Source organism: Thalassophryne amazonica, chromosome 5, assembly GCF_902500255.1.
Source record: "Thalassophryne amazonica chromosome 5, fThaAma1.1, whole genome shotgun sequence".
In the NCBI taxonomy this organism is placed as follows: Eukaryota; Metazoa; Chordata; class Actinopteri; order Batrachoidiformes; family Batrachoididae; genus Thalassophryne; species Thalassophryne amazonica.
Genome location: NC_047107.1, coordinates 8548094 through 8830765, shown reverse-complemented (window position 1 = coordinate 8830765; position 282672 = coordinate 8548094). Strand labels below are relative to the sequence as shown.

Sequence of the window (282672 nt, the reverse complement as noted above, 5' to 3'; positions counted from 1 at the left end):
GTTGTGGAGATCTGTCAATCTGGACATCCCAGCTGGACAACATGTGCTGTGTTAGGACGGACATTGACTAACAACTGCCCACTGTGACGCACGTGTGTTTGTTTGCTCTCTTCACATGGACATAAATAAAAATATATATAGCTGTGATGATATATGCCGTGGGGTGCAGCGTGAATGCGCTCCTTCACTGCAGCCCATTGACAGGCTGCCCCCAGGCTGTAACAGACCGTCAGTTTGGAACACGAAGCGGACGATGTGACTTTAATGTCACCCATGTGAGCTCTGTTCCATATTGACGCAGTGTCAGTTCTGGTGTGCGTCCACAAGACACACGTGTCGGGTAGGACATGCGCGGTGGGTCATCTACAAAGGAACAGATGGATCATATTTGTATTGCCCACTTGATAAGAAGGATTCAATATAAAATGCTGTGGGTTTTTTTTTTAATGGTGTATGGTTTTATTTATTTTTTTAAATACGTCCATCTCTTTGATTTTAGGTATTTTCCCCACACCATTTACAGGCCAGTGACAGTAGCTCAGTGGTAAAATTTCGGGCTGGCAATCAGTAAAGTGCAGGTATGAATCCCGTGGGTGGTATGTTTTTTTTGTCTTTTTTTTTATTCCACATGAGCGGCGCAATGTGGTTCCACAGGTACCAGCTGGTTTTTCTGTTTTAATTATTCCACATGAGCGGCGCGATGTGGTTCCACAGGTACCAGCTGGTTTTTCTGTTTTAATTATTCCACATGAGCGGCGCGATGTGGTTCCACAGGTACCAGCTGGTTTTTCTGTTTTATTTATTCCACATCAGTGGCGCGATGTGGTGCACCTCACACTATGTTCCTGCTCGAATGACACCGTCGCATGCAAGAACCCTCGCACTGGGATCGTGCATGCATGCCTGTCGGTGCAACGTTTCATGGTGCGCTAATTCAAACTATTTCGCACTGTTTTGCCGTATTCGACTAAACTTCACACTATGTGTGAAGGGCCCTTATTGACCCCTGTAGCTCATCAGAGGTCAGCTCCAGGATGGCTCCATATCTGAAAATGAACATTCGTTAATTTAGAATATGTGTGCCAAATTCCCTGCTTTTATCACAAAGTGAACAATTGTTATGGAAATTTTAGCAAAGCTGCACCACCTAAAAAGGAAGGAGATTCCCCACACACTCTACCACATCCGCACCAACAGAGGAGGAAGATGGTCCCACAAACGCACGCCCGCTCACTTTCACCCACACACACAATTCATGGGGCAGGAGGAACAGAGGTGCACCAAACAGAAAAGACCACACACTCATTTCCACGCATACCCTGGGAGCCCCTGACAGAAAGAGGACAGGTGAACTGAGACATACACTGATATGGGGACAGAGAATTAACAACAGAATTCCCCAAAACAATCCAACCAGACTAAACCCCAACAGACAGCCCCCTCCAAACACCCCAATAAAGGAGTGGAGAAAGGAAAACATCTTTGTGCACTTTATACTATTCACAAAATGCATCATCATCATCATCATCATCATCCAGGGCTTTCAAATTATTTTTAAGGAGGTCGGAATCAGGCAAAAACAGCAAGGGACCTTAAAACCAACCAAGGGACATTTACTGAGGTTATCCCACATCTGTGGCGTAGAAAAGTCATTTGTTCCAATGGTCACTGTATGCACCAACTGAATGTCAAATGCTATATATAAGTTAAATATTTCAGTACTAATGGTTCCATTTATGCAAAAATGGGTGTCAAAACCCAACCACCCATCTGCGTGGTGACACCTGGGTAATGGATCAAGAAGGTAATTGCCTGCTGGAGTTAAATTATGGCGAGGACCTTTGGAAGTATGAATGAAATTGATTGATTTCAAAATTGTACAGAGTGAGGTTTCATGGGATGCTGTCATTTGCACAAAAACCAAAAATTTTAAATGGACAAAATATTGAAGAGAGTCTGGCTCCACATTGCGCGACAGAAAAACAAAAAAAACAAAACAAAATAAAGTAAATCGATACCAAGGCGAATGACAAGAGATGTAATCTAATATCTAAACCTGACCGTGTGTGTGTGTGTGTGTTCACTATGCATAGCCACAGTAATTAAGCAATCAACACCAAACTTGCTATGATGACTGGGGGTACCAAGGGGGAGGTCACTGGGGCCCAGTAGGTTGTCAACTATATATATTAGAATCATGACCCGTTCCCTGGAGCCCTTATTTTTGCAGTTCACATGGTACTCAGGTCAGATAGTGGGACAGTGGTATGTTTGCCACTGTGTTACATCACCTTTCCTTCTAACAACACTCAATAAGCGTTTGTGAACTGAGGACACTAATTGTTGAAGCTTTGCAGGTGGATTTCTTTCCCATTCTTACTTGATGTACGACTTCAGTTGTTCAACAGTCCGGGGTCTCTGTCGTCGCATTTTGCTCTTCATAATGCACCACACATTTTCAACGGGTGACAGGTCTGGACTGCAGGCAGGTCAGTCTAGTACACATACTCTTTTACTATGAAGCCACGCTGTTGTAAAACATGCAGAATGTGGCTTGTCATTGTCTTTCTGAAATAAGCAGAGATGTCCCTGAAAAAAAGATGTTGCTTGGATGGCAGCACGTGTTGCTCCAAAACCTGGATGTACCTTTCAGCATTGATGGGGCCATCACAGATGTGTAAGTTGTCCATGCCATGGGCACTAACACACCCCCATACCATCACAGATGCTGGCTTTTGAACTTTGTGCTGGTAACAATCTGGATGGTCTTTTTCCTCGTTTGTCCGGAGGACACGACGTCCATGATTTCCAAAAACAATTTGAAATGTGGACTCATCAGACCACAGCACACTTTTCCACTTTGCGTCTGTCCATTTCAAATGAGCTCGGGCCCAGAGAAGGCGGCGCTGTTTCTGGATGTTGTTGAGGTATGGCTTTCGCTTTGCATGGTATAGTTTTAACTTGCACTTGTAGATGTATCGATGAACAGTGTTAACTGACAGTGGTTTTCTGAAGTGTTCCTGAGCCCATGCGGTAAGATCCTTTACACAATGATGTCAGTTTTTACTGCAGTGCCACCTGAGGGATTGAAGGTCACGGGCATTCAATGTTGGTTTTCGGCCTTGCCCCTTATGTGTAGAAAGTTCTCCAGATTCTCTGAATCTTCTGATTCTATTATTATTATTATTATTAGAAATGACAAGACACCAGAAAAATATTCCATAAATTCAGGTGTGGTGTCACCAAATTCACTGAACAAATCAATGGTCTCCTGCTGGTTATACTACAGCACTCAATTTGGAAAAATGTGCAAAAATTGAATTTTAGTGAATTCATGAATTTTATTGCTCATTTTACGACTTCTTTTAATGATAAGCAGTAAAATTAGACTGTCAGGTAGGACGCTGGCGCTGTTTGTTCGCCGTTTCCCTGCAAATCCCACTGAAAATCCCCAATCTACTAAGCTGTTGTGTACTGCAATTCACCACAGTATTTGACTAGAACATCGGGGTACTAATTTTTTGAAGCACTGAGTTTGACTGTGTCAGGGGTGTTACCGGTACTTACCAGTCACTAAGTTGAAACCGGTATCTTCATCTTCTCCTCTGGCATCCTGATGTCTGATTGTGCCTCCAAGACGAACTGAGCCCTTGGCGATGTCCTGGTGCTGTCTGACGTCCTTGGACTGTCCATACCTGGGTGTTTGCAACCCCAATGCCCACTTGTTTGGTCCGGTTATGCTAGTAGTGCTAGCTGCTACTATCACACAGCACTCGATCAGTATCTACAGATCGTGCATCGCGTACAAGCGGATGCCTGCATGTGGTTTACAGTTCGTGTTGTGGACTATCCTGGCTTGTGTAGCTGTTTTCCATCGCTGCTTCTCTAGATCTCGGCTACCTGCTAGCACCGCCGCACCATCTGGCACCATGCTGTCAACTGCCTCCTCGCAGCAGTGGCTCTGGGCTAACACCAACAACAGCGATGGAAAACAGCTACACAAGCCAGGATAGTCCACAACACGAACTGCGGAGTCCTCCCACAGCAACGAGAGCTTCCACAACGACCCAGGTACATCCATAGAGGCTCTGGATGTCGGTTTGTCCTGTCCAAATGCGGTGACCACGGCTCCATCGCGTCCCTTTGGTCTGCATCCCGTCCCGTCGTGCAACAGATGCGTCATAACGCACGTCATCAGAGTGCCGAAACTACAGGCCTGGAATAAGCGCTGCAATGGAAAACCCGGAGTGGATTTTACCGCCCTCCGGCCTCTGACAAGACATGTCACCAAATCTCACACTACGCTGGAGCTCTTCAATGCACAATCCCTGATGAACAAATCCGGGCTCATTCACGACCACATCCTGGATAAGGGCATTGACATTTTCTGCATCACCGAGATCTGGCAACAACCTGAGGTCTACTCATCTCTAAATGAGACCTGACCACCCGGATATAAATATATTAGTAAGGCCTGCACAACTGGCCAAGGTGGGGGCCTGGCTGTTATATACCACAGTAACATCCAACTGTCCCCCATTTCAGTGCCCAGTCATGGCTCCTTTGAGAGTCTTGTTTTTAAATTAAATTAACCCATTTTCTGGAACAGTTGCCCTCATCTACCGCTCCCCTAAAACTCAACAGACCTTTATTTCTGACATACACAGTTTTCTCAGCTCACTCTGTACATCATACTCAAACATCCTGGTTATTGGTGATTTTAACATACACATGGACTCACATATTTGTCGACTCGCCTCAGAATTCAAACATGTACTGGACTGCCTCAATCTCCAACAGCTCATAGATCGCCCAACTCACAACAAAGACATATCCTGGACCTGGTAATTTCACACTGTCTCCCTGTTACTGACCTTGAGGTGTATGACGTCGGTGTCTCTGATCACCTGGCAGTTACCCTCAAAGTCCCTGGATCATCCACTCTCCACAAACCAAAACGGATCATAACTTTTAGAAACATAAAAAAACATTGACTCCTCCTCCCTCTGCACACATCTCCAACTCCTTTCCCCACCTTCACATTTTTCAGTTGACAGTCTAACTGACTTCTACAACATCAGCCTCAGCTCCATCCTGGACATTCATGCCCCACTCACAACTCAGACTGTCACCGTTACCCGCTCCGCTCCTTGGTTCACCGATGAGCTGAGGACCATGAAGAGGTCTGGCTGTGTCCTGAAGCATGCTTTTAAAACATCTGGCCTGACGGTGCACAAGTTGGCTTACCGGGAACATCGCAGGACATACTCAAAGGCACTTTCCAAGGCTAGGTCAGAACACTACTCCACTCTCATCAACAATAACCCAGGTAATTCAAAATAAACTCTTCTCCACTATAAATCACATTCTAAAACCACAAACCTCTTCATTCTACACTCATACAGAAACAAACTGCAATTTATTTCTCAATTTTTTCACCTCTAAAATAGATCATATCCATTCCTCATTTTCACCTCTAAACAGCGCCATCCTGGACTTCCCATCAACACCCATCACAACACACTTGTCTCATTTATCCCCCATAACACAGCAGGAGGTCAAGAAGTTAATCCGTAGTTCTAAACCATCCACATGCCCTCTTACTCCCATCCCCTCTCTTCTGCTCAAAGCTCACTACAAATTCATCAGTCCCCTCATAACCAAAATCATAAACCTTTCCCTGCAATCTGGCAATATTCCAACTTCCCTCAAAACTGCTTTCATTAAACCCCTACTCAAAAAAAACCACTCTGGACCCTGAAACATTGTCAAATTACAGACCTATTTCAAATCTTCAATTCATATCCAAAATTTTAGAAAAAGCTGTTTCCTCCCAACTTCACATTCACCTCAAATATAACTCTGCATATGAAAAATTTCAATCTGGCTTCCAACCTTCTCACAGCACTGAAATAGCTCTCATCAGAGTCACCAGCGACCTGCTCATGGCTTCTGATTCCGGTTCCACATCCCTCCTCATTCTTCTCGACCTCTCTGCTGCATTTGATACTGTTGATCATCACATTCTTCTGCACCGTCTCCGCCACTAGACTGGTCTCTCTGGCACTGCCCTTCACTGGTTTCACTCCTACCTCACAGAACAGACTGAGTGCATAGCCCTGGGGGAGGCAAAATCCAGCCCTCACACAGTCACTTGCGGTGACCCCCGGGGCTCCGTTCTCGGTCCTACCCTCTTCACCATCTACATGCTTCCCCTCGGTCGTGTCGTCAGCAAGCATGGAATCAATTTCCATTGCTATGCTGATGACACACAGCTATATTTCAAGATCTCCCCCTCAAACCCCCTCTCCGCCAACCTTACCCGTCTCAGCTCCTGCCTGGAGGAGATCAAGGCATGGATGAGTCAAAACTTCCTGCAGCTAAATGGCTCAAAAACAGAAGCCATCCAAACCGGAACCTCAAATCAATTACGCTCCTCCCCCATCACCTCTGTTTCATTCTTTGGCCACACCATTACCCTCTCTCCCTCTGTTACCAACCTGGGGGTTAAGTTTGACCCCCAACTCTCTTTTGATGCTCACGTTACTTCCATATGCAAAACTTCATTTTTTCACCTACGAAATATTTCCAGACTGCGCCCCTCCCTTTCCCTCCCTGCTGCAGAGAAGCTTGTCCATGCCTTTGTCTCCTCCAGGTTGGACTACTGTAACGCACTCCTCATTGGGATCCCTGGCAAGAGCCTTCAAAAGCTCCAATATGTTCAAAACAGCGCTGCCAGGATCCTGATGAGGGTGCGGAAACATGAGCACATCACCCCCATACTCCACACCCTCCACTGGCTCCCTGTTCACCTCCGTATAGAATACAAGATCCTTCTGCACACCCATCACTGTCTGCACAGTGCGGCCCCCCACTTACCTCACCGAGCTGCTCACACCACAAACATCAGGCCGTTTGCTCCCGTCCAGGACACGGCTTAAAACTATGGGCGACAGAGCCTTTGAGGATGCAGCTCCCCGTCTGTGGCATGCTCTCCCGGACCACCTCAGGGCTCCACAGACGGTGGATGCTTTTAAGAAAGGACTTAAAACCTACCTTTTTAGAAAAGCATATATGGACTAAATGCTGTTTGCTTTTTAAAATATTTTTTAATACACTGTTTTAAATTGTTGAAATTGCTGTATTTTCTTGTTTTATCTGTTTTCTCTGTTTGCCCTTGTAGCACATTGAGGTTTGGTATCAAACAAAAAGTGCATTAGAAATAAAATTTATTATTATTATTATTAAAATTAAGCTTTGTATAACATTGACGCAATTGAAAATTTAAACAATGAAAAATTCTCCAAAGTTTTTCACAATGGCATTTTTCCAAATCGAGTGCTGTAGTATAACCAGCAGGAGACCACTGATGTGTGCAGAAAACTGAATTTATTGAATATTTATCTGGTGTCTCTTTTAATTTTTGCACTTTGTAGATGGTCACTAGGCTTCTGTTTCACAGCTGCCTGTTGAATTAAATTGAATTTATTTATTTTGGCACACAAACGCAACAATAACAAAAACTGATACACAAGACAATTCCACAGTGACGTGGGTGAGCAGAAGCAAAGCTTATAAACACCCACCCCATATATACATACATATATACATATATACTCATTACCATCCCCCAGAGCAAGCACACAGGCGACAGTGGTAAGGAAAAACTCCCTCTGATGTACTGAGGAAGAAACCTCAAGCAGACCAGACTCTAAGGGGTGACCCTCTGCTTGGGCTATGCTACAAACACATTTAACACCACAAACTCAAATCCCATTATCATAAACATATCTAGTGAACACTGTCTTCATCCAGAGGACACACACCAATTAGTTAAACTGCAGGATTGTCTTACAGACATAAAGACATGGATGACCTCTAATTTCCTGCTTTTAAACTCACATAAAACTGAAGTTATTGTACTTGGCCCCACAAATCTTAGAAACATGGTGTCTAACCAGATCCTTACTCTGGATGGCATTACCCTGACCTCTAGTAACACTGTGAGAAATCTTGGAGTCATTTTTGATCAGGATATGTCATTCAATGCACATATTAAACAAATATGTAGGACTGCTTTTTTGCATTTACGCAATATCTCTAAAATCAGAAAAGTCTTGTCTCAGAGTGATGCTGAAAAACTAATTCATGCATTTATTTCCTCTAGGCTGGACTATTGTAATTCATTATTATCAGGTTGTCCTAAAAGTTCCCTGAAAAGCCTTCAGTTAATTCAAAATGCTGCAGCTAGAGTACTAACGGGGACTAGAAGGAGAGAGCATATCTCACCCATATTGGCCTCTCTTCATTGGCTTCCTGTTAATTCTAGAATAGAATTTAAAATTCTTCTTCTTACTTATAAGGTTTGGAATAATCAGGTCCCATCTTATCTTAGGGACCTCATAGTACCATATCACCCCAATAGAGCGCTTCGCTCTCAGACTGCAGGCTTACTTGTAGTTCCTAGGGTTTTTAAGAGTAGAATGGGAGGCAGAGCCTTCAGCTTTCAGGCTCCTCTCCTGTGGAACCAGCTCCCAATTCGGATCAGGGAGACAGACACCCTCTCTACTTTTAAGATTAGGCTTAAAACTTTCCTTTTTGCTAAAGCTTATAGTTAGGGCTGGATCAGGTGACCCTGAACTATCCCTTAGTTATGCTGCTATAGACTTAGACTGCTGGGGGGTTCCCATGATGCACTGTTTCTTTCTCTTTTTGCTCTGTATGCACCACTCTGCATTTAATCATTAGTGATTGATCTCTGCTCCCCTCCACAGCATGTCTTTTTCCTGGTTCTCTCCCTCAGCCCCAACCAGTCCTAGCAGAAGACTGCCCCTCCCTGAGCCTGGTTCTGCTGGAGGTTTCTTCCTGTTAAAAGGGAGTTTTTCCTTCCCACTGTCGCCAAGTGCTTGCTCACAGGGGGTCGTTTTGACCATTGGGGTTTTTACGTAATTATTGTATGGCCTTGCCTTACAATATAAAGCGCCTTGGGGCAACTGTTTGTTGTGATTTGGTGCTATATAAATAAAATTGATTGATTGATTGATCTACATACATACGTATATACATTGAGGAAAACAAGTATTTGAACACCCTGCGGTTTTGCAAGTTCTCCCACTTATAAATCATGGAGGGGTCTAAAATTCAACTTATATCCTCTAATTATCCTAACATAGGACAATAAAACTACCTAAGTTACATTCACCATGCTATTATTTTTAAATATAGGTATGTCACGGACTCTACAGGATTTTCTGAACATCTGAGACCATACAGTGCGATCATCACCAAAAACAAAATATTGCTCTGGCCGCATTAAATCTTTTTGTTTATTTTTTTAGACACCCTTGAGACTTCAAATAACATTATTTAAAGACCAAAGGATGACTTTTTATTGTTTTCATTCAGCATTTCCATTCAGTATTGTTTTGAAAATGAAATTTTACAACGGTGTAACTCATTTCTGTAAAACTATGTACAGTGAGGAAAATAAGTATTTGAACACCGTGCAATTTTGCAAGTTCTCCCACTTAGAAATCATGGAGGGGTCTGAAATTTTCATCTTAGGTGCATGTCCACTGTGAGAGACATAATCTTAAAAAAAAAATCTGGAAATCACAATGTATGATTTTTTTAAATAATTTATTTGTATGTTACTGCTGCAAATAAGTATTTGATCACCTACCAACCAGCAAGAATTCTGGGTCACACAGACCTGTTAATTTTTCTTTAAGAAGCCCTCTTATTCTGCACTCTTTACCTGTATTAATTGCACCTGTTTGAACTTGTTACCTGTATAAAAGACACCTGTTCACACAATCACACTCCAACCTGTCCACCATAGCCAAGACCAAAGAGCTGTCTAAGGACACCAGGGACAAAACTGTAGACCTGCACAAGGCTGGGATGGACAACAGCACAACAGGCAAGCAGCTTGGTAGAAGACAACAACTGTTATCATTATTTATTAGAAAGTGGAAGAAACACAAGATGACTGTCAATCTCCCTCGGTCTGGGATTCCATGCAAGATCTCACTTTGTGGGGTAAGGATGATTCTGAGAAAGCTCAGAACTACACAGGAGGACCTGGTCAATGACCTGAAGAGAGCTGGGACCACAGTCACAAAGATTACATTAGTAACACATGATGCTGTCATGGTTTAAAATCCTGCAGGGCAGCAAGGTCCCCCTGCTCAGGCCAGCACATGTCCAGGCTCGTTTGAAGTTCACCAATGACCATCTGGATGATCCAGAGGAGGCATGGGAGAAGGTCATGTGGTCAGTTGAGACCAGAATTCATGTTATTAGTAATTGAAGTGGGCCGCAGCCTCAACTTCACCTAAATTCTGGGTCTTTTAAGTGAAGCTTAGGGCTAGCGGCCGGCAATCACCTTAGTATTTCTTCTGTTTTTCTTGTTGATTAATGCTGGCAAATTATACAGTATTTTTTGTCTTTATGATGCCTGATTCTGTTTTTTCTCTGTTTAAGGTGCAGCTCCATCCAGAGATGGGAGTTGTGTTTGTGTTGGCGATCCTCCTGTCCTGTGCACCAACAGCAATTCTTGTATATTCGTCCGTGAATCGTTCTGTGAATTATTTCTGTAATTTATGTTTGTAGCATGGCCCAAGCAGAGGGTCACCCCTTTGAGTCTGGTCTGCTTGAGGTTTCTTCCTCAGAGGGAGTTTTTCCTTACCACTGTTGCTCTGGGGGTTGGTAAGGTTAGACCTTACCTGTGTGAAGCGCCTTGAGGCACCTCTGTTGTGATTTGGCGCTATATAAAGGAAATAAATTGAAATTGAATAGAGCTTTTTGGAATCAACTCCACTTATCATGTTTAGAGGATGAGAACAACCCCAAGAAAACCATCCCAACAGTGAAGCATGGGGGTGGAAACATCATACTCTGGGGGTGCTCTTCTGCAAAGGGGACAGGACGACTGCACCGTATTGAAGGGAGGACGGATGGGGTCATGTATTGCGAGATTTTGGCAAACAACCTCCTTCCGTCAGTAAGAGCTTTGAAGATGGGTCATGGCTGGGTCTTCCAGCATGACAATGACCCCAAACACACAGCCAGGGCAACTAAGGAGGGGCTCCGTAAGAAGCATTTCAAGGTCCTGGAGTGGCCTGGCCAGTCTCCAGACCTGAACTCAACAGAAAATCTTTGGAGGGAGGTGAAACTCCAAACCTGACAGAAATGCAAAATCACAGGGTGTTCAAATACTTATTTTCCTCACTGTAGCTTTCTGCACCGACACTAGTGTGACCGGGGTGAACCTCGTGACAGAGGCCCGACCCTACAGTCCACCATGGAGAGCTCAGACAGGCTACGCAGCACTGACGAGATCAGTGGTTACAGCCTGAGGCTTTTCACTCCTTCACCGAGAGACAATAATGTGTCAGGATGGGGTCCTGAAATAAATTATGCAACATAAATAAATAAAATAAATGTTAAAATCACTGACATTCCACGTATTTCTTACAACTTGTTTTGATTGTTGATTCTAATCTCAACAGTCATTCTAGAAAACCGCTGACTTCAATGTTTTATTTGCTTCATCAATGTGAACAAAAAGTGGCAAAATACAGCAATCCACATCATTACACACTAACCAACAGTTTAATAATATCATCACCTGTGTGTGTTTGATAGTGTTGGTTTGCAGACACGCTATTATAAAACCCCAATTTCAATGAAGTTGGGACGTTGTTGTTTTGGTGCAGATATTTGGTCATTTTGAAATGGATGCCTGCAACACGTTTCAAAAAAGTTGGGATGCGGCAACAAAAGACTGGGAAAGTTGATGAATGCTCAAAAAACACCTAATTGGAAACACGTGAGTGTCATGATTGGGTATAAAAGGAGCATCCTCAAAAGGCTCAGCCATTCACAAGCAAAGATGGGGTGAGGATCACCACTTTATGAACAACTGCATGACAAAAATGGACCAACAGTTTAAGAACAATGTTTCTCAATGTTCAATTGCAAGGAATTTAAGGATTCCATCATCTACAGTCCATAATATAATCAGAAGATTCAGAGAATCTGGAGAACTTTCTACACGTAAGCAGTAAGGCCGAAAACCAACATCGAATGCCTGTGACCTTCGATCCCTCAGGTGGCACTACATCAAAAACTGACATCATTGTGGAAAGGATCTTACCGTGTGGGCTCAGGAACACTTCAGAAAACCATTGTCAGTTAACACAGTTCGTTGCTACATCTACAAGTGCAAGTTAAAACTCTACCATGCAAAGTGAAAGCCATATATCAACATCCAGAAACGCCGCCGCCTTCTCTGGGCCCGAGCTCATTTGAAATGGAGACGCAAAGTGGAAAAGTGTGCTGTGGTCTGATGAGCCCACATTTCAAATTGTTTTTGGAAATCATGGACATTGTGTCCTACGGACAAAAGAGGAAGAGGACCATCCAGATTGTTAACAGTGCAAAGGTCAACAGCCAGCATCTGTGATGGTATGGGGGTGTGTTAGTGCCCATGGCATGGACAACTTATACATCTGTGATGGCACCATCAACGCTGAAAGGTACATCCAGGTTTTGGAGCAGCACATGGTGCCATCCAAGCAATGTCTTTTTCAGGGACTTTTTTTGTGTGTGTGTGTTTCTTAATTTCAAGAAAATGTTTTCAAACAATTCAAGAAACCTATATTAAGGCCTGCCATGTTTTTTAAGTAATTCAAATTTTTATCCAAGAGAAATTACAGGCCTGGAAAATTGATTTGAGTTGAGTGAACCAACAACTAATGTGAGCTCAACATTTTCAAAAGCAATTTAAAATGTTTGATTGATTCCAGCATTGCAAACCTTAAATAGTTGGAAATTGGACGTAAGCTTCATTAAGCACAAACCCAGCATTTAAATACAAGCAAAACTTCATGAGGTGCAAACCCAGCATTTAAAAGGAAGTTTCATGAAGCACAAACATGGCATTTTAAAAGAAGTGAAGGTTCATGAAGTGCAAATTCTGCATGATGTAAAGAGTACTGAGGCTTCATGAAGCAGAAACTTAGCATTTAAAAAGAAATTAAGTTTCAGGAAGGGCGCGAAGCTTCACAAAACAGTTAGCATTTAAAAAAAATAAGTGAAGCTTCACGAAGCACAAATTTAGCATTTGAAAATAAGCGAAGCTTCATGAAAACATGACTCATCAACATTTCATGCCAAACAAAACCAAACATTTTCTAGAGAAGAAACACCAACGATTTAACAAAAGTTTTTTGTGGTTTAAATAAATGAACTCACAGAATAATGACAAAGCTGAAGTAATGAAACTCTTCTGCTTCGCGTGAGACTAACGCACGGGTTGAGTGTGCGGTGTGGGCACAAACCATTCAGAAAACGGGGGTGGTTGAGTGTGCGGTGTGGGCACAAACCATTCAGAAAACGGGGGTGGTTGAGTGTGCGGTGTGGGCACAAACCATTCAGAAAACGGGGGTGGTTGAGTGTGCGGTGTGGGCACAAACCATTCAGAAAACGGGGGTGGTTGAGTGTGCGGTGTGGGCACAAACCATTCAGAAAACGGGGGTGGTTGAGTGTGCGGTGTGGGCACAAACCATTCAGAAAACGGGGGTGGTTGAGTGTGCGGTGTGGGCACTTGTCGCTTGTATGTGCAGCTTGTCTCGCTGCTCCAACAAAATAACTAGAAAGTTCTGTGGGGATATGTCTCGTTTCTTGCTTATTTGAATTATACCCAAGACTTTGCGTTCTAGGCAGTTAATGCATTTTCTTTCTTCTTTTTGTTTTGTAATTATTTCTCTGTATTTTGACACTTTTATTCTATGAAAATGTATAGCCTCTACACGAAGATGTATGTTTTCTATATTGTTTTATTGTGTTCAATTAAAAAATAAATAAATAAATATTGTCTTGCTGATGGCCCACAAGCTTCAGGAAAGAAGAACCTGTGAATCCTCGAGAATGACATTAACAGAGTGCCATAGACTTATGTTAATTCATATTACAAGGGCAATTTCCCAACTTCAAAATATTACTGTATTGTTTGTTCTCTGTTTCTAGTAAAGAATATCCCTCATAACTTTTTTCTGACGTCAAGGAACTATTTTGTTCCAAAGGCTGCTTTGCAGTGAAACGTGTGTATATATATATATATATATATATATGTGTGTGTGTGTGTGTGTGTGTGTGTGTGTATACATACATACACACGTGTGTGTATGTATATACACGTGTGTGTGTGTGTGTGTGTGTGTGTGTGTGTGTGTGTGTGTGTGTGTGTGTGAGTGAGTGAGTGAGTGAGTGAGTGAGTGAGTGTGCAAAAATCCGCACAGAACAAAAAAAAACGAAACAAAAAAACTTAAAAAAACTATCATTTTTTATTTTATTAGGGGTGTCTAATGAAAGTTGTTTTTCTTTTTTGTTTGTTTTGTTTTTTGTTGTTTTGCATGGGAGCGCTTGGCTATGGAAGCCCGTTTGTGCCACTTGAAAAAAAGGTTTTTTGATTAATTGCGAGATAACATCTCGCAACTCTGACTTATCTCACAATTCTGAGTTACTATCTTGCAATTCTGACTTATTATCTCACAATTCTGACTTATTATCTCACAACTCTGAGTTACTATCTCGCAATTGTGACTTATTATCTCACAATTCTGAATTACTATCTCGCAATTCTGACTTATCTCACAATTCTGAGTTACTATCTCGCAATTCTGACTTATTATTTGGCCCACGATTAACATAAACACGACGTCTCAAGCAATGCCTTGCTCGTAAATCTACACCACCACCATCCATGAGTCTTAACAACAGATGGACAGTTTCTCTGTCCGTGGTTATGCCAGCCATCCAGCACTTCTGGTGCATCCATCTGTAGCCATGTTGTTGATCTGTAGCTGCTGATGGATGAACTCTGCCACCTTGGCAACATCTGTTTTATTTTGCCTGCGCCAGAGATGGTTCCTTGCCAAAGTTCTTTGTAAAGTTCGGAGGCTTATTTCAATGTCATGCTCCTCATGTAATAGCGTCCGAATCTCACTGTTTGTGAAACCACACCGAAAATAGCTTTCAATAATCGAATCCATGGAATGACCATGTGGGGTAGGGGGCAATGCATTTCGTAACGTAAAGTATCTCAGAATTGCAAGATAGCAACTCAGAATTGTGAGATAATAAGTCAGAATTGCGAGATAGTAACTCAGAATTATGAGATAATAAGTCAGAATTGCAAGATAGTAACTCAGAATTACGAGATAATAAGTCAGAATTGCAAGATAGTAACTCAGAATTGCGAGATAATAAGTTAGAATTGTGAGATAATAAGTCAGAATTGCGAGATAGTAACTCAGAATTGCGAGATAATAAGTCAGAATTGTGAGATAAGTCAGAATTGCGAGATAGCAACTCAGAATTGTGAGATAAGTCAGAATTGTGAGATAATAAGTCAGAATTGCAAGATAGTAACTCAGAATTGCGAGATAAGTTAGAATTGTGAGATAATAAGTCAGAATTGCGAGATAGTAACTCAGAATTGCGAGATAATAAGTCAGAATGTCAGAATTGTGAGATAATAAGTCAGAATTGCGAGATAGTTGTTGTGTGGGCCGCTGAAGAGGAGGTACTGCTGGCCCACCACCACCAGATGGCGCCCTGCTTGGAGTGCGGGCTTCAAGCATGAGAGGGCGCCGAAGCCACTGGGAGTGACAGCTGTCACTCTTCATCAGCACCAGCTGTCACTCAGTCAACTCATCACCATCTCCATAAAGGCCGGACTGCGACTCCACCTCCTCGCCGAGAAATCAACTACCATTCAGGTAACTTCTCTGCTGAATCTGAAGACCTTGTGTAATACTCTGATCTCATTTGCAGCTGTTTTCCTGTGACGGTGTCCTTATCTGTGGGATTGGCGTTTGGTGTGGACTGCGACGGCTACGCCTCACACCCCAAACCAGATAAGTGGTTAAACAGGAGCTGCATGAGTGTGTGATTGGAGGTGGAGGTGCTCCCTCCTTAAAGAACACAGACTGTGGGATTACTGAGTGTGCAAACTCACACTCATCAATACTGTTTCTGTTCTCTGCCAGCAGTACCGGGTCTGACTGCTGAAGACAGTGGCCACCTGGGGCGCAGGGCTTGGCGGCTCTGGTGTTCTTCAGGTCCGTTGGTGGTGGAAGCTGTGTGGGATCCGGCTCTTCTCTCGCCAGACGTCTTCTATCTTCGAGCCTGCCCACACGTCACCTTGTGTATAATTGACATTCCACCATATTGTTTTTGTCTGTACTTCGTTGTGCGATTCACAACATTAAATTGTTACTTTTTGGCTTATCCATTGTCCGTTCATTAACGCCCCCTGTTGTGGGTCCGTGTCACGACACTTTCACAACAGGATTTCTCGGCCAGCGTCATGGATCCCGAGGGGCGTCAACCATCGCTTGAACAGCCAATGGAAGAGCGAGGTGCACAGGCGCCAGCAGGAGGCGTGTTAGGTGAGCTGCAGCACATCTTAACCGCTTTTACTGCTCAGTTGGACTTAGTCACCGAGCAGAGCAGTGTTCTCAATCGTAGGATGGAGGCTCTCACTGCCCAGGTGGAAGCGCATGCTCAGGGCGCAGCTGCAGCACGTCCTCCTGCTGACCGAATGCCAGAGACAGACATTCCACTGGTCATTCAACGAACCCCCCCACCTTCCCCTGAAGCATACATAAGCCCTCCGGAGCCGTACGGAGGCTGTGTGGAGACGTGCGTGGACTTCTTGATGCAGTGCTCGCTCGTCTTTTCACAGCGTCCCGTCATGTACGCGTCAGACGCTAGCCGGGTGGCTTACGTTATAAATCTGCTTCGAGGAGAGGCAAGCGCCTGGGCTACGGCGCTCTGGGAGCAGAATTCACGGCTCCTAACAATTTACACTGAGTTTGTGAGGGAGTTCCGACAGGTGTTCGACCACCCTCATAGAGGCGAGACCGCTTCAAACGTGCTGCTGTCAATACGGCAGGGGCGTCGGAGCGCAGCGAAGTATGCAGTCGACTTCCGCATCGCGGCAGCGCGAGCCGGCTGGAATGCTGTTGCGCTCCGCGCCGCCTTCATAAACGGACTGTCTCTGGTCCTTAAGGAGCACCTGGTAGCGAAGGACGAACCGTGGGATTTAGACGGGCTTATCGACCTGGTTATACGGTTAGACAACCGATTAACAGAACACCGACGGGAGCGAGACGAAGGGCGTGGTCAGGCACAAGCCATCCCTCTTCCTCCCGGGTCCGAAAGGGAGCCGACTTCCCCACGCTCCACAGCCAGGGCTCTTCACGTGACGACAGCTCCCCCTGCTGACGTTGCTATGGAAACGAGCAGGGCCAAAAAGCGATCAGATCAGAGACAAAGGAGGCTGATCCGTGGAGAGTGTTTTCTCTGCAGCTCAACCGAGCACACACAGAGAGAATGCCCCAAACGGTCAAAACAGCAGCACTCGTCCTTAGAGACTGGGCTAAGGGTGGGTCACAACACCCACGCGGGGAAACCCCGAAGATCTGCGCGAATCCCAGTCACGATCCTGAGTGGGGATCTAACCCTTCATGCCCCAGCACTGGTGGACACGGGGTTGGAGGGGAATCTGCTGGATAGCAGATGGGCAAAGGAGGTTGGGCTCCCTCTAGTGGCCTTACCATCACCATTGTCGGTGCGGGCACTAGATGGCACCCTTCTTCCACTAATCACATACCAGACACAGCCAGTGACATTGGTGGTGTCTGGGAATCACAGGGAGGAGATTTTGTTTTATGTAACACCTTCTACCTCCCGAGTGATTTTGGGTTTTCCATGGGTGTTAAAACACAATCCCCGGATTGACTGGCCGTCTGGGGTTGTGGTTCAGTGGAGCGAAACCTGCCACCGGGAGTGTTCCTCGGTTCCACCCGGTGTGACAGCTAAGGAGGAGGCATTATTCCCCCCCAATCTGGCCGCAGTGCCAGCCGAGTACCATGACCTTGCTGACGTCTTCAGCAAGGATCTGGCACTCACGCTGCCCCCACACCGTCCGTACGATTGTGCCATTGATTTGATACCGGGCGCTGAGTACCCGTCCAGCAGGCTGTACAACCTCTCACGTCCGGAACGCGAATCAATGGAGACCTACATCCGGGACTCGTTAGCTGCCGGGTTAATCCAGAACTCCACCTCCCCGATGGGTGCTGGTTTCTTTTTTGTGGGCAAGAAGGACGGCGGACTCCGTCCATGCATTGATTACAGAGGGCTGAACGAGATCACGGTTCGCAACCGATACCCGCTACCTCTGTTGGATTCAGTGTTCACGCCCCTGCATGGAGCCCAAATTTTCACGAAATTGGATCTTAGGAATGCTTATCACCTGGTTCGGATCCGGGAGGGAGACGAGTGGAAGACGGCATTTAACACCCCATTAGGTCACTTTGAGTACCTGGTCATGCCGTTCGGCCTCACCAATGCGCCCGCGACATTCCAAGCGTTGGTTAATGATGTCTTGCGGGACTTCCTGCATCGGTTTGTCTTCGTATATCTAGACGATATACTCATCTTTTCTCTGGATCCTGAGACCCATGTCAAGCATGTACGTCAGGTCCTACAGCGGTTGTTGGAGAACCGGCTGTTTGTGAAGGGTGAGAAGTGCGAGTTCCACCGCACTTCTTTGTCCTTCCTGGGGTTCATAATCTCCTCCAACTCCATCGCCCCTGATCCGGCCAAGGTTGCGGCGGTGAGAGATTGGCCCCAACCAACAAACCGTAGGAAACTGCAACAGTTCCTCGGTTTTGCAAATTTCTACCGGAGGTTCATCAAGGGCTACAGTCAGGTAGTTAGCCCCCTGACAGCCCTGACCTCCACTAAGGTCCCCTTCACCTGGTCGGATCGGTGCGAAGCCGCGTTTAGGGAGTTGAAACGCTGGTTCTCGACTGCACCGGTTCTGGTGCAGCCCAATCCCAATCGTCAGTTTGTAGTTGAAGTGGACGCCTCCGACTCAGGGATAGGAGCCGTGCTATCCCAGAGCAGGGAGTCCGACAAGGTTCTCCATCCATGTGCCTACTTTTCCCGCAGGTTGACCCAGGCTGAAAGGAACTATGACGTCGGCAATCGGGAACTTCTTGCGGTGAAGGAGGCTCTTGAGGAGTGGAGACACCTGTTGGAGGGAGCATCGGTACCATTTACAGTTTTCACGGACCATCGGAACCTGGAGTACATTCGGACCGCCAGGCGTCTGAACCCCAGGCAAGCCCGCTGGTCGCTGTTCTTCGGGCGTTTTGACTTCAGGATCACCTACCGCCCCGGGATGAAAAACCAACGATCTGACGCCCTGTCCCGGGTGCATGAAGAGGAGGTCAAGACCGAGCTGTCAGACCCCCCTGAAACCATCATCCCCGAGTCCACTGTCGTGGCCACCCTCACCTGGGACGTGGAGAAGACCGTTCGGGAGGCCCTGACACGGAGCCCGGACCCGGGGACAGGTCCGAAGGACAAATTGTACGTCCCACCAGAGGCCAGGGCTGCGGTCCTTGACTTCTGTCACAGTTCCAAGCTCTCCCGTCATCCAGGGGTGCGAAGGACCGTGGCAGTGGTCCGGCAGCGCTTCTGGTGGGCGTCTATGGAAGCCGACGTCCAGGAGTATGTCCAGGCCTGCACCACCTGTGCCAGGGGCAAAGCCGACCACCACAAGGCCCAAGGCCTCCTCCAGCCTCTGCCCGTGCCTCATCGCCCCTGGTCTCACATCGGCCTGGACTTTGTCACGGGCCTCCCGCTGTCCCAGGGCATGATTACCATCCTCACGATAGTGGACCGGTTCTCCAAGGTGGCCCACTTCGTGGCCCTCCCGAAGCTCCCGACGGCCCAGGAGACTGCAGACCTCCTGGTCCACCATGTCGTGCGTCTGCATGGGATTCCATTGGACATTGTCTCGGATCGTGGTCCTCAGTTCTCCTCCCAGGTCTGGAGGAGTTTCTTCAGGGAACTGGGGGCCACCGTCAGTCTCTCGTCTGGGTACCACCCCCAGATGAACGGGCAGGCAGAGCGGACGAACCAGGAACTGGAGCAGGCTCTCCGCTGCGTGACCTCCGTGCACCCGACGGCCTGGAGTGACCATCTGGCCTGGATCGAGTACGCTCATAACAGCCAAGTTTCATCTGCCACCGGCCTCTCCCCGTTTGAGGTGTGTTTGGGGTACCAGCCCCCATTGTTTCCGCTAGTGTAGGGAGAGGTTGGGGTGCCCTCGGTCCAGGCCCATCTGAGGAAGTGCTGTTGGGTGTGGCGTACCGCCCGCTCTGCCCTGCTCAGAGCCCGGACGAGGGCTAAGGCCCATGCAGACCGCCGGCGTTCCCCGGCCCCTGCATACCAGCCCGGGCAGGAGGTTTGGCTATCCACAAAGGACATCCCCCTGCAGGTGGAATCCCAGAAGCTCAACGACAGGTACATAGGACCTTTTGCCATACTCAAAGTCCTCAGTCCGGCCGCAGTGAAGCTGGTAGCTTCAGCTTCACTGCAGATTCATCCAGTGTTCCATATCTCACGGATCAAACCCTACCACACATCAACTCTCTGCACCCCCGGACCGGCGCCGCCTCCTGCCCGGATCATAGATGGTGAGCCTGCCTGGACCGTGCGCAGGCTCCTGGATGTCCGTCGAAAGGGCCGGGGGTTCCAGTATTTGGTGGACTGGGAGGGGTATGGACCCGAAGAACGTTCCTGGGTGAAGAGGAGCTTCATCCTGGACCCGGCCCTCCTGGCCGACTTCTACCGGCGGCACCCGGACAAGCCTGGTCGGGTGCCAGGAGGCACCCGTTGAGGGGGGGGTCCTGTTGTGTGGGCCGCTGAAGAGGAGGTACTGCTGGCCCACCACCACCAGATGGCGCCCTGCTTGGAGTGCGGGCTTCAAGCACGAGAGGGTGCCGGAGCCACTGGGAGTGACAGCTGTCACTCTTCATCAGCACCAGCTGTCACTCAGTCAACTCATCACCATCTCCATAAAGGCTGGACTGCGACTCCACCTCCTCGCCGAGAAATCAACTACCATTCAGGTAACTTCTCTGCTGAATCTGAAGACCTTGTGTAATAGTCTGATCTCATTTGCAGCCGTTTTCCTGTGACGGTGTCCTTATCTGTGGGATTGGCGTTTGGTGTGGACTGCGACGGCTTCGCCTCACACCCCAAACCAGATAAGTGGTTAAACAGGAGCTGCACGAGTGTGTGATTGGAGGTGGAGGTGCTCCCTCCTTAAAGAACACAGACTGTGGGATTACTGAGTGTGCAAACTCACACTCATCAATACTGTTTCTGTTCTCTGCCAGCAGTACCGGGTCTGCTGCTGAAGACAGTGGCCACCTGGGGCGCAGGGCTTGGCAGCTCCGGTGTTCTTCAGGTCCGTTGGTGGTGGAAGCTGTGTGGGATCCGGCTCTTCTCTCGCCAGACGTCTTCTATCTTCGAGCCTGCCCACACGTCACCTTGTGTATAATTGACATTCCACCATATTGTTTTTGTCTGTACTTCGTTGTGCGATTCACAACATTAAAGTGTTACTTTTTGGCTTATCCATTGTCCATTCATTAACGTCCCCTGTTGTGGGTCCGTGTCACGACACTTTCACAACAATAGTAACTCAGAATTGTGAGATAATAAGTCAGAATTGTGAGATAATATCTCGCAATTAATCAAAAAACCTTTTATTCAGTGGCTCAAACGGGCTTCCATACTTGGCTGTGTGGATTTTTACTTTAATATTTGTCTCACCTTGCAGCACGCCTTTGCACACATCTTGGATGTGCGTGTCTTTTTGATTCATCTTTGCAGCAAAACCAGGTCAGTGAAGCAGAGAAAATTAAAGTGATGTCCCGTGTGTGTGTGTGTGTGTGTGTGAGAGAGAGAGAAAGAGAGAGAAATAAATTCAAATTATCTCTTTACTAAATTATCAGATTAATTTATACATTTATCTATATCCCAGCTAACAATGGAACGTTGCCTAAAAGTTACATCAAAGTGGCAGTAACATTGTAGGAACGTTCATTTGTAGACTCTCCAGAATGTTCCTGGGATGTTGCCAAGAACGTTGCCAACCAACAAACCTAGAACGTTCCCAGGAGGTTGTGACACAACATTGCTGCAACGTTGTTGCAATGTCCCTCAACACGAAGAAACACTGTGAACCCTGCATGAGTCTGTAAATTGCAAGTTTATTACTTTAGAAGTATTATTACAATAGCAATGCATTAAGCCATGGACAAGTTCTCAGTAAATGGATTAGTTCTCATCCGCGCTCAAGGGCACAATTTAGAACTAGAAATTGGGGGGGACAAAGTGCGAGGCCCGCAGGGCCGAAGCCAATAGGCCGGGGGTCTGGGGGCTGCTTTAGGCCCCCAGAAGCCAACGGTTTCTAGATAATCTCAGATGCATTCTGAGCATCCAGAACAGTAATTTTAATGTTTTGAGAAGACCATAAAGTGGACACCATTTGACTTATGCAATTTGAAACTGTGGATATAAGTACTTTATTCTGAGAATAACCAGCTTTTCTGATTTCCTTTTCTAACTTTCAGAATTTAGTAAATTAGCATATGGTTCTTTGATACTTATGTGTAGACACTAGTCCCTAGAGGCAACTATTTTTGGTTTCAAATCTGGGCAAATGCAGTCCCAGAAAATTCCGAATGTGACAAACAAGAAACAGGTGTTGTAAACAAGTCTGTTATGTTTCGGATGCGGTTGGAGCACCGACCCAGCGTTTGAAAGGACCCAGCATAAAATAAGCAGAGCACGGTTCAAAAGGTAACAGAATTTAATAAACATAACAGTGAGTGACGTGCTAAACAACTAAAAAGTCCGCGGTCTGGTGAGGTGGAAACACGGCGCGCTCTCAACAGCGCAAACGGTCCGGAGCCACAGCAGTTCGGACCCAGGGACCCCGCCGACACCCCCCAGGTGGCTGCGACAAACCAAGTCTGTGAAGAAAGAAAACATGGAGGTGAGTCCAACTCCACACAGAGAGACACAACTCAAAGGTGCACGCAATCAGCAAACACTTCCTGGCTTAAATCTATACATCAGCTTCTCACCCTGCAGGCACGGAACAACTCAGTTCAAATCTCCACTGCAGCAGAAGCTGATTAGACAATTAGCATAACGTGACAGCTCAATACAACAAGGTGTGAGGAACACCAAATCCACTGTCATTACTTCATAAAAGTCACCAAAACCAAATTACCTCAGGAAGCGTGCTGAAGAGCGTGAGACCTCACCCAATCCTCCTTCACAGACTGTGGCGTCAAACCTGGAGCGGTCTCTGCGTCCGTGATGGTGAGATTGTTCTCCTGACGTTGATCTCACACGTCTGCTCACAAAGTCGAGTCTCTGGCAATCACACACTGTGCATTCAAGGTTTAAATGCAGCAATCTCTGATCAAGACAGAATACACCACAGCTGTGAGTCCTGATGACCTCCACGTGAAAACAAGCCTCAGGTGTTCAGGGTGAGGTCCTAATGCTCAGCCACTCAGTCCTGAATGCATACCACCTGGTGGGAGAAACAGAAAACAAAAACCAAGCCAGCCAAACACCCCAGCCCACAACAGTACCCCACCCTCACAGGAAGCCTCCCGGTGACCACCCGGACCTGGACCAGAAAAAACAAAGCCCCCCTCCAGGGACCATGGCTGGAATGTTGGCTGGGAACAAAAAACACCTCCTGCAGCTTCAGTTTCGGCTCCTTGTGCTGATGATCCAGCTGGGAAAGGCCCGTCTCCAGGAGCTGTGCGTTACTGTGCTCTGACGACAGCTCCATCATCAGCTGCTCCACCTGCAATGTTAATTTCTTCATGCAGTCATTGATCATCTCAATGTTGAGCTTCTCTAGTTCTTCCTTCAGCTGGATAATGCACGCTTCCAGCCGCCTCTTCTCTGTCAACAGGGAACTTTGTGCCGAGACTATCACTCTCATCCTGGAGCTCATCCTTTCTAACCCTGAGCCTGTCTGCAGTAGACTGCTCCGCAGCTGACACTCCAGTGCAGAGATATCCTTTGTTGACTTTAATGGTCTTGCCCTCTGTTTCATTTAGCAAACCTGTTAGAGTCTCCACCTCTGACTGCATCTTTGCGTTCATTCCTGTCGACTCTTACTTTAGTTGTTCACTTTGCATAATTTTGGCCAGGAGTTCTTGAACCTGTGCACTCAGCCTTCTTCCGACTGTGTGTTAAAGTCTGCTTAGTCATAAAACAAAAAAAGACAAACACAAACAACCATACCAACCCCCCTCCCCAGAGGACTGTCCCATCAAACCCCGGGAAGAGGAGAAAAGAAAAAACACAACCCAAACTTAAGCTTGCAAACAAAAAAAACTCTAACACCCCCCCGCGGACGACATGTAGGGACCAACACCCCCCAGAGGACATCCCGCCAGCTCCAGGAGTAATAACCACAGCCGAGGTCCCTCTGGGATCCAAAGTCACCCACGGGCACTCCCAGCGCCTCCCAGAGGACCATTCCATCAAACCCCAGTAGACGTCCCCCCTCATGACTAACAGACCCAGCCCCGGCCGTCTACGGCTAGATGGACCTACAGCCCTTCCCCCCCAGAGGACACCACAGTCACACCCTGAGGGCGGAAACTGGGGGGAAAAAAAAGGAAAAAAAACATACAAACAAAACAACAACCCCAACCCCACCCCCTCAGCGCAGTGGAAACTGGAAGTACGTCCAGTATCCCCAACCACGACTATACCCCAAAAGTCAACCGGGAGGAGTGGAACAGCGGTAATGGCGTACGGCACAAGACGGCGCCACCCCTCCGACTTTTAACCCAGCCACCAGCTGCGGGTATATTCCACTGCCCCAAACCTCAGCTACGCCGATGGCATACGGCTCAAAGGCGCGCTGAAGCCGGAGGTGGAACAGGGAATCAACAAAAAAAAAAACACCCCGAACCCCCCCCCCCCCTCCCGGATGCAGAGGTTATCTGGGAAACGCCCAGCACAACCAAACTGCACCACTCCAGCAACGCCGACAACATACAGCTCACACGGCTGGGGCCAGAGGAGAAGACAGGGAAGTAAAGAAAATAAAAAAAAATACCCCAACCCCCCCCCCCCCCCTCCCGGGTGCAGAGGTTACCTGGGAAACGCCCAGCATAACCAAACTGCACCACTCCAGCAACGCCGACAACGTACGGCTGACACGGCTGGAGCCAGAGGAGAAGAGAGGGAACAGCAAAAACAAAAAAAAAGAAAAAAAAAAAAAACAACCCAATTACCCCCCCCCCCCCCCCCCCATCACCCCCCAGAGGACCGTCCCATCAAACCCTGGGAGGTGAAACCAAAAGAAATAAAAAAGAAAGACCAACAGACAAACATAAAGTCACCTGGGTCCATGCCATGCTCCAGACAGCCTGTATTTCAACTCCACCAGACCACTGACAGTGCTATAATCCACAAAAACAACAAATTAACCCCTGATAAAAACACCACATACTAAAACAAGAAACAGATAATAGACCAATAAAAAAAAACTAACATTGGCCTACATCGTCAAGTGCAAAGAATGGAAAAACGTATTTTCCATCCTTTTACCCTAGACGGTAATGTGACTCTGTCACCAACAGAGGGAGCCAAAGTGCCAAATAAGAAAATCCCTGTGGTAACAGAGTAAAAACCAATACACACTGCTGTAAACGACAGCAGGTTATACCAAACAGCTTAAAGTGCAAACTAAATACCACCGGGGCTGCTACAACAGGCGTCGGAGCCAGCTGCACGGGAGGAGATGGGGCTACAGCCGTAACAGCGGGGTGCGACACGACCCAAGCTGTAAACTCCGCCATGCGCGCACCAACGTGCACAACCCGGGCGGAGAGCACCCGCAACTGATCCCGGATCAACTCCAACATCTGCAGCAGCCTTCCTGGCAAAAATACCGTCTCTGCTTCCGCTGGTCCATTGTTAAATGGCCAGAGACTACTGTTATGTTTCGGACGCGGTCGGAGCACCGACCCAGCGTTTGAAAGGACCCAGCATAAAATAAGCAGAGCACGGTTCAAAAGGTAACAGAATTTAATAAACATAACAGTGAGTGACGTGCTAAACAACTAAAAAGTCTGCGGTCTGGTGAGGTGGAAACACGGCGCGCTCTCAACAGCGCAAACGGTCCGGAGCCACAGCAGTTCGGACCCAGGGACCCCGCCGACACCCCCCAGGTGGCCGCGACAAACCAAGTCTGTGAAGAAAGAAAACATGGAGGTGAGTCCAACTCCACACAGAGAGACACAACTCAAAGGTGCACGCAATCAGCAAACACTTCCTGGCTTAAATCTATACATCAGCTTCTCACCCTGCAGGCACGGAACAACTCAGTTCAAATCTCCACTGCAGCAGAAGCTGATTAGACAATTAGCATAACGTGACAGCTCAATACAACAAGGTGTGAGGAACACCAAATCCACTGTCATTACTTCATAAAAGTCACCAAAACCAAATTACCTCAGGAAGTGTGCTGAAGAGCGTGAGACCTCACCCAATCCTCCTTCACAGACTGTGGCGTCAAACCTGGAGCGGTCTCTGCGTCCGTGATGGTGAGATTGTTCTCCTGACGTCGATCTCACATGTCTGCTCACAAAGTCGAGTCTCTGGCAATCACACACTGTGCATTCAAGGTTTAAATGCAGCAATCTCTGATCAAGACAGAATACACCACAGCTGTGAGTCCTGATGACCTCCACGTGAAAACAAGCCTCAGGTGTTCAGGGTGAGGTCCTAATGCTCAGCCACTCAGTCCTGAATGCATACCACCTGGTGGGAGAAACAGAAAACAAAAACCAAGCCAGCCAAACACCCCAGTCCACAACACAAGTCAATGCTGCTAAAAATACAAACTTGCAAAAACAAAGATACTATTCTGATATGGTTTTGCACATAAGTGTTGTGTGGGCTGCCAGAAGAGGAGATACTGCTGCTTTGCAAATTTCTACAGGAGGTTCATTAAAGGCTACAGTCAGGTAGTTAGCCCCCTGACAGCCCTGACCTCTCCTAAAGTCCCCTTCACCTGGTCGGATCGGTGCGAAGCCGCGTTCAAGGAGTTGAAACGACGGTTCTCGACTGCACCAGTGCTGGTGCAGCCCGACCTTAGCCGCCAGTTTGTCGTTGAAGTGGACGCCTCTGACTCAGGGATAGGAGCCGTGCTATCCCAGAGCGGAGAGACCGATAAGGTCCTTCACCCGTGTGCCTATTTTTCCCGCAGGTTGACCCCGGCTGAACGGAACTATGACGTCGGCAATCGAGAACTCCTTGCGGTGAAAGAGGCGCTTGAGGAGTGGAGACACCTGTTGGAGGGAGCCTCTGTGCCATTCACGGTTTTCACTGACCATCGGAACCTGGAGTATATCAGGACCGCCAAGCGGCTGAACCCCAGGCAAGCCCGCTGGTCACTGTTCTTCGGGCGTTTTGACTTCCGGATCACCTACCGCCCCGGGACCAAGAACCAGAGATCGGATGCCTTGTCCCGGGTGCACGAAGATGAAGTCAAGACTGAGCTGTCGGATCCACCGGAGCCCATCCTTCCGGAGTCCACTATCGTGGCCACCCTCACCTGGCATGGAGCCCGGACCCCTGAACAGGGCCGAAGAACAGACTCTACGTCCCACCAGAGGCAAGAGCTGCAGTCTTGGATTTCTGTCACGGTTCCAAGCTCTCTTGTCATCCGGGGGTGCGAAGGACCGTGGCAGTGGTCCGGCAGCGCTTCTGGTGGGCGTCCCTGGAGGCCGACATTCGGGAATACATCCAGGCCTGCACCATCTGTGCCAGGGGCAAGGCAGACCATCAAAAGGCACAAGGACTTCTCCAGCCGCTTCCTGTGCCTCATAGCCCCTGGTCCCACATTGGCCTGGATTTTGTCACGGGCCTCCCGCCGTCCCAGGGTATGACGACCATCTTCACGATAGTGGACCGATTCTCCAAGGCGGCCCACTTCTTGGCCCTCCCGAAGCCCCCTACGGCCCAGGAGACTGCTGACCTCCTGGTCCACCATGTTGTCCGTCTGCATGGGATACCAACTGACCCAGGACGTCGTGAGAGAACAGAGAACTTTCAGAAGAGGTCAGAATCAGCAGTTTATCCGGACATTCCACTGTTAAAGGAGATTTTTTTTTAATGAAAGACGTGCGGACAGATTGGCGCGTCGGCTCGCAGCCGGCGCGGCGCGCCCGCCACAGGAAAAACACCTCCGTGTTGATAACCATTTGTAAAATCCAGGTGGCTTTTGGTGGCTTTCAGTTGAGTGAGTATCTGAGAAATTGTTTAACAGCAGGGCATGTTCCAACTTGTCCTTAAGGCTTCCAACGGAGGTGTTTTTCCTGCGAGCCGACGGGCCAATCCGTCCGCACGTCTTTCATTAAAAAAAATCTCCTTTAACAGTGGAATGTCCGGATAAACTGCTGATTTCGACCTCTTCTGAAAGTTCTCTGTTCTCTCACGACGTCCTGGGTCAACAGAGGCTTAAATTTGGAGGTTTTCAGCTTGAAACAGGATGACGACGTCGCCTCGGAGCGCTGCGCGACGTCCCGCTCCGTGGGAAGTCCTTACAGCGATAGAAACAATCCAAAATCTCTCATCAGCCGTTAAAATTTTCACCGAAAACCAGCTTAATTTGTCGAATGGTGTCCACTCGGATGTGCCTCACAGTTTTGGAAAAAATTTTGATGAAGCACAGCGCCAGTCTCTCAGCAACTTCTCAGACAAAGGAATTCTGATGAGGGGGCTGGACCACTCCTCCCACAAGGCGTGCTCACAGGCGAATGACGTCACCGACAAGCGTGAAAAAACTCTCGCATGCCCACGAGGGTTCAAGCTTGGCTGATGTAATCACACATGATTCAAATCCATATGGTTTTTTAAAAAAAATAATAAGGTCGGATACTTTTCTAATAGACCTCGTATTTACTGAATCTGTCAAAATACATGTCTACCCTCAGTCTCCTGCTCCCAGCATTTTTGTCATTGTAGGATAAATTTCCTCCATACGATACACTTACCCTCTGCTTTGGAAAGATTGATACTGATGTCTAAGTTTTCTTTTGTTACAGATTTTTTGGCCAACCTATCCACCTTCTCATTTGTTGGGATACCTATATGCACTGGAACCCACAACAGTGTTATCTCAATCCGTTTCCTTGCCACATCCCTAATCACCAAAAGAATGTCATAAATGAGGTCTTGCCGACTCCTGGATGAACTTGTCCCAATACTATTGATAGCTGACACAGAGTCACTGCACACCAACACGTTACAATGATAAATGTGTGATGTCCATTGGACTGCCATTAGAATAGCAAATAACTCTGTGAATACATTCGGGAAATCTTATCTTCTATAGCATGATTCAGTGTTCCATCCTTGGACTACAAAAGCTGCTCCAGTAGTGCCTGTGTCTGGATTTTTTGACCCATAAGTAAAAAGTAAAACATGTTCCTGGTACCTCTGTGTAACATACTCATGAAATACTTTGACCAGGACTCTGTTATTATTTGCGTCCTTAAGTTCTAGTAGTGCAAGATCAACCTTGGGTATTTCTAACTGCCACAAAGGAACAGGAGGCTACAAAACTCCTGGACAGAAGACTTTGTCATGCAATTTTAATTCCTTTGCTACTACCTCTCCGGACCATCCAAAGCTTGAAAATTTGGCCACTTCTCTCTCCTAGTTTGGCTGAATCACTACTTTATCCGGGTGATTAACTCTCTAACCCATCAGGTTTATCTACTAATTAGCCTGAAGTTCCTCTAGATGCAAGCCAAGTGGCATTTCTCAGGGCCGCCACTACAATTACGCACAATACGCAACATGTGTAGGGCATCAGATGTCTGGGAGGGCACCAAAATACCTTGATAAAAAATAAATGAATGCCATTGCAGCTAAGAAAAGTATTATTTTTATTTGATTGATTGATATTGTAGCGATCGCTGGGCCGGTCACTAAAGGTGCTTTTCTACTTCACAAAAGTAGCACTACTTGGCTCAACGCTACTCGTTTTTATTACTTTTCCACGAGGGTTAGTACCTGGTACCGACTGTAAATTGTTGTGCTGCAATGCACCATGGGAGTTCAGGGTTTGGGGGTTTTAAATGTTGTTATTGTGGTTCATGTTAGTTTAACATTGATGTTAGTGTTATTGATTTATTGTGTTTTTGTAGTTGAGTTGATTTAGTCAGTTTTGTTAAGTGTCATGTTGTCACCATCAGTGAAAAATGTATTGTGTTTGATGTCTTCTGCCACTGTTCTGTGTTGTTTCCAGGTACTAGTTAACGACATGTTGCAGGACTTTCTTAATCAGTTTGTTTTTGTTTATCTTGACGATATACTGATTTTTTTTTTTCTCCGGATTCTCAAACTCACACCAAGCACATTCGTCTTGTTCTCCGATTGTTGGAGAACCGCCTATTTGTCAAAGCCGAGAAGTGCGGGTTCCACCTCGACACGGTTTAATTTTTGGGGTTCATCATATCCCATAATCAGGTCAAACCAGATCCAGCCAAGGTCAAGGCTGTTGTTGACTGGCCAGCTCCATCCTCAGTAAAACAGTTACAACAGTTCCTCAGGTTCGCAATCTTTTACAGATGTTTCATCCGTGGATTTAGTCAGGTGGCAGCTTTCCTCACTGCACTCACATCCACCAAATCCGTGTTTCAGTGGAGCCCTCAGGCCGATGCCGCTTTTGCTCTGCTTAAAGAGCGGTTCGCAACTGCACCTATTCTGATTCACCTGGATAGTCAGCTCATAGTCAAGGTAGATGCTTCTGACTCTGGGATAGGTGCGGTCTTATCCCAGAGATCAGAGAAAGACAACCGTGTACATCCCTGTGCATATTTTTCGCGGCGTCTGTCCCCCACTGAGAGAAATTATGACGTGAGTGACTGGGAACTCCTGGCAATGAAGGAAGCGCTAGCCAAGTGGAGACACTGGTTGGAGGGGGCTGCAGTTCTGTTCATCGTTTGGACAGACCACCGTAATCTGGAATACATTAAGTCTGCCAAACGACTGAACTCCCGGCAAGCCAGGTGGTCCCTGTTTTTGGGAGGTTCAACTTTACCATCTCTTTCACACCAGGCAGCAAGAACATTAAGCTGGATGCCTTGTCTCATCAGTTCACTTCCTCCAAGGAGCCACACAACATGTCAGAGACCATCCTTCCCCGATCCATGGTTGTGGGGGCGCTGACCTAAGATGTCAAGCGAGCTGTCCAGGAAGCCCTCACCCACCATCCAGATCCTGGGGGAGGGCCGCCGGACGGCTTTTTGTTCCACGCGAGACCCGATCACAAGTGCTCCAGTTTCGTCATTCATCCAAGCTGGCTTGCCATCCCAGGGTTCATCGCACCATGGAACTACTCTGTCACTGCTTTTGGTGGCCTACAGTCCAAGCGGACGTGAGAGTTCGTACAGGCGTGCTCCATCTGCGCCTGGGGCAAGACTCCTCATTAACCACCCGCCGGACTCCTTCAACCGCTCCCGATTCCCGGCCGCCCTTGGTCACATATCGGGATGGATTTCGTCACCGGACTTCCTCCATCCCAGGGCTACACAGCAGTCCTCACAATCGTGGATCGGTTCTCCAAGGCAGCCCACTTTGTGCCCCTGCTGAAGATACCATCTGCCCAGGAGACCTTCTTGTCCACCACGTGGTCCGGCTGCATGGCATACCCCTGGATATTGTATCTGACCGAGGGCCTCAGTTCACATTGCAAGTCTGGCGGAGCTTCTGTGCTACTCTTGGGGCCTCGGTCAGCCGGTCATCCAGGTTCCATCCCAAAACCAACGGGCAGGCAGAACAGGCTAATCAAGACCTGGAGACCACCCTCCGGTGTGTCTCTGCTGCCCACCCGACAGACTGGTGCCGACACCTACCTTGGGTGGAGTATGCCCACAATTCACAGGTATCGTGGGCCACTGGACTCTCTCTCTTTGAAGCCTCCCTAGGCTACCAACCCCCTCTGTTCCCTTCACAAGAAACTGACATAACAGTTCCTTCTGTTCAGCTTCACCTCAGGAGGTGCTGTCGGGAGTGGAAAACCGCCCGTTCTGCCCTGCTGAAGTACCAGACCCGGACGCGGGGCCATGCTGACTGGCACCGGACATCCACCTCCAACTATCAACCCGGGCACAAGGTGTGGCGTTCATCGCGGGACATTCCCCTCCAGTTGGACTCGCCCAAACGATCAGTGGCAGAAACCACTGATCTATGTTATATATATTGGGGGAGGTGATGGTCTAGTGGTTAAGGTGTTGGGCTTGAGACCAGAAGATCCTCGGTTCAAATCCCCACCTGACTGGAAAATCACTAAGGGCCCTTGGGCAAGGTCCTTAATCCCCTATTGCTCCCAGTGTGTAGGGAGCGCCTTGTATGGCAGCACCCTGACATCGGGGTGAATGTGAGGCATAATTGTAAAGCTCTTTGAGCATCTGATGCAGATGGAAAAGCGCTATATAATTGCAGTCCATTTACCATATATATATATATATATATATATATATATATATATATATATATATATATATATATATATATATATATATAGAGAGAGAGAGAGAGAGAGAGAGAGAGAGAGAGAGAGAGAGAGAGAGAGAGAGAGATTGTGGCAGAAACCACGTATTTTATCTCTCTGTCCTTGACTTGACTGCAGCTCACGTTGCTCTCTTTTCTTCAGCTTGCCTCTATTTCGGTTTGTATGATATTTAAAGTTAATTGGTGAACTTGGTGCATTTGGCAAGACAGAGCTGAAAACGGCTCGTGTCGCGAAGGTCACTGCCTCCATTCTGGTCGGGTTTTTTTTTTTAAACTGTATGCTTGCTGTTCGTTTGACTGGTGATATAAAGTCAGTTGGAAAACTTTGCTCGTACTGAATACGGTGCTTTTGAGAATAACAAAGTAAACAAGGCTGACATATTATTTCCCCGTTTGCCATCACTGAATGTTTGCATGAATCACGAAGTTCACACCGATCATGTTGGGGGAGGTGATGGTCGAGTGGTTAAGCGTTGCGCTTGAGACCAGAGGATCCTCGTTTCAAATCCCAGCCTGACCGGAAAATCACTAATGGCACTTGGGCAAGGTCTTTAATCCCCTAGTTGCTCCTGGTGTGTAGTGGGCGCCTTGCATGGCAGCACCCAGAAATCGGTGTGAATATGAGGCATTGAGGCATAAAGCGCTTTTGAGCATCTGATGCAGATGGAAAAGCACTATATAAACTGCAGTTCATAAAAATTTCCTGTTAAGCCACGCCCACTTTTGGTTTAGGCCCCGCCCACTCCAAGTACAGATACGGATACAGATCATTTAGATGGTTGAACAGATACAGATACAGATAGTGGTGTACTCATTCATCCCTAATTCATTCATACATACATAAAACCCATAACAGTTAATAAAATAAAAGTATATTGTATTTTGATTTTTTTTTCAATAATAAATAAATTGATTGTTCTTTTGGTGAGCCAGTTCTTGGAATAAAAACTGTGTGACCCTGTTTTTAAAAAGAGGCTTCGATTCACAAACTGTAATTTGAGGAGGTGGACCATTAAATAGTTTAGCTCCAGTGGACTTGAAGGAAGAAGCCCCACAAGTCTTTACCTGAGGAATGACAAGAGACAAGGTACTTGACTGAGTATTAATACTGTGCTGCGCAGCTGTAAATTTAGAAGTGACCAAGTAATTTGGGGCTTGTTAATTCACTCTATTAAACATATGATTTAATTTTAATTATTGAACTCTGAGCTCAACGGGCAACATATTGACCATTCTAAATTCAGCCAGGCCTATGTGGGTCCGGGGTTGTGCAGAGAGCAGAAAGCAAATGATCTTGTTCTGTATAATCAATAATCAGGGGAGGTGATGGTCTAGTGGTTAAGGTGTTGGGCTTGAGTCCAGAAGATCATGGCTTCAAATCCCCACCTGACTGGAAAATCACTAAGGGCCCTTGGGCAAGGCCTTTAATCCCCTATTGCTCCCGGTGTGTAGTGAGCACCTTGTATGGCAGCACTCTGACATCGGGGTGAATGTGAGGCATAATTGTAAATTTCTTTAAGCGTCTGATGCAGATGGAAAAGCGCTATATAAATGCAGTCCATTTACATTTCCATAATCTGCAACCTCCCTTGATTACGCCTGGTCAGGCCAGAATACCAGGCTACACTGGCACAGTCCATGTGGCACTGTATCAAGGCTGATGGAAGAAGTTTTCTCATATGCAAATCCAAATCTTTGGCCCGTCTGTATAAGAACTTTAATTTTGCATTTGACTTGCTGATGGCTTTGTCAGCTATAAGATCACCAGATTTTACACAGGATTTACACATAATTTTATTTTACCAGCACGTGTTACATTTAATGTGTCTTTCCAGTCAGGTGTTTAAAGACATTAATAATATACCTGTTATAATGTGATTGTGCCATCATAACATACTGTATGTTATAGAGATATAAATTGTGAAATGTTTGCTCAACTATGGACTGTTATGACCATAGCTCTACAAAATGAAGGGGATTTGGGGGCTTCAAAGGTTTTTATTTAAAAACAAGATCATCATAAAACCAAGTTCAGTGGTGTCTGTTCCTCTTCTCGCCAGTTTTAGAAAAGACTCACACAGGAACAGAAGCTTATATGAATAAAGATTTTGGCCAGCTTGCAAAAAGTTGGATAAAACGCTGCCTATCACAACTTGTTAATGGTTGTGGCAGGATGTAAATGCAGGACTCTGACTCAAAGCTCTGTAAGTAAAAGCAGTTTACTGGGATGGTAAACTGGTAGGCAGTCCAACAAGATAAATAAAACCAAGTGCATCAGGCAATCACATGGTCGAGGGTACAGGCAGGTGGTCAATAAACACGGGAGGCAAGCAGGTCAAGAACAATGGATATAGAGCTGGAGAGAAGGCATAGAACACATCAATCTGGCGATGGAGCGGAGCAAAATGAACCGTATAAGAACACCCAGATGATGAGCTGCAAATTGAGAACAGGTGAGTGTGGAAAACACCAGAAGGGGGCGTGGCTAGGGAGAGAGAGAGACACCCACCAACAAGACAGACAAGAGACTCTGCGGGTCACAGAGCTTTCTCTTATCGTGCCCCTGTTCTGTGGAATGGTCTCCCTGCGTCAATAAAACAGATTCTGTGGAGATTTTCAAGTCCAGACTTAAGACGCACTTATTTTCCCTTTCATATGGCTAGCATACTGGTGCAGTTTTGTTTTACGCTGTTTACTCTTTTAATTCACGTTATTAGTGACTGGAGCAGGCTGTGGCCTCAACTTTACCTAAATTCTGGGTCTTTTAGTGAAGTTTAGGGCTAGTGGCCGGCGATCACCTTAATATTTCTCTGTTTTTCTTGTTGTTCAATGCTGGCAAATTATACAGTATTTGTTGTCTTTCTGATGCCTGATTCTGTTTTTTCTCTGTTTAAGGTGCAGCTCCATCCAGAGATGAGGGTTGTGTTTGTGTTGGCAACCCTCCTGTCCTGTGCGCCAACAGCATTTCTTGTATATTTGTCCGTGAATTGTTCTGTAACTTATGTTTGTAGCATGGCCCAAACAGAGGATCACCCCTTTGAGTCTGGTCTGCTTGAGGTTTCTTCCTCAGAGGGAGTTTTTCCTTACCACTGTTGCTCTGGGGGTTGGTAAGGTTAGACCTTACCTGTGTGAAGCGCCTTGAGGCACCTCTGTTGTGATTTGGCGCTATATAAAGGAAATAAATTGAAATTGAATAGAGCTTTTTGGAATCAACTCCACTTATCATGTTTAGAGGATGAGAACAACCCCAAGACCTTACCTGTGTGAAGCACTTTGAGGCAACTCTGTTGTGATTTGGCACTATATAAATGAAAATAAATTGAAAAAAATTGAAATTGAAGAGAAATAGAGACAGAAAATACCCAAGCAGGCAAAATCCCAACAAGAGCATAAACAAACGGAAAGACAATCCAAAACAAGAACATACCTGAGCAGGGACATAAAACTGGACCAACACCAATCCTGACACTGCCTCCATCCTCCCTATCTCTCCTTGCAAATTCACTGGAGAAAATGGTTCTGGGGAGCATTAGCATGGCTAAAACCCTTCAGCTTCCTCCAGAAGCTGAAGGGTCCAGTCCTCCCAACCAGGGCCCTCTTCACCCCCAGCCATTTTAATCATTTTTTCATTATTTGCCTCTTACAAATAATAGATGAGCTTACTGAAATATTTTGGAAAAAGGAAGGATCATGGATGTGGAGAGGAGAACAATCAAACACAGTTTCCCTTCCATTATTATTCTTATTAGTAATGGAGGACTGTTTTTTTTTTAAATTAGGGTTAGGGTGACAAAAAATTTTCATCTTAGTCCATGGGCCAAGTAGGTTTTCGGTACCACTTAAGGGGGGGGGGAAAAAACGACACTTAGAATCCAGTCTCAGTGTACCACGGCCTACACAAAAATGTATGATAGCCATCCCAGGGTGGTAGCTGTAGCCAGGTAGGGGTCAATGAAGAATTACACAGAGGTCAAACTTTAAAAATGCTCCAATCATGTTGAAAACTATATCACATTACTTGTCTGATCATAATGATTCAAAAAACATATAGTTTGGACTATCTATGACGGAATGTTCTGGAGTTATGGGGAAAAAACAGCAAAAATGGTGACAAAGGTCAATTTCAGTTTGTGCAGGGGTCAAATATTAAAGTTGCTCCAATTTCAGTAAAGAAATTATGCAAATTATTGTTTGTTTTTTGTTAATAGGGTTCTAAAATGGAATAGTTTGCACCATCTGCCATGCTTAGTTATCATGTTACAGGGTAACATATGTCACATGTAAATAGAATCCAATGGATGTTGACCTTGTTTGACCTTTACTTTGGAGACAAAACATTCAACACAGTCAAAACTATTCCATTTATTGATCCTTTTATTTCAACCAATAATTTCCATCAATTTTTGATGAAATTGGAGCAACTTTAACTTTTGACCCCTGTACAAACTGAAATTGACCTTTGTCACCATTTTTGCTGTTTTTACCCCATAACGCCAGAACATTCCATCATAGGTAGTCCAAACTATACCTTTTTGGAATTGTTATGATCAGACAAATAATGTGATGTAGTTTTCAACATGACTGGAGCATTTTTCAAGTTTGACCTCTGTGTAATTCTTCATTGACCCCTACCTAGCTACAGCTATCACCCTGGGATGGCTATCATACATTTTTGTGTTGGCCACGATACACTGTTTTTTCCCTTTAAGTGGTACCGATTAGGTCAAAATTCATGACTGGCTCATGGACTATCTCATTCTCACTCCAACCAACATCCCACAGTTGGCAACCCTGGGTTTGACCAATACAACTTTATTTTAGATTATATAAACATTTAGAAAGCAGACATACATTTTTAATTCCAACTCTATATTTGAGAACTATCTATTTAAAGTTTTTTTTCATGAACACTTTTCCCCCATTTTCTCCAATTTTTCAATGTTCAGCATCTTCAGTGTTCTCCACATGATGGACAGAGTGTAACTGTGTGCTTTCTGCAGATGTAATTCCTGCCTTTCACTCAAGAGGAACTTGTTTTACTGTCCTCTTGGGAGGGACAGACCTGGCATAGTTTCTGTTTCTTTACACCTGTATCCACTGGGTCATTGTCTTCAGTCTGTGAAATCTCTTTGTCTGCATCACTACCATCATTCAAAATCTGTGATAAAGTTTCTTCAGCTGTAAACCTTGTGGAGATCAATTTTAGTGTGTTTGTCAAAGAGATGACATGAGAACAAGGTAGAGAAAGTTTCTCCTCTACACACACCTGGGTCTCTGAAGTACTCAAAATACAAATAATTGAGCAATCAAATAAAGTACATCAAAGAGATATGTTTATTTTAGATCTGAACAGCTATTTACCCACATTAACGTGTCTGGGTGCAAAATGACCCGCAACATCATCTTTGTATACAAATTCATTCCACTACACAAAGTGTCCAGATTTTCACCCACCAGTTCATGACCTTAGATCAATCAATCAATCAATTTTTTTTATATAGCGCCAAATCACAACAAACAGTTGCCCCAAGGCTCTTTATATTGTAAGGCAAGGCCATACAATAATTACGGAAAAACCCCAACGGTCAAAACGACCCCCTGTGAGCAAGCACTTGGCTACAGTGGGAAGGAAAAACTCCCTTTTAACAGGAAGAAACCTCCAGCAGAACCAGGCTCAGGGAGGGGCAGTCTTCTGCTGGGACTGGTTGGGGCTGAGGGAGAGAACCAGGAAAAAGACATGCTGTGGAGGGGAGCAGAGATCGATCACTAATGATTAAATGCAGAGTGGTGCATACAGAGCAAAAAGAGAAAGAAACAGTGCATCATGGGAACCCCCCAGCAGTCTACGTCTATAGCAGCATAACTAAGGGATGGTTCAGGGTCACCTGATCCAGCCCTACCTATAAGCTTTAGCAAAAAGGAAAGTTTTAAGCCTAATCTTAAAAGTAGAGAGGGTGTCTGTCTCCCTGATCTGAATTGGGAGCTGGTTCCACAGGAGAGGAGCCTGAAAGCTGAAGGCTTAGATAAGGGAAAAGCCACAAAATGTCATGAAGAAAAAGAATGGATAACCAGTACTTTGGTAAACACAAAAACTGAAATGGGCCAAATTGACCCTTGACATAATAGGAGGGTTAATAAATGACTTATGTGAAGCCACACATCCTGATAATATTAAAAACTGCATGTCATAGCCCTTCTCACTGATGGATAAAACTACAATTTGTTAACTTGCACCTCATCAGAAATAAAAAACAACAATAAAAAAAATAAATAAATAATAAACATACTTTTATTTAGGACATTGAAATGTGCTCTTTTCAGAAATTTGAGTGGCGTTCACGCGACTGATCGTTTTACTGCTGTGATTATATACTCAATCATCTTTATACTTATATTTAATAGTTTTGTGTTACAAATCAATACATATGGCTTAGTAACATAAGACTGCGCCACACCACGGCGCTCTAATCAAGCGTCCTGCGCCACTCCATCCCGCATAAAGGTGGAACGATGAATTGTTTGAAAAATTAAAAAACAAGCAAAAACTTACCTTCTAGCTCGTACTGCCCTTTTTCCAAAGCCTTCCTCGCTACCCTCTTCTAGTTTTTGGTAAAACCAGAGGGGTAAATGTAATACTTCAAGTACAGCTTAATTGCCTTCATCAGTTCATTGTGGTCACGAACAGTTGTTCCATTATCCAAAACTCCATCATCCAAAACTCTCTCTTCGGTGGCATCCATTATCACTAGATATATCTGTCAAGAACGAGATCGTCTTATTCCTTCGGCAGCAAAGTGAGAAACCCAAGGGGGACTCATTTTCCTGAAAATAAACAATACGCATCACTAATGTTGCACGCATGTGCAGATGCAGAAGGCGGACCGATTTTTAGGGAGGCCGTTCGGTCTGCAACACTAGTATCTTGCCAAAAGATGAACAAGAGAGACTACAATGAGGAACGACCACCATGAAGAGGGACTAACGGGCAAGGGAACTTACTATATTCATGCCAAATTTGGAGGCAAAAAAGCACAATTTGTGACCAACAAAGAGGTTTTTTTTTTATTGTTTGACCTTCCTCTTGCCTTGACCTTTGATCTTGACATTAATAACAATAATAATAATACTGTTATGTGTCGACGCGGGTTGAGGAGCGGACCTGCGTTTGACTGAACCCAGCGCTAAATAACTAGAAAGCGGTTCCAAAAACAAAACATTTATTCCCCTTTCGTGCAATAATTGTGTACAACATAAAAGTGCGTTTATCTGGCGGAGTGAAGGACGGCGCGCTCTCCAGCGCCTAAAGGGATCGAAGCCCGGCGCTTCTGGACTCACGTTCACCGCCAAACACCCCCCAGGTGGACACGACAAACCGACTCTGCGAAGGATAGAAAAGGTGAGGTAAGTCAGCAGCTACAACCAATATCCTTCAAAGGCACACACTATCAGCAACACATTCAGGTCTGAATTTAAGCTTTATGTAAATGAGCAGCTTCTCACAACAGGTGGAGGATCGTCAGTCCGCATGCCACGGCAGTGAGAAGCAAACTGCACAACTCTTATCAATATTCACATATACTGCGTAACAAAATACCAAATTACTGTTAACACTTATTCAGACAATTAATCACCTCTGATGTGTGCTGACAGCATGTGTCCCTCACCTGTCCTCCTTCACAGGCACGATGTGTCAAACCCAGGCGCGGTCCTCAGCGTCTCACAAACGAACATCACAAGGTCGAGTTCCCGGCAATTCTGCTTGAATCACACATAGCTTAAATGCAGAACGCCATCTCATTATCTGCTTCAGCTGAAAGTCTTTAAGGTTGCATGTGAGCACCATCCACAGGTGCTGCACATTACGTTGATGAGGGTGAAGGACTCTTCTGCCAGCACCTTCTCCACAGACAATAAATCAGTTTGCATACCACCTGGAGAGCAAAGAAAAGAAAAGAACACCCAAATGTCCAGCCAAACCCCCCAACACACAACAAATACATTCCATTTCAAAAAATTCAAGGACACCATTACAATGCAGCAATAAGCAGATTTAAAAGCATAGCCAATAAACAAATTATATATAATTAAAACCTTAAAAGGACCAGTTAAAAATAAATTGTTTCTGTGTAGGCTCTCAGTTGTCCAGGTGGTTTCCATAGTAGAGAAGCTTGAATCTTCGACTGGACTGGGTTGCTTGACACAAGGACGTTTCGCTTCAAATTGCAGAAGCTTCCTCAGCTAAAATTCTTGCTCTGGTGGTCTGACTTCTTCTCTACAAGAGTCAAGACAGAAGTCAGACCACCAGAGCAAGAATTTTAGCTGAGGAAGCTTCTGCAATTTGAAGCGAAACGTCCTTGTGTCAAGCAACCCAGTCCAGTCGAAGATTCAAGCTTCTCTACTATTAAAAATAAATTATATAACAATTTAAAACAAGACAGAATTTATGCAGTGAATGAGTGGAACTCATGGTGAATAGGCTTTCTTGAACAGGTGGGTTTTGATGCATGTGTTATGTGTCGGACGCAGCTCGGAGAACCGACCAGCGTTTGAAGGACCCAGTATGAAATAAGCAGAGCACGGTACAAAGGCTAACTGAATTTAATACATAACAGTGAAAATGTAATAACAGAAAGGTGCGGCCTGGCGTGGTGTGCTCCCAGCAGCGCTAACGGTCCGGAGCCAGAAGCTGTTTCGGACCCAAGGACCCCGCCGACACCCCCCAGGTGGCCGCAACAACCGAGTCTGTGAAAGAAGGAACCATTATGTGAGTCCACACTCTACACACAGAACACTTAAAGGTGTACAAACAGCAAACACTTCCTGGCTTGATTACTGATCAGCTTCCCAACCTGCAGGCATGGAACATCCCGTTCACAAAACTCCACCGCAGTGGAAGCTGATACATGACTAACAAACAGCTCAATACAATAAGGTGTGAGGGACACCACATTTACTGACTGTATAACTGTTAGTCACAAAATCTAACGTACCTCAGGAAGTGTGCTGACGAGCGTGAGACCTCACCCCCTCCTCTTTCACAGACCGTGCATCAAACCTGGACGTTTCTCAGCATCCGCTGCTGATGAGATGGCTCCCGAGACGACGATCTCACCCGTCTGGTCACAAGGTCGAGTCTCTGGCAAATACACACTGTGCACTCCAGTCTTAAATGCCAACATGCTCCAATCCATCCAGATGCACCTCAGCTGTGAGTCCTGATGAGTCGCAGGTGATCAGGGTGAGGTCCTGACAGCCTCAGCAACACAGCCACTCAGTCCCAAATGCACGCCACCTGGGAGGAAAACAAAAAGACAAACAAACCGGCAGCCAGGCCCCCCCAGCCATATAACAGTACACCACCCTCACGGGAAGCCTCCCGGCGACCACACACACCTGGCCCAGGAGAAACACCCCCCCTCCAGGGACCATGGCTGGAAACCGCGTCTGCGTTCGTCCTCCAACAGACTGGTTGAACTGGCTGCATCTTTGCCCTTGTTTGACAGTCTCAGCACAGGTGTGGCCAGGAGTTCCTACACCTGTGCGGTCAGCCTTTAACCAAACATGTGTGATTAGTCAGAAAACAAAACAACCAAAACATCCCCCCCGCCCCAGGGGACCGTCCCATCAAACCCCAGAGAAGGGGAGAAAGGAAAAACAACCCAACCCAAGCCCACAAACAAAAACACTAAAACACCCCCCCCCTCCTCCCCCCCAAACGACACGTAGGGACCAACACCCCCCAGAGGGCCACCCGCCAGCTCCAGGAGTAATAACCACGGCCGAGGTCCCTCTGGGATCCAACGTCACCCACGGGGACCACCAGCGCCCCCCAGAGGACCACTCGTCAACCCCAGGAGACGCCTCCCCGCATGACTAATGGACCCAGCCCCGGCCGTCCACGGCTAGATGGACCCAACGCCCGTTCCCCCCCAGAGGACACCACAGTCAAACCCTGAGGGCGGAAACTGGGGGAGGGAAAACAAAAAAACCCCAAACCCCCCCCCCCCCTCCCGGGTGCAGAGGCTACCTGGGAAACGCCCAGCACAACCTAACTGCACCCCTCCAGCAATGCCGACACTACGGCACACCCGGCTGGAGTCAGAGGAGAAGAGAGGGCATAACAAAAAACAAAGAGAAAAAACAACCCAAAGACCACCCCATCACCCCCCAGGGGACCGTACCATCCAACCCTGGGGATGTGAAACAAAAAGAAACAAAGGAAAAAAAAAAAAACAGACCAACACACAGTTGTTTGGGTCCCTGTTCTCTTTGTGTTTTTTTGTTTTTTGCAAAGGCTACAGGGTCACACCCCCAGACAAATAGTGGACAACAAAAAAGAAAAGCCCACACAAAAACCAACTCAAAAAACACCCACACAAAATGAACTAACACAAAACAAATCAGTGAGTTATACCGTCAAGCTCAACCAAATGGAACACACCTGTTCCTACTCAAGAGCTTGACGGTAACGTGATTCAGTCACCACAAGGGGGAACCAGAGTGCTAAAAATGAAAAAACCCCTTGGGCGACAGAAAAAAACAAACGAGCTGCTTTTGTGTGCGCAGCTGAGTGCAACACACAACCAAAATGTGCTCAACTAAATAACGCCGGAGCTGATACAACAGACGCAGTAGTTACCTTTATCCGGGGAAACGGGGCTACGACTGTAGCACAGGAAGCCCAGCGACCCGTGCTAACAGAGCTCCGCCGTGCGCGTGAACCCATTACAAACGCACTCTTGCAGCTCCCGTTTACACCTCCCATCCGGTCGGAGTGTGACGCGAAGCCGTCGCCAGTCACACTCCACCACGATCCACGGATGAGGCACAACACAGGAACACGGCTGCAAGAGAGCACAAATTAGTATCCAGTAATGGGTCTCAAACACGCACCTTCCGGGCGGAGAGCCCCGCAACTGATCCGGATAACCACTGAACGTCTGCTGCCGCCTTCCCGGCGCGTTACCGTCTCTGCTAACGCTGGGTCCGTGATGTTTGGCCAGAGACTACTGTTATGTGTCGGACGCAGCTCGGAGAACCGACCAGCGTTTGAAGGACCCAGTATGAAATAAGCAGAGCACGGTACAAAGGCTAACTGAATTTAATACATAACAGTGAAAATGTAATAACAGAAAGGTGCGGTCTGGCGTGGTGCGCTCCCAGCAGCGCTAACGGTCCGGAGCCAGAAGCTGTTTCGGACCCAAGGACCCCGCCGACACCCCCCAGGTGGCCGCAACAACCGAGTCTGTGAAAGAAGGAACCATTATGTGAGTCCACACTCTACACACAGAACACTTAAAGGTGTACAAACAGCAAACACTTCCTGGCTTGATTACTGATCAGCTTCCCAACCTGCAGGCATGGAACATCCCGTTCACAAAACTCCACCGCAGTGGAAGCTGATACATGACTAACAAACAGCTCAATACAATAAGGTGTGAGGGACACCACATTTACTGACTGTATAACTGTTAGTCACAAAATCTAACGTACCTCAGGAAGTGTGCTGACGAGCGTGAGACCTCACCCCCTCCTCTTTCACAGACCGTGCATCAAACCTGGACGTTTCTCAGCATCCGCTGCTGATGAGATGGCTCCCGAGACGACGATCTCACCCGTCTGGTCACAAGGTCGAGTCTCTGGCAAATACACACTGTGCACTCCAGTCTTAAATGCCAACATGCTCCAATCCATCCAGATGCACCTCAGCTGTGAGTCCTGACGAGTCGCAGGTGATCAGGGTGAGGTCCTGACAGCCTCAGCAACACAGCCACTCAGTCCCAAATGCACGCCACCTGGGAGGAAAACAAAAAGACAAACAAACCGGCAGCCAGGCCCCCCAGCCATATAACAGCATGTTCTGAAAATAACCAGAGAGTCAATGTTACAGATATCCAATAGAAGGGAATTCCAAAGGTTGGGGGCAGAGCGACTGAAAGCTCTGAATCCCATGGTGGTCAAGCAGGCAGGAGGAATGGTGAGGCTGAGAGAAGATGATGATCTGAAGGTGCGGCCGGGTCTGTGTGCATGAAAAAGGTCGATGAGGTGCGGTGGAGAAAGGTTATGGAGGGCCTTGAAGTGTAGAAGTATAATTTTTATAGACAATGTGGCGAGTGATTAGAAGCCAGTGAAGTTATTGAAGAACAAGGGTGATGTGGTGAATAAATGGTGTTCCTGTGATGATCCGAGCTGCTGCATTCTGAACCAGCTGGAGCTTATGAAGGAGCTTTTGGGGGAGACCAAAGAGAAGAGAGTTGCAATGATCCAGGCGGGAGGTGACCAAAGAGTGAACCAGGATGAGAGTGCTGACAGAAGTGAGTGACAGGCGTAGACGCTTAATGTTTCGAAGATGGAAATATGCAGACCGGGTGACATTATTGATGTGGGTTTGAAATGACAAAGTACCATCGAGGATGACACCCAGACTCTTGATCTGGGGGGATGGGGAAACAGAGGAGGTGTCGAAGGTAATAGTGAAGCTGCTAGCATTGGCCCTTGACCCTTTTGTGTGCTGAAAAGTATCTCCATAGGACTGCTACGTTGTTTGAATATAGTGTTTGACCTTCCTGTGACCTTGACCTTTTGACCTTCAGCGTGATCCTTTTGTGTGCTTAAACATATCTTGCTAGGGCGGCTAAGTGTGAAGTTGCAAGAGTCTGCGATGTAAACTGTGTGCTGCTCAGCGAGTTAAAGGTGAAAAATGCAATGATTACAAAAAAGAAGAAAACTGTCATCCAGAGAGTGACTGGTGTCTTCCCAAACGATGAACCAAATGGCTGACCATGAGTAACGGCCACCATGAAGAGGGACAGACGGGCAAGGGAACATACTAAATTCATGCCAAATTTGGAGGCAAAAAAGCACAAATTGTGAGCAGCAAGTTTTCTGTTTTTTGGTGATTTTAGTATTTGACCTTCCTGTGACCTTGACCATTGACCTTGATTCTTTTGTGAGTTGAAAGGTACGTTGCTACAGCTGCTATATATGAAGCTGCAAAAGTCTGATGTAAACTGTGTGCTGCACAGTGAGTTTAAGGAAACCCTTAAAAATCAAAATTTTGCATGTTTTTTGCATGATGGCATCATTAAATGACGTCATAACTTAAAACCTCTTGCTATCTTCTGGATCCCCTCATCAAGCCTTTAATTTTATGTATTGCATGACATGTTTTGCTGTAATCTGAAGTTTGATCTTATTTAGGTGACCACTGACCTCAAGTGAAACCCTGAAGGTCAAGGGCAATCACTTATCCTAGGTAATGGCATATGGGCAAGGCCTATCACTATGTCCATGCCAAATTTAGAGTTAAATTTTCAAAAACTGCGACCATGAAAGTTGTTTAGTTGAATTTCGTGTTTGACCTTGCTGTGACCTTGATCATTTCCTGTACCACCGGGGGGCGCTGTAACTTAGGTGGGAAGTTAATATATGCTGATGTTCAGGGCGGAGCCCTCATCATGTCCAGCAAGTTTGAAGGATCTATGATGATGTATGTGGGCGTGACAGCTGTTCGAAGTGAAACGGCGTGCTCCGAAACCCCAAAGTTTGACAAACCCTAGCAGCCACGCCTTTTGACCTACAGAAATTCTTTTGATAAATTTTGATCAGTATGGGGTCATGATGATGTGTACCAAATTTGAAGATGATTGGATGAAATCCCTAGGACGAGTTAGTTCAAATGGCAAAAATTACTTCAAAAATCAAAACTAAAAAAAAAAAATGGCCGACTTCCTGTTGCCATTTCACCATGACGTTAAGATTTTTTTTTACTTAATTTTTATTTGTTTTTATCAACACTATACAGTATATATTCATTTCAACATCTCTACAAGTTCCTTTTCATTTTTCATAGCTGCTTACAGGAACAACCAAACCCAAACAGAAAAGCAACAAGAAAAAGAAGAAAAGAAAGGGGGGGGGGGGCACTTCAGTATATATGGTTATTGGGCTACATCCCAGTCACAGAAAGGATGCTGGGAATTTGTCACAGAGCAGAATTACCTTCTCCAGTCACATAATTTACTGTATCAGTAAAGACAGCACTGGTTCCCATTTTTTTGTAAAGGTGGTTTTCTGAAGTCTCAGTGAGAATGTGATCTGCTCCATCTGATAAATGTCCCAAACTTTTTTTAATCCGTGTTGTATGAGGGGGGCTCTGGTTTCAGCCATCTGATAGTTATGGACTTCAGGGCAGCAGTGGTTAAAATATTCAGGAAATATTTATGTGCCCTTGTGTCCAGGCCCTCAGGTATTACTCTGAGGACTGCCACTGCAAAATTTTGTGGAATTTTCATTTTAAAAAGCTCCTTCAGAACATTGAAAACCTCCTTCCAAAAAATCCTTACCTTTGGGCATAGCCAGAATACGTGGGGGGGTGATTAGCTATATTTTCTCCACAGTTCCTCCAGCATGCACTGGGATGCTGTGGACCCATCTTGGACACAATTGCTGGGGTTTTAAAATATCTAGTAACTATCTTCCATTTGAATTCCCTCCATGTGTTGGAGTTAGTTGTTGTGTGGGCCGCTGAAGAGGAGGTACTGCTGGCCCACCACCAGAAGGCGCCCTGCCTGAAGTGCGGGCTTCAGGCACGAGAGGGCGCTGCCGCCTCAGGAACAAGCCGTGGTGACAGCTGTCACTAATCATCACATCTGGTATAAAAGCAGGAAGACACCTCCACCAAACTGCCGAGATATCATCTTCATCTGGAGGTAATACGCTTAGCCTTTTTGTGAGAGTTATAAATCTGTTATTGTCAGTGTTTGCAGGAGAACCGGTCGTTTTTGCGGAGGCTGTGCAAGACGGCGCTCCTCTTCATCTGAGACCGCTGCAACGCGCTGAGTGAGAGGTGGAGGTGGCATTCCCACCATTGTTACTGGGTGTTCACACACCCACCCTTTGACTGTCTTTTGCTTTCTGCCAGCAGTACCAGATCCGACACGCCGGGAAGGTGGCCACCTGGGGACTCCGGGACTTGGCGGCTCCAGTATTCCTCGGGTTCAGGTGGCGGTGGAAATCGTGTGGTTCCGGTTCGTTTCCAGACGGGCGTCTCCTATCGTCGAGCCTGCCCACACGACACCTTTATTAATTGACTGTTGCACATTCTGATTCTGCTGTGTTTGGTTGTGACATTCACACCAGTAAAGTGTTATAATTTGACTCCTTCCATTGTCCGTTCATTTACGCCCCCTGTTGTGGGTCCGTGTCACTACACTTTCCCAACATTAGTAACTAAATGTGCCTCAGTGCACACAGCCTGCCATTCATCCTGAGGTATGTCCACATTCACCTCTGTCTCCCATCTCTCTTTGTTATGTGATGAATTGTTTTGATTTATAGATGACATTATATCGTATAATTTTTTGAAATTATTTTCTTTTTTCACCTCCAGTTTGAAGCTTTATCAAATACTTTTCTAGGAGTGTCGGATCTAGACATTTGTCCTGGTCCCTGTGAGCTGCTAGAAAAGTATTTGATAAAGCTTCAAACTGGAGGTGAAAAAAGAAAAGTTCTGAGCAAATGTTTTAAGTATGCCACAATCAAACAGTTGGTGAAGGTAAATCAGTCCCTTCTCTGACCATTTTTTTAAAACTACTGTAAATATTTCGTGTAAAAGTCTTCATATATCCAATACTTGTTAGAGGTGAGATTGACTTTGGCAACTTAAAGGCACATTTTATTTTTCCCCATATTTTAAGAGTTACTTTGGTCCAATCTGACATCCTTCCAGAGGGGGCGTCTATGAAAGGTATGAATTCTAAGCGAACGTCACCTAGTTGTTTTTCAATATTGACTCATCTTGTGCTTGTATTATCTTGAATCCAACCTGTGAGGGGTTTTATTTGTGCAGTCCAGAAGTAGAATTTTAAATTTGGTAACTTAAGGCCTCCATTGGACTTGGATTGCTGTAAGCTTTTATGTCTAATTCTGGGTTGATTTTTACGTGTTTTGCCAGATGAACTTTGAAAGCATTTTGTCCCAGTTTTCAAAAGAAAGCTTCAGGAAGCATTTGGAATCGATAAAGTCGTGATGCAAATTATTGGTTAACAGGGTTTTAAAAAGGAATAGTTTGCACTGTCATGCTTAGTTGTCATGTTACAGCGTAACATACGAGGTCTATTAGATAATAAACTGACCCTTTTATTTTTTTTAACTATATGGATTTGAATGACGTGCGATTACACCAATCATGCTTGAACCCTCGTGCGCATGCGTGAGTTTTTTCACGCGTGTCGGTGACATCATTTCCCTGTGGGCAGGCCTTGAGTGAGATGTGGTCCCGCCCTCTCGGCTGAATTCCTTTGTTTCACACGCTGCTCCAGACGGCACGCGTTGCTTTATCAACATTTTTTCTGGACCTGTGAGGAATATCCGAGTGGACACTATTCGAGAAATTAAGCTGGTTTTTGGTGAAAAGTTTAACGGCTGAGAGGTTATGGGGTGTTTCTGTCGGTGTAAGGACTTCCCACAGAGCGGGACATCGCGCAGCGCTTCCAGGCGCCGTCGTCGGCCTGAAAACATCCTAATTTAAGGCTTAATTCACCCAGGATGTCGTGAGAGAACAGAGAAGATTCAGAAGAGGCCGGCATGAGGAATTTATGCGGACATTCCACTGTTTAAGGACATTTTTTAATGAAAGACGTGCGCGCAAATTCGCCGAGTCGTTTCCGTGACGACTCGGCGAATCTGTGCGCCGCGACAGGAAAAACACCTCCGTGTTGAAAACCATTTGTAAAATTCAGGTGGCTTTTGATGGATTTCAACAAGTGAGTAACTGAGAAATTGTTTAACAGCTTGGGCATGTTCCAACTTGCCCGTTAAGGTTTCCAACGGAGGTGTTTTTACTGTCGCGACCCCCCACGGTCGGGTCCGGCCCGACATGCGACTCTGCCCGCACCTTCTTTCATTACAAAATGTCCGTTAACAAGGGAATGTCCGAATAAACTCCTCATGCCGACTTCTTCTGAAAGTTCTCTGACTTACTGGGTCAACAGAGCCTGAAATGTGGAAGTTTTCAACTTGAAACAGCGAGACGCTGCCGCCTCGAAGCGCAGATCACCGTCAGGCACCGTGGACCGTCCTTACAGTGACACTACCAGACCAAAATCTCTCATCAGCCGTTAAAATTTTTTACCGAAAACCAGCTGAATTTATCGAATGGTGTCCACTCAGTTGTGCCTTACAGTTTTGAAAAAATTTTGATCAAACAAAGCAGCAGTCTCTGAGCCATTCCTAAACAATGAAAAAACGACGAGAGGGTGGGCGACTCCTCACTCAAAGACTGCCCACAGGCGAATGACGTAACCGACAGGCGTGAAAAAACTCTCGCATGCCCACGAGGGTTCAAGCATGTCTGATGTAATCACACGTGATTCAAATCCATATGGTTTTTGAAAAAATAAGGTCGGATACTTTTCTAATAGACCTTGTATGTCACGTCATAGAATCCAATGGACGTCGACATTGCTCTACCTTTACCTTGTAGACCAAGGATTCAACAGTTAAAACTATTTCATTTATTAATCCCATTAGTTCAACCAATAATTTGCACCATTTTTTACCAAAATTGGAGCAATTTTAACTTCTAACCCCAGTACAAACTGAAATTGACCTTTGTTACCATTCTTAATGTTTTTACCCCATAACTCCATAACATTCAGTCACAGATAGTCCAAACTATACCTTTTTGGTATTGTTGTGATCAGACAAATAATGTGGTATAGCTTTCAACATGATTGGAGCATTTTTTAAACTTTGACCCGTGTAATTCTTCAATTGACCCCTGCCTACTGACAATTCAAGTGGCTACTCAGTTTTTTCAAAAGAGCAATGTCTAAGGAGTATTTGTGCCGACTTTGGTGCTTCTTTCCAGAAATGAGCAATTAGTTTTCTGCTCCACTAGCTCCATTTCGTTACATTTTACCCCCATTTTGTGATTATCAGCCCTCATTTCGCTCCATTTTTATATTTGGCCCATGCCACCCACCTTCTTGATCCGAAAGGTCAATTTTGTGACAAAACTTTCCATATGGAAATGAAGTTGACCTCTGACCTCAACCCACATAGTTCCATTGTGACAGCCACACTTGGTAACAAAAATTTCAACACAAAAATCATGCCTATCGGATAAATAGGCACAGAGACATTAAAATTGCTATATTTCACAAATTTGTTTTATTTTGGCTGCCAAGGTAATGATTTGTCACCAAGATAGCCTGCAGATAGAACAAACATATCATTAGTATAAAGCTGAGGAAATTCTGTATCAGAATCAACCCATTCCAGACGGTTACCGCTCAGGTCCATTTTTGGCCCTCTGACACTGGACTATTAGTTTCATCAAAGTCATTAGAATTTGGGTCACAACTGGCATTGATGGTGAAGTGTTTGAAGTTCTGTGAGTGGAATCCCTGCATACTGACGGGAGTCTGCATCACTCTCTAAGATGCAGTCAGCTACAGGGCGTGGTGGTCCTGGTGATGTTGGGCCCTTTTGAACAGGTGTGATCCTCCATCAGTGGACATCATATGACGACTTCTTCATCCTGATCCATCGCATCTTGTTCATTTGACAGTAGCGATACAGGACATGATTATTAATAAGTGATGCATTAGGGTTTTCATGACAACACTTTAATTACACCATTAACCTTCCATCAACCCCATGACTTCTCACTGGAAACACCATCACCTGTGCTCCAGAAACCAACAGAACACTTGGTACATAACAGCTACAATATTAAATTCACTTTCAGATTAAAATACTGAATTATTGAACATTTTATGTCTGTACTGAAATTATGGCATTTTTAGATTCATAATGACCAGCAGTCCAAACACACGTTACCCTTTTCTGAACAGTTAAAATGTGAAACATGTTACTGCTAATCATTAATACTACAGTGAACTGTCCTCCACAAACATGAAATTATTAAAAATTGTTAAAACTGTTATTCTGGTGACACTGCTGTCAATCATCTTTATCTTCTCTGGTGGTCTGTCACATCACAAACTAAGATGTTCCTCTGTGGGCTTTTTGTCAACAAAGTGAAAAGAGCACATGTATAATGTTTTAGGTAGTCTTTAAGATTTTTTTTTCTTTTTTTGTTTTTCAGCCACATCCTTCTGGGTTCCTCATCTCTCGGTTGGTGGTGGAAACTCTCAGTCCAGTTGCGTGTTAAAAACATCGCTGTTGTAGCCGCAGATTTAACTTTGTCTGGTTATTAGTACAACTAATTCTACAATTAGTAGAATTCTTGTTCTTAAGACAAGATGGTGGCTGGCAGTGTGTCAGGAGAAACCACTGCTTGCCCTAGTACTAATCCTTAAATTTTCAAAAACCAGACTATGCAGTTAAAATGGGGGAGTATTTTATCCTCTCCTTTCAGAGTTGGCAATGGGGTACAGCAGAGTGGGCTTCTATCCCCAAGCCTATTCAGCCTGGATGACCTGTGAAGGCAGTTGAGAGATTGTAGAACAGGGTGCATTGTGGGTTAACACCTTAATCAATCACTTTATGTACGCTGATGATTTGGCCATTATATCTCCCAGTAGTGCAGGGTTCCAACAGCTTCTCAATATATGTTCTGACTATGGGGTCAAGTTTGGCATCATGTATAATGCCAAAAAGAGCATAATGATTTGTAGGACCACGGAGGATCAACATCTTAACTTCCCAGGTTTCTATTTGTCTGGTCAAACCCTGTCTAATGTAAAATATCTAGGCCACATTGTTAATGATAAGATGGAGGATGATGCTGATATGCTCAGACAGAAGAATGCTGTATGTCCAAGCCAATGGGTTAGTGAGAAAATTTCACTACTGCTGCTACTGTACATACCCAGTGCAGGTAGAACATCAAAATGACTAGTGTCTACGCATCATTTTTCTATTTTAGGTGCATTCAAGCTAGCAACCACGTAGAGAAACACGATACTCTAAGTGGACACATACAGGATGAACTACGCAGCAGAATGGGAAACTAAAACTAGAATGAACCTGTAACATGACGGTAGAAGTTTTTTGTCAGTAGTGTAGTGAGGACAAATTTAAAAGCCTGCTCCAGAATGCTCAGAAACTTTGTAACACCTGTTTCAAATCAGTGTTTGTATGTCGCTTGTAGAATAAATCATCTAAAAATACAAACTGGTGGAGTTTGAAGATGTTTGACACCACAGTGTCATAGAAATTTAAAACCAAATACTGTATTTTCCAGAGTAAAAGTCACTTTTTAAAAACTTGTTTGTGACTTATACAATAGTATGACATAAACTGAAAATAATTTAAAAAATAAAATGCATCCCTCAAGCAGTGCAACTTGCACTCTGGGGGGAAAAAAAATTAGTATGTCACATACACAAGAGCCTTTTAAAAAAATTGGCAAAAGGTTTTTCCAAACCAACGTGATCGATTTGCTGTTTGGGTATTGAATGCGGCACAACACTTTTCTGAATGTAAAGTAAATATAGAATCTGGACAAAAAATGGCGCGTTATCCTCAGCTCACTCAGAGAGAACATAAATACACAGAAACAACCAACTAAGAATTCAGATCATTTTATATTTGATCATTAATTAAAGGCTAGTTTCTCCATGTAATGTGGAGTTGCATCAGGAAGGGCATCCGGTGTAAAACTTGTGCCAAATCAACATGCAGACCCACCTTGGATCTACTGTGGGGACCCCGAGTGCAAACAAAAGAGCAGCCGACGGGACCTATAATAAATAAAGGCGAGTCATAGGAGATGTTTTATTTCTTTAAAATAAATGGAGTTCTGTGACGTGTTGACACCAAGCATCAGTAACATTCCCCAAATATCCCAATAACATCACGGCAGGTGGAGCCGGTGTTTTTACCAAACAAACGTGTAACATTCCAAACAGCAGGTGCTCCTCGCTGAGCTCTTTGAGTCACACGGGTTCCAGTGGTGACGACCTTCTGAACACGTCACCACACATTCAGCCATGCTGGGCTACAGAATCTCACGCTGTAAGCGGAACTGCCTGCTGCCGCTGGTTTTCCTTCCCATTGCACCGTTCCTCACTGGATTCCAGACTGGGACTCCTTCTGTTGAAGCTTGAGAATCAGTTCCAGTAGATTCATTTGCATCATCAACTCCTAAAATGACACACAAGGACAACAAAGTAACAGACAACTATCACCAACTGCTGGGCAGAGCGGGGCTCCATTGTTTGTAGTGTTGTGGTGGAAAGTGGAGCGGAGTTTGGACCTGTGGATTGGTGGTGATGTAGAAACCAGGAACCCCAGCCTTCTCCAGAGTGTTCTGCTGGTCTATAACTTTCTGATCCATTTCTGCCACAATCTTTTTGTCCATCATTCTTTGCTCCTCTCGCACGCGGACTTCGAGAGCCTGATAAAGCAACCACAGAGTGTTAGTCACCTGGCGGTATCATGGGCTGACAGCGGAAATGCAGAAGATGGACTGGCTGACCTCTAATTCAGCTTGTTGATTGGACTTGAGGAGGGAAAGGTTGTGAGACTTGCAGGACTGCAGAGAGTCTTTGTGCCTCCGTGCCAGATCCTGTTTGAGCGCTACAAGAGAGGGAAAAAAAAAACAAAAACGCCTTACTCTCAGCACCAAACAACAGAACTACATGATACCACAGTGTCAACAACGACAGTTTTGAGGGGGGCGGCAGAGAGGCGTCAAGCATGTAAGACGTGTCTGCAGGAGCTCCGCAGGAATGTGACTGCTTAAACCTTTTTAGCATGATTTATTGAGATTTTTTTTTAACGTTTACAGCTTACTGTAGTACCTACATGACGTTTATGCTCAACCCGTTTTGGTAACTTTATTAAACCATGGCAAACCGGGGAAAATCCGACATCTCGAAGGTAGGCCGCAGCAAGCCGCGCCTGTCGCCTGAGCCCGAGGCTGCTCCAGCACTCGATGCTAACGAGCGGCTGCTAAAGCGCATGGAGGAGATGTTGGAGGGTGTGCGCTCAGATCTTGAGTAAATTTGACAAAATTGTGTCCGGGGCAGTGAAAAGGGAGATTACGACTGCTCTTGCTCCACTGGAAGCTAAAGTTACCACACACGAATGAACTATTGCGGACCTTGAGCGCTCGGCTAATGACCACGATGACAAGCTAACTACCCTGGGAGCTACTGTTGCTTCGTTAACAGATTTGGTGGAGTTCTTATCAAAGAAATGCGAGGACTTAGAAGGACGGTCGAGGCTAAATAATGTCCGGGTGGTTGGTGTGCCTGAAGGATCTGAGGGAAACCGCCTGACGGATTTTGTGGCTACTTTGCTCCAGGATTTACTCGGTTTGGCCTACAAACCCGTGCTGGACAGGGCCCACCGGACCCTCCATGCTAAACCTGTGGACGGGGAACCCCCCCGCCCCTTTGTTGCCAGAGTGAACATGTTTCAGCAACATAACGAAATCCTGCATAAGGCTGGTGAATCATCTCTGTTTTATAATGGGAAGAGGATTTCTGTTTTTCCGGATTTCACTGCTGCAGTGGCCAAAAAACGGACTGCCTTTGCCAAAGTTAAAAAGGAGCTTCACTCGTGCCCAGGTGTTAAATTTGGCCTTTTCTATCCGGCTATATTGCGGATTACTCTTCCAAGTGGACAAGTCCAGAGGTTTGAAGATCCATCACTCGCCATGGATTTTGTTGAAAAAAAAATCTCAAAAATGTGGTGATCCCTGACTTTGTTTGAATGTCTGCTCTATGGCAGACATGTCCAGGACAAATTTTTGCATTTATGCATGGGGATTGCTATGACTTTACTGACACTTTTATTTACTTTTTTCTGAAGGGTAACACTTGTTTTAGTATTTTGTTATGGTTTGTTACGGTTTTTTTTTTTTCCCCCCCCAAGGATTATTAGTGTAACTTTATTGCACTAATGCTGCATATTTGGTTGCTGAGGTTGGTTTCCTTGCACTTAATGTATGGTGTTTGCACTTTGGTTTGCTTATTTTTACCATTTTGCTTTTTGTGATTATTATTACTAGCGTTATGTATTTTTCTTGGTGTTTGTTACTTTTATAAATTATTAAGTAGTTGTTTTTCTATCTTTGTTGAAATACAATATTGTGCACCTAGATTTATTATAATTGTTACATTTGGATACATATGGAGGGTTTTCTTTTTTCTCTAGGATCTCTCCAAGGACCTTTGTAGGTCAGGCTATAGACATTTTGTGGGGGGAGTGGGCTCCGCACATCCCATTTGGGGGGATGCTTCTGCGAGATGTTCGGTTTGTTGGTTTGCTATGTTTTGTTTTTCTTTTTTTTTGTGGCGAGATGTTCGGTTTGTTTGTTTGTTATGTTTTTGTGTTGTGTAGCTCCAACTCTTCCTTGACTTTTTTCTGTTTACCCCTTTGTTTGTGCTCAGATTGTTTCTGCTACCTATATGTCTAATACTTTGCTATGCCTCTATTATTAGGACAGGACCTCCAGTTTGCCAGTTTTAACTGCAAGGGGCTGAATAATCCTGTCAAACGCAGTAAGGTATTACATCATCTTATCCAGTTGGGAGCAAGAGTCATCTTTCTACAGGAGACTCCTGTAGAGTCCAGGAGTGCAGCTATTCTTTTACACAAATCAGTCCCTTTTGTTTGTGATCAGATTATTTGTGATCGCCATGGTAGATATGTTACTGCCATGGGTTCAATTAAGGATTTACGTGTTACATTAGCTAATGTCTATGCTCCCAACTGTGATGATGAGGCTTTCTATAGACGCTTTTTCTCTGTTCTTCCGGATATGTCAACACATCATTTAATATTAGGCAGAGATTTTAATTGCTGGCTCGACTCGGCACTCGACCGTTCTTCATCCAGGCCGGCCATACTCTCTCGATCGGCCAAAACAATTCATTCTTTTATGCAGGAGTTTGCAGTATCTGATGCGTGGCATTTTCTTAATCCTTTGAAAAGGGAGTACTCCTTCTTCTCACCTGTGCATCATACATTCACTCGCACTGACCTCTTTCTTATCGATAACAGGCTGTTACCATCCTTGTCCTTGTGTAGATATGATGCCATTGTTCTTTCCGACCATGCCCCGCTTTTGATGAATGCTAAGTTAGGTACATTATCATCCGAACGTCCATTACGGTGAATGAACACACGTCTTCTCTCAAACACTAGCTTTACTGACTATATTTCAAAACAGATAGATTTTTTGCTGACTACAAATACAGCACCAGGGATCGCTGCTTCCCTTCTTTGGGAATCATTGAAGGCTTTTATTAGAGGAGAGATAATTTCTTATATTCATTTTGAGAATAAATTAAGGAATGAGAAGTTGTTTAACCTAAGATGACAAATCGCGCAGCTTGATAATATGTATGCAGCCTGTGCTGCCCCAAATGTGTATAAAGAGCGTCTTTTACTACAATCCGAATTTGATATACTTATGACCACTGCACTACAGAACTTATGTTGCAGTCTGGGGCAAAATTTTTTGAACACGGTGATAAGGCTAGTAAACTCAACACCAAATCCGTCATGTGTCTGCTTCACGTCAGATTACCCAGATTCAAACAGACAGGTGTGACGACAGATCCCTGTCAGATTAACCTTGCCTTTGAGAAATTCTATAGGTTATTGTACTCGTCTGAATCTACACCCACGGATGCTGACCTGGATCATTTTTTCGCCAAATTGGATGTGCCTACTGTTGATCAAGAAACGGCTGTTAACCTGGGTGGACCTATCACTTTGCTAGAACTTAATGTGGCTGTGCGGTCTCTTCAGGGAGGAAAATGCCCAGGCCCTGATGGGTACCCCTCTGAATTTTATAAAGCGTTTTGGGATAAACTTGCACCGTTATTATTAGAAATGTATAATGAGGCTTTTGTTCTTGAAGTCTGGCCCCAGACTCTTAATCAGGCCACCATCTCCCTTCTTCTGAAAAAAGGTAAAGACCCTCTTCGTTGTTCATCCTATCGTCCTATAAGCCTTTTAAATGTCGACTTTAAACTGTTATCGAAAGTTTTAGCTCTGCGTCTTGAGTGTGTTCTGCCCACAGTAGTTCATTCAGACCAGACCGGGTTTGTTCAAAATAGACATTCTTTTTTTAATATTAGGAGGCTTTTTAATGTTATTTATAATGACTCATCTCATAATACTCTGGAAGCCTTAATCTCTCTCGATGCCGAAAAGGCTTTTGATCGAGTTGAGTGGTCTTACCTCTTTTATATGGTCAAAAAGTTTGGTTTTGGTGAAGCTTTTTTGTCTTGGATTAAGTTGCTTTATTCTAATCCACAGGTCTCAGTTAGGACTAATAACACTCGGTCGGGGTACTTTCTCCTTCATCGCTCTACAAGACAGGGATGCCCACTGAGTCCCCTTTTATTCGCCTTGGCTATTGAGCCGCTCGCCATCATGCTCCGTTCAAGTCCAACTATTGTGGGCATACGACGACATAGTTTGGAGGCTAAGGTCTTTTCGCCGATGACTTACTTCTATACGTTTCAGATCTTCATAATTCTATTCCTGATGCTTTGCAGCTGCTTTCGGACTTTGGCCGGTTGTCGGGGTATAAGCTGAACCTGGGTAAAAGTGAATTGTTTCCCATCAACTCAGCTGCTAGGGCTTTTCCCCTGCATGGCTTTCCTTTTAAAGTAGCCAATGACAGTTTCACATATCTTGGAGTTCAAGTTACGCATAGACATGAAGACTTATTTAATACTAACTTTTCTCCTTTATTGCTGAAAGTTAAAGATGATTTTGAGCGCTGGTCCTTACTTAAGTTGTCTCTGGTAGCTCGAATTAATGGTGTTAAAATGAATGTTCTCCCCCGCTTTTTGTATCTTTTTCAATGTGTCCTGATTTTTTTAACCAGTTCCTTTTTTAGTCGGGTAGATTCTCTTGTTTCAGATTTTCTCTGGGAGGGGAAGGTTCCTAGATTGTCTAGGCAATATCTACAGAGACCTAAGCCGCTCGGGGGGATGGCCCTGCCGAACTTCAGGTATTACTATTGGGCTTCCAATATTAGGGTCTTAACAGCCTGGCTTCGGTGTGGTCCTTGCTCTCCTGATTGGCTTGTTATGGAGATGAATTTGGCAAAACCTGTGTCTCTTGCGGCTTTACTGTATTCGCCAATTAAATCTTCGACTGTTGCTTATACAAAGAATAGAGTAGTTAAAACCTCTCTTAAGATTTGGACTCAATTTCAGCGTTATTTTGGTCTACAGCTCTTATCTCCATATGCTCCCATTGCGAATATTCTTGTCTTTTCTCCCTCTCTCACAGACAAAACCTTTGTGATTTGGTCAAACCTGGGCATTCATACTTTTAGGGATTTATTTATTGATGGTGTTTTTGTTACCTTTCAACAACTCTCAGCCAAATTTACTCTTCCATCACATCACTTTTTTAGATTTTTACAGGTTCGCAGCTTTGTTCGTAGTAATTTTCCCACTTTTCCTAGGCTGCCTGAGGACTCTGACTTTGACTCCTTGCTTTTGCCCATTCCTAGGCTGAAAGGATCTATTTCAATTTTTTATAGTCGCATAGTTTCGATCCGCTTGAAGTCTTTGAGTTCAATCAAGGCCCTCTGGGAGGAGGATATACGAGAGGCTATTTCTGATGAGCTCTGGTCACGTATTTTAATACGAGTGCTTAAGTCTTCTATATGTGCTAGGCATTGTCTTATTCAATGCAAGCTTGTGCACCGTGTTTACTATACCAAGGCTTGTCTGTCTAAATTCTATAACACTGTCTCCCCAGTCTGTGATAGGTGCCAACAGTCTCCTGCGAACCTCATACATATGTTTTGGCTGTGCCCTCAGCTCAGGAGTTTTTGGACAGAGGTATTTGTTGTTATATCAGATGTGGTTGGCAGAAAAATTGAGCAGAATCCTCAGAGTGCTGTGTTTGGGGGGTTTTCAGGGCCGTCTCCTTTGTCCTCCTCCCAAGAAAATTCGTTATCCTTTATGACCATTATTGCAAGGAGGATAATCCTTTTTAAATGGAAATCACCACAACCTCCTTCTTTTATACACTGGTTGAGGGACATTGTTTATTTTCTTAAACTTGAGAAAATTAGGATGTCACTACGGGGTTCCTCTGACAAATTTGCAGAAATTTGGCAGCCATTGCTACGATTGGTTGGTCAAGTTGATTTTCATTTTATCCCAGGCTAGTCCTTGGTACAAACTGTACTTTCTTCTGGGCATTGCAGTTTGTATTTTAATTTTACTTTATTTCCTTTTTTATTATTATTATTATTATTTTCTCTTATTGCCTGGGAGCGATTGGAGGTTGTTTGTTTGTGTGTTTATTACCTAAGGGAATTGTATGGTTTGTTTTATATGTATCACATTGTGAGTGGTTGTATGGCTGTGCAATTCCTGTTAAAAACCAAATAAAGTTTGTAAAAAAAAAACAAAAACAATGACAGTTTTGTAGTTTACTTTCAAACAAACGCAGACTTTGTGTTCTCGGGTGATGTGGCTCAATTATGAACCCTCTGAGGTCCAGGAGCTCACTGGCGTGTCCACGTCCATATCAGAATGCTCAGAACGATCTCAGATTTCTAAATGTTAAACATTTGTCTACAACACTGACTCAGGATACAATTTGGCTCTAAACCTGAAAATATGAAACATGTTTCTTGAACGTCTTAAAATATTTGTGAGTGCAGCAACACTCACAAACTAGAAGCATTCAGCGAGTGCAAACCTCCGCCAAGGCCATGGGGTCACTGACGCCATAACATCTGCACGCCGTGGAATCATTGAACCTAAAAAACATCTAACAATGATGTTTGCTCAGTAGTAAAAAAAGTTTCATCTGCTGTGACTGGATAGCATGTATCCTTAGCGCTTGGCATCACAGTTTATTGCAACTTGCACCTTTCCCAGAAGCTACTGTCATCTGAGCACTGATATTGATATTGCATGTGCTTATAGACAAAAACAAATAAGAGACAAAATTCAATTTATTATTCAACTAAACTGCAAATATATGATTTTTTTAACATTTATGAAACACTTCTCTAAACAAGGCCATAGGGTCACTGACCCTAAAGAGATTCCCTCCTTGGCACAGTGATCTATTTCTTTTTGTCTCTTTCTCTAAAATTGTATATAATAATCATTAGATTATTAATATATAAACAAAAATAAATTTAAGAAATATTACAATTTGAAAACAAATGCACCCGAACGTGATGACAGCTGCAACTGCTTAATGTTAACTTTTAACATTGAAAATGCCATAGACATGCTAACGCATTAGCATCAGGATCCGGAACGTGATCCGGATCACCACTAAAATTTAATCACTTGTTCCTCTTGTCATTTCCAACCACTCCACAAAATTTCAACAAAAATAAATTTAAGAAATATTACAATTTGAAAACAAATGCACCCAAACATGATGACAGCTGCAACTGCTTAATGCTAACTTTTAACATTGCAAATGCCATAGACATGCTAATGTGTTAGCATCGGGATCCGGATCGTGATCTGGATCACCAAAACTTAATCACTTGTTCCTCTTGTCATTTCCACCACTCCACAAAATTTCATCAAAATCCGTTCAAAACTTTTTGAGTTATCCTGCTGACAAACAGACAAACAAACAAACGCGACCGAAAACATAACCTCCTTGGCGGAGGTAACAAATGCACCCGAACGTGATGACAGCTGCAACTGCTTAATGCTAACTTTTAACATTGAAAATGCCATAGACATGCTAACACGTTAGCATCTGGATCTGGATCGTGATCCGGATCACCACTAAAATTTAATCACTTGTTCCTCTTGTCATTTCCAACCACTCCACAAAATTTCAACAAAAATAAATTTAAGAAATATTACAATTTGAAAACAAATGTTATTGTATAAAAACGATTTTTCGGTAATTGAGGCTTTTCAGATTTCAAATCCCACAAAATCTCGGAGGTCGCTGTGCTGCGAGATCTCAGTAACATTGAGAACTGCAGAGAGACGCTCTGGCCATGCTTCACTTTAACCGCTGCACACGGACAACACAATTAACATCGCAACATAAAACTATTTTTATATTGTGCCTAAAACTCTTGTCAATATATTCTCTGGTTTTATAGATGTTGTTATTGCATTTATTTTATGTAAACATGCAAGAATAACAGACTGTCTCTCCGTTATTTTCAATGGGAGCTGCTGTGAGCTTCACTCGCTTCCTGATCATGTCGTTCTGGGGGAAAGTGAAGTTTGCTCTTTAACGTCTTGATTATTGTTCTTTACACTGTTTGTCCTCTTTGTTTATAGAGGACAAACATTATACCAGTAGAGGCAAGCAAAGCCTCTACTGGTGGTTGGCTCTCACTGCAGTATTGTATCACTTCCTGTTCTGGAGCACAGCGGTGCTTTGCTGTATCTGTTAGCTGTTTAATCTGCGTAGTTAGATTGATGTAGATAACGATTTGTTTCACAGTGTAATCTTCACGTGCCTTAACTAAAGCGCTCCCTCTTGCTCACCTCTAAATTATTTACACATTATTCACTTTGTGTGTTTTTAGGAATCCGCTAGCTTAGCGCAGCTACTAGCTCTTAGCCGGTTTAGCATGGCGGCTTCTCCTGTCTCTCCCGCACTTTTCTGCTCTGGGTGTGAAATGTTTAGTTATTCCTCGCCGTCCTTTAGCAGTAACGGTACTTATAATAAGTGTAGCTTATTCGTAGCTTTGGAGGCCAGGGTGGGCGAACTGGAGACTCTGCACCTTAGAAAATCTTACAGCTAGCCAGGCCCCTGTAGTTGGTGCGGACCAAGGTAGCTTAGCCGCCGTTAGCTGTCCCCCAGCAGATCCCGAGCAGCCGGGAAAGCAGGCCGGCTGGGTGACTGTGAGGAGGAAGCGTAGTCCTAAACAGAAGCCCCCTGTACACCACCAACCCGTTCACATCTCTAACCATTTTTCCCCACTCGGCGACACACCCGCCGAGGAACAAACTCGGATTATGGGCGACTCTATTTTGAGAAATGTGAAGTTAGCGACACCAGCAACCATAGTCAATTGTCTTCCGGGGGCCAGAGCAGGCGACATTGAAGGAAATTTGAAACTGCTGGCTAAGGCTAAGCGTAAATTTGGTAAGATTGTAATTCACGTCGGCAGTAATGACACCCAGTTACGACAATCGGAGGTTACTAAAATTAATATTGAATCGGTGTGTAACTTTGCAAAAACAATGTCGGACTCTGTAGTTTTCTCTGGGCCCCTCCCCAATCGGACCAGGAGTGACATGTTTAGCCGCATGTTCTCCTTGAATTGCTGGCTGTCTGAGTGGTGTCCAAAAAATGAGGTGGGCTTCATAGATAATTGGCAAAGCTTCTGGGGAAAACCTGGTCTTGTTAGGAGAGACGGCATCCATCCCACTTTGGATGGAGCAGCTCTCATTTCTAGAAATCTGGCCAATTTTATTAAACCCTCCAAACCGTGACTATCCAGGGTTGGGACCAGGAAGCAGAGTTGTAGTCTTACACACCTCTCTGCAGCTTCTCTCCCCCTGCCATCCCCCCAATACCCTATCCCCGTAGAGACGGTGCCTGCCCCCAGACCACCAACAACCAGTAAAAATCTATTTAAGCATAAAAATTCAAAAAGAAAAAATAACATAGCACCTTCAACTGCACCACAGACTAAAACAGTTAAATGTGGTTTATTAAACATTAGGTCTCTCTCTTCTAAGTCCCTGTTAGTAAATGATATAATAATTGATCAACATTTTGATTTATTCTGCCTTACAGAAACCTGGTTACAGCAGGATGAATATGTTAGTTTAAATGAGTCAACACCTCCAAGTCACACTAACTGTCAGAATGCTCGTAGCACGGGCCGAGGGGGAGGATTAGCAGCAATCTTCCACTCCAGCTTATTAATTAATCAAAAACCCAGACAGAGCTTTAATTCATTTGAAAGCTTGACTCTTAGTCATGTCCATCCAAATTGGAAGTCCCAAAAACCAGTTTTATTTGTTATCTATCGTTCACCTGGTCGTTACTGTGAGTTTCTCTGTGAATTTTCAGACCTTTTGTCTGACTTAGTGCTTAGCTCAGATAAGATAATTATAGTGGGCGATTTTAACATCCACATAGATGCTGAGAATGACAGCCTCAACACTGCATTTAATCTATTATTAGACTCAATTGGCTTCGCTCAAAATGTAAATGAGTCTACCCACCACTTTAACCATACTTTAGATCTTGTTCTGACTTATGGTATGGAAATTGAAGACTTAACAGTATTCCCTGAAAACCCCCTTCTGTCTGATCATTTCTTAATAACATTTACATTTACTCTGATGGATTACCCAGCAGTGGGGAATAAGTTTCATTACAGTAGAAGTCTTTCGGAAAGCGCTGTAACTAGGTTTAAGGATATGATTCCTTCTTTGTTATGTTCTCCAATGCCATATACCAACACGGTGCAGAGTAGCTACCTAAACTCTGTGAGTGAGATAGAGTATCTCGTCAGTAGTTTTACATCCTCATTGAGCACAACTTTGGATGCTGTAGCTCCTCTGAAAAAAAGAGCCTTAAATCAGAAGTGCCTGACTCCGTGGTATAACTCACAAACTCGCAGCTTAAAGCAGATAACCAGTAAGTTGGAGAGGAAATGGCATCTCACTAATTTAGAAGATCTTCACTTAGCCTGGAAAAAGAGTCTGTTGCTCTATAAAAAAGCCCTCCGTAAAGCTAGGACATCTTACTACTCATCACTAATTGAAGAAAATAAGAACAACCTCAGGTTTCTTTTCAGCACTGTAGCCTTTAACTTCCTTTAACTTTAACTAGTAATGACTTCATGACTTTCTTTGCTAATAAAATTTTAACTATTAGAGACAAAATTACTCATAACCATCCCAAAGACATATCGTTATCTTTGGCTGCTTTCAGTAATGCTGGTATTTGGTTAGACTCTTTCTCTCCGATTGTTCTGTCGGTTATTTTCATTAGTTACTTCCTCCAAACCATCAACATGTCTATTAGACCCCATTCCTACCAGGCTGCTCAAGGAAGCCCTACCATTAATTAATACTTCGATCTTAAATATGATCAATATGTCTGTATTAGTTGGCTATGTACCACAGGCTTTTAAGGTGGCAGTAATTAAACCATTACTTAAAAGCCATCACTTGACCTATCTATCTTGGCTAATTATAGGCCAATCTCCAACCTGCCTTTTCTCTCAAAAATTCTTGAAAGGGTAGTTGTAAACAGCTAACTGATCATCTGCAGAGGAATGGTCTATTTGAAGAGTTTCAGTCAGGTTTTAGAATTCATCACAGTACAGAAACAGCATTAGTGAAGGTTACAAATGATCTTCTTATGGCCTCAGACAGTGGACTCATCTCTGTGCTCGTCCTGTCAGACCTCAGTGCTGCTTTTGACACTGTTGACCATAAAATTTTATTACAGAGATTAGAGCATGCCATAGGTATTAAAGGCACTGCGCTGCGGTGGTTTGAATCATATTTATCTAATAGATTACAATTTGTTCATGTAAATGGGAGTCTTCTTCACAGACTAAGGTTAATTATGGAGTTCCACAAGGTTCTGTGCTAGGACCAATTTTATTCACTTTATACATGCTTCCCTTAGGCAGTATTATTAGAAAGCATTGCTTAAATTTTCATTGTTACGCAGATGATACCCAGCTTTATCTATCCATGAAGCCAGAGGACACACACCAATTAGTTAAACTGCAGGAATGTCTTACAGACATAAAAACATGGATGACCTCTAATTTCCTGCTTTTAAATTCAGTTAAAACTGAAGTTATTGTACTTGGCCCCACAAATCTTAGAAACATGGTGTCTAACCAGATCCTTACTCTGGATGGCATTACCCTGACCTCTAGTAATACTGTGAGAAATCTTGGAGTCATTTTTGATCAGGATATGTCCTTCAATGTGCATATTAAGCAAATATGTAGGACTGCTTTTTTGCATTTGCGCAATATCTCTAAAATTAGAAAGGTCTTGTCTCAGAGTGATGCTGAAAAACTAATTCATGCATTTATTTCCTCTAGGCTGGACTATTGTAATTCATTATTATCAGGTTGTCCTAAAAGTTCCCTGAAAAGCCTTCAGTTAATTCAAAATGCTGCAGCTAGAGTACTGACGGGGACTAGAAGGAGAGAGCATATTCAAGGATTCAAGGATTCAAAAGAATTTTATTGTCATATGCACAGAAGAACATGTTCCCTGCACAATGAAATGTGTCTACTGCATTTAACAAATCGTAATTGCCAGTAGGAGCAGAAGTCGCCATTAGGCGCCCGGGGACCAGCTCCAGATGTACATCCCTGCCTTGGTCAACAGCAGGGCTGAGCAAACCAAGACCGACCAATAACAAACGACACACAACACACATAGGCCGGCCCGGTACATAAACACATATTAAAAAAGCACACACAAGGGAAAAAGGAGAAAAAAAAAAACCCTCATAACCCTCTCTACTTTTAAGATAGGCTTAAAACTTTCCTTTTTGCTAAAGCTTATAGTTAGGGCTGGATCAGGTGACCCTGAACCATCCCTTAGTTATGCTGCTATAGACAGACTGCTGGGGGGTTCCCATGATGCACTGAGTGTTTCTTTCTCTTTTTGCTCTGTATGCACCACTCTGCATTTAATCATTAGTAATTGACCTCTGCTCTCTTCCACAGCATGTCTTTTTCCTGATTCTCTCCCCTCAGCCCCAACCAGTCCCAGCAGAAGACTGCCCCTCCCTGAGCCTGGTTCTGCTGGAGGTTTCTTCCTGTTAAAAGGGAGATTTTCCTTCCCACTGTCGCCAAGTGCTTGCTCACAGGGAGTCGTTTTGACCGTTGGGGATTTTCTGTAATTATTGTATGGCTTTTGCCTTACAATATAAAGCGCCTTGGGGCAACTGTTTGTTGTGATTTGGCCCTATATAAATAAAATTGATTTGATTTGTTCCAGACTAATATATATATAATATGTCGGAAATTTGGTTTGCGCTTATTAAATTCCACGCAGATTAAATGTAGCAGACACAGATTTTTTGTTAGAATTGTTTTAGCAAGTTTTCAGGGTATCATGCAGCAGTCTCTTATTAACGTGATGAAAAGCATAAAAAATTACATTTGTGTAGTATAATATTCATTTACAATTGTCATCGTGTGGATTCTCTATGTTGTTTTGACTGCAGCGACTCTCTGGCATGCAAGGGATTATGGGATACGTGAAAACCCCGAATGGCAGTTTTCTTCTGGACCTAGCTCCATAACATTTGAAGGTACATCAAATCTGATGACACCTTACTGAGTCAGTACAGATTCAGCTACAATTTGGTGTTAGTTGTGCATCTCTAGCTTCATTTGTCACCTCACACTGACACATTTTCTATTTTCCCTATATTTTTGCATACTGTGGATCACCAGATCCGGAATCCGGATCTGATCATCACCAAACTTTGTTGTTTGATAGAACATTTCACTATGTTACACCCTAATTTTTTTCAAGCCTTTCTGTCTTGTTTTGTGGAGTTAGAAACTAGAATGTCAAAATTCCCCCTATCCCGCAATGGTGAAGAATCCTTTAAAAAATTCCTGGATCCGGAGCGTGATCCGGATCACCACTAAAATTTAATCACTTGTTTCTCTTGTCATTTCCAACCACTCCACAAAATTTCATCAAAATCCGTTCAAAATTTTTTGAGTTATCCTCCTGACAAACAGACAGACAAACAAACACAACCGAAAACATAACCTCCTTGGCAGAGGTAAAAAGGGATACTTCTTTCATCTGTGACAAGGAAAAAATACGAGCACAGCGCATAAAGTCAGCCTGTTTTAATCAGATAAATTTATTAAATTATTGTTTTTCTTCTACTGTTTCATGACTGATGATAACCTTCCTGGTTCATGTCATTTGCCCGAAAGTGTTTTCATACTAAAAATGCTCCAGATCATGGTTCAGTTCGTTCTGGACAGAGACCACCTCATGATCAGGCCGAACATGCATATACGTCCTAATACGCTGAGCTCCTCGAAAAATTGTGGGCATGCTGAAAATTTTCAACGCATGCCAGCTTATGTCTCACACGTCTCGCACATGCTGACATAACTACAGGCCAATCTCATTGTTACCACAGTTTTCAAAAATTCTGGAAAAGATATTTGTAAAGAGTTTGAAATATTTCATAACTAAACATCATATACTCAATGAACAGCAGTATGGTTTTAGAAAAAAAATCATACTACTTCACTGGCTTTAACTGATTTTGTTGAACAAGTTACAAATGGAATAGAGAAGAAGAAATACACAGTAGGAGTTTTCTTTGATTTGCAGAAAGCATTTGATACCATAGATCACACTTTACTATTGGACAAATTACAGAAGTACGGGATTAGAGGACTGGCCCTTGATTGGACAGCTAGCTATTTACGAAACAGGTACCAGTGTGTCCATTTTAGGGGGATAAATTCTGAATTTTTGAGGCTCACATGTGGGGTGCCCCAGGAATCAGTCCGTGGGCCGTTACTGTTTCTGTTGTATATTAATGATATACAGTGGCTTGCAAAAGTATTCAGCCCTTTGGTATTTTACGCATTTTAATTTGTTCATGGCATTTCATATACAAAATGTAAATCAGGCTTCTCAATATAAAAATTTCTAAAATTATCTTTCTTAGACTCAAACTGAAAGTAAATCTCTACAACATGATATAAATTAATTACAAATATAAAAGCCAAGACGACGGGTTGCTTAAGTAATCAGCCCCCTTGGTATAATACTTCTAAATAATCAGTTTAATTGCCAGTTTTCTTCAGACAATTCAGGGGATGGATACATGAACATTTCCAAGTCACTAAATATGTCTTGGACTTTATTTACATCAATTATGAAGAAATACAAACAGTATGGCACTCTATGGTAAATCTGTGTGGAGTAGACAGTTCTCAAAAACTGAGTGACTGTGCAAGAAGGAGAAGAGTGAGGAAAGCCACCAAGACACCCAGACAACCCAGAAGAGATTATAGGCTTCTGTGGATGTGACTGGAGAAATTGTGCACAGTGCATGTTTTGCATTTTGTATCCCCACAGGACATTGTGCGTGTGCTCAATGCTGTGCTCGTCAATATGTAAGTGTTCCACCTGCCAAACAAAAGGGTTCTCCCAGCGGTGGAAACACAAACCAAGCCGGTCTTAACTGTTCTGACATGTATAATGCCATGCAGCACCGAAATGGGGCTGTCAGTGTACGCTGGTTTAAGGCCCTGTCACACCTTAACGATTTAGCTAGCGCAGGGGTGGGTAACTTGTTCCAGAAAGGGCCAAGAGGGTGCAGGTTTTCTTTACAGCCACTGACTCCACCAGGTGATTTCACTGTATCACTTTGAGCAGGTGGAATTAGTTAATCTGTGAAATCACCTGGTAGAGTCAATGGCTGTAAAGAAAACCTGCACCCTCTTGGCCCTTTCTGGAACAAGTTGCCCACCCCTGCGCTAGCTAAATCGTTAAGGTGTGAAAGGGCCTTAAACCAGCGTACACTGACAGCCCCATTTCGGTGCTGCATGGCATTATACATGTCAGAACAGTTAAGACCGGCTTGGTTTGTGTTTCCAACCATGCCAACCATATGCCAACCATATTTAAAAACGCTGGCATAAGTCTAATAAGTTAAGGGCAATTTTTTTTAAGTTAAGTGCATGCTTAAGTACATTGCTAATACGCTGAGCTCCTTGAAAAATTTTGGGCATGCTGAAAATTTTCAATGAATGCCAGCATGACTCTTACTTCCTGCACAAGCGGAACATAAGCTGTAGGTAAGTTATGCAATGGCAGGCACATGTTTCTTGTAATTTACTCATAAGTCTATATACAGTAAGGAAAATAAGTATTTGAACACCCTGCAGTTTTGCAAGTTCTCCCACTTAGAAATCGTGGAGGGGTCTGAAATTTTCATCTTAGGTGCATGTCCACTGTGAGAGACATAATCTAAAAAAAAAAAAATCCGGAAATCACAATGTATGATTTTTTAATAAAGAAAGTTAGCAAAACTAAATTTAGCAGAAGCTAACTGGTCCGCTGATGGTTTTCAAAGTTAGCTGAAAAGCTAATCCGCTAACAAAAATGTTAGCTTCGCGAATAAGCGGTTAGCGGAACTATGTCCACCACTGATTTTATTATAAAACACTCAGAGAAAAGAGTTTAGTCTCAAGAATATTTACTGCTTTGTCTGAAGCAGAAACTATTTCACGCCACGCTCCCCAGGAGTGCAACACGGCAAACACACAAAGGAAGTCGCTCACTTTTCTCACAACATTAACACTCAAGGCCAGAGTCGTTCTCTTTTAATCGCAGGATGGACACTAGGGCTGAAACAATTAGTCAAGTAACTCGAATAATTCAATTACAAAAAATGTTTGAGGCAAATTCTGTGCCTCGAAGCAACGTTTACCATTGTAGTACATATGCCAGGCCTGTGTGTGGCGCTGTAATGTCCCAGAAAAAAAAATTGAAGAAGACTAAAGGATGCGGATAAGCCGTGCAAGAGCTAATCAATATGTAGCACCAGAAGCTAAAACTTTCCAACACGACACACAAAGTAAAATAAAGCCTTTTAAGAGAAAGATGGTCCATGCTAGTCATCTGAAATAGACTGACTGCGCATTTAAAGTGAAGCAGTGTATTTGTGTATTTTTAAAAAACACACGGTTTGGTCTGCTGGCTGCTCTCCGCTTTACGTGCACTATAAGTCAATCAGGTTTATTGAAAAACCTCCTTTATTTAGATTTGATTAGAGTTTTCAATCAACAGGCTGCGGAGCAGATTTTTCAATGTGGCATTTGTGGAAAAGCTGCACTCCAGAGCCCAGTTTTTCACAGGCTGTGCTCACGTTCACGTGCAGCCTGACTGACTGAGGATTACACCGACTGCCTGCGCTTACGTTCCGGGAAAGATACAAAACTTGTAAAGATGTGCAAAAATAAATAATTAGCCAGGAAAACTGAAAGGGATACCCTACTAATGTTTAAAAATGCAAAAGTACTTTTTATCTGATTACTTGATTAATCAATTAAATAATTACTAGAATACTCGATTTCAAAAATAATCTATAGCTGCAGTCCTAATGGACAGCATTTTGTGCCAGATATCAGCCCAATCCTGTACGTACGCAGGTGAAGAAGACCTTGACTTTAACCTGTTCCCACTGTATGGTGTGTATGGGGGGGCACCCACCTTGATGCTCACAGTGCAGCTTTTGTCTCTGGTTGTACAGATTCTTTTCCGTCAGGTGCTGAATATCCAGGAGGCCCTGCACGATTTCGTAGACCGTCCCGTCTATGAGTGCCAGGGCCAGGTCGCTGAGCGTGCTGTATGACAGACGCTGCTGGAAGGAGCTGCACACATAAAACAACACACAGTCAACCTCAGAAAACATTTACACACCATCCCACCGATTGCTGGCAGTAGTTCTTCACACTTTTCCAACTGCACACTGGATGTCGGCAGCACATGGGAGCAGACATTATGTGCTGAAGGACAGCTTTAGGAAAGGTAATCAAGGTGTTGAGTGGCAGAACTGCGCCCTCTGCTGTCGAAAAGGAGCCTCTGCAGAGTGGGAGGATGCTGCAGGTGGATACATGTCAGACAGACTTTGGGTTTCATTATTATTGTTGCCGTTTCTGCCAGGAGTTGGGAGCTTGATAGTGTGCGTTCAGAGACCAGTGAGTGTGATGTTTATGGTTGTTTATTGCTTCATGTTATTCCTTATAGTTTATATATGTTGATAGTCTGGCTAACCAGTTAGCCTGTTAATGCTAATAGTTGCTAACAGTAAGAAGCCTCTCACATGTGCTCATATTATTGTTGTATATGATTGGTTGTTGGAAATTAATCTGGATGCTTAATTCTTTTTGTTCATTGGTTGTTTATGACTGTTATACTTAATCATATACATGCTGTTCTGGTAACTGGTTCTTTTAATTCTCTGTTACAGAATCACACACACACACTTTTCACATAGCTTCAGCAAATCAACCATTAATTATCAGCAATAAAGAAGCTAAAAGGAGCATCTGGACTTGTGTATTCTTACCGATGCTCCCCAGTGGCCACAAGTGATCTAATCCAGTGTACCATACAGTCCCTACAATAAACTGCCACATCACATTTGGTCCTTCAAGCCAGATGTAGTGTAGTTACTATGGGATTATTCCATTCCCAAATCAGTGTAGCACTCCCCACCCATCAGATGTTCAGCCTCGTCACAAAACACAACCACCAGCCTGGATGGAAGACTATGAGGTCTCCCGGTCAGGACAGTGATGGCAGCCCTACCACAGTGTGGAAAGATCTTGAGAAAGACACGTCAGGATGACACCTCTCACACTGCCATCATTAGATGATGATGACTTCACTTCAGAACATGGAGAAGCAGCCCCATATCCATACGAGTGTGATCATATGGAATCAGAGGTTCTAGCCCCGAGTAGACTGGTCTCTTCCCAGTGAATGCCCCCTAGAAACCCCGCCCGAAGTTATGGAAACTCTGCACAGATTGATGGAAGATAATCAGAGGTTACACAGACAGATGAGAGACATGCACAGGAGACTTGACACCCATGTCCCTGTACCTGATCTACCACCCAAACAACCACAACTCACCCTGCGCTCTCCATCATCAAACCTACCTGAACAGCATAGTGGTTGTCATCAGCTTACAAGAGAAGAGGACAACTGGCCACCACCACCCCCTGTTGCAGAAGAGGAGATCTACCAACCAGTACCGCCATTACAGGACTCAGAAGCGGAACTGGTAACATTGTTGAGGAATATGAGGCCAATACAGCAGGAGCAACCTTCCCTTTCAGCCACATCTACATTATCCAGCACCACAAGTGCAGACCCCAGAGTACTGTGTACCTTATACCCCACCAAGGGCTGAGTCACTTCTCACCAAGGCATCACCCTCCCCCAACATGAGGTACGGTGGCCCCCAGCCTACAATCCCTTACTTCTCCAAAGGGATCCAAGAGAATTTGCCCGGCTTAAAGTTGCACCCGACAATTTGTTGCCTGAGGCTGCTACAGAGTGCTTTAAATACCAAATTCTGGTAGATCATCTGAAGTATGAGGGGGCGTTGCTCATAGCACACTTACACCAACTCACCACAGCCGTATACTGACACCATGGCAAGCCTCACTGAGCAGTACGGGCAACCACACCACCTGGCTCTCTAGAAGATTGCTGAACTGATGGATGCCACAAACATTGCATGCAGAGACACCCATGGATTCAAGCTGTTTGCTCTGAAGGTGAGAGCACTGCTTGGAATGTTAGACCAGCTTGGAGACAATGGCCAGACAGAGCTCCACTGTGGGTCACATGTGACAAGACTGTTGTGTAAGCTGCCACAGGACATGAGAGCAGAGTTCAAGAGATTCCTGTACCCATGCGGGTCACTATTCCCAGCCTCTTGCATTTTTCCTGATTGGCTCAACTATGAGTTAAAGATCCAAGAGACAGTTTGAGACATTGCCTAAACATACATTCATATACGGAAAACCCATAACAGTTAATAAAATAAAAAAATATATAGTATTTTTAAAAACAATTTTCTCAATAATAAATAAATTGATTGTTCTCTTGGTGAGCCAGTCTTGGAATAAAAACTGTCTGACCCTGTTATTAAAAGAGGCTTTGATTCACAAACTCTAATTGAGGAGGCGGACCATTAAATAGTTTCTTTTGGGGAAAATGAAACCTCCACCTGTGCCCTGGACCCATTTTCCCAGCCCTGATAAAAACCTACACCTCTACAATAAGTTCCATCATCACCAAAATCATTAACCACTCCCTCCAAGCCGGCCATGTCCCTGATGCCCTGAATACTGCAGTCATCAAGCCACTTCTCAAAAAAACCCAGCCTTGACCCTGAGGTATACGCCAACTAGGGCTGCCATGACTAGTCGACAAGTCACGACTACGTCAACTATTGAAACAGTCGACAACTAATTTAGTAGTGGATGAGTCATCTGCTTTGAGCCTTGAACCAATGAAGCAGTGCTTCCATCCGCTGCTTCATTGGATCTTTGCTTCGCTCCTCTTCAGGAGCAGCAATTCTCCTTCTTATCCCCTCTCAAAGCCATTAAAAAGTACACTCAACAAAATATAAATGCAACACTTTGGTTTTGCTCCCATTTTAGGCACTAAAATAGTATTAAAGGCACTGCGGTGCGGTGGGTTTGAATCATATTTGTCTAATAGATTACAATTGTTCTGTAAATGGGAGATCTTCTTCACAGACTAAAGTTAATTATGGAGTTCCCACAGGTTCTGTGCTAGGACCAATTTTATTCACTTTATACATGCTTCCCTTAGGCAGTAGTATTAGACGGTATTGCTTAAATTTTCATTGTTACGCAGATGATACCCAGCTTTATCTATCCATGAAGCCAGAGACACACACCAATTAGCTAAACTGCAGGATTGGTCTTACAGACATAAAGACATGGATGACCTCTAATTTCCTGCTTTAAACTCAGATAAAACTGAGTTATTGTACTTGGCCCCACAAATCTTAGAATTCATGCATTTAGTTCCTCTAGCTGGACTATGGGGAATTCATTATTATCAGATTGTCCTAAAAGTTCCCTAAAAGCCTTCAGTTAATTCAAATGCTGCAGCTAGATACTGACGGGGACTAGAAATGAGAGAGCATATCTCACCCATATTGGCTCTCTTCATTGCTTCCTGTTAAGTTCAGAATAGATTTAAAATTCTTCTTCTTACTTATAAGGTTTGAATAATCAGTGTCCATCTTAGCTTAGGGACCTCGTAGTACCATATCACCCCAATAAGCGCTTCGCTCTCAGACTGCAAGGCTTAACTTGTAGTTCCTAGGGTTTGTAAGAGTAGAATGGGAGGCGAGCCTTCACTTTCAGGCTCCTCTCCTGTGGAACCAGCTCCCAATTCAGATCAGGGGAGACAGACACCCTCTCTACTTTTAAGATTAGGCTAAAACTTTCCTTTTTGCTAAAGCTTATAGTTAGGGCTGGATCAGGTGACCCTGAACCATCCCTTAGTTATGCTGCTATAGACGTAGACTGCTGGGGGTTCCCATGATGCACTGTTTCTTTCTCTTTTGCTCTATATGCACCACTCTGCATTTAATCATTAGTGATCGATCTCTGCTCCCCTCCACAGCATGTCTTTTTCCTGGTTCTCTCCCTCAGCCCCAACCAGTCCCAGCAGAAGACTGCCCCTCCCTGAGCCTGGTTCTGCTGGAGGTTTCTTCCTGTTAAAAGGGAGTTTTTCCTTCCACTGTAGCCAAGTGCTTGCTCACAGGGGGTCGTTTTGACCGTTGGGGTTTTACGTAATTATTGTATGGCCTTGCCTTACAATATAAAGCGCCTTAGGGCAACTGTTTGTTGTGATTTGGCGCTATATAAAAAATTGATTGATTGATTGATTGATTGATTTTGTATGAGATGAACTCAAAGATCTAAAACTTTTTCCACATACACAATATCACCATTTCCCTCAAATATTGTTCACAAACCAGTCTAAATCTGTGATAGTGAGCACTTCTCCTTTGCTGAGATAATCCATCACTTCATAGGTGTGCCATATCAAGATGCTGATTAGACACCATGATTAGTGCACAGGTGTGCCTTAGACTGTCCACAATAAAAGGCCACTCTGAAAGGTGCAGTTTGTTTTATTGGGGGGGGATACCAGTCAGTATCTGGTGTGACCACCATTTGCCTCATGCAGTGCAACACATCTCCTTCGCATAGAGTTGATCAGGTTGTCAGTTGTGGCCTGTGGAATGTTGGTCCACTCCTCTTCAATGGCTGTGCGAAGTTGCTGGATATTGGCAGGAACTGGTACATGCTGTCATATACGCCGGTCCAGAGCATCCCAAACATGCTCAATGGGTGACATGTCTGGTGAGTATGCCGGCCATGCAAGAACTGGGACATTTTCAGCTTCCAAGAATTGTGTACAGATCCTTGCAACATGGGGCTGTGCATTATCCTGCTGCAACATGAGGTGATGTTCTTGGATGTATGGAACAACAATGGGCCTCAGGATCTCATCACGGTATCTCTGTGCATTCAAAATGCCATCAATAAAATGCACCTGTGTTCTTTGTCCATAACAGACGCCTGCCCATACCATAACCCCACCGCCACCATGGGCCACTCGATCCACAACATTGACATCAGAAAACCGCTCACCCACACGACGCCACACACGCTGTCTGCCATCTGCCCTGGACAGTGTGAACCGGGATTCATCTGTGAAGAGAACACCTCTCCAACGTGCCAAACGCCAGCAAATGTGAGCATTTGCCCACTCAAGTCAGTTACGATGACGAACTGGAGTCAGGTCGAGACCCCGATGAGGACGACGAGCATGCAGATGAGCTTCCCTGAGACGGTTTCTGACAGTTTGTGCAGAAATTCTTTGGTTATGCAAACCGATTGTTTCAGCAGCTGTCCGAGTGGCTGGTCTCAGACGATCTTGGAGGTGAACATGCTGGATGTGGAAGTCCTGGGCTGGTGTGGTTACACGTGGTCTGTGGTTGTGAGGCTGGTTGGATGTACTGCCAAATTCTCTGAAACGCCTTTGGAGATGGCTTATGGTAGAGAAATGAACATTCAATACACGAGCAACAGCTCTGGTTGACATTCCTGCTGTCAGCATGCCAATTGCACGCTCCCTCAAATCTTGCAACATCTGTGGCATTGTGCTGTGTGATAAAATTGCACCTTTCAGAGTGGCCTTTTATTGTGGGCAGTCTAAGGCACACCTGTGCACTAATCATGGTGTGTAATCAGCATCTTGATATGGCACACATGTGAGGTGGGATGGATTATCTCAGCAAAGGAGAAGTGCTCACTATCACAGATTTAGACTGGTTTGTGAACAATATTTGAGGGAAATGGTGATATTGTGTATGTGGAAAAAGTTTTAGATCTTTGAGTTCATCTCATACAAAATGGGAGCAAAACCAAAAGTGTTGCGTTTATATTTTTGTTGAGTGTATGTCAATCGTGAGTCACTTTTGTGCAGATTAAAGTGACTAATTGGGCCTCCTGTGTTGTTGTGAAAAAGAAATGAGAATCGTCCTCCGTTCCATTGCGCCAAACGCTGCACCGCCGAGTCAAGTTAGAAAGAGGCCGCTCAGAATTATTAACTTCAAAGCGAGTCGCCATTTAAATCAAATGACACCTTTTTCCAAACATTATAATACATACAATAAACTGCAATTGATCGAAAAAATTTTTCTCCCAAAATGAGACGTCGTGGCTGATGTGCAGCAGCCCAAGACTGCATGACTGCAGACCTGCAGACTCCAGCAGCCAGCTGAGCTCAGCTCAGATGTATGGCGTGACATCCATGCCATTAATGTTTGAAAGGAAATGCTTTTGACAAAAACTACATATTTTTTTCTGTCTATGTCCAGAGATCAAGGATCCACCATGTACAGTTTATGTCAAGAGATCATGGATCCAGTGACCAATTTCCTATTTATTTACTTTAAGACAATAAAATGTTGACATAGAAAACCTGTAAAGCCTAATTGTAGCACACAGAAAATTCACAGGAGGTATCGATAAGGGAATCAATAAGGAATTGGATTGATAAGCGGAATCGATAATGGTATCGACAGATAAAATCCGATAAGCTGCAATTTACATATGATCTGACTAGTCGACTAATCGCAAAAATAATCGCTGACTAGTCAACTATCAAAATAGTTGTTTGTGGCAGCTCTAATGCCAACTACCATCCCATCTCCAACCTCCCCTTCCTATCAAATGTGTTGGAAAAAGTAGTTTATATGATAAGTTCCAGTCTAGTTTCCGCTCTGGCCACAGCACAGAAACTACTCTGGTCAGGGTCACCAGTGAACTGCTGATGACGGCTAATGCTGGCTCACCATTACTTCTCATCCTTATTGACCTCACCGCATCCTTTGACACCGCCTCCACTCCTCCATCAGTCTCTCTGCCTCTACCCTGGCCTGGTTCACATCTTACCTCACAGACAGAACGATGTATGTGCCCCTGAGAGGAGCTAAGTCAGACACACACTCTGTCCCTTGTGGTGTCCCTCAAGGATCAGTCCTTGGCCTCACCCTCTTCACTCTATACATGCTCCTCCTTGGCCGTGCATTCAGCCGGCATGGAATATCAATTCCACTGCGACTCTGATGACATTCAACTCTACATTAAAACCAACCTAACCCCCTCTGCAGCTCTGCCCTTATCCACACTCTCCACCTGCCTGGAGGAGATAAAGGTGTGGATGATGACTAACTTCCTGCAATTAAACAGCACAAAAACAAAGCCATTCTTGTTGGCACCCTACACCAGAGCCAATCATCCACCATCACCAGCATCACCTTCATGACATCCACCTCTCATCTTCATTCACTAACCTTAATGTCAGAATGGACCTTAACCTGACCTTTGAGGGTCACATAAAGCACTTCTTCCACCTCAGGAACATTGCAAAACTCCGGCCTACACTCACCCTCTCACATACCGAAAAGCTTGTCCACTGCATTGTTTCCTCCAGGCTGGACTACTGCAACGCACTTCTCATCGGGATCCCCAGTAAGAACATCCAGCAGCTGCAGTACATCCAGAACATTGCTGCCAGGATCCTGGTGAGGGTGCAAAAGTATGATCACATCACCGCCTTCTTCAAAGCCCTCCACTAGCTTCCTGTCCAGTACAGGATTGAATTTAAAATCTCCCTGCTGTCCCGTCAGTGCCTCTATGGGACTGCCCCCCTTTACCTCAACGAACCAGCGGCCTCATGTACAAAGACTTGCATTGACTTTCTACTAAAAGTTGGCGTACGTCAAAACCCTGAATCAGGTGTAAGCACAACTATGTTCAAATGTATCAAAGTGTGCGTAAGCATGAATCCATGCACGTTCCGTTTGTACATCCCACTGAACGTGGAAAGTAGCCAAGGTTGGGTAGGATTACTTTGAAAGAATACATGTGGATTACATGTATGTATGTACATACATATGGATTACTTGTAATCTGATTGCTTTTGGATTACATTTCAAAGTAATCTTACCCAACCCTGAATGTCGCACACATGCACACGTACCAAACTCCTCCCTGGCCACACCTCTATCTGAATATGCAAATGTATTCATATACTTTGGTTGTGTCGTGCTGACGGCACCACAAATGTGGAGTGTTGTGTGTTTGATGACGTCTGCCATCGTCTCTGTGTTGTTGTGTGTAAAGATTAAAGAACTTTCAGAGACAACGTATAAAAACAATGAAAGCTGTGGTTAGATTGCAGTTCTCTCAGCTCGCTGTAATGTGAAATGGAAATTAAATACGTATGTTTATTTGTAAATGCTGAACTGAGCTGCGTGCACACACTGACGTAAAATGATATTAGGTGCACGGCGGCTGACAGTGTGTGAAATTAACATTACACAGGCTTTTACTGACAAAAACTGAACACAGTCGGGGGTCTGTTAAGAGCCTCTCTAGTTCCACCATCAAGAAAAAGAAAACACATTAATAAAAACAAAAGACATATTTGAATGTGCACATGCCCAAATGTGTCTGCGCTGCTTTTCGTTAGGAACAATTAGACGAATAAATGATTTAACCAACAAGCACACACCCCCAATTGCACACTGTGCAGCCTCCAGCCTGATGCACATTTGTACACCACACATGATTTGAACATTGATGGAATGAAAAATTTTCCTATTAAAAAAACAAACTCATCATGTGATGGCGCCTTTATAGCAACATGTGTGCAGCCAATAGCTCCGATTACATTCGGGAAACTGGCGCTCGCTGCAAAATGCTGTAATGTTGGAATGTGATGTACGTGGATGAGATTCGGATGATTGCGTTCCACGCAGCTAGGGCTGAAACGATTAGTCGAGTAACTCAAATAATTCGATTACAAAAATGTTTGAGGCAAATTCTGTGCCTCAAAGCTCCATTTAACGTTGTAGTGCATATGCCAGGCCTGTGTGTAACGTCCCCAGGAAAAAAAACTGAAGACTAGAGCATGAGCTAATTTGGAGCACCAAAAGCTACAGCTTTCCAACATGACACAAAAGAGTAAAATAAAGCCTTTTAAGAGAAAGAGGGTCCGCGCTTATCTAAAAGAGTTACTGAGCATTAAAGGAAATATGACTAAATGAAGTACTTTTATTTTGAGAAATACGTTCCCTTCTCACCTTTGCAGACAAACAACGGGACGCACTGCTGCTTCATCACACATCTATTCTCTCAGATTAGAATTTCTGGACACCCACACCTCTGTTCTCTCTCAGATTAGAATTTCTGGACACCCACACCTCTGTTCTCTCTCAGATTATAATTTCTGGACACCCACACATCTGTTCTTCTTCAGATTATAATTTCTGGACACCCACACATCTATTATCGCAGATTATAATTTCTGGACACCCACACCTCTGTTCTCTCACAGATTAGAATTTCTGGACACCCACACCTCTGTTCTCTCTCAGATTATAATTTCTGGACACCCACACATCTGTTCTTCTTCAGATTATAATTTCTGGACACCCACACATCTATTCTCGCAGATTATAATTTCTGGACACCCACACCTCTGTTCTCTCTCAGATTATAATTTCTGGACACCCACACGTCTATTCTCTTTCAGATTATGATTTCTGGACATCCACAGCTGTGTTGTCCCTCGGGTTCTGGCACTCGGACCGGTTTTGGACACGTACCTGGGTAAATCTTTGACTAAGGTCTGCAGCTCTGACAGCAGATAATAGTGTCTCTCCTGTTGCTGGGCAGAATCTCCGTGCGCTGCAGAAAAATTCTCCATCTCCTGTTCAAAAGTGACAAATCTGATTTCAAATTTTTCGGCAATTAAATTACATAAAAATACTGCCGAGAATAACACAAGAAAGCTTCAGATATGGACGCTTTATTTACACTGTGGTCCTCGAACTTTCTGCTAACAACAAACCCACATAGAAAACACAAACACGTCACCTCTCTGATCCAGCGGCACCTATTAACGTAGTTACTCAAATACACTTAAGGTTTATCAGTTGGAGAATAAGAAAAGCGCGGTATTTGTCTGTCTGTGGTCCGAAGTGTAACGCACCGTATTGCTCCCCTGTACTTCTTAAAGGACCCCGCTTCTTCTTCCCTTCAGATATTTGTGATTGGCATTCCAATTTGTTGCATTACCGCCACCTACTGTTTGGAGCGTGGAACGTCAACATGGATATTGACAAAAAACAAATCCTCTCAAGTAATTGACTTAAAATAAATATTATTTCAAATAACCCTGTTGTTTTCAAATACATCATATTTCCCACACTGAAGATTTCAGTCATCAAAAACTAAGTAAACCTTTAACGTCCTGCTTTCATTAACGCAACCACACATTCTAACATTTCACTCTCAAATTACGATTAATGACTCATGTTCACTTGAACGATAGTTTAACCGGACAGATAACAAAGTCACACAAACACTGTCCACTCTAATAAGTAATGCAGTGGCTTTACATTTTCAGAAAAAGCAACACTGCCTTAATAAAATCTCTAAAACGCAGTCATTTGATTGAGCTGGATACACCAAATTAAATGACTGTAAACTATTCGTAAGTTTGTCATTGAAATAAATTAACAAATTACATTTTTGAAATATCCCTAATTTGTTTGGTAAATTACATTCAGAATATTTGGAAAGGACTAATTAAACTGATATATTTACCAAGATCAGCTATATCTATATGATTTCACAGCTTTTTTGTTTACTCAGTATTTGTAAGTAGAAAAATGTTTCACCAAAAATATTTGGTTGAACACAGTTACAGTTTTTAGAGTGATACAAACACGTGGTTTTTATTTATTTATTACTACTGACAGTAATGGCTGGAAGCTCTGTGTGTTGGACACGAAAAATCAACGTTCCTCAAAAGATCAGTTTTAATCAGTTGAATGATTATTTAATCATCCTGTGCTTTGTATCTTAAAAACATCTGCTCCAGCAGATGTATTATTTAAGTAACTAAATTTCTTCCACTCATCATACACAACTGTTCCTGTGAATCTAAAGACATTTGTTCTTTCCTTTTCCTTATCAAAGTTACCCAGGGGAACAGAATATTTCAGAATGACTTTCTAGCTCTAAAATAATCTGTTTCCCTCTGTATCAAGGAGAAAAAATTCCTGATGAGATTGTGTTTTAGATATTGTATTCCTCCCATGATGAGCAATCACTCCTGTGAGTTTGAAGAGATTTGTTCTTTCCTTACCAAAGTTACCTGGGGGAACAGAATATTTCAGACTGACTTTCTAGCTCTGAAATAATCTGTTCCCCTATATCAAAGACAAGCAATTCCTGATGAGATTGTGTTTTAGATATTTTATTCCTCCCATGATGGGCAATCACTCCTGTGAGTCTGAAGACATTTGCTCTTTTCTTACCAAAGCTACCTGGGGGAACAGAATATTTCAGACTGATTTTCTCAATCTGAAATAATCTGTTCCCCCCTGTATCTAGAATAGACAGTAACCAATCATCTCATGTTCTGGGTCATCTTTCCCACTCATGATGGACAATCACTCTACCCAAGTATTTGAAAGAAAAAAAATATACAGCAAAACTTCTTGCATATTCTTTTCAAAGTTCAGATATTAATGATCAGGTGAGCCCGTGCGTTAGTATCACCCTTTTATTTTCTCACATACGACAGGTTTAGGGCCACATTGAAGTGTTTTTTGTTTGTTTATTTTTTAGACATCAAGAATAAGTCATAATATTACGAGAATAAATGTCAGGATTTCCCCCTGGACTCAGCCCTGAACTCTGTTTTTATCTTGTGTCGTGTTTTGCTCCCCATCAGATGTCGACCTCAGTTTCTATTCTCACCTGAATCCTATGAGTGACTGATAATTTTGCTGTCTGTGCCTGGCTTTCCTCATTTTACTTTGCCAGCTTCCCAGCCTCTTCCATGATCAAGATAGAGACCCGAAGGACCAAGCCTTCCAGTTGTGCGCTCATGATGCTGAAGCTTCCTTCAGCTTATGCTCAGGTAACGCTGGTCTCTCCCTCTAATTCCCACATTAGAGTGAACTGTCTTTTCCTACTGTTCTAGAAGATTCCAGTATGGCTTCCAAGGGGACTTGGACCCTGGTACTAACTACCTGCACCACAACGTCACTTTGGAACTCCTCGGCTCCCATTGTGGAGTGTGTCTCGACTAAACACCAGAAAAGTTCCCCTCATCTCAGTGAGATCCCGTTCTCACTTGTCCTTATTGTGACTGTGCTATGATCAACAACTATTTCAAGAACTGTACGAACTCTTGATATCAAACAACTGAGAAAGTCCAGCTGCATCAAATGCTGGTTAATTGGTGCTGTGCTATAACATGCAGCACTTGACCTCTGACCTGTGGAGACAACTTATGAACTATTGCTGAACAGTGAATTGTATTTCTTAAGAAGCACTGTATTTCCTGAACTCTGCAGCAACCTGTGTTGTATCTTTTATGAACTGTGACTGTGTGAGACTCCAGCATTATGAGTGCATTCCACTCACCCACTGTGTCTTCTTCCTTAGTTCCTGGTTGCAGAGGCAAACATCCCAACTGGACCTGGCATCAGAACCCTTTGTTGACACATTCATTCAAGACTGGCTCGGGATACTGCAGCTGCCTAATTTCATCGCTAGAGGGAGGCCACTCTCCATACTGCAGGCACTCCCCAGCGCAGCAATTTTCATTTATTTATTATAAATAAATCTCTTTCCTTTTGTACTCCTCCGTGTCCAGCTCCCTGCATTTCGGTTCATTGTCTGAAATGGTCCGGTTCCACCTGAACCCCTAACCATAACAGAAGTATCTGGCCATAACATGGACCCAGCAGGAGACCCCATCCAGCAGGCCTTGAATCATCAAGGACAATTCCTGGGGAAGATCCAACAAACCATGGATGCCATCAAGTCCAGAACCTCTCTGCTCAGGTCACGCACTCTGACACAGTCATTTGTCAGCTTGCTGCTGAAGTTACACAGGCAGACACACACATCACTCAGCTCACACAGTTAGTTGCACAACTCACAGATTCATCCACCAATACAGCTCCGTCTTGTATTTGGTCATCCCATCAAAGCATATACTCTTATCTCTTTGTCAGGATCGCCGGAGTGCGGCAGAATTCACGGTCAACTTCCATATTCTGGCTGCAGAGGTGCGCTGGGATTCTGCTACTCTTAGGAGTATTTTTGTTAGGGGACTCTCAGATCCTATCAAGGGCGAATTAGCCATCCAGGATTATCCTGAGGATCTTGATAATTTAATCTCTCTGGTAATCCATTTAGACACTCACCTGAGAGAGTGGCATCGAGAAAAAACAGTTGGTCAGATAAGTCTTGTTCCGCTCAGGCTCACCCCTCCCCCTCGTACTTGTCCAGGACCATCTGCCCCACGCTCTGCTGAGTCTCCCCGCTCCGGCTTGCTGGTTCCCCCTGTCAACGAGCCTGTGGAGTTTGGCAGGGCGAAATTGACCCTAGATCAGCGAGCTCAGAGACTGGCAGCCAGAGAGTGTCTCTGTTGCGGGACAAAAGGACAGTGTGGACAGTGAGTGGAAAACAGCATTCAACACCCCAATTGGCCATTTCGAGTACCTGGTGATGCCTTTCGGCTTGACGACGCTCCTGCTACGTTCCAGACCCTTGTTAATGATGTCCTTTGGGACTTCTTGAACTGGTTCATGTTCGTCTATCTAGATGACATATTGATCTTCTTACCTGAGTCTGAGTCACGCACCCATCACGTCCGTCAAGTCCTCCAGTGGCTTCTCGAGACCTGCCTTTTTGTGAAGGCTGAAAAGTGTGAATTTAATTGGGAAACCGTCTCCTTCCTCGGGTTTATCATCTCACCTAATCATATCAAACCAGACCTGGCCAAGGTGACCACTCTTACTGAGTGGCCCATACCGTCCACCCTGGCCGTATTTTCGTGCCTCTCAAAGCCCGTTCTGCCGTAATTCAATTCTTTCATATGTCCAAACTTTCATGTCATTCCTGGTATCCACAAAACTGTTGCCGTTATTGGTGGCCATCTAGTCAAGCAGATGTCCGTAACTTTGTTCAAGCCTGAACAGTATGTGCCAGAGGTAAATCTCTCCATTGGCCCCTCGCCGACATGCTCCAGCCACTCCTGCTTCCTGGCTGTCCCTGGTCCCACATAGGGATGGATTTTATCACAACCTTGTCATTGACAAGATTAATCCCACTGCCATGAGGCTTCACCTGCCTTTGTCTCTATGGATTCATCCAGTCTTTCATGTGTCACAATGCAAGCCTGTCCAATCTAGTGACCTCTGTCCTCGCGGGCCTGGTCCCCCTCCTGCCTGGATCGTCGCTGGCCATCTTGCCTGGTCAGTCACCAAGATCCTAGACGTCTGATGCAAGGGTCAGGTCTACCAGTATCTGGTGGACTGGGAGGGTTATGGACCAGAGGAGCACTCCTGGGTGAACAGTCTGTTCATCCTTTCGTGTCCAGGCGGGCGAGTTGTCCCATGTTGAGTCAAGTTAATCTGCAGGCTCCTGGCAGTGCCCTTCCGTCTCACCAACTGTCTTCCCAGTGGACGCTGCCCAGCAGGTCATGGAAATAACACTGCGGGATCTCTAGTTGGCATCACTTATGGTCAGAACTACAACGGTATCTGATTGTCTTCAAACCTCAGACTTTTGTTCTTGATTAATGAAAACATTCTTGGTCCAATAATTTCACCTCTAGCCCCCGGCTGTCCCTCTTAATCGTGGCCCCAGTTGAGAGAAGAAAACCCACAAAATATAACCGCAGTTCTATTCCGGCGGATTCATACAATCCGCCCGACTCATTGAGGAAATTCTGTGATGCAGATTGTATTTTCTTTGGAGGTTCATCATCGCTTTGTTGTTACATCTGATTATTTGTTATAGATTCTGAGAGTTGTCACTGTATTTCTTTGTTCTGTTTTGCTATAATAAAGTCCTAAAAAAAAAACCCTGCTTTGGATCCTGCGGGATACTCAGTTAAGAGCATCGAGATCCAACTACGAACTTTTTAACTGCAACAACTTTAAGATATGCTTGGAGCTGAAATTACTGTGGCTGCTGGGAACAGACAGACACAAAATATTGACAAACACAGAGAAATTACTTGGACTTTAATAGCGCTGCTCACATGTGTCGGTTGTGTTTGGGTCAGATGACCTCTCACCTCTCCCACAGTGCAGTGTGTCACCTGAGAGTGTGAGATGGCTTATATATCTGGCTTGTATTTGTTTTTCAGGTAATACCTTCTTTGATGTCATATACCCACAATTCTGTGCGCAATATACACTTGCACATTGCTAAAGGTGCCACCAAGTGGATTTGTCATGTAATTATTTTGCACTCTCAAAGGAACATACAACCTGGATGTTTGAATTTACGGACATGACTGAAGTAGGGAGGAGAAGTGTGTTGGACACTTGATGTATGTTGTCACTGGGTTCATGTCATGGACATAGTAACACTAGAACTTTAATGTGTGCAGTCTCGTGTCTGTTATTGTTGTGTCAGTTGTCTGTCCAGACAAGCACTAAGTCATTCTGACTGTGGTCTGACATGATTAAATCTCAGGATGTCCTGATCAGAACTGGCCCAATGAAGGTGGATTTTTTTTACTGATCGTGTTGGGAAGGTGTTGTGACACGGACCCACAACAGGGGGCGCTAAGGAACGGACAATGGATAAGCCAACAAGTAACAATTTAATGTTGTGGAAACACACAACGGAATACAGTTAGAAATTTGGATTGCCGATTATACACCAGGTGATGTGTGGGCAGGCTCGAAGATAGAAGACCTCTGGCGAGAGAAGAGCTGATTCCCACACAGCTTCCACCACCAACGGGCCTGAAGAACACCGGAGCCGCCAAGTCCCGAGTCCCCAGGTGGCCTCTGCCTTTGGCTGTCGACCCTGGTACTGCTGGCAGAGAACAGAGAAAATCCAGGTGAGTGTGAATCCGCACACTCAGTAGTCCACTCACAGTCAATGTTCTGTAAGGAGGGAGCACCTCCACCTCCAATCACACACTCGTGCAGCTCCTGTGTAACCACTTATCTGCTATGGAGCGTGATGCAAAGTCGTCGCGGTCACGCTCTTACTCCAGCTCGGATAAGTACACCACAGGGCAAACGGCTGCAAAGAAGAGTTTAGTTAGCAGAGAAATTACCGCAGAGAAGGTTACCTCTTGGTTGCTGATTTCTCGGCGGGGAGGTGGAGTTGTAGTCCGGCTTTTATGGTGATGCGGAAAATGAGTGACAGCTGGTGCAGATGATGAATGACAGCTGTCACTCTCCGTTGCTCCGACGCCCTCTCATGCTTGAAGCCCGCACTCCAAGCAGGGCGCCATCTGGTGGTGGTGGGCCAGCAGTACCTCCTCTTCAGCGGCCCACACAACAGATCGTGTCGGTTCAGTTAAACCCAATTGATGAAATTAGTGCTGTTTTTCCTCTCTTCATTTCACACCAGTTCACCAGAGCACCACAGTGCACATTCTAAAAGAGCACATACACACTAATTCACTTTAATAGATCGACAGTGTGCGGCAGCCTCACGGTCACACAGATCAACAGTGCACACCAGTCTCACAATCCACACAGACTGACAGTGCACAGCAGTGTCACAATCACACAGATTGACAGTGCACAGCAGTGTCACAATCACACAGATCGACAGTGCACACCAGCCTCACAGTCACACCGAGCGACAGTGCACAGCAGTGTCACAATCACACAGAGCGACAGTGCACACCAGCCTCACAATCACACAGACTGACAGTGCACAGCAGCCTCACAATCACACTGATCGAGAAGTGCACACCAGCCTCACAGTCACACCGAGCGACAGTGCCCAGCAGTGTCACAATCACACAGATCGACAGTGCACACCAGCCTCACAGTCACACCGAGCGACAGTGCACAGCAGTGTCACAATCACACAGAGCGACAGTGCACAGCAGCCTCACAATCACACTGATTGAGAAGTGCACACCAGCCTCACAGTCACACCGAGTGACAGTGCACAGCAGTGTCACAATCACACAGAGCGACAGTGCACACCAGCCTCACAATCACACAGATTGACAGTGCACAGCAGTGTCACAATCACACAGATCGACAGTGCACACCAGCCTCACAATCACACAGATTGACAGTGCACAGCAGTGTGACAATCACACAGATCGACAGTGCACACTAGCCTCATAGTCACACCGAGCGACAGTGCACAGCAGTGTCACAATCACACAGAGCGACAGTGCACACCAGCCTCACAATCACACAGCCTGACAGTGCACAGCAGTGTCACAATCACACAGAGTGACAGTGCACACCAGCCTCACAGTCACACAGATCAACAGTGTGCGGCAGCCTCACAATCACACAGATTGACAGTGTACAGCAGTGTCACAATCACACAGAGCAACAGTGCACACCAGCCTCACAATCACACAGAGCGACAGTGCGCACCAGCCTCACAATCACACAGATTGACAGTGCACAGCAGTGTCACAATCACACAGATCGACAGTGCACACCAGCTTCACAATCACACAGATTGACAGTGCACACCAGCCTCACAGTCACACCGAGCGACAGTATATGCCAGCCTCACGGTCACACTGAGCGACAGTGTGCAGCAATTTCATGGTCACACAGGTCGACAGCGCACGGCAGTGTCACAATCACACAGACCGACAGTACACAGCCATGTCATGGTCACACAGATCGACAATTCATGCCAGCCTCATGGTCACACAGATTGACAATGCACACAAGCCTCATGGTGACACAGTTTCACAGTCACACAGATCAACACTGCATATCAGCCTCACAATCACACAGATTGACAGTGCACAGCAGTGTCACAATCACACAGATCGACAGTGCACACCAGCCTCACAGTCACACCGAGTGACAGTGCACAGCAGTGTCACAATCACACACAGCGACAGTGCACACCAGCCTCACAATCACACAGACTGACAGTGCACAGCAGCCTCACAATCACACTGATCAAGAAGTGCACACCAGCCTCACAGTCACATCGAGCGACAGTGCACAGCAGTGTCACAATCACACAGATCGACAGTGCACACCAGCCTCACAATCACACAGATTGACAGTGCACAGCAGTGTCACAATCACACAGAGCGACAGTGCACACCAGCCTCACAATCACACAGACTGACAGTGCACAGCAGTGTCACAGTCACACAGATCAACAGTGTGCGGCAGCCTCACAATCACACAGATTGACAGTGTACAGCAGTGTCACAATCACACAGAGCAACAGTGCACACCAGCCTCACAATCACACAGAGCGACAGTGTGCACCAGCCTCACAATCACACAGATTGACAGTGTACAGCAGTGTCACAATCACACAGATTGACAGTGCACAGCAGTGTCACAATCACACAGACCGACAGTACACAGCCATGTCATGGTCACACAGATCGACAATTCATGCCAGCCTCATGGTCACACAGATTGACAATGCACACAAGCCTCATGGTGACACAGTTTCACAGTCACACAGATCAACACTGCATAGCAGTGTCACGGTCACACAGACTGACAGTACACAGCTGTCTTACAGTCACACAGATCGACAATGCACACCAGCCTCATGGTCAAACAGATCAACAGTGCACACCAGCCTCATAGTCACACCGAGCGACAGTGCACGGCACTTTCACAGTCACACCGATCGACAATGCACACCAGCCTCTTGGTCAAACAGATCAACAGTGCACACCAGCCTCTTGGTCAAACAGATCAACAGTGCACACCAGCCTCATGGTCAAACAGATCGACAGTGCACACCAGCCTCATGGTCACACCGAGCGACAGTGCACACCACTTTCACAGTCACACGGATTGACAGTGCACGCCAGCCTCACGGTCACACAGAGGGACAGTGTGCTGCAGTTTCACGGTCACACAGATCGACAGCGCGTGGCAGTGTCACGGTCACACAGACTGACAGTACACAGCTGTCTTGCAGTCACACACATCGACAATGCACACCAGCCTCATGGTCAAACAGATCAACAGTGCACACCACTTTCACAGTCACACAGATTGACAGTGCACGCCAGCCTCACGGTCACACAGAGGGACAGTGTGCGGCAGTTTCACGGTCACACAGATCGACAGTGCGTGGCAGTGTCACGGTCACACAGACTGACAGTACATGGCTGTCTTGCAGTCACACAGAATGACAGTGCACACCAGCCTCATGGTCAAACAGATCAACAGTGCACACCAGCCTCATAGTCACACCAAGCGACAGTGTGCACCAGCCTCACAATCACACAGATTGACAGTGTACAGCAGTGTCACAATCACACAGATTGACAGTGCACAGCAGTGTCACAATCACACAGATCGACAGTGCACACCAGCTTCACAATCACACAGATTGACAGTGCACACCAGCCTCACAGTCACACCGAGCGACAGTATATGCCAGCCTCACAGTCACACTGAGCGACAGTGTGCAGCAATTTCATGGTCACACAGGTCGACAGCGCACGGCAGTGTCACAATCACACAGACCGACAGTACACAGCCATGTCATGGTCACACAGATCGACAGTTCATGCCAGCCTCATGGTCACACAGACTGACAATGCACACAAGCCTCATGGTGACACAGTTTCACAGTCACACAGATCAACACTGCATAGCAGTGTCACGGTCACACAGACTGACAGTACACAGCTGTCTTACAGTCACACAGATCGACAATGCACACCAGCTTCATGGTCAAACAGATCAACAGTGCACACCAGCCTCATAGTCACACCGAGCGACAGTGCACGGCACTTTCACAGTCACACAGATCGACAGTGCACACCAGCCTCTTGGTCAAACAGATCAACAGTGCACACCAGCCTCATGGTCAAACAGATCGACAGTGCACACCAGCCTCACGGTCACACAGAGGGACAGTGTGCGGCAGTTTCACGGTCACACAGATCGACAGCGCGTGGCAGTGTCACGGTCACACAGACTGAGAGTACACAGCTGTCTTGCAGTCACACACATCGACAATGCACACCAGCCTCATGGTCAAACAGATCAACAGTGCACACCACTTTCACAGTCACACAGATTGACAGTGCACGCCAGCCTCACGGTCACACAGAGGGACAGTGTGCGGCAGTTTCACGGTCACACAGATCGACAGCGCGTGGCAGTGTCACGGTCACACAGACTGACAGTACATGGCTGTCTTGCAGTCACACAGAATGACAGTGCACACCAGCCTCATGGTCAAACAGATCAACAGTGCACACCAGCCTCATAGTCACACCAAGCGACAGTGCACGGCAGCCTCACAGTCACACCGAGCGACAGTGTACGCCAGCCTCACAATCATACAGATCGACAGTGCACATCAGCCTCATAGTCACACCAAGTGACAGTGCACGCCACTTTCACATTCACACAGCTTGACAGTGCACGCCAGCCTCACAGTCACACAGAACGACATTGTGCGGTAGTTTCACCGTCACACAGATCGACAGCGCACGGCAGTGTCACGGTCACACAGATTGACAGTGCACGGCAGTGTCACGGTCACAAGGATTGACTGCGTATGGCAGTTTCACGGTCACACAGATCAACAGTGCATGCCAGCCTCATGGTCAAATAGATCAACAGTGCATGCCAGCCTCATAGTCACACCGAGCAACAGTGCACGGCAGTTTCATGGTCACACACATCAACAGTGCATGCCAGTTTCACACAGATCACACGTCTGCCAGATCACACGTCAGTGTGCGACAGTTTCCTGGTCACACAGTACACAGCAATGTCATGGTCTCACAGATAGTGCGCAACTGTGTCATGGTCACACAGATCGACAGCATGTGGCAGTGTCATGCTCACACAGATCATCAGTGCACAGCAGTGTCACGGTCACACAGATCGTCAGTGTGTGGCAGTTTCACGGTCATACAGATCGACAGCACACAGCAGTGTCACGGTTACACAGATCGACAGCGCACGGCACTTTCATGGTCACACGGATCGACAGCGCAGGTCAGTCTCATAGTCACACTAATAGTGCATGCAGTCATACATATCTGTATGTGTCTACATGTGTGTGTATGTATCTGTGTGTCTGTCAGCGTCTGTGCGTGTTTCTATGTGTCTGTGTCTCAATGTGTGTCTGTGTGTGTCTATATGTCGATATGCGTGTGTCTGAATATGTCTGTGTGTCTATGTGGGTCTGTTTGTCTATCCGTGCATCTGTGTGTCTGTGCGTGTCTGTGTCTGCAAGTGTTTTTGTGTCTCTGTGTGTCTATGAGCATCTATGTGTGTCTGGCTGTGTCTGTGTGTGTGTGTGTCTCTGTGTCGATTGCTTTTCTGTGTCTGCATGAGTCTGTGTGTCTGCATGTCTCTGTCAGTGTCTGCCAGTATCTGTGTGTCTGGGTTTTTCTGTGTGTGTGTCTGTGTGTGTCTCTGACCATCTGCATTTGTCTGACTGTGTCTGTGTCTGTCTGTGTGTCTGCATGTGTCAGTGTGTATCTGCGTGTCTGTGAGTCTATGTGTGTTTGTGTATATCTGTGTATGTCTAAGTGTGTCTGTGTGTGTCTCTGCGTCTGTGTGTGTCTGCTTGCAACTGTGTGTCTGTCAGGGTCTGTGTGTCTGCATGTGTCTGCGTGTCTGTCAGCGTCTGTGTGTCTGCGTGTCTGCGTGTCTGCTTGCAACTGTGTGTCTATGTGTGTCTGTGTGTCTATCAGTGTCTGCGTGTCTCTGTGTTTGCTTGGAACTGTGTGTGTCTGTGTGTCTATGTGTGTCTGTGTGTCTGTCAGGGTCTGTGTGTCTGCGTGTCGGTGTGTCTCTCAGGGTCTGTGTGTTTCTGTGTGTCTACATATCTGTCATGGTCTATGTGTCTATGTGTGTCTCTGCGTCTTCTTGCAGTTGTGTGTCTATGTGTCTGTCAAGGTTTGTGTGTCTATGTGTGTTTGTGTTTGTTTGCTTGCAACTGTGTGTGTCTGAGTGTCTGTATGTCTGTCACGGTCTGTATGTCTATGTGTGTCTGTGTATCTTTCAGGGTCTGTGTGTCAATGTGTGTCTCTGTGTCTGCTTGCACTTTTGTGTGTCTGCATGTCTGTCAAGGTCTGCATGTCTGTGTTTGTCTGCTTGCAACTGTGTGTGTCTGCGTGTATGTCAGGGTCTCTGTGTGCCTGTGTGTCTCCTTGCAAATGTGTGTGTCTCTGTGTCTATGTGTGTCTACGTGTGTCTGTGTTTGTCTGCTTGCAACTGTGTGTGCCTGTGTGTGTCTGTGTGTGTCTGCGTGTCTGTCACGGTCTGTATGTCTACGTGTGTCTGCATGTGTTTGTGTGTGTCTGTGTGTCTGCTTGCAACTGTGTGTGTGTCTGCGTGTCTGTCAGGGTCTGTGTGTCTGTGTGTCTATGTGTGTCTGTGTCTGCATGTCTGTCAGGGTCTGTGTGTCTGTGTGTGTGTCTGCGTGTGTCTGTGTGTGTCTGCTTGAAACTGTGTTTGTCTGCATGTCTGTCAGGGTCTGTGTGCATGTGTCTGCGTGTGTCTGTGTTTGTCTGCTTGCAACTGTGTGTGTCTCTGTATCTGCGTGTCTGTCAGGGTCTGTGTGTGTCTGTGTGTCTGCGTATCTTTCAGGGTCTGTGTGTCAATGTGTGTCTCTGTGTCTGCTTGCACCTGTGTGTGTCTGCATGTCTGTCAAGGTCTGCATGTCTGTGTTTGTCTGCTTGCAACTGTGTGTGTCTGCGTGTATGTCAGGGTCTCTGTGTGCCTGCGTGTGTCTGTGTGTGTCTGCTTGCAACTGTGTGTGTCTGTCAGGGTCTGTGTGTCTATGTGTGTCTGCATGTGTCTGTGTGTCTGCGTGTGTCTGTGTGTCTGCTTGCAACAGTGTGTCTGTGTGTGTCTGTGTGTCTCTGCATGTGCTTGGAACTGTGTCTCTCAGGGTCTGTGTGTGCCTGTGTGTCTGTCAGGGTCTGTGTGTCTATGTGTGTCTCTGTGTCTGCTTGTAACTGTGTGTCTATGTGTCTGTCAAGTTTTGTGTGTCTATGTGTGTCTGTGTTTGTCTGCTTGCAACTGTGTGTGTCTGCGTGTATGTCAGGGTTTCTGCGTGTCTGCGTGACTGTCAGGGTCTGTGTGTCTGCGTGTGTCTGCATGTGTTTGTTGTGTCTGCGTGTGTCAGTGTGTGTCTGCTTGCAACTGTGTGTGTCTGTGTGTGTCTGCGTGTCTGTCAGGGTCTGTGTGTCTGCATGTCTGTGTTTGTCTGCTTGCAACTGTGTGTGTCTGCATGTCTGTCAGGGTCTGTGTCCGTGTGTTTTTGTGTGTCTGCGTGTGTCAGTGTTTGTCTGCTTGCAACTATGTGTGTCTCTCTGTCTGCGTGTCTGTCAGGGTCTGTGTGTCTGCGTGTGTCTGTGTTTGTCTGCTTGCAACTACATGTGCCTGTGTGTCTGCATGTGTATCAGGGTCTGTGTGTCTGCATGTGCCTGTGTGTGTCTGCGTGTGTCTGTGTTTGTCTGCTTGCAACTGTGTGTGTCTGTCAGGGTCTGTGTGTCTATGTGTGTCTGCATGTGTCTGTGTGTCTGCATGTGTCTGTGTGTCTGCATGCAACAGTGTGTCTGTGTGTGTCTGTGTGTCTGTCAGTGTCTGTGTGTCTCTGCGTGTGCTTGGAACTGTGTGTGTCTGTGTGTCTATGTGTGACTGCATGTCTGTCAGGGTCTGTGTGTCTTCGTGTGTCTGTGTTTGTCTGCTTGCAACTGTGTGTGTCTGTCAGGGTCTGTGTGTCTATGTGTGTCTGCATGTGTCTGTGTGTCTGCGTGTGTCTGTATGTCTGCTTGCAACAGTGTGTCTGTGTGTGTCTGTGTGTCTGCATGTGTCTGTGTGTCTCTGTGTGTGCTTGGAACTGTGTGTGTCTGTGTCTATGTGTGTCTGCATGTCTGTCAGGGTCTGTGTGTCTTCGTGTGTCTGTGTGTCTCTCAGGGTCTGTGTGTGCCTGTGTGTCTGTCAGGGTCTGTGTGTCTGTGTGTGTCTGCATGTGTTTGTGTGTGTCTGCGTGTGTCAGTGTGTGTCTGCTTGCAACTGTGTGTGTCTGTGTCTGCATGTCTGTCAAAATCTGTGTCTGCATGTCTGTGTTTGTCTGCTTTCAACTGTGTCTATGTGTCTGTCAAGTTTTGTGTGTCTATGTGTGTCTGTGTTTGTCTGCTTGCATCTGTGTGCGTCTGCGTGTATGTCAGGGTTTCTGCGTGTCTGCGTGACTGTCAGGGTCTGTGTGTCTGCGTGTGTCTGCATGTGTTTGTGTGTGTCTGCATGTGTCAGTGTGTGTCTGCTTGCAACTGTGTGTGTCTGTGTGTCTATGTATGTCTGCATGTCTGTCAAGATCTGTGTGTCTGCATGTCTGTGTTTGTCTGCTTGCAACTGTGTGTGTCTGCGTGTCTGTCAGGGTCTGTGTGTGTCTGCTTGCAACTGTGTGTGTCTGCATGTCTGTCAGGGTCTGTGCCCGTGTGTCTTTGTGTGTCTGTGTGTGTCAGTGTTTGTCTGTTTGCAACTATGTGTGTCTCTGTGTCTGCGGGTCTGTGTGTCTGCGTGTGTCTATGTTTGTCTGCTTGCAACTGCATGTGTCTGTGTGTGTCTGCATGTGTTTGTGTGTATCTGTGTGTCTATGTGTGTCTGCATGTGTATCAGGGTCTGTGTGTCTGCGTGTGTCTGTGTTTGTCTGATTGCAACAGTGTGTGTCTGTGTGTCTACGAGGTCTGTCAATAAAGTATAGGTCCTTTTTATTTTTTTCAAAAACTATATGGATTTCATTCATATGTTTTTATGTCAGACATGCTTGAACCCTCGTGCGCATGCGTGAGTTTTTCCACGCCTGTCGGTGACGTCATTCGCCTGTGAGCACTCCTTGTGGGAGGAGTCGTCCAGCCCCTCGACGGAATTCCTTTGTCTGAGAAGTTGCTGAGAGACTGGCGCTTTGTTTGATCAAAATTTTTTCTAAACCTGTGAGACACATCGAAGTGGACACGGTTCGAAAAATTAAGCTGGTTTTCAGTGAAAATTTTAACAGCTGATGAGAGATTTTGAGGTGATACTGTCGCTTTAAGGACTTCCCACGGTGCCAGACGTCGCTCAGCGCTCTCAGGCGCCGTCGTCAGCCTGTTTCAAGCTGAAAACCTCCACATTTCAGGCTCTATTGATCCAGGACGTCATGAGAGAACAGAGAAGTTTCAGAAGAAGTCGGTTTCAGCATTTTATCCGGATATTACACTGTTAAAGGAGATTTTTTTAATGAAAGACGTGCGGACGGGTCCGCGCGGACGACGGGTCCGTGCGGACGGGTCCGTGCGGACGGGTCCGCGCGTCGGGACGCAGCCGGCGCGGTGCGGCGGCACAGGAAAAACACCTCCGTGTTGATAACCATTTGTAAAATCCAGGCGGCTGCATAGACGCTGCAATCCGTCCGCACGTCTTTCATTAAAAAAATCTCCTTTAACAGTGGAATATCCGGATAAAATGCTGAAGCCGACTTCTTCTGAAACTTCTCTGTTCTCTCACGACGTCCTGGATCAATAGAGCCTGAAATGTGGAGGTTTTCAGCTTGAAACAGGCTGACGACGGCATCTGAGACCGCTGCGCGACGTCTCGCACCGTGGGAAGTCCTTAAAGCGACAGTATCACCTCAAAATTGCTCATCAGCCGTTAAAATGTTCACTGAAAATCAGCTTAATTTTTCGAACCGTGTCCACTTCGATGTGTCTCACAGGTTTAGAAAAAATTTTGATCAAACAAAGCGCCAGTCTCTCAGCAACTTCTCAGACAAAGGAATTCCGACGAGGGGCTGGACGACTCCTCCCACAAGGAGTGCTCACAGGCGAATGACGTCACCGACAGGCATGGAAAAACTCATGCATGCGCACGAGGGTTCAAGCATGTCTGACGTAAAAACATATGAATGAAATCCATATAGTTTTTGAAAAAAATAAAAAGGACCTATACTTTATTGACAGACCTCGTATGTGTGTCTGTGTATCTGTCAGGGTCTGTGTGTCTATGTGTGTGTATGCAAGTGTCCGCATGTCTGTGTGTGTCTCTGTGTCTGTCAGGGTCTGTGTCTGTGTGTGTCTGCGTGTGTCTGCATGTGTTTGTGTGTGTCTGTGTGTCTGTATGTCTGCATGTGTGAGTATGCATGTGTCCCTATGTCTGTGTGTTTCTGTGTCTGTCAGGGTCTATGTGTGTCTGCTTGCAACTGTGTGTGTCTGTGCATCTATGTGTGTTTGTGTGTCTGTCAGGGACTGTGTGTCTATGTGTGTCTGTCAGGGTTTGTGTGTCTGCGTGTGTGTCAGGGTATGTGTGTCTATGTGTGTGTATGCAAGTGTCCGTATGCCTGTGTGTGTCTCTGTGTCTATGTGTGTCTGTATGTCTGCATGTGTGAGTATGCATGTGTCCCTATGTCTGTGTGTCTGCATGTGCCTGTATGTCTGTGTGTGTGTCAGGGTCTCTGTATCTATATGTTCCTATGTCTGTGTGTCTGTGTGTGTCTCTGTGTCTGTTGAGGTCTGTGTGTGTCTGCTTGCAACTGTGTGTGTCTGTGTATCTATGTGTGCTTGTGTGTCTGTGTGTCTGTCAGGGTCTGTGTGTTTAATGGCATGTGTGTCCATATGCCTGTGTGTCTCTGTGTCTGTGTGTCTGTCGGGGTCTGTGTGTGTCTGTGTGTGTCTGCTTGGAACTGTGTGTTTCTGTGTGTCTATGTGTACTTGTGTGCCTGTGTGTCTGTCAGGGTCTGTGTGTTTAATGGCATGTGTGTCCATATGTCTGTGTGTCTCTGTGTTTGCGTGTCTTTCAGGTTTTGTGTGTATATGTGTGTCTGCATGTGTCTGTGTGTGTGTGTCTGCATGGGTCTGTGTGTGTCTGCTTGCAACTGTGTGTGTCTGTCAGGGTCTGTCTGTCTATGTGTGTGTTTTCATGTGTCCGTATGTCTGTGTGTCTTGTGTGCCTGTGAGTCTGCGTGTGTCAGCCTGTGTCTGTTTATGTCTGTTTATGTCTGTGTGTCTGCATGTGTCTGGCTGTGTCATTGTCTTTCTGTGTGTGTTTGTCTGTGTGTGTATGTGTGTTTCTCTTTGTGTCTGTTTGTGTGTTTCTGTGTGTCTGTGTATGTCTATGTGAGTCTGTGTGTGCTTGTGTGCCTGTCAGTGTCTGTTTGTGTCTGTGTGTCTACATGTCTCTACATGTGCCTATGTGTCTGTGTGTGTCTACTTGTGTATTTTGCTTTGTGTCTGTGTATGTCTTGTGTGTCTACGTGTTTTTGTGTGTCTGTCTGGGGCTCTGTGTCGGTGTGACTGCGTGTGTCTGTGCACATCTGTCTGTCTCTACATGTGTCTATGTGTTTCTGTCTGTGTGTGTCTGTGTCTACGTGTTTTTGTGTGTCTGTATGTGTCTCTGTGTCTGTGTCTCTATGTGTGTCTGTCTGTGTCTGTGTGTCTATATGTCTGTGTGCGTGCATCTGATTAGGTCTGTGTGTCTTTGTGTGTCTGTTTGTCTATCTGTGTGTCTATGTGTGTGTGTGTCTGCCTGCAACTGTCTGTGTGTCTATGTGTGTCTCTGTGTCTGTGTGTCTGTAAGGGTTTGTGTGTCTGCATGTGTCTGTGTGTGTTTGTCTGTTTGTGTGTCTCTGTGTGTCTATGTGTGTGTGTGTGTCTCTGCCTGCAACTGTGTCTGCATGTCTGTGTGTGTCTCTCTGTCTGCGTGTCTGTCAGTGTCTGTGTGTATTTGTCTGTCTGTGTGTCTGTGCGTGTGTTTGTGTGTCTGTGTGTCTAAGTGTGTCTCTGTGTCTGGGTGTCTGTCAGGGTCTGTGTGTCTGCATGTGTCTGCATGTGTTTGTCTGTCTGTGTGTCTCTGTGTGTGTCTATATGTGTCTGTGAGTGTATATTTGTGCCTGTCTCTGTTTGTCTCTGTGTGTCTGAGTGTGTTTGTGTGTGTGTCTCTGTGTGTCTGCGTGTATTTGCGTGTGTGTGTGTGTGTATGTGTCTCTGTGTGTCTGCGTGTTTGTGTCTGTGTCTGTGTGTGTATGTGTGCAACTGTTTTGTGTCTGTGTGTGTATGTGTCTCTGTGTGTCTGCGTGTGTTTGTGTATGTGTGTGTCTCTGTGTGTCTGCGTGTGTGTGTTTGTGTGTGTGTATGTCTATATATGTCTGTGTGTGTATGTGTGCAACTGTTTTGTGTCTGTGTGTGTATGTGTCTCTGTGTGTCTGCGTGTGTTTGTGTGTGTGTGTCTGTGTGTCTATGTGTGTATAGAATAGAATAGAGCCTTTATTGTCATTGTACAAATATATGTACAGTATCTCACAATGTGCAGGTTTTTTTTAAAGAGGATAAAGAAAGAAAATAATAATTTATGGCATTAAATATTACGAGAAAATGTGTATAATAGTTGAAGAAAATCATTTTAAAAGTGATTTAAAACATGTCGATGTAACAGTGACAGCTTACAAGAACCTGCACGAGTTGATTTAGCTCCATACGAGTTTGGAAAATTAGAAAAAAGAACCACACAGACTTGGTGGAAAATGTATATCTTAAAAACGAATTATTTCTATTCTAACTTATTTATTGCTTATTTGCTGATTATTTATTGTCAGTATTATGATTTATGGGCACTTGATTTCTGATCAAAGATTTTCCGAATCAATCAGGGGTTTGGTTGTTGTGATGGCGCAGTATGATCGACAGGGGGCGCAGCGCAGTTATGTTCAAAGAGCAGCGCGTTGACAGACGCGTAATTACGCACAGATTATGACGCAAACGCTGCTGTGGCAGCGGAGCAAATAAATAAGAAGCGCGCTGTTTGTGTCACTTTGGACTTTTTGTTTTTGCTCTTGTGGAGAGAAGAACCGGTCCGGTTCCGCCCGCTGGACTAACCGGACTCGTGCTGGTCGTGCGCTCCGGCTCACGGACGGACCGGCGCGGAGAATATCGCGTTTTCTGTCAGCGCAGGAGGAGAGGTTCTCTGGATGAACATGGCCAAAAACACGTCTCTGTACTTTCGGATCGTCGAGGGACGGAACCTTCCGGCCAAGGACGTGTGAGTTTGATATCAGAGAAAAGAAAAGCAGCTGATGGACGAGAAGTTTGGACTGAAACTGACCTCATTATTCTGTCCTGTTTTCGGTCTTTGTCTCGGAAGCTCCGGCAGCAGTGACCCGTACTGCGTCATCAAAGTGGACAACGAAGTGGTGGCCAGGTGAGGTTCCACAAGACCGGGGACCACAGACTGTGAGACTGGAACCACAGTCTGTTAGACTGGAACCACTGACTGCAAGACTGGAACCACTGACTGTGAGACTGGAACCACAGACTGTAAAACTGGAAACACAGACTGTGAGACCAGAACCACCAGCTGTAAAACTGGAACCACAGACTGTGAGACTGGAACCACTGACTGGAAGATTGAAAATACAGACTGCAAGACTGTAAAGACAGACTGTGAGACTGGAACCACTGACTGCAAGACTGTAAAGACAGACTGTGAGACTGGAACCACAGACATTGAGACTGGAACCACTGACTGCAAGACTGTAAAGACAGACTACGACACTGGACTGTGAGACCGGAACCATGGACTTTGAGATTGGAACTAGAGCCCGACCGATATGGATTTTTTGAGGCCGATGCTGATAACGATATTTGGATGAAAAAAAAATGCAGATAATCGATAAATCGGATGATTTGCTGATAGCCAATAAATCAGCCGATATTTTTTTTTAATGAATAAAATGTTCTTTTTTGGACCCTTAACAAAAAAAGTATGAGCTAAAAGTTGAAGCTTTGTCCTCATATTGATTACGTTTATAACAGAGAAGAATTTTCAAGTTAAAAAAATGCAATCAAGAATTAAACCTTTGTGAAATTAGCAAATACATATCCTTAAAAAGAGTTGTGAAATACATCTGATCTTGTACCTCTTGTTGCTGCAACTTAGATGTAGGTTCAGGATAAGGATATAGATCCTTATAAACTTACTTGTATGCTTTTTTCAGCCGATCAGTGCAGTGTGATGGCAAACTACGGGGGCCGGTGATGAACAGATTTAAGCAGGGGTGTAAGCAGCCCACAGTTGAATGGAGTCAGAGTTCCATCTACTGGACAAACGGCGCAATGACATTTTACATTGCTGACGCAAACATTATTTCAGTAACTGTTCTGTTTATGAGAAACTATCGGTGTTCTATCGCCAAATTTTCGGCCGATAGTGAGTACTTTGAAAAGGGCTTATATCAGCCAATAATATCGGCCGGCCGATATATCAGACTTTGAGACTTGAACCACTGATTACAAGACTGGAAACACTGACTGTGAGACGGAAACCACAGACTTTGAGACTGGAACCACAGACTTTGAGACTTGAACCACTGATTGCAAGACGGGAAACTCAGACTGTGAGACCGGAACCAAAGACTGTAAAACTGGAACCACAGACTGCAAGACTGGAACCACAGACTGTTAGACTGGAACCACAGACTGTTAGACTGGAACCACAGACTGTAAAACTGAAACCACAGACTGTGAGACTGGAACCACGGACTTTGAGACTGGAACCACGGACTTTGAGACTGGAACTACAGACTGTGAGACTGGAACCACAGACTGCGATACTGGAACCACAGACTGTAAGACTGGAACCATAGACTGATTGTAAGGCTGGAACAATAGACTGTAAGACCCGAACCATGGACTGACTGTAAGGCAGGAACCAGAAACTGAAAAACTGGAACCACAGACTGTATGACTGTCATCACAGATTGCATGACTGGAACTGTAGAGTGTATGGTTGGAACCACAGTCTGCATGTCTGGGACCATCATAGCCTGTAAGACTGGAACCATATACTGTAAGACTAGAACCACAGACTGTAAGGCTGTAACCATAGACTGTATGACTGGAACCATAGACTGTAAGACTGGAACCACAAACTGTAAGACTGGAACCACAGACTGTATGTCTGGGATCACAGGCTGCGTGGCTGGGATCACAGACTGCATGGTTGAAACCATAGGCTGTATGGCTGGAACCATAGGTTGTATGGCTGGAACCATAGATTGTCTGACTGGGACAACAGTCTACATGGCTGGAACCATAGACTGCATGGCTGGAAACAAAGACGCATGGTTAGAATTGTAGACTATGACGTTGGTGCCATAGACTGTATGGCTGGAACAATAGATTGCATGACTGGTTGGAACCATAGACTGTATGGCTGGAACCACAGGCTTCAAGGCTGGAACCATATACTGTATGGCTGGAACCATAGAATGCATGGATGGAAAGAAAAGACTGGATGGCTGGAACCATTCACTGCATAGGTGGAACCATCAACTGTATGGCTGGATCCATAGACTTGCATGGCTAGAACCATTGGCTGTATGGGTAGAACTATAGACTGTAAGGCTGGAACCATAAACTGTATGGCTATAACTATAGACTGTAAGGCTGGAACCATAAACTGTATGGCTGTAACTACAGACTGTAAGGCTGGAACAATAGATTGCACAGTCTGATGCCCCTTCTGCCGAGCCAGCAGTAAACCTGAATAGTTGAATACCTGAATAGTTTTATGAGGTGGTGAGAAACTGGCCACCTCAGCTCTTCACGGTGGTCCAGGATGAGCTCATCTAACTTTTACTTCTGCTAAGCTGTGGAATGAATACGGGGCTTACCTTATACAAGTGCGTACACATTGTGCAGTTCTGTGCAGTATCACTTAGTATCTCAGGAAGAGAGCAGAACAATTGAATGATTGCACTTTGAAATAAGGGGGATGGAAGGAAAAACATTTCCAGACAGATTATTTCTGGGAGTTCTTTTCAATGAGTCATAATTATAAGCAGTGTGATAATACATGATAATTTGGTTGAGGGCGGATCTTGCCTGGTTGGGAAGCATTTACCAGTTCCACGCGTCATTGCATCTGCCACACTACAGATATGCCCTGGTCCTGGTTGACATCCACCCACACACAACCGCTTCTTGCCCAACTCTTGACTCTCAGACCCCAAGTCTCTCAGACAAATAATTTGGTTTACTTTTCAATATGACTTTTTTAAATGTTGGTAAGTGCCACTTCACACATAACACAAAAGACGCAGAAACCGGAAGAAAATATGCAAACCAAAAATGAAATGGGGAACCGCAAAACATTCCCCCTGCTGTTGGGAGGAACACATGGTAAAACAGGCGTACATGACACCGCGGCGACGGTTCCATGCACGCTTGTGTTCGCCAGCACAAAATCAGTGCGAGCAAGTGGAAAATCACACCCACAGCAGCGGAGCAAATTAATTAAACACCACAATTTGTAATTGCCATGATCTGATTTTTGTATTATGCTTTGTTCTGTTTAGTTCTGCTTAGTTTAGTTTGATTTGGTTTTCTGTGTGTGTGATTTCTCTTGTTGGGTTTTTTCCTGCTTGGGCTTTGTCTTTCCCTGTCACTCTTTTCTTTCTCTCTTGGTGCTTGGTGGTGGGCGGTGCACACTGTCTGGGCCACACCCTGTTCTGGAGCTTTCCGCATACCTGTTTCCAGTGGTGGGCACAGATAATCAAGAAATTAACTTTGATAACAGATAATCAGATAACTTAAAAGTTATCTTTGATAAAGATAAACTGATAAACCTCCCAATAATGTATCTGAAGTTACAGATAACTGATACATTCCAGTATTATATTATAAGGGATGACAGACCTAAACAATGAGTCAGCACTTCTGTTTTTGAGCATCATGACCCCTGCTGGAAGCTTCTGTTTACTACATGGCTTCCAGCACAGACGCAAGCTTAGAGGAGCTATGAAGCTCAATTCTCTAATCAATCATAATGCTTCCGTCAGGCCGAGGTCTTGGAAAATAAAGCAATGCTGAGTTATGGTTTGGTGTATAAATAAAATGAATACTGATAGAATAACTGTCAATTCTGTCATTTGTACAAAGTTAAAATATATATCTTTTAATGTTGAATAATGCACTAATTCTGAAGTTTTGTAACAAACACAGACAGATTGCAAAGGATTCTGGGTAAAATGTGCCTCAGCTAACACTGATTGGTTGACTCATACATTATGTAAACCAACACGTCAATGTGAGGTGTGTCGTGTGTTGGCGTTTACAGATAAATGTGCTTTTGTAAAATATTCAATTTTTTTATTTGTAAAAAAAAAAGGCATTTAAAAAAAGCCAAGTTGTAATTAGATAACCGTCTGATATAACCTGTGTCAAAAATAAATAATAGAACACTGTCATGATCTACTGGTGCCAGACGGTCAATACTTAAGCTGGGTTTACACTGTGCGAGTTTTGGCCCTTCTTCATCTGATTTTTCATTCGTACGAGAATTTTTTGGATCGCACCGAGTTTCAGGTTAATCGCACGTCCTGCATCATTTAGTATACATGGAGTAACGAGCTGCGTTTAACATGTCACGACCACCTCCTGATCTGCGACCGTATGGTCAAATGAAAATCAAACCTGTTTGATATTCTGGTCGGCCGCCGTGAGGGTATCCGGCTGCTGAAGCGCTACAAGCGTCCAACCTCTCGCACTGTGCCTGTGCAAACATTGCAGACCTGTCTTGTAATGTTTTTTTTGTTGTTGTTGTTGTTTTGTTTTGTTTTTAAACTTTGATGTCTCCCATCGAGAGTTTTTGTAAATTAAGTTTGAAAAAAAAGCTTCTGTTTACATTTTGCTTCTGGAAACACGAGTCCGACGTGTGGTTTTTGAATGTACAATGTGTGTGAGAACATAAATCATGCGCTCTGAACTTTTACACTGTCCAGTTCTGTGGTACAATTTGAGTAGTGATTGAAAATATCAGCCCAGCTTCAGTTTGAATACTGCCATGAACACTACTGGCCAGTAGATGGCAGTAGAGACTGTTAAAACTTGCCAAAACAAAATTCCAGATAATCTGTGTCTGCTACATTTAGATGCATGGAATTTAACAATGTATATTTTCAAGAGAGTTTTAGGCACTAGAGTTTAATGCTGTTGTCCGTGAAGCCTGAACAAATCGTCTGAAATGCTTTTGTCCTGTCGTGAATGTACTGAGATTACCCTATCCTACCCATAATGCACTGCTGGGCACAGCATGTCCACACTAAAACCTTAAAAATTAGCGCATTACTTTAAAACATATATCTGATATTTTCACTTTATAAAACTTCATTCGTGACAGTAATTTTAAATAACTTGTCCAAAATTAGTTTGGTTAAAATTTGAACCATAAGTTAAAAATGTATGCCTCTGGATGACTTGGGTGATATTGCCAGTGTATCAGTATGGGGTTAAAAGAAATGATTTTGTTTGGGGGGGGGGGGTGATCAGTTCTCCTTTGCCTTCAGAGGATAGAGCAGTTTTTCCTAGAAAGCAGCTCTCTTCTGTTTGCAGAGGGTAGAACTACACATCTGCTATGAAACATTTAACAGGTAGGTGTTCAACTGATTTTAAATTTTAAAAATGTTTATATCTGTTGAGCTTTGTTTATTACTTTAACAGTCTAAAAATTATCGGATGAAAATTTGTCGGAAGATAATTAGTCTGATAATAGTTGCTAAAGTTATCTGAAAAGATAATCCGATAATGAAAACATTATCTTCGATAATTATCGGTTATCGGAACTGTGCCCACCACTGCCTCTTTCTAATCTGTAGCTCATCACCTGGGTGTATTTAAATTTCACTGATTGCACTAGTTCTCCGCCAGATCATTGAACCTTATGCCTTCGCTTCCAACTCTGTATTCCGTGTTTTCTAGTCCTGCTTCCACATTGTTTTTGACCACCTGCCTGTTTATCCTACCACTCCTTTCGCCTGATGATTCTGATTTGTTTGCTGATTTTGGACTGCCTTTCTGTGTACCTGACCCAGCTGATTCATTCAGGAAATGATCTTAAAAACCAGAGCTGTGTTGTTGAGTCCAGCATTTGTGTCCAGACGTCTCTGTCCACCAAACCTGATAATAATACTTAATTCCTGCTATAATGAGCGGATTTGGCCTCCGCCTAGAGGTACACCAGGAAGTAATGAAATGACATAGATTACTGTTCTCCCTTTTATGTTTTACATTAATTACCTAATGAGCTCGAGCCAGCTGGCTCCCGTCTCATGAAGAGCCAGCTCCTCAGTCATGAACACATCAGTCAGCATGGCGTGTCCAGTGCACAGTGATCCTCTGCAAATGTGATATGTGTTTTAATTATTACAATGTGGGGAAATTCCGTAGTGACACGTGCCTTGTGGGGGCATCCCGTGGGATGATTTCCTGCATGGCACGATATTCACCAGCCTTGCAGTGCGCTGACACGCCAGTCAGCTGAAGCTGAAATATTTGAATCTAGTCCCACCTGAGGACAGCATGCCGACATCCACTCCTCACAGTACAGTTATGTGAGGTTGTATCCTACAAGCCAGTACAGGTGTTCCCCAGCTGTGAGTTACAAGAACAGATATCTGTGCAGCTGCACATCGCAGGAGGACACGCCCACCTCTGTCAGCAGACACTGGCAGCTCACAGAAAAATACTCTCTGTACCTTCATTCTGTGATTTTTATTCTGTGTATGTATTATTATGTGCTTGTCCTGCATCTGTCTAATATCTGTGTTTGTAATGTGACACGTCGCGTGCTTTGAGGCGTCATTTCGAGTTGTCAGGGAGTCGCTGGCAGGTGGTCAGCTGACAGGCGCCTTGCTGTGCTGTGTACGCTTAGATGTGGCTGGCCGGTCTCCATGTGATCAAGTCTGTACATACATATCAACATTCCATGCAAGTGTGCCCCCCCACACGCCACATGCTTTTGGGCTCCGGGGGTGCAACAGATACGCATGCCACATGTGTTGTGGGGGAGGGGCGCGACACTCTGGCACGCTACATGTGTGTTGCTAGGTTATGCCACAATCGTGGGGCACTTTGACACTTTTCACAGACAGGTCGAATGTGGTCGCCTGTTGTCTACTCTCGTATCAGGAGCACCAGCAAGCGGTGTTGGATGTTCATGTGTGTCACCTGGAATTTGACCGACACCTGCCGCGAGAGGGATTGAATGGGCACTCACAGGGCACTCTCTGTCTTTTGGCCACTGGTGTGCATGAATAGTTGTTGCACCAGGTGTATGAGGCATTAGAGGTGCCTCTGATTTTTCACAAATTGCATGCAATTCCTCTTTTGTGCACTAGTCGGCTTCAATCTTGTTTTGTGTGAAGGGGCCCTAAAGGATGCCCAAGTGCTCACCCACCTGACAGTTGCCATGGAGTAGACAACCCTTCAGCATCACACTAATTGTCACAGAAATTAAATGTCCTGAGACAAATCTCTCCAGCATGTGAACACGGTCAGTGACCCTACAGTCCCATTAGCTACAAATGAAGGTTACAAGCAGTTGGCTTTTTTTTTTTTTGCTTGATGGGTGTTCCCTGGGTGTAGCCAGCTTGTGGTTTGTTGCTATTACTGTGCACAATGTTTAATGAGATTATAAAGGATGGAAAAACCCAACACTGTCACTGTGAGTTTTTATCTCTGACCAAAGGCCCATTCAGATGGCAATTTCCATCCATCTGTCTGTCTGTCTGTCCATCCACCACCATAATGGTGTAAGCATTATGAAATCAACTCCTCTCTCATTTTTAGGAGGAATTTCATGAAACTTGGTTCAAGTCCTAGTTATAGGTTGGCTGGTAAACCTCATATTATCATATCATAACTGCCTCCTGATCTCCAACCTTCCATTCCTGAGTACGATCTTAGAAATAGCAGTGGCTGCCCAGCTACAACACCACATGTCCCACCATCAGCTCTTTGAACCTCTCCAGTCCAGCTTCAGACCCCATCATAGCACTGAAATTGCTCTCATCAAAATCACAAACGACCTCCTAATTGCTGCAGATAATGACCTTGTCTCCATCATCGTCCTCCTATACTTCTCCGCTGCCTTCGATACCATTTCCCATTCCATCCTCCTCTCCCGTCTCTCCGAGCTCATCGGCCTTACTGACACTGCACTCTCCTGGTTCCAGTCCTACCTGTCTAACCAAAAACAATACATCACTTTTCAAGGCTCCAACTCCACCACAGCAGCAGTTAACCATGGTGTCCCCCAGGGATCTGTCTTTGGCCCCCTCCTCTTTACCATCTACTTGGTCAGATCATCCACAACCATGGACTCAGTTTTCACTGTTATGCTGATGATACCCAACTGTATATCAGCACCAAGCCCTCCTTGCAACTCCCACCAATACAACTCAACAACTGGCTGCAGGATATCAAAACTTGGTTGACCACCAACCTACTGAAACTTAACACCAACAAGACAGAGCTTATGGTGGTGGTCTCAGCACCGCTGCTCAAGAAGGTCAGAGACCTCACCCTGGTCATTGATGGCTGCACCGAACCTGAGTGTCATTCTGGACTCCACACTCTCATTCAGTTCCCATATCAAGAGCATCACCAAATCTGCCTTCTTCCACCTGCATAAAACTACAAGACTCTGGCCGTCACTCACCGACTCAGTCACCGAAACACTCATCCATGTCTTCATCACCTCCCGTCTGGACTACTGCATTGGTGTCCTGTCTGGGCTGCCCAACAAGACACTAGACAGATTGCAGTATGTCCAGACCTCAGCTACCAGGGTGCTAATTCACACCCAGCCTCGGTACCACATCACCCCCATTCTCAAGAAACTCCACTGGCTCCCAGTCAAAGAATGCATCAGCTACAAAATCCTCCTCCTCACCTACAAATCACTTCACTCACTGGCACCCAAGTACATCACCGACCTCCTCCACCCCTACTCCCAGTCACGGTCCCTGCGCTCCACCAGCAAGGCCTTAGTCTCCACTCCCCGCACCAGACTGAGAACCTTTGGAGATAGGGCTTTCTGTGTAACTGCCCCTACCCTCTGGAACAGCCTGCCCCCTCTTGTACTTTCCACCACTTCTCTGACAGTTCCAAAAGCTCTTCAAAACACACCTCTTCTCTCTTGCCTATCCTCCCTAAACCCCCCTTCCCCTGCCCTCTTACCTCCCTCCTCTCACTCTCGTGAAGCGACCTTGGGTATCATGAAAGGTGCTATAGAGATCCAAGTCATTATTATTATTATTATTAGTAGTAGTAGTATTATCGTTTGAGTTTGGCTCGTTTTACCAAAGTTATGGCTCTTGATTAACATGAGTAGGTGCCTGCATTCTGAAATCAACTCTTCTCACTTTTTAGGAGGAATTTTGGGAAACGTGGTACAAATCCTTGTTATTTGCCCTATTGAGGTTTCAAATCCAGCAAAATCTCGGAAAACTTTGGAGAGTTCGCTGCTCTGCGAGATGTCATTAACACTGAGAACTGCATTGAGATGCTCTGATCAGGCTGGACTTTAACCGCTGCTCACGGACAGCATCATGAACATTGCAACATAGAACTCTTTGTATATTGTGCCGAAAACTCTTGTGAATATATTATCTGCGTTTTTAGACGTTGCCATTGTGTTTGTTTAATGTAAACATGCGAGAAGCTCAGGTTGTTTCTCCATTATTTTCAATGGGAATTGATGTGAACCGCAGTTGCTTCCTGTTCATGTTGTTCTGGGGGAAAGTGAAGTTTGTTCTTTAGTAAGTCCCTTCAGCTGCTCCCTTGTTTGCGCTCGGGGTCGCCACAGCAAATCCAAGGTGGATCTGCATGTTGAATTGGCACAGGTTTTACGCCGGATACCCTTCCTGATGTAACTCCACATTACATGGAGAAATGTGGCAGGGGTGGGATTTGAACCCAGAACCTTCTGCACTGAAACCAAGTGCACTAACCACTTGAAGGTTGCTCTTTAACGTCCTGCTTATTGTCCTTTACCGCACTGTCCTGTCAAATTAGCAAATTTTCAGGGTCTCATACAGCAGTCTCTTATTAATGTGATGAAAAGCATAAAAACATACATTTTGGTCATCTAATGTTCATTTGCAATTGTTGTCCTGTGATTTCTCTATGCTATTTTGACTACAGTGACTCTCTGGCATGCAAGGGATCATGGGATATCTCAATAGGGTGAGTAGGTTAGGTAATATTGATATTATCACATCGTTTGAATTGGGCTCATTATACCAAAGTTATGACCCTTGATTAATAAATCTAGACTCCGTCAGTTTCATGAGTGGGTGCCTACATTCTGAAATCAACTTAGTAGGCATTTTCAGAAACATGGCACAAGCCATTGTTGTAGGTTCGTAATACCTGTATGTATTTTGTAATATTGTACAAGATTGACACATTTTGGCAGCGTTATGGGCCTTGAGTAACAAACCTGAACACTGCAAGTTTCATGAATTGGTGTCTGCATTCTGAAATCAACTGTTACATACATTGAAATGTTATCAGAATGTAGCACCATTTGCCAGCGGGGGTTGTTGTGCTCTCAGAGCACTTGTTATTTTATGCTTGATTACTTAATGGTACTTACTTGTTTAATTTGTTTCAGTCCAACATCTTTCAAAAGGATATTCCTGTATCACTATTTAGCGTGCTAATATCTAAGTAAAAAAAGTTTTTTTGGCTCCTCCATCATTTTTCATTTCATGATTTCATGATTTCATACAAGTTTTACAGCAGATGCCCTTCCTGACGCAACTCTGCATTGTAAGATGTCTTGTAAACCACTTCAGAATCATTATGTGGTTACAGAAACAGCATTTTTAGTTTTAAAGTGGTTTATTTATGGTGGGGTTTGGTCTGTGGCCAGGTTTTTTTGTCATGTTGTCCCTGTGTCTTTTATGTTCTGGGTTCCTGTCCAGTCTCCCTGCAGTCTGGGCCCTTCATGTGTGTACCTTGATCCCATTGTCTGTGGTTGTGTGTGTGAGCAGGTCTGTGAATGTGGGGGTGGTCTAGTCCAGGGGTGTGTGAGTATGTGTGTGAGTCTGGTCAGTCCTCCATGTGCCCTTCCCCTGGTCATCTACATGTGTCCTGTCCCCCAGTGGTCAGAGTCTGTTATGTGTGTGTGTGTGTGTGTGTGTGTGTGAGGTGCTGGTGTAGCCCAGGCTTCATAAATTATAGTAAATTAATAATGTAATAGTACTGTGATAGTAAATTAGTTAATGTAGTGCCTCGTGGGTGTTAGCTGCTAAGCTAGTTCTGACTGAGTGCTAACTGAGCTAACAGTTGAGCCATTGGAGTAACTCAGGCAAAATGTTAAGCCATCGTGTGTGTGTGCACGTGTGTGTGTGCGTGGAGCCTCGGTGTGAATGGGCCTCATGTATCAACGTTGCGTACGGCGATATTTGAGCGTATATGGGGTGTACGCCAAAACGGCTGCGCTACTTGGCATTTATCAATGTGGTCGTTGGCATACGGTGCGCTGAAAATATACACCAGGTCGAGAAGTGGTGTAAATTATACACCAAAATGAACCAGCACTGGAATCCACATAAAAATGAAAATGATCAACATGATAAACAGTGCCATTATACAAATCAATGCATATGTTAGATAAATAACACTTTCTTGATTATACTACATAATACTTAATACAAATCCCGCTTTTGCGGGATTGTTGGTCTCGAGCACGATCTGTGGCCACAGTGCTGACTTTCTCCAGACTTCAAGCCTGGAGCCAGAGCAGCGCTGAGCTTAACTTTATGTGGTGTGATCGTTTTAGACTATGAAATTGATAATTACAACTGTAGTGTTGTCATTCCCTTTGCCCGTGCTGCAATCAGGTTTTGTCGTCTCCATTCATTTGTTACAATAAAATAAATAAATACATTTTAAAAATAAAGAAATCTGAAAAATTAGGCGTGTCTTATTAATTGAGAGTGCAAATATCCACATGTCAAGAATTATTGACATGTGAAAAGAGAATATACAGTGGTCCCTCGCTATAACGCGGTTCACCTTTCGCGGCCTCGCCATTTCGCGGATTTCTTTAGTCCAATTTTGCATGCTTTTTTTTACAGTGCATTGTGTTCTGTGTGTCTGTTTATAAGAATCTTCTCGCCCAGAAGAAAAAAGAGCGCCACCAACTACTCATAACTGTGTTTGTCACTCGGAAACAGACACCTGCAGCGAGGTGTGAGTGGAAAAAGGCGCGACAGTGGCGCAGCGCCAGGATGAAGAGGCGCGGTCAGAGGAACTGTGAAATACTGGTCAGTCACTATTAATAATTTCTTATGTGTCCAACCTCGTACGTTGATCGTTAAAATTAAATTTGTTAGGTCTAGTAAAAGCCATCATAATTATTTATAGGAAAACGTTCTATTTTTATTTCTCAAACAAATGTTTGGGCCTGAAAACAGGTTGGTCTTATTTTTCTACTAAGGTTTGAACTTTGAGAGTGTTTACACACGAGAGAAAAGTGAGAAAATGTTCATGCCTGATTGAGAAAGTGTATAAAGTGGTTTTACAGCTTTGAAACATGTATAATAATTGTAAAAAATAATGCTGACTACGTCGCGGTTTTGCGTATTACGGGCTATTTTTAGAACGTAACTCCCGCGATAAACAAGGGACCACTGTAACACCTTTTTGATTATACTACAAAACAATTGATGCGACGGCCGCTTTTGACGCTCTATTGGCACGCGTCGTGATTGGTGGAGTTCTTTTTCTTTGCTGTCTTCCTGGCTTCCATGTCGTAAAATGAGGGTGTGTCTGAAGCGGAGTCTGAATATTTATGTGCGTGTTTATTATAATTATGATCGTTTTCACCCGCCCCATTTATCAAGGTCACGTCAGGCGTACGCCGGAAATGGGCAGGTGCGCACTGCTTGATACATGTCACGGCAACTTTGGTGTACTTCGTAAATTTATGCCACAAGTGCGCAACTTTGATACATGAGGCCCACTGTGCATGTGTGTGGGGAAAAATAGGGATAAAATTCATGTTGCTTCATCACTTTTTGGAGTAGTTGATTATGGAGCATTTGACTTAAGTTATCTGTGAGAAGTTATAAACTGTAGTGAAGTGAAACCTGTGAAGGAAGAAAAAAGGAAATTGTATTTTATTTTCCATTTAATTATCTTTATGAGTTTTTGGATTTATATAGGTCATATTGTTATCAACTGGTTTAACTATGAATTTGTGGCTTTGAGTAGTTAAATTTTACTGAGCCAAGTGAACGTGACCTGATTCACAGGTCAGGTTTTTGAGAGATCTTACGACTGACGCTGAGAGCGGACGTCAGTGTACCAGGAGTCAGCTTCAGAGAAAAAAAAAGGATTTGCAGCCAGCGGTTAGCCACCAGACGGCTCACCGGGTACCAGCCTGGAGATCCAGAGCCAAGGGACCGGATGGCGAGCCAGATTTGAGAAGAAGGACAGCTGTATTCACCTCCCTACTTGTGGTGTGGTAGGATAGAGTTGAACACAGCCATAAAGGCCCCAACGAACAGATAAACTGAGCTCAATAATAAAATTAAAAAAGAGACCAAAAGAGAGGAAGAAAAACCACAACAAAGGATGCATTTTTTTGTTTTGTTCCACTTTTTCCTGTTCAGTAAATAATACTGTGTCATACTGTTCCTGTTAATGACCCAGAATATATATTTCTTGAAATAAATCAGTTTTGGGTGAGTGTGTTTAATGTTGATGATCTCACTTGGGCTTCGTGAGCGACTGTCTAGAAATTCTGATTGCTGGTCCAAACTGGAAACGGATATGGAAACCATATCATTACCGGTAACTCCATCAGGCAAAGAAGGGTTACATTAGCATGTCGTGTGGCGCTCCTGTTGCGTGTCACAGCTCCTGTTTGTGTGTGTGTCTGTCTTGTCATCCATCTGTGTTTCTGTCTTTTTGTTATCCTCACCCATTGTCCTCTGGCCCTTTGGTATTCTTGCTGTTTTGTTTCTATATTTTTTAAAATTGTCTTGGCTCCCCGGTTCTTGCCTTGTGGTGTTTTACGTTATAGTATTTGTTCCACCATAGTTCTTGGTCGGTGCCCATGCACAGTTGTCGAGCACAATGTTTTGGAGGTTCCTTCCTTTTGGCGGTGGTTCCTTCTTTTCCACTAATGAGGATTCAAACACCCGTCCTCATGTCCTTCAGAGCTCATATTAACCTTACATAGAAGCACACAACAGTTTGTCCCATTGAGTGTGAAAGAAGTGTTCTAAAGTGGCTGTATGACCCCCAAAGGGGCAATTATCTGCAGGCTGAAGGGCCACTTACATTTTATCATCATCCAGAGGCCCACTTACATCTTCATGGCATGAAAACTAAAAAATAATCCACCTCTCGGCTCAAGTCTCATTGTGTCTTCCAGCTTGGGTTTCATCTTTTTCCCCCGAGTCCATCTCTGTGCCACTCTGCCGACGCTGTCACTGATGGAGCAACATTGACAAACATTGTCCTACGCCGGAGTCCTTCAATCACATCCACAGAAGCCTAGAACTCCTGCAGATCTGTCATTGGGCTCATGGAAGCATCCCTCACTCTTCTGCTTTGTATATTAGCACTCCATTATTTTTGCTCGAGTCCACTCTGGGCATTATTACCGGACACTGCCTCGCAGTTTAGCGATATTCAGTGACTTGATCATGTATCAGCTGCTGTCTTGTCTTTCTAAAGCTGGCTGTAAAAGTGTTGGTTTAGATGTGTCATATTAAAGGGTCTGACTTTGACTTTGAATGATTGTTGAGTTTTCAGTGTCACCATGTTGTCACAGTGCATCCATATTTCATTCTGTCACAGCACCTGTGATGTTTTGTACAGAATGACAATAAAAACGAGTCGAAGTCTTTCCAAAGTGTTTGTTTTGATTGTTCATAACATGAAATAGTTTAGTGGTCAACTTAGACATAATGCAGTTATTAAGATGTAATTTGACATTGATGTGGTATTGCATGGCGGGGGGGGGGGGGGGGGGGGCAGTGGTACACATCTGTTGTTTCCTGTATGACTGGGATCACGTGTGCTGGTGCCACACAGCCCGGGTGGAGGGAGTGTGACTGGGTAGGTGGTGCCGCCAGTGAAGTCCCTCCAACACAAAGAACCTGATACTTGTCTGGCAGCTGGTAACCATGGAGAACGTGCATCAATTATTGCAGGGCACTCCCGGTGGAAACCCAGTGCTGGGAGCTGGATGTGGAATATTCAGTGTTCTCAGTGCAAAGTGTTGAACACAGAGTTGGCATTAAAAAGCAGCCGTACGGTGTGCAGCACAGCCGCTGCATCGATTTTTTTCTTTCTTTCTTGTTGAGCTCTTTTGTTGTGGGCACAACGACGCAGAGATTCACTCCCACTGATGAGCTTGTGCTTGTGGTGTTACTGTCCAACTGGCTTCTGGAGTGTGATGTTCATAGATGTTGAGGCCAATAGATCCCAGTGGGACTTCATGGGAACAGAGCTAATGACAGGCACATTCTGTCCTGTGAAAATGCTTTTGGCCCTCTCCTTTGCCCTCTATTTGTGTATATTTGTCATTGTAATTGTCTCAGATCTTCACTGAACATGGAATATCAGTCACAGGACAACCGGAGCAAACATAAGTTACCGTTTACTGATGGTGAAACTGGATCCGACACATATCAGTCCCAAGAAAAACTGTTTACCCCTTAGTCAACAAAATAACCGCTGATAATTGCAGTCCTGTTGAATCTCCACACCACATGCATTAAGAAGAACATTTCTAGTGATGTAAAAAAGTACTATATCATCCTCCCCTCTGTCCAGATCTATCAAACTGTCTTTGTTTCAGTCTTGGACATAGACATCGTCCCCATGGACTGGAAGAATGGAATTGTTGTCCCACACTGGAAAGGAAAGGGTGATTACCTGGGTTGCAACAGCCACAGCACAGTGGCTTAGTGATTAACACTGTTGCCTCACAGCAAGAAGGTCATGGGATCGCTTCCCACCTGGTCCTTTCTGTGTGGAGTTTGCATGTTCTCCCTGTGTGGGTCTGTATGGGTTTCCTCGCAAATATGCTTATTTATTTTCTGCCCCTAACCAAGACAGCATCTCTACATCTGGATTTGGTCCCCGATTGGTTAAATTGAGAGGACAGATTCATTGTATGTATGTACAGTGAAAATAAAGGGCCTTCTTCTTCTTCTATCCCATCCCAGGTACTGCAAGTACTTGGGGACAGAATTTCCTAATTTTTCCCAGTGAATACCAACGCACTCACTCCCAGCTCATCACATTTTGACACAAAAGGTTAGCTTTCACCGAACATCAGTATGAGATGATAGCCCCTTTGCATCCCAGTGTGTTGTGCAGGAAAACACTAACCCGAACCATGACCAAGACCACGACCACAGTCCAAACATAGATGAATGTTCCCTGATGACGCAGAAGTGAGGCAGATAATTAAATCATGTTGTCAGAGAGAAGTGATGGTGCTGTGAAAACATGCATTTCCCCACGCTTCACAATGTGACCTGAAGGGGTCACATGGACACAAAGGGGCACTGACTGAATGTCGAAATGTGATGCGTTGGAGTCAAAATGTGTGGCGAATACTGGTTTTTGTCAGGGTTGTGTTGTGGCTTCTACACTGGTCATTGCTTACATGGATTGGGTCTTTGGTAGGGTTATGGAAACCACCTTCTTCAGTGTCTTTGTTGGTGTGGTTTACTGACCTTACCTTTGTGAACAATGGTGTGATCTTTGTAGAATCAGTGGATACTCTGATTGCAGTACTTGAATTTGAGATTGTCCTGTTTCCGATGTTTTCGTTACTTTTGCATGAGAATGAAAGTTCAACTCTTTAGGGTTCTCGTGTTTCCAGTCTTACTGTATGGTTGCGAATCAGTGGTGGCACGAAGGGGGGGCTTGGGGGGGCTTAAGCCGCCCCAATAATGAGCCAAGCCCTCCCTCAGCCCCCCCCCCCCCCCAATAATTCTGCCAATAATGTGAATAGCGACTGGCATATTTGTGGATCTCAACTGCAGTTTTGTGCTGAGAATGTCTCAATATTGTGTAACTGAGCAAAGTGATGAATGTGTGTGTTCGGTGATCCACCAATGCTGAATCACCCTTCACAAACAGAATTTTCAGTTTTGCAAATAAACATTTATTTGTAAAAACCAACACACACATTACAAATCAGAAATTTGTATTTGTAGATCACAAAGCATGTGTACAAATTAAAGGATATTTGTAAATCACCCTCTGTGCATTTGCAAGTATTAATGAGACAATTTTAACTCCATACTCTAAAAATGTACTTTTCCTAAATATTTATTATGGCCACTCTTAAAACTTCACTTACAACGAAGTTTCTCAGGCTATATCTTTTACTTACTTTTATCGAATGGTTATGACCTCGGTGTTAAATTGGCAGTAAATCTTTGATATAGATGATTTGTGTAAGGTTGATTCCATGCATTGTCTTGAGCACCATTTCAATGAATTCAGTTTGTATACCTATGTGCAAGTTTACTGAATTTGCATTCATTCTAAGTGATGCGTGTGTGCATTGATACCACATTTTAGAGGAGCACGAGAAACTAAAACATATACCTTGGTATTTATAAAGCAATTTACTATATATTGTTAATTTCAATGACATTTTGTGGAGCCCCTCCAACTTTTACCCCAGCCCCCCCAACAAAAATTTCCTGGCGCCACCACTGTGAATCCTGGCGCCACCACTGGGAATCTACTAGGATGCTAAACTAGTGACCTAAGGCCATGACTACTTGTCTGTTATGTGTCGGACGCGGTCGGAGCGCCGACCCAGCGTTTGACAGGACCCAGCATGAAATAAGCAGAGCACGGTTCAAAAGATAACAGAATTTAATAATCATAATGAGTGCAGTGATAAACAACCAAAAATGTCCGCGGTCTGGTGAGGTGAAAACACGGCACGCTCTCAGCAGCGCAAACGGTCCGGCGCCACAGCAGTTCGGACCCAGGGACCCCGCCGACACCCCCCAGGTGGCCGCGACAAACCGAGTCTGTGAAGAAAGAAAACATGAGGTGAGTCCAACACTCTCCACCCAGAGAGGCACAGCTCAAAAGGTGCACACAATCAGCAAACACTTCCTGGCTTAAATATATATCAGCTTCTCACCCTGCAGGCACGGAACAACTCAGTTCAAATCTCCACTGCAGCAGAAGCTGATTAGACAATTAGCATAACGTGACAGCTCAATAACACAAGGTGTGAGGGACACCAAATCCACTGTCATTACTTCATAAAAGTCACCAAAACCAAATTACCTCAGGAAGTATGCTGAAGAGCGTGAGACCTCACCCAATCCTCCTTCACAGACTGTGGCGTCAAACCTGGAGTGGTCTCTGCGTCCGTAATGGTGAGATTGTTCTCCTGACGCCGATCTCACACGTCTGCTCACAAGGTCGAGTCTCTGGCAATCACACACTGTGCATTCAAGGTTTAAATGCAGCAATCTCTGATCAAGACAGAATACACCACAGCTGTGAGTCCTGATGACCTGCACGTGAAAACAAGCCTCAGGTGTTCAGGGTGAGGTCCTAATGCTCGGTCACTCAGTCCTGAATGCATACCACCTGGTGGGAAAAACAGAAACCAAGCCAGCCAAACACCCCAGCACACAACATTGTCTTTGGTACTAGGTCTCTTTGGAAGATCCTTTGGTATTGCTGGAATGACTTTGTGTCAAATTAATGATTACTTCGGGAGACTAAGATGACGATCACTTCCATTTATGACAAATCAGCCATGTGGTGTGTTTCTCTGGCCATGATCCAGCCATGGCCACGGCTGGAGTTCTGTAGTGGGGTGTGTTGCTACTAAGAAGAACACATCCAAAAACCTAGATGCAATGTTTAAACAGGACAAAATTTACTCCCACTTCCCACGGCCATGGATTCAGCTCTCAGGTGCCTCAATGTTAAGGACCCCAGTGGTTCGATAAGGCCAAGGACAGGTCCACATTTCACCATGTGGTGGTAGATCAGTGGTTACTTTGGAGAGGTGGGAACGGATTGGTTCTCTGCCTGGGTGGCTGTTATCCAGGAACCAATGGATTAATGGGTTGTTGTAGGGTACCAGCACATGCCCCTGTCCTGAGCTTTCTTTAGAAATGTGCAGTGGTTGATCTGTTTGCATGAATTCTGTCCAGTCACCATGTGAAACCTTCTGTTTCAGAACTGCCACAGTGTGGAAAAACCTGAATCCTTTCTGGGGAGAAGAATACACATTGCACCTCCCGATGGGATTCCATTCTCTCTCCTTTCATGTCATGGACGAGGACACAATTGGGTAATGTTGTCATCCAAACCTGACTCGAATTGAATGATGGCGCTTTTCATTTGAGATACAGTTTTCTGTTTTCTTTGGCTAACGTGGACCTTGAAGTCATATTTTGAATCCTGTTGTGCAGTATTATGTTGTGAATGGAAATCGCTCCAAGCTTTGAATAAGCAAACAGGCCCTTTACAACCCCTGGCAAAAATTATGGAATCACTGGCCTCGGAGGATGTTCATTCAGTTGTTTAATTTTGTAGAAAAAAAGCAGATCACAGACATGACACAAAACTAAAGTCATTTCAAATGGCAACTTTCTGGCTTTAAGAAACTATAAGAAATCAGGAAAAAAAAATTGTGGCAGTCAGTAACGGTTACTTTTTTAGACCAAGCAGAGGGAAAAAAATATGGACTCACTCAATTCTGAGGAATAAATTATGGAATCATGAAAAACAAAAGAACGCTCCAACACATCACTAGTATTTTGTTGCACCACCTCTGGCTTTTATAACAGCTTGCAGTCTATGAGGCATGGACTTAATGAGTGACAAACAGTACTCTTCATCAATCTGGCTCCAACTTTCTCTGATTGCTGTTGCCAGATCAGCTTTGCAGGTTGGAGCCTTGTCATGGACCATTTTCTTCAACTTCCACCAAAGATTTTCAATTGGATTAAGATCCGGACTATTTGCAGGCCATGACATTGACCCTGTGTGTCTTTTTGCAAGGAATGTTTTCACAGTTTTTGCTCTATGGCAAGATGCATTATCATCTTGAGAAATGATTTCATCATCCCCAAACATCCTTTCAATTGATGGGATAAGAAAAGTGTCCAAAATATCAATGTAAACTTGTGCATTTATTGATGATGTAATGACAGCCATCTCCCTAGTGCCTTTACCTGACATGCAGCCCCATATCATCAATGACTATGGAAATTTACATGTTCTCTTAAGGCAGTCATCTTTATAAATCTCATTGGAACGGCACCAAACAAAAGTTCCAGCATCATCACCTTGCCCAATGCAGATTCGAGATTCATCACTGAATATGACTTTCATCCAAATCAAATCAATTTTATTTATATAGCGCCAAATCACAAGTCATCCACAGTCCACAATTGCTTTTCCTTAGCCCATTGTAACCTTGTTTTTTTTCTGTTTAGGTGTTGATGGCTTTCGTTTAGCTTTTCTGTATGTAAATCCCATTTCCTTTAGGCGGTTTCTTACAGTTCGGTCACAGACGTGGACTCCAGTTTCCTCCCATTCGTTCCTCATTTGTTTTGTTGTGCATTTTCGATTTTTGAGACATATTGCTCTAAGTTTTCTGTCTTGACGCTTTGATGTCTTCCTTGGTCTACCAGTATGTTTGCCTTTAACAACCTTCCCATGTTGTTTGTATTTGGTCCAGAGTTTAGACACAGCTGACTGTGAACAACCAACATCTTTTACAACATTGCGTGATGATTTACCCTCTTTAAAGAGTTTGATAATCCTCTCCTTTGTTTCAATTGACATCTCTCGTGTTGGAGCCATGATTCATGTCAGTCCACTTGGTGCAACAGCTCTCCAAGGTGTGATCACTCCTTTTTAGATGCAGACTAACGAGCAGATCTGATTTGATGCAGGTGTTAGTTTTGTGGATGAAAATTTACAGGGTGATTCCATAATTTTTTCCTCAGAATTGAGTGAGTCCATATTTTTTTCCCTCTGCTTGGTCTAAAAAAGTAACCGTTACTGACTGCAACAATTTTTTTTTTCCTGATTTCTTATAGTGTTTCTTAAAGCCAGAAAGTTGCCATTTGAAATTACTTTAGTTTTGTGTCATGTCTGTGACCTGCTTTTTTTCTACAAAATTAAACAACTGAATGAACATCCTCCGAGGCCGGTGATTCCATAATTTTTGCCAGGGGTTGTAGATTGAGTGATAAGGTAAAGGCTGTTATTCTAGTTTTCTCATGACTGCCAGCCAACGTATCAGTCCAGTTAAACTGTAACAAATCAAATGCCTCCCAGTGGCTTCAGTGGTTTCTTTTTCCTTTGTTTCAGCCACGATGACGTAATTGGAAAGATAACTTTGAGCAAAGAAGCCATCGGATCTCAAGCTAAAGGTAGGATGAACCAGCACAGTTTTGAGGTTAAACACACACAGGGACTCTCCTGACACACAGAAGGCCAGTTATTGTCACAGGTGACGTTTTGTGTTCTGGTCTGTTTTTGCTGCTTTTTTTGTTTGGTTAGATTTTTTGATTACAGTTCTGTTTTGGTTCCCCAAAGTCCTGTTAGTTCCTGTTATGGTCTGGGGACTGGGTTGCGAGTTAGACCCAAGTGCAGTAACAGTAAGGCAGACACAGGAGGTAAACACAATAGTTTATTGAATAAGGGGGAACTGCGCAGTAGAGAGGACAGACAGGGCAACTGGACCAGAACCAGGAACTGACTGGACAGGGACCAACAGGATCAGAACTTGACAGGATTGGGACCAGGGACTGACTGGACAGGGACCAGGTGAAGTGAGCTTGTGGAGCTACTGGGGCTGGAAGACTGCAAGGGAGATGAGAGGGCTGGTGAGAATGTGCAGGTGCACCATGAGACATGAAAACCAATATAAACTTAGCTAGTTCCTTCAGTTTAGGAGTCAGGATCAAAGTTCAAAAGATGAAATATAGTTCAAATCCAAAGTTCAGTTCACAAAATGAGAATATAGTTCAAAACCGGAGTTCAGTTCCAAGTTCAGGATCGAGTCTCAGTGTGTCCAGGATTTCAGTTTTGCATATGAGTCATGCCCATATGACTGGCAGACAGAGTCAGATGAAGACTCGGGTGCATGTGGGACTAAACTGTCAATTCTCTGTGTGCTGTACTCAAAGATAACCAGTTACATTTATCTCAGAAGACACCAAAATGACTAAACATTTCAGTCAGTAGAAGAACTAGATTTCAGTGCTCACTGTTCCAGAACCGGTGCTGATGGGGTTAACAGTGATTTTACAGAATATCCGCTGATCACTTAGCGATGCGGAATAGATTGGATGCTGATTATTAGCAGCTGATTAATGTGAGACGCAAAGGGTGAAAAACACAGGAGGAAGCCGGCAGATGCATCAAAGTTTACGCACTACTGCAGATGGAACGTGACCTTGGAATAAGCATGAATGATCCACTGCAGAAGTCAGGTTTCGAGCTAGAACTCACACAGTAAAAGAAAACTTATTGATAACTTAAACATTACAATCCAAATGCTCAAAGAAACACACTGACAGTTAAGTCTGGACCGGAAAACTCGCGACGATAATAAGACTAAATTAAGCCTGAGCGCTTAATTAAGTCCAGGAACCTGGAAGCTCTACTCAAGTGCTCTCAAAAGTCTGGAATACCACAGGAAGAAAAAACACGACGAGTCAAATACTGCGCCTGGAAGTGGCAGTGAAAAAGAAACACACAGCGAATTACAAACTGCGCCTAGACATGGGAGCCCATAGCGGAGGGGTGAAGACAGGACATTCGGAGCATGGAGACTCCAGTTTGGAAAAACACGACAGGAAAGAATTAATGAACTCGGAGGCTCACAGGGAGGAAAAACTCAGAGCTACATTCATGACGGCGGAACACCAACTTAAGTCAAACAAAATATAAGAGGTCGGTTACCAGCTGAGAGCGATGGCATGGCACAGCTGGGTACCCGTGGCAACCCGGTTCCAACCATGAAGGATGCGGAGGTTCTTCAGGTGGTGTGAGAAAAGATTCTGGCCCCAAACCAGTGGAAGCGCCAAGGCTAAATCCTGAACAGTGATGAGATGCCATGAGAGTCAGCTGTGGACACCCACTCAGCAGAATGTAGATCAGCTGTGAGACACCGCTCTGTCACTTCACGTGCTGACTTGACAGATGGGGCGGGGCCCATGAGCAACCCACAGCAGATTCACCCGTGGCAACTTCACCCAGCAGCTCCACCTCAACTTCACCTGCAAACACAAAGACAGACGAACCAGCAGACCAGAGGCAAACCACAACAAGTTCCTGTTGTATTTCTGTTTTCTGTGTTTTTGTCTGGTCTGTCTGTTTGTGTGGATGAAGTAGGCGCTGACCTGCCAATATTGTAGATCTGGGTTTGAATCCTGTTCAGGGGCTTCGGACTGGGGGGGGGTGTAAAGGGTATGATGTACCCAGGGCCCAGAGCATGGGGGGCACAAAAAACTGGCATTAAGTACATTTTTGTGTTGCATGTTATTAATGTCCATACAATTCATGTTGTAAAAGAATATAATTAGAATGAATGTATAAATGAAACATAATTCTGCTCTAACAATAGTATTGAAAGATCTCTGAGGGCCCTTCCCACCCCTATAAATAATTCAAAAAAGAAGAGAAAAAAAAGGGCAGGGAAAGAAAACTAAATGAGGGACAGCAGCTGCTAACCAAATTCTTTGAAAAGAGAGGTGAGCTTGAAAGCTAGCTATATTGAGTTGGGGATCTGGGGGACCAAATTGCACCATTTTCTAGAAAAATGGTGCAATTTGGTGCATTCCTGTGCATTTTAACAGACGGGAATGCACCAAATTGCACCATTTTTCTAGAAAATGGTGCAATTTGGTCCCCCAGATCCCCAACTCAATATTGCTCCCCCAACTTTAAAAAGGGTTCTGACTCCCAGGTGTGATCTAAGGTATACATGATTTAGACCTGGTTTGACTACACATTAGAAATTTGGTGTTTGCGTTAATAAAAAAGAACATAACAGTGTGTGTGTGTGTGTGTGTGGGGGGGGGTCTTCAATATGGCTAGTACCTCGGGGCCAGAATTTGGTGCTACGCCCCTGATCCTGTTCATACTCTCTGTCTGTATTCTTGCACAAGACACTTAATCCATGTTGTCTCAGTCCACCCAGCTGTAAATGGGGACCGTCTTTGGCTGGGGAAGTAAGCTGCTTCAGAATGGCATCCCATCCAGGGGGAGCTGTAGACTGTCATTAGCTTCACTCTGTGGAATCTGGAGATAAGAACGGGCACCACCAGGCCCATATAGGACTTGCATGTTGTCCATGTGTGGTGTGAGGTCTTTCTCTCTACCTCCCTCTGGTGTGCTTCTGTGTTCTGCTTACTGATCCTCACTCTGTTTACCAGCTGACTGACCTTCACCTTCTTGCCAGAACATCTTGCTTCATCTCATCTTGTAGCATTTTTCTCCTGTGATTATGGGCTCTGTTTCGACTTGCTGCTACCATGTTTCCTCTCTGAGCCTAGCCTGCCGCTGGTGGACTGTTTGTCTGGTATGTTGATACGTACTTACTTACTTACTTGAGTGGTTCCTTGTGAAGTGATCGCTCGTGCTACCACCATAACAGATGCAATATTTAAGATATAAATTTTTCAGCACTTTAAAATGAAAAGACTGCATCTTAGTGGTATTGATTATAATTTTAAAAATTATCATAGTCTGTATTTCTGCATAGATAGAATCAAATGTAAAGTCTAAAACCGTGACTCAGAATGGATAAAATAGAGAAGAAAGTTAAACCTGAAGATTAGCTTCATGAACATATAAGACATATTCAAAGGCTGAATTCAAACTTGCACAGGTAATATAATAATAATAATAATAATAATAATAATAAAAGTGCTATACAACAAAGTCCATGAGATGTCACAACCATAAATCCACACACAATACAATAAGATTTAAAAACTACAAATAAGGACATCAGAACATGAAACAAAACCAAACATCACAACCCTCAGTGGTTATGGCCATTAGAAGAAATGGTAAATCTGCCAAACTGTTCCAAAAATTTGGTGCAAGATATGATAAAGGTCTACCTCCACCATCAATCAATCAATCAATTTTTTTATATAGCGCCAAATCACAACAAACAGTTGCCCCAAGGCGCTTTATATTGTAAGGCAAGGCCATACAATAATTATGTAAAACCCCAACGGTCAAAACGACCCCCTGTGAGCAAGCACTTGGCTACAGTGGGAAGGAAAAACTCCCTTTTAACAGGAAGAAACCTCCAGCAGAACCAGGCTCAGGGAGGGGCAGTCTTCTGCTGGGACTGGTTGGGGCTGAGGGAGAGAACCAGGAAAAAGACATGCTGTGGAGTATCATTTAGAGAGATCATTTATTTAGTATTTGGAACACACGACAAAGCACCTCCCTGTGAATACAGCCCAGACTCTGTGATGGTGGAGGTGTGCTTGGATGGATGGCACCTCCCACTCCTCTTCTTGCTCCAGGAACAACAGGATTTGGTACCTAGGGAGCACTCAAATGAGGTGAGTCCAGTGGAAGTGCTCACCTGTGAGTTACTTGACATATACTTGATCCAGGGCAGGTGGTCACTTCAAGCTGTAGGGTCCATAACGGTGACACAACAGAGAGCAGACTCCAGCTCCTGGTTAACCCGTTCTACCTGGCCATTGGACTGTGGATGAAATTCAGACGACAGGCTAACTGTGGCCCCCACGGCAGAACAAAAAGCTCCCCATACCTGTGAATTAAACTGGGGTCCACCGTCCGAGGCCATGTCTTGGACATTGGAGAGGGGGACTTGATCTACAATGGTGAGGATGGTATCAGGGCATTTCGCCCTGGACATTCCCCCTTGGTCTTTTCCCCTCCTGTCATTTTCCCCCCTGGACATTTCCCCTGGCCCTTTTCCCATCCAGACATTTCCCCCCTGGTCGTTTCCCCTCCGGTCATTTCCCCCCTGGGGCTCCCTCTGTTTAACTAATTAAAACACAATCAGCACTGGACTGCTACAAAGTAACAATGGGGCTTAAGGGAATGTAGATGTTGCATCATAAATGAAGTACACTAGCACTTATGAAAGCAACACTGAACTGCTTCGAAGAAAGTTTAGTAAAGGTCATATCCTTGATAGTTGATTGTTAGACTTATTGTAAAAGCATATAAAAAGGATATGTTTCAATAGCATGGCCCAAGCAGAGGGTCACCCCTTTGAGTCTGGTCTGCTTGAGGTTTCTTCATCAGAGGGAGTTTTTCCTTACCACTGTCGCCTGTGTTCTTGCTCTGGGGGTTAGTAAGGTTAGACCTTACTTATGTCAAGCACCTTGAGGCAACTTTGTTGTGATTTGGCGCTATATAAAATGAAATAATTTGAATAAATTTATGTAAAGGAAAAAAAAACAGCAAATTGTGTGATATGTTATGAATGTGAAAATAAAAAAGGGAAGGGCAACAGCAACCAATGGAAAGCTAAAAGGACCGGGAGGGAAAAGACCGGGGCGGGGGGTTGGCCATTGAGTCTCTTGGCGTTCTGACAACCCAGTCTCACGGCAAGTCGTGATTCAGCAGCACAAAATATACATTAATCTATTGGTTCGTGATATTGTGACAAAAAGTGCCTCATTTTCATCACGGCAGCACAAATTCATTGTAATTCATTCCGTGATGGCTGCACGAAATTAAAGTGAAGCGGGGGGGTCGGTGTGGTTATGGTTAAGGTTAGGGTCGGGGGTAGGAGTAGGGTTAGAAATAGTCAGTTAAAAAAACCCTGTCATGAAAATTTGACTCATTTCGTCATGGGAGCACGAAAAAAAAAAGTGAGACTGGGCTGCATTGTGAATGTAGGTGAAGTTCTTGTGACCTATCCAGACAATGAATGGATGTGTCGACCCCTCCAACCAGTGTCATCACTCCTCCAGGGCATCCTTAATATCTAGCAGATTGTCGTTACCAACATCGTAGTTAACGTCAGCTGGAGACAGGCAGCGAGGACCTGATCTGGGAAAGTACAGCCTCAACCCTTCTATCAGAGGCATCGACCTCCACCACGAACTGGTGGTTAGGATCTGGCGAGGAGGTGAGCCGGTGTTTCAGATGGGTGAAGGCCTGTTCAGCTGTGGGTGTCCAGCGGAATGCCTTTTTGGACAGGTGAGAGCGATAAGTGGCAAGGTGACCTGACTATAATTGCAAATGAATTTACAGTAGAAGTTAGCAAATCCTAAGAATCATTGTAGCTGCTTGAGTGCAGTGGGAGTCAGCCATTCTTGAAGTGCTTGGATCTCCTCGGGTCTGGTTTTATTTGTCCTTGTTCAATGATAAAACCTAGAAACTTAACTGAGGATAAGTCAAATGTGCATTTCTCAGCTTTTACAAACAGCCAGTTCTCCCACAGCCCCTGGAGGACCCAACAGACATGCACCTGGTGTTCCTTAAGGTTACTGGATAATATAAAGATGTCATCCAAATAGACAACCACAAATCAGTCGAGGAAATTACATATCAATGACCACTGCTTGGTCACAGGGGAATTGGTTAGACTGAAGGGAATCACCAGGCACTCAAAATGGCTGAGAGGGGTCTTACACACAGTCTTCCATTCATTGCCCTCTCTCTCCTACGGACCAAATGGTAAGCACTGCATAGATTCAGTTTAGTGAGCACAGTAGCCGAGTGCAGGAGTTTGAATGTGGAACTGAGTAATGGAATTGGATATTTACTTTTGGTGGTGATGGAATTTAAACCCCTGAAGTCAATACAGGGGTGGATAGTGCCATCCTCTTTGCCTACAAAGAAGAATCCAGCACTCATCAGGAAAGATAATGGCCTAATGATGCCTGAGGACATGGACTCTTGTATGTACAGTACTGCTCCAAAGATTCACATTCCCGGTGATTGAGGTTGAACAACCTGCTGGAGCGCAGAGTTGCGCCAGGAAGTAAATCCATAGATCAGTCGTAGGGACGATGAGGTGATAGGGATCTTTACTAAATACTGGAGTGAGGTCATGATAAACTGAGGGAACCAAAGACAAATCAGCAGGGATGGTATTTGAGGAATGAGTACCGGGATGAGTGGCGGGCATGGCGGAATGAAGACAGTAGGAGAGACACCTCTCACTCCACTGGGCGATTGCCCTGGTCGGCCAGTCGATACTCGATATCTCACTATTGATAGTCGATAGTGAGCGAGAAGCCAAATGTGCTCTAACAACAAATAGAACAGCTGATAGAATGTGGAACTCTACGGAATATTCCAATCAATCAATCAATCAACTTTTTTCTTGTATAGCGCCAAATCACAACAAACAGTTGCCCCAAGGCGCTCCATATTGTAAGGCAAGGCCATACAATAATTATGAAAAACCCCAACGGTCAAAACGACCCCCTATGAGCAAGCACTTGGCCACAGTGGGAAGGAAAAAACTCCCTTTTAACAGGAAGAAACCTCCAGCAGAACCAGGCTCAGGGAGGGGCAGTCTTCTGCTGAGACTGGTTGGGGCTGAGGGAAAGAACCAGGAAAAAGACATGCCGAGAAGGGGGGCAGAGATCGATCACTAATGATTAAATGCAGAGTGATGCATACGGAGCAAAAAGAGAAAGAAACAGTGCATCATGGGAACCCCCCCACAGTCTACGTCTAAAGCAACATAACCAAGGGATGGTCCAGGGTCACCCGATCCAGCCCTAACTATAAGCCTTAGCGAAAAGGAAAGTTTTAAGCCTAATCTTAAAAGTAGAGAGGGTATCTGTCTCCCTGATCTGAATTGGGAGCTGGTTCCACAGGAGAGGAGCCTGAAAGCTGAAGGCTCTGCCTCCCATTCTACTCTTACAAACCCTAGGAACCACAAGTAAGCCCGCAGTCTGAGAGCGAAGCGCTCTAATGGGGTAATATGGTACTACGAGGTCCCTAAGATAAGATGGGACCTGATTATTCAAAACCTTATAAGTAAGAAGAAGAATTTTAAATTCTATTCTAGAATTAACAGGAAGCCAATGAAGAGAGGCCAACACGGGTGAGATATGCTCTCTCCTGCTAGTCCCCGTCAGTACTCTAGCTGCAGCATTCTGAACCAACTGAAGGCTTTTTAGGGAACTTTTAGGACAACCTGATAATAATGAATTACAATAGTCCAGCCTAGAGGAAATAAATGCATTAATTAGTTTTTCAGCATCACTCTGAGACAAGACCTTTCTGATTTTAGAGATATTGCGTAAATGCAAAAAGGCAGTCCTACATATTTGTTTAATATGTGCTTTGAATGACATATCCTGATCAAAAATGACTCCAAGATTTCTCACAGTAGTACTAGAGATCAGGGAAATGCCATCCAGAGTAACGATCTGGTTAGACACCATGCTTCTAAGATTTGTGGGGCCAAGTACAATAACTTCAGTTTTATCTGAGTTTAAAAGCAGGAAATTAGAGGTCATCCATGTCTTTATGTCTGTAAGACAATCCTGCAGTTTAGCTAATTGGTGTGTATCCTCTGGCTTCGTGGATAGATAAAGCTGGGTATCATCTGCGTAACAATGAAAATTTAAGCAATACCGTCTAATAATACTGCCTAAGGGAAGCATGTATAAAGTGAATAAAATTGGTCCTAGCACAGAACCTTGTGGAACTCCATAATTAACTTTAGTCTGTGAAGAAGATTCCCCATTTACATGAACAAACTGTAATCTATTAGACAAATATGATTCAAACCACCGCAGCGCAGTGCCCTTAATACCTATGACATGCTCTAATCTCTGTAATAAAATTTTATGGTCAACAGTATCAAAAGCAGCACTGAGGTCCAACAGAACAAGCACAGAGATAAGTCCACTGTCCGAAGCCATAAGAAGATCATTTGTAACCTTCACTAATGCTGTTTCTGTACTATGATGAATTCTAAAACCTGACTGAAACTCTTCAAATAGACCATTCCTCTGCAGGTGATCAGTTAGCTGTTTTACAACTACCCTCTCAAGAATCTTTGAGAGAAAAGGAAGGTTGGAGATTGGCCTATAATTAGCTAAAATAGCTGGGTCAAGTGATGGCTTTTTAAGTAATGGTTTAATTACTGCCACCTTAAAGGCCTGTGGTACATAACCAACTAACAAAGATAGATTGATCATATTTAAGATTGAAGCATTAAATAATGGTAGGACTTCCTTGAGCAGCCTGGCAGGAATGGGGTCTAATAAACATGTTGATGGTTTGGATGAAGTAACTAATGAAAATAACTCAGACAGAACAATCGGAGAGAAAGAGTCTAACCAAATACCGGCATCACTGAAAGCAGCCAAAGATAACGATACATCTTTGGGATGGTTATGAGTCATTTTTTCTCTAATAGTCAAAATTTTGTTAGCAAAGAAAGTCATGAAGTCATTACTAGTTAAAGTTAATGGAATACTCAGCTCAATAGAGCTCTGACTCTTTGTCAGCCTGGCTACAGTGCTGAAAAGAAACCTGGGGTTGTTCTTATTTTCTTCAATTAGTGATGAGTAGAAAGATGTCCTAGCTTTACGGAGGGCTTTTTTATAGAGCAACAAATTCTTTTTCCAGGCTAAGTGAAGATCTTCTAAATTAGTGAGATGCCATTTCCTCTCCAACTTACGGGTTATCTGCTTTAAGCTACGAGTTTGTGAGTTATACCACGGAGTCAGACACTTCTGATTTAAAGCTCTCTTTTTCAGAGGAGCTACAGCATCCAAAGTTGTCTTCAATGAGGATGTAAAACTATTGACGAGATACTCTTAACTCCCTTACAGAGTTTAGGTAGCTACTCTGCTCTGTGTTGGTATATGACATTAGAGAACATAAAGAAGGAATCATATCCTTAAACCTAGTTACAGCGCTTTCTGAAAGACTTCTAGTGTAATGAAACTTATTCCCCACTGCAGGGTAGTCCAACAGGGTAAATGTAAATGTTATTAAAAAATGATCAGACAGAAGGGAGTTTTCAGGGAATACTGTTAAGTCTTCTATTTCCATACCATAAGTCAGAACAAGATCTAAAATATGATTAAAGTGGTGGGTGGACTCATTTACTTTTTGAGCAAAGCCGATAGAGTCTAATAATAGATTAAATGCAGTGTTGAGGCTGTCATTCTCAGCATCTGTGTGGATGTTAAAATGGCCCACTATAATTATCTTATCTGAGCTAAGCACTAAGTCAGACAAAAGGTCTGAAAATTCACAGAGAAACTCACAGTAACGACCAGGTGGACGATAGATAACAAATAAAACTGGTTTTTGGGACTTCCAATTTGGATGGACAAGACTAAGAGACAAGCTTTCAAATGAATTAAAGCTCTGTCTAGGTTTTTGATTAATTAATAGGCTGGAATGGAAGATTGCTGCTAATCCTCCGCCTCGGCCCGTGCTACGAGCATTCTGACAGTTAGTGTGACTCGGGGGTGTTGACTCATTTAAACTAACATATTCATCCTGCTGTAACCAGGTTTCTGTAAGGCAGAATAAATCAATACGTTGATCAATTATTATATCATTTACCAACAGGGACTTAGAAGAGAGAGACCTAATGTTTAATAGACCACATTTAACTGTTTTAGTCTGTGGTGCAGTTGAAGGTGCTATATTATTTTTTCTTTTTGAATTTTTATGCTTAAATAGATTTTTGCTGGTTATTGGTGGTCTGGGAGCAGGCACCGTCTCTACGGGGATGGGGTAATGAGGGGATGGCAGGGGGAGAGAAGCTGCAGAGAGGTGTATAAGACCACAGCTCTGCCTCCTGGTCCCAACGCTAGACAGTCACAGTTTGGAGGATCCAAAAAAATTGGCCAGATTTCTAGAAATGAGAGCTGCTCCCTCTAAAGTGGGATGGATGCCGTCTCTCCTAACAAGACCAGGTTTTCCCCAGAAGCTTTGCCAATTATCAATGAAGCCCACCTCATTTTTTGGACACCACTCAGACAGCCAGCAATTCAAGGAGAACATGCGGCTAAACATGTCACTCCCGGTCTGATTGGGGAGGGGCCCAGAGAAAACAACAGAGTCCGACATTGTTTTTGCAAAGTTACACACCGATTTAATGTTAATTTTAGTGACCTCCGATTGGCGTAACCGAGTGTCATTACTGCCGACGTGAATTGCAATCTTACCAAATTTACGCTTAGCCTTAGCCAGCAATTTCAAATGTCCTTCGATGTCGCCTGCTCTGGCCCCCAGAAGACAATTGACAATGGTTGCTGGTGTCGCTAACTTCACATTTCTCAAAACAGAGTCGCCAATAACCAGAGTTTGATCCTCGGCGAGTGTATCGTCGAGTGGGGAAAAACGGTTAGAGATGTGAACGGGTTGACGGTGTACACGGGGCTTCTGTTTAGGGCTACGCTTCCTCCTCACAGTCACCCAGTCAGCCTGCTTTCCTGACTGCACGGGATCTGCCAGGGGGGAACTAACGGCGGCTAAGCTACCTTGGTCCGCACCGACTACAGGGGCCTGGCTAGCTGTAGAATTTTCCACGGTGCGGAGCCGAGCCTCCAATTCGCCCAGCCTGGCCTCCAAAGCTATGAATAAGCTGCACTTATTACAAGTACCGTTACTGCTAAAGGAGGCCGAGGAATAACTAAACATTTCACACCCAGAGCAGAAAAGTACGGGAGAGACAGGAGAAGCCGCCATGCTAAATCTGCTAAGAGCTAGTAGCTGCACTAAGCTAGCGGATTCCCAAAAACACACAAAGTGAATAATGTGCAAATAATCCAGAGGTGATTCAGCAGAAGGAGTGCCCCAATCAAGGCACCAAACAGGCCATGAAGCAGCACAGGCAACGCACGACAACAGCGAATGCACGACAACGGTGCTAAAATAAAAAAAAAATAAAAAAATAAAAACGAAAGCGTTAGCAAGCTAGTTAGCTTGCCAACGCTAATGAAAGTTAGCTGATAAAAGTGCTCCGTCGCGATGTTTCGACCGTTAGAGGTCTTCCTTAGGCGTTGGAGCACAGTAAAAAAGTAAAAAAAAGTAAAAAGGTAAAAAAGTAAAAAAGTCTTGAAAAAGACTGTTAGTTCAAGTCCAAAGCAGCAGGTAGCAGTCTCTGTGTAAACAGTCCCAACAGAGAGCCAAAATTCTGATGCAATCAGAATTTGCAAGGTCCCCTGACGGACACAAATTAGCCTTTTGGAGGCTGTCTACCCCCCATGGGATGATTGAAAACCTTAAGGAGTCTGGTGCACAACCCCTCGTATGTCTACAGGATTGGGAACTTGCCCTTCCATAGAGCAGTGATCCACGTCAACGCTTCCCCTCGAAGCAAGCAATCCCATCATGGGGAGGTGATAGTCTCATGGTTAAGAATCAGGCTTCAGACCAGAGGATCCTTGGTTCAAAACTCAACCATACTGGAAAATTGGTCCTTAATCCCCTAGGTGCTCCCAGTGTGTAGTGAGCACTTTGCATGGCGGCACCCTGGCATTGGTGTGTGTGTGTGTGTGTGTGTGTGTGTGTGTGTGTGTGTGTGTCTGTGAATGTGAGGCATCATTGCAAAGCCCTTTGAGCTTCTGATGCTAATGGAAAAGTGCTATATAAATGAAGCTCCTTTACCATGTCCTTCTTGCTGTGAGGCAACAGTGCTAACCACTAACACGTACATCAAAATTGTCCTCTGCATTTAACCATCCTAACTATAATTAGACCCAGTCCAGCCAATAGGAGCAGTGGACAAAGACTCTGCCTTGGTCAGAGACAGAGAAAGGAACAAACCCTAAATAAACATGTTGTTGATTGTGGGAGGAAACCCACACAGACACGGAGATAACATACAAACAAACTCCTCACAGAAAGGACCAGGTGGGAAGCGATCCCACGGCCTTCTTGCTGTGAGGCATATATATATATATATATATATATATATATATACGAGGTCTGTTAGAAAAGTACCCGACCTTATTATTTTTTTCAAAAACCATATGGATTTGAATCACGTGTGATTGCGTCAGCCAAGCTTGAACCCTCGTGCGCATGCGTGAGTTTTTTCATGCCTGTCGGTTGCGGGAGGGAGCCCGTCACCAGGAGCGGCTGGACCCGCAATGCAAACCCCCAGACAAGGCTTTGGTGTGGGAGAAATCATGGTTTTTATTCCAGGCTTGGTTTTGGTACACATTTAATCAGTCAGCGTGGCAGAGGTACAAGCAGGATCAGGCTGAGACGCAGTCACAAACGAGCAGGGTTCAGAGGCACGAGCAAACTCAGACATCCGGGATGAAGCAAAAGGCATGGTCGAGGTACAGAGCAAAGTTCAGAACACGGCAAGACAAAAACAGTACTGTGATGGGCGCTGGAAAGAGTACAAAGACTACAATCTGGCGAAGAAGTGAAGGACTGTGGAGTTTAAATACTTGTGGACTTAGGGAGAAGTGAGGGACAGGTGGTGTAAACGAGGTGCACGTGAGGAACAATCTAGAAGGGGTGTGGCTTCTGGCTAAAGAGTAAGACAGGGCAAAAGTGTGAGGAAGGGAGTGAGCAAAGTGGCGTGATGTAATAGACAAAGACACGGGAGCAGGTGCAAGAGTGTGAGTGAACAGAAACAAACAGCAAAAGCAGAACAGAGTAAAATGGAAATCAGGGTCAGAATGTAAAACAACAACAGGAACCAAAATCAGACATGAGCATAAATACAAGAGCAACTAGAACTGATCAGAAAATCAATACAAAAGCAGAATTAAACAGGAACAGACTAATCAACAGAAATCAAAACCCGATATAAAAGTATAACAGAAAACATATACAGATGAAAGCTAAATGAAAAACAATGAAAACACAAACTGGCTGAACAAAACTAGAACAGAACTTGACAATGGCTAAAGTATGGAAAGTAACAAAGTGACAGGAAAAACATAACAGAATAACTCATGATGAAAACCATTACTGATAAACAGAAATTGCAATACATAACAAATGGAACATAATCAGATAAAAAACACTGACGATAAATAATAACAAAACCCTGTGACTAAAGCATAATATAATAAATGTGATAAACAATGAAACTAAGACTAAAGTAACTAAGGGACCAAGAGTGAAAGCAAATAATAAACAATAAAGCAAAACAAAATATGTGGCAAAGAAGAGATACACAGAGAATAAATGAAACAAAAGCAAACATGGAAAAAAGGTCCAAAATCATAACAGCTGGCCCCAAGAGGGCCAGACCATGACAATTCGCCTGTGAGCAGACTTTGAGTGAAGTGTGGTCCACCCCTCTCGTCTATTTTTTATTGCGAATAAATGTCTGAACGATTTGGATCTTTGCTGCATCAATTTTTTTCCAGAAACTGTAAGAGACCTCCAGGTGGACACCATTCGAAAAATTAATATAGCTTTCAGGGCCGATTTTATGGGGATTAAACAGATTAAGGAGTGCTACTGCCGCTTTAAGGACGGCCCACAACTGCTGAGAGCGCAGCGCCGATGGACAGGCCGATGGACAGGCCGATGGACAGGCTGACACCCCGCACAAACAACCAGATCATTTCCAACGTGAAAGGTTTGTTGATCCGGGACCTCGTCTGACTTTCACAAAAAGGCAGAAGATGTGGATATCAGCACTTTTTCCGGCACATTCCACTGTTACAGGAGTTTTTTTTTCATGGAAAAAGAAGGCAAGGGACGCGCCACGGAGCCGTTCATTACGCGGGACAAAACCACCTCGGTGTTGGTCTCACAGGACGGCTTAAAGGTGGATTTCAGATGGATTCCGGTTGCTTTCCAGTTGTGTGAATATCCGATTGTGATTGTGCATGAGCTGGACATGCCCCAACATGTCCTGTGAGGCTTCATCACGGCGTTTCTTTTCGCCATGCAGCTCCGCCGCGATGCGTGGAATTCCTCCGCCTTTGTTCCTCTTTCCATGACAAAAACTCCTGTAACAGTGAAATGTGCCGTTCATTTCTAAACTGGACGCTGTCTTGATCCGGTATGTCCTCTGACTAGCACAGGAATTGTGAAAAGACATGGACATCAGCACTTTTTCGGCACATTCCACCGTTACAGGAGTTTTTTTTTCATGGAAAAAGAAGCCGAGGGACGCGCCACCGTGCCGCTCTTGACGCGGCACAAAACCACCTCGGTGTTGGTCTCTCAGGACGGCTTTCAGGTAAGCCACCTGAAAGCCGGATTCTGGTTGCTTTTCTGTCTTGTGAATATCCGAGAAATTGAGCTTGAGCTGGACAAGCCCCAACATGTCCTGTGAGGCTTCATCACGGCGTTTCTTTGCACCGAGCAGCTGCACCACGACGTGCCGAACTCCTCCGCACGTCTGTCTTAATGTGCCGAAAAAGTGCTGATATCCACATCTTCTGCCTTTTTGTGAAAGTCAGACGAGGTCCCGGATCAACAAAGCTTTCACGTTGGAAATGATCTGGTTGTTCCAGCGGGGTGTCAGCCTGTCCATCGGCGCTGGGACCGCGCTGCGCTCTCAGCAGTTGCGGGCCATCCTTAAAGCGGCAGTAGCACTCCTTAATCTGTTTAATCCCCATAAAATCGTCTCTGAAAGCCATATTAATTTTTCGAACGGTGTCCACCTGGAGGTCTCTTACAGTTTCTGGAAAAAAATTGATGCAGCAAAGATCCAAATCGTTCAGACATTTATTCGCAATAAAAAATAGACAAGAGGGGTGGACCACTGCTCACACAAAGCCTGCTCACAGGAAAATGAAGCAACCGACAGGCATGAAAAAATTCACGCATGCGCACGAGGGTTCAAGCTTGGCTGACACAATCACACGTGATTCAAATCCATATGGTTTTTGAAAAAAATAATAAGGTTGGATACTTTTCTAACAGTCCATATATATATATATATATATATATATATATATATATATATATATATATATATATATATATATATATATATATATATATATATATATGTGTGTGTGTGTGTGTGTATACACACACACACACACACACATATGAAGGTCAGCGATCGAGATCAAACCCTTCCACCATGCTCAATCCATATGGTTTCCAAACCATTTTGAATTAACAAGCATGACCTTCATTTTGAACTGTCTAAAGGAAAAGTGCAATTTAAATGCAATCCATTACCGTTTACATAAAGATTCACCTCAAAGGTGTCTGCTTTTGTAATGTCATCAGTCAGATGTTTGTGGGTGTGTATGTGTAACCACTTTTGACAGGCCTGTTGCCTAGTAACAGTAACCATAGCAATACAAGATCTCACTTTTATCATTTGCAATTGAAACCCAGATAAACCTGATATCCCACTGGTCACGTGTCTGATTCCAGAAGATTGTGAACATTTTAATCAAAAGCTGGATAAAGACCAAGCAAACATCCTTTGATATTTGATCATGTCCTCTCATTGATTTGATCTGAATTTAATTTATTTTAAATGTCTTTATCAGCTGATGTTTGTTGGACACTGATGATGACTAGAAAGTCAGCAGGCTGAAGCTTCACTTATGTGATTCACTGCTTCACGCTGAGTCCTTCACTCCCTCACTGGACTCTTCACACCCTCTCACCATGACATTACACACTTGAATCAGATATTTCTGAAATGATAAAAAGATGCAGAATTGAATGTGATGTGCCTGGAATGATCATTAGCAGATAGAAAACATGTTCACATCAGACTGTGGAAAAGATTCCACTTTACAGAATGAATCATTTTGTTTTGACGGGTTCGCCTGCTGCAGTGAGGACACCTCAGTCCATCAGGGGAGGACACTTGGACAGAAGGACACATGCTTTTCTTTTGACTCTCTTTTCTTTAACCTCTTTCCTCTTGGATTGTTGGTTTTGATCCAGTCCTTGATGGGTCAGGGATTTCTGGGTGCTACGCTCTTTTTTGACGGGGGGTGGGGGTGGGGGTGTTCCTGTAGGTTGGGCTCAGTGGTGTTGCTGCTCTCGAGTAGTTCTTTAGAGATGTCCTCTAGCGCTTCTTCTTCTGTCCGGTCAATAATCATTTTCCTTCATTGTGCTGACCGTAAAAAGACCCGTTTGGGAAGCTGGCTGCTGCCCATTTGGAGAACACGCCCGACCCATGGTACTGGCGGTGCTGGTGGACATGCACACTGTGGCTGTTGCAGAGACAGCCGTGATGGAAGTGTGCTTTCTATTTGTTGTTTTCCATGTATTATTCTTTATATACAGTATCACTTGTACTTTAAAATGATTGAATATATTATTTGCCTGTGTGCTAGGCTTAGATTGCTGGCTGAACCTGACACGAGTTGATCCAAATGAGGAGGTCCAGGGGGAAATCCACCTGAGTCTGGAACTGTTGAAACGCACAGAAAGGAGCAACCTGCGATGTCAGGTTTTTGAAGCCAGGTAACACTCACGTGACTGTTGCCACTGTTGTTAAATTACGAGTTCTCAAGGGGATAACCAAATGTTCCTTTTGGACAGATTTACTATATACATGTGTAAGTTGTTTTTTTTGTTTTTTTTATTTTGTGTTTTTTTTAACCTTTTTGGTAGGTGCTCTGAGTTGCATTCCAGTGCCACTAGTTGTATGTAAAGGTTTGGGCACCCTTGATGATTTCCATGATTTTCCTTTATAAATCATTGGTTGTTTGGATCAGTTAAATATATCATATAGCAGACAAACACACTGATATTTGAGAAGTGAAATGAAGTTTATAGGATTTACAGAAAGTGTGCAACAATTCTTTAAAGAATTAGGCAGGTGCATAATTTTGGGCACCCCAACAGAAAAAAAGTCTGTCAATATTTAGTAGATCCTTTTTTTTGCAGAAATAACTGCCTCTAAACACTTCCTATAGCTTCCAAAAGATAGTCTGGATTCTGGTTGACGGAATTTTGGACCATTCTTCTTTACAAAACATCTCAGGTTTGTTGGTTTCCGAGCATGGATAGCCCGCTTAAAATCACGCCACAGATTTTCAATAATATTCAGGTCTGGGGACTGAGATGGCCATTCCAGAATGTCGCACTTGTTCCTCTGCATGAATGCCTTAGTAGATTTTGAGCAGTGTTTAGGGTTGTTGTCTTGTTGAAAGATCCAACCCCGGCGCAACTTCAACTTTGTCACTGATTCATGAACATTGTTCTCAAGAATCTGTTGATACTGACTGGAATCCATGTGACCCTCAACTTTAACAAGAGTCCCAGTACCTGCACTGGCCACACAGCCCCACAGCATGATGGAACCACCTCCAAATTTTACTGTAGGTAGCAAATGTTTTTCTTGGAATGCTGTGTTCTTTTTCAGCCATGCATACCACCCCTTGTTATGTCCAAATAACTCAATTTTAGTTTCATCAGTCCACAGCACCTTATTCCAAAATGAAGCTGGCTCGTCCAAATGTGCTTTAGCATATCTCAAGCGACTCTGTTTGTGGTGTGTACGCAGAAAAGGCTTCTTCTGCATTACAGCATCATACAGCATCTCTTTGTGCAAAGTGCGCTGTATAGTTGAACGATGCACAGAGACACTATCTGCAGCAAGATCATGTTGTAGGTCTTTGGAGCAGGTCTGTGGGTTGACTATGAATGTTCTCACCATCCTTCGCTTCAGACCGGTGACAAAGTCTATTCCTATATGGGACCGGGGTCGCGTGGGAATTGACAGGGGTAGCAATTTCCCGGTAGGTTTCTGATTAGGTGATTTTTGAGCCGCGCAAACGTGACAAGCATTGACATATTCAATTATGTCGTGACCCATACTGGGCCACCAAAAGCGCTGGAGAACCATCCATTTGGTCTTTTTGATACCGGCGAGGGGGGCGAATTGGCTGTCTTGAGCCCAGCGAATGACCTCTCCTCTAACCAAATTGGCCAGACAACCCATATATATTTATTTATATTTTTTGTATTTCTTGTATTTAAAATGGCATAAACAAATTAAAATGTGTGAAATGTCAAGTGTTCCAATACTTTTGGACGGCACGGTATCCTAACCTTATGACGAGTGCAAAATGAGTGTGATATTATTACTGTTTTAAGAATGTTTAATTTTCACTGTTGCTGCACTGTGTCAAATCATAGTCACGTCATATATCATATTGATATGAAAATTTGCCCATATTGTACAGCCCTACTGTCAACTAGCTAAAAAGTTTGAATATTAATTTACATCCTCATTATTATTATTATTTGGTTAATGTGGAAGGCAGGAAATCCCGTGTTATCGTAAGTGACGTAATTTCCTTGTGAACAACATCTGATGGGGTGAATTATGTCCAAAACAGTCCTTCCAATAAATTTTTGTCCGATAATTTTTAGACCATTAATGTGGTAAACAAAGGTGAACAGATGTGTAGTTCTACCCTCTACAAACAGAGGAGAGCTGGTTCTAGAAGAAACCGCTCTATGCAGGCAAAGGACAACTGATCACCAAAAAAATAAAAAATTCTTTTAACCCCATACTGATACATGGCCAGTATGACCCAAGTCATACAGAGGCATACATTTTTAACTTATGGTTCAAATTTTAACCAAACTTATTTTGGTCAAGTTATTTAAATCAACGTCACTTCTGAAGTTTTATAAAGTGAAAATATCAGATATGCGTTTTAGTTTTAAAGTAATGTGCTAATTTTTAAGGTTTTGGTGTGGGCATGCTGTGCCCAGCAGTGCATTATGGGTAGGATAGGGTAATCTCAGTACAGTAATCTCAGTACGTTCACGACAGGAGAATGCATTTGATACACTCTGATCAGGACAACAGCATTAAACTCTAGTGCCTAAAATTCTCATGAATATATCCTCTGGGTCTTAAACGTCTCTGCAAACGTAGCAGACACAGATTATCTGGAATTTTGTTTTGGCAAGTTTTCAAGGTCTCTGCTGTCATCTACTGGCCAGTAGTGTTCATGGCAGTGCTCAGACTGAAGCTGGGCAGACACTGTACCAGAGAACCGCACAGTGTAAAAGTTCAGAGGGCCTGATGTCGGACTCGTGTTTCCAGAAGCAAAATGTAAGCAGAAGCTTTTTTTTCAAACTTAATTTATAAAAACTCTCGATGGGAAACAACAAAGTTTAAAAAAACAAAACAAACAAACAAACAAAAAAAACATTACAAGACAGGTCTGCGGTGTTTGCACAGGCACAAGAATATCAGATAGGTTTGACTTTCATCTGACCATACGATCGCCGATCAGGAGGTGGTCATGAGATGTTAAATGCAGCTCGTTACTCCATGTATACTAAATAATGCAGGACACGGGATTAACCTGAAACTCGGTGCGATCCAAAAAATTCTCACACGAATGAAAAATCAGCTGAAAAAGGGCCAAAACGCTCACTGGCACCAGCAGTTGGCAGTGTTATATTTATTTTGACACCGGTTATATCAACTTGGCTTTTTTTTTTGAAAATGCCTTTTTTTTTACAAATAAAAAATGGCATATTTTACAAAAGCACATTTATCTGTAAACACCAACACATTAACGTGTTGGTTTACATAGAATTAATCAACCAATCAGTGTAGTGGAGGCACATTTTACCCAGAATGCCATCTGTCTGTGTTTGTTACAAAACTTTAGAATTAGTGTGTTGTTCAACATTAAGATATATATCTTAACTTTGCACAAATGACAGAATTGACATTAATGGAGTTATTCTATCAGTATTCATTTTATTTATACACCAAACCATAAGTCAGCATTGCTTTATTTTCCAAGACCTCAGCCTGATGGCAGTACTGTGATTGGGTAGAGTTGAGTTTTCTGGCTCTTCGCAGTTGTGGCTGTGCTGGAAGCCATGTAGTAAACTGGAGCTTCCAGCAAGGGGCAGGATACTGAAAGTGTTGTGAAAGTGTAGGTACACGGACCCACAACAGGGGGCGCAAATGAACGGACAATGGAGGAAGTCAAATCACAAAGCTTTGCTGTTGTGAACACGCACAACAAACACAACAGATTACAATTATAGCAGTAAGCCGAATTCCAATGGTGTCGTGTGGGCAGGCTCGACGATAGGAGACGTCTGTCCGAGTCGAACCGGAACCACCCGATTTCCTCTGCCACCGAACCCCGGGAATACTGGAGCCGCCAAGTCCCGAACTCCCAGGTGGCCACTGCCTCCGCTCGTCGGATCCGGTACTGCTGGCAAGGAACAGAAACAGTCAGGTGTGGGTGCGGCCGCACCCAGCAACACACAGGGTGGAAACACCACCTCCACCTCTACTCAAAAACAGCACTGTAGGATTGGAATGTGAGTACTTATCCAACCACGTCCAATACGGTCTTCAGCTGACCTAAGCACAAGCAACAAAGTATTACTTCTCTGAATAACACAACTGGCTGAGTTCGTTACCTCCTTAGTAGAGCGATATCTCGGCAATGAGGTGGAGATGCCGTCCTGCTGATATACCTCCCTGGTGATTGATATCAGCTGTCTCAGGTGATGGGTGACAGCTGTCACCCTGGCTGCTCCTGTGAGGCGGCAGCGCCCTCCGATGTCTGGAGCCCGCACTCCAGGCAGGGCGCCCTCTGGTGGTGGTGGGCCAACAGTACCTCCTCTTCAGCGGCCCACACAACAGAAAGATAAAAGTGCTGATTCATTGTTTGGATCTGTTGTCGCTTTTGATGCTTCTAAAAGCGATCGCGGTGTTAAAATTCAAACTCAGCTTGTTAGTAGTTGCAACTATACTGGAATTTATTGGTTATCTGTAACTTCTGATACATTTTTGGATGGTTTATTGTTTTATCTTTATTGAAAATAACTTCTCAATTATCTGTTATCAAAGTTAATTTTTTGGTTATCTGTGCCCACCACTGCATCTGGGGTATATCCTTGACTCTGTTCCTGGTACCTGTTATCACATCAGAAATGTCTGTTTAATTGAAACAAAAAACACATGTAAGTATACAGCACGTAGTATGGTAAGGTTAGACGTTAGTTATGTGAAGTGTCTTGAGGTAACTTTGTTGTGATTTGGCACTATATAAATGAAAATTCTGATTCTGTTTTTTCTCTCTGTTTAAGGTGCAGCTCCATCTAGAGATGGGAACTGTATTCGTGTTGGTGATCCTCCTGTCCTGTGCGCCAATAGCATTTGTTGTATATTTGTCCGTGAATTGTTTTGTGAATTGTTATGTAATTTATGTTTGTAGCATGGCCCAAGCAGAAGGTCACCCCTTTGAGTCTGGTCTGCTTGAGGTTTCTTCCTCAGAGGGAGTTTTTCCTTACCACTGTTGCTCTGGGGGTCGGTAAGGTTACACCATACCTGTGTGAAGCACTTTGAGGCAACTCTGTTGTGATTTGGCGCTATATAAATGAAAATAAATTGAAATTGAAAATTGAAAATAAATTTAATTAAGTAGTGCAGCCTACTGAAACTTGGCATCAAAATATATTCATTTATGACCTTAACCTCCAGACTAGTTAACTTTTGGACTAGTGAACCTTTGGACTAGTGGGATGAGCTCTGAGTTCAGTTCATGGTGGCAACTCAAAGCAACAACACCCTAATGAGTTATAGAAATCACCCCTGTAGACCCCTTGTTATGAAGGGGGAACTATCTAGAAAGTACCAAAGTGATGTCATCACAGCCCCTCGACATCCGCCCAGCTAATTTTACATAAAGTGATGCCTAGGGTTAAAATGAATGCATTCAGAACTCTCTCTTATGAGCGACCTACTTTTTTAATGAGCCAAATCAAATACATCAAGGGGACAATCACAAATCAGGTCCTATGGAAACGTCATTTTTTTTCCAGGAGACTGAGGACGTTTGTGAGCTTGACGGCCTGTGCCGCTCTGAGGTTCATGCCAAAAGTGACAGAAGTAGAACTGTGTGAACGGTGTTTGCCTGCGGTGTGACTGACATACATAGTTCTTTATACATATTTATGATATGGTGATAAAACCGACCACTCTATTACAAACCTGCTGTCCTTTCAGTGTGTAATGTACAGGATGCTGTGTGAACAGCTGTAGTGTCTGGAACCACGCAGGAGTGAACTAAGTTAATATTCTATCACCAAACTAACGATTGATGCTGTAAATAAGTGTATGTGTATATATAAATTACTCACCTTCTTTGTTTAATTCATCACCAGTATTAATGAGGATGGAAAAAGTCCCCACACTGTGCTGGGTTTGGACGTCAAAGCACAAAATGGTGACCTGGAAAAGTGAGAGTAGATCCACTGTTATGGATATGTGATGTCACTCTTTGGTACTCTGTAGAGACCAAAACCTTTTTGTGGTACCAGGCTGTTCATTTCTCCTCTAATGTTGTCCATTTTTAACATGGACTTCTATGAGAATCTGCTCGCTGTTAGAGCCAGCCTCAAGCATTCTGCGATGTTTTCTTCTTCCGGGTGTACCTCATTTTGGATAGCTGGAGCTTGCAGTTCATGTGCAATCCAGAGTAAAAGGTTTGTCTGTTCAGTGACCTAAAGAAGCAGTGTACTCATGTTTTTTTGCCTGGTACAATGACATTAATTAGCTCCTTAGCTTCTGCTGCCTAACACAATATTTGCATATTAAATACAGTTGTTCTCAAAAGTTTACATACCCTGGCAGAATTTCGTGTTTTTTTTTTTTTTTGGGCCATTTTTCAGAGAATATGAATAACACAAAAACCTTTTTTTTTTTTCACTCATGGTTAGTGGTTGGGTGAAGCCATTTATTGTCAAACAACTGTTTCCTCTTTTTAAATCACAATGACAACAAACTAACCAAATGACCCTGATCAAATGTTTACATCCCTGTGTTCTTCAAACCGTCTGTTGACCCCTTTAACATCAATGACAGCTTGGACTCTTGTGGTCGTTGTGGACGAGGCTCTCTGATGGTGAAGCTGCCACTGAATAACTTCATAACCTAGAAGTGTGCACTCTAATTGTATGTAATCCTCCCAGTTGGAGCTGGATATTAAGGTGTCCTGTTTCGACTGAAGAGCGTGCACGTGTGGTAGTTGTGGAGTATCTGGATGTATGAAAGAGATGACAAAACAAAACTGGTGACCAGGTGTGACATTGCTGCAGGGCGTGTCTGTGCTGACATGTTGTCCCTGTGGCCCCGCGGGCTCTGACACCGCGGTCCGGAGACAGGCCGCCACCATCACACCACTCAGTGCCACCTCTGAAACCTCTCCATCCCTGACAGGCCACTGATGAGGTTGTCTGTCCTGGCCGGACGCTGTCTTTTTCAAATCTGCGCGAGTGTATGTGAACCGGGTTTGACAGAATGAGGTCAACTGAAAGGAAGCTGCTGCTCGTTATGTTTGTCTGTGCCTCGTTTTCTGACTGTGCATGTTAACAGTTCTTCTGTCTTTTGGTTTGATGATGCTGCAGAGACCTGGCTCCGAGAGACATCTCTGGGACCTCAGACCCCTTTGCCAGAGTTATTTTCAACAACCACAGTGCAGAGACATCGGTGAGCTCTACGTGTTCGTATGTCCAGCATGCTTTTGCCTTAATGATGCCTGACACTCATGATACGATGAATAATTTTATTTACAATAAAAGGTGCAAATGTTCCTGTACACAAGCTGATTTTTGTAAAGGAATAACGTGGGCTTTGAACGTGAGCTTCTCGGTCACACTGGGAGTGCACACGGATTGTTGACAAAGTGAATCTGCTGCAAATCATCTATCTGCAAACCATTCATGAAAATTTATGCAAACTGTGAATATCTGTGAACTGTTAATTTACTGCAAACCGCGAATAAAATATCCCACAAAACGGGAATGCAGGTCTCGCAAAATGTAAGCTGCATAACATGAATGAACATGAATATCGTTCATGATATATATTTTCTTTAAGTTTAAGTAGTTTACTGATTTCAGTTTACGGATCAGTTACTTCAGGAAATCTTGTTTGCAAACCCTATTTCTGCAAAAATATGTGTATGTGTGTGTGTATGTATATATATATATATATATATATATATATATATATATATATATACACTCAACAAAAATATAAATGCAACACTTTTGGTTTTGCTCCCATTTTGTATGAGATAAACTCAAAGATCTAAAACTTTTTCCACATACACAATATCACCATTTCCCTCAAATATTGTTCACAAACCAGTCTAAATCTGTGATAGTGAGCACTTCTCCTTTGCTGAGATAATCCATCCCACCTCACAGGTGTGCCATATCAAGATGCTGATTAGACACCATGATTAGTGCACAGGTGTGCCTTAGACTGCCCACAATAAAAGACCACTCTGAAAGGTGCAGTTTTATCACACAGCACAATGCCACAGATGTCGCAAGATTTGAGGGAGCGTGCAATTGGCATGCTGACAGCAGGAATGTCAACCAGAGCTGTTGCTCGTGTATTGAATGTTCATGTCTCTACCATAAGCCGTCTCCAAAGGCGTTTCAGAGAATTTGGCAGTGCATCCAACCAGCCTCACAACCGCAGACCACGTGTAACCACACCAGCCCAGGACCTCCACATCCAGCATGTTCACCTCCAAGATCGTCTGAGACCAGCCACTCGGACAGCTGCTGGAACAATCGGTTTGCATAACCAAAGAATTTCTGCACAAACTGTCAGAAACCGTCTCAGGGAAGCTCATCTGCATGCTCGTCTTCCTCATCGGGGTCTCGACCTGACTCCAGTTTGTCGTCGTAACTGACTTGAGTGGGAAAATGCTCACATTCGCTGGCATTTGGCACTTTGGAGAGATGTTCTCTTCACGGATGATGCGAAGGAGATGTGTTGCACTGCATGAGGCAAATGGTGGTCACACCAGATACTGACTGGTATCCCCCCCCAATAAAACAAAACTGCACCTTTCAGAGTGGCCTTTTATTGTGGGCAGTCTAAGGCACACCTGTGCACTAATCATGGTGTCTAATCAGCATCTTGATATGGCACACCTGTGAGGTGGGATGGATTATCTCAGCAAAGGAGAAGTGCTCACTATCACAGATTTAGACTGGTTTGTGAACAATATTTGAGGGAAATGGTGATATTGTGTATGTGGAAAAGGTTTTAGATCTTTGAGTTCATCTCATACAAAATGGGAGCAAAACCAAAAGTGTTGCGTTTATATTTTTGTTGAGTATATATATATATATATATATATATATACACATATATATATATATATATATATATATATATATATATATATATATATATATATATATATATACAATATATATATATATATATATATATATATATATATATATATATATATATATATATTATGGGGGGGGAGGGTCAGCCCTGAGCAGGTTCTTGCTCCTGGCATCATTCGGCCCCGCTGGGTGTGGCCCGCTCCGGGGACAGTGGCAGGTGGGACGTTTGACCGGGACAGTGCACCTGTCATACGGTGACACAGATGTCCTAAGGTGAGCACGGAGAGGACAGAAACCTCCCATGGAGCAGAAGGGCAAAAGCTGACTTGATCTCAATTTTCAGTATGAATACAGACCGTGAAGGTGGGGCCTCACGTTCCTTCTGACATTTTGGTTTTTCAGCAGGAGGTGTCGGAAAAGTTACCTCAGGGAGAACTGTCTTTTGGTGGCCAAGCGATCATAGCGACGTCACTTTTTGATCCTTAGATGTCGACTCTTCCCATGGGTAGCACTAGGGGGTGCTAGAGTTCCCCGTGGATTTGTCATAGCACCCCCAAGAAAATAATTCCTAATTTATTATTTTAATTTCATCCAATGTTTTTAAGGCCTTGTCCACACTGAAACTAAACTTATGATATACAGTCTTTTTCTTTGTCATTTTCAAAAAGTGTTCCATTCAAGAAATATCTCCATTCTCACAGATCCAGTAAAACCGCGTTAAAATGCTGTAGTACATATGTAGTGGCAAAAGGCTGACCCTATTCGAAAGGCAGCCGTTTCCATAACTCTCATTTAATGCAGTATGTTTGTTTATACAAGTAGTTCCAAGTTTTGCCACCAGAGTCTTGCCGTGCGAATAGCCAAATGAGAGTTATGGACACGGCAGCCATGCGAATAGCCACTTCCAACAACAAAAGCTAAAACTTTAGAAGTCGGCTCATTTTTCTTTCTTTTAATCTGACCTGTTACGAGGATTCTTCATCACAGATGAAAACTTCTCGACATGACACCCTTGTTTTGGAAGATGACATCTGGAAATGCATTCATTCGTTATGACAGAAGTTACTTGTTAAGCATTTTTTAAGGGGTTTTTTTTTTTTTGGAAGAGTTTTTAAAGAAGCCCCTCAGTGTTTGTCTGCTCTGGGTGGGTTTCGCAGCTGGAGGATGCCAGCACTTTGTCCCACCACCAAGAAGAAGAAAAAATATATATAATATGCTAAATTACACTGTTATATTACACTGTGAACTACATGTTACAGAGGCAGGGCAATAACATCATCCTTTCACTTTTCCACAGTAAGACACTTCTGGCATTTTCAGATTCATGTGATTAGATAAATATTTCACTCATAAAAGAAAATAAACATTCATCAACAGAACTGATTGTTTTACACAAGATGAGTGTAATGTGGCTTTCAATGACATCACATTCAACAATGTCATGATAATAATAATAAATGTAATTTATAATGCACCTTTCATGAATAAAAATCTTAAAGTGCTACAGGGAAAAAATAAAACCAAAAAAATAAGAGAATAAAAAAAATAAAATCTTAAGATAAAAACTGTCACCAGAATATAATAAATCCAAAATAAAATAATAAAGTAGAATAAAAAGACTAAGATGCAACAGATTCAAATTATTGAGACTGGTGATAGGCCTGTCAGGTATGTCTTGAGGTTTTTAAAAAAGCTTTCACAGTTTTTGGAGCCCTCTGGTGGTCAGGGAGGGAGTTCCAAATATGAGGGGCAGCTAAACAGAAGGCCCTGTCTCCCACGGTGTGAAATGTGGTGTGATTGGGATGAAGATTAGTGTTGTATGAACAGAGGGAACAGGAGGATGTGTGGGGAGTGAGGAGGTCTTTGAGGTGTGTGGGGGCATTGCCATGGATGCGTTGGTGGGTGATTAGAGCAATCTTAAAATGTATTCTGTAGGTGATGGGGAGCCAGTGAAGGTTAATTGAAGCCTTTGAAGGTTTTTTTCAGAGATCCCAAAGAGCAGGGAGTTACAGTAGTCAAGGCTAGAGGAGACAAAGGCATGGGCGAGTTTTTCCAGCATCAATGATGACGCCGTACTGCAGTGAGTGTAGTTTCAAGTTGCTGAAATGTTTCAGTTTTTGCTACCCAAATATCTATGAGTGGAATTGTAAAGAAGTGAAATCTGTGTCGCCTAAAGAACTACCTGAGGAACAGCAGTAGGCACAGACAAACCAGTGACTCTGTGTCACTCCTGGCATTTACCCCTTAGAGAACACGGCCTCTGGACAGGAACCAAATCATTGATGATTTTACTCTTAACCACAACAACAGGTGCATTGTGCTGTTATGAGGACATCAATGGTAGGTGAAAGATTTTTTTCTCTGCCTGCCCTTAGCATTTTTTTCCTCAGGCTGTCGGCTACATGTGGAGGTCTGTGGATATGATATTGAACAGTAGCCTAGGTTTGTCTGTGATTTTGATCATTCTGCATGTCATTATTGACTGTTGCAGATCAGAAAATGGCTATGTGTATACGTACAGTAGTGTTCAGAATAATAGTACTGCTATGTGACTAAAAAGATTAATCCAGGTTTTGATTATATTTCTTATTGTTTCATGGGAAACAAGGTACCAGTAGATTTAGTAGATTCTCACAAATCCAACAAGATCAAGCATTCATGATATGCACACTCTTAAGGCTATGAAATCGGGCTATTAGTAAAAAAAAGTAGAAAAGGGGGTGTTCATAATAATAGTTGTAACAGTCTCTTATAAATTCACGTTAGTCTGTCATTTATATTTTATCATTACGCCATCTAGTGGACAAATAAGTAACCGGAACAAATATTTATGTAAGATTCCACCCGACCCAATTAGTTGGCGCACGCGGCTCACAGCGCTCTGCCGCAGATGTGTTTTGTACATCTCCGGTAATAATGTTAAAATTTGTGTGAAATAATCATTAAATATAAACAGATTTTTTATTGCTTGTAATCTTTATTTGTTCAGCTATAAAGAGAGAGAATTTGGAGCCATATGAAGGAATTTAGCCCCTCATGGGTAGCTCACGAGGTTTGTCTACTTTTATTTAAGTTTTTAGTCATGTCGTGTCTTAAATGTATGTTAATGTTGTTTTATTTGTATTTTCTTTTGTGAGAAGTTCTCACGGGTTGTCAAAGGAGAATAAACTCTGTTATAACTACCTCGTGCTAATGCTACATCCATTGAGGGTGCTACAGTGAGAACTCTTCTGCTCCGCATGGGTAGACGAGACGGTGCCAGCACCAGGGTCGAGAGGGACGACAGCGCCTCCATTAACCACGGCCATATGCACAACAAGACGCTACAGTGGCGGGAAATCCAGGTTTTCCCCAGTGAATGCTAATAAAGGGCATTTCATCAAGATATTTTGATAAGCACATAAGAGAAGTTAAACGTGTGATAAGAATTAAGAATATTACGATATTTTTCATTTTTTATTTTGATCAAAGGACTGAGATTAATGTATTTTATTTTGTGCTCAAGTTGAAGTGATTTTCTACCAGGTTAACATTTATTTTGAGCAAAGTAATCTGTATTTTATTTCAAGGTCATGATTCTCAGTAACAGTAATTACGAGGTGACGTATTACTGGTTTGTTCAAGAAATGTAATCGCTGCTAAGCATACAGAGATTTAAGTTAAACTTTAAATCTTCTGAAACAAGACATTTTACTGTGATATTAAGTTAAAGGTGCAGCGTTAATCAAAACAATATTTAGTTGAATACTAAACAAAGGACAAAATACTTACTTGAAACTAAATTATTACTTTCAAATTTCCTAAATTTAAGTTAACTAAATAACTAAAACTAAACTATGGCAGAATTTGAAGTTTTCCCCGAAGTGGATGAAGATTGTAATGAGACACTCAAGATGAAGGAGCAAACCCCAGAAGCGGAATGCAATGGAGATGATATCCCTTCTACCTCACAAGATGCACGAAGAAGCCAAAGAGTCTGCACGTTTACGGAAAAGGGGCAAGAGCTGCACGATGATCAGGTAAATAAGGCCACACATCGTTTCAGCATGTGCTACGAGAAGTGGAAGGCTGTCACTAAAGAGGCTAAAAGGGCTATGGCTGGTCAATGCTCAACAAGTCTTCTGCATGAATATGTCACTAAGGTAACAAGTGCTGCAAACACTGTCTTTACTGCATATGATGATGTAAGACGCATTTCCTCTCCTGACAATGACACAAGGCGCAGGATGGACACATGTGAAGCAGTAACAAGAACTATGACTCAAGCAGAAGAAAGGTCCCAAAAACAGGAAAATTAGAAGGTAAGGGAGAAGAGGAAGCTTGGAAAGGTGCAGAATCACTGTTTAAGTCTGTTGCATCATCAAAGAGGAGTGAAAGGTCCTCATGTTTGAAGTCACTTTCCTGTCATTCAAGCAGGAACTCTAGCAGAAGACAAGAAGCAGCTGCTGAAGTTGCTGCAAATGAAGCTGCCCTGAAGGTTCTTGAACAAGAAAATAAAATGAAGGAAATTGAAAGACAAGAAGCGGAGATTGCGCAGAAACAAAGAGCTGGTAGCAAAGCGCAGAGAAGTAGAGCGGCTGGAGACAAAGGTGCTTGAAGCTGCCAAAGCAAGACAGCAAGTGTATGAACAAAGTGAATGTTCAGATGAAGAAATACATGACCTACTTCACCAGCACATCTCTGACAAGGAAAATGAAGTTAAATTTACAAATTATGATTTACCCCCCAGGTCGTACTTTGCACCTACAAATGTGAATCCTACACAGGAAGTCAATCAATCAATCAATCAACTTTTTTTTATATAGCGCCAGATCACAACAGACAGTTGCCCCAAGGCGCTCTATATTGTAAGGCAAGGCCATACAATAATTATGAAAAACCCCAACGGTCAAAACGACCCCCTGTGAGCAAGCACTTGGCTACAGTGGGAAGGAAAAACTCCCCTTTAACAGGAAGAAACCTCCAGCAGAACCAAGCTCAGGGAGGGGCAGTCTTCTGCTGAGACTGGTTGGGGCTGAGGGAGAGAACCAGGAAAAAGACATGCTGTGGAGGGGAGCAGAGATCGATCACTAATGATTAAATGCAGAGTGATGCATACAAAGCAAAAAGAGAAAGAAACAGTGCATCATGGGAACCCCCCCACAGTCTGCGTCTAAAGCAGCATAACCAAGGGATGGTCCAGGGTCACCTGATCCAGCCCTAACTATAAGCCTTAGCAAAAAGGAAAGTTTTAAGCCTAATCTTAAAAGTAGAGAGGGTATCTGTCTCCCTGATCTGAATTGGGAGCTGGTTCCACAGGAGAGGAGCCTGAAAGCTGAAGGCTCTGCCTCCCATTCTACTCTTGCAAACCCTAGGAACTACGAGTAAGCCTGCAGTCTGAGAGCGAAGCGCTCTAATGGGGTAATATGGTACTACGAGGTCCCTAAGATAAGATGGGACCTGATTATTCAAAACCTTATAAGTAAGAAGAAGAATTTTAAATTCTATTCTAGAATTAACAGGAAGCCAATGAAGAGAGGCCAACACGGGTGAGATATGCTCTCTCCTGCTAGTCCCCGTCAGTACTCTAGCTGCAGCATTTTGAATTAACTGAAGGCTTTTTAGGGAACTTTTAGGACAACCTGATAATAATGAATTACAATAGTCCAGCCTAGAGGAAACAAATGCATGAATTAGTTTTTCAGCATCACTCTGAGACAAGACCTTTCTGATTTTAGAGATATTGCGTAAATGCAAAAAGGCAGTCCTACATATTTGTTTAATATGCGCTTTGAATGACATATCCTGATCAAAAATGACTCCAAGATTTCTCACAGTATTACTAGAGGTCAGGGTAATGCCATCCAGAGTAAGGATCTGGTTAGACACCATGTTTCTAAGATTTGTGGGGCCAAGTACAATAACTTCAGTTTTATCTGAGTTTAAAAGCAGGAAATTAGAGGTCATCCATGTCTTCATGTCTGTAAGACAATCCTGCAGTTTAGCTAATTGGTGTGTGTCCTCTGGCTTCATGGATAGATAAAGCTGGGTATCATCTGCGTAACAATGAAAACTTAAGCAATACCGTCTAATAATACTGCCTAAGGGAAGCATGTATAAAGTGAATAAAATTGGTCCTAGCACAGAACCTTGTGGAACTCCATAATTAACTTTAGTCTGTGAAGAAGATTCCCCATTTACATGAACAAACTGTAATCTATTAGACAAATATGATTCAAACCACCGCAGCGCAGTGCCTTTAATACCTATGACATGCTCTAATCTCTGTAATAAAATTTTATGGTCAATAGTATCAAAAGCAGCACTGAGGTCCAACAGAACAAGCACAGAGATGAGTCCACTGTCCGAAGCCATAAGAAGATTGGAGATTGGCCTATAATTAGCTAAGATAGCTGGGTCAAGTGATGGCTTTTTAAGTAATGGTTTAATTACTGCCACCTTAAAAGCCTGTGGTACATAGCCAACTAACAAAGATAGATTGATCATATTTAAGATTGAAGCATTAAATAATGGTAGGGCTTCCTTGAGCAGCCTGGCAGGAATGGGGTCTAATAAACATGTTGATGGTTTGGATGAAGTAACTAATGAAAATAACTCAGACAGAACAATCGGAGAGAAAGAGTCTAACCAAATACCGGCATCACTGAGAGCAGCCAAAGATAACGATACATCTTTGGGATGGTTATGAGTAATTTTTTCTCTAATAGTCAAAATTTTGTTAGCAAAGAAAGTCATGAAGTCATTACTAGTTAAAGATAATGGAATACTCAGCTCAATAGAGCTCTGACTCTTTGTCAGCCTGGCTACAGTGCTGAAAAGAAACCTGGGGTTGTTCTTATTTTCTTCAATTCGTGATGAGTAAAAAGATGTCCTAGCTTTACGGAGGGCTTTTTTATAGAGCAACAAACTCTTTTTCCAGGCTAAGTGAAGATCTTCTAAATGAGTGAGACGCCATTTCCTCTCCAACTTACGGGTTATCTGCTTTAAGCTACGAGTTTGTGAGTTATACCACGGAGTCAGACACTTCTGATTTAAAGCTCTCTTTTTCAGAGGAGCTACAGCATCCAAAGTTGTCTTCAATGAGGATGTAAAACTATTGACGAGATACTCTAACTCCCTTACAGAGTTTAGGTAGCTACTCTGCTCTGTGTTGGTATATGACATTAGAGAACATAAAGAAGGAATCATGTCCTTAAACCTAGTTACAGCGCTTTCTGAAAGACATCTAGTGTAATGAAACTTATTCCCCACTGCAGGGTAGTCCATCAGGGTAAATGTAAATGTTATTAAGAAGTGATCAGACAGAAGGGAGTTTTCAGGGAATACTGTTAAGTCTTCTGTTTCCATACCATAAGTCAGAACAAGATCTAAGATATGATTAAAGTGGTGGGGGTGGACTCATTTACTTTTTGAGCAAAGCCAATAGAGTCTAATAATAGATTAAATGCAGTGTTGAGGCTGTCATTCTCAGCATCTGTGTGGATGTTAAAATCGCCCACTATAATTATCTTATCTGAGCTAAGCACTAAGTCAGACAAAAGGTCTGAAAATTCACAGAGAAACTCACAGTAACGACCAGGTGGACGATAGATAATAATAAATAAAACTGGTTTTTGGGACTTCCAATTTGGATGGACAAGACTAAGAGACAAGCCTTCAAATGAATTAAAGCTCTGTCTAGGTTTTTGATTAATTAATAAGCTGGAATGGAAGATTGCTGCTAATCCTCCGCCCCGGCCCGTGCTACGAGCATTCTGACAGTTAGTGTGACTCGGGGGTGTTGACTCATTTAAACTAACATATTCATCCTGCTGTAACCAGGTTTCTGTTAGGCAGAATAAATCAATACGTTGATCAGTTATTATATCATTTACCAACAGGGACTTAGAAGAGAGAGACCTAATGTTTAATAGACCACATTTAACTGTTTTAGTCTGTGGTACAGTTGAAGGTGCTATATTATTTTTTCTTTTGAATTTTTATGCTTAAATAGATTTTTGCTGGTTATTGGTGGTCTGGGAGCAGGCACCGTCCCTACAGGGATGGGGTAATGAGGGGATGGCAGGGGGAGAGAAGCTGCAGAGAGGTGTATAAGACTACAACTCTGCCTCCTGGTCCCAACGCTGGACAGTCACAGTTTGGAGGATCCAAGAAAATTGGCCAGATTTCTAGAAATGAGAGCTGCTCCATCCAAAGTGGGATGGATGCCGTCTCTCCTAACAAGACCAGGTTTTCCCCAGAAGCTTTGCCAATTATCTATGAAGCCCACCTCATTTTTTGTACACCACTCAGACAGCCAGCAATTCAAGGAGAACATGCGGCTAAACATGTCACTCCCGGTCCGATTGGGGAGGGGCCCAGAGAAAACAACAGAGTCCGACATTGTTTTTGCAAAGTTACACACCGATTTAATGTTAATTTTAGTGACCTCCGATTGGCGTAACCGAGTGTCATTACTGCCGACGTGAATTACAATCTTACCAAATTTACGCTTAGCCTTAGCCAGCAATTTCAAATTTCCTTCAATGTCGCCTGCTCTGGCCCCCGGAAGACAATTGACAATGGTTGCTGGTGTCGCTAACTTCACATTTCTCAAAACAGAGTCGCCAATAACCAGAGTTTGATCCTCGGCGAGTGTATCGTCGAGTGGGGAAAAACGGTTAGAGATGTGAACGGGTTGACGGTGTACACGGGGCTTCTGTTTAGGGCTACGCTTCCTCCTCACAGTCACCCAGTCAGCCTGCTTTCCCAACTGCTCGGGATCTGCCAGGGGGGAACTAACGGCGGCTAAGCTACCTTGGTCCGCACCGACTACAGGGGCCTGGCTAATTGTAGAATTTTCCACGGTGCGGAGCCGAGTCTCCAATTCGCCCAGCCTGGCCTCCAAAGCTACGAATAAGCTCCACTTATTACAAGTACCGTTACTACTAAAGGAGGCCGAGGAATAACTAAACATTTCACACCCAGAGCAGAAAAGTACGGGAGAGACAGGAGAAGCCGCCATGCTAAATCGGCTAAGCGCTAGTAGCTACGCTAACCTAGCGGATTCCTAAAAACATGCAAAGTGAATAATGTGTAAATAATTTAGAGGTGATTCAGCAGAAGGAGTGCTTTAGTTAAGGCACCAGACAGACCATAAAGCAGCACAGGTAACGCACGGCAACAGCGCCAAAAAACAAAATAAAATAAAAATCCACCAGACAGGCCGTGGAGCAGCACAGGTAACGCAGGGCAAGAGTGCTAAAAAATAAAATAAAATAAAAATCCACCAGACAGGCTGTGGAGCAGCACAGGTGACGCACGGCAACAGTGCTAAAAAATAAAATAAAATAAAAATCCACCAGACAGGCCGTGGAGCAGCACAGGTAACGCAGGGCAAGAGTGCTAAAAAATAAAATAAAATAAAAATCCACCAGACAGGCCGTGGAGCAGCACAGGTAACGCACGGCAGCAGTGCTAGAAAATAAAATAAAAATCCACCAGACAGGCCATGAAGCAACACAGGTAACGCAGGGCAAGAGTGCTAAAAAATAAAATAAAATAAAAATCCACCAGACAGGCTGTGGAGCAGCACAGGTGACGCACGGCAACAGTGCTAAAAAACAAAATAAAATCCACCAGACAGGCCATGGAACAGCACAGGTAACACACGGCAACAGTGCTAAAAAATAAAATAAAAATCCACCAGACAGGCCATGGAACAGCACAGGTAACGCACGACAACGGTGCTAAAGAAAAAATAAAATAAAATAAAAATCCACCAGACACGCTGTGGAGCAGCACAGGTAACGCACGGCAATAGTGCTAAAAAATAAAATAAAAATCCACCAGACAGGCCATGGAACAGCACAGGTAACGCACGACAACGGTGCTAAAATAAAATAAAAATCCACCAGACACGCTGTGGAGCAGCACAGGTAACGCACGACAACAGTGCTAAAAAATAAAATAAAAACGAAAGCGTTAGCAAGCTAGTTAGCTTGCAAACGCTAACGAAAGTTAGCTGATAAAAGTGCTCCGTCGCGACGTTTCGACCGTTAGAGGTCTTCTTTAGGCGTTGGAGCACGGTGAAAAAGTAAAAAAAGTAAAAAAGTCTTGAAAAAGACTGTTAGTTCAAAGTCCAAAGCAGCAGGTAGCAGTCTCTGTGTAAACAGTCCCAACAGAGAGCCAAAATTCTGATGCAACGTCATGAAGTGAACACAACAGAGCTGGTTAAAGCCTTTGCAGAGTCTCTCAGTGCAAGTCGTCTCCCAATCCCAGAGCCAACAATATTCAGTGGCGACCCACTCAGGTACAATGACTGGAAGATCTCCTTTCAGACTTTGATTGACAGGAAAGGTATACCAGCTGAAGAAAAAACTTACTACCTGCGAAAGTACGTGAGTGGACCTACCAGGAAGGCCATAGAAAGCTACTTTCTGCTTGGCACAGAGTCAGCCTACTATGCAGCATGGTCAGTACTAGAAGAGAGATATGGCAATCAATTTCTCATAGCGAAAGCATTCAGAGACAAACTTGACGCATGGCCAAAGATCAGTTCTAAAGGCAGTGTGGAACTTCAAGAATACTCTGACTTTCTTTGCAGCTGTAATGCCGCCATGTCACAAATCAAAGGTCTCCAGGTGCTCAATGACTGCAATGAAAACCAAAAAATGCTGGCAAAACTTCCTGACTGGCTTACATCAAGGTGGAACAGAAAGGTTACGTAACTGCAAGAACAGAGTTACATATTTCCAAGTTTCAGCCATTTTGTGGAATTCATCTCACATGAAGCCAAAATTGCATGCAATCCCATAACATCTCTCTATACTGTGAAACCAAATGAAAGTGACCGGTCAAAGATGCCAAGGAACAGAAGCCATGGAGCAAAGGTTATGGCAGTTAACTCCAATGAAAGGTCCACAAACCCAAGTTGTATTTACTGTGAGAAAGCAGGTCACAGTCTACATAGGTGTTTCAAGTTCATGAATGAAAACATTGGAGAAAGACTGAAATTCATTCAAGAGAAGTTGTGCTTTGGCTGCCTAAAGTCTGGCCATCGCTCCAAGGATTGCGACAACAGAGAAACCTGTGACACGTGCAAAAAGAAACATCCAACATGTCTTCATGACACCCGCACTAAAGAAGAAAGAACTCAGACAAAGAGCAATCAAGCAAAGAGCAGTGACAAGATAAAACAGAAGAAATCAGATTCAAATCAAGACACTAATGTCACACAGGCTACGAATGAAGCAACTTCTAACAGACTAATACAGAACTACAAGGACACTCACACATCCTCAATACTTCCAGTGTGGGTTTCATCTGACAATGAGCCAGAGCGTGAAATTCTTGTGTACGCTCTCCTTGATACACAAAGCGACACAACATTCATCTTGGAAGAAACCGCTAAAGCCCTGCACGCTACAAGTGAACCAGTTCAACTAAAGCTTACAACAATGTCCTCAAGAAACACAGTTGTGTCATGTCTCAAGCTCTCAGTTTTACAAGTGAGAGGATTCTACTCAAACAAGATCATTTCATTACCAGTAACATATGCAAGAGACTTCATTCCGGCAAATCGAGATCATATTCCAACTCCAGGAACTGCCAAAGCATGGCCTCACCTCGAACACTTCGCAGATGAAATCGCTCCACTCCAAAGTTGTGATGTTGGTCTTCTAATCGGCTACAATTGCCCTCAAGCACTCGTTCCCCATCAGGTTGTGTCTGGCAAAGAAAATCAGCCATTTGCACAAAGAACTGATCTGGGTTGGAGTATCATAGGTTTTGGCAATCCATGTCTTGATTATAGTGATGTTTTCGGAGTGAGCCACCAAGTCATCGTAAAACAAGTGCTACCAAGTGTTCAGTCAACTTCAAACCTCAGCAGTGAAGTGCATTATGTGTACAGATCTCAAATAAGGGAAATGGTGTCACCTGCTGACGTGATCAAAATGTTGGAGTCCGATTTTGTGGAAAGAGCTTCTGAAGATGTTAAGATCTCCCAAGAAGATCTCAGATTTCTCACAAAGATGAAAGAAGGCATCAGGCTCAGTGATGACGGACATTTTGAGATGCCTCTTCCATTCAAGAGCGATAAGCCCAACCTGCCGAACAATAAGGCATGTGCCATTCCTAGGCTCAAATGTTTAGAGAGAAAGCTGAGAAGGAGCAACCAGTACTGTCTGGACTATAAGAAGTTCATGGAAGAAATTATAGCTCATGGTGATGCTGAGAAAGTTCCTGAGCAAGACATCGACAAGACCCCGGCATGATACATCCCACACCATGGGGTGTACCATCCGCAAAAACCTGGCAAGATTCGCGTTGTCTTTGACGGCTCCGCCAAGTTTCAAGGAACGTCCATCAATGACCATCTCCTGAACGGCCCAGAGCTTACAAACACCTTGCTCAGAGTCCTGTGTCGTTTCCGCAGAGGCCCGGTGGCTATAATGTGTGATATTGAGCGCATGTTCCACCAGTTTCGTGTTTGTGCCCCTGATCAAGACTACCTCAGGTTTTTATGGTGGGAGAATGGCAATCTAGATACTCCATGCGTCATCTACAGAATGAAGGTACATCTTTTTGGTGCCACTTCCTCCCCAGGTTGCGCTAATTACGGCCTTAAGCACCTGGCCACTGAAGGAGAAGGACGCTTCAGTGAGGAAACACTCAAGTTCATCAAAACAAACTTCTATGTCAATGATGGATTAGCAAGTGTAGATACTGAAAGTCAAGCAATACAACTCTTTAAGGAGGCACGTGAACTCTGCAGTACCGGTAACCTTCGGTTACACAAGTTTATCTCAAACAGCACAAAGGTCCTCGCATCACTTCCAGAAGAAGAATGTGCTGCAGTTGCCAAAGATTTGGACATGGCATTAAGCGACGTACACATGGAGAGAGCACTTGGCGTGCAATGGAGTGTGATATCGGACCAGTTCCACTTCAGAGTGACTGTTAAGAAGAATCCACTCACTCGAAGAGGAGTTTTGTCTACCGTTGTCTCAGTGTTTGATCCGCTTGGATTTGTGTCACCCTTCATTTTGTTAGGAAAGCAGATCTTGCAACAGATGTGTCATGATAAGCTCAGCTGGGATGATACCTTACCAGACAATCTTTGACGTCAGTGGGAATCTTGGCTGCTTGACCTCAAGAACCTAGCAAATGTAAAGATTCAAAGATGTTACACTCCAACTAACTTCAAGGCACACCACTTTGAACTGCACCATTTCTCGGATGCAAGTGTGTCTGGATATGGCATGTGTACCTACCTCAGAGCAGTTAGTACATCTGGAGAAGTCCACTGTTCTCTGGTAATGGGAAGATCAAGAGTTTCCACCATCTAAAGTCACAACCATTCCACGACTTGAGTTGTCAGCTGCTGTAGTGGCTGTTCGCACTGGTGAAATGCTGAAGAAACAACTAGAAGTTGAACTCACGCAAGAAATCTACTGGACTGACTCAAAGTTGTCCTCGGATACATTGGGAATGAAGCTAGGAGTGTTGTGAAAGTGTCGTGACACGGACCCACAACAGGGGGCGTTAATGAACGGACAATGGATAAGCCAAAAAGTAACAATTTAATGTTGTGAATCACACAACGATGTACAGACAATAACAATACAGTGACTGTCAATCATACACCAGGTGACGTGTGGGCAGGCTCGACGATAGAAGACGCCTGGCAAGAGGAAAGCCGGATCCACACAGGTTCCACCGCCAACAGAGCTGAAGAACACCGGAGCCGCCAAGCCCTGCGCCCCAGGTGGCCGCTGTCTTCAGCAGTCAGACAAGGTACTGCTGGCAGAGAACAGAGACAGTCCAGATGAGTGTGAGGTCGCACACTCAGTAATCCCACAGTCTGTATTCAGTAAAGGAGGGAGAACCTCCACCTCCAATCACACACTCGTGCAGCTCCTGAGATAACCACTTATCTGGGTGGGGTGTGAGGCGAAGCCGTCGCAGTCCACACCAAACGCCAACTCCACAGACAGGGTATCCGTCCCAGGAAAATGGCTGCAAAATGAGATCAGACTAATACTCGAATTTTAGTCAGCAGAGAAAATTACCTGATTGGTAGTTGATTTCTCGGCGGGGAGGTGGAGTTGCAGTCCGGCCTTTATGGTGGTGGTGATGAGTAGTGGATGAGTGACAGCTGGTACGGATGATGAGTGACAGCTGTCACTCCTGGTCGCTCCGACGCCCTCTCGTGCTTGAAGCCAGCACTTCAAGCAGGGCGCCATCTTGTGGTGGTGGGCCAGCAGTACCTCTTCTTCAGCGGCCCACACAACAAGGAGGTTCCATGTGTTTGTCGCAAACAGAGTTGAGCGTATCAAACAAAGTACAGAGTCTACACAGTGGAGGTATGTGACATCCGAAGAGAACCTGGCAGACCACGCCTCCAGAGGTCTTACAGCTGAACAACTTGTAGCCTCAAACTGGTTTAAAGGCCCAGATCTTCTCTGGCAGAAAGTCGTGTCCAGCTGTGAAGTCAAGGTGGGAGAATTATCAAGTAGTGACCCAGAAGTCAAGAAGATTCAAGTCCTTAAAACACAAGTCAAAGAAGAAAGGTCACTTTTGGATCGCTTACACAAGTTCTCAGACTGGTCGAGAATGATCAAAGTTGTTGCCAGGCTCAAGCGCCTTGCAAGAGAAATAAAGGAACACAAGACAAGATCCTGTGAAGTCAGCAATCTTGAAGACAGAAAGGAAGCAGAGTTGACAGTTATCAAAATGGTTCAAGAAACTGCCTTCTCACATGAAATAAGGTGTCTTCAACAGCATGAAATGAACGAGACCAAAGACAAAGTCAACAAATTACACAAGTTGAGTCCCTTCCTGGACGATCAAGCCATTCTCCGAGTTGGAGGGCGCCTCAAGCATGTGGCCTTGTATTCTAACATCAAGTTTCCAGCAATCCTGCCAAGAAACAGCCATGTATCAATATTGCTTGTCAAACATTATCATGAAAAAACTTACTATCAAGGACGAGGGATTACCATGAACGAGCTCCGTGCCAATGGATAATGGATCCTCGGGTGCAGCAAGATTGTATCTTCTCAAATCCATCAATGTATTAAGTGCAGAAAGTTCAGAAGGTGCACGGAAAAACAGAAAATGGCAGACCTCCCAGAAGATCGGATGGAGACCACCCCGCCATTCACCTACTGCGGGATGGACTGCTTCGGTCCTTTTTACATAAAGGAAGGTAGGAAGGAGTTAAAGCGCTATGGCTTGTTGATCACCTGTATGTGCTCCAGAGCAGTACATATTGAGATGCTCGATGATTTATCCACTGATGCTTTCATCAACGCATTGCGTGCATTCATCGCCGTAAGAGGATCAGTTCGCCAAATGAGATGTGATCAAGGAACAAATTTCGTCAGTGCACGAAATGAGTTTAATGAAGCACTTAATGAAATGGATCAAGCCAAACTGGACATTCTTATGAACACCCCAGCCTCAAGCCATATGGGTGGTGTTTGGGAACGTCAAATACGCACCATAAGAAGTGTCTTGACGTCAATTTTGGAACAATCATCAAAACAACTTGACAGTTCCTCTTTAAGAACATTTCTGTATGAAGTCATGGCAGTGATTAACAGTCGACCACTGACCACAGATCAACTATGTGATCCATCAAGTCCAGAACCTCTAACACCGAACCACATACTCACCATGAAGTCCACAATTATTTCTCCACCCCCAGGCAACTTCGTAAAGGAAGATCTTTATCTCTGGAAGAGGTGGCGTTGTGTTCAACTTCTCGCCAATACATTTTGGACAAAATGGAAAAGGGAGTACTTGCTTAATCTCCAAAGCAGACAAAAATGGATGAAACAACACAGAAATGCCAAGATCAATGATATTGTACTTCAAGATGAAATGACCCCACAGAATCAGTGGAAGTTGGCAAAAATCGTAGACGTGTACCCAAGTAAAGATGAAAGAGTGAGAAAGGTGAAAATACTACTGAGCGACGCATCTCTGGATGGAAAAGGAAGACGTGTCTCTAAACCTGTTTACCTGGAGAGGCCCATTCAGAAGATGGTTGTCCTGTTAGAAGCAGAATGAAGATGCCCAACCCTTACTGCCTTAAAAAATTTGTAATTCATTATTTAAGGCTAGCTCATATTCATAAGTTCTTAAAAATATTCAGTTTTACTCTTTACAAGCAATATTTAATCAAGAAATCACATGTAATTGGTGGGAGTGTAACAGTCTCTGTTATAAAGTCACGTTAGTCTGTCATTTATATTTTATCATTACGCCATCTAGTGGACAAATAAGTAACCGGAACAAATATTTATGTAAGATTCCACCCGACCCAATTAGTTGGCGCACGCGGCTCACAGCGCTCTGCCACAGACGTGTTTTGTACATCTCCGGTAAGAATGTTAAAATTTGTGTGAAATAATCATTAAATATAAACAGATTTTTTATTGTTTGTAATCTTTATTTGTTCAGCTATAAAGAGAGAGAATTTGGAGCCATATGAAGGAATTTAGCCCCTCGTGGGTAGCTCACGAGGTTTGTCTACTTTTATTTTTAAGTTTTTAGTCATGTCGTGTCTTAAATATATGTTAATGTTGTTTTATTTGTATTTTCTTTTGTGAGCAGTTCTCACAGGTTGTCAAAGGAGAATAAACTCTATTATAACTACCTCGTGCTCATGCTACATCCATTGAGGGTGCTACAATAGTAGTGTGGCATTCAGTCAGTGAGTTCGTCAGTTTTGTGGAACAAACAGGTGTGAATCAGGTGTCCCCTATTTAAGGATGAAGCCAGCACCTGTTGAACATGCTTTTCTCTTTGAAAGCCTGAGAAAAATGGGACATTCAAGACATTGTTCAGAAGAACAGCGTAGTTTGATTAAAAAGTTACACTCAACAAAAATATAAACGCAACACTTTTGGTTTTGCTCCCATTTTGTATGAGATGAACTCAAAGATCTAAAACTTTTTCCACATACACAATATCACCATTTCCCTCAAATATTGTTCACAAACCAGTCTAAATCTGTGATAGTGAGCACTTCTCCTTTGCTGAGATAATCCATCCCACCTCACAGGTGTGCCATATCAAGATGCTGATTAGACACCATGATTAGTGCACAGGTGTGCCTTAGACTGTCCACAATAAAAGGCCACTCTGAATAGTGCAGTTTTGTTTTATTGGGGGGGGATACCAGTCAGTATCTGGTGTGACCACCATTTGCCTCATGCAGTGCAACACATCTCCTTCGCATCATCCGTGAAGAGAACACCTCTCCAATGTGCCAAACGCCAGCAAATGTGAGCATTTGCCCACTCAAGTCGGTTACGACGACGAACTGGAGTCAGGTCGAGACCCCGATGAGGACGACGAGCATGCAGATGAGCTTCCCTGAGACGGTTTCTGACAGTTTGTGCAGAAATTCTTTGGTTATGCAAACCGATTGTTTCAGCAGCTGTCTGAGTGGCTGGTCTCAGACGATCTTGGAGGTGAACATGCTGGATGTGGAGGTCCTGGGCTGGTGTGGTTACACGTGGTCTGCGGTTGTGAGGCTGGTTGGATGTACTGCCAAATTCTCTGAAACGACTTTGGAGACGGCTTATGGTAGAGACATGAACATTCAATACACGAGCAACATCTCTAGTTGACATTCCTGCTGTCAGCATGTCAATTGCATGCTCCCTCAAATCTTGTGACATCTGTGGCATTGTGCTGTGTGATAAAAGTGCACCTTTCAGAGTGGCCTTTTATTGTGGGCAGTCTAAGGCACACCTGTGCACTAATCATGGTGTCTAATCAGCATCTTGGTATGGCACACCTGTGAGGTGGGATGGATTATCTCAGCAAAGGAGAAGTGCTCACTATCACAGATTTAGACTGGTTTGTGAACAATATTTGAGAGAAATGGTGATATTGTGTATGTGGAAAAAGTTTTAGATCTTTGAGTTTATCTCATACAAAATGGGAGCAAAACCAAAAGTGTTGCATTTATATTTTTGTTGAGTGTAATTGGAGAGGGGAAAACCTATACGCAGGTGCAAAAAATTATAGGCTGTTCATCTACAATGATCTCCTATGCTTTAAAATGGGCAAAAAAACAAACAAACAGATGCGTGGAAGAAAATGGAAAACAACAATCAAAATGGATAGAAGAATAACCAGAATGGCAAAGGCTCACCCATTGATCAGCTCCAGGATGATCAAAGACAGTCTGGAGTTACCTGTAAGTGCTGTGACAGTTAGAAGACGCCTGTGTGAAGCTAATTTATTTGCAAGAATCCCCCGCAAAGTCCCTCTGTTAAATAAAAGACGTGCAGAAGAGGTTACAATTTGCCAAAGAACACATCAACTGGCCTAAAGAGAAATGGAGGAATATTTTGTGGACTCTATGAGAGTAAAATTGTTCTTTTTGGGTCCAAGGGCTGCAGACAGTTTGGGAGACGACCCCCAAACTCTGAATTCAAGCCACAGTTCACAGTGAAGACAGTGAAGCATGGTGGTGCAAGCATCATGATATGATTCATGTTTTGGTAATTAACATGAATTTCTAGACCCATTTCAATGTGATTAAAGGGAAAAGTGTTAATAGGCAACACGATGCAGTTTTCTGTGGAGCAAAGGCTCATTTGCTGCTGATTCAAAGGTTTTTTTTTTCGTGTTATAACTGACAGATTTCCAAAAGGAGTGTGTCTGTGGCACAGATACACAGAGACCACATGACGTGTGAGCACAAACCACACAGGTCCACTGACCAAACGTCACTGTGGCCACTGCTTAATGTAATACTATAATTACTACTTGAATAACAGTCTTCATTTCATTCAAGTACATTTGGGTTACAAACGGTTTTGTTTCTCGCCTTATTGCTGCAATGTGAGCTGTGCACCGCGCAAAGCCACAGAATATTTCCTCTTTTATCATATGTGCCATATGATTTGGGCGTGACAGGATTTGTGGCTTTATATGGGGAGCATTCCTTATGTATTTTTTTTTTCTGAAGTTCTTACTTTTTCTTTGGATTCCTACTGAATCCTGCTCTGTGTTGCTGTTTTGTGCATTGCTCTTTTATTGTGGTAGTTGCTGCCTGTGCATTCCATTGGCTTTACTTCCTGTCTTGCACTTCAAATCCATGAGTTCTGCTTTCCTGTCAGACCGAGCAAACATGACCTTCATGATTTCTCACGTGTCAGGAAGTGCGAGTGCTTGGGCTACGGCCAGAGGTGGGACAAAGTCATTCTCAAGTCATGACTCGGGAAGTCACAAGTCTCAAGTCAGCTTGCAAACAATTGGTCATTATGACTTGAGTCATGACTTGGGACTTGCCGATTCATGAGTTGACAGTGACTTCGTCCCACCCCTGGCTACGGCTCAGTGGAGTCGCCAGCCAACATCCTGTGAGACACTCGACTGATTCATCCACGTACTTCAGCAGGTGTTTCAGCGCACTGCACCCTTTAGAGATGTGGCAGGGTCTTTGATTAAGATGAGACAAGGCACGAGGAAGGTCTCTGATTACGCCATTGACTTCCGCATTCTTGACGCTCAGAGTGACTGGAACGTGACAGCTCTGACAGGTTTTTTCCAAGGTCTTACAGATAAGAAAGATAAAAGACCACCTGACATCTGTGGAATTTCCAGAGGATTTGGTCACAGCTCAACTCATCTGAATGTGAAGGTGCATTTGTTTTGTAACTGTCTGATCTGTCTGACCAGTTGTTGTTATTGCCTCTACTGGTGGTTGGCTCTCACTGCGGTATTGTATCACTTCCTGTCCCGGAGCACAGCGGTGTTTTGCTGTATCTGTTAGCTGTTTAATCTGCGCAGTTAGATTGATCTACATAACGATTTGTTTCACAGTGTAATCTTCACATGCCTTAACTAAAGCACTCCCACTGCTGAATCGCCTCTAAATTATTTACACATTATTCACTTTGTGTGTTTTTAAGAATCCGCTAGCTTAGTGCAGCTACTAGCTCTTAGCCGGTTTAGCATGGCGGCTTCTCTTGTCTCTCCCGCACTTTTCTGCTCTGGGTGTGAAATGTTTAGTTACCACTCGGCCTCCTTTAGCAGTAACGGTACTTGTAATAAGTGTAGCTTATTCGTAGCTTTGGAGGCCAGGCTGGGCGAATTGGAGACTCGGCTCCGCACCTTGGAAAATCCTACAGCTAGCCAGGCCCCTGTAGTCGGTGCGGACCAAGGTAGCTTAGCCGCCGTTAGTCCCCCTCCGGCAGATCCCGAGCAGCCCGGAAAACAGGCCGACTGGGTGACTGTGAGGAGGAAGCGTAGTCCTAAACAGAAGCCCCGTGTACACCGCCAACCTGTTCACATCTCTAAACGTTTTTCCCCACTCGGCGACACACCCGCCGAGGATCAAACTCTGGTTATTGGCGACTCTGTTTTGAGAAATGTGAAGTTAGCGACACCAGCAACCATAGTCAAATGTCTTCCGGGGGCCAGAGCAGGCGACATTGAAGGAAATTTGAAACTGCTGGCTAAGGCTAAGCGTAAATTTGGTAAGATTGTAATTCACGTCGGCAGTATTGACACCCGGTTACACCAATCGGAGGTCACTAAAATTAACATTGAATCGGTGTGTAACTTTGCAAAAACAATGTCGGACTCTGTAGTTTTCTCTGGGCCCCTCCCCAATCAGACCGGGAGTGACATGTTTAGCCGCATGTTCTCCCTGAATTGCTGGCTGTCTGAGTGGTGTCCAAAAAATGAGGTGGGCTTCATAGATAATTTGCAAAGCTTCTGGGGAAAACCTGGTCTTGTTAGGAGAGACGGCATCCATTCCACTTTGGATGGAGCAGCTCTCATTTCTAGAAATCTGGCCAATTTTCTTAAATCCTCCAAACCATGACTATCCCTGGTTGGGACCAGGAAGCAGAGTTGTAGTCTTACACACCTCTCTGCAGCTTCTCTCCCCCTGCCATCCCCTCATTACCCCATCCCCGTAGAGACGGTGCCTGCTCCCAGACCACCAACAACCAGCAAAAATCAATTTAAGCATAAAAATTCAAAAAGAAAAATAATATAGCACCTTCAACTGCACCACAGACTAAAACAGTTAAATGTGGTCTATTAAACATTAGATCTCTCTCTTCTAAGTCCCTGTTAGTAAATGATATAATTATTGATCAACATATTGATTTATTCTGCCTTACAGAAACCTGGTTACAGCAGGATGAATATGTTAGTTTAAATGAGTCAACACCCCCGAGTCACACTAACTGCCAGAACGCTCGTAGCACGGGCCAAGGGGGAGGATTAGCAGCAATCTTCCACTCCAGCTTAGTATTATTAGTATTATTATTAAAACCCAGACAGAGCTTTAATTCATTTGAAAGCTTGACTCTTAGTCTTGTCCATCCAAATTGGAAGTCTCAAAAACCAGTTTTATTTGTTGTTATCTATCGTCCACCTGGTCATTACTGTGAGTTTCTCTGTGAATTTTCGGACCTTTTGTCTGACTTAGTGCTTAGCTCAGATAAGATAATTATAGTGGGCGATTTTAACATCCACACAGATGCTGAGAATGACAGCCTCAACACTGCATTTAATCTATTGTTAGACTCGATTGGCTTTGCTCAAAATGTAAATGAGTCCACCCACCACTTTAATCATACCTTAGATCTTGTTCTGACTTATGATATGGAAATTGAAGACTTAACAGTATTCCCTGAAAACCCCCTTCTGTCTGATCATTTCTTAATAACATTTACATTTACTCTGATGGACTACCCAGCAGTGGGGAATAAGTTTCATTACAGTAGAAGTCTTTCAGAAGGCGCTGTAACTAGGTTTAAGGATATGATTCCTTCTCTATGTTCTCCAATGCCATATACCAACACAGGGCAGAGTAGCTACCTAAACTCTGTGAGTGAGATAGATTATCTCGTCAATAGTTTTATATCCTCATTGAGGACAACTTTGGATGCTGTAGCTCCTCTGAAAAAGAGAGCCTTAAATCAGAAGTGCCTGACTCCGTGGTATAACTCACAAACTCGCAGCTTAAAGCAGATAACCCGTAAGTTGGAGAGGAAATGGCGTCTCACTAATTTAGAAGATCTTCACTTAGCCTGGAAAAAGAGTCTGTTGCTCTATAAAAAAGCCCTCCGTAAAGCTAGGACATCTTACTACTCATCACTAATTGAAGAAAATAAGAACAACCCCAGGTTTCTTTTTTTTTCACTGTAGCCAGGCTGACAGAGTCAGAGCTCTATTGAGCCGAGTATTCCTTTAACTTTAACTAGTAATGACTTCATGACTTTCTTTGCTAATAAAATTTTAACTATTAGAGAAAAAATTACTCATAACCATCCCAAAGACATATCGTTCTCTTTGGCTGCTTTCAGTGATGCCGGTATTTGGTTAGACTCTTTCTCTCGATTGTTCTGAGTTATTTTCATTAGTTACTTCCTCCAAACCATCAACATGTCTATTCGTACCAGGCTGCTCAAGGAAGCCCTACCATTAATTATTGCTTCGATCTTAAATATGATCAATCTGTCTTTATTAGTTGGCTATGTACCACAGGCTTTTAAGGTGGCAGTAATTAAACCATTACTTAAAAAGCCATCACTTGACCCAGCTATCTTAGCTAATTATAGGCCAATCTCCAACCTTCCTTTTCTCTCAAAAATTCTTGAAAGGGTAGTTGTAAAACAGCTAACTGATCATCTGCAGAGGAATGGTCTATTTGAAGAGTTTTAGTCAGGGTTTAGAATTCATCATAGTACAGAAACAGCATTAGTGAAGGTTACAAATAATCTTCTTATGGCCTCAGACAGTGGACGCATCTCTGTGCTTGTTCTGTTAGACCTCAGTGCTGCTTTTGATACTGTTGACCATAAAATTTTATTACAGAGATTAGAGCATGCCATAGGTATTAAAGGCACTGCGCTGCGGTGGTTTGAATAATATTTATCTAATAGATTACAATTTGTTCATGTAAATGGGGAATCTTCTTCACAGACTAAGGTTAATTTAATTTCCTGCTTTTAAACTCAGATAAAACTGAAGTTATTGTACTTGGCCCCACAAATCTTAGAAACGTGGTGTCTAACCAGATCCTTACTCTAGATGGCATTACCCTGACCTCTAGTAATACTGTGAGAAATCTTGGAGTCATTTTTGATCAGGATATGTCATTCAGTGTGCATATTAAACAAATATGTAGGACTGCTTTTTTGCATTTGTGCAATATCTCTAAAATTAGAAAGGTCTTGTCTCAGAGTGATGCTGAAAAACTAATTCATGCATTTATTTCCTCTAGGCTGGACTATTGTAATTCATTATTATCAGGTTGTCCTAAATGTTCCCTGAAAAACCTTCAGTTAATTCAAAATGCTGCAGCTAGAGTACTGACAGGGACTAGGAGAGAGCATATCTCACCCATATTGGCCTCTCTTCATTGGCTTCCTGTTAATTCTAGAATAGAATTTAAAATTCTTCTTCTTACTTATAAGGTTTTGAATAATCAGGTCCCATCTTATCTTAGGGACCTCCCTTAGTTATGCTGCTATAGACTTAGACTGCTGGGGGGTTCCCATAATGCACTGAGTGTTTCTTTCTCTTTTTGCTTTGTATGCACCACTCTGCATTTAATCATTAGTGATTGATCTCTGCTCCCCTCCACAGCATGTCTTTTTCCTGGTTCTCTCACTCAGCCCCAACCAGTCCCAGCAGAAGACTGCCCCTCCCTGAGCCTGGTTGTGCTGGAGGTTTCTTCCTGTTAAAAGGGAGTTTTTCCTTCCCACTGTTGCCAAGTGCTTGCTCACAGGGGGTCGTTTTGACAGTTGGGGTTTTTCCGTAATTATTGTATGGCTTTGCCTTACAGTATAAAGCGCCTTGGGGCAACTGTTTGTTGTGATTTTGCGCTATATAAATAAAATTGATTTGATTTGGATTTACTCACTGAACGCTGGTACTGCCTTAGCTTCCCAGATCAACCATCCAATGCAGCACGGACAAACCCATGTAGATAGGCTGCACTCATCTTTCAGCCGAGGAACACCTTTGAGGTCAGCAGGAGGGGCTGTGCTTTTACTGCAGACAGCAGGGTCATCAGATCTCTGGATGTCAGATCAGGGGTACCAGGGTTCAGACCAAGCCGGGGTTCAAGGTGAGTCAGTATCTTGTGATCAATAGTCCTGCACATAATATGATCAAGGCTGACATTACCTCTGATGTTTCGTCTGTGACTGTGGCTGTTTTCATTGACTGGTTCTGATGCTAACCTGCTGCATCCGTCTCTCATCACGGAATTACACCTTATGTTGTGTGTTGGGGGGTGTGGCTGGATGTTTTGGTGTTCTTTTCTTTTCTTTGCTCTTCAGGTGGCATGGAAACTGATTTGTCTGTGGAGAAGGTGCTGGCTGAAGAGTCCTCACCCTCATCAACATCATGTGTAGCACCTGTGACTGGTGCTCACATGCAACCTTAAAGACTTTCAGCTGAAGCAGATAATTGGATGGCGTTCTGCATTTAAGTCATGTGTGATTCAAGCAGAACTGCCGGGAACTCGACCTTGTGATGTCCGTTTGTGAGACGCTGAGGACCGCGCCTGGGTTTGACACATCGAGCCCGTGAAGCAAGGAAGGGTGAGGACACTTGCTGTCAGCACACATTAAAGGTGATTAAGTGTTTGACTAATTGTTGATAGTAACTTGGTGTTTTGTTACGCAGTATACTGGAATTGTGATGAGAATTGTGCAGTTTGCTTCTCACTGCTGTGGCGTGCAGGATAAGTGATCCTCCACTTGTTGTGAGAAGCTGCTCATTTGCATAAAATTAAAAAAATACAGACCTGAATGTGTTGCTGATAGCGTGTGTCTTTTGAAAGATATTGTTGTAACTGCTGACTTACCTCACCTCTTCTTTGCTTCACAGAGAGTCAGTTTGTCGTGTCCACCTGGGGGGTGTTTGTCTGGTGGTTGTGGGTCCAGGAACGCCGGGCTTCTATCCTTTTGGGCACTTAAGAGCGTGCCAACAGTCACTCCACCAGAAGGACGTTGTTTCAGTTTTGTACACATTATTATGCACAGGTGAAAAATAAATTGTTTCTGTTGTTGGAACCGCTTTCTGGTTATTTTTAGCGCTGGGTTCTGTCTGACGCAGGTCCGCTCCTCAACTCGCGTCGACACATAACACCTTAAGCAGTATCGTCTCCCGCACCCTCTGGAGGTGAATGCAGTAAATTAGCAGATCTTTCACAGGACTCAATCTGTGTGATTAACATTTTCTAGAATGCACTCAGAAATCATCAGGTTCCGTGTTCTTGACAACATGACTCTCCAGGCTCTTAGGGCAGCCTTGGCTCAGGCAGCACAACTCAAACTTCGATTGGATAAGTGGTCAAGTTATTTTCTAGGGACCCATAGCACTTGCTTAGTAAAGAACCAAGGTCTGCATGTTACCAACCGCCCTTACCTCGCAGATGTTCCCACCTGCTGCCATGATCTTGCCATGGTATTTAATAAGACCAAGTCTTTGTCATCTCATTGCAGCGATGACTGTGCAGTTGATTTATCACCCAGCACCACTCCACTCAGTGGCAAGCTCTGTTCACTATCTACACCTGAATGCCAAGCGATGGACAAATATATCTTGCTGTGGGTCTTCTTGATCTATCCTTGTCTCTGGCCGGGGCTGGAGTTTTTTTTGTCGAAAACAAGGACAAGACTCTCCACCCCTGTATCAATTGCAGGGGGCTTAATGACATAACCATCAAGAATCGGTACCCCCTCCCGTTGCTTTGCATCGTGATGCTCCTGGGCTGCCAGACCAGCTGTGGGGGAGGTGGGGGGGGTGATGTCATGGCTGGGCTTATGGGTTTTGTTTTTTGTCAGATTTGTTTATTTTTTATGGTTGGCTTCATGTTCCCTGCATTCTCTTGTCCTTTGTCTGGGGACTTTGGTTTGGTGTGTCTTACCTGTTTTCCCCTGCTTGCCACGCCCTGTTCCTGCTCTTTCTCCTCACCTGCTTCCCATTTCCTTTGTTCACCACCTGTATTTAATCCTCGTGTTCCCGTCCTGTCTTCGTCAGATCGTTTGTGCTTTATGCCAGCATTTCCAGGCTATTTCCAATGTTTTTATTTTCTCGTTCATGTCTTACTGTGTACAAACTATGCGCCTGTTTTTTGACCTCGCCTACCATCTCTTGTTATGCATACTGTTGCTGGTTTTGTTTGCTGTCCTGTGTACCAGAACCCTGTGGTAACCAAGTAAAGCCTCTTGACCCTCCACCTTTGTGTCTGAGGTCCTGACACCTTGATTTCCTATTTTGTTTCTTCAGCTTTGTAAAACTTTATAAAAACCTTGTAACTATTAGAATGGTCTAAGCAGTAGGTCACCCCCTCTGAGTCTGGGCTGCTTGCGGTTTCTTCCTCAATATCATCAGAGAATTTTTTTCCTTATCACTGTCGAACTGTGTGCTTGCTCTAGAGGTTGGTAAGGTTAGACCTTACCCAGGTTTGTTGTGATTTGACATTATATAAATTGAATTAACATATGTCACATGTCATAGAATTCAATGGACATCGACCTTGTTTCTCCTTTACTTTGGAGACCAAACCTTTGCATCATTTTTTTAACCAAAACTGATGCAACTTTAGCTTTTGACCTCTGTACAAAGTGAAATTGACTTTGTTATAGTTTTTGCAGTTATGGGACTATAACTCCATAACATTCAGTCATAGATAGTCCAAACTGTACCTGTGCAGATTGTTGAAATGACAAAAAATGTGGTACAGGTACGTAGTTACATATAGTTAAGTTGCCCATATTTGTTTGTCTCTCTGTGAATTGCCTGGAGCCTACAATTTTTGATGTCATGATAAAATTTTGACTGAAGATTCATATCCTGATAGTTGACCTTTGACCTATAGTCAAAGGTCAACATCAGGAAAAATCTTGGAAAATTGGAAAAATTCCTATCTTTAAAAGACATGTCACACTTTTTTTATGTCCCAGTTAGCTTCACATCAAAAGTATTCATGATTGTAAGTCTCTCTGTGAACATGCGCTCATAATTAGTGGTCTCTGATGTTTTTTACTGCTCTCCTTGAGCAAGTTAACAGGTGCATTTCCGGAAAGTGTCTCACTTGGCATTTCTCGGCATGTGACATACATTTTATAATGAGGAGAAACATCCTGATGAAAACACCTGGGGACCTTTGTGGGATTATGGTTCTGGCTGTTCCTCCTGGAACTGGTGATGAAGGCCTTCTGGGGGGGGTTGGGCTCTGCAGGTCGTTCTGGGGGGGTTGTTTGTTATTTTTCTTTTTTGTATTTATGTTTGTATTGTGTTTGTGGGGCTGTGTTGGGTTTTTGCGTTTGGGAGTTTTTCTTTTCTTCCCGGGGTTGGATGGGACGGTCCCCTGGGGAGGTTTTCGTGGGTTTTATGTTTTTCTTGTGTGTTGGATTGTACTGGGGACTGTTTTGGGGTTTTTGTTGATGCCAGCCGGCCTTCCAGCTGCGGTGCCCTGTCCTGCTGTCTGTGGTGGACCTTGGGAGCGTTGTGCTGTCTGCTTCCTGACGAGGACCCCGGAGGGAGGTGCTGTTCTCGGGCCTGGTCTGTTCGGTCGCCGGGAGGCTTCCCGTTAAAGGGGGAGTACTGTTGCGTGTTGGGGGGTGTGGCTGGACATTTTGGTGTTCTTTTCTTTTCTTTGCTCTCCAGGTGGTATGAAAACTGATTTGTCTGTGGAGAAGGTGCTGGCTGAAGAGTCCTTCACCCTCATCAACATCATGTGCAGCACCTGTGGATGGTGCTCACATGTAACCTTAAAGACTTTCAGCTGAAGCAGATAATTAGATGGCGTTCTGCATTTAAGCCATGTGTGATTCAAGCAGAATTGCCGGGAACTCGACCTTGTGATGTTCGTTTGTGAGACGCTGAGGACCGCGCCTGGGTTTGACACATCGTGCCTGTGAAGCAGGAAGGGTGAGGGACACATGCTGTCAGCACACATCAGAGGTGATTAATTGTTTGACTACTTGTTGATAGTAACTTGGTGTTTTGTTACGCAGTAGATTTGAATTGTGATGAGAATTGTGCAGCTCGCTTCTCACTGCTGTGGCGTGCGGACAAGTGATCCTGCACCTGTTGTGAGAGGCTGCTCATTTGCATAAAGCTTAAAATACAGACCTGAATGTGTTGCTGATGGTGTGTGTCTTTTGAAGGATATTGGTTGTAACTGCTGACTTACCTCACCTCTTCTATCCTTCACAGAGAGTCGGTTTGTCGTGTCCACCTGGGGGGTGTTTGGCGGTAACAGTGAGTCCAGAAGCGCCGGGCTTCGATCCTTTTGGGCGCTGGAGAGCGTGCCAGCCTTCACTCCACCAGAATGACGCTGTTTTAGTTTCTACACTTTGTTTAGCACCAGAGGGTGACTCAATAAATTGTTTTTGTTATTGGAACTGCTTTCTGGTTATTTTAGCGCTGGGTTCCGTCAGACGCAGGTCCGCTCCTCAACCCGCGTCGACACATAACAGATAACCAATGTTCTGTGAAAATTATCTGAAAAAGAGTTCAGAACCCAAAAAAGTAAAAAACAACAAACAAATAACCTGACAACACCACAAAAAACTTTGATTCAAGTACATGAACTAAATATATCTGCCTGACATTTGATCACATTTAATTTAGCTTATGAAAAGTCACTTCTAACAGGACTTTGCCTTTGAACATTTTTTTTCCAAGGTAAAATTTTCTGGAGTTAGACATTATAGTTGGAAGTTTGCACTCCAGTTTTCAGTATGATTGGGGCATTTTTAAATTTTGACCCCTACCTGTCTAGAGCTGCTGCCGTGTCATCCATGGTACACTGAGGCTGGTGGTAAGTGTTGTTTAGCCACCTGAAGAGGTACTGTGGGGTCAAACCTATCTTCTGGCTCATGGACTAACTTTGACTGAGATTTTATAAAACAGCTTCACAAATCTGGCAGTGAAAAAAAGGTGTACTTAGGATTTTGCGCAAAAACAGACTTTTCTGTCTGGTTTCAGATCATCAAGAAGACTCGTTTCCCTCACTGGGGAGAGACCCTGGAGCTGGATTTGGGCCCAGAGGAGCTGAGTGAGGAGGGCCTGGTCACCGTGGAGGTCTGGGACTGGGACATGGTGGGCAGGAATGACTTCCTGGGAAAGGTGAGGAAGTCACGGTGACTCTGATCCATCACAGCACAGGATAAAGTTAGCATCCTGACAGGCTGTTTTTGACCTTTGACCTGTGATGTCTGGTGCCGTACTTTCCTCCATCATGTTGCTTGAGAAGACGGTTTGTTTGTCCTCCAGGTGGAAATCCCGCTTGGATGCTTGCACTCGACGCCTGTCTTAGAGAGCTGGTTTCGTCTGCTGCCTCTGGGGAACCGTGAGCTGGATGCTGGGTGAGTACTGTGGACGTGTGCACGTCACCGCGAATTTAATGCTGATAAAAGCATTTTGCTGAAGGTGAGAGTGGATGGTTGGTTTGCAGCTGCACACAGCGACGTGAGTGTCAGGGTCAGCTCGCACAGCTGACTTCACACAAGAAGAACAGTGATTCTGTCGTGCTTTGCCATCCATGAGACATGCGTTACAGTGATGACTCACATTTACTTCAAAGAATGCAGAACAAGACAAGACACTGCCTGTGCTTTAATGCATTGATTGATTGATTTTAAATAAATCTGTCAGTGCATTAAAGCATTGACAGATTTATTGACAGAAGGATCAACAGATTGGCCAAAGGATCCGTCAAAGGGAGTTTTGTTGGATCCTTCCCACATTCTCTACCCTGAGTATGAACTCCTACCGTCTGGTAGGCGATACAGAGTCCATCAGTGTAGACTGAATTGCTTTAAAAACTCATTCGTGCCTACGTCACTTAGAGTTTTAAATAATGGTTCCTGGGATAGATAGTAGGATTGTGCATTAATGTCATGGTGTCATTGTTATTTATTCAGTGTTTTTTACTATATTGTCAGCATTTTCTTTTTACCATATGTGGGAGACGGCTGTGCAATATGGATATGTGTATTAGGGATATGTGCAATATGCATGAGCCATCTCTGTGAGATTGTTGTGCTAAAGGGGTGCAACATGCATGAGTTATGTAAAATTATGTCATGGCAGCTTCATTTGTGCAGCTGTATAGTCCAAGACAAATTTCCCAGAAGGGACAATAAAGTATATCATAAGCATCATGTAAATAATTTTTTTTTTTTTTAGTTTCTGACAAAACTGTTGGAAAGTTAAGCAGAGTGAAGATTAACTCCTGACTGACTCAGAATTCAGCTGCTATGATGTTTGATGTTTGACCCTTTGATTGTAATTATCTGTTTATACATTTTGTTCCCTTTAACACAGATGTTGGTTTTAGTTGAATGTACGTAGACTTTGTGCAGGGAGAAGAAAGATGCCTTGTTTTCTGGTGACATTGTGATGTCATGTGCTTTCCAGCGGTAAGCTGGGGGCGCTGCGTCTGAAGGTGCGTCTGGTGGAAGACCGGATCCTGCCCTCTGTTTACTATCAGCCCCTCCTGGACCTTCTGGTGGAGTCGGTCATCTCTCCTGCAGAGGTCAGCATTCCGTCCTCCCTCTGCTCACACGTTATGAGAAATTAACCTTTTCAGGCGTCTCATTTCTGATTTATCTCTGTGGCCCATCGAGGGGCAGGAGGAGAGGCGACTGTAATCTGCTGGAAGAACTCAAAAGCCACTGACTGATTACTTCGCCTTTGACAGTATTGTTGTCCATAAGTATTTGGACATTGCCTTTTCCTGCAATGCTTATTTTGGGAATGGTTGCTAGGCAACCAATGCTTTTATTGCCTTTTATTAAAGCCATCAATAGCCTCAGAGATGGAATTTAGCCACATTAAAGTCATCTTTAAGCTCTCACTAATCAGTACTGCTACTATAAACTAGGAGCTAATGTTTACTAGGTATTTGGATATTTCAGACAGGAAGAAAGGAAGCATGAACAGAATTGGGATTGTGTGTGTGTGTGTGGGGGGGGGGGGGCGGTCATCTCATGTTCTGGATCATGTGATTCTCTGGATGTTGTCGGCAGAATGTTCTGTGCTGCTCAGTCGTGTTCTGGATGCTGCTGTCTGCAGGTGGAGGACAGCAGTGCTCTGACCCTGCTGGAGGAGGTGACCACAGCGGAGAGTCGGCAGGATGTAGCCATGACCCTGGTGAAGATTTACCTGGGACAAGGCCTGGTGGTGCCCTTCCTGGATTACCTGAACACCCGTGAGGTTCACCACACCTGTAAGAAAAACATCATCAGAAAGACTCTGACAGTTCCATCAACAGCAGTGTTACTGTGCAGTGCCCCCCCCACACACACACACACATACTCCTTCATGTTGTCTGCTGGCAGCGATGCTCTGACATTGAAGGTCTTTTACTGTAAGGATGACGCGTGCTGCTGCACCTTTGAAGCGTACGTGGGTTTTAAAATAATGGCTGTGACTCCACGGAACGTGTGCGTAAGAGCCGCATTTATCTCTGAGTCACTATTGATATTCGCCAGTGTTGGAACCACTTTCCCGTTACTGCTCGGTGCTCTCAGGCACTCTGACGGCATCTGAAGTGACACCAAGGACTGTGAAAGCCGTGGCCTGTGTGTGCGAAGTCCAAACACACTGCATCTATTTTTAACACTCAAATACTAATTATTTATTCAGACAGCAGCCCCCCCCCCCCCCCACACACACACACAGCTTTTTTTAGCTTCTTTAGGCTGTTAGTCATATTTGGCCTCCGCATTGTCCTGATAATTCACACACAGTTCTGCTTTGGGTTTTGGTGGTGTAGCTTGACACCCATCAGACCCGTTTCCATAGCAACACCACATCATCCAGACTGTTACTGACTGAGGAAAAGTGGAATGCTGCAGGCAGCAGCCAGATACAGAACTTGAGAAAAGGAGCCAAAAAAATGTGAAAAATAAGACCTGAAGGACCTAAAAACATCTCTCAAAACTCCACTAAGATATTAAAAGAAGCATTTGGGTGCCCGAACAAGCCACAATGGAAAGAAATCGTAGAAGGGTGGAGCTTAAAGAGCGCTGACCCTGTGGGTTTCTTTGTGGGTTTTTGGACCCTGTGGCCGGGGTTCTATCTTGCACGCCCGCGAGGCTGCCTGTTGGCCGTCCGCGGGGTGTAGTACAGCTTGTGTTACTGATGTAATCTTTGTGACTGTGGTCCTAGCTGTCTTTGGGTCATTGACCAGGTCCTCCTGTGTAGTTCTGAACTTTCTCAGAATCATCCTTACCCCACAAAGTGAGATCTTGCATGGAATCCCAGACCGAGGGAGATTGACAGTCATCTTGTGTTTCTTCCACTTTCTAATAAATAATCATAACAGTTGTTGTCTTCTACCAAGCTGCTTGCCTGTTGTCCTGTATTCCATCCCAGCCTTGTGCAGGTCTACAGTTTTGTCCCTGGTGTCCTTAGACAGCTCTTTGGTCTTGGCTATGGTGGACAGGTTGGAGTGTGATTGATTGAGTGTGTGAACAGGTGTCTTTTATGCAGGTAACAAGTTCAAACAGGTGCAATTAATACAGGTAAAGAGTGCAGAATAAGAGGGCTTCTTAAAGAAAAATTAACAGGTCTGTGAGAGCCAGAATTCTTGCTGGTTGGTAGGTGTTCAAATACTTATATAGCAGTAACATACAAATAAATTATTAAAAAATCATACATTGTGATTTCTGGATTTTTTTTTTTTTTTTAGATTATGTCTCTCACAGTGGACATGCACCTAAGATGAAAATTTCAGACCCCTCCATGATTTCTAAGTGGGAGAACTTGCAAAATTGCAGGGTGTTCAAATACTTATTTTCCTCACTGTAGACGACAACACATTGCTTTGTGGGTTTTTAAAAAAGAGAATTTCACCATCAGTCATTAAAAAAACAAAGCCTGCAAGGGCAGAACTATCCAGAAAGGCTGTTTGTAGCACTCTGGTGGCCATCTTTAAAAAACATTGCCACACCCCTTTAGAAGATTAATTTCACTGGTGTCCACCCCTAATTATTTTCTATATACCCTGTGCTACATGTGTGCCAAATTTCATGATTTCTTCAGCCAGTTAAAAGCCCCACAATTCTAAGATTCTGCTTGTTTTTACTTTTTGCAAAATTTAGTCCAGAAATTGTTCATTTTGAACTCATGTGACTTGAGTCCATATTTGTGTTCCTGGTTTCTCTGTGAGACACACCCACTAAGGGGGCCTGCACTCTCTGTGCTACGCCCACCCATCTGTTCTCTGGTCCTCCAACAGAGGGTGTTTTTGAGCAGCGGCTCTTTTCCATTTAAAGTAACTACAAAAACACAAGTCCTTTATTTGAGGCTCAAAATGTTTTGTTTTCTGTGTGTGTTAATTAATACAGTTTCATAAATATCTCATTGCACTTTGTGTGGGTTGGGAATTAATCATTGACTTTGTCTTTGCTGCTCCACAAACCCCAGCTGGTATGGTGATGAACTAAATCAGACTCTTCTCTGTTTTGTTTTTGCAGCTGACCCCAACACTTTATTTCGTTCCAACTCACTCGCATCCAAAGCCATGGAACAGTTCATGAAGGTACTTGATATGGAATTTCTGTGATGATGTTCAGCATAAACTGAGAAGGACGGTTAAAGGAGCAATCAGGAGTCAGACATATTGATGCAGATAAATTTATTTTTGGTTCTAGCAGAAACAGATGCATCTGGAGAAGTTCCCGGAAGATACAGCACGCAGTGTGTCCCCACAGCCTTCTGCTTTTCCATTCTCAAAGACCCATTTTAAGGACTTCTGCCATAACAAAAACATAATACAAACATGGCCTTTAGCTAGTCAGAGCCATGATTAGATGTTTTGTCGTAAATTGGAGAAACACAAAGTGTTATATCAACTATCATCCTGCCCTACAGACATAAGGAAAACATCAGTTTTTCCTCTATAGATCCCTCCTTTTTTCCATGAGATCAACCCTACCACTACCTAAAACAATAATCAATTAACAAAAACCAAATACGTAAGTAACTGAACTAATCAAACCCAAGTTAATAATCTAGCATAAGTAATTACTTGGCACGTAGTCCGTTAAACAAAACATCAAAATGATGTCAGCAGGTATAAGTCATAAAAGTATAGAAAAACAAACATCAAGAGTGTTTCTCTCTGCATCGGTGTTTAATGTTGTCTCACACACACACACATACACACACACTTTCTCTTGCTCCCCCCCCACCCCTTCCAAGGTACATAAACACCTCCTCCAGACTAACATAGTAATGCATACATGTCAACCTATACAGATTGTCCATAAATTATACAGATTTTTCAGAGTCATACGGACGTACAAATAGTCTTACGGATATTCAGGGTTTTCTGTTGTAAATTTATTTTTTTACTGTTGTTTTTCTTAACTCCGCGGACTTTCGGCCAGCCATCCACCATCTTTGTACTCCTCATAGAAGCTGTGTGATGACGTGCGTCCAATCAGAATTGGTTCACCATCACATGGTTTTCTAATATCCAGTGGTAGGGTAGAGCAGTCTCAGATGGTAGGGCCAAAGATTGTTAGGAGCAGTGATCTGTTACTCTGTGAGTTCTTGTTTCTGTAAAAATAGAAGAGCTGTGTGACACTATATTCACGGGAAATATATTGAGTTTGTACAAAATACCTACAATGTACTTGTAGACATTGATTTTATTGACAGTAAGCAATTTTACTGTGGAGCAAGAGGATTTAACTGTGGAGGACTTCCACCGTAAAAGAGCCCATGGAGATCCCTGGTGTTAGTTATTAATATATGGACAAACCCCCAGTTATGTGATACCGCTATGCAGTTGTATGTACTGCAGTAAAACTGATTTTGGTGCGATTTAGGAGGTTATAAGGATTTTGTGTTGATTTTATGGATTTTATCACTTGGTTATACAGGTGGACTCTCAAAGGGGTTGACATGCAGTCATGCTGGAGGATGGTCTCGATCCGGTCTGGGTCCTCTGTCATCTTCTCCTCCCCTGCAGTTTCTTGCCCATTTGTAGTCAAAGTCATGCTGCTCCCCTCTGACCACGCCCCTGCTAGTCCTCTCCTCCTCGAGTGTATTTCCTCAGTAATACACAAGAGTACATTGATCAGTACCAAAATTATTTTCACCACCATCAACAGCACTCACCCTCGTCTGCCTCATAACATGATCTCTCACAAGGTGCAAGTATGATGTGGACATCATATGCACAACAAAACTGTTTTAACTTTTGGTCCTCACTCAGAATGACGGGTCAGAGCACCTGTCAGCTTCAACACATCCATCAACTCGCTTGTCCTCCTCCATGGTGTTTGGCTCACCCTGGACCTCCTTAGAATGCCTCTGAGCCAGCCTGAGGTGACAGATGGCATCTTGTCGCGTGAACCCTTTTTGCCCTTCCTTCCACCTTTACCGCTTGTCACCACCAGAACCTGGTATAAGTGTGGACCTTTTTTCACCTGGGAGACAAAGACACTTTGTCAAGAGACTTGATGGAAATGGATGAATAGGTTCATCTGAAGGCCTTCGATGTCTGTCTGTTGTCCTGTCTGTCAATTTACGTACACTTTATTCTACTTAATTAAGGTGTCTCAATTGATTATTTCAGCCAGAACTCTAAACCTACGAATGACTGTTTTTAAATCAAACATTTTACTACAGTTTGAGCATTCTCTCTCCTATCTGGATACACTTCAGGCTGAAAATTTTAAAATCACTGAGAAATACAATTTGTTGACCTTTTCTTATTTCTCCTTTCTGAAAGGTGCTTTTAAGTACATAAATGGACTGGACCAACAAGTCGAATGTCTCAGATCTTTAAAAAGACAGATAACTGTAAGACAGTGACAAGGAGCACAACCAATCAAAACTCTAAAATTCAAAGGTGCACACACAAAGGTACACACCTGTGGAATTCTTTCCCTTTAGAAATCAAATCCCATTGCTTGTACTCCTGTTATCAGAATATGTGTTTTTCTTGAATATATTAGCATTAGTGGAGGTGATGGCTTGTAACTTTTAAAGCCATGGTCCAACTGTTAAAGCGGGTGGCCCCTCGGGTATGATGGTGCTTTACGGTCCGATGCAGGCCAGAATGGTTTTCTTGTCCTGATAATGGGGTCCTGGGTTTGCTTGGTGATCCAGGGTCAGGGGTGGGTCTTTGGGGATTGTGGGGGTGTTGTTTTCCGGTGCTGCTTGGGCATCCTGTGGTCTTCTGGGGGGATGGGTCAGGTGCTGGCCTTTGGTCCTTTCCAGCGTGGGCTGTTCTTTTGGCGGCTCATTGGGCTTCTTCAAAAGTAGAAGGAGAGAGCATATCTCACCCATATTGGCCTCTCTTCATTGGCTTCCTGTTAATTCTAGAATAGAATTTAAAATTCTTCTTCTTATAAGGTTTTGAATAATCAGGTCCCATCTTATCTTAGGGACCTCATAGTACCATATCACCCTAATAGAGCGCTTCGCTCTCAGACTGCAGGCTTACTTGTAGTTCTTAGGGTTTGTAAGAGTAGAATGGGAGGCAGAGCCTTCAGCTTTCAGGCTCCTCTCCTGTGGAACCAGCTCCCAATTCAGATCAGGGAGACAGACACCCTCTCTACTTTTAAGATTAGGCTTAAAACTTTCCTTTTTGCTAAAGCTTATAGTTAGGGCTGGATCAGGTGACCCTGAACCATCCCTTAGTTATGCTGCTGTAGACTTAGACTTCTGGGGGGTTCCCATGATGCACTGAGTGTTTCTTTCTCTTTTTGCTCTGTATGCACCACTCTGCATTTAATCCTTAGTGACTGATCTCTGCTCCCCTCCACAGGATGTCTTTTTCCTGGTTCTCTCCCTCAGCCCCAACCAGTCCCAGCAGAGGGACTGCCCCCCTGAGCCTGGTTCTGCTGGAGGTTTCTTCCTGTTAAAAGGGAGTTTTTCCTTCCCACTGTCGCCAAGTGCTTGCTCACAGGGGGTTGTTTTGACCGTTGGGGTTTTACGGAATTATTGTATGGCCTTGCCTTACAATATAAAGCGCCTTGGGGCAACTGTTTGTTGTGATTTGGCGCTATATAAATAAAATTGATTGATTTGATTCTTCGGTGGCCCTGGTGGGTGCCCTTCCTGGCCATTGGGCCCTTCTACTGTCCTAACCCGTGTGGCTCATGGCATGCGGGAGTGGTACACATCATATGGTAAGGTTCTGTACTTTTGTCTTGGCCCAACACACCAGCCACAGTAGTGATTGGATATTTAGCTGTGATCTGTGTCTCTGTGTGTGGATGGTCAGGTGTTTGTGGCCATCACCACAATTCAGTTTTGGGTGTTCTCAAGGGGATCAAGACTCTGGTGTCTTGTATTGTTGGGGTTCCACCTGTTTGGTGTCTTGCATATTTCATCACCTCACGGTTATTACTGTCTTTCATTCTTGTCTGTCTTCATGTTGTTTTGGTGGTCAGCCCTTCCTGATAGAAATTACCTGTTAGCTTTAAGTAAAATGTTATAGGCTGGTCAGGAAGGGCAGGTGAAGGTCACACACACACACACCATGTTCACTCATGCACTATATTGTCTGTCTTGCAAGAACAAATTGCATATATGTGTATATCAGCCCAGTCTCATGTTTTTTTTAAACTCACTATTATCAGTGGTGGGTACAGATCCGCTAACCGCTAATTATCAAGCTAATGTTTTCATTATTGGATTAGCTTTTCAAATAAATTTGAAAACCCATCAGCGGTCTAATTATCGTCCACAAAATTCTGGCCGATAATTTTACACTGCTACCATATTTTTGCAGGTGTGGTGAACAAAGCTTAACAGTTACAAACATTTATGAAGTCTGTTTATGAAATCAAAAATTTGAGTACCTACCTGTTAAATGTTTTGTAGTAGATGAACAGTTCTATCCTCTGCAAACAGAAGCGAGCTGGGTTCCAGGAGAAACCGCTCTATACTCTGCGAGCAAAGGAAACTGGTCACAGAAAAAGAAAGAAGAAAAAAACAAACAGAATCATCCAGAGGCATACAGTTTTAACTTATGGTTAAAATTTTATCCAAACTAATTTCGGACAAGTTATTTAAATTAATGTCACGTCTGAAGTTTTATAAAGTGAAAATATCAGATATATGTTTTAGTTTCAAAGCAATGCACTAATCTTGAAGGTTTTAGTGTGGACATGCTGTGTCCAGGTGCATTATGGGTAATCTCAGTACATTCATGACAGAAGAAATGCATTTGAGACTCTCTGATCAGGCTTCACACGGACAACAGCATTAAACCCTTTGTATATTGTGCGTAAAACACTCGTGAATATATTCTCTGTTTATAGGCATTGTTATTGTTTGTTTTATGTAAAAATGCCAGAAGCTCAGGTTGCTCCTCCATTATTTTTAATTGGAATCATCGTGAGCTGCAATTTGCTTACTGTTTGCTCTTTAACGTCCTCCTACTTATGTCAAACACAGTGGGGAAAATTAATTATTTAAAAATCATACAATGTGATTTTCTGGATTTTTTTTAGATTCTGTCTCTCACAGTTGAAGTGTACCTACGAGAAAAATTACAGACCTCTCCATTCTTTGTAGGTGGGAAAACCTACAAAACTGATAGGGGGTCAAATAATTATTTTCCCCACTGTATATAAGATGTCTGAAATTCAGTTTGCGTTTATTAAATTCCACACAGCTTAAACGTAGCAGACACGGATTATCTGGAATTTTGTTTTGGCAAGTTTACACAGTCTCTGCTGCCATCTACTGGCCAGTAGTATTCATGGCAGTATGAACGTCTGGATGCCAGTAGATGGCAGTGTTCTATTTATTTTGACCCCGGTTATATCAGACGGTTGTCTATCACAACTTGACTTTTTGGCTTTGCAAATGGCTTCTTTTTTTTTACAAATTAAAAAAGCTATATTTTACAAAAGCACATTTATTGTGCATTTATTTACGTGTTGGTTTTTACATAAAATGAATGAGTCAACCAATCAGTGTTAGCGGAGGCACATTTACCCATAATCCCTTTGGCATCTGTCTGTGTTTGTTACAGAACTTCAGAATTAGTGCGTTATTTAAAATTAAAAGATATGTGTTATATTTATACTTATACAGGAGTTATTCTATCTGGATTAATTTGATGATTTTACATCAAAACCATAAGTTAAAACTGCTTTATTTCCAAGACCTCTGCCTCACTGTGGTCACTGCTGTATCCTGTTAAGGAATAATGGCTTGTTTGTATGTGTAGAATTGTGCTTAGCACTGCTCAATAGCTTTACTGCTGCAAAATATGTAGTAAACAGGAGCTTCCAGCAGTGGGCAGGATACACAAAGACAGAAGTGCTGACTCATTGTTTGGTTCTCTGGTCACCTTTGATGCTACCAGAAGCGATCGTGGTGTTAAAACTCAAAATCAGCTTGCTAGTCGTTGCAAGTGTACCCGAAGCAACATTGAAAGTTATCGGTTAGCTGTAGCTTCCGATAAATTTTTTCAATAAATGATAATATGGCAACACAAACTATTGACTGAATAGAAATAAATGATTGACAGTAAACAAAACCAGGTAATGCAATGAATGACTAAACCACAAATAAATGATAAACAGAATTAAACCAGTAACAAAAGCATTACACAAAGAAAAGAAACAAACAGAAACAAACCAAGACTTAAATGACAACGTATAATCATATGAACAGTAAAACCAAAAACTCCTCAGTGGAAGCCTAGAGAAGAACAAGGGGTGAACCCAGACATGAACCCCGGACCGGGGCGGAACCTGACAGACAGGGTGAAAAAAAGAAATGGAATCATTGGCTTCAAGCAGCAGCCGAAATGTGAAGGTTAATGAATTCATTTCTCTCAAGTCATTTTCAATACAATAAATGGTAAATGGATTGTATTTATATAGCGTTTTTCCGTCTGCATCAGACCCTCAAAAGCGCTTTACACATCAGTGCCTCACATTCACCCTGATGTCAGGGTGAATGTGAGTACAGTAGCACTTGCCACCTCTTTTTTCTGTTTTGTGGCATGTTGTACATTTATCTACATGTGTCTGTGAAGCTTTTGTGATGTCTGGTGCAAATCATGACCAGCGACTTGTCTTATTTATCCCCCCTTCCTACATGTGAAGGTCTGTGTGCGACACGGGCCAACACACGGAATAGAGGACGTGGGCAGACAGGACGACTGTCGGGAAGCCACACGCCACACTTCGAGTCACGTGCACACCTCCTCATACCAAAATGGCTCTATCTTGATTGACAGCGCGGTCGTGAATTCCCACAACATCCATGAAAAGAAGGAACATCTTGTCCCTTGTCCCGTCATCTAACTCTCTTCACCTTTAGGATCTGATGAATGGCACTCAGCTGTATTAGTTTAACATGAGCTCAAACCAAACTGTGATTATCACTTATGTTTACGAAAATTAAAAATATATTTTTTAAACTCCTCCCACTATTGACAATTCTATGGCTATCCTCCCACAAACAAGAGGCTGCTTCTCAGCTCACAAAGTGAAATGACCATTTTCGCAAATAAAATACTGCCCCCTTGTGGTGACAGACTCTGCAGTGCTCAGTGTAAAGGCCTGGTTTCTCTTGTGATAATTTTGCACAGTGACATTTGATACAGTGATGGTTTTTCATGTCTGTGTTGCCATCAGGCCGCTGGCACGCTTTATTTGCACGAGGTGCTGAAGCCCATCATCAACCGCATCTTTGAGGAGAAGAAGTATGTTGAGCTGGACCCATGTAAGATCGACCTGAACCGCCTGAGGTAACAGAATTCAAACAGGCTCTGCTGGGCTCCTGATCCTCACACAGTCCAGATCTGCACCACAAACAGTTCCATGCTGGTTGTGTATTGTGGGTCCACAGTGTGTAGTTAAGATGTGTTAAAAGGGTCACATGGAACGCTGCCTCAGGAGACTTTACACCTCTTTACCCAGAGTGGAAGACAAAAAAAAAGTGTGTAAAGGGGAAGGCTGTTGCTTGGCAACGATTTTGAGCTTTCTGGGGTATGAATCTGTGATATGGAGGGAGAGATCCAGCATCTGCAGCATGTTTACAGCCTCTGACTGCTGTATATCTGCGCTGATCCAGGATCTGCTGCATGCTTACAGCCTCTGACTGCTGTATATCTGCGCTGATCCAGGATCTGCTGCATGTTTACAGCCTCTGACTGCTGTATATCTGCGCTGATCTAGGATCTGCTGCATGTTTACAGCCTCTGACTGCTGTATATCTGCGCTGATCCAGGATCTGCTGCATGTTTACAGCCTCCGACTGCTGTATATCTGCGCTGATCCCGGATCTGCTGCATGTTTACAGCCTCCGACTGCTGTATATCTGCGCTGATCCCAGATCTGCTGCATGTTTACAGCCTCCGACTGCTGTATATCTGCGCTGATGCAGGATCTGCTGCATGTTTACAGCCTCCGACTGCTGTATATCTGCGCTGATCCCGGATCTGCTGCATGTTTACAGCCTCCGACTGCTGTATATCTGCGCTGATCCCAGATCTGCTGCATGTTTACAGTCTCCGACTGCTGTATATCTGCGTTGATCACGGATCTGCTGCATGTTTACAGCCTTTGACTGCTGTATATCTGCGCTGATCCAGGATCTGCTGCATGTTTACAGCCTCCGACTGCTGTATGTCTGCGCTGATCCAGGATCTGCTGCATGTTTACAGCCTCCGACTGCTGTGTGTCTGCGCTGATCCAGGATCTGCTGCATGTTTACAGCCTCCGACTGCTGTGTATCTGCGCTGATCCAGGATCTGCTGCATGTTTACAGCCTCCGACTGCTGTGTATCTGCGCTGATCCCGGATCTGCTGCATGTTTACAGCCTCCGACTGCTGTGTATCTGCGCTGATCCCGGATCTGCTGCATGTTTACAGCCTCCGACTGCTGTGTATCTGCGCTGATCCCGGATCTGCTGCATGTTTACAGCCTCCGACTGCTGTGTATCTGCGCTGATCCCGGATCTGCTGCATGTTTACAGCCTCCGACTGCTGTGTATCTGCGCTGATCCCGGATCTGCAACATGTTTACAGCCTCCGACTGCTGTGTATCTGCGCTGATCCCGGATCTGCAGCATGTTTACAGCCTCCGAATGCTGTGTATCTGCGCTGATCCCGGATCTGCAGCATGTTTACAGCCTCCGAATGCTGTGTATCTGCGCTGATCCGGATCTGCAGCATGTTTACAGCCTCCGAATGCTGTGTATCTGCGCTGATCCCGGATCTGCAGCATGTTTACAGCCTCCGACTGCTGTGTATCTGCGCTGATCCCGGATCTGCTGGATGTTTACAGCCTCCGACTGCTGTGTATCTGCGCTGATCCCGGATCTGCAGCATGTTTACAGCCTCCGACTGCTGTACATCTGCGCTGATCCCGGATCTGTTGGATGTTTACAGCCTCCGACACTTGTGTGTCTGTGCTGATAGTTTTGTTCATTGGTTAACATGTGTGCACAGCTTCAGTGAACAGTTTCTATTCAGGGACAGAGCTCATCGGGTCATCATTTCATTGGATAGTTCTGATAATGTCATCCTGCATCATCTGCTTGAAATGAACTCACAGAAAAACAGCAATCAGAGATTTCTAATGTCTGCCAATCTGGATCCGGATCACCTCCAAAATTCAGTGGAATCTTCCATGGTCCAGGCCACCTAACCTGTGTGTCTTTGGATGTGGGAGGAAGGCCGAGCACCCAGAGAGAACCCACGCAAAGACAACCCAGAAGAAGTTACAGGCTTCTGTGGCTGTGATTGGAGAAATTGTGCATGTGTTGCATTTTGTATCACCAGTTATACAGCTTCATGAAGTGGTACAGAGGAGGGTTTTCTTTCACCAAAACATTAAATCTAGGCTTGAATCTCAGATGTACCTTCTGATAAATTGTAGGTGAACTTTCAGGTCTTCTTTTTAATAAAACCCTCCTAAGACAGACCCCTGTGGGACCCCAAATCTTATGTCAATAAGGTTAGAGGTAGTGTTATTGTACAAAACACGGTGAGGATGATTGGTCAGGTATGACATCAACCATGCAAGGGCACCCCCAGTAATCCCAAAATGATTCTCCAGCCTATCAAGTAGAATATGATGATCCATGGTATCAAATGCAGCACTGAGATCTAACAGCACCAGAACCGTAGTGGTGTCCGAATCCATTGCAAGCAGAAGATCATTCACCACTTTAGTGAGAGCCGTCTCTGTGGAATGAGATTTTCTAAAAGCAGACTGCAGTGGCTCACAGAGATTATTCTCAGTAAGATAGTCCACAAGCTGCTGTGACACCACATTTTCCAGAATTTTAGAACAAAATGGTAGATTTGATATCAGCCTATAGTTTTTCAATACACTAGGGTCAAGATTAGGTTTCTTAAGTAATGGTTTAATCACTGCAGATTTGAAACCAGAGGTTAATGAGAGATTAATAATTTCCAACACAGTCAGCCCAAGAGTGGGCCACAGGTCCTTAAACAGTTTTGTTGGTATCAGTATGTAAACATACAGGCTCGAACGCAGAAAACGTCAGAAGGTTAACTGCTCGGTGCCTCCTGCTACACAGTCTGATAGCTTGTGGGGAGAAGCTGTTTGTGAGTCTCCATGGTGGGATGGAGAAGGATTTTCTTGAATTGAAAACAGTTTCCCAGAAGGCACATGGGAGACCCGCACCTGGATTTGATCTGTTGTTGTTTTGACGGAGTTCCTTCTGTCAAAAACTGGCTGTAAAAGCGGTGATATGCTGTAAGTTTATACTTTTTATTCCACTGGGTATGAAGCCTTTTTGGTTTGTTATTGTTTTAATTTTGGACATTTGATAAATACTCTGATTATACAGGTTCCTTTGCATTTGTTTGTGAAGATATTCTGTTCTTGAACTCTTGATGTGGCAGTGATCTCTGACCAGGCCTCACTGAGGATGTCTCCCGGGGCTTCAGGCTGGAGAATTACTATTAATTAGATCAGCTCCGGGAATCTGACCCCTCAGTAAACGTGTCCTCGTCTGTGTTTGAAGGAGAATTTCTTTTAAGGGGGGGCTGACGGAGGCGGACGTGCGTGACAGCAGTGTGGAGACGTTGCAGAACTACTTATCGAGCGTTGTCAAATCCATCGTGAGCTCAGTGGATCAGTGTCCACCTGTCATGAGAGTGGCCTTCAAGCAGCTCCACAAGAGGGTGGAAGAGCAGTTTGCTGGACCTGAGCACGAGGTGAGTGTGGGGTAACTTGGAGAAACCTTGTCACTGCTCAACATTCCTCTCTGAATCTTGCCGTTCTTCACAGGACGTCAAATATCTGGCCATCAGCGGCTTCTTCTTCCTGCGGTTTTTTGCGCCCGCAATCCTCACACCAAAACTCTTCCAGCTGAGGGAGCAGCACGCCGATCCGCGCACCAGCAGGACTTTGTTACTCTTGGCCAAGGTAGGAGTCACGGCACAGGTGGTGTGCGGAATCATTTAATGATGTTCAGACTTCACACTGACCATGATGAGCAGACATCTGCCACCTGCCAGTAATTTAATCACTCTCTCATTAATTATTGAATTTGCCTGGAACAATAAAAATGTTGCATGGTGTGACCCGGCCGTGACAGTGGAGCTCCCGCAGACTGGAACTTCAACTGCAACACATGACTTAACTGGAATAAGACATGTTTAAACATCATTTGAAAAACTAAATGGGGACTCATGAAAATGTATCCCTCTACCAAACTGTTTTTTAAAAGTATTTTAATATTTCCTGTTTCCATAACTTTCAGTCTGGCTAGAAATATAGCGAGATGAGATCTAGGCAGAATTATTTATCTTCAGGTGCAATCAGATTTTCATCTTTTTCTCACTGGTGTAATGGTTTGGAAAAAGACCCCAGTGCAGAGAACCAGCGATAAAAGATAAAAGCAGGTTTGTTGTCCCATAGGCAGCAGGAAAACAGGCTCTGTTAAAAACAGGCAAGCGGTCAGGCACACGGGTGATCAGTCCAACAGGTAACAGTCTTTCAAAGGAAGGAACCTGAAGGTTATCCAAGACCAAAAGTCACAGGACGTCAAAACACTGGAACAATAACATGACAGAGCAGGATGATCCTATGCAATATGGCAACAAGGCCTAACAGCATCTAAACAGGCAGCCAAACAATCAAACGTGGAAGTGTGGAAAAAGTGTAAGACCGGAACATTAATCTGTATATAACCTTGGATAGCTCATTGGCCCACACACTCCGTACAAACCACTGAAGCCAAAACATGGCCATCTTACCATTCACAAGTTATGCGGACCGCATGTAGACGGTTGACAATTTCAAGTAACTGAGCTGATTCTCTCATTTCCTTCTTTTCGTTCTCCAGTTAATGTAACCTTCATCCCTCTTAATCTCTGTCTGCCATGATTAACTATTTGATTTATTTGCTTTATTTCTTTTAGTACTTTGACACTTTGTCCCCTTCTGTTCTCAGTGACTCATGTCTCACTGGGACAAATACTCAATTGTAAAAATTATGATTCTTTAAACAAAGTTTATACAAGTTTTGTGTAATCATCAGCAAGCTTATCAATATACAGTTGTATGTAAAGGTTTGGGCACCCCTGATGATTTCCGTGATTGTCCTTTATAAATCGCTGGTTGTTTGGATCAGCAATTTCAGTTAAATATATCATATAGCAGACAAACACAGTGATATTTGAGAAGTGAAATGAAGTTTATAGGATTTACAGAAAGTGTGCAATAATTCTTTAAACAAAATTAGGCAGGTACATAAATTTGGGCACCCCAACAGAAAAAATACATCAATATTTAGTAGATCCTTCTTTTGCAGAAATAACTGCCTCTAAACGCTTCCTATAGCTTCCAGTGAGAGTCTGGATTCTGGTTGAAGGTATTTTGGACACTTCTTTACAAAACATCTCAGGTTTGTTGGTTTCCAAGCATGGACAGCCTGCTTAAAATCACACCACAGATTTTCAATAATATTCAGGTCTGAGCACTGAGATGGTCATTCCAGTGGTCACCCAGTGCAACCTGTGACCGTACCATTCCTGTCCATAAACAGTGCAATTTGTTTTATATATTTTTTAGATGTTTTATTCCTGTTCATAGACAGTGCAATGTTTTTATGTTTTTAAACTATTTATTACTCTTAACTCACGAGCCGAAGCACTTTCAATTTCGTTGTGACTTTGTAAAAAGTAACAATGACAATAAAGACTATCTATCTATCTATCTATCTATCTATCTATCTATCTATCTATCTATCTATCTATCTATCTATCTATCTATCTTATCTATCTAATCTGTCTATCCTCCAGACTGCTGTGCTTGTTCCTCTGCATGAAGAATGTGAGCAGTTTTTAGAGTCGTTGTGTTGTTGAAAGATCCAGCCCCGGTGCAACCTCAACTTTGTCACTGATTCATGAACATTGTTCTCAAGAATACGCTGATATTGACTGGAATCCATGTGACCCTCAATTGTAACAAGATTCCCAGTACCTGCACTGGCCAAACAGCCCCACAGCATGATGGAACCACCTCCAAATTTTATTGTAGGTAGCAAATGTTTTTCTTGGAATGCTGGGTTTTTTTCCAGCCATGCATACCGCCCCTTGTTATGCCCAAATAACTCAATTTTAGTTTCATCAGTCCACAACACCTTATTCCAACATGAAGCTGGCCTGTCCAAATGTGCTTTAGCATACCTCAAGCGACTCTGTTTGTGGCATGTACACAGAAAAGGCTTCCTCTGCATTACAGCATCATACAGCATCTCTTTGTGCAAAGTGCGCTGTATAGTTGAACGATGCACAGAGACACTATCTGCAGCAAGATCATGTTGTAGGTCTTTGGAGCAGGTCTGTGGGTTGACTATAACTGTTCTCACCATCCTTCGCTTCAGCTTATCTGAGATTTTTCTTGGCCTGCCACTTTGGGCCTTAACTAGTACTGTACCTGTGGTCTTCCATTTCCTCACTGTGTTCCTCACAGTGGAAAGTGACAGCTGAAATCTCTGAGATAGCTTTTTGTATCCTTCCCTTAAACCATGATGTTGAACAATCTTTGTTTTCAATTAATTTGAGAGTTGTTTTGGGGCTCCCATGTTGCCACACATTAGAAGAGATGCAAAGAGGGGAAACATTTGCAAATGGCCACCTTAAATACCCTTTGTCATGATTAGATTCCCCTGTGTAAAGAGGTCAAGGGTCAGTGAGCTTACCAAACCAATTTTGTTTATATATATATATATATATATATATATATATATATATATATATATATATCCACAATGAGGAAAATAAGTATTTTAACACCCTGCAGTTTTGCAAGTTCTCCCACTTAGAAATCATGGAGGGGTCTGAAATTTTCATCTTAGGTGCATGTCCACTGTGAGAGACATAATCGAAAAAAAAAAAATCCGGAAATCACAATGTATGATTTTTTAATAATTTATTTGTATGTTACTGCTGCAAATACGTATTTGAGCACCTACCAACCAGCAAGAATTCTGGCTCACACAGACCTGTTAATTTTTTTTAAGAAGCCCTCTTATTCTGCACTCTACTTGTATTAATTGCACCTGTTTGAACTTGTTACCTGTATAAAAGACACCTGTTCACACACTCAATCAATCACACTCCAACCTGTCCACCATAGCCAAGACCAAAGAGCTGTCTAAGGACACCAGGGACAAAACTGTAGACCTGCACAAGGCTGGGATGGACTACACGACAACAGGCAAGCAGCTTGGTAGAAGACAACAACTGCTATGATTATTTATTAGAAAGTGGAAGAAACACAAGATGACTGTCAATCTCCCTCGGTCTGGGATTCCATGGAAGATCTCACTTTGAGGTAAGGATGATTCTGAGAAAGTTCATAACTACACAGGAGGACCTGGTCAATGACCTGAAGAGAGCTGGGACCACAGTCACAAAGATTACATTAGTAACACATGATGCTGTCATGGTTTAAAATCCTGCAGGGCAGCAAGGTCCCCCTGCTCAAGCCAGCACATGTCCAGGCCCATTTGAAGTTGACCAGTGACCATCTGGATGATCTAAAGGAGGCATGGGAGAAGGTCATGTGGTCAGATGAGACCAGAATAGAGCTTTTTGGAATCAACTCCACTTACCATGTTTAGAGGATGATAACAACCCCAAGAAAACCATCCCAACCGTGAAGCATGGGGGTGGAAACATCATACTCTGGGGGTGCTCTTCTGCAAAGGGGACAGGACGACTGCACCATATTGAAGGGAGGATGGATGGGGTCATGTATTGCAAGATTTTGGCAAACAACCTCCTTCCCTCAGTAAGAGCATTGAAGATGGGTCATGGCTGGCTCTTCCAGCATGACAGTGACCCCAAACACACAGCCAGGGCAACTAAGGAGGGGCTCCGTAAGAAGCATTTCAAGGTCCTGAAGTGGCCTGGCCAGTCACCAGACCAGAACTCAATAGAAAATCTTTGGAGGGAGCTGAAACTCTAAACCTGAAAGATCTAGAGAAGATCTGTATGGAGGAGTGGACCAAAGTCCCTGCAGCAGTGTGTGCAAACCTGGTGAAAAACTACAGGAAACGTTTGACCTCTGTATTTGCAAACAAAGGCTACTGTACCAAATATTAACATTGATTATCACAGGTGTTGAAATACTTATTTGAAGCAGTAACATACAAATAAATTATTAAAAATTATACATTTTGATTTCATGATTTTTTTTTTAGATTATGTCTCTCACAGTGGACATGCACCTAAGATGAAAATTTCTAAGTGGGAGAACTTGCAAAATCGCAGGGTTTTCAAATACTTATTTTCCTCACTGCATATATACACGCAACAAAAATATAAACGCAACCCTTTTGGTTTTGCTCCCATTTTGTATGAGATGAACTCAAAGATCTAAAAATTTTTCCACATACACAATATCACCATTTCCCTCAAATATTGTTCACAAACCAGTCTAAATCTGTGATAGTGAGCACTTCTCCTTTGCTGAGATAATCCATCCCACCTCATGATTAGTGCGCAGGTGTGCATTAGACTGTCCACAATAAAAGGCCACTCTGAAAGGTGCAGTTTTATCACACAGCACAATGCCACAGATGTCGCACGATTTGAGGGAGCGTGCAGTTGGCATGCTGACAGCAGGAATGTCAACCAGAGCTGTTGCTCGTGTATTGAATGTTAATTTCTCTACCATAAGCCGTCTCCAAAGGTGTTTCAGAGAATTTGGCAGTACATCCAACCAGCCTCACAACCGCAGACCACGTGTAACCACACCAGCCCAGGACCTCCACATCCAACATGTTCACCTCCAAGATCATCTGAGACCAGCCACTCGGACAGCTGCTGAAACAATCGGTTTGCATAACCAAAGAATTTCTGCACAAACTGTCAGAAACCATCTCAGGGAAGCTCATCTGCATGCTCGTCGTCCTCATCGGGGTCTCGACCTGACTCCAGTTCGTCGTCGTAACCGATTTGAGTGGGCAAATGCTCACATTTGCTGGCATTTGGCACGTTGGAGAGGTGTTTTCTTCACGGATGAATCCCAGTTCACACTGTTCAGGGCAGATAGCAGACAGCGTGTGTGGCGTTGTGTGGGTGAGCGGTTTTCTGATGTCAGTGTTGTGGACCGAGTGGCCCATGGTGGCGGTGGGGTTATGGTATGGGCAGGCGTCTGTTATGGACGAAGAACACAGGTGCATTTTATTGATGGTGTTTTGAGTGCACAGAGATACCGTGACGAGATCCTGAGGCCCATTGTTGTGCCATTCATCCAAGAACATCACCTCATGTTGCAGCAGGATAATGCACGGCCCCATGTTGCAAGGATCTGTACACAATTCTTGGAAGCTGAAAATGTCCCAGTTCTTGCATGGCCGGCATACTCACCGGACATATCACCCATTGAGCAAGTTTGGGATGCTCTGGACCGGCGTATACGACAGCGTGTACCAGTTCCTGCCAATATCCAGCAACTTCGCACAGCCATTGAAGAGGAGTGGACCAACATTCCACAGGCCACAATTGACAACCTGATCAACTCTATGCGAAGGAGATGTGTTGCACTGCATGAGGCAAATGGTGGTCACATCAGATACTGACTGGTATCCCCCCCCAATAACACAAAACTGCACCTTTTGTTGTGAAAGTGACGTGACACGGACCCACAACAGGGGGCGTTAATGAACGGACAATGGATAAGCCAAAAAGTAACAATTTAATGTTGTGAATCGCACAACAACGTACAGACAATAACAATATGGTGACTGTCAATCATACACCAGGTGACGTGTGGGCAGGCTCGACAATAGAAGACGCCTGGAGAGAGAAGAGCCGGATCCCCACACAGCTTCCACCACCAACGGAGCTGAAGAACACCGGAGCCGCCAAGCCCTGCGCCCCAGGTGGCCGCTGTCTTCAGCAGTCAGACCCGGTACTGCTGGCAGAGAACAGAGACAGTCCAGATGAGTGTGAGTTCGCACACTCAGTAATCCACAGTCTGTCTTAAGTAAAGGAGGGAAAAACTCCACCTCCAATCACACACACTCGTGCAGCTCCTGGTTAACCACTTATCTGGTTTGGAGTGTGAGGCGAAGCCGTCGCTGTCACACCAAACGCCAATCCCACAGACAAGGAAAACCACCAGGAAAACGGCTGCAACAGAAGTTCAGATTATTACACAACGTATGTGTCAGCAGAGAAATTACCTGAATGGTAGTTGATTTCTCGGCGAGGAGGTGGAGTTGCAGTCCAGTCTTTGTAGTGGTGATGATGGGTGACAGCTTGTGTTGATTGTTGACAGCTGTCACCTCCAGCAAAGCCAACGCCCTCTCGTGCTTGAAGCCCGCACTTCAAGCAGGGCGCCATCTTGTGGTGGGCCAGCAGTACCTCTTCAGTGGCCCACACAACAGGACCCCCCCCTCAACGGGCGCCTCCTGGCGCCCGACCAGGCTTGTCCGGGTGCCGCCGGTAGAAGTCGGCCAGGAGGGCCGGGTCCAGAATGAAGCTCCTCTTCACCCAGGAGCGTTCTTCGGGTCCATACCCCTCCCAGTCCACCAAATACTGGAACCCCCGGCCCTTCCGACGGACGTCCAGGAGCCGGCGCATGGTCCAAGCCGGCTCCCCGTCGATGATCCGGGCAGGAGGCGGCGCCGGTCCGGGGGTACAGAGGGGTGACACGTGGTGAGGTTTGATGTGGGACACATGGAAAACCGGGTGGATCCGCAGTGAAGCTGGCAGCTTCAGCTTCACTGCGGCTGGACTGAGGACCTTGAGGATGGGGAAAGGTCCGATGTTTCTGTCCTTCAACTTTTGGGATTCCACTTGCAGGGGAATGTCCTTTGTGGAAAGCCAAACCTCCTGCCCAGGCTGGTACGCAGGGGCCGGGGCATGCCGGCGGTCTGCATGGTTCTTGGCCCTCGTCCGGGCTTTGAGCAGGGCAGAGCGGGCGGTACGCCACACCCGACGGCACCTTCTCAGATGGGCCTGGACCGAGGGCACCCCGACCTCTCCCTCCACTAGCGGGAACAATGGGGGCTGGTACCCCAAACACACTTCAAATGGGGAGAGGCCGGTGGCAGACGAGACTTGGCTGTTATGAGCGTACTCGATCCAGGCCAGATGGTCACTCCAGGCCGTCGGGTGCGCGGAGGTCACGCAACGGAGGGCCTGCTGCAGTTCCTGGTTTGTTCGTCTGGGGGTGGTACCCAGACGAGAGACTGACGGTGGCCCCCAGTTCCCTACAGAAACTCCGCCAGACCTGGGAGGAGAACTGAGGACCACGATCCGAGACAATGTCTGATGGAATCCCATGCAGACGCACGACATGGTGGACCAGGAGGTCTGCAGTCTCCTGGGCCGTCGGGAGCTTCGGGAGGGCCACGAAGTGGGCCGCCTTGGAGAACCGGTCCACTATCGTTAGGATGGTGGTGTCTCCCTGGGACGGCGGGAGGCCCGTGACAAAGTCCAGGCCGATATGAGACCAGGGGCGACGAGGCACTGGCAGAGGCTGGAGGAGGCCTTGGGCCTTGTGATGGTCAGCTTTGCCCCTGGCGCAGGTGGTGCAGGCCTGGACATACTCCCGGACGTCGGCTTCCATAGACGCCCACCAGAAGCGCTGCTGGACCACTGCCACGGTTCTTCACACCCCTGGGTGACAGGAGAGCTTGGAACCGTTACAGAAGTCAAGGACTGCAGCCCTGGCCTCTGGTGGGACGTACAGTTTGTTCTTCGGACCGGTCCCCGGGTCCGGGCTCCGTGTCAGGGCCTCCCGGACGGTCTTCTTCATGTCCCAGGTAAGGGCGGCCACGACAGTGGACTCGGGGATGATGGTTTCAGGGGGGTCTGACAGCTCGGTCTTGACCTCCTCTTCGTGCACCCGGGACAGGGCATCAGATCGTTGGTTCTTTGTCCCGGGGCGGTAGGTGATCCGGAAGTCAAAACGCCCGAAGAACAGCGACCAGCGGGCTTGCCTGGGGTTCAGACGCTTCGCGGTCCGGATGTACTCCAGGTTCCGATGGTCCGTGAAAACTGTAAATGGTACCGATGCTCCCTCCAACAGGTGTCTCCACTCTTCAAGAGCCTCCTTCCCGGATCCGAACCAGGTGATAAGCATTCCTAAGATCCAATTTTGTGAAAATTTGGGCTCCATGCAGGGGCGTGAACACTGAATCCAACAGAGGTAACGGGTATCGGTTGCGAACCGTGATCTCGTTCAGCCCTCTGTAATCAATGCATGGACGGAGTCCGCCGTCCTTCTTGCCCACAAAAAAGAAACCAGCACCCATCGGGGAGGTGGAGTTCCGGATCAACCCGGCAGCTAACGAGTCCCGAATGTAGGTCTCCATTGATTCGCGTTCCGGACGTGAGAGGTTGTACAGCCTGCTGGACGGGTACTCAGCGCCCGGTATCAAATCAATGGCACAATCGTATGGACGGTGCGGGGGCAGCGTGAGTGCCAGATCCTTGCTGAAGACGTCAGCAAGGTCGTGGTACTCAGCTGGCACCGCCGCCAGATTGGGGGGGACTAAAACCTCCTCCTTAGCTGTCACACCGGGTGGAACCGAGGATCCTAAACACTCCCGGTGGCAGGTTTCGCTCCACTGAACCACAACCCCAGACAGCCAATCAATCCGGGGATTGTGTTTTAACACCCATGGAAAACCCAAAATCACTCGGGAGGTAGAAGGTGTTACATAAAACACAATCTCCTCCCTGTGATTCCCAGACACCACCAATGTCACTGGCTGAGTCTGGTGTGTGATTAGTGGAAGAAGGGTGCCATCTAGTGCCCGCACCGACAATGGTGACGGTAAGGCCACTAGAGGGAGCCCAACCTCCTTTGCCCATCTGCTATCCAGCAGATTTCCCTCCGACCCCGTGTCCACCAGTATTGGGGCGTGAAGGGTTAAATCCTCACTCAGGATCGTGACTGGGATTCGTGCAGATTTACGGGGTCTCCCCGCGTGGGTATTGTGACCCACCCTTAGCCCAGTCTCTAAGGACGAGTGCTGCTGTTTTGATCGTTTGGGGCATTCTCTCTGTGTGTGCTCAGTAAAGCTGCAGAGAAAACACTCTCCACGGATCAGCCTCCTTTGTCTCTGATCGTTTTTTGGCCCTGCTCGTTTCCATAGCAACGTCAGCAGGGGGAGCTGTTGTCACGTGGAGAGCCCTGGCAGTGGAGCGTGGGGAAGTCGGCTCCCTTTCAGACCCGGGAGGAAGAGGGACAGCTTGTGCCTGACCACGCCCTTCGTCTCGCTCCCGTCGGTGTTCTGTTAATCGGTTGTCTAACCGTATAACCAGGTCGATAAGCCCGTCTAAATCCCGCGGCTCGTCCTTCGCCACCAGGTTCTCCTTAAGAACCAGAGACAGTGTGTTTACAAAGGCGGCGCGGAGCGCAACAGCATTCCAGCCGGCTCGCGCTGCCACGATGCGGAAGTTGACTGCATACTTAGCTGCGCTCCGACGCCCCTGCCGTATCGACAGCAGCACACTTGAAGCGGTCTCGCCTCTATGAGGGTGATCGAACACCTGTCTGAACTCCCTCACAAACTCAGTATAAACCATTAGGAGCCGTGAATTCTGCTCCCAAAGCGCCGTAGCCCAGGCGCGTGCCTCTCCTCGAAGCAAATTTATAACGTAAGCCACCCGGCTGGCGTCTGCCGCGTACATGACGGGACGCTGTGAGAAGACGAGCGAGCACTGCATCAAGAAGTCCGCGCACGTCTCCACACAGCCTCCGTACGGCTCCGGAGGGCTTATGTATGCTTCAGGGGAAGGTGGGGGGGGGTCGTTGAACGACCAGCGGAATGTCTGTTTCTGGTACACGATCAGCAGGAGGAGGTGCTGCAGCAGCGCCCTGAGCATGCGCTTCCACCTGGGCGGTGAGAATCTCTATCCTGCGATTGAGAACACTGCTCTGCTCGGTAACTAAGTCCAACCGAGCGGCGAAGGCGGTTAAGATGTGCTGCAGCTCACCCAACACGCCTCCTGCCTGTGCACCTCGCTCTCCCATTGGCTGTTCAAGCGATGGTTGACGCCCCTCGGGATCCATGACGCTGGCCGAGAAATCCTGTTGTGAAAGTGACGTGACACGGACCCACAACAGGGGGCGTTAATGAACGGACAATGGATAAGCCAAAAAGTAACAATTTAATGTTGTGAATCGCACAACAACGTACAGACAATAACAATATGGTGGACTGCGCCTTGGGGCAACTGTTTGTTGTGATTTGGCGCTATACAAGAAAAAAGTTGATTGATTGATTGACTGTCAATCATACACCAGGTGACGTGTGGGCAGGCTCGACGATAGAAGACGCCTGGAGAGAGAAGAGCCGGATCCCCGCACAGCTTCCACCACCAACGGAGCTGAAGAACACCGGAGCCGCCAAGCCCTGCGCCCCAGGTGGCCGCTGTCTTCAGCAGTCAGACCCGGTACTGCTGGCAGAGAACAGAGACAGTCCAGATGAGTGTGAGTTCGCACACTCAGTAATCCACAGTCTGTCTTAAGTAAAGGAGGGAAAAACTCCACCTCCAATCACACACACTCGTGCAGCTCCTGGTTAACCACTTATCTGGTTTGGAGTGTGAGGCGAAGCCGTCGCTGTCACACCAAACGCCAATCCCACAGACAAGGAAAACCACCAGGAAAACGGCTGCAACAGAAGTTCAGATTATTACACAACGTATGTGTCAGCAGAGAAATTACCTGAATGGTAGTTGATTTCTCGGCGAGGAGGTGGAGTTGCAGTCCGGTCTTTGTAGTGGTGATGATGGGTGACAGCTTGTGTTGATTGTTGACAGCTGTCACCTCCAGCAAAGCCGACGCCCTCTTGTGCTTGAAGCCCGCACTTCAAACAGGGCGCCATCTTGTGGTGGTGGGCCAGCAGTACCTCCTCTTCAGCGGCCCACACAACACCTTTCAGAGTGGCCTTTTATTGTGGGCAGTCTAAGGCACACCTGTGCACTAATCATGGTGTCTAATCAGCATCTTGATATTGCACACCTGTGAGGTGGGATGGATTATCTCAGCAAAGGAGAAGTGCTCACTATCACAGATTTAGACTGGTTTGTGAACAATATTTGAGGGAAATGGTGATATTGTGTATGTGGAAAAAGTTTTAGATCTTTAAGTTCATCTCATACAAAATGGGAGCAAAACCAAAAGTGTTGCGTTTATATTTTTGTTGAGTGTATGTATATATATATATATATATATATATATATATATATATATATATATATATTAGTGCTGTCTCATGAACAAAATTGGATGAATAGCAAAAGTCATGATGATAACATGGCAATAGTGGATTTTTTTTTTTAATAGTTGCAATAAAGAATAAAACAACACTTAACTAGCTACAGGAGAGTTGGTTTCCCTGTGCAATGACAATATTTTTTTACACAGCTCTGTGAGTTTTAGCCTAATATAAGTAATAAAGCTTGTAGCAACAACGCCTAAAGCTCCAAAACTATGCACAAGTAGACCTAATAAGTGTCTTAAATAGTTTGTTCAACACAAAACCCATGTGCTACACACAAGCCACGACACCTATTATTGTTATTATTATTATTATAATATATGGCTATATGCTGGAATAAGAGCTAGAACTCTTCAAATTATTATTCATTACTTTCCATTTCAATCATACTCATAGGTGAAATGTTCGTCCACAGCCTTTGAACTTGTGATCTATGCAGTTTATAGTTGCACATGAACGCATTTTTTTTCACAGAATCACAAAGAATAAAGTTACGTGTGCCTGGTTAAAGATCAATAGAAAAGTGCGTTCAGGAGTCGCACATGCGAGTGGTAATATGGCCGCTGGTTTGCTTAAAAAAATATTGGCCAATGAGCTATCCAGTGTTTTATACCTCAACCGGATGTGGCTCCTCGGGTTTACAAGTGGATCCAGACCCCCTGTGTCAGGTGCTTTGGATCGACGTTGTGCCAAACTACTTTCCTTCCGCCATCTTTGTTGATGGAGGGACAATAGTTCCACACAAAATGGATCCCCAGTCTTGTAAAATGTATCAGTTTCATAAAAATACAGTCATGGCTGAGGTATAAAAACAAAACACCCACTCGTCTGGGGAGCAATATGAGTGGAGGATCCAGTTCATTAGGGACGACTCAGGTGATCCTCTGGCATCCCCAACTCACTGGTTCCACTCACATTGCTCCCCAGACTCGGGGTGTTTTGTCATTATATACAGATCAGTGGACCGGAAGGCCAGAAACAGGAAGTTAAGTGACACAACGAGTACACAGCAGAAATACCACAGTAAAACCATCAGATAATGTTTCTCCAGTGGTGGGCAGAGTGAACCAAAAAGTTAGCTTTGATAACTGCTAAACCTCTAACTGAAAAGTTAACTTTTATAACTCTAAACCAATAAACCGCAAAAACTTTTAGCGGCAGTTACAGCTAAGCGCTTACTTTTCATACTGTTGGCTACTGATAAGCCCGTTTTGAGTTTAAGCACCACCGAAGCTTCTGAGTAAAATCAAAAGTGATCACAAACATGAAAATCAACAATGAAAATCAACCGATCATGTGCCTTCTCCAAGACTAGATGGGCATATTCTTAGGCACCCTCCAGGATCCTTGTGAGAGTGAAGAGCTGGTCGGTTGTTCCACCACCACGACGGAAACCACATTGTTCCTCTTCAATCAGAGGTTTGACTATTGGCCGAACCCTCCTTTCTAGCACCCTGGAGTAGACTTAACCAGGGAGGCTGAGTAGTGTGATGCCCCTGTAATTGGCACACAGTCTTTTGTCCCCCTTTTTAAATACGGGGACCACCGCACTAGTCTGCCACTCCTTAGACATTGTCCCAGACCTCAACACAATGTTGCAGAGACGTCTCATCCAAGACAATCCTTCCACACCAGAGCCTATACCATTTCTGGACAGATCTCATCAACCCCCGGAGCCTTGCCACTATGGAGTTATTTGACTACCTCAGTGATTTTCACCAGGGAAATTGATGATAATCCTCCATCAGCTTCCAGCTCTGCCCCTACTATAGAGGGCGCTCCGGTCTGATGCAGGAGTTCTTCAAAGTGTTTCTTACAGCACCCACTTAACTCCTCAGTTGAAGTCAACAGAGTCCCATCCTTACTGTATATAGCTGGGTGGTTCCCCATTTTCCTCTCCTGAGGTGTCTCACGGCCCTCCAGAGGCACCTTGGTGCTGCCCAAAAGTCCTTCTCCATGGTTATTCTGAACTCCTCTCATATCGGCTGCTTTGCCTCCCCCACAGCAGAGGCTGCCGCCCTTCGAGCCTGTTGGTACTTTACAGTTGCCTCCAGTGTCCTCAGAGATAACATATCCCAGAAGGACTCCTTCACTCCTTCAGTTGGATGGCTTCCCTGACCACTGGTGTCCATCACGGTGTTCAAGGGTAGCCGCTCCTTGATGCACCTGTACATATACAAGGTTGGGTAGGATTACCTTGAAATGTAATCCAAAAGTAATAAGATTACAAGTAATCCAAATGTATGTACTTACATACATGTAATCCACATGTATTCTTTCAAAGTAATCCTACCCAACCTTATATATATATATATGTGTATATGTATGTATGTATATGTATGTATGGATATGTATATATGTGTATGGATATGTATATATGTGTATGGATATGTATATATGGATATATGGATATGGATATATGGATATGTATATATGTGTATGGATATGTATATATGTGTATGGATATGTATATATGGATATATGGATATGTATATATGGATATATGGATATGTATATATGTGTATGGATATGTATATATGTGTATGGATATGTATATATGTGTATGGATATGTATATATATATATATGTGTATATATATGTGTGTATGTATATTTCAGATGTAGCCAAAACATGTCACTAGTTGCTTCGTGTTCTTTAGTGTGTCGCATATAGTCCAAAAACAGGTGTGGTTTCTCTGTTCCATCTCTGCGCCTCGTGCCATCTCTCTCCTTGGGATTTGGGCCAGACTTGCTGTAATGAACCCTTGTAGCTAATGTACTAAAATAAAAAGTATATTACTAGCTAAAAAATTACACGAGTAAAAGTAGAGATTTACAGAAAGAACCTGAAGCTGTGGCCAGGTCACAGAGAACCCATAGGTTGATACCTGGAAATAAAGTTGACATTCTAACTTAAAATAGATGAAATAGAATGAGCATGTTGCTTATGGTGATCCACAGGATCTAGATTGGGTAGTGTTCAGGCTTTTGGCTAGAACCTTTTTAGTGCCGGGTAAATTATGTGATCTCTGCTCACGGCAAGATCCAGGGGCAGCGCCTCGGTAGGGGCCCAGAGGGCGGAGACCCCCAAAGCTATAGGGTTTTATTCCTCTAAAATGTTATTAGCAAGCCCTATTTTAACTAATTTGGAGTGGTTTTAGATGTACTGAAAGCAAGAATAGACAAAAAAGACATTTATGGTGTAATATTTGTAACATCAAAGTTCTTTTTTGCATGTTTCTGTTAAAGTCTGTTAATAAATAAATAATGTTGAAAAGGTTAAAACTACATTAATATTGAATGGACATAGCATTTGCTCAGTTCTTCAAAAATGACACACTGTACCTTTAATCCAGTGAAGGAGTCAGTTTTTCTGTCATCTTGACAATTTTTTCTTTCAACATTGTTGAGTGAGATTTCATTACTTGTATTTTGTATTTTTTTTTAACAATATATCCCCTAATTGTCTTGTTTGAACAAGAGCTGAACCTGGATTGATTTGATTGTCAAATCTGCTCTTTCTGAATCAGTTTTTCACATGTTCCTGTGTGGTGAAGATGATTGTTTTTTTTAGAAGAAAAATTCAACCCTTTTATTTCCTGTTAATTACATAAATTCTTAATGTTAATTTACTGTCTTAATGTATTTAGAAATTTAGTTTATTGCTATCAAATACACACTGTTGTTCTTATTATCCATCCATCCATCCATCTTCTACCGCTTAGTCCAATTAAGGGTCGCGGGGGGCTGGAGCCTATCCCAGCAGTCATAGGGCGTGAGGCGTGGTACACCCAGGACAGGACTCCAGTCTGTCGCAAGGGTTCTTCTTCTTCTTATTTTATTATATTATTACTTCTATTTTGTCATTTCAGTTTTAATTGGACCACAATGAAAACTAGAGCACCGCACTTGTATAGTGCAAACCTCCACCAACACCAGTTTCCAATTCCGCAAAATTATACCTTGGAAAAAAATTTCAATGTCAAAGTCCTGTTAGAAGTGGCTTTTCATAAGATAAATTAGATGTGATCAAATGTCAGGAGGATGCATTTAGTTCATGCATTTGAATCAGTTTTTTTGTGGTGTTAGGGGTTTTTTTGCCAACTTTTTTGGTTTCTGAATTGTTTTTCAATAAATTTCACAGAACATTGGTTACCTGTCCTACACCAGTGTTAAACTAACACTGACGGTGTTAAATTAACACCGTCAGTGTACATATGGTCCCACTCTGGCCAGAGTGGGACCATATGTGTAACGCTGTGCACTACACAGGCCCTCCCAGAATTCACCATAGAGAAGAAGCAAAAATGGAAAAATTTCCTGCGTGTAGGAGCTTTAGGTATGCGTGTTGGGCGGCTTGGCCAGCTTGGTGGATGGCCTCGGCGGGTCACTGACCGGCGACTCATGTACCAATGAACGGTCGGGCCATGTCAGCCATTGATGTGGACATCAGCAGTACCGCCTCTGGCCACCGACTGGTTCTGTCCACCATGGTGAGAAGGCGTGTAAATCCTGAGGAGGGAGGAAGGGATCCCACAAAGTCCACATTAACGTGGTCGAACCGCTGTTCAGGTACTGGGAAGTACAAGGATCCCACAAGGTCCACATTAACATGGTACTGGGAATCTGTTGTGGCGCCCATGCTAGATGAACTTCGCTGCCACCAGCCGTTGTGATGTTTTTGCTCCAGGGTGGGAAAGGCCGTGCAGTGTCAGATGTGTCGTTTCCATGCATTGGGGACGACTGGCTGTGGCTACCCTGTAGAGACGTCACAGAGAAGTTTGGCGCCGCCCTCACCAAAGGTGATGTCTCTGAGCTGTAATCCAGTGGTAGCTGATCTGAGTGCTAGCATCTGCAGCCATGTGGTTGTAGTCCAGGTCGAGGTAGATAGTGGCCGTGAAGGCTCGGGGAGGCAGTCTGCAACAGAGTTTGTCTTGCCGGCAATGTGCTGGATGTCCGTAGTAAACTCTGAGATGTAGGCGAGCTGCCATTGTTGGCGGGAGGACCAGGGTTCTGAGACTTTGGCCATGGTGAATGTCAGCAGCTTATGGTCGACGAAAGCTGTAAAACACCACCCCTCAAGTCGCGTGTGGAAGTGTCGCATGGTGAGGTGCATGGCGAGCAGTTCCCAGTCGAAGGTGCTGTATTTGCGCTCCTTGGGGTGCAACTATTGACTGAAAAAAGTGAGCGGCTGCCACGCCCTGTTTATCCACTGTTCAAAAGACTGGAAAGACTGGACCGGCACCTGGTGGTATCCACGGACGATGTCCACCTTAGAGAAGACACTTGTGCCCGCCAGGTGCACAGAAAAGTCTTGTATGTGGGCAGTGGGTAGCGGCCTGGCGTTGTGATGTCGTTGAGTCGGCGGTACTCAACGCATGGGCGCCATCCACCGCCAGGTTTTGGCACCATGTGGGGGGCAATGCCCACGGGCTGTTGGAGTGGCGACTGATGCTGAGGTGTTCCATGCTGTGGAACTTCATTTTGGCAAAGCTGAGCTTGGCTGGGTCGAGGCGTCTTGCACAGGTCCACACCGGTGGGCCCGTGGTGGCCATGTGGTGCTCCACTCCATGCTTGTCTGCAGCTGGAAGAAAGAAAAGGAAGTCAAAGCTTTCTGACCGTCACTTGAAAACCCTTTGTGTGGCAGTTCATAGAAGCATGTGTCTTTGAGTATCATGATCCACAGAAATGTGACCATGTCCCTGAGTAAAGCAGGAAAACCAGTGTTGTTGCAGGTTATTGCATTTCCTTCTGAACTATGTTTGAGTCAGTGAATTCTGTACGGGACAATCCTTTTGTGACAGTACTTTTGTGTGCACGTGCACGGGCACGTGCATATGTGCTACAATGCACAATTTGTCATTGCTTTTAGGCACTTGGTTTCTGACTGATAACTGGAAGACAAACAGGCAAAACATTGGAAGCTCCATCCAATTTTGGTGGTGTAGGTAAATCCATAATAGAAAAATGAGTGACTGAGGCACTTTTGATTAAGAAATAATACAAAATGTACACCAAATGGGCTTTTCAATCTTAAATTCAAATGTCCACAAAATTCACAATCAGATCAGATCTGGATCAAGGTGTGTCATTTCAAAGAGTGCTAGTCTGCACCTCACTTTGAAATATGAGAGACATTGGGGCAAGTTGATTCAGATGTAATGGAAAATATACATTAAATGAATCAATTCTTGACAATCAGGATATCAAGCCTCAGTACAAGGGAGGTGATGGTCTAGTGGTTAAGGTGTTGGGCTTGAGTCCAGAAGATCATTACTATTGCTCCCAGTGTGTAGTGAGTGCCTTGTGTGGCAGCACCCTGACATCGGGGTGAATGTGAGGCATAATTGTAAAGCGCTTTGAGTGTCTGATGTAGATGGAAAAGCACTATATAAATGCAGTCCATTTACCATTTATTTAGTACAAATTTCATAATATATGAAAAATTGTCCAGGCTGTTCACAAACGAACATGGGCAGCTCCTCCAACTCCATTAGCAGTTATTGAAGTTTATTTTGTTTAATGCTTTGATTCCAGGAAAAGCCCTCTATGAAAAGTTATTATCACTGCCATTATTACTATTATTAACTAATTCCTGGTTTTTCAGTTTATATGTTGCACTAGACGTGTGACAGGACCTTCCAGAGTAGTTTAAAAAAACAGTGTGACTTATACTCTGGAAAATGTGGTGTGTGTGTGTGTGTATATATATATATATATATATATATATATATATATATATATATATATATATATATATATATATATATATATATATATATATATACGAGGTCTGATAAAAGTAACAGACATTATTTTTTTCAAAAAAATACGGATTTGAATCACGTGTGATTACATCAGACATGCTTGAACCCTCGTGGGCATGCGAGAGTTTTTCATGCCTGTCGGTTACGTCATTCGCCTGTGGGCAGTCTTTGAGTGAGGAGTCGTCCACCCTCTCGTCGTTTTTTCATTGTTTAGGAATGGCTCAGAGACTGCTGCGTTGTTTGATCAAACTTTTTTCAAAACTGTAAGGCACAACTGAGTGGACACCATTCGATAAATTCAGCTGGTTTTCGGTAAAAATTTTAACGGCTGATGAGAGATTTTGGTCTGGTAGTGTCGCTTTAAAGACGGCCCACGGCGCCTGACGGTGATCTGTGCTTCGAGGCGGCAGCGTCTCGCCGTTTCAAGTTGAAAACTTCCACATTTCAGGCTCTGTTGACCCAGGAAGTCGTCAGAGAACAGAGAACTTGCAGAAGTAGTCAGCATGAGGAGTTTATTCGGACATTCCATTGTTAACGGACATTTTGTAATGAAAGAACGTGCGGGTAGAGTCGCATGTCGGGCCGGACCCGACCGCAGGGGGTCGCGACAGGAAAAACACCTCCATTGGAAACCTTAATGGGCAAGTTGGAACATGCCCAAGCTGTTAAACAATTTCTCAGTTACTTGTTGAAAGCCATCAAAAGCCGCCTGAATTTTACAAATGGTTTTCAACACGGAGGTGTTTTTCCTGTCGCGGCGCACACAGATTTGCCGAGTCATCACGGAAACGACTCGACGAATTTGCGCGCACGTCTTTCATTACAAAATGTCCTTAAACAGTGGAATGTCCGCATAAAGTCCTCATGCCGGCCTCTTCTGAATCTTTTCTGTTCTCTCACGACGTCCTGGTGAATTAAGCCTTAAATTAGAATGTTTTCAGGTCGAAACAGGCCGACGATGGCGCCTGGAAACGCTGCGTGACATCCCGCTCCGTGGGAAGTCCTTACAGCGACAGAAACACCCCATAATCTCTCATCAGCCATTAAACTTTTCACCGAAAACCAGCCTAATTTCTCCAATAGTGTCCACTCGGATATTCCTCACAGAAAAAATGTTGATAAAGCAATGCGCGCCGTCCGCAGCGGCTATTCAGACAAAGAGATTCCGACGGGCGGGGTGGAGCACTCCTCACTCAAGGCCTGCCCACAGGCGAATGACGTCACCGACGCGTGAAAAAACCCACAAATGCGCACGAGGGTTCAAGGATGTCTGATGTAAAAACATATGAATCAAATCCATTTATTTTTTGAAAAAAATAAAAAGGACCGCTTTTTTCATCACAGACCTCGTATATGTATATGTATGTATATATATATATATATATATATATATATATATAATGATACTGGTCACCTCTGTCACGCGGTTTGACCAAGTTTGAATTTGCACCTGGATGAGCAGCAGCATTTTAAGGCTCCCTTGTTGTACAGTACTCCACCTTACGCATCATAAAAAAGCCTTGTCATTACTTTCTACTTCATCTTGTAAAACTTTAGTCTTTGCTCTGGCTTCAGTGGCTGCTGTCCGTGGTGCTGAAATGCCGTTGCCATGGGTCCTTCACAGGGAAAAGAACAACCTATTTTTACCTCTGTGTGTGCTGCAGTTCAAAGCTGAGCATCAGAGCGGGCGAGGAGAGGCACTTCCTCCTCACCCGAGGCCAGGTGTGGGCTGGTCAAAGGCTCTTCCAGCACACGGAGCCTGATGGACTCTTTTGATCTCGCGTGCGGTCATCAACTGTGACTTACTGCCATCTCAGACTAATTTACTGTGTTTAATGTGCAGAAGCTGTGACGTCGTATCTTTGTGGTTTTCAGGCTTTACAAAGTGTCGGGAACTTGGGCCTTCAGTTGGGTCACGGAAAGGAGCAGTGGATGGCACCTCTCCATCCGATCATCCTCCGCAGTGTGGCCTCAGTCAAAGACTTCCTGGACAGACTGATTGACATCGACCACAGTGCTGGTAAGAACGACGACGTGTCCCTGAAGTGAATCAGGAGCTTCCAGACGTGTCCCTCAGTGGTGAAGTATTATGGCCTGGGACTGGAGTAGAGGGATGGCGTGGCTCAGGTGCTGGACTGAGGCTTCACGGTGCTCAGTGAACATGGCTTGACTGCTTTCTTACTGTCATGTGAGTGAAGGTGCTGCACAGCAAAATCACTCGTGTTAATTTTACACTGGTGATATTGCTGTGTGCTGTGAAACGTCTCCCTTCTCTGATGTATCGTGTTTCCACTTCTTACTACCACCACACTCACTCTGCCCGCCCAAAGGCCACTTTGACATTTGATGCTCTTTGGCTGGGTTTGTTGAACAGAAGGGGACACCTGTTGTGCCTCTTTGAAGTCGCCGTATGAAGACTGAGGCAGGTTAAGGCGCAGTAACAAAGTCGGTAATAAAAAGTAACTGATGTCTGATGTCTTATTCTCACAGAAGCGTTGAAACAGCTCCCCCTTGTGTCTATACGGCTGAAGCTGCTCTTTCAAAGACTTTACAGGCTGTCCTTCCAGGTCCCATGTTGACCTCTGACCTCTCCTCCCTGCAGCGTCTGAGGTGCCGCAGCGGGCTGTGCTCATGCCATCAGTCACGGTGAAGGAGGGGTTTCTCCACAAACACAAGGCGGAGGGGACGCAGCTGCTGTCCCGCTTTGCCTTTAAAAAGCGCTACTTCTGGTTGACCAGTGAGACCCTGTCCTACGCAAAGACCACTGACTGGCAGGTTAGTCCTCATTCTTTGGGTCCGTGGTTTGTGATTGGTGAAGGCCACATGAGTATCAGCCCATGGGGGGGGGGGGGGGGGGGTCTACTACCACCTCAGCAACAGTTATGATCAATAGGCATTCTGCGGAAAGCAGTTAAATGAGTCAGAAATTCTGACATGTTTCTCACCATTTCTTTCAATTCTATGTGATAACGTCCAAAAACTACAGTCACACAAATGGAACATTTCCCAAAAACATCCTCAAGATGCAGGATGGACAGAAACTAAAGTTCTGCTATCTGCTCAGCCCAGGATGCCACAGATAGCCAAGGTCAGAAGAATAAAATTAAAATATTTTATTTTGTCACTGTATATATATATATATATATGTACATATTTTGAATTCTTAGATGAATTTGGTGAGTTTATCTCAAAATTTGGCAACCTGCGCAGATAACATTCTGACTGATGGTGACTTCAATATTAATATAAATAAGCCTTCTGACCCCCTCTGCAAATCATTTATGAACATTATAGATGTACTAGCGTGTTAGGTAACTGACATTTTTAAAGGGTTGTAATAAATTAAGTAATGAGTTGGAATGGTGTGTGAGTCCAGAATGTTTTTAAAACCTTAGACCTCAACAATTTTTAGAAGAGGAACTCATTATTTTTATTTTAGAATTACTTCTATTTTGTCATTTGATTTTTAAATGGACCACAATGGAAATGTGTTTTCACTATCTCGGCTTTCAATGCTTACCAGTCCAGTAAGTATCAGAGAAATTGTGGAGAGCTGGACATGTCCAAACTTGTCCTCTGAGACTCCAAAACGGAGGTGTTCCTTTGTCTCGCTTCCACAGCGAATCGGTCGTGACGCGGGAAGCCTCCGCGCGGCTTTCCATGACAAAATCTCTTGTTAAAAGTGAAATCTGACAGAAAATGGCTGATGTCCAGCTCTTGTGATAACCAGAGAAAGAGCACACGACGGTCTCGTATCCACAGAGCCATCCGTTTAGAAATGATCCGGTGGTTTGTGCCTTGTCGTCGCAGCTCGGAGCGCGGCGCGCCGACTGTCCTTAAAGCAGTCCTTAAGCTGTACTAACAGACTTTATTCTTATTCTCTGTGAAGCCCATAAAATTTTCACCGTTACTTTATTGACAGACCTCGTAAATTTAAAAAATGCTTAATGTGGCAGGGGGTTAAGAGGGCTGTAATTAGGGCGGTATGTGGGGGTGGAGCCCCCCCTAGAAGTTGAAAGGCAAAAAAAAAGTTTAAAAAGGCGGGGGAGTCTGAAAGGTTTTAGCCATGCTCATGCTCCACTGAAGAATTTACTAAAATAAAATTCTGTTGGACCTAAATGATATGGTGAGATGATTTACTGCCCCCTGTTGGACAGGTGTGTGTGAGTTCAAAATATAATTAGCAATGTTAGCTAATATTCGTAGCTTTTCCAAAACTTAGTCCTACCGGCGTACACATCTTGTCACATCCCTCGTGATGTGAAGCAAGGTGGGGGTGTTGCTCTTATTTATAAATCTAGGTTTAGTTTATTAGCTGTTGGGGGTCACAAATATAACTCGTTTGAACATCTGATTCTCCGCTCTGCCCACAATGCTCCGTATTGCCAAGGTCAGAAGAATAAAAATCAGTCGTATTACTTTGTCACTATGTATAGACCCCCTGGCCCATACTCTGAATTCTTAGATGATTTTGGTGAGTTCATCTTTAACTTGTCAACTAGTGCAGATAACATTCTGATGGTTGGTGACTTTAACATTCATATAAATAAGCCTTCTGATTCTCTCTACAAATCATTTATGGAAATTGTGGATGCATTAGGATTTCAGCAATGTATTCAGGAGTCAACACACATTAGTGGAAATACCCTGGATTTGGTTCTCACATGCGGTATTATTGTCACAGATTTTGACGTCATGCCTTTTGCATCAGTGGTCTCTGATCACTCACTTATTAGGTTTACAGTTTTGCTGCCGTGTTTAGTGAAATAATGACGTTATTTAGACTGCCTGATATTAGCTTCACATTTGGAAAATGGCCAATCAGTGGACAGTCTTGTGGATAGCTCAAACTCAGCACTCAAAACTACACTTGACATGATTGCTCCACCTATATTAAAACCACGCCCCTCAAAACACAGTCACCTTGGTTCAGTGACTACTTGTGTGACCTCAAGCATAAGGCTAGAGGTCTAGAACGGAAATGGTGAAGTTCAAAATTAGAAGTATTTCACCTCGCGTAGTGCGATGCTATCTTAGACTATAAGCATGCACTACTGGCTACAAAGCAGACCTATTACTCTGATTTGATCAACAAAAACAAGTATAACTCAAAGTTCTTGTTCGACACAGTGGCAACACTTATGGACAACCACCTGTAAGAAAGTAGAAAATAGAAGACATTAGGTTAAACATATCCCAGCATGCCATAACCCAGCCACTACACCCTGCTATTGAGGTGGGTGCCATTACTGAGGTATTACCTAGATTTACAGAATTTGAAAGTACCTCTCTAGGCATGCTGACGAAACTCGTAATGTCTACAAAAAGTGCAACCTGTTTATTTGATCCTATACCAACAAAACTGTTTAAGGACCTGTGGCCCACTCTTGGGCCGACTGTGCTGGAAATTAATAATCTGTCATTAACCTCTGGATTTGTTCCTAAATGTTTCAAATCTGCAGTGATTAAACCATTACTTAAGAAATCTAATCTTGACCCACGTGTATTGAAAAACTATAGGCCGATATCAAATCTCATTTTGTTCTAAAATTCTGGAAACAGTGGTTTCACGGCAGCTTGTGGACCACCTTGTCTTTGAGCCACTGCAATCTGATTTTAGAAAATATCATTCCACAGAGACAGCTCTCACTAAAGTGGTAATTACATCCACCAAGGAAGTAATAAAATCATCTGCGTTTATTTATTTGTCTGTCTGTCTGTTAGCAGGATTACGTCAAATCTACAGCGCAGATAATGATGAAATTTTCACCACAGATCGATTTTAATTCAAATCAAATCAATTTTATTTATATAGTGCCAAATCACAACAAACAGTTGTCCCAAGGCGCTTTATATTGCAATGCAAAAGCCATACAATAATTACAGAAAAACCCCAACGGTCAAAACGACCCCCTGTGAGCAAGCACTTGGTGACAGTGGGAAGGAAAAACTCCCTTTTAACAGGAAGAAACCTCCAGCAGAACCAGGCTCAGTGAGGGGCAGTCTTCTGCTGGGACTGGTTGGGGCTGAGGGAGAGAATCAGGAAAAAGACATGCAGTGGAAGAGAGCAGAGATCAATCACTAATGATTAAATGCAGAGTGGTGCATACAGAGCAAAAAGAGAAAGAAACACTCAGTGCATCATGGGAACCCCCCAGCAGTCTAAGTCTATAGCAGCATAACTAAGGGATGGTTCAGGGTCACCTGATCCAGCCCTAACTATAAGCTTTAGCAAAAAGGAAAGTTTTAATCAATCAATCAATTTTTTTATATAGCGCCAAATCACAAACAGTTGCCCCAAGGCGCTTTATATTGTAAGGCAAGGCCATACAATAATTATGCAAAACCCCAACGGTCAAAACGACCCCCTGTGAGCACGCACTTGGCTACAGTGGGAAGGAAAAACTCCCTTTTAACAGGAAGAAACCTCCAGCAGAACCAGGCTCAGGGAGGGGCAGTCTTCTGCTGGGACTGGTTGGGGCTGAGGGAGAGAACCAGGAAAAAGACATGCTGTGGAGGGGAGCAGAGATCGATCACTAATGATTAAATGCAGAGTGGTGCATACAGAGCAAAAAGAGAAAGAAACAGTGCATCATGGGAACCCCCCAGCAGTCTACGTCTATAGCAGCATAACTAAGGGATGGTTCAGGGTCACCTGATCCAGCCCTAACTATAAGCTTTAGCAAAAAGGAAAGTTTTAAGCCTAATCTTAAAAGTAGAGAGGGTGTCTGTCTCCCTGATCTGAATTGGGAGCTGGTTCCACAGGAGAGGAGCCTGAAAGTTGAAGGCTCTGCCTCCCATTCTACTCTTACAAACCCTAGGAACTACAAGTAAGCCTGCAGTCTGAGAGCGAAGCACTCTATTGGGGTGATATGGTACTACGAGGTCCCTAAGATAAGATGGGACCTGATTATTCAAAACCTTATAAGTAAGAAGAAGAATTTTAAATTCTATTCTAGAATTAACAGGAAGCCAATGAAGAGAGGCCAATATGGGTGAGATATGCTCTCGCCTTCTAGTCCCCGTCAGTACTCTAGCTGCAGCATTTTTAATTAACTGAAGGCTTTTTAGGGAACTTTTAGGACAACCTGATAAAAATGAATTACAATAGTCCAGCCTAGAGGAAATAAATGCATGAATTAGTTTTTCAGCATCACTCTGAGACAAGACCTTTCTAATAAAGCAGTCCTACATATTTGTTTAATATGTGCTTTGAATGACACATCCTGATCAAAAATGACTCCAAGATTTCTCACAGTATTACTAGAGGTCAGGGTAATGCCATCCACAGTAAGGATCTGGTTAGACACCATGTTTCTAAGATTTGTGGGGCCAAGTACAATAACTTCAGTTTTATCTGAGTTTAAAAGCAGGAAATTAGAGGTCATCCATGTCTTTATGTCTGTAACAATGTCGGACTCTGTAGTTTTCTCTGGGCCCCTCCCCAATCGGACCGGGAGTGACATGTTTAGCCGCATGTTCTCCTTGAATTGCTGGTTGTCTGAGTGGTGTCCAAAAAATGATGTGGGCTTCATAGATAATTGGCAAAGCTTCTGGGGAAAACCTGGTCTTGTTAGGAGAGACGGCATCCATCCCACTTTGGATGGAGCAGCTCTCATTTCTAGAAATCTGGCCAATTTTCTTAAATCCTCCAAACCGTGACTATCCAGGGTTGGGACCAGGAAGCAGAGTTGTAGTCTTACACACCTCTCTGCAGCTTCTCTCCCCCTGCCATCCCCTCATTACCCCATCCCCGTAGAGACGGTGTCTGCTCCCAGACTACCAATAACCAGCAAAAATCTATTTAAGCATAAAAATTCAAAAAGAAAAAATAATATAGCACCTTCAACTGCACCACAGACTAAAACAGTTAAATGTGGTCTATTAAACATTAGGTCTCTCTCTTCTAAGTCCCTGTTAGTAAATGATATAATAATCGATCAACATATTGATTTATTCTGCCTTACAGAAACCTGGTTACAGCAGGATGAATATGTTAGTTTAAATGAGTCAACACCCCCGAGTCACACTAACTGCCAGAATGCTCGTAGCACGGGCCGAGGCGGAGGATTAGCAGCAATCTTCCATTCCAGCTTATTAATTAATCAAAAACCCAGACAGAGCTTTAATTCATTTGAAAGCTTGACTCTTAGTCTTGTCCATCCAAATTGGAAGTCCCAAAAACCAGTTTTATTTGTTATTATCTATCGTCCACCTGGTCGTTACTGTGAGTTTCTCTGTGACTTTTCAGACCTTTTGTCTGACTTAGTGCTTAGCTCAGATAAGATAATTATAGTGGGCGATTTTAACATCCACACAGATGCTGAGAATGACAGCCTCAACACTGCATTTAATCTATTATTAGACTCAATTGGCTTTGCTCAAAATGTAAATGAGTCCACCCACCACTTTAATCATATCTTAGATCTTGTTCTGACTTATGGTATGGAAATTGAAGACTTAACAGTATTCCCTGAAAACTCCCTTCTGTCTGATCATTTCTTAATAACATTTACATTTACTCTGATGGACTACCCAGCAGTGGGGAATAAGTTTCATTACACTAGAAGTCTTTCAGAAAGCACTGTAACTAGGTTTAAGGATATGATTCCTTCTTTATGTTCTCTAATGCCATATACCAACACAGTGCAGAGTAGCTACCTAAACTCTGTAAGTGAGATAGAGTATCTCGTCAGTAATTTTACATCCTCATTGAGCACAACTTTGGATGCTGTAGCTCCTCTGAAAAAGAGAGCCTTAAATCAGAAGTGCCTGACTCTGTGGTATAACTCACAAACTCGCAGCTTAAAGCAGATAACCCGCAAGTTGGAGAGGAAATGGCGTCTCACTAATTTAGAAGATCTTCACTTAGCCTGGAAAAAGAGTCTGTTGCTTTATAAAAAAGCCCTCCGTAAAGCTAGGACAGCTTACTACTCATCACTAATTGAAGAAAGTAAGAACAACCCCATGTTTCTTTTAAGCACTGTAGCCAGGCTGACAGAGTCAGAGCTCTATTGAGCTGAGTATTCCTTTAACTTTAACTAGTAATGACTTCATGACTTTCTTTGCTAACCAAACTATCTACTACTAACTATTAGAGAAAAAATGACTCATAACCATCCCAAAGACGTATCGTTATCTTTGGCTGCTTTCAGTGATGCCGGTATTTGGTTAGACTCTTTCTCTCAGATTGTTCTGTCTGAGTTATTTTCATTAGTTACTTCATCCAAACCATCAACATGTCTATTAGACCCCATTCCTACCAGGCTGCTCAAGGAAGCCCTACCATTATTTAATGCTTCGATCTTAAATATGATCAATCTATCTTTATTAGTTGGCTATGTACCACAGGCTTTTAAGGTGGCAGTAATTAAACCATTACTTAAAAAGCCATTACTTGACCCAGCTATCTTAGCTAATTATAGGCCAATCTCCGACCTTCCTTTTCTCTCAAAAATTCTTGAAAGGGTAGTTGTAAAACAGCTAACTGATCATCTGCAGAGGAATGGTCTATTTGAAGAGTTTCAGTCAGGTTTTAGAATTCATCATAGTACAGAAACAGCATTAGTGAAGGTTACAAATGATCTTCTTATGGCCTCAGACAGTGGACTCATCTCTGTGCTTGTTCTGTTAGACCTCAGTGCTGCTTTTAATACTGTTGACCATAAAATTTTATTACAGAGATTACAGCATGCCATAGGTATTAAAGACACTGCGCTGCGGTGGTTTGAATCATATTTATCTAATAGATTACAATTTGTTCATGTAAATGGGGAGTCTTCTTCACAGACTAAAGTTAATTATGGAGTTCCACAAGGTTCTGTGCTAGGACCAATTTTATTCACTTTATACATGCTTCCCTCAGGCAGTATTATTAGACGGCATTGCTTAAATTTTCATTGTTACGCAGATGATACCCAGCTTTATCTATCCATGAAGCCAGAGGACACACACCAATTAGCTAAACTTCAGGATTGTCTTACAGACATAAAGACATTGATGACCTCTAATTTCCTGCTTTTAAACTCAGATAAAACTGAAGTTATTGTACTTGGCCCCACAAATCTTAGAAACATGGTGTCTAACCAGATCCTTACTCTGGATGGCATTACCCTGACCTCTAGTAATACTGTGAGAAATCTTGGAGTCATTTTTGATCAGGATATGTCATTCAATGTGCATATTAAACAAATATGTAGGACTGCTTTTTTGCATTTACGCAATATCTCTAAAATCAGAAAGGTCTTGTCTCAGAGTGATGCTGAAAAACTAATTCATGCATTTATTTCCTCTAGGCTGGACTATTGTAATTCATTATTATCAGGTTGTCCTAAAAGTTCCCTGAAAAGCCTTCAGTTAATTCAAAATGCTGCAGCTAGAGTACTGACGGGGACTAGAAGGAGAGAGCATATCTCACCCATATTGGCCTCTCTTCATTGGCTTCCTGTTAATTCTAGAATAGAATTTAAAATTCTTCTTCTTACTTATAAGGTTTTGAATAATCAGGTCCCATCTTATCTTAGGGACCTCATAGTACCATATCACCTCAATAGACCGCTTCGCTCTCAGACTGCAGGCTTACTTGTAGTTCCTAGGGTTTGTAAGAGTAGAATGGGAGGCAGAGCCTTCAGCTTTCAGGCTCCTCTCCTGTGGAACCAGCTCCCAATTCAGATCAGGGAGACAGACACCCTCTCTGCTTTTAAGATTAAGCTTAAAACTTTCTTTTTTGCTAAAGCTTATAGTTAGGGCTGGATCAGGTGACCCTGAACCATCCCTTAGTTATGCTGCTATAGACGTAGACTGCTGGGGGGTTCCCATCATGCACTGAGTGTTTCTTTCTCTTTTTGCTCTGTATGCACCACTCTGCATTTAATCATTAGTGATTGATCTCTGCTCCCCTCCACAGCATGTCTTTTTCCTGGTTCTCTCCCTCAGCCCCAACCAGTCCTAGCAGAAGACTGCCCCTCACTGAGCCTGGTTCTGCTGGAGGTTTCTTCCTGTTAAAAGGGAGTTTTTCCTTCCCACTGTCGCCAAGTGCTTGCTCACAATTATTGTATAACCTTGCCTTACAATATAAAGCGCCTTGGGGCAACTGTTTGTTGTGATTTGGCGCTATATAAATAAAATTGATTGAATTGATTGATTAAGACATTCCTGCAGTTACCTAATTGGTGTGTGTCCTCTGGCTTCATGGATAGATAAAGCTGGGTATCAAGCACCTACCCACATAGCTGACTTAATTAAACCCTACATACCAGCCTGGGCTTTGCGGTCTCAGGGTGCAGGACTACTTTGTGTCTCTAGGGTGAATAAACAGTCTGCGGGTCACAGAGCTTTCTCTTCTCGTGCCCCTGTTCTGTGGAATGATCTCCCTGCATCAATAAAACAGTCAGATTCTGTAGAGACTTTGAAGTGCAGACTTGAGAAAATTTATTCTCCCTCTTGTCTGATTAGATTACTGGCTTAGTATGGTACTATGCTTCTTTTCCCTTTAATTCATCTTATTACAACCGCCAAGGACAAAATAAAATCATCAGCGTTTCTTTTTTTCTTTATTTATTTGTCTGCCTGTTAGCAGGATTACGTCAAAACTACTACACGGATTTTGACAAAATTTTCTCCACAGATGCATATTAGACCAAGGAAAACCCCATTCGATTGTGGAGGCAATCCAGACCAGAATCCAGATTCTGGATCAAGATTTCCATTTAAATAGGCTTTGAAGGATTACTTCAAAACTACTTAATGAATTCTCAACAGATTTTTACCACAGATAGATATTCATCCATGGAAGACTCCACTGAATTTTGGAGGTGATCTGGATTGGCGGACTCTCTTGCTCTTGTTATCAATGGAACAGGTCTCGGCCTCAACTTCATCTAAATTCTGGATCTGTTAGTGAAGCTTAGGGCTAGCAGCTGGTGATCACCTTAATATTTTCTTTGCTTTCCTGTTGATTTACTGATTGTGAACTATACCTTAGGTGCAGTTTTTCTGGCCGACACACTAGAGTCTGCATTTGGAAGAAACGCTACCGCAGTGACAGGGCCACTGGTGGGATGAATAGAATAGAAGAGGGTTAGAGCCTTTATTGTCATTGCACATAGATACAGACAATGAAACTTGTCCTCTGCATTTAACCCATCCTAATTACAGTTCGACACACACTAACCACTAGGAGCAGTGGGCAGCCACACTCCAGCGCTTGAGGACCAACTCCAGATGTAAACGCTGCCTTGGTTAAGGGCTGAAAAAGGAGCAGACCCTAAATAAGCATGTTTTTGATTGTGAGAGGAGGAAACCCATGCAGACACAGGGAGAACATGCAAACTCCACACAGAAAGGCCGGGAACTGATCCCATGACCTTCTTGCTGTGAGGCACCAGTGCTAACCACGAAGCCACCGTGCTTAGTGGTAAGCACGGGGCAGTTAACACTGATTTGTTGAACACTGGCCCTGCACCACAGGGTGCTGGATGACCCCCTGCCTGCAGTGTAAATGCTTGTGTGGTCATCTCAATAATTACAGCTTTTATGTTGTTTTGATTTTCTGTTTCTTCACCTTTATATACACCTTTGTTAAAACCTTGTAACTGCTAGAATGGCCTAAGCAGTGGGTCACCCATTTAAGTCTGGTCTGCTTGAGATTTCTTCTTTAGTACAGTATTGTTCAGAATAATAGTAGTGCTATGTGACTAAAAAGATTAATCCAGGTTTTGAGTATATTTCTTATTGTTACATGGGAAACAAGGTACCATTAGATTCAGTAGATTCTCACAAATCCAACAAGACCAAGCATTCATGTTATGCACACTCTTAAGGCTATGAAATTGGGCTATCAGTAAAAAAAGTAGAAAAGGGGGTGTTCACAATAATAGTAGCATCTGCTATTGACGCTACAAACTCAAAACTGCCTGGTTCTGCTGGAGCTTTCTTCCTGTTAAAAGGGAGTTTTTCCTTCCCACTGTCGCCAAGTGCTTGCTCACGGGGTCGTTTTGACCATTGGGGTTTTTACGTAATTATTGTATGGCCTTGCCTTACAATATAAAGCGCCTTGGGGCAACTGTTTGTTGTGATTTGGCGCTATATAAATAAAATTGATTGATTGATTGAAAACTGTTATGTTCAAACTGCTTTTTTAGTAATCCTGTGAATCACTAAACTAGTATTTAGTTGTATAACCACAGTTTTTCATGATTTCTTTACATCTGCGAGGCATTAATTTTGTTGGTTTGGAACCAAGATTTTGCTCGTTTACTAGTGTGCTTGGGGTCGTTGTCTTGTTGAAACACCCATTTCAAGGGCATGTCCTCTTCAGCATAAGACAACATGACCTCTTCAAGTATTTTGAAATATCCAAACTGATCCATGATACCTGGTATGTGATATATAGGCCCAATACCATAGTAGAACTATGCCCATATCATGATGCTTGCACCACCATGCTTCACTGTCTTCACTGTGGCTTGAATTCAGAGTTTGGGGGTCATCTCACAAACTGTCTGCGGCCCTTGGACCCAAAAAGAACAATTTTACTCTCATCAGTCCACAAAATATTCCTCCATTTCTCTTTAGGCCAGTTGATGTGTTCTTTGGCAAATTGTAACCTCTTCTGCACATGTCTTTTATTTAACAGAGGGACTTTGTGGGGGATTCTTACAAATAAATTAGCTTCACACAGGCGTCTTCTAACTGTCACAGTACTTACAGGTAACTCCAAACTGTCTTTGATCATCCTGGAGCTGATCAATGGGTGAGCCTTTGCCATTCTGGTTATTCTTCTATCCATTTTGATGGTTGTTTTCCATTTTCTTCCACACGTCTCTGTTTTTTTTTTTTTTGTCTATTTTAAAGCATTGGAGATCCTTGTAGATGAACAGCCTATAATTTTTTGCACCTGCGTATAGATTTTCCCCTCTCCAATCAACTTTTTATTCAAACTACACTGTTCTTCTGAACAATGTCTTGAACGTCCCATTTTCCCCAGGCTTTCAAAGAGAAAAGCATGTTCAACTGGTGCTGGCTTCATCCTTACATAGGGGACACCTGATTCACACCTGTTTGTTCTACAAAATTGACAAACTCACTGACTGAATGCCACACTACTATTATTGTGAACACCCCCTTTTCTATTTTTTTTTTTTTTTACTAATAGCCCAATTTCGTAGCCTTAAGAGTGTGCATATCATGAATGCTTGGTCTTGTTGGATTTGTGAGAATCTCCTGAATCTAATGGTACCTTGTTTCCCATGTAACAATAACAAAAATATAAACGCAACCCTTTTGGTTTTGCTCCCATTTTGTATGAGATGAACTCAAAGATCTAAAACTTTTTCCACATACACAATATCACCATTTCCCTCAAATATTGTTCACAAACCAGTCTTAATCTGTGATAGTGAGCACTTCTCCTTTGCTGAGATAATCCATCCCACCTCACAGGTGTTCCATATCAAGATGCTGATTAGACACCATGATTAGTGCACAGGTGTGCCTTAGACTGTCCACAATAAAAGGCCACTCTGAAAGGTGCAGTTTTGTTTTATTGGGGGGGGATACCAGTCAGTATCTGGTGTGACCACCATTTGCCTCGTTCAGTGCAACACATCTCCTTCGCATAGAGTTGATCAGGTTGTCAAATGTGGCCTGTGGAATGTTGGTCCACTCCTCTTCAATGGCTGTGCGAAGTTGCTGGATATTGGCAGGAACTGGTACACGCTGTCGTATACGCCGGTCCAGAGCATCCCAAACATGCTCAATGGGTGACATGTCCAGTGAGTATGCCGGCCATGCAAGAACTGGGACATTTTCAGCTTCCAAGTTGTTCCAATTGTGTACAGATCCTTGCAACATGGGGCCGTGCATTATCCTGCTGCAACATGAGGTGATGTTCTTGGATGAATGGCACAACAATGGGCCTCAGGATCTCGTCACGGTATCTCTGTGCATTCAAAATGCCATCAATAAAATGCACCTGTGTTCTTCATCCATAACAGACGCCTGCCCATACCATAACCCCACCGCCACCATGGGCCACTCGATCCACAACATTGACATCTGAAAACCTCTCACCCACACGACGCCACACGCGCTGTCTGCTATCTGCCCTGAACAGTGTGAACCGTGATTCATCCGTGAAGAGAACACCTCTCCAACGTGCCAAACGCCAGCGAATGTGAGCATTTGCCCACTCAAGTCAGTTACGACGTCGAACTGGAGTCAGGTCGAGACCCCGATGAGGACGACGAGCATGCAGATGAGCTTCCCTGAGACGGTTTCTGACAGTTTGTGCAGAAATTCTTTGGTTATGCAAACCGATTGTTTCAGCAGCTGTCCGAGTGGCTGGTCTCAGACGATCTTGGAGGTGAACATGCTGGATGTGGAGGTCCTGGGCTGGTGTGGTTACACGTGGTCTGCGGTTGTGAGGCTGGTTGGATGTACTGCCAAATTCTCTGAAACGCCTTTGGAGACGGCTTATGGTAGAGAAATGAACATTCAATACACGAGCAACAGCTCTGGTTGACATTCCTGCTGTCAGCATGCCAATTGCACGCTCCCTCAAATCTTGCGACATCTGTGGCATTGTGCTGTGTGATAAAACTGCACCTTTCAGAGTGGCCTTTTATTGTGGGCAGTATCAGGCACACCTGTGCACTAATCATGGTGTCTAATCAGCATCTTGATATGGCACACCTGTGAGGTGGGATGGATTATCTCAGCAAAGGAGAAGCGCTCACTATCACAGATTTAGACTGGTTTGTGAACAATATTTGAGGGAAATGGTGATATTGTGTATGTGGAAAAAGTTTTAGATTTTTGAGTTCATCTCATACAAAATGGGAGCAAAACCAAAAGTGTTGCGTTTATATTTTTGTTGAGTGTATATATAGATAGAATAATGCAATATTATTCTGAACACTACTGTACCATCAGAGGGAGTTTTTCCTTCCTACACTGTTACGGTTCGGACGAGCGTGGAGGACGAACCCAAAAGCAGGAAGCAGAGAAATGGATGTTAGAAGATGGATTTATTTTACAATGGAATAATATACAGAGGAAATAATATGCAGGAGCGTAATCTAGCCGAGTGGAGACCAGCCCACACAGCGGTGGAACCAGGGGATCCGTAGTCCCAGCAACTTCGGTTCTGGAGTGGTGGGTTCGGAGCCAGGTGGCCACCACAAACTGTTGACGAGGCTGGGGAAGATCACAGAAGGGTGAGTGCTGAGCCATTCATTTCCAGAAGTGGTTCTTACAGTCAATCCATGACAAACAATCACAGCTGGTTCAGATATGCAGGCAGTTAGACAGAATGATTCAGTTCAGTTTCTTCTGGTAGTTCTTATCAGGAAAAGTTCACAATTCAGTTTGTATGAGTATTTCAGGCAGTGTTCAGTGAGCTGCAGCTCATATGAGCAAAATGAGAGCAAACACAGCTTGACTGATGTAGAGCGTGGGAGCTCCGTAACAGACTGCAGATGAGTCTTGGTAGCAATCAGGTTGCATCAGCGATAAGCTGCGGTGCTTTCTGGCTGGTGTGTGAAAACAACAAGAGACAAAGATATGCAAAGTTAAGCAAGGTGACCAGGCTTACCGTGGAAGGTTTGCAGCATTTCTGGCGAAGATGGAATGAGGAGCCGGGGTTCATATGCTGTTGCTGATTAGATAGGAATCGGGTGTGTCAATCAGCTTGCGGTGCGCCACCTGTGAAGGACAGGGAGAGAGGAGCAGTAGCAGGAGGACAGAACAGGCAGCCCACAACACTACACAGTGAAATCACCAGTGTTAAATTAACACTGGTGATTTTACTGTGTACTGTTGCCTGTGGTGCTGTATAAATGAAATAAATTGAGCAGCGCCTCCTGGAGGCTGATCTATAAAGTCATATGCTGAAGTAGCCTGCCTTAGACGGGCGTCATGTACGGGGGCGGGGGGTCGCAGACTCTCATCCGCTTCACATCACTGCTTCGGGGCTGAAATTGGACTTCTTCCACAGGGGTTGAGGAGGTTGCATCCACCCCACCCATTCAGCCATAGACCCAGGGTGTGATCAAATATGGGAAAGGTCTTGCACAGACAAACACTGATGCTTGCAGAATTAGAAGATTTAAAATAAAAATCATCTGTTAAAAACGATGAGCAGAGAGTCAGTACTTAATTTCCCACATTGCTGTAGATTTCAGGTAAATCACAACAGATTTTTAAAATTTCCCAGTCACAACCCCTCCTCCCTTCACCTGAGGCTAGCCCCGCCCCTGTCCCATAAGACGCACGCTGTCCTCACAGCTGCTGTGTGACTCTTTGTGGTTTCAGACGCGCTCCTCCATCCCTGTCCAGTGTGTGCGCGCAGTGGAACGTGTGGATGAAAATGCATTCCAGCAACCGAACGTGATGCAGGTCGTCACGCAGAACGCGGACGGACAGTTGGACACCATCTACATCCAGTGCAAGGTGCAGCTCCGCCCCTTCATTTGTTGCAGGCCTCAGCTTGAACACAGTTTTTCAGTTGTGTTGATCTCCATCTTTTCTGTCTTCTGTCTTTTCTTTTGTGCTTTTCTTTCTACCTTTCAGAAATTCATCCTTCTGATTTTCTTCTGTCCTTTCCTTTTCTATGTTCTGTCTTTTGAAATCTGTTCAAACAGGTGTTCATACACCTGTCCTCATTTCTTTTTTGATCCCTCTGGATCTTGATCTGTCTCTTCTGTATGTGTCCTTTTGACTCCTTTCATCCTACATTCTTGGTGTCTCCTTGTGCCCAGCTAGGTCTTTGTCCTTCCTTTCTTTCATCCATCCGTCTTTTTGTCCTTCCCATCATTTCCTCACAAACAGCCAGCCACTCGTTTTTAAGCATCTTTGGATAAAATGAGACGTCTTTGCGTTGCCACGTGGATGTTGATTGTCGTTCATGTTGGAAACCCACGATAGACACTGAATTCCTGTTTTTGAGCAGAATGTGAACGAGCTAAACCAGTGGCTGTCCGCCGTCAGGAAAGTCAGCATCTACAACGAGCGCATGCTGTCCTCCTTCCACCCAGGCGCTCATCGCAGCAGCAAATGGACCTGCTGCCTGAAGGCGGACCGTGCTGGTAAGTGACCCTCCAAATAATAGAGAATTCAAGCTAAGTCACTGGCAGCAGCGTTGAGTTCTAATATGGCCGCCGCCTTGGTTTCCAACATTTCCAACACTTAAATCCTCCAGAAAATCATTGTAAAGAGTTTCTGAAATGAATACATACATTAATACCCATGAATGATGTTTTTAACCTTTTCTAGAGGCAAAGATATGCAAAAATAAGCCAAATAGAAGCCATTTTGGATTTTGAAAAAGCCAGAAGAGGGATTATTGATGACTTTTAGCGTGTGATTCTGCACATTTTTGTGGACCTATCTTCAGCTTGTTCCTCAAAATTTCCATTTTTTTGGTTTCGTAGCTTCCGTTTGACTTAAGTCTTAAACAAGCTCCTGGTTTCCGAGTCAGGAAGATCTGCACATTCACTCGCTCATACTTATCAGGAACTCACTGGTCATTAGCACAGACTTTGTCATTTTTCTCCTCTTGGACCAGAGACACCAGTCCATCACTCGTGAACTCTGAGCGAGGACTGTGGGTGTACTGCTCATCCCACTGACCCTCCTGCTTCACAAGCACACATTAGACATGCAGGAGATGAAGTGTTGATTTTATCAGGAATCAGCTTCCATCACTGCATCACACCGATCGTAAAAACAAAACCACATTGTCACTTCAACATGACAGCGTGAAACTGCTCTCCACCTTCAAACAGACAATACCTCAAAAGTGAACCTTTAATTTACAGAAGCTTTGTTTTGTCACTTGAAGGCCAAAAATTGCTCCAGTACTCAGCTCAGGTTTGGCAGCATGTGCTGGTGCCACATCCACCGCACGACTGAATGTCCTGGATGGCAACCACTCAGGAGAAAACTGGTCTATCCTGACCTTTCCAAAGTAATCATCTATCTGCTGCAGCTACGTGAAGTGCGGGGCGTGTGTTCTTGGCCAGGGGAAGTGCAGGGCGTGTTCTTGAGCAGGTGAAGTGCACGGCGTGTTCTTGAGCAGGTGAAGTTCACGGCGTGGTCTTGAGCAGGTGAAGTTCACGGCGTGGTCTTGAGCAGGTGAAGTTCACGGCGTGGTCTTGAGCAGGTGAAGTGCACGGCGTGGTCTTGAGCAGGTGAAGTTCACGGCGTGGTCTTGAGCAGGTGAAGTTCACGGCGTGGTCTTGAGCAGGTGAAGTTCACGGCGTGGTCTTGAGCAGGTGAAGTGCACGGCGTGGTCTTGAGCAGGTGAAGTTCACGGCGTGGTCTTGAGCAGGTGAAGTGCAGGGCGTGGTCTTGAGCAGGTGAAGTGGGGGGCATGTCCTTTGCTGTTTCCAGCTGCTGGTATCCTCAATATTGAGGCACCTGCATGCTGGATCATGTTCAGAGAAACACGCAAGTCCAAAATGTCGATGCTGATGCTCATTCACAATGGAAATGCTTCCCCTCACGTGTCTCACAAACCAGTTACGAATTAAAAAAATATATAAAAAATTTTACACAAAGGCTTAAAATGGATTTTGGCTGCAGACCGCACTCTGAGTGCTGTTGTATTTATGTCTGTGACATTACTGCTGTTGTCAGGTCCAGGTTGCAGCAGAACTCACTGTGCTGCCACACTGGGAGACTGGAGTGACCCTCTGGATCCGGACGGGGAGACGCAGGCCATTTACAAGCAGCTGGTCAACGGCAGAGACAAGCTGAGGTCAGTGCAGAGGACAGACTGAGTTCAGTGCAGAGACACACTGAGGCCAGCGCAGAGGACAAATTTAGGTCAGTGCAGAGGACACACTGAGTTCAGTGGAGAGGACAAATTGAGGTCAGTGCAGAGACGCACTGAGGCCAGCGCAGAGGACAAATTGAGGTCAGTGCAGAGACGCACTGAGGCCAGCGCAGAGGACAAATTGAGGTCAGTGCAGAGACACAGTGAGGTCAGCGCAGAGGACAAATGAGGTCAGTGCAGAGACACACAGAGGTCAGCGCAGAGGACAAATTGAGGTCAGTGTAGAGACACACTGAGGTCAACACAGAGGACAAATTGAGGTCATTGCAGAGCACACACTGAGTTCAGTGCAGAGGACAAATTCAGGTCAGTGCAGAGGACAAATTCAGGTCAGTGCAGAGGACACACTGAGTTCAGTGGAGAGGACAAATTGAGGTCAGTGCAGAGACGCACTGAGGCCAGCGCAGAGGACAAATTGAGGTCAGTGCAGAGATGCACTGAGGCCAGCGCAGAGGACAAATTGAGGTCAGTGCAGAGACACAGTGAGGTCAGCGCAGAGGACAAATGAGGTCAGTGCAGAGACACACAGAGGTCAGCGCAGAGGACAAATTGAGGTCAGTGTAGAGACACACTGAGGTCAACACAGAGGACAAATTGAGGTCATTGCAGAGCACACACTGAGTTCAGTGCAGAGGACAAATTCAGGTCAGTGCAGAGGACAAATTCAGGTCAGTGCAGAGGACAAATTCAGGTCAGTGCAGAGACACACTGAGGCCAGCGCAGAGGACAAATTTAGGTCAGTGCAGAGGACACACTGAGTTCAGTGGAGAGGACAAATTGAGGTCAGTGCAGAGACACACTGAGGTCAGTGCAGAGGACAAATGAGGTCAGCGCAGAGACACAGTGAGGTCAGCGCAGAGGACAAATGAGGTCAGTGCAGAGACACACTGAGGTCAGTGCAGAGGACAAATTGAGGTCAGTGCAGAGACACACTGAGGTCAGTGCAGAGGACAAACTGAGGTCAGTGCAGAGGACAAATTGAGTTCAGTGCAGATGATAAATTGAGTTCAGTGCAGAGGACAAATTGAGGTCAGTGCAGAGACACACTGAGGTCAGTGCAGAGGACAAATGAGGTCAGCGCAGAGACACAGTGAGGTCAGCGCAGAGGACAAATGAGGTCAGTGCAGAGACACACTGAGGTCAGTGCAGAGGACAAATTGAGGTCAGTGCAGAGACACACTGAGGTCAGTGCAGAGGACAAACTGAGGTCAGTGCAGAGGACAAACTGAGGTCAGTGCAGAGGACAAATTGAGTTCAGTGCAGATGATAAATTGAGTTCAGTGCAGAGGACACATTGAGGTCAGTGCAGAGGACACACTGAGGTCAGTGCAGAGACACACTGAGTTCACTGCAGAGGACAAATTGAGGTCAGTGCAGTGATACACTGAGGCCAGCACAGAGGACAAATTGAGGTCAGTGCAGAGGACACACTGAGTTCAGTGCAGAGGACAAATTGAGTTCAGTGTAGAGGACAAATTGAGGTCAGTGCAGAGGACACACTGAGTTCAGCGCAGAGGACAAATTAAGGTCAGTGCAGAGACACACTGAGGTCAGTGCAAAGGACAAATGAGGTCAGTGCAGAGGACAAATTGAGGTCAGTGCAGGGACAACCTGAGGTCAGAGAGGACAACACTAACTGCAGTACACTCACTGAATTCTAGAGGGCGATGCTGCAGCATTGACACTGATGTTTGTTGATCTCACAATCAGAAGTCTTGAAATAGACAAAGCAGCTTCCACACAGTGATTGATGATGTCATTAATACTGCAGGAAAAAGTATGTGGAGACAGTGCAGATGGAAAAGACGTCCTGCAAAAGAGAAGAGACAATCGGCTCTGATGTTCACTCAGGTGAGGCTGCAGCAGCAGTACCCTCCTCCTCCCTCCTCCTCATCATCACCTACACACGTCAATCATCTGCTGAGGTCACATCAAAGCTCTGTGTCATGTCCTGCTGTGCAAAACTATGTGCACGTACGTTTCTTCTGTACTGATGCTCCCACAGCAGGGTGCAAACGCCGAGTCTCTGGGCTGCTTTGAATTATAGACCTTTTCAAGAAGGTAATGTTGGTCATCTTAAAGACACATTCAGTGGGAACTCTGACAGTTTTAAATCTGGAGCCTTTTTAACATGTTTTGGGGTTCACTTTGGACTAAAAAGATTTTAATGGATCCTGTATTTACTTTGATCTTTAAAAGTATCATGAGTTAAACAGCATTCCCCCGCAGAGGTCCACCTCTACATATCTACCTCAGAAAACATTGATACATGTAAAACTTCCTGGACCAACAGTACTACAGGAGATTAATCTGTTTTTAGTACGTTGTTTTGCTGTGCTATCTTCATCCTCTGTGAGGTTGAAGTGACTTTGGATGCAAAGAGTTGAAGAAGCTTAGAAAGGAAGACCTGGTTGCAGTAGCCTGATATTTTGGGGTAGATCTAGATACAGAGACAGAAAAGTAAGAGACAGTGGAGATTCTCATTACAGCTTTACGTTTGTCTGATAGACAGTGGTGGGCACAGCTAAAGAAAAGTTAGCTTCAATAACAGCTAATCAGCTAACTGAAAAGTTGTCTTTTATGAAGCTAAACCGATAAACCACCCAAAAAATTTTCGGAAGCTACAGCTAACTTTCAGTATTGTCTCCAGTACACTTGCAATTACTAACAAGCTGATTTTGAGTTTTAACACCACATCAAAGGTGACTATAGACCCAAACAATTAATCAGCACTTCTGTCTTTGTGTGCCCTGCCAACACCTGGAAGCTCCTGTTTGCTACATATTTTTCAGCAGTGAAGCAGTTGAGAGGAGCTAAGCTCAACTCTATACACACACACACACACACACACACACACACACACACACACACACACACACACACACACACACACACACACACACACACACACACACACACACACACACAAACAAAAAAAAAAATCATTATTCCTTAATAGAACAGAGTAGTGCCGCCGTGAGGCAGAGGTCTTGGAAAATAAAGCAGTTTTGACTTATGGTTTTGATTTAGAAATCAAATAAATTAATACAGATAGAATTACTCCATTCATGTCAGTTCTGTCATTTGTTCAAAGTTAAAATATAACACATTTTTAAATTTTAAATAATGCACTAATTCTGAAATTTTGTAACAAACACAGACAGATGCCAAAGGGGATTATGGGTAAAACGAGCCTCTGCTAACACTAATTTGAAGAGTTTCAGTCAGGTTTTAGAATTCATCATAGTACAGAAACAGCATTAGTGAAGGTTACAAATGATCTTCTTATGGCCTCGGACAGTGGACTCATCTCTGTGCTTGTTCTGTTAGACCTCAGTGCTGCTTTTGATACTGTTGACCATAAAATTTTATTACAGAGATTAGAGCATGCCATAGGTATTAAAGACACTGCGCTGTGGTGGTTTGAATCATATTTGTCTAATAGATTACAATTTGTTCATGTAAATGGGGAATCTTCTTCACAGACTGAAGTTAATTATGGAGTTCCACAAGGTTCTGTGCTAGGACCAATTTTATTCACTTTATACATGCTTCCCTTAGGCAGTATTATTAGACGGCATTGCTTAAATTTTCATTGTTACGCAGATGATACCCAGCTTTATCTATCCATGAAGCCAGAGGACACACACCAATTAGCTAAACTGCAGGATTGTCTTACAGACATAAAGACATGGATGACCTCTAATTTCCTGCTTTTAAACTCAGATAAAACTGAACTTATTGTACTTGGCCCCACAAATCTTAGAAACATGGTGTCTAACCAGACCCTTACTCTGGATGGCATTACCCTGACCTCTAGTAATACTGTGAGAAATCTTGGAGTCATTTTTGATCAGGATATGTCATTCAAAGCGCATATTAAACAAATATGTAGGACTGCTTTTTTGCATTTACGCAATATCTCTAAAATCAGAAAGGTCTTGTCTCAGAGTGATGCTGAAAAACTAATTCACGCATTTATTTCCTCTAGGCTGGACTATTGTAATTCATTATTATCAGGTTGGCCTAAAAGTTCCCTAAAAAGCCTTCAGTTAATTCAAAATGCTGCAGCTAGAGTACTGACGGGGACTAGAAGGAGAGAGCATATCTCACCCATATTGGCCTCTCTTCATTGGCTTCCTGTTAATTCTAGAATAGAATTTAAAATTCTTCTTCTTACTTATAAGGTTTTGAATAATCAGGTCCCATCTTATCTTAGGGACCTCGTAGTACCATATCACCCCAATAGAGCGCTTCGCTCTCAGACTGCAGGCTTACTTGTAGTTCCTAGGGTTTGTAAGAGTAGAATGGGAGGCAGAGCCTTCAGCTTTCAGGCTCCTCTCCTGTGGAACCAGCTCACAATTCAGATCAGGGAGACAGACACCCTCTCTACTTTTAAGATTAGGCTTAAAACTTTCCTTTTTGCTACAGCTTATAGTTAGGGCTGGATCAGGTGACCCTGAACCATCCCTTAGTTATGCTGCTATAGACGTAGACTGCTGGGGGGTTCCCATGATGCACTGTTTCTTTCTCTTTTTGCTCTGTATGCACCACTCTGCATTTAATCATTAGTGATCGATCTCTGCTCCCCTCCACAGCATGTCTTTTTCCTGGTTCTCTCCCTCAGCCCCAACCAGTCCCAGCAGAAGACTGCCCCTCCCTGAGCCTGGTTCTGCTGGAGGTTTCTTCCTGTTAAAAGGGAGTTTTTCCTTCCCACTGTAGCCAGGTGCTTGCTCACAGGGGGTCGTTTTGACCGTTGGGGTTTTACATAATTATTGTATGGCCTTGCCTTACAATATAAAGCGCCTTGGGGCAACTGTTTGTTGTGATTTGGCGCTATATAAAAAAATTGATTGATTGATTGATTGACTAATTGGTTGACTCATTCATTCTATGTAAAAACCAACACGTTAATGTGAGGTGTGTGTTGGTGTTTACATATAAATGTGCTTTTGTAAAATATGCCATTTTTTATTTGTAAAAAAAATCCATTTGCAAAAGCCAAAAGTAAAGCTGCGATTAGAGAACCGTCTCATATAACCAGGGTCAAAATAAATAGAACACTGCCATCTACTGGTGCCCAGACGCTCAGACCCTAACCCATAATCCTTTGCGCGCCAGAGAGTTGCTGCGGTTTAAACAGCACAGAGAGAAACCACGTGTCGACCATTGTAAATGAACATTATACAACCAAAATGTACATTTTTATTTCTTTTCATCAGGTGCAGCAAGAGGCTTCAACTCTCTGGTGCGCGAAGAATTATGAGATATCTCAATAGTTGGAGCAAATCCTGCCATGAACACTGCTGGCCAGTAGATGGCAGTAGAGCCCGTGAAAACTTGCCAAAACAAATATTCCAAATAAATAATCAGTGTCTGCTACATTTAAGCTGCGTGGAATTTAATAAACGCAAGCTGAATTTCAGACATTTTATATATATTACACTGGAACAAAGAGGACAGACAGTGTTTGACATAAACAGGATGTTAAAGAGCAAACAGGAAGTGATTGTAGCTCACAATGATTCCAAATGAAAACAATGGAGAAACATCCTGAGCTTCTTCTGGCTTTTTTTTTTTTTTTTTTTTTTTTTTTTTTTTTTTTTTTTACATAAAACAAACACAATAACAATGTCTGTAAACCCAAAGAATATATTCATGAGAGTTTTAGGCACAATATACAAAGAGTTTAATGCTGTTGTGGAGCCTGATCAGAACGTCTCAAATGCATTTCTCCTGTCGTGAATGTACTGAGATTACCCATACGGCACTGAACAGCATGTCCACACTAAAACCTTCTAAATTAGTGCATTACTTTAAAACTAAAACATATATCGGATATTTTCACTTTATGAAACTTCAGACGTGACTAGGGTTGGGTATCGAGAACCGGTTCTTTTCAAGTATCGTTAAGAAATGATTCGATCCATCGATATCGATAGCCTTTTTGCTTAATGATTCCCTTATCGGTCCTTCAGAGCAGCCATTGTTTTTGAGGGTGTTTGTCAGGAAAATGATCATTCCTCTCTGTTGATTACAGACCCTGCAGCGGCTCTGTAATCAACCGTTTCTGCAGTGCGACTCCACATTGAAGCGTGAATCAATGAAGCAATGCTTCAGTCCGCTGGCTCGTTGGTTCTTTGACTCACTGCTTCTCAGAAGCAGCAAATCTGCTTGTTAACCCCTCTCAGAGCCATTAAAATGTCAATCATGAGTCACTTTTGTGTGGCTTAAAGTCACTAACTGGAACTCTTGTCTTGCAGTCGAGAAACGAGAATCGTCCTCCATTCCGTTGGCACAGCTCCAAACGCTGTGCATCTCTCTGCTGAGACAGAGTCCGCTCGGAATTAAAAATGTCAAAATGAATTGCCACTTTGAATAAAATGACACCTCTTTACAAACGTAATACAGACAAGAAACTACAGTCGACTAAAACATTTTTTTTTCCTCCCAAAATGAGACGTCCTGCACAGCAGCTGTAAGAGCTCAGCTCAGATGTATGGAAAGACATTCATGCCAATAATGTCTGAAAGGAAATGCTTTTGACAAAAACTACAGATTTTGTTTATTTCTATTTATATCCAGAGATCAAGGATCCACTATGTAGAGTTTATTATGTCAAAAGTTTAAGGATCCAGTGACCAATTTCATATTTATTTACTTTAAGACTCAGTAAAATGTTGTTCAATTTCAATTCAATTTCAATTTAATCGGGTTATAAAGCACCAAATCACAACAAAAGCCATCTCAAGGTACCTCACATAGAACAGTTAAACATAAAAAATTAAAATAAAAAAAATTCAAATACATAGTTAAAAACAGAAGTAAATGAATAAAACAGATAAAAATAAAAAGTATTCATAAGAAAGAGAATAAAAATAGGCTTTAAGTCTTGGCTTAAAAATGTCCACGGACTCTGACTGCGTAATGGTCGTAGGAAGACCGTTCCACAGAGCGGGTGCATGATAAGAAAAAGCTCTTTGACCCTTTGACATAGAAAACCTGTAAAGCCTACTTTTAGTACACAAAAAATTCACAAAAGGTATCGAAAAGGGAATCGATAAGGAATCAGATCGATAAGCGGAATTGATAATGGTATCAATATCGATATCGATATCGATAGAATCTTATTGATACCCATCCCTAGACGTGATGTTAATTTAACCTCTTAAACCCTAGAGTCCCCAAATTTGCGGACTTGCCCTGTTTTGGAGCATTTGAACACTAACCAATGCTGACACCAACATACACTTATTATACATCAAAATGTCAAGTGAGGTCTCCTCTACAAAAGTATCCACTTCACTCACATATCAACTAATCACAGCTGAAATGCCAAGCAAATAGAGACATACATCAGAATTCATTTTTGGGGAAAAAAAACCTCATTTACTCCTACCAAGTATTATTTACTTTGAATTTTTTTTGCATCCACAACATCCCCTAGGACCTGTCTTTTAGCTGATCCAAACCTTTGCATTTTTAACCTTGTACAAGCTGAGAAATAAATCATAATGTATGGGTATGTGAGTTTGGTGAAATAGGCTCTAGGGCTTAAGGGGTTAAATACCTTGTCTGAAATTAGTTTGGTTAAAGTTTTAACCATAAGTTAAAACTGTACAGAGTAAGAATTTAATTGTGTGGTGTAACTGCCTGTTTTTACTGTGCACATGATATTAAAAAAACTCTTAAAGTGAAATCTTGATCCAGAATCTGGATCCGGATCACCTCCAAAATTCAGTGAAGTCTTCCATGGCCTAAAATCTATCTGTGGGGGATATTTCCTCAAAATCTGTGCAGTTGTTTTGACATACTGTAATTCTGGTAACAGACAGAAAATCAAGTAAATAATCACTGATAATTTCATTATTTCTTTGGCGGACGGAATAATTAAAAGATGGCAAAATTATGACCTTGTGTCTGTCTGTGATTCTGTGCTCTGGAGAGCGTCGAGTCACAGGTTGTGACATTACCTCTGCCAAAAAGTGATGAGCATCAGCAAGTAAATAAAAATCAAGAACTTTGTCAGAGTTGACACATTTGCTCAGCTGACTATACCAGGTCTTTATCCACAACCACAGTTTCACAGGAAGTAGATTAAATGTCAGCATTGCTTTTGTTGTTGTTGTTGTTGTAGATGGTGCAGAGGGTTCTGTTCAGCTTCCGACGCCAGGCCAAAGTGTCGCCGGTCGGCTCTTAGCGGTCATAGAGGATCTGGATCAAGCTCACGCCACCTTTGAGCGTAAGGAAATGGAAGACTGAATGAACATGAGTGACGCGCTGAGGGAGTTCTGCTACATAGAAACATTTGCTTTCTTTGAGTGCCAGTGATTCCACAAGGTGATGAACTCTGGGGACATCAGAGGGACCAAAGGCAGACTTAAGAAATCCAGGAAGGAAGAATCACAGCCGATGCTGAGCACATTTCCATGTTGGCACAGCCAAGCGGGTAGGTCACTCCGGGTGAAGGTAATCTGGATCAAAATCTGTCCACAGTTTTCTTTTGCAGATCACAAGGTCAATGACAGAATTATGGGTGCTGTCCTTGAGACGATGTGTCACATACATGAAACCAGGGATTTCCAACCCTGCTCCTGGACAACAGCTCTCCAACTTCTAACGGTCCACATGCCGCCCGCAGCAAATTAACTTAGCCAGGTGTGTTCACCCAATGGAGCTGAGAAATACGAGAGTTAAAAAAACAAAAACAAAAAAAAAAACAAATGTGCGAGTAGAGCAGGTAAACAAACAAAAAAAGACGTAAAATGTGCAGGAGCAGGGTTGGAGACCCCAACCAACAGCTGCTGGAATAACAGACCAAAACAAATGTCAACATAAGACAATGATAATCTTCACATCCAAACCATATATTTATTTATTTATTTATGACTTTAGAATTACAGAGACTTTGCAAATTTTTTTCAGATTGATCCCAGCCTCTGGACCGTGTTGCCAGTTTGGGGCTGATAAAGGATGATATTCTCCTCATATCTCCACTGATCACGTCAAATTCAGATTTCTGGAAAAACATCACTATTTCTGGGGTATTAAAACAGGCTCCTCGATGGTCCAAGTGACTTCCAACCATCAATTTCAATTTACTCACTAAATGGAGGACCGGGCCGGTCTGCTCATTCACTGGCTGTTGCCAGAGCGCTGCCATCTTTCTTAGCATTGAACAACCAGACATAATAGAAATCAATGGGCAATGTTTTCAAGAGAGTTTCACCATAAATCTGCATTTTCTTTGCTGTTACATTTATTCAAACTCAGTTCCACATTTGTACAGCCACTATTTGTCAAAACAAACACAGAACAGGATCATACTATTTATACACTGTAAAAGACTTGAATTAATTTGTTAGTCACAGGCCAGATGTTGTGAAGAGTTCACCTGGAGTTATGAATGTTGTTTATACTATCCCGACCACTGAAGTCATTATCAAGATAGAAAATAATACCCTCAGTTTGTCAAACAGGAACATATTTAAACACATTATGTCTGTCAATGCACATAACCACTAAACATCCACCTGAGACTTTGATCAAATCACAAATTCACAGAGTATCTGCTTGACCCTTTGGTCAACGCACAACACCACTGAGTATCTGCATAATTTCTGATGGTCTGCCTAAACTTTTGTGTACAAAACCACCCAACATCCACCAGACTCTTTGCTCAAAGCACATAACCACTGAACATCCACCAGACCCTTCAGGGCTGGTGCTAGGCATTTGGGTGCCCTAAGCACAAATGCTTTGTGGTGCCCCCCCCCCCAATTCAGAAATTGTCAGTGCGGTTCTCTTTATTTCCAAAATAACTTCTCAATACTCAATATTAAATTAACATTGTGTTATTATTTAAAAAAATGATTTATGTTTTGAAAACTGCTGCAAATAAACAATTTTGCATTAAAAATGGCACCAAACATGACAAGAAATAAATATAAAATTTAAAATGAATAAATACCACCACCATTATTAAAAAAACAAAAACAAAAAACTGATTTGTGCAATCACAGTATACTGAACTGTGTGTTCTTTCTCTTGCTGGGTTTTTCTGCTTGGGTCTGTCTGTCACTATCTCTCTTGTCTGACTCTTGGTTCTTGGTAGTGGGTGTTTCCCTCTCTCTGGCCACACCCTTGTGCTGGTGCTTTCAATGTTGTTTCTGATTTACTGATTACCACCTGGGGTTATATAAGCTCACTGGGTGTGTTAGTCCGCCAGTTTGTCATGCCTTGTTTGTCTGTACCTGCGTTCAATAGTCCTGCCTGCCCCCTTGTGTGTTCTTGACCTCCAGCCTGTTGCATCGACTACACCTTTTTGCCTGACGATTTTTGTAGTTCTGGTTTTGCTTTTCTTTGACTGCCTACTCATGTACCGTCCTCTGCTATCCACAACAGTTAAGCCTTCTAAAAACCAAAGCTGTCTGTTCAAGCCATGCATTTGTGTCCAGCAGTTCCTGACCATCTAGCCTGATACAACAAACTGGCCAACAATGGACACAGCCAGCTCTGGCCCATTTCAGTAGGCAGTACGCCACCACAGTAGGCAGCTCACTCAGCAAGAAGACCACCTCACGCTCTTAGTTCCGCATTTAAGCAATCTTGCTAAATGCCAGGACTCGTTCATGGAGTCTGTGAGTGCACAGATGAGACAATTACTGTCAAGATTAAATCATCAGGCTTCTTCTGAAACAGCCACCGGCAGCACCAGTGCACCTCCACCGAGGTCATCAGCAGCCTTACCGGCTTCTGTACCTGAACCTATCTAGTGAAATCAGTTGTGTCCACCTGAAGGCTTCTCAGGTGAGTCTGGTGATGTCAGACCTTTTATTACTCAGTGTGAGTTGCATTTTGAGCTCATGTCATGTAAGTTGCCTTCCAATAGGACGAAGATACCTTATGATCACTCACCTGACTGGTCGTGCTGCGGTGTGGGCAACAGCAGAATGGGGTTGTCAGTCCACTACCTGTGCCTCCCTTCTGGCTTTCATCGCTGTTCTTCTTCAACAGGTGTTTCAACACACATCTCCGGGGCGTGAAGCTGCACGTACCCTGATGAGGCTGAAGCAGGGTGGCCGCCGAGTCACAGACTACGCCGTTGACTTCCGCATTCTGGCGTCCAAAAGTGAATGGAATACCGTGGCGCTCCGTGATGTCTTCTTCCAGGGGCTGGCTGACAATATCCAGGACCAGCTCATAGCTCTAGACATACACAAAGACCTTGACGAACACCAGACCAACCGGCGTCTCCAGGACCGTCCCCGCTGAGCAGCTCAGTTTCCGGACTGGCGCTCCACTACACCTCCCACCCATATGACTTCCTCGAGCCACGTCGGAGCAGAATCATCACATCGCAGCAGTGGGATCGCACCTGTCTGTCCTTGGTCGAGAGACAATGCCGCTGAGGCCAGACTTTGTTTTTACTGTGGACATTCTGGACATTTGATAACCAATTGTCAGGCCAGGGGTGCCACTGTGCGGCTACAGTCTGACTTACGAGTGATTCAAAACTCTATTCTTCCGTCCTCAGCACAGAATTCCGGCAAAATTATCCTCTAAAAATTAATCAGCTTCCATGTCAGCTTTTGTTGATTCCAGTTCTGATGCTAACTTGATGTTGTCCTCTCTTTAAGCTCATGCAACCTCTGGTGGTGTGCGCTGTGTATGGCCATGAATTGGTTTGTATTACTCACAGGAATCAGTCAGTTTCTATAGTAGTGTTAGAAAACCACTCAGAATTAATCAGCTTTTACTTATTTGACAATATGACTCACTCAATAATCCTGGGGCACCCCTGGTTGCAACAACACAGTCCTAATTTCAGTTGGTCTAAAGGTGAAATAGTTTCTTGGGGGTCTGCATGTAAACAGTCCTGCTTGTTAAAACCCGCTCATTCTCAGCCAGATTCCAACCCGATCTCGTGGGGGTGCTACCATGCTGTCATGATTTAGCTCCAGTATTCAGAAAAAGCAAGCCAAATCTCTGCCTCCACATCAGGAATATGATTGCTCTATTGAGCTTCTCCCAGGGACAAGCCCACCTCGGGAAAAGCTCTTTTCTCTGTTGGCACCTGAATGCCACGCCATGAACGAGTACATACAGGAGTCTTTGGCGGTGGGTTTGGTTAGCAAAAAAATAATGAAAAGACACGCACATCCAGGTCCGTATTGGCATGCAGGATCAAGCAAAAGAATAGCACAAAAAACGAAAAAGAGATCCGCACAGCCAGTTAGCTCCCAAACAAGCCTTTAATAACACCGATAGTGACGTTTCGGGCCTCGCCCTTCATCAGACATCATGATAGTGCCAGGACGCACCTGTATATGAATTAACATTAATTGACAACGTGTGAAAATGCAAAACTCTTAACATAAACATGATCATCAGGATGGGTTCATACTATATATGATGGTCCACTTAAATCCATTAAAATATCTACTTCATTAGGAAAAAAAAACAGATTTAAATGCAATTTGAATTCAGATAAATACCATACACAAAAAACTATTAGCACAAACGTAATCATCATCATCAGGAAGGGTTCATACTATATATGATGGTCCACTTGAATCCATTAAAATATCTATTTCATTAGAAAAAGAAAGATATAAATACAATTTAAATTCAGATAAATTTCATTCTCACATACACACACAAAACAAAAAAAACACTATGATTCTTAAAGTGTCTATTTCAACTGGAAGACCCCAAATGCGCTGCCAAATGAGCCGGAACTACCGATTGCAAATTTGTACCACTCTTCATCAATTAAAAATGAAGTAATTAAATAATTTAATAAATTCATATATACGATTAAAAACAGCTATACATGTTTACCAATAAAGTCGATTAAATCCAAAAAGAATGAAAACATTATTGAATGGATGAAATCCACAGCATTAGAAAGCGTGCTGTGTGTGATAATCGACTTAGTTCTTTAAAAAAATTCAGTATGATTAAAGAGTCCCTAATTTTGCAGAGAAAATGGGCCTAAGCTGCCAAAAAACAGGTTTGTGTCACTCTGCACAGTTCCGAAGCATCAAACATAACGAAATAATTCTTATACAAATCTGAAAACAACCATGCATGTTGTCAAGTAAATTACCTCAGCCCCCCCCCCCCCCCAAAAAAACCCCACACACGTTTACACTCCTTTTACAGTATAAGCGTCAGGTATGTACCATCATAAAATACTGTAAAAAAAACTAATAATAAATACACCAAAAAAGGAGAAGAAAGAAGAAAAACAAACAGAAACAAACAGGTGCATCCAACTGGTGCAATCGACACAAGATGCTGGAGTCAAACATCAAGGTTATATAAAAAACAAGATGCTGAAATCGAACAAGATCAACACAGGGGAATGATCGCATAAGACAACTGAATTGACACAAGTGATGATGACAAAGCTACAAAAAGAATCACAAAAAAGGTCTGATGTCAAAATCCTCATTTAGTCCTTTAGGAGTGAGTGTCCAGAGTGTAGATCCAATAACTTTCTCTTTTAAGTAAATACTGATTAATGTCACCACCGCAGTTCGTAAGTTTAACTTGTTCTATCCCGATGATAGATTGAAGTGGACCATCATATATAGTATGAACCCATCCTGATGATCATGTTCATGTTGAGGTTTTTTTTTTTTTTTTTTTTTTTTTTTTTTGCCATTTTCACACGTCAATTAATGTTAATTCATATACAGGTGCGTCCTGGCACTATCATGATGTCTGATGAAGGGCGAGGCCCGAAACGTCACTATCGGTGTTATTAAAGGCTTGTTTGGGAGCTAACTGGCTGTGCGGATCTCTTTTTCGTTTTTTGGTGGGTTTGATTAGACCATCCTCATCACCCGCAGGGGCGGGGTTCTTTTTCGTTGAGAAATACGATAAAATGCTGTGCCCGTGTATTGATTATCAGGGGCTAAACAACATTACAGTTAAGAACCGTTATCCTCTGCCACTCATCTCAACCGTGTTCGGGTTTTTAGAAGGGGCCAGAATCTTCACCAAACTTGATCTTTGTAACACTTACCATCTAGTTAGGATAAAACAAGGAGAAGAATGGAAAACCGCTTTTAACACCCCGTCTGGTCACTATAAATATTTAGTCATGCCTTTTGGCTTCGCCAATGCTCCAGCTGTTTTCCAAAATTTAGTTAATGATGTGTTGGGGGAATATTTAAATAAATTTGTTTTCATATACTTGGATGACTTACTAATTTTCTCTCCCAATCCAGAAACCCACACCAGTCATGTGCGCAATGTATTGCAGACTTTGCTGCACCATAACCTCTTCGTCAAGGCTGAAAAATGTGAATTCCATAAAACCACTGTTTCATTCCTGGGTTTTATCATACCAGAGGGAGAGATTAAGATGGACCCTGATAAGGTGGAGGCAGTGTGTGACTGAGGGGTTCCAACCTCATGGAAGGAAGTACAAAGATTCCTGGGTTTCGCCAACTTTTAGCGTAAATTCATTAATAACTTCAGCACCGTCGCCGCTCCACTGCACGCAGTCACATCATCCCTCTGGCTGTTTGTCTGGATGCTGCAGTGCAGCAAGGCTTTTAGGGTCCTAAAGAAATGCTTCACTGTAGCCCCTATGTTGCTCCTCCCTGACCCTGCTCGACAGTTCGTGGTTGAGGTCGATGCTTCTGATGTTGGTGTGGGTGCGGTCCTCTCGCAACGTAATCCCTCCAACAATAGGTTGCATCTGTGCACTTATCTGTCCAAAAAGTTGACCACAGCAGAGCGTAACTATAGCATCAGGGGCTGAGAACTGTTGGCGGTGAAAGTAGCCTTGGAGGAATGGTGCCACTGGTTGGAGGGGGCACAGATGCCATTTTTGGTTTACATAGATCAAAAAAATCTTGCGTATCTGCAAACCGCTAAGCGCCTCAATGCTCGTCAGGCTAGGTGGGCAGTTTTTTCAGCTGTTTTGACTTTGTGCTCTCTTATTGGCTGGGCTCCAAAAATGGCAAACCTGAAGTGTTGTTCCGACAGGGCCACCCAGTAGACGCGCCATCCGACCCGGGCGCTATCCTGCTCACATCCTGTTTTGTTTCAGCCTTTACCTGCGAAATTGAATCCAGGGTCAAGTCAGCTGTAGGTGATGTGCCGGTTCCTCCAGGTTGTCCTGGAGCAAGCTTTTTGTCCCTACAGCTCTTTTTGTCCTGCAGGGGGAACATGATCAGGTGGGGACATGACAGCTGCTTCTCTTGGCACCTGGGAATCAAGACAACTGTGTTTGTTGTTCAACAGAGGTTTTGTTGGCCCAGATTATTGAAAGACATAACCGATTATGTTAACGCTTGCCAAGTGTGTGACACTAATAAGTCATCTAACCGTCCACCTGCAGGTCCATTAATGCCTTTGCCTGTTCCTACTCGTCCTTGGTCACACATCGCATTGGATTTTGTAATTGGATTTGTACTGTTGTATTAACTGCGGTTGATAGACTGTCTAAGATGGCTCATTTTGTTCCACTGGTCAAACTGCCCTCAGCTAAAGAAACAGCTGAGATAATGTTTTCTCAAGTGTTTAAACTGCATGGATTTCTCCAGGACACCGTGTCTGATCGGGGTCCTCAATTCATGTACAACTTCTGGAGGGAGTTCTGCCACCTCCTCAGGTTCACTGCCAGCTTAACCTCGGGCTACCATCCACAGGCCAATGGTCAGACAGAACGCTACAACCAAGAACTCAAAAAAGGACTCCGAATTCTCACCTTTCAGCATCTTGCTTCATGGTCTTCACAACTGCCCTGGATAGAACTTGCACATAACACCTTACTTTCTGCATCCTCCAGTTTTTCCCCTTTTCATGTTGTTTATGGTCATCACCCTTCTCTGTTTCCACCCACAGTTCCTAACTCTCCTGTTCCATCCACCCCTGGACTCATTCTCCACTGCCGACAAACCTGGGACCGGGCAAGAAGAGCCCTGCTACGGTCTTCATTGGCCTATAAAGATGCTGCTGATCGGAAAAGTTCCTCTGCGCCACCATACGAGCCTGGTCAGAAGGTTTGGCTATCCACTCGTCACCTTCCGTTGAAAGAACTGCCCAGAAATCTGGCTCCCAGGTTCATTGGCCCATTCCCGGTCTCCAAAATCATTAACCCAGTATCTGTTCACCTCCGTCTCCCAAGGTCTCTGCGCATACATCCTACCTTTCACGTCAGCCATGTGAAGCCTGTCCAGTCCAACCCATTGTGCCCTCCAGCCGTTCCCCACCCTTCCGCCGGTTTGTGGATGGTGACCCTGTTTTTATTGTGCGGCGGCTCCTGGACTCTAGCCGCCGTGGAATCCAGTATCTCATGGACTGGGAGGGCTATGGCCTGGTATATACATTCTTTATTTTTAATGGTATAAGGGGAGGGTGCTTATAAGCTTTGCTTCTGCCTTCACCCTTTCGGCCACACTGGTTCTTTGTACATTGTTTCTTTTATGTTTTATTATTGCCTTTGTTCTTGCTCACCTGTGTGCCGGATAAATAAATACATTCAATTCAATTCAGTTTTGGATCTTGCTCTCATCCATGAGTTCCATGCTACCCAACGTGGTTCACCTGGGCCACCCGGGGTCGGGCATGGGGGGGGACTGTCTGGTTTTCTGTTTGATTATTTGGTCTGTTTAGTTATTTTTCTGTTTTGATGGGTTTTTGTTTTTCTGTGTGTTCTTTCTCTTGCTGGGTTTTTCTGCTTGGGTCTCTCTGTCACTACTGTCTGTTTGTCTCTTTGGTTCTTGGTGATGGGCATTTCCCTCTCTTTGGCCACCCCCTTGTTCTGGTGCTTTCCATGCACACTTGTTCCTGATTTGCTGATTATCACCTGGGGTTATATAAGATCACTGGGTGTGTTACTTCGCCAGTTTGTTGTGCCTTGTGCCTGCCTCCTTGTGTGATCTTGACCTCCAGCCTGTTGCATCGACCACGCCTTCTTGCCTGATGATTTTTGTACTGCTGGTCTTCTTTGACTCCCTACTCGTCTGCTGACCTCTGCTATCCACAACAGTAAAGTCTTCTAAATACCAGAGCTGTTTGTTCAAGCAGAGCATTTGTGTCCAGCAATTTCTGACCATCCAGCCTGATATGAACTTTGTAAACACAGAACAAAGTATTCAAGTATTTAGGCTTGTAAACATACATGTAAGTGATAATGTGCAAACTGCTTCAGTAAGTAATATACATAAGGTATATTACTTACTGAAGCAGTTTGCATTTATTAATCTCATCCTCTCAATCTCAACCTCACACGTGTCCAGAATGTGGTGGAGAGTCTACCAGGTGCGGCGTTGGTGGGGGAGCAAAGGGGAGAAATCAGTGCTTTTAAGTGATGCCTGTCCATGACAAGGAGAGAAACAGGTGAAAGTGCACCCACGCTTAAGAGACGAGCAACTCCAGGCAACCTTGTTGACCCCCAGTGGGATACCTGACTGCGTGGACAGATGCGTAATCCAGTGTGTAAGATAGGGATGTCCCGATCAGATTTTTTTTTGGCCCCGATCCGATTCCGAGTCATATGATTTTGAGTATCTGCCGAAACCGAGTCCCGATCCGGTACTTTAAAAAACTGAACAATGAACAAATCCTAAATATATAATAATTTCATTTTAATCACCTTATTTTATTATTTATCACTTAAACAGTGCACTTCTCCTTGAGGTAGCTTGAACAAGTAATACTCTACCTGACTTAAAAAATGTACAAATTTCCATGTTATTTTATTTGTCTAAAAATAAATGTCCAAGGTTCCTTATTTTAAACAAGAAATTATCTAATCTCAAATAACAGGTGGTTTTAATTTATAGATGAAAGGTTTTTAAAGAACCATTTATTGATTTAGCTATTTTAATTACAAGTGTTCTAAACTTTTTTAACAGTAATCAGAAATTTTGAGGGCAACAACAAAAAACATTTCCAAGGATTTTTCTTCAGACACGTGGTTTCTGCACTGATCTGTGGTTCAAATCCCCGCCTGACTGGAAAATCACCAAGGGCCCTTGGGCAAGGTCTTTAATCCCCTATTGCTCCCGGTGTGTAGTGAGCACCTTGTATGACAGCACCCTGACATTGGGGTGAATGTGAGGCATAATTGCAAAGTGCTTTGAGCGTCTGATGCAGATGGAAAAGCGCTTTATAAATGCAGTCCATTTAGCATTTGTACAGATCAGTGGTTTCTGCCACTAGTCTTCCGTGTTTTGGCCCAACGCGTCATTCCTATTGGACAGCACGAAGCTACGTCACAGCTCAGAGCGTCGAAAGTTCAAAAGTCAACTTGAAAAGTAAAAGTAAAAAAAAAACAACTTACATTTGCGTCCTGACAGTCCTCAGTGTCGCTCTGATGCTTTATCAGTGTTCAACAAGTTCAGAGCAGTGCAGTGAACGTGAATGAAGACGGAAGCTCTTTAAGACGCGCTCCTAAATGTGATGAGTGCGCACGTCGCTCGTGCACACACCATCTCTCACTCCGTTTTGCAGACAAACGATCACAGGACAATTTGTTTTTTTGTTAATCAGATGACAGATCGTTGTCCTGAGGACTTGGTCAGCACCGGGTCCTGCTGTGCACGGAGGGATGACTGAGCAAGAGTTTCGGTGGGAAAGTGTCCATCATCCTCTAGTCATTCCATCGAGGCGTCAGGTTGAGCGCGTAAACACACCAACAGCAGTTCTGCGAAAGAAACTGTGCGCGCGCGTAACTCCCCCCACCTCTGTCCGGTTGAACTTATGTTTTTTCTTTTGTTTAATTAAAAAAAAAAAAGATTGGGTTGAACTTTGACCGCATCTGCCTGCCAACAAGCGGCAATGCGTGCTCCAGTCAGAAGCTTCTGACGCCTCTAAAAAACAACGCGTCCCACGCCTCTGATGCCTCCGACGCGAAAGGCCCATTAATCTGCAATAATGAGCCTGTTGTAAAAGTGTAGGAACACGGACCCACAGCAGGGGGCGTAAATGAACGGGCAATGGATAAGCCAAACAGTAACAATTTAATGTTGTAAATTGTGTACAACGGAATACAGACAATAACAAGTTTGGAACTACAGTCAATTACACGTTGGGTGACGTGTGGGCAGGCTCGAGGATAGGAGACGCCCATCCAGAACCGAGCCAGATCCCACATGGCCCTCACCGCCAACGGATCTGAAGAACACCGTAGCCGCCAAGTCCTGAGTCCCCAGGTGGCCACCGTCTCCAGCTGTCAGACCTGGCACTGCTGGCAGAGAACAAAAACAGCACAGGTGAGTGTGAGTACGCACACTCAGTAATCCCACAGTCTGTGTTCTTTTGGGAGGGAGCACCTCCACCTCCAATCACACACTTGTGCAGCTCCTGTCTAACCACTTATCTGGTTGGGGTGTGAAGCGAATCACACCAAACTCCAATCCCACAGATAAGGCAAACACCCCAGGAAAACGGCTGCAAAAGAGTTCAGACTATTATTCAGTTTTAAGTCAGCAGAGAAATTACCTCCAAGGTAGCTGATTTCTCGGCGGGGAGGTGGAGTTGCAGTCCGGCCTTTATGGTGGTGGTGATGTGGATGAGTGACAGCTGGTGCTGATGACGAGTGACAGCTGTCATTCCCGGTTGCTATGACGCCGTGCTTGAAGCCCGCACTTCAAGCAGGGCGCCATCTGGTGGTGGTGGGCCAGCAGTACCTCCTCTTCAGCGGCCCACACAACAGAACCTGAAATAGCACTGATCAAAATAATGAGGATAAAATCTATATCGGATTCCTGACTGGGATGCAACATCCGATTTCGATCAAGTCTGAAACCACGTGATCGGGCCCGATTTCCGATCACGTGATTGGATTGGGACATCTCTGGTGTAAAGTCTCCAAAATGAATTCACGCAGACAGAGAGCGAGAAAAAAATACAAGGTAGAAGAGGTGCAAAGATCATCACATTGGGCCTCATGTATCAACGTGCGTACGGCGATATTTGAGCGTATATGGGGTGTACGCCAAAACGGCTGCGCTACTTGGCATTTATCAATGTGGTCGTTGGCGTACTACACCAAGTCGAGAGGTGGCGTAAATTATACACCAAAATGAACCAGCGCTGGAATCCACATAAAAATGAAACTGATCAACATGATAAACAGTGCCATTATACAAATCAATGCATACGTTACATAAATAACACTTTCCTGATTATACTACATAATAATCAATACAAATCCCGCTTTTGTGGGATTGCTGGTCTATGGAGCACAATCCGTGGCCACAGCGCTGACTGCAAAGAAAGCGCTGCTCGCCTTTTTCTCCAGAGGCTGGAGCCAGAGCAGCGCTGAGCTTAACTTTATGTGGTGTGATCGTTTTAGACAATCAAATTGATAATTACAACTGTAGTGTTGTCATTCCCTTCACCCGTGCTGCAATCAGGTTGTGTCGTCTTCATTCGTTTGTCACAAAGAAATAAATTTTAAAAATAAAGAAATCTGAAAAATTAGGCGTGTCTTATTAATTGAGCGAGCAAATATCCACATGTCAAGAATTATTGACATGTGAAAAGAGAATACAGTGGTCCCTCGCTATAATATAGTCCAATTTGCATGCTTTTTTTTTTTTTTTTTTACAGTGTTCTGTGTTCTGCGTGTCTGTTTATAAGAATCTTCTCACCCAGAAGAAAAAAGAGCGCCAACAACTACCCATAACTGTCACTCGGAAACAGACACCTGCAGCCGGTGTGAGTGGAAAAAGGCGCAGAGGCGCGATCTGTGAAATACTGGTCAGTCACTATTAATAATTTCTTATGTGTCCAACCTCGTACGTTGATCGTTCAAATTAAATTCGTTAGTTCTAAAAGCCATCATAATTATTTATAGGAAAAAGTTCTATTTTTATTTCTCAAACAAATGTTTGGGCCTGAAAACAGTTTGGTCTTATTTTTCTACTAAGGTTTGAACTTTGAGAGTGTTTACACACGAGAGAAAAGTGAGAAAATATTCATGCCTGATTGAGAAAAGTGTATAAAGTGGTTTTACAGGGTTTTTACAGCTTTAAAATGTCTATAATAATTGTAAAAAAAATAACGCTGACTACGTCGCAGACTTCGCTTTTTGCAGACTATTTTTAGAACATAACTCCTGCGATAAACGAGGGACAACTGTAACACTTTTTTGATTATACTACAAAACAGTTAATACAACGGCCGCTTTTGATGCTCTATTGGCACGCGTCGTGATTGGTGGAGTTCTTTTTCTTTGCCGTCTTCCTGGCTTCCATGTCGTAAAATGAGGGTGTGTCTGAAGCGGAGTCTGAATATTTATGGGCGTGTTTATTATAATTACTAGTTTTCACCCGCCGCATTTATCAAGGTCACGTCGGGCATATGCTGTAAATGGGCAGGTGCGCACTGCTTGATACATGTCACGGCAACTTTGGTGTACTTCAAATTTACACCGTAAATTTACGCCACAAGGCCCATTGTAAAGAATAAAAGTTAAACAGGCGCACTGGAAAACATGTTTACCCCAAATCACACTGACCGATCAAGTCCAGATTCCCCCCCCCCCATTTTTAGCACTTTTATCCACTGATTTTTTTTGGTGCTCCCCAGGGATTTTGTACCCTACGCACAGTCCACGATGAGTGTGCGTGGAATGGTGGCATGGTGAACCTTTGATCAATGCACATAACCACTGAACATCCACCTACTTGCATACTGAACACCCGCCTGACCCTTTGATCATCAACTCAACTTCAACTTTTTTCTTATATAGCGCCAAATCACAACAAACAGTTGCCCCAAGGCGCTCCATATTGCAAGGCAAGGCCATACAATAATTATGAAAAACCCCAACGGTCAAAACGACCCCCTATGAGCAAGCACTTGGCAACAGTGGGAAGGAAAAACTCCCTTTTAACAGGAAGAAACCTCCAGCAGAACCAGGCTCAGGGAGGGGCAGTCTTCTGCTGAGACTGGTTGGGGCTGAGGGAAAAAAACAGGAAAAAGACATGCCGTGAAGGGGGGCAGAGATCGATCACTAATGATTAAATGCAGAGTGATGCATACGGAGCAAAAAGAGAAAGAAACAGTGCATCATGGGAACCCCCCCCACAATCTACGTCTAAAGCAGCATAACCAAGGGATGGTCCAGGGTCACCCGATCCAGCCCTAACTATAAGCCTTAGCGAAAAGGAAAGTTTTAAGCCTAATCTTAAAAGTAGAGAGGGTATCTGTCTCCCTGATCTGAATTGGGAGCTGGTTCCACAGGAGAGGAGCCTGAAAGCTGAAGGCTCTGCCTCCCATTCTACTCTTACAAACCCTAGGAACTACAAGTAAGCCCGCAGTCTGAGAGCGAAGCGCTCTAATGGGGTAATATGGTACTACGAGGTCCCTAAGATAAGATGGGACCTGATTATTCAAAACCTTATAAGTAAGAAGAAGAATTTTAAATTCTATTCTAGAATTAACAGGAAGCCAATGAAGAGAGGCCAACACGGGTGAGATATGCTCTCTCCTGCTAGTCCCCGTCAGTACTCTAGCTGCAGCATTCTGAACCAACTGAAGGCTTTTTAGGGAACTTTTAGGACAACCTGATAATAATGAATTACAATAGTCCAGCCTAGAGGAAATAAATGCATGAATTAGTTTTTCAGCATCACTCTGAGACAAGACCTTTCTGATTTTAGAGATATTGCGTAAATGCAAAAAGGCAGTCCTACATATTTGTTTAATATGCGCTTTGAATGACATATCCTGATCAAAAATGACTCCAAGATTTCTCACAGTATTACTAGAGATCAGGGAAATGCCATCCAGAGTAACGATCTGGTTAGACACCATGCTTCTAAGATTTGTGGGGCCAAGTACAATAACTTCAGTTTTATCTGAGTTTAAAAGCAGGAAATTAGAGGTCATCCATGTCTTTATGTCTGTAAGACAATCCTGCAGTTTAGCTAATTGGTGTGTATCCTCTGGCTTCATGGATAGATAAAGATGGGTATCATCTGCGTAACAATGAAAATTTAAGCAATACCGTCTAATAATACTGCCTAAGGGAAGCATGTATAAAGTGAATAAAATTGGTCCTAGCACAGAACCTTGTGGAACTCCATAATTAACTTTAGTCTGTGAAGAAGATTCCCCATTTACATGAACAAACTGTAATCTATTAGACAAATATGATTCAAACCACCGCAGCGCAGTGCCTTTAATACCTATGACATGCTCTAATCTCTGTAATAAAATTTTATGGTCAACAGTATCAAAAGCAGCACTGAGGTCCAACAGAACAAGCACAGAGATAAGGCCACTGTCCGAAGCCATAAGAAGATCATTTGTAACTAATGCTGTTTCTGTACTATGATGAATTCTAAAACCTGACTGAAACTCTTCAAATAGACCATTCCTCTGCAGGTGATCAGTTAGCTGTTTTACAACTACCCTTTCAAGAATCTTTGAGAGAAAAGGAAGGTTGGAAATTGGCCTGTAATTAGCTAAGATAGCTGGGTCAAGTGATGGCTTTTTAAGTAATGGTTTAATTACTGCCACCTTAAAGGCCTGTGGTACATAACCAACTAACAAAGATAGATTGATCATATTTAAGATTGAATGATCAATGCACATAACCGCTGAACACCCGCCTGACCCTTTGATCAATGCACATAACCGCTGAACACCCGCCTGACGCTTTGATCAATGCACATAACCGCTGAACACCCGCCTGACACTTTGATCAATGCACGTAACCGCTGAACACCCGCCTGACCCTTTGATCAATGCACATAACCGCTGAACACCCGCCTCACCCTTTGATCAATGCACATAACCGCTGAACACCCGCCTGACCCTTTGATCAATGCACATAACCGCTGAACACCCGCCTGACGCTTTGATCAATGCACATAACCGTTGAACACCCGCCTGACGCTTTGATCAATGCACATAACCGTTGAACACCCGCCTGACGCTTTGATCAATGCACATAACCGCTGAACACCCGCCTGACCCTTTGATCAATGCACATAACCGCTGAACACCCGCCTGACCCGTTGATCAATGCACATAACCGCTGAACACCCGCCTGACGCTTTGATCAATGCACATAACCGCTGAACACCCGCCTGACCCTTTGATCAATGCACATAACCGCTGAACACCCGCCTGACCCTTTGATCAATGCACATAACCGCTGAACACCCGCCTGACCCTTTGATCAATGCGCATAACCGCTGAACACCCGCCTGACCCTTTGATCAATGCGCATAACCGCTGAACACCCGCCTGACCCTTTGATCAATGCACATAACCGCTGAATACCCGCCTGACCCTTTGATCAATGCACATAACCGCTGAATACCCGCCTGACCCTTTGATCAATGCACATAACCGCTGAATACCCGCCTGACCCTTTGATCAATGCACATAACCGCTGAATACCCGCCTGACCCTTTGATCAATGCACATAACCACTGAACACCCGCCTGACACTTTGATCAGTGTACATAATTTTCATTTTGAAGTGATCAACAATATTTTCTGTGATACTGAATTTGAAACCATAGAACATTTTAAACAATCATATTTACTTAGGAAAATTTACAACACAATCAACTGAAATTCCAAATCTTAGTCCGTCCCTTCACAAAAGATGACTGCGTGCAGTAGATTGTCAAGATACAGCCATAGAAGTTGAACCAGTAAAGAATTAGGAGGCAGGCTTTTTTGTGTGTCTTTGGTGTCAGAACATGAAAGGTATAATATCCAAACTGAGAAAAAGAAACCTGTCTTCACCTTGTGGACGATCGTCTCAGTGCCTTAAAGCTGATGAAAGGGAAACATGCCAAGTGTCTCCTCAGAACTTAAGAAGAACTGAATTTATTCAGCCACTCTTAAAACAATTATGTATATTTATTATATTATATTATTATGTTTCTGTAGTTCTGTTTATGTTTTTGCTTCTGTTATTTATTATTTGCCATTGTGATTTTATATCATTTTCTAAGTCCTGTGCCTTGATTGTTTAATGATGTAACTATGCCTTATTGTTTGTAGCTGTGCAGTTTTCAATAAAACATCATCTTCTGTTGTATTTATTGGTGGTTCTTGTTGTTTTAATGTGGTTTGTATTCAGTTTAATGGTACATTACTGTCACCTTCTGCTCTCCACTGGAATCACACAGTAAATGTACAAGGTCTGTTAGAAAAGTAATGGACCTTTTTATTTTTTGCAAAAACTATATGGCTTTGAATCATGTGTGATTGCATCAGCCAAGCTTGAACCTTTGTGCGCATGCGTGAGTTTTTTCACGCCTGTCGGTTGCGTCATTTGCCTGTGAGCACACCTTGTGGGAGGAGTGGTCCAGCCCCGATGTCGGATTTTCATTGTCAGGAAATTGGCTGATGGACTGCTGCTTTGCTTCATCAATATTTTTTCAGAAAGTGTGAGAGACAGCCAAGTGGAAACCATTTGGAAAATTCAGATGGCTTTCGGTGAAGATCTTATGGGGATCACACAGATTAAGGACAATTACAACTGGATTAAAGACGGCCCACAGCGGCGGATGGCGCGCCGCGCACCGAACGGCATTCGACAGGCTCAAATGACCAGATCATTTCCAAAGTGAACGCTTTGTTGATCCGGGTAGTCGTCTGACTACCAGAGAAATGGCACGAGTTTGACATCAGCACTTTTTCAGCATGAAAAGACGTGCGGAGGAATTCACGTGTCGGGACGGAGGCGCAGGGCACAGAACAAAAAGCAACGCCGTGATGAAGCCTCACAGGTCATGTTGTGGCATGTCCAGCTCGTCCACAATTTCTCGGATAGTCACACGACGAATGGTGCAAGAGCTGGGCATGTTAGGGCTTGTCCTGTGAGACCAACATGGAGGTGCTTTCGTCCCGCGCCATGAGCGGCTCCGTGGCGAATTTCTCCGCTCCTCTTTCCATTACAAAAACTCCGGTAACAGTGAAATGTGCCGAAAAAGTGCTATGTCCAGCTGTCTTGCCATTTCTCTGGTAGTCAGACGACGTCCCAGATCAACAAAGCGTTCACTTTGGAAATGATCTGGTCGTTTGAGCCTGTCGATTGCCGCTCGGTGCGCGGCGCGCCATCCGCCACTGTGGGCCGTCTTTAATCCAGTTGTAATTGTCCTTAATCTGTGTGATCCCCATAAGATCTTCACCAAAAGCCATCTGAATTTTCCAAATGGTTTCCACTTGGCTGTCTCTCACACTTTCTGAAAAATTTTTGATGAAGCAAAGCGGCAGTCGATCAGCCAATTACCTGACAATGAAAATCCGACGAAGGGGCTGGACCACTTCTCCCACAAGGCGCGCTCACAGGCGAATGACGCAACCGACAGGCGTGAAAAAACTCACGCATGCGCACGAAGGTTCAAGCTTGGCTGATGCAATCACACATGATTCAAATCCATATAGTTTTTGCAAAAAATAAAAAGGTCCGTTACTTTTCTAACAGACCTCGTACATTATACAGTAAAACTTGCATATAATGGATTCGGCTGGACCAGTGAGTTTTGTCCATTATAATCAAAATCTGTTACATGTATGTAACAGATTAGTTACAGGCAGGAGGTGCTGAATCATCTATGGGGAATCCCAGCACAAATTAAGTTTACGTATTTCCTTGATTAAAGGCCTGACCTCATTTAATGGCCAGGTCAATACTTCATCTGAAAAAAAATAAAATAAATAACTGCCTGCCTTCAATAAGCGTCAGGCATTAAAAGGATTACATCTGGTCTAGTCGCTCTTTTTTAAAATCCTAAAGTCTCATTTATACTTCTACAACTCCGTAACTCCTTGGTCATGCAATGACATAGACGTGTGACCCTTTTAAAGTTCTCTGTGACATCTTTATGCAATTCACCACAGTAACGGTACCTTTTCCAGATCAGCTCGTCCCTCAATAAGCTCCACTTCTTTATACAACCATCAACCTCCAAACCTACGGTACGTGTCTGTACCAGTGGTACGGTACGTGTAATTTCCCTCCATGAATTACCGGTTATTTTAGCATCTTAATTGCTGACATTTCTGCCAAATGTTCCTCTGTTTTGTTGTGTGTGCGGCCTCCGTCCATGTCTTTACCTTATGGTAGTGTTTTGGTATCTGTCCCTGTCTCTTTCTGTGTCTACGTCGGGTGTGGTCTTCTGTCTCTGTCTGGTTGTTGGTTATCAGTGTGTTCACTCCTCTGTCATTGTCTGTCAGTGTGTGTTCTCCCTTGTCATTCATCTGTATGGGTCCTCCTTCTGGTTTTTCCTCTATCTATGTCCTTGGTCTGTCTCTCCTGCGTCTGTAAAATGGTAAATGGACTGCATTTATATACAGCTTTTCCATCTGCATCAGATGCTCAAAGAGCTTTACACATCATTGTCTCACATTCACCCTGATGTCAGGCTGCTGTCTTACAAGGTGCTCACTACACTAGGGGCAACTAGGAGCAACTAGGGGATTAAGGACATGCCCAAGAGCCCTTAGTAATTTTTCCAGTCAAGCCCAAAACTTAACCACTACACCATCACCTCCCCTCTGTGTCTGTAGGATCAGTCCTCTGTCTGTGTTTTATCTCCTCTGTCCGTGTCTCTGCTTATCTTTGTCTTCCTCTTTGGTTTATCATGTTTTATTCCCCTGGTTTGCACTTTATTCTCTTCTGATTTAGTTTTGGTTATGGTTTAGTTCTTGATATAGTTGATTATTGATTGTTTTTGCATTGTGGAGTTGGAGTTGTATTTTAGTTTCATGAGTGTTTCTGGTGTGTTTTATGTTTTTTGTTTTTCAACTGCTGATGTCTCTTTAGTGTTTAGTCACCTTGTGTTCTGTTGTGTATCTTTGGTTCTGGCTCCCTCAATTTGTGCACCTGTTGTACAACCCCAATTCCAATGAAGTTGAGACGGTGTGTAAAATGTAAATAAAAACAGAATACAGTGATTTGCAAATTCTCTTCAACCTATATTCAGTTGAATACACCATAAAGACAAGATATTTAATGTTCAAACTGATAAACTTTATTATATTTGCTCATTTTGAAATGGATGCTTGCAACACCTTTCAAAAAAGCTGGGACAGTGGTATGTTTACCACTGTGTTACATCACCTTTCCTTCTAACAATACTCAACTAACACTCCGTCCGTCAAAGTGGAGCAGAGCGCTTTGCCCCCAACAAAAGTCACGTCTGAACAAAAGACCATTACAGCACTAGGATTTTGAAAACAGACGTCACATGCACCGCTGCTAACAAGACCCCTGACCTCTGGACTCCACTGCATTTTAAGCCTGTACTCGGCCAACCTCCAAGTGTGTGGGCCTTCCCTGCTGGGTGGATCAGTGGAGCTATGTGATTGGATGAAAAAATGGGTGCGTTTAACATTGATATGCGGTGACTGCTCGCGTTATCTGAAAGGTATGTCTAAAAGTGAAATAGTATTTGTTTGTATAGCTTGTTAAGCAAAGGACATTATCACATAATGGCCTTCCAGCAGCATGCATCATGGCCTTCCAGAGGAGATATGAAGTTAGACCAAGAACATGGCCATGAGACATACTGCCCAGCAACTCTCCTTGTTGACATGACCTTAAATCACATCATCTAAGACAATAGTGAAGTGTGAAAACAACAAAAATATCCAAATACTCCGCTTATTGAAAAGCATGGAACATGAAAATACTAACAGCACGTGTAAGAACATGGTGAAAAAGAAGAAAAATACCACCCTAAATATAAAATACACCAACCTCAGCTGTCCCTGCTAACAGCGTGAACATGCATTACCCTTAGCAAGAGTGAGATCAGTTAATGTAGACCTGACCGTTGAGCCTACACTCAGTGAAAGGTTGAGTGGTCTTCATCCAAGAGGGCCGGGAGGGATGAGAGGCCAGCAACCAGTGGTGGGCACAGCTAAACAAAACGTTAGCTTTGATAACCGATAATCAGCTAACTGAAAAGTTAGCTTTTATTAACGCTGAACCAATAAACCACTAAAAAATTTACCAGAAGCTACAGCTAACTGCTAACCGCTAATTTTCAGTATTGTCTCTGGCACACTCTCAGCTAGTAACAAGCCGATTTTGAGATTTAACGCCGCCAACGCTTCTGATAGAATCAAAAACGATCACAAACCCAAAAATGAGTCGGCGCTTCTGTCTTTCGATTTGTGGCGTAAACTCCATAGTCATCTCCTGCTTGGCAGATTCTTAGGGCATTTAGAAAGGACTTCTTTCTTGACTCAGATGCTTTCATAAGGGTGGTGTTCTTACCCTTTTAACATATGAAGCACTTGTTGAAGTCAGCTGACTTTTCTGCTTTTTTCACTGGACTTGACTCCATCCTAAAAATAAGTCATTAGAAATATTTGTACATAAAGTGTTTTAACATAATGACATAGATCATTTTGCTTGGAGCATAACTACGAAACACTCAAAGATAAATGAAGGACACATCCTTAAATATCTAGAAAAGCCACTGTCAGTAAAACATTCAGTTATATATTCAAAGTCCTGTGACTTTAAGGACTTTGCATTGTGTTTAAAGTTGATAACATACTTCTCGTACACGACATGAAATTTGCAGGACTTATTTACTTTATTTGCAAAGGCCTTTTTTGAAGTGATGTACAACCCCTGGCAAAAATTATGGAATCACCGGCCTCGGAGGATGTTCATTCAGTTGTTTAATTTTGTAGAAAAAGCAGATCACAGACATGACACAAAACTAAAGTCATTTCAAATGGCAACTTTCTGGCTTTAAGAAACACTATAAGAAATCAGGAAAAAAAAAATTGTGGCAGTCAGTAACGGTTACTTTTTTAGACCAAGCAGAGGGAAAAAAATATGGAATCACTCAATTCTGAGGAAAAATTATGGAATGAAAAACAAAAGAACGCTCCAACACATCACTAGTATTTTGTTGCACCACCTCTGGCTTTTATCAATCAATCAATTTTTTTATATAGCGCCAAATCACAACAAACAGTTGCCCCAAGGCGCTTTATATTGTAAGGCAAGGCCATACAATAATTATGTAAAACCCCAACGGTCAAAACGACCCCCTGTGAGCAAGCACTTGGCTACAGTGGGAAGGAAAAACTCCCTTTTAACAGGAAGAAACCTCCAGCAGAACCAGGCTCAGGGAGGGGCAGTCTTAGGGGCAGACTTAGACTGCTGGGGGGTTCCCATCATGCACTGAGTGTTTCGTTCTCTTTTTGCTCTGTATGCACCACTCTGCATTTAATCATTAGTGATTGATCTCTGCTCCCCTCCACAGCATGTCTTTTTCCTGGTTCTCTCCCTCAGCCCCAACCAGTCCCAGCAGAAGACTGCCCCTCCCTGAGCCTGGTTCTGCTGGAAGTTTCTTCCTGTTAAAAGGGAGTTTTTCCTTCCCACTGTCGCCAAGTGCTTGCTCACAGGGGGTCGTTTTGACAGTTGGGGTTTTTCTGTAATTATTGTATGGCTTTGCCTTGCAATATGAAGCGCCTTGGGGCAACTGTTTGTTGTGATTTGGCGCTATATAAATGAAATTGATTTGATTTGATTTGGTCTAAAGAGAAATGGAGGAATATTTTGTGGACTGATGAGAGTAAAATTGTTCTTTTTGGGTCCAAGGGCCGCATACAGTTTGTGAGATGACCCCCAAACTCTAAATTCAAGCCACAGTTCACAGTGAAGACAGTGAAGCATGGTGGTGCAAGCATCATGATATGGGCATGTTTCTCCTACTATGGTGTTGGGCCTATATATCGCATACCAGGTATCATGGATCAGTTTGGATATGTCAGAATAATTGAAGAGGTCATGTTGCCTTATGGTGAAGAGGACATGCCCTTGAAATGGGTGTTTCAACAAGACAATGACCCCAAGCACACTAGTAAATGAGCAAAATCTTGATTCCAAACCAACAAAATTAATGCCTCGCGGATGTGAAGAAATCATGAAAAACTGTGGTTATACAACTAAATACTAGTTTAGTGATTCACAGGATTGCTAAAAACGCAGTTTGAACATAATAGTTTTGAGTTTGTAGCGTCAACAGCAGATGCTACTATTATTGTGAACACCCCCTTTTCTACTTTTTTTTTAAATAATAGCCCAATTTCATAGCCTTAAGAGTGTGCATATCATGAATGCTTGGTCTTGTTGGATTTGTGAGAATCTACTGAATCTACTGGTACCTTGTTTCCCATGTAACAATAAGAAATATACTCAAAACCTGGATTAATCTTTTTAGTCACATAGCACTACTATTATTCTGAACACTACTGTACAAACAGAACCAGGGAAAACTCGATTCCAGAGGTGATCAGGGATTTTTCGTTGGTTATGACAAAAACAGTCCTGCTTATTTGGTTTATCATCCTGACTCTGAGAAGGTTCAAAAACAGACTTGTGAAATTTGTGAATAAAGAAAATGTGGAAAAACAAACACAGACAGTTGAGACAGAACAAAGTGACGATGAACACACAGTGAGACATCCTACCACTGATAGAGTTACACAGGAAGTCTATGAGAACACTGAGAAGTCTCAAGAGCTGAGTATGAGCAAGAAAGATCCACAAGATGGTGCATCAAATGAGTATGACCAAGAAAGGTCGAGTGAGACAAGAAATGAATCTACAGGTGAGAGGTCCCCTAGAAGAGAGAGAAGAAAACCAAGGGATTTTGTAACTGACGATGGTGATAGTGATGGGGTACATTTTACCATTGATTACTGTTACAGAGCCATGTGCAACATTCCACATACGGAAGCTATGGAGTCAGCTAACTCAAAACAATGGGCTAAAGCAATGGACGAAGAAATCCAATCATTAAAGGAGAACAGCACATTTACTCTGACTACTCTGCCAAAGGGCAAGAAAACAGTGGGGGGTAAATGGGTTTATTCTATTAAGAGTGACATTGAGGGCAAAGAAAAGTAGAAAGCAAGGATTGTCACAAAGGGTTACAGCCAAAAGATGGGGATTGATTATGGTGAAACTTTCTCCCCAACAGCCAATTTGACAAGCATAAGAGTATTGTTACAAAAAGCAGCACAGGATAACCTGTTGATCCAGGCTGCCTTTCTCTGGCGTTCAGCTGAGAGGCGCCTGTTTAGGCCTCTACTGGTGGTTGGCTCTCACTGCGGTATTGTATCACTTCCTGTTCCGGAGCACAGCGGTGTTTTTCTGTATCTGTTAGCTGTTTACTCTGCGCAGTTAGATTGATCTAGTTATCTAGATTACGATTTGTTTCCCAGTGTAATCTTTACGTGCCTTAACTAAAGCACTCCTTCTGCTGAATCACCTCTAAATTATTTACACATTATTCACTTTGCGTGTTTTTAGGAATCCGCTAGCTTAGCGTAGCTACTAGCTCTTAGCCGATTTAGCATGGCGGCTTCTCCTGTCTCTCCCGCACTTTTCTGCTCTGGGTGTGAAATGTTTAGTTATTCCTCGGCCTCCTTTAGCAGTAATGGTACTTGTAATAAGTGTAGCTTATTCGTAGCTTTGGAGGCCAGGCTGGGCGAATTGGAGACTCGGCTCCGCACCGTGGAAAATTCTACAGTTAGCCAGGCCCCTGTAGTCGGTGCGGACCAAGGTAGCTTAGCCGCCGTTAGTTCCCCCCTGGCAGATCCCGAGCAGCCGGGAAAGCAGGCTGACTGGGTGACTGTGAGGAGGAAGCGTAGCCCTAAACAGAAGCCCCGTGTACACCGCCAACCCGTTCACATCTCTAACCGTTTTTCCCCACTCGACGACACACCCGCCGAGGATCAAACTCTGGTTATTGGCGACTCTGTTTTGAGAAATGTGAAGTTAGCGACACCAGCAACCATAGTCAGTTGTCTTCCGGGGGCCAGAGCAGGCGACATTGAAGGAAATTTGAAACTGCTGGCTAAGGCTAAGCGTAAATTTGGTAAGATTGTAATTCACGTCGGCAGTAATGACACCCGGTTACGCCAATCGGAGGTCACTAAAATTAACATTAAATCGGTGTGTAACTTTGCAAAAACAATGTCGGACTCTGTAGTTTTCTCTGGGCCCCTCCCCAATCAGACCGGGAGTGACATGTTTAGCCGCATGTTCTCCTTGAATTGCTGGCTGTCTGAGTGGTGTCCAAAAAATGAGGTAGGCTTCATAGATAATTGGCAAAGCTTCTGGGGAAAACCTGGTCTTGTTAGGAGAGACGGCATCCATCCCACTTTGGATGGAGCAGCTCTCATTTCTAGAAATCTGGCCAATTTTCTTAAATCCTCCAAACCGTGACTATCCAGGGTTGGGACCAGGAAGCAGAGTTGTAGTCTTACACACCTCTCTGCAGCTTCTCTCCCCCTGCCATCCCCTCATTACCCCATCCCCGTAGAGACGGTGCCTGCTCCCAGACTACCAATAACCAGCAAAAATCTATTTAAGCATAAAAATTCAAAAAGAAAAAATAATATAGCACCTTCAACTGCACCACAGACTAAAACAGTTAAATGTGGTCTATTAAACATTAGGTCTCTCTCTTCTAAGTCCCTGTTGGTAAATGATATAATAATTGATCAACATATTGATTTATTCTGCCTAACAGAAACCTGGTTACAGCAGGATGAATATGTTAGTTTAAATGAGTCAACACCCCCGAGTCACACTAACTGTCAGAATGCTCGTAGCACGGGCCGGGGCGGAGGATTAGCAGCAATCTTCCATTCCAGCTTATTAATTAATCAAAAACCCAGACAGAGCTTTAATTCATTTGAAAGCTTGTCTCTTAGTCTTGTCCATCCAAATTGGAAGTCCCAAAAAACAGTTTTATTTGTTATTATCTATCGTCCACCTGGTCGTTACTGTGAGTTTCTCTGTGAATTTTCAGACCTTTTGTCTGACTTAGTGCTTAGCTCAGATAAGATAATTATAGTGGGCGATTTTAACATCCACACAGATGCTGAGAATGACAGCCTCAACACTGCATTTAATCTATTATTAGACTCTATTGGCTTTGCTCAAAAAGTAAATGAGTCCACCCACCACTTTAATCATATCTTAGATCTTGTTCTGACTTATGGTATGGAAATAGAAGACTTAACAGTATTCCCTGAAAACTCCCTTCTGTCTGATCATTTCTTAATAACATTTACATTTACTCTGATGGACTACCCAGCAGTAGGGAATAAGTTTCATTACACTAGAAGTCTTTCAGAAAGCGCTGTAACTAGGTTTAAGGATATGATTCCTTCTTTATGTTCTCTAATGCCATATACCAACACAGTGCAGAGTAGCTACCTAAACTCCGTAAGGGAGATAGAGTATCTCGTCAATAGTTTTACATCCTCATTGAAGACAACTTTGGATGCTGTAGCTCCTCTAAAAAAGAGAGCTTTAAATCAGAAGTGTCTGACTCCGTGGTATAACTCACAAACTCGTAGCTTAAAGCAGATAACCCGTAAGTTGGAGAGGAAATGGCGTCTCACTAATTTAGAAGATCTTCACTTAGCCTGGAAAAAGAGTCTGTTGCTCTATAAAAAAGCCCTCCGTAAAGCTACAACATCTTTCTACTCATCACTAATTGAAGAAAATAAGAACAACCCCAGGTTTCTTTTCAGCACTGTAGCCAGGCTGACAAAGAGTCAGAGCTCTATTGAGCTGAGTATTCCATTAACTTTAACTAGTAATGACTTCATGACTTTCTTTGCTAACAAAATTTTAACTATTAGAGAAAAAATTACTCATAACCATCCCAAAGACGTATCGTTATCTTTGGCTGCTTTCAGTGATGCCGGTATTTGGTTAGACTCTTTCTCTCCGATTGTTCTGTCTGAGTTATTTTCATTAGTTACTTCATCCAAACCATCAACATGTTTATTAGACCCCATTCCTACCAGGCTGCTCAAGGAAGCCCTACCATTATTTAATGCTTCGATCTGAAATATGATCAATCTATCTTTGTTAGTTGGCTATGTACCACAGGCTTTTAAGGTGGCAGTAATTAAACCATTACTTAAAAAGCCATCACTTGACCCAGCTATCTTAGCTAATTATAGGCCAATCTCCAACCTTCCTTTTCTCTCAAAAATTCTTGAAAGGGTAGTTGTAAAACAGCTAACTGATCATCTGCAGAGGAATGGTCTATTTGAAGAGTTTCAGTCAGGTGTTAGAATTCATCATAGTACAGAAACAGCATTAGTGAAGGTTACAAATGATCTTCTTATGGCCTCGGACAGTGGACTCATCTCTGTGCTTGTTCTGTTAGACCTCAGTGCTGCTTTTGATACTGTTGACCATAAAATTTTATTACAGAGATTAGAGCATGCCATAGGTATTAAAGGCACTGCGCTGCGGTGGTTTGAATCATATTTGTCTAATAGATTACAATTTGTTCATGTAAATGGGGAATCTTCTTCACAGACTAAAGTTAATTATGGAGTTCCACAAGGTTCTGTGCTAGGACCAATTGTATTCACTTTATATATGCTTCCCTTAGGCAGTATTATTAGACGGTATTGCTTAAATTTTCATTGTTACGCAGATGATACCCAGCTTTATCTATCCATGAAGCCAGAGGACACACACCAATTAGCTAAACTGCAGGATTGTCTTACAGACATAAAGACATTGATGACCTCTAATTTCCTGCTTTTAAACTCAGATAAAACTGAAGTTATTGTACTTGGCCCCACAAATCTTAGAAACATGGTGTCTAACCAGATCCTTACTCTGGATGGCATTACCCTGACCTCTAGTAATACTGTGAGAAATCTTGGAGTCATTTTTGATCAGGATATGTCATTCAAAGCGCATATTAAACAAATATGTAGGACTGCTTTTTTGCATTTACGCAATATCTCTAAAATCAGAAAGGTCTTCTCTCAGAGTGATGCTGAAAAACTAATTCATGCATTTATTTCCTCTAGGCTGGACTATTGTAATTCATTATTATGAGGTTGTCCTAAAAGTTCCCTAAAAAGCCTTCAGTTAATTCAAAATGCTGCAGCTAGAGTACTGACGGGGACTAGAAGGAGAGAGCATATCTCACCCATATTGGCCTCTCTTCATTGGCTTCCTGTTAATTCTAGAATAGAATTTAAAATTCTTCTTCTTACTTATAAGGTTTTGAATAATCAGGTCCCATCTTATCTTAGGGACCTCGTAGTACCATATCACCCCAATAGAGCGCTTCGCTCTCAGACTGCAGGCTTACTTGTAGTTCCTAGGGTTTGTAAGAGTAGAATGGGAGGCAGAGCCTTCAGCTTTCAGGCTCCTCTCCTGTGGAACCAGCTCCCAATTCAGATCAGGGAGACAGACACCCTCTCTCCTTTTAAGATTAGGCTTAAAACTTTCCTTTTTGCTAAAGCTTATAGTTAGGGCTGGATCAGGTGACCCTGAACCATCCCTTAGTTATGCTGCTATAGACGTAGACTGCTGGGGGGTTCCCATGATGCACTGTTTCTTTCTCTTTTTGCTCTGTATGCACCACTCTGCATTTAATCATTAGTGATCGATCTCTGCTCCCCTCCACAGCATGTCTTTTTCCTGGTTCTCTCCCTCAGCCCCAACCAGTCCCAGCAGAAGACTGCCCCTCCCTGAGCCTGGTTCTGCTGGAGGTTTCTTCCTGTTAAAAGGGAGTTTTTCCTTCCCACTGTAGCCAAGTGCTTGCTCACAGGGGGTCGTTTTGACCGTTGGGGTTTTACATAATTATTGTATGGCCTTGCCTTACAATATAAAGCGCCTTGGGGCAACTGTTTGTTGTGATTTGGCGCTATATAAAAAAAAATTGATTGATTGATAGATTGTCCAAACTATACCTTTTTGCAGTCTTTACGATCAGACAAATAATATGGTGTTCCTTTCAATATGACTGGAACATTTTTTAAATTTTGACCCCTGTGTAATTCTTCGCTGACCCTGGAGGTCATTTGAGCTCAGTTCCAGGATGCCTCAATATCTGAAAATAAACAGCCAATTTTGAATGTTTGTGACAAATTTGGTGCTTTTATGACAAAATGAACAAAAGGTTCACTATTCCACCCCACTGTCACATTTGTGTGCTGACAACAGTCCACATTTATCCAGTACTTAATCATTTTTATTACACCAATCTACAACAGATTTCACATCTAAAGCAAAAGTGTTGAACATAAAAATGACCATTTTAATAAAGATCAATCATTTAATGAGGGAAACATCTCAAACTTTTAACACTTGCCTTACAATATAAAGCGCCTTGGGGCAACTGTTTGTTGTGATTTGGCACTATATAAAAAAATTGATTGATTGATTGATTGATTCATCATCATCATTATTTTATTCACTTTATACATGTTTCCCTTAGGTAGTATTATTAGACGGTATTGCTTAAATTTTCACTGTTACGCAGATGATACCCAGCTTTATCTATCCATGAAGCCAGAGGACACACACCAATTAGTTAAACTGCAGGATTGTCTTACAGACATAAAGACATGGATGACCTCTAATTTCCTGCTTTTAAACTCAGATAAAACTGAAGTTATTGTACTTGGCCCCACAAATCTTAGAAACATGGTGTCTAACCAGATCCTTACTCTGGATGGCATTACCCTGACCTCTAGTAATACTGTGAGAAATCTTGGAGTCATTTTTGATCAGGATATGTCATTCAAAGCGCATATTAAACAAATATGTAGGACTGCTTTTTTGCATTTACGCAATATCTCTAAAATTAGAAAGGTCTTGTCTCAGAGTGATGCTGAAAAACTAATTCATGCATTTATTTCCTCTAGGCTGGACTATTGTAATTCATTATTATCAGGTTGTCCTAAAAGTTCCCTAAAAAGCCTTCAGTTAATTCAAAATGCTGCAGCTAGAGTACTGACGGGGACTAGAAGGAGAGAGCATATCTCACCCATATTGGCCTCTCTTCATTGGCTTCCTGTTAATTCTAGAATAGAATTGATTGAATTGAATTGAATTGAAAGAGATAAATAGCAGAAAATTACATGGTTAATTGTTTACCTTCAAATTTACCTGCAGGTTTTGTTAAAAAAAAAAAGATATTTCAACATGTTTTCAACACAGAACTGTAACATTTATTAATCCATGGATTGAAAGACTCAGAGATTCTGCTTCCACACAGCACTCACAGTCCAGGATAAACATAATGGAGAACAAAATGAGCAAAAACTTACCATTCTGTCCTTAGATGTTTGAAATATGCAGTGATGCTCTTTCAGTATTTGTTGTAGGTGGAAAATTAATTTTGTTGTTGTCTGCTCGCTGCTGTGGTCACAGTGATGCTGTCAACTGTACAAACACTTGTAAAGTGAATTTATGTCCTTTGTGATGGGTTAAAGGTCACAGGACTTTATGACATATGATCCTTTGTTCTCATGGGCTTTGTGACATCATCAGGTGACATAATCTAGAATCACTAATGATCAATCAATCAATCAATTTTTTTTTTATATAGCACCAAATCACAACAAACAGTTGCCCCAAGGCGCTTTATATTGTAAGGCAAGGCCATACAATAATTATGTAAAACCCCAACGGTCAAAACGACCCCCTGTGAGCAAGCACTTGGCTACAGTGGGAAGGAAAAACTCCCTTTTAACAGGAAGAAACCTCCAGCAGAACCAGGCTCAGGGAGGGGCAGTCTTCTGCTGGGACTGGTTGGGGCTGAGGGAGAGAACCAGGAAAAAGACATGCTGTGGAGGGGAGCAGAGATCGATCACTAATGATTAAATGCAGAGTGGTGCATACAGAGCAAAAAGAGAAAGAAACAGTGCATCATGGGAACCCCCCAGCAGTCTACGTCTATAGCAGCATAACTAAGGGATGGTTCAGGGTCACCTGATCCAGCCCTAACTATAAGCTTTAGCAAAAAGGAAAGTTTTAAGCCTAATCTTAAAAGTAGAGAGGGTGTCTGTCTCCCTGATCTGAATTGGGAGCTGGTTCCACAGGAGAGGAGCCTGAAAGCTGAAGGCTCTGCCTCCCATTCTACTCTTACAAACCCTAGGAACTACAAGTAAGCATGCAGTCTGAGAGCGAAGCGCTCTATTGGGGTGATATGGTACTACGAGGTCCCTAAGATAAGATGGGACCTGATTATTCAAAACCTTATAAGTAAGAAGAAGAATTTTAAATTCTATTCTAGAATTAACAGGAAGCCAATGAAGAGAGGCCAATATGGGTGAGATATACTCTCTCCTTCTAGTCCCCGTCAGTACTCTAGCTGCAGCATTTTGAATTAACTGAAGGCTTTTTAGGGAACTTTTAGGACAACCTGATAATAATGAATTACAATAGTCCAGCCTAGAGGAAATAAATGCATGAATTAGTTTTTCAGCATCACTCTGAGACAAGACCTTTCTGATTTTAGAGATATTGCGTAAATGCAAAAAAGCAGTCCTACATATTTGTTTAATATGCACTTTGAATGACATATCCTGATCAAAAATGACTCCAAGATTTCTCACAGTATTACTAGAGGTCAGGGTAATGCCATCCAGAGTAAGGATCTGGTTAGACACCATGTTTCTAAGATTTGTGGGGCCAAGTACAATAACTTCAGTTTTATCTGCCTAAGGGAAGCATGTATAAAGTGAATAAAATTGGTCCTAGCACAGAACCTTGTGGAACTCCATAATTAACTTTAGTCTGTGAAGAAGATTCCCCATTTACATGAACAAATTGTAATCTATTAGACAAATATGATTCAAACCACCGCAGCGCAGTGCCTTTAATACCTATGGCATGCTCTAATCTCTGTAATAAAATTTTATGGTCAACAGTATCAAAAGCAGCACTGAGGTCTAACAGAACAAGCACAGAGATGAGTCCACTCTCCGAGGCCATAAGAAGATCATTTGTAACCTTCACTAATGCTGTTTCTGTACTATGATGAAACCTAAAACCTGACTGAAACTCTTCAAATAGACCATTCCTCTGCAGATGATCAGTTAGCTGTTTTACAACTACCCTTTCAAGAATTTCTGAGAGAAAAGGAAGGTTGGAGATTGGCCTATAATTAGCTAAGATAGCTGGGTCAAGTGATGGCTTTTTAAGTAATGGTTTAATTACTGCCACCTTAAAAGCCTGTGGTACATAGCCAACTAACAAAGACAGATTGATCATATTTAAGATCGAAGCATTAAATAATGGTAGGGCTTCCTTGAGCAGCCTGGTAGGAATGGGGTCTAATAAACATGTTGATGGTTTGGATGAAGTAACTAATGAAAATAACTCAGACAGAACAATCGGAGAGAAAGAGTCTAACCAAATACCGGCATCACTGAAAGCAGCCAAAGATAACGATACGTCTTTGGGATGGTTATGAGTAATTTTTTCTCTAATAGTTAAAATTTTGTTAGCAAAGAAAGTCATGAAGTCATTACTAGTTAAAGTTAATGGAATACTCAGCTCAATAGAGCTCTGACTCTTTGTCAGCCTGGCTACAGTGCTGAAAAGAAACCTGGGGTTGTTCTTATTTTCTTCAATTAGTGATGAGTAGAAAGATGTCCTAGCTTTACGGAGGGCTTTTTTATAGAGCAACAGACTCTTTTTCCAGGCTAAGTGAAGATCTTCTAAATTAGTGAGACGCCATTTCCTCTCCAACTTACGGGTTATCTGCTTTAAGCTACGAGTTTGTGAGTTATACCACGGAGTCAGGCACTTCTGATTTAAAGCTCTCTTTTTTAGAGGAGCTACAGCATCCAAAGTTGTCTTCAATGAGGATGTAAAACTATTGACGAGATACTCTATCTCACTTACAGAGTTTAGGTAGCTACTCTGCACTGTGTTGGTATATGGCATTAGAGAACATAAAGAAGGAATCATATCCTTAAACCTAGTTACAGCGCTTTCTGAAAGACTTCTAGTGTAATGAAACTTATTCCCCACTGCTGGGTAGTCCATCAGAGTAAATGTAAATGTTATTAAGAAATGATCAGACAGAGGGGAGTTTTCAGGGAATACTGTTAAGTCTTCAATTTCCATACCATAAGTCAGAACAAGATCTAAGATATGATTAAAGTGGTGGGTGGACTCATTTACATTTTGAGCAAAGCCAATTGAGTCTAATAATAGATTAAATGCAGTGTTGAGGCTGTCATCTGTGTGGATGTTAAAATCGCCCACTATAATTATCTTATCTGAGCTAAGCACTAAGTCAGACAAAAGTTCTGAAAATTCACAGAGAAACTCACAGTAACGACCAGGAGGACGATAGATAACAACAAATAAAACTGGTTTTTGGGACTTCCAATTTGGATGGACAAGACTAAGAGTCAAGCTTTCAAATGAATTAAAGCTCTGTCTGGGTTTTTGATTAATTAATAAGCTGGAATGGAAGATTGCTGCTAATCCTCCACCTCGGCCCCTGCTACGAGCGTTCTGGCAGTTAGTGTGACTCGGGGGCGTTGACTCATTTAAACTAACATATTCATCCTGCTGTAACCAGGTTTCTGTTAGGCAGAATAAATCAATATGTTGATCAATTATTATATCATTTACTAACAGGGACTTAGAAGAGAGAGACCTAATGTTTAATAGACCACATTTAACTGTTTTAGTCTGTGGTGCAGTTGAAGGTGCTATATTATTTTTTCTTTTTGAATTTTTATGCTTAAATAGATTTTTGCTGGTTATTGGTGGTCTGGGAGCAGGCACCGTCTCTACGGGGATGGGGTAATGAGGGGATGGCAGGGGGAGAGAAGATGCAGAGAGGTGTGTAAGACTACAACTCTGCTTCCTGGTCCCAACCCTGGATAGTCACGGTTTGGAGGATTTAAGAAAATTGGCCAGATTTCTAGAAATGAGAGCTGCTCCATCCAAAGTGGGATGGATGCCGTCTCTCCTAATAAGACCAGGTTTTCCCCAGAAGCTTTGCCAATTATCTATGAAGCCCACCTCATTTTTTGGACACCACTCAGACAGCCAGCAATTCAAGGAGAACATGCGGCTAAACATGTCACTCCCGGTCCGATTGGGGAGGGGCCCAGAGAAAACTACAGAGTCCGACATTGTTTTTGCAAAGTTACACACCGATTCAATGTTAATTTTAGTGACCTCCGATTGGCGTAAGTGGGTGTCATTACTGCCGACATGAATTACAATCTTACCAAATTTACGCTTAGCCTTAGCCTGCAGTTTCAAATTTCCTTCAGTGTCGCCTGCTCTGGCCCCCGGAAGACAATTGACTATGGTTGCTGGTGTCGCTAACTTCACATTTCTCAAAACAGAGTCGCCAATAACCAGAGTTTGTTCCTCGGCGGGTGTGTCGCCGAGTGGGGAAAAACGGTTAGAAATGTGAACGGGTTGGCGGTGTACACGGGGCTTCTGTTTAGGGCTACGCTTCCTCCTCACAGTCACCCAGTCGGCTTGCTTTCCCGGCTGCTCGGGATCTGCCAGAGGGAAACTAACGGCGGCTAAGCTATCTTGGTCCGCACCAACTACAGGGGCCTGGCTAGCTGTAGAATTTTCCACGGTGTGGAGCCGAGTCTCCAATTCGCCCAGCCTGGCCTCCAAAGCTACGAATAAGCTACACTTATTACAAGTACCATTACTGCTAAAGGAGGCCGAGGAATAACTAAACATTTCACACCCAGAGCAGAAAAGTGCGGGAGAGACAGGAGAAGCCGCCATGCTAAGCCGGCTAAGAGCTAGTAGCTATGCTAAGCTAGCGGATTCCTAAAAACACGCAAAGTGAATAATGTGTAAATAATTTAGAGGTGATTCAGCAGAAGGAGTGCTTTAGTTAAGGCACGTAAAGATTACACTGGGAAACAAATCGTAATCTAGATAACTAGATCAATCTAACTGCGCAGATTAAACAGCTAACAGATACAGAAAAACACTGCTGTGCTCCGGAACAGGAAGTGATACAATACCGCAGTGAGAGCCAACCACCAGTAGAGGCAAGCAAGAGTGGCAAGCAATGTTAAGAGACATTCTTGTAGTTTTTGTGAACTCAGGAGTCCCTTATCAAAAAGTAGTATACATAAAGTTCATTTTATTAAGTATGCTTCAGTATAAGTATAGCAAGTATACTACAAACCGTGTACTGTTAGTATACTAGAAAGTACACAAATGTAATACTTGAATGATCAGACAGAAGGGAGTTTTCAGGGAATACTGTTAAGTCTTCTATTTCCATACAATAAGTCAGAACAAGATCTAAGATATGATTAAAGTGGTGGGTGGACTCATTTACTTTTTGAGCAAAGCCGATAGAGTCTAATAATAGATTAAATGCAGTGTTGAGGCTGTCATTCTCAGCATCTGTGTGGATGTTAAAATCGCCCACTATAATGATCTTATCTGAGCTAAGCACTAAGTCAGACAAAAGGTCTGAAAATTCACAGAGAAACTCACAGTAACGACCAGGTGGACGATAGATAATAACAAATAAAACTGGTTTTTGGGACTTCCAATTTGGATGGACAAGACTAAGAGTCAAGCTTTCAAATGAATTAAAGCTCTGTCTGGGTTTTTGATTAATTAATAAGCTGGAATGGATTTAGCTGCTAATCCTCCGCCTCGGCCCGTGCTACGAACATTCTGACAGTTAGTGTGACTTGGGGGTGTTGACTCATTTAAACTAACATATTCATCCTGCTGTAACCAGGTTTCTGTTAGGCAGAATAAATCAATATGTTGATCAATTATTATATCATTTACCAACAGGGACTTAGAAGAGAGAGACCTAATGTTTAATAGACCACATTTAACTGTTTTAGTCTGTGGTGCAGTTGAAGGTGCTATATCTTCAGACATCTTCCTTTGAGTCACGTGGTCTGAATCCTCAAACAGACCAAGTGCAGCTCGCAGACATGGAAGCTGGGATGCAGAGGATGAGGGAAGAGGTGGATGAAATCAAGGAGGCTTACCAGAGGAGTATGGCACAATTTGAGGAAAAGTGCAGGAAGAATTTGGATGCTCAGGAGGAGCATTACACCAGAATGCTGGCAGCCCAGGAGGAGCATTATCAGAAAATGCTGGAAGCCCAAAAACAGATGACCAAGAAGCTGCTGGTGGCCCAAGCTGATCAGGCCAAAGAAGAGCTGGAAGCTCAAAAAGAACTTCATAAGCAGAAAGTTAAGGAGAAGGAGGAGAGCTTCCAGAAGGAACAAGCTCGACTGGTCCGTGGATTTATCTGCAGCAGCATTGGCATCTTTTCTGCTGGATTTATGGCTGCTGCTTGTATTTTTAAACAGTAAATGTTCAGTTCTTTAGATTTTTCCTCATCTGCATGTTGTTCTCCTGACAGACTATGATGCCACATTCCAGTTTCCTTTCTTAATAAAATATAAAATACCAAATGTTTGCACTGTTTGTCTGTTTTTCTGCAAGACCTTTGACGTTGTAGCATTAGATATCTTTGCAGCAGTCTATCGTGATTGCAGTCACCAGCGTGGTAAATATTCACTGGAGGAAAAATTCACACAGCTCCATATTTCTCTTTGGTCCGGGAACGCACGGACCGTTTATTTTGTGCACGTTTTTAACTACATCTGGGTGCACGTAGGCACGCACATTTTAGGATGATGTCACCTGCTATATTAACATGGCTTTGCACCCATGAAATATGTTCAACACTCCCACTTAAAGACATGTTAAAACTTCATGTCATGGTAAACACAACTACATCACACCAAAATAAAACCCTTTGTTTCTCTCTCTCTCTCTTTGCACTCTGGCAGTGTTACAAAACCTCAGATTTATTTTTTTTTTTTTAACATCTGCCAGTACATGTTACAATCCAAATAAATATTTCTTGAACCTTTCAAGTCGAGCTTTAGTCACAGGTTTGGTTAAGACATCAGCAACCATGTTTGCAGTAGGGCAGTATTTGATCAATATTTTCCCCTCTGAGTGTGCAGATCGAACAAAATGATACTTTATATCAACATGTTTGCTCCTCTGTCTGTAAACTGGGTTTTTTGACAAAGCTATTGCCCCCTGGTTGTCCTCATAAATTTTGACTGGTATGTGCTCTTTATTACCATCTATCCCTTTCAGAAGTTGTACGAGGGACATACTCTCTTGAGCAGTGGATGCTAGTGCCGTATACTCTGCTTCGCAAGTGGATAGTGCCACTGTTTGCTGTTTACCACTTTTCCATGATATGACTGGACCATTCTCAGTTAAGCTGAAACAGTATCCAGTGGTACTTCTCCTGTCATTTTTGTCGGCTGCCCAATCAGCATCACTGTATCCCTCAAGCTGTAAGTTTTTCTCACATTTCTGAAAATGCAGTTCCTGATCTATCGTACCATTTAAGTACCTCAGCAAGTGTTTTGCTGCTGCCCAATGCTGTTTCTTTGGTTCTGCAAGGTGTTGTGATAACTTGCTGCCTACCCAGATTAAATCAGGTCTGGTAGATGTCATAATGTAAATCAAGCTACCTGTTATCTCCCTGTATCCTGTTGGATCGATAACTTCACTGTCGAAGCTTAACTTGTGTTCACATGGGGTGAATCTTGGTTTACATTCAGACAACATCTTCTTAATGTGTCTCGTGTCATTTTGATTTCTCCTTCACTCTACTTAAAGTCAATACCAAGGAAGTGTCTAAGTGAACCCATGTCTTTCATCTTAAACCTTCTCTTCAACATTTCTTTGACATCACTGAATAAGGTGTTACACGCCGCTACAATCAAGTCGTCTTCCCACACTAACAGGATTACTTTGTCATTTTCAGATTCCTTGCAGTAGACACAATGGTCAGCATCATTTTGTACAAAACCGTTTTCTGTGAGGTAATCATGTAGTAACATATTCCAGTTACGCCCAGCCTGTTTTAAGCCGTACAATGACTTGTTGAGTTTACACACCAAGTGTTCTCCTGTGTTTAACTGGGTTTCAAAACCTTCTGGTTGTTCCATAAACGCTTCACAGTCAATCGGAGCATGGACGTAAGCAGACATCACATCCATTTGGTGTAGGACAAGATCCTCCTGTACTGCCACCTGCATCAATGCTTGAACAGAAGTCATGCTGACTGTGGGTGAAAAAGTCTCTTTATAGTCAGTTCCTTCCACTTGACCACACCCCTTTGCAACATATGTCACTTTGCAAGTCTCAGATCCGTCTGGGTTTTCTTTCACTGCGTATACCCAGTGACCTCCCACTGCTTGTTGCCTTTTGGTAGTGGTGTCAGGCTGAAAGTTTCATTTTCTGCTAAAGAGTTCATCTCTTCTTTCATTGCGTCAATCCACATTTTTGACCTTTTAGAGTCCATAGCCTCTCTGTATGTTTTAGGTACATCATAAGCTACTCTGTAGAAATAATCCACATTTTCACTCTCATCATTATCACACTCAGCTTTACACTGGTACTCCTTTAAGTTTTCTGGAGCTTTTCTCTGTCTTGTAGGATATCTTCTTTCTTCCTGTTCTGTCTTAGTGGTATCTGTCTGGTCTGACCTGTCTCAGTTGTCTGATCAACACTGGACTTTTTACCTTTCTTGGGCTGTCCCTGATCAGTACTGACTATGTTTGGTGCTCCATCCTCGCAACTCTGTGTCATCCCATATGTCAAAACCTGTCTGAGTCTGGCCATCTGTGCTAGTTTTAGTGATAAATTTTACTAGCCTATGTTTCAGGACCTTCCAAGTCTCAGGATAGTACACGTTGCTGGACTGTATTTATCATAGCCAATGAAAATCCCTTTGTCGCACCTAGAATCCAGTTTCTTTTTATCTTGTTTATTTACGTAGCATTCAGAGCCAAATATTTTCATGTTAGCTAGGTTGGGTGTTTTATCTGTGAAAACATGGTAAGGTGTCTGTTCCAACCGTTTACTGTAGCACCTGTTGCGTATTTGGGCTGCTGTTTGCACTGCGTATGTCCATAATTGCTTTGGAAGGTTACTCTCTAACAGCATGCATCGTGACATCTCAAATAAAGTTTGCCAACCTCTTTCAGCAGTTCCGTTTTGGTGAGGTGAATAGGGTGCACTTGTCTCGTGCCTTATCCCTTTGTTCCTAAGTAATGACTGAAAATCCTGTCCGGTAAACTCTGTACTATTATCAGATCTTATGCATTTTATCTTTCCATATGGAGCTACATCAGCAATTAATTTTTCTGTAGCTTTTATGGGGTCACTTTTTGCCTTGACAAAGTAGGGAAAAATCATCCCACTGTGATTGTTGTATGGCTGGGGGGCCTGGCTGCCTTTTTGTTTCTGTCTTTTGTTTTTCCTTCCAGGTGGCTTGCATTTGGGACTGAGTGGCTGTGTAGCTGAGTTTATCAGGACCTCACCCTGATCACCTGAGGCTGATCACCTGCGGCTCGTCAGGACTCACAGCTGTGGTGCATCTACATGGATTGGAACATGGTGGCATTTAAGACTGGAGTACACAGTGTGTATTTGCCAGAGACTCGACCTTGTGACCAGACGGGTGAGATCGTCGACTCGAGAGCCATCTCATCATCAGTGGATGCAGAGAACGTCCAGGTTTGATGCATGGTCTGTGAAAGAGGAGGGGGTGAGGTCTCACGCTCGTCAGCACACTTCCTGAGGTACGTTAGATTTTGTGACTAACATTTATACAGTCAGTAAATGTGGTGTCCCTCACACCTTATTATATTGAGCTGTATGTAGTCGTTTAATCAGCTTCCACTGCTGTGGAGTTTTGTGAACAGGGTGTTCTATGCCTGCAGGGTGGGAAGCTGATTAGTAATTAAGCCAGGAAGTGTTTGCTGTTTGTACACCTTTGAGCGGTCCCTCTGTGTGTTGAGTGTGGACTCACATGATGATTTCTTCTTTCACAGACTCGGTTTGTCGCGGCCACCTGGGGGGTGTCGGCGGGGTCCTTGGGTCCGAACTGGTTCTGGCTCCGGACCGTTTTGTGCTGCTGGGAGCACACCGCAAATCCGCCACGCCAGACCGCGCACTTTTATATTTATCACAGCACTGTTATGTTCATTAAATTCTGTTATCCTTTGTACCGTGCTCTGCTTATTTTATACTGGGTCCTTCAAACGCTGGTCGGTTCTCCGGGCTGCGTCCGACACATAACAGTGATCATCGGTAAATGCTACTGCATATTTGTATCCATCTTTATCTGTTGGATCTATAGGGCCGCATAGTTGTGTGTGTAAAATATCGTCCTCCGTCCTTGATGTTCCCTAAGTCATGTATCAAGGTCAGACTTCCGGGTTTCGGGATCAAACTGTTAGACCCTGGGTTCTTTGGGTCTGTCCTGAATCAACGAGACTCTGTTACAAAAAGGACAGTTTATTGAATTTCATGTGAAGTTAATCATACCAGATCTGATGTTCTCACCGTCCTGAGGTCACGCAGGAAAGAGACCCCAAACACAGTTTACAATAAGATTTTTATAGACATCCGTTGACATCACTGATAAAGAAGTGATCCTATCATACGTGTGCTTACGTGATCAAAAAATGCCATGTCATGTTTAGGCCATGTGGTTAACTGGGTCAAACTTTAATGATGTAAAAGCAGCGCCTTGTGTTGGTGTAACCACTGGCTGTTACGTCTTTTCACATGATAACAAGATAATGAAAGATGCTGGCTTTTACAAGATATACTTTTGGTGCAGACAAATATCTTAACAAGAACACAGTGAATTACTGTGAAGATATTAGGAACATATTGATCCAATGCAAACTTGCTGACAGTCATCTCTCTAAACCTCACATAACCCCAGCAAAAATGCAACAATGTCTTAACATGGGTTTAGAGAGTCTCAAATCGATAATATTATATAACTTATGGATTTCTAAGGTATTTATTAACATCCGTTAATTAGCTAAGCTAACATTTTCATTAGCAGATTAGCTAAATTTATTTCTGCTAACTTTCAGACCACTAACATTTTTTGTTGACATAGTGAATAAAGCTTAACAGTCAAAAACATTTGTAAACCATAAAATCATACATGTTAGTTCAGGGGTGGGCAATCATGTGCCATGAAGGTCCGAGACGCCGCGGGTTTCTGTTGAGCTTCGCAGCTTCACCAGCGTTGAACTTGGGGAAAAAGAAACTTAACGGAGGCAGTCATCCTTTTTAGCTCTTTTGGCGTACTTTATTTCTAATATAACTGGAACAGGTATGGCGGGATGAACTCTGAACTCACACACACACAAAAAAAAACTGGGCGTGGACTATACAAAAATGGGGAGGCGTAGCAAAAACTGCTGGCTTACAAACTTGTGACACCCAGTGGCAGATATAAAATACTGCACTTCAGCAAACAACACAATTGCCCCTTAGCAAAAAGAAGTTTATTCACGTGTATTATGAGTATACTTATTTTTTACTAAAATTGGGGAAGTATACTTGAAGGTGACTTTTTATAAACTATATTTTATATACTTAAGAATAGTAAAGTGAAGTATACTTGGCTTATACTGAAAAGTATAAACAAAAGTCTAAGTCTAAGTACATTAATACTAAGACTTACACTTTAGTATACTTTTTACATCTTTCTGCCACAAAGTACTAACACTTATTATGCACTTGGAGCAAGATATACTAAGTCTGATGACTCAAGTAACAGAAAAGAAGTCATAAAAGTAGTTTTTTTTTCTATGCAGTTATTTATTTTTGGTTCCAAAGGTTTGCACTTTTCTTTTATCTTTTTTGACAAGGAAGGACTTTAGTTCTCAGTTGAAGATGCTATGTTTACATTTTTACAAATAAGAACTTGATCTTGGAGAGAACATTATGTTTACATTTTACATGCACTTTTCCCTTTAATTTTCTCCACAAAAGGAAGGACTTGATTTCATAGGTCTTTGTTCTTGAAATGTTTGAAAATATATCAAACTTGTTTTCAACATTCTGTCTTGTGATTTTTTAAATGCATCACACGCTTGTGTACATACAGTATAAGTAAACTTTAAAAATACTTTAAGGAGTATATTTTCAGTATATAAATAGTAAGCTACAAGTGATATGCCAAGCAAAATTAAAGTATAAAAAGCAAAATACTGAAATAACCAATGTGTATAACAGTATACTTTAAGTATACGATAATAAACTAAAAATAGGGACTCTGTTGTGAAAGTGTAGTGACACGGACCCACAACAGGGGGCGCAAATGAACAGCCAATAGATGAGCCAAAAAGTAACAATTTAATGTTGTGAAATGTGCACAACGAACATACAGACAATCTCAGAATATAATTACAGTCAATCCACAAAAGGTGACGTGTGGGCAGGCTCGAGGATAGAAGACGTCTGTCCTGAGAAGAGCCGGAACCACACGATTTCCGCTGCCACAGAACCTGGTGAATACTGGAGCCGCCAAGTCCCGAATTCCCAGGTGATCACCGTCCCCGACTGTCGGATCTGGTACTGCTGGCGAAGAACAAAGACAGTCAAGTGTGGGTGTGTGTACACCCAGTAACAACAACGGTGGGAATGCCACCTCCACCTCTCACTCAATACGTTGCAGCGATCCCTCAGAGGAAAAAGAGTGCCGTCTTGCACAGCCTCCACAAACTAAGGACCTGCAAACACTCACAATAAACAGATTCAGAAAATACCACAAAAAGGCTGAGGATATTACCTCTAATGAAGTACGATATCTCGGCGATGAGGTGGAGATGACGTCTGGGTTTTATGGAGTGCGATGATGTAGAATGTGTGACAGCTGTCAGGAATTAATGAGTGACAGCTGTCACTCCCGGCTGTGTCCGTGGCGGCAGCGCCCTCTCGTGCCTGAAGCCTGCACTTCAGGCAGGGCGCCCTTTGGTGGTGGGCCAGCAGTACCTCCTCTTCTGGCGGCCCACACAACAGACTCAAAGTATACAACTAGTACAATGGCAGTATATCGATAAGTGCACTTGTGGTATACTTTAAGCATACAAGAGGGATATACCAAGTACACTGATAGTATATAGATGAGTGTACTTGTTGTATACTTACAGTGTACGTTTGCAAACTTAAAATAAACTTTAAAATATACTTTTATCAACTTGAAATGTTCCAGTTTCGTCTGAAAAAGTATTAAATTTGTGTACTTTCTAGTATACTAACAGTACACGGTTTGTAGTATACTTGCTATACTTATACTGAAGCATACTTAATAAAATGAACTTTATGTATACTACTTTTTGATAAGGGACTCCTGAGTTCACAAAAACTACAAGAATGTCTCTTAACATTGCTTGCCACTCTTGCTTGCCTCTACTGGTGGTTGGCTCTCACTGCGGTATTGTATCACTTCCTGTTCCGGAGCACAGCGGTGTTTTGCTGTATCTGTTAGCTGTTTAATCTGCGCAGTTAGATTGATCTAGTTACCTAGATAACGATTTGTTTCACAGTGTTATCTTCACGTGCCTTAACTAAAGCACTCCCTCTGCTGAATCACCTCTAAATTATTTACACGTTATTCACTTTGCGTGTTTTTAGGAATCCGCTAGCTTAGCGCAGCTACTAGCTCTTAGCCGGTTTAGCATGGCGGCTTCTCCTGTCTCTCCCGCACTTTTCTGCTCTGGGTGTGAAATGTTTAGTTATTCCTCGGCCTCCTTTAGCAGTAATGGTACTTGTAATAAGTGTAGCTTATTCGTAGCTTTGGAGGCCAGGCTGGGCGAATTGGAGACTCGGCTCCGCACCGTGGAAAATTCTACAGCTAGCCAGGCCCCTGTAGTCGGTGCGGACCAAGATAGCTTAGCCGCCGTTAGTTTCCCTCTGGCAGATCCCGAGCAGCCGGGAAAGCAGGCCGACTGGGTGACTGTGAGGAGGAAGCGTAGCCCTAAACAGAAGCCCCGTGTACACCGCCAACCCGTTCACATTTCTAACCGTTTTTCCCCACTCGGCGACACACCCGCCGAGGAACAAACTTTGGTTATTGGCGACTCTGTTTTGAGAAATGTGAAGTTAGCGACACCAGCAACCATAGTCAATTGTCTTCCGGGGGCCAGAGCAGGCGACACTGAAGGAAATTTGAAACTGCAGGCTAAGGCTAAGCGTAAATTTGGTAAGATTGTAATTCATGTCGGCAGTAATGACACCCGGTTACGCCAATCGGAGGTCACTAAAATTAACATTGAATCGGTGTGTAACTTTGCAAAAACAATGTCGGACTCTGTAGTTTTCTCTGGGCCCCTCCCCAATCGGACCGGGAGTGACATGTTTAGCCGCATGTTCTCCTTGAATTGCTGGCTGTCTGAGTGGTGTCCAAAAAATGAGGTTGGCTTCATAGATAATTGGCAAAGCTTCTGGGGAAAACCTGGTCTTATTAGGAGAGACGGCATCCATCCCACTTTGGATGGAGCAGCTCTCATTTCTAGAAATCTGGCCAATTTTCTTAAATCCTCCAAACCGTGACTATCCAGGGTTGGGACCAGGAAGCAGAGTTGTAGTCTTACACACCTCTCTGCAGCTTCTCTCCCCCTGCCATCCCCTCATTACCCCATCCCCGTAGAGACGGTGCCTGCTCCCAGACCACCAATAACCAGCAAAAATCTATTTAAGCATAAAAATTCAAAAAGAAAAAATAATATAGCACCTTCAACTGCACCACAGACTAAAACAGTTAAATGTGGTCTATTAAACATTAGGTCTCTCTCTTCTAAGTCCCTGTTAGTAAATGATATAATAATTGATCAACATATTGATTTATTCTGCCTTACAGAAACCTGGTTACAGCAGGATGAATATGTTAGTTTAAATGAGTCAACACCCCCGAGTCACACTAACTGCCAGAACGCTCGTAGCACGGGCCGAGGTGGAGGATTAGCAGCAATCTTCCATTCCAGCTTATTAATTAATCAAAAACCCAGACAGAGCTTTAATTCATTTGAAAGCTTGACTCTTAGTCTTGTCCATCCAAATTGGAAGTCCCAAAAACCAGTTTTATTTGTTGTTATCTATCGTCCTCCTGGTCGTTACTGTGAGTTTCTCGGTGAATTTTCAGAACTTTTGTCTGACTTAGTGCTTAGCTCAGATAAGATAATTATAGTGGGCGATTTTAACATCCACACAGATGACAGCCTCAACACTGCATTTAATCTATTATTAGACTCAATTGGCTTTGCTCAAAATGTAAATGAGTCCACCCACCACTTTAATATCCTTGATCTTGTTCTGACTTATGGTATGGAAATTGAAGACTTAACAGTATTCCCTGAAAACTCCCTTCTGTCTGATCATTTCTTAATAACATTTACATTTACTCTGATGGACTACCCAGCAGTGGGGAATAAGTTTCATTACACTAGAAGTCTTTCAGAAAGCACTGTAACTAGGTTTAAGGATATGTTTCCTTCTTTATTATTCCCTAATGCCATATACCAACACAGTGCAGAGTAGCTACCTAAACTCTGTAAGTGAGATAGAGTATCTCGTCAATAGTTTTACATCCTCATTGAAGACAACTTTGGATACTGTAGCTCCTCTGAAAAAGAGAGCTTTAAATCAGAAGTGCCTGACTCCGTGGTATAACTCACAAACTCGCAGCTTAAAGCAGATAACCCGTAAGTTGGAGAGGAAATGGCGTCTCACTAATTTAGAAGATCTTCACTTAGCCTGGAAAAAGAGTCTGTTGCTCTATAAAAAAAGCCCTCCGTAAAGCTAGGACATCTTACTACTCATCACTAATTGAAGAAAATAAGAACAACCCCAGGTTTCTTTTCAGCACTGTAGCCAGGCTGACAAAGAGTCAGAGCTCTATTGAGCCGAGTATTCCTTTAACTTTAACTAGTAATGACTTCATGACTTTCTTTGCTAATAAAATTTTAACTATTAGAGAAAAAATTACTCATAACCATCCCAAAGACGTATCGTTATCTTTGGCTGCTTTCAGTGATGCCGGTATTTGGTTAGACTCTTTCTCTCAGATTGTTCTGTCTGAGTTATTTTCATTAGTTACTTCATCCAAACCATCAACATGTCTATTGGACCCCATTCCTACCAGGCTGCTCAAGGAAGCCCTACCATTATTTAATGCTTCGATCTTAA

General features: G+C 43.7%; 2 protein-coding genes across 5 annotated transcripts; one reads left to right on the top strand and one right to left on the bottom strand.

Moving 5' to 3' along the window:
- Positions 1-53484: 53484 nt before the first annotated feature.
- dgcr6 (DiGeorge syndrome critical region gene 6) lies at positions 53485-80628 on the bottom strand. Of its 3 annotated transcripts, none has more exons than XM_034169708.1 (6): positions 80451-80522; positions 80224-80346; positions 70689-70849; positions 53966-54066; positions 53744-53884; positions 53485-53631 (listed from the first exon to the last, which is right to left on the bottom strand). In XM_034169708.1, the coding sequence occupies exons 2-6, from the start codon at positions 80322-80324 to the stop codon at positions 53554-53556; spliced, it is 582 nt and encodes a 193-aa protein (XP_034025599.1). In that variant the 5' UTR covers positions 80325-80346; positions 80451-80522; the 3' UTR covers positions 53485-53553. The 3 variants fall into 3 exon arrangements, with proteins under 3 accessions (XP_034025599.1, XP_034025597.1, XP_034025598.1); XM_034169706.1 differs by lacking the exon at positions 80451-80522 and adding an exon at positions 80610-80628 and having other exon boundaries at positions 53495-53631; positions 80224-80327; XM_034169707.1 differs by having other exon boundaries at positions 53495-53631; positions 80224-80327; positions 80495-80513.
- An 18848-nt stretch (positions 80629-99476) lies between these two features.
- On the top strand, positions 99477-245244 carry LOC117510090 (rasGAP-activating-like protein 1). Of its 2 annotated transcripts, XR_004560612.1 has the most exons (22): positions 99477-99636; positions 99739-99795; positions 118645-118758; positions 120792-120853; positions 137669-137798; positions 144741-144822; positions 175479-175619; positions 175767-175858; positions 176913-177030; positions 177570-177723; positions 179978-180042; positions 187124-187236; positions 190489-190681; positions 190755-190892; positions 210869-211013; positions 211596-211768; positions 226307-226444; positions 226944-227079; positions 228632-228752; positions 230602-230681; positions 236968-237279; positions 244698-245244. XR_004560612.1 is itself a non-coding variant. In XM_034169705.1 (21 exons), exons 1-21 carry the CDS (start codon positions 99566-99568, stop codon positions 237090-237092), a joined length of 2448 nt encoding a protein of 815 aa, XP_034025596.1. In that variant the 5' UTR covers positions 99477-99565; the 3' UTR covers positions 237093-237340. The 2 variants fall into 2 exon arrangements, 1 of the variants encoding a protein (XP_034025596.1); XM_034169705.1 differs by lacking the exon at positions 244698-245244 and having other exon boundaries at positions 236968-237340.
- The last annotated feature ends 37428 nt before the right edge of the window (positions 245245-282672 follow it).

Bases quoted from the DNA above. Each gene is read 5' to 3' on its own strand.
- LOC117510090 (XM_034169705.1), top strand. From the start codon at position 99,566: ATGAACATGGCCAAAAACACGTCTCTGTACTTTCGGATCGTCGAGGGA. The intron at 177,031-177,569 runs GTCAGCATTCCG...TGCTGTCTGCAG, and splicing joins CGGTCATCTCTCCTGCAGAG to GTGGAGGACAGCAGTGCTCT. The intron at 211,014-211,595 runs GTAAGAACGACG...TCCTCCCTGCAG, and splicing joins TGACATCGACCACAGTGCTG to CGTCTGAGGTGCCGCAGCGG.
- dgcr6 (XM_034169706.1), bottom strand. From the start codon at position 80,324: ATGGAGAATTTTTCTGCAGCGCACGGAGATTCTGCCCAGCAACAGGAG. The intron at 70,850-80,223 runs GTACGTGTCCAA...TTATGTGTGCAG, and splicing joins TTAGTCAAAGATTTACCCAG to CTCCTTCCAGCAGCGTCTGT. The intron at 53,632-53,743 runs GTCCAAACTCCG...GTGTCATTTTAG, and splicing joins ACATCACCACCAATCCACAG to GAGTTGATGATGCAAATGAA.